We start from the raw sequence: 288,358 nt of genomic DNA, 5'->3' as shown, positions 1-288,358 counted from the left end.
GGAGGTCTCCGCTAAAAAATTTGGAGGCTTCGTATGTCGGTCCGATTTTATCTTTCAGGCATTTGGCTACAAGGAATGGGGAGAGCTTTATAACAGGCGTGTTGCTTTCACTGTGGACTACATAGTATTTGGGGAAAGATGGAGCGTTGCTTCGAAAGGAGAATTGAAATGGTACTTCGGTGCGGCATCTTTTCAGACGCCGATCATGGACAACAGAGATTTGAGCTGCCATAGGAAAGTGTGTGTGTTCGGCAACAGCGCCGACCGCCCACCGCGGAGCCCAACGAGGGGACGCGGCAGAGCTTGTGTTCAAGCCTGCACGACGCCAGCCGTACGCCGTCACTATAACCAAATATGGTGTACCCAAGGTAGGATAGCCACACAAGGTTAACCCTTGCCGCCGTGGAGGAAGGAAGTAAATGGAAGAGAGAAGACAGGAAAGATCAAAAAGTGAGAGATAAAGACGAAGGTTTGAGGAGAGAGAGACAGGAAGAGGCGACTACCGATTTCCCCCGCGTGGTTCAGTCCGGGGGTGCCGTCTACGTGAAGCAGAGGCCAAAGAGGTGTGTTGCCTCCGCCGGGGGGCCTTAAAGGTCCGAACATACGGCATCCGCTCAACCCCCAGGATCCCCCTTTCCCCGGACACGGCTAAGCCGCGCACGGCTACACGCGGGAGGGTCCAACCCTCGTGTGCTCGGGTACGTGGTGTCGCAACACACCAAACGCCTGCTGACGCAGACGCCCCTGCGGGGTATATATATATATATATATATATATATATATATATATATATATATATATATATATATATATATATATATGTATGTACTCATCCGAAATTATTATTGTTGTATTATTTTTCGCCTCGTTGGCTTCGCCAGAATTTGCGCAAAAGGCAGACGCGTACTTTCGTACGAAAAGTTCTTTGAAAAATTTCGGCAGCAGCCATCTCACGATGACTGTCGACGGTAATGTGCTAGCATTCAATCAATATAGCGGTAGAACCTCTTGTCACCCTCGAAACAAGTTATCGAATGAAGCGTGTACTGCAGCAGTATACCTCTTTCGTGCTTCCCTAGGAAGACTCGGCACCATCTAAAGGTACGTCCCCACTTGCGGAAGTAAGCGCGCGCAAGGCGGCGCGCTTAAAAACGAGCGCCGCAAACAGCGCTTTCGCGGCAAGAATTCTCTGCCGCGCGAGGATGGGCCCGAACCCATTTTTTCGCGGTGCCGCGTTTCCACAAACCAGAGCGAGCCAATCACAGGCGCCGAAGTCGTCACGTGAACGGTGAGGTCAATGCTCTCGCCGGCAACAACGACTGAAACGCGCGGGAATTTTCGCGGGCTCCCGAGACATCTCGAGAGAGGGCGAGAACTCTCGCCTGCCTGCCGCTCTCCGCGACCGCGAACGCGCGGTGGTGTCGCCTTCGGAACGCGGCGCGCGTTTTTAAGCGCGCTGACTTACGCGCGCTTATTTCCGCAAGTGAGGACGTACCTCTACGCCGCCGCCGCGAAGCCTGCACGTGCGTGGCCTCCGAAATGCATGGCGCGCCGGTGCGTGGGAAAGCTGAGAAACCCGTGATGCGGCAACCGGGCTCCTCTCTCGCGCTTCATTCTGGACACACTGCGCCATCTAGCGGCACTGCTGAGAAGTGCGTGCGTGGCCTCCGAGACGAGAAGCGCGGCGCGTCGGTGCCTACGAACGCTGAGAATCGTTCCATCGCTTGGCTGCGCACTCAGTGACACATAATCAGTGAGCCAAGTTAGTGAGAGGTTCATAAAAGAGGGGCACATACCCAGTGCATTCATGGTGCAGCTCGCTAAAGCGTTGGCGTGAAAGGCGTTCATTGAAAAGCGGCACATGCCCAGTGTATCTGTGGCACAGTATGCTGATGCGTCGGGTTGTTGTCCTTGAGGAGCGAACCCTTGTTAGGTAGGTTCGATCAAGCATGGGAGAAATTTCAGGGATCCTTTTCGTCATTGCAGAGCGGCACATTCTCAGTGGCACATACCTAGCTACTCAAGTTAGCGTCAAATAGCCGCGCGCGTGGCCGCTTGAGGCACTTTGCGTGCATTCGCGAGCTTCTGTCACGCTTGGAGAAACACCTTTATGTAGCACGTATTGAGGAACAGAAAGCTGTATCGAGAGTCTTTAGTGTCTCCCTACAATTTTCTCATTGACACTTTTCATCTAATTATACTATTCGAAAAGTTGAATAATTCATTAAGACTAATGATCTAATTAAGCTGAATAAAAAAATAAATCATCTGAGTATCTCCAAGCGACGTCGAACAACATTACCTTTGTTCTGTCCAGCTACGTGGCATTTGCATATTTTTAAACTCTGGCTAAAGTTAGCTGGGACACCCTGTATACTCTTTTAAATGTGAAGCTGCAGATATATGTACTATAATGCTAGAGGATCCACCTCGTATGCGGGATGTACTGGGGGTCCAAATCCTGGTGCCACCAGAAACCGGTTTCCCTAATGGGTAGATATGTTCCCCGGCACGGTGCTCGGCCACTTGTGAGGGTTCGCATCTTGAAACGAAGCCTTGTAGAAATGCTAGGCGTGGTCTCTAGATTTTCTTTGCCCAACCACAGACGGCCTTGAGGCAGAGCACGCGCCGCGGCTGTGGGAGGCAGACTAGAGCTGCCGCCGCCGGACAATAACCAGTAAAATTGGTACAAACTCTGTAGCGACCTGGTGCTCGGCCATTAAGGAACCTAATCACTTGGAAAGAGGTATTTCTTTCCAACACGAAAGCGTCTCCACCTAATAGGTGCTTTGGGATGCCACGTGAGAAATTGCGGCAATGGGAGCGGCCCAGACCCACGTTTTTCATGATTTTGTTGTGCCTGCGAGGTTCGACGAGATTGGTATTGCGCGGGCTCCTTTCCTAGGGAAATTAGCCCCTAAAGAAAGTCGAGTGTCGAGCCGGGAGATGCCTGCGCCCGCTTTGATAACCGATGGGTTACCTGCAGCAGCGTGGTTTTGAACGCACGTCCTCCCGCAGCCCAGCCGAGGCGGACGCTCAACCACGAGGCTACGTTTCTCATATAACAACGCATATATATATATATTTATTTATTTATTTAGAAACATGATAAAATTTCACATTTTCACGCTTATAAAGAATAGTGTTGTTCTTGCGAGAGGAATAAAACACATCGCGGTCTGTTGCGGGACACATGTTACGCTAATATATTTTCCAGAGCGGATAAAACAGTTGGAAACTTCAGAGGAATGTCGGAATGAGCAGTTTACGAAAATCGCACCTTGGCTCATAGTGAAATACAAGATGCTCTCTGAAACAGCCTTAGTGAGGGCTCAGAAGGCGGATATTTTAATTATATTTATTCGCTGGAGAGTTAGGATAGCTCAACAAGTTTCATTGAATCAGGTTTTCCTATTGGGTAAAAAAAAATATATTTAGGAAGTTGAGCGGTTAACAAGTCGACGCCCATTGTGCACTACGCATCTTCACATGCATTAGAGATAAGCACAACTGGCTAGCTCAATCACAAAGCTGTCGCTGTTTTGCCACGCAAAGCGCAATTGAATCGCATGTTCGTAAGAACCACGGAGCTGGTTCGCCTGGACTCCCAATCGGATTCGGAAATTTGAACGCGTCGCGTGACTCTCCTTGCATGGTAAACACCTTGTGGTTTTAGGTATAGCAACAGTTCCTCGTCAGTGTACCACTTCGGTACTCCTCTAATAATGCACGTGTTTTGCAGGTACGAATTGGGCACTCGTGCTGAGATAACGGTCCCTGAGATTGACTTGCAGCTGAGAAGGGAATTCACATGCTCTTCTGTCTGTACATCTAGAAGCAGGGCTCCTTGAGCAGTAAATCGGCTCCTAACTGGCGATGCGCCAAGAATTTTTTCAATTTCAGTAGACAGAACAATGGGATTTACTTTTTTCAGGTCGGCTCCTTCTGTGGCAGGCGTAACAATCACTGGGATTCCGACGGTCCTCTTCTTGCGGTGACGCACAAGCCTGAAGCCTTCATCGTCCAGATCTGTGATGTCAGCTATGTCACAATCGTCAATAAGCGTAGACTCGTCGTCTGTTTCTGTAGCCTTGTATCGCTTACAGTCACGGTTGCTCTCAGGGTCAGTCGGTGGCCTCTGGCCCGGTGTCAGGTCAGGCGTAGTCATGACTGAGCTCTCGCCGCTACCAGATCGGGCTCTTCTGCAGGCTCCTATCGAAGCGACGGGAGGCGAAGGCCCCCCCGGCCTCCGGTAGGGAAGGTACCTTGGCGAGTCGTCCGACGTCTTCGACAAATCTGTTTGACAAAACGTAGAAAAAATTCAAAAACACTAGGGAGCGATAGAGCAGTGCGACTGTGTCGAACCAAACTTGGGCTTCACAAGACACGAGACCATCGACTACGTTGAGACACCACCTCGGTGCTTCAATTGTCAGCGCTATGGACATGTGGCCAAGTACTGCCGTGGTGAGCAGCGGTGCAAGAGATGTATAGGACCGCACGATTTCAAAACATGCGTGTGCAGCGAGAACTTTTTATGTGCAAACTGTAGTGGTGGTCATCCAGATAGTTATAGCAAGTGTCCTACGCGGGCAGCGGCAATAAAGCGTAAGAAAACGTTTATCTTGGGGCCAACAAGAAACGAGGAGAGAAATACGACAAAGAAAAAGACAGAAAGTCACAGAGAGTCAGACGAAATCAAATGGAGCTCAAAGAGTGAAACTGATTTTCCAAGCCTGAAGCCTTCCCCAGAAATCCAGGACACAGTGGTGCCATCGTGCAGCGGACCGGCTAAAGCAGTCAAATCAATGAACAGAGGCCCCGTAGACGAGAAGACTGCTGAACAACCGGAACAGCGAAGCTATGTGTCTGTACTGCAGCGACCCCAATCGCGTTGCGATGAAAACACACCACAGGAGGACTGTCAGCAGGTGCTACGTGCTCTCTTCAAGGCCTTGCGATCACACATAGAGAAGATGCCGGCGAGCTCGATGAAGGAAATGCTAGAAGTAGTCCTGGCGCTCGAGTCAGGGATTCTAAGCTCTGCCTCTTTTTAAAGCCCCTAGCAATATGGATGCGGTCAGGACACAATGTTCACCATCTCGTCCACAGGTGCCACTTATTATGCAATGGAACTGTGCGGGTCTTGCGTGCCATTTACCTGAACTGTCGCTTTTCTTACGCAACATGCCTGTGCCAATATTGGCCCTGTCCGAGGCTGGTCTTCCAAGTTCCAGATCAATTGCTGGTTATGTCGCACATGGAAACAAAAGTATTCCGACATTTCCGAACGGAAGCGCCATGCTATATGTGAGACGTGAAATACCACATTACGTTCTACCAGTACAAGACCTTTGCAGCAGTGCTTTGGAAGTCACTGCTGTACAAGTGCGGCTGGGAAACCGAAGCCTCAGCGTGGCCTCCGTGTATGTGAGCTCTCGCCTGAAGGTCTCGATGGGAGAAATTATAAGAGACCTCTGCAGCCGCTGCCCAGCTCCGAGGATTATATGTGGGGACTTCAACGCGCACCATACACTCTGGGGCGACAAGGCGACTGATGCACGTGGAAAGCAAATTGTTAGTGCTTTAAACACCGAGGGTCTCTGTGTGGCAAATGACAAACAGCCAACGTTTTTTCGACCACCGGCCTCTTACAGTGTCATTGACTTGACGTTACACTCAACGGACATCCTCGCATCTTCAACGACTAGTAAAGATAGAATGGGCAGTGATCATTTTCCTGTCTTCGTTAACATTGGTGGATATAGAACCAATGGCCGAAGATCCTGTCCTGTGACGCATTGGGATACGTACAGGGACGGCCTAAGCGAATCATCTGGAGACCTGTTCGCGGACATGCTACGTAGCAAGAGATTGGCTACCGCTGAGCTGAAGCTACCCGATCACTTCCCCGCTCCGGATCTAAAGCTCAAAAATCTATGCGCTGCCCGTAGAAGAGCGGAACGGAGGCTGATGAGGACGAAGGGCGACCCACGAATGAAGACTATATATAACAGTATTAACGCAGTGATTAGACGTTATACAAGGAAACTAAGAAGAGATCAATGGGCATCATTTTGTGCAAGCCTATCGGTCTTCACGCCAGTTCCAAGGATATGGTGGGTCGTTAATAGCCTTGCTGGAAACTTTCGACCAAACAAGCCATTTGAAGCCCTAGCATTGAAGTTAGGCAAGACACTCGCTTGTCTTGCGAATGCCTTCGCTGAAATATACTCTTCCGGCAGGTCAGCCGGCACAACCAACCCGCCTCCGCCGCTATCGTCGTCTCTAATGGATGCTCCTTTCACACTCAGAGAGCTGGAACTAGCTATGAGCAGCCTCCGACGTCGCTGTGCGGTGGGACCTGACCTTATCAGTAATCAGATGCTGACTAACCTACCGGTTGAGAGACGGCGTGATTTGCTGGCATTTTTTAACCAAGTCTGGGCCAGTGGGGCTATCCCACATTTATGGAAGGTAGCATGGGTGGTACCGGTTCTGAAGCCTGGAAAGAATCCTGCAGCTCTGGACTCATACAGACCGGTATCACTGACCTCGTGTGCAGCGAAGCTAATGGAGAAGATGGCGTGCACAAGACTCACTTGGTATGTCGAGCAGGGTCGAAAACTACCATCGTGCATGACTGGGTTTCGGCAGCGTCTAAGCGCTCAAGACAATGTGCTGGACCTGCTAAGCCACATAGAACATTACAGTGCGGATGGCCTGTCGACACTTGCTGTTTTCATGGATGTTTCTAAGGCTTACGACTACGTGTCTCAAGGAGCCATCATCAGCCAGTTACAAGTTATAGGCGTCACGGGTCATCTCTTGCACTTCATGCATACGTTCCTCAATGATCGTCGCATCAGAGTTCGTCTTGGCGACACATTGAGCGATGAAATACGTATATTTCGCGGTGTGCCATAGGGGAGTGTTTTATCTCCCTTATTATTTAACATTGCCATGAGTAGCCTCCCAAGAGTACTAAACCATCGAACACCAGTGAAGATATCTATATATGCCGATGATATCTGCATATGGGTCTCCGGCTACCAGCATCGCCGCCTCGCACGAATAGCCCAAGGAGCAGTAAAAGTCATTCAGGGCCACTTGTCAACGATTGGATTATCACTATCAGCAGAGAAATCATCATTCGTACTATTTCCTGGAGTTAAAAGAAAATCTACACGCTTGACGCTGAATTTGGACGGATACCAGATTCGACAAGTCACCAACGTCCGATTTCTGGGCGTTACCTTAGACCACAGGCTACTCTGGCGCCGCGGTGTTGACCACGTTGTGGCGTCATCGTCACCCAGGCTACATGTGCTCAAGCGAGTCGCTGGCATACGCTGGGGCAACCACCCGACGTCGAAGCTACGGCTACATACAGCGTTGGTTACGAGTCGAATCCTGTATCAGCTACCTCTGATGTCACCCTCAGACAGCCAATACGAGCGCTTAGAAGCCATCCACAGAAAAGGTATCCGGCTTTGCCTTGGAGTCCCTCAGCCAGCGTCAAACAAGAAAGTGCTCTACGAAGCTGAGTCACGCCCTCTACGACTTCAGGCTTCCCAGGCTCTGATGATCCAGCTACTACGATTGAGTGAGTCTATGCCCGGTAGAGCCCTCTTACGACGTATAGGTAACAGGCCGCGCTCACATTTTTATGCAGCATTGAACACGCTTCGCGTATTAGGATTGCGCTGCTCGAGACAGAGAGAAAGGATAGAACCACCCTGGACATTCGAGGACATCACATGCAACTTAAGTGTACCGCGATTGCAATCAAAGAGCTGCATTCCATCTGCAGAAGCCAAGTCATTAGTCCTGGAACACCTGAGCACGACTTACCCGAATCACCTACAAGTATACACAGATGGCTCTGTTAAGGCAGACGAAGACCGCTGTGCAGCTGCATTCTACATTCCCTCTCTCAGATATACGTGGTCTGGCCGTCTGGACTGTATAGCCTCGTCGACAGTTGTGGAAGGCGTAGCAATAGCTTCTGCTCTGCGCAAATTAAAGACTTTGCCTCCGCAGAATGTGGTTGTCCTTACGGACTCAAAGGCCGCATTACAACAAGTATACCGTGGTTTGCCATCCCTCAAGTTCCCACGCAAATCACTAGCCATCGTGAAAGAACTCAACAACAAAGGCTTCACAGTAAAGTTTCAGTGGATTCCCTCCCACATTGGTATCTCAGGAAACGAAAAAGCTGATGCGCTTGCATACGCAGCGCTCTATCATCCTCCCAAAATCAAGGCTCCAAAGAGTAATCAAGTGCAAAAATCTGACATTCTAAATCACTTTGCGTCGCTTTGGGTTCCACCGCGTATGCCCTGCGTAACTAAGAGATTGCACCGAGAGGAAGCCACACTTCTATATCGAATAAGGACAGGATCTGCTAATACACCAGCCTGGTTATTTAAAACGGGGCGAATCAATTCTCCGACTTGTACTGCATGCAACGAGACAGGACACATTGAGCACTTTTTGTGGTCCTGCCAGCAATTCCAAGATGAAAGAGACACTCTCCTGAAGAATCTGCAAAACAAGGACCTTCCGCATGCGTGCCTGCAACACCTTATATTTCCCGAGGGATAAGTTATAGCTCGCAAAGAAACTTCACGTCTCCTCATCGAATTCTTAAGAGAGACTGGTTTGATGGACATATGGTGAAACCCTTCAGCGGTATTGTGCGAGACGCTCAGGCGGAGCAATTGCCGGCCTTGTTCGCCAGGCTAAACCCGCCTGTTGCTACAATTCACCACCACCACCACCACCACCATCGCATGTTCGTTCGTTTTCTGTGTTTTCCTATGGGATTCAGTTACTCTGCGATTCTTGGTGTTCGGCTGTGGCATTAAGACGTCGCGCTAGGGTGGCTAGCCGCGTGCTTGCAGGGTAGCACATGTTTTTGTGATGTGCTTCTGGCCCGAGTGTCTGTGAACAGGGAAGTCCCCAATTTTCAGAGTGGATAAGCGATGCGAAAGTATACTCATTCCAACCATAGCATTACGAACGGCAATGTGATCGCGCCGACGCCACAGACGTACTTGCTATGCGAGAGGATGGAGTGAATTCACGCCGCATCCTCCGGACACTTGACATATGCTGCGGGAAAAAAATGAAGCAATGTACAGTTATAAGTCTTGCGTTCAGTTTGCGGATCATGTTTTTTCTCTGTGGTTATATCGCGCGCACGCACAGACTGTCTTGAAAATGCTGAGTTCACACACTCAAAGCAAGTGTAATGTAATACACTTATCTAATACCCCGTTACGGGGTCTTTAAGGAATAAAAATGAAATGAAATGAAATCCAGCGTGAAAAGAGAGACCACGATGCAAGTTTGTTGTGTTCACGGAGTTTCCCTGTCAGTTTCGACGAACAGAACTAGTGCTGGAGCTTTACATTTGTGATGTGCAACAGGAACTGCCTTTCCTTGCGGATGCAAAGAATGTGGCGCGTTGTACTGCAATACAAAGTTGCTTTAGAAGCTTGACATGGAACTTCGAGTGCGAATGAGAAGTTTTTCGGGGAAATTTGCAAAGGTCCGAAGCGCACGTCCCTACTGAAGGGGGCTCAACGCAGATTTCGGTTTCTAAGCAGCATAAGGAAATATATGCGGCCTTGCGCAGTGACATCTAATGGCACGAAAAACAGTTAGCGTAGCTTCATTGACTCGTGTCACAGCACAGTGAAGCACGCTGTTCGTTAATCGCTGGGCGATGGAGGCGCATGTTGCATTTTAGAAGCTGGAATCGCCACACAGCAACGATCACCGAATTTCTCAGCATACAGATGCCTTGCAACTGCACCGTAGAGAAGATCGCGGACGCTGCCAGTGAGGCAGAGCAGTAAGCATATTGAATATCCCCTATTTACTTTTTTTTCTTTAACTGTTCTTGCTGTGTCATCTACTTTCTTGGGCTCGACAAAGATGCCTGGACAACTGAAAATATTACATTATGCGTCATATGTCCTTGTCTGCCGTTCCTTCTTCAGCTAGCTAGTGAAACACTGCAGCTATAGATACATTGTTTTGCTCTAGCCAAATATGCCAGCAAGCATCAAATGCTTTATTCATACTCTAATAATGTATAGAAGCACTGACCAGAATCGCGTAAAATGGCATCGCATAATACTATCATCACGACCGCCCCGGTTGTCCGACATTCTTTTAGATGCGAAACAAACATGGGCTGGGCTTTGCGCACTCTGACGCAGCACTCATAATTCACGGAGTGCAGAGGGTAACTGCGTGGCTCATAAGCTGCTGATAAGTTGGCAACAGCGAACAGCGCCACCAATGGTGAACATTTCGTCCGTGGATCGTGAAGCTGGCGACGTCCCAAAGAAGTGCTGGCCATGTAGCGCCACCATCGTATTCGGCCACAATTTTAGACCATGCATTAAATACCTTTTTTTTTATTGAACGCGCAACTGAGTGCGCGCTTAGAGAGAAAACCGCGCAAACGACGCGTTCGACAGAGTGCCAAAGGAAAATAGAGAGCGTCGTCGAGCCTGACATAAACAAAATCATGCGTATATAAAACAGACTTACAGCTCCCTTTCTCAGCACCTTCATGGCCACGTGACCGTCCCGCGTATTTCAGCAGATCGTAGGCTTATCGCGCTGCGGTCGCATTGCGATTGTTGTTTGGGCTCCGATTTCGGGCTCCGATTTCTTATCAGCGGGCTATCTCTACGTACGAGGACTCAACACGTTTCTTTTGTCTTGACATACACAAGCAGCTACGGAAACACGGGAAGACTCGCGATTTCCGCCATGGCATTGCAGACTCGAACACCAAATACAGTGAATAACCACTGATTGCAGGCGAAGGTATGTTCGAAGATTTTTGTAGTGTTGGCTTTGCCGTCTGTAGGAGTCAAAGCTTCCACGGTATATTTAAATCGCAAGCCTCTCCGTCTGCTCAACCCTAGGAAGCAGCAACGCAAATCCATTGACATCAGCCCGTTATATTTTCAGTTTTGTCGGGCGTATTATGTGGCCTTCTGTGTTCTAAGTACGTTATTACAAATAGCACTTTTTTTGTGGTCGTTTTGAGTGCTAATTCGAAGTAGTATTTCTTTTTCTTGCCCCAAAAGTCTCAGATTCAGCATAGGCTGCACAAGCACGTAGGCATGGCAAGAAATCGAAGACGCGATTAAGATTCGGCGATTTTCTTTCCGGCCTTCCGACAATAACGTCGCATGCGACATGTGTGAAAGTCGCTGTCACGGAAAACATAAACTGAGCAAAATACAGCGTGAACATGTCACATTCGGCCAGCGCATTTCATGACGCAGGGAGTTATGTTTTTTCTGCAATCTAAAGATTTCAATGATGCTACATTCAGTATCTCATTCGCGTGCCTTGATGTCGTAAACACTCAACCATTCGTGCGGGCGGAAGCTTTTTAATGTCCAAAGTTAAAGGATTCACTTAAGAGCTGTTAAGCGTTTTAAAACCATGGCTTGACATGGTGATCAGGCAACGCCCTGCGTCTTTCATCCGGTCTGTCGTCTACATCACACGCGACGGATGAAGCCTTAGCCACAAGTGGCACCGTTCGCAAAAGCGCCAGTGGCGCCATACAATGGGCGCGAGATGCCTATAAACCTTTGCAAGCTCCCATGTCCATCGAGGGCCAGAACGTCGCCGGGCTGCACCGGTAATGTTGCAAAGGCAAAATATGTAGTACAATAATAATATGACTGGGTGATGTAGTAGTGATGTAGCCTAGATGTTTTGGGATCAAATATCACTGTCATCTTTTTCTGTGCCCCGTGTTTAGCGCTTTTTCATCCCAAGATATCAAAGCACACGTGCAATATAGACATTGTGTGAACAATGATGTAAAGACTCATTCACACAACGAAAACGAGGACGGCCGCTAGCTCTAGCTAAGAATGCCAAGTAGAATAAAATGAACTGTAGCTACTACATTAGGGCAGTGAGAGTTCGTATGCGCCATGCCAGCGCTATTCAACTGCGTGTAGGTCCGCTACTTCTAATCTCCCAAAAGGACGCGTGAAAGCACAGTTGGAACACACACTGCGCCGCATCTCGTTTACTGCTCTCGCTTCCTATATATTGTCGGTAACAGGGCGCGCACCAAGTAGTCGGAACGAGCACACGCGAATAGCACCAAAAACTGTTTTCAGGAACTGGTATTCTAGGCCTTTTATATAGTTCATCATTATCAGTAGCGCAGCTGTTGTGCTCACCACTATAGCTTATTTTTCCTCGCTCTGCTGCACAGCGCATCGATTAACATTTTAGCGCAAAGACGCAGTTTGTCATCGCTCCAAAAATACCAAGGTCGACAGCTGCACGGCGAACGTCAGATGACGGCCCGACCGGCGACGCACGTTCAGAAAATTTTAATGACGTATGGCGAAATGGAAGCTTTACAGTCGTTATCCTATAGCGCCTCTTTCTGTTCACCGCTATAAACCTGTTCACCGTTATAAACACGCTTCCCAGAATTGAATGTGTCCTTCTCACTTGAGAAAATAGGCGCTGCTCTGGCTACGTGCAGGCGCTCATTGTCTCCAGAGCCGGACGGCATCACGTACGCGGCTTTACGCCACCTAGGTGAAGACAGCCGAGGTCGACTTCTGGAGTGTTACATCCGGTAATGGAATGATGGCGTCGTTCCAGAACGGTGGAAGTCCACCCGCCTGATACCACTCATGAAACCTGGAAAGTCGCCAATTCTCCATGGGAGATGAAACGACGAAAAAACGCCTAAATGTTTCTAATTATCAAAGCTTGTTGCTGTTGTAGAATTTTCTGTCGTCTTCCGTGCTGTTAGCCTCAGTCGTTTATTCTGCTCACAATTCAGCACCAAGTCGAAACGACGTTGTGTCGGTGCACACGGCTTTGCTCATTCTACGGCCTACGGTGTGAACCAGGGTATGCGTACGACAGAGAGAGAGAGATGAAAATGAGAGAAAGGCAGGGAGGTTAACCAGAGTTAACACCTCCGGTTTGCTACCCTGCACTAGGGGAAGGGAAAGGGGAAGTAAAGACAGATGGCAATCCTGTCTATGATATGAGGCGGGACGTCAATACGATGACAAGAAAAATGATGTGGCGAATAAAATCTTGTACCATCATTGATACGAAAATCATGTGGACTGCTTGAACAAGAGTGATGCTGTGACATAAAATACATCTCACAAACGAAGCGAAGAATTGTCGAATTGTCGCATGAGTACACACACACACACGCACACGTACACGTACACGCACACGCACGCACGCACGCACGCACGCACGCACGCACGCACGCACGCACGCACGCACACACACACACACACACACACACGCACGCACGCACGCACGCACGCACGCACGCACGCACGCACGCACGCACGCACGCACGCACGCACGCACGCACGCACGCACACACACACACACACACACACACACACACACACACACACACACACACACACACACACACACACACACACACACACACACACACACACACACACACACACACACACGCGCACGCGCACGCACGCACGCACCGGGAGCTCACCAATGTCTTTGAAAGTGTACAATAATTTAATTCTTCAAGTAGTATCATATGGGGCAGAAGCTTGGAGGTTAACAGTGAAGCTTGAGAATAAGTCAAGGACGGCTCAAACAAGCGATGGAACGAAAAACGTTAGGCCTAACGCTAAGAGAGAGGATAAAAGCGGTGGGGAACAGAGGGCAAACGGGGGTAGTGGTAGTTGAAATTAGGAAGAAAAATAGGAACTGGGCAGGCTGGGCGTAATTCACAGAGCAGATAATTCGTGGTCAAATAGAAATACTGAGTGGGTGCTAGGGAATTAAAGGAAGCGCTGTCGAGGACGGCGGAAAATTAGGTACGGTAATGAAATCAGAAAATTTGCAGGAATCACTAAGAATCAGCTAGCGCAGATCACGGGTAATCGGAGATCGTTGGGAGAGGCGTTCGTCCTACAGTGAACATAAAAGTACGTTGATGATATTTTACGACGTCCAAAATTCGTTTGGAATTTTAACCGACTGTTGCTCTTGAGCAGCAGTTCGCTTCGTACTGCGTGGCCGCATTCGCATGTTTACAGAACGGCGTCGGGCGCCGCTTGGATGCTACCACCACCACCACCTTGGCAGCGTACTATATGTGCGGTGACTGCTGTGAACAAAGTGCGTCATTGTCCTCAAGATCGACGACCTGAATCAATTTGATCAGAAGCCAGCTCGAATGTTGAACCGCTATGTGCTTCGTGTACGGTGCTTTGCAGTATTCTGACGCGCACCTGAGCGTGTGTTCTTACGATGCTGGTAAATTTACGACAACGTTGGCGCTGAGCGTCGTGGTGATGCTGACTGATTAGCCTCGACTTCTATGAGGTGCCACTTGGGCTGTGACAGACAACGTAGTTAGGGCCTGCAGGCCCTGACGTTATCAACCTATGATTTATTACCGATCTCCAAAATTGAAGTGTGCGCTCCATTGCGCATTTCGCCTCTGTCGGAATGCGGCCGCCTGAACCTGCAAAAGCTAACTCGACCTGGTTCGAGGCATCATCGTGTTTTATCAACTGAGGCGAAGCAGCGATGAACGCTGATACGATGTCAAAGTGCGATAGGCAGCGATGTATACTTGCAGCTGCGGATGTTCCGCAGTGAAGTTTACTGTCATCAACTGGGAGTGTTGGTAGCGCCGGCTTCTTTTTGTATTTCTATTTCAGGGCTGCTTTCATAGCTCTCCGTGCACTCGACAGTGATCCTATGTGAAGGGAGCGCGCATTTCGTCGTCGGTTAGCGGTCGACGACATCGTCGACCCGCACCCTATAGAAATACCGGCTGCCGAGGGAGCTGATACTGAGCCTATGCCCGGCATTAGAACCGCACCTGCGACCGTGTGCAGCGCTATCATATACCATACCGGTGAACGTACGGGTGCTGGGCATTTTGCCTTGAGGCCATACGAACTATATAGTTGGAGCGTTTTTTTTTATTTCCGTAATTAGTGTCGGAATAAAGACATTTAGTCGCTTTGTAATTCGCTGGGGGTGGTGGTGTATACAGACGGGGTTAGCCTGGCAGACCTGCCCGGCAATCGCTCCGACTGAGCTTTAATTTTTGCACCAAATATGTCACCATGTGTCCATCAGTCCTGTGTCTCCCAGAAGTGTGAGAAGAATGCGTAACACTTCCACTGCAGTTCTTTTGACGGCAGTGCGGTGAACGGGCGAGCGCGGTTGCGCTTGTCGGCGCTGTAGCAGGCGCCCGGAAAAGGAAGCCGTCGAATAGGGGTGTGCAATGTTTTGTAGTAAAAATGTAGCCTCAATTACATATACCTGATGTACAATCGTGCTATCAGTTGACCGCACTTCCTTCATTTCCTGTCGTTTATTCCGACCTTTGCTTCCTCCTTGCGCTGCCACTTCGGTTGCACCCTTATCTCAGCGTAAGAACATTCTGGCTAAGAAACTGCTACGAACAGCGCAGCTTAGTGAATTCCGTTCTTGGGTCTCGGCAATTAGACTACCCCATGTACGGCTCCAAAAAGCAGTGACCCTGACATCGTCGTACCTGCGTGCTCAAGGCCTCAGCATTTCGACCGAGAACTGCGCCTTAGTCACTTTAATTTATCCACAAGCCCACGACCTGGTACTCCGTTTCTATTGACAACCAAACAATTTCATACGCAAAATCTCACCGATTCCTAGGCGTTATTATTGACAGGGACCTTTCATGGAGCCCCCCCCCCCATCTCATACTTGAAGAAGAGGCTTACCTCTATCGCCCATATACTAAGGTTTCTTGCCGGTAAAACAAGAGGCACATCCGTGGCATCTAGGCTTCAACTATACAGGACACTCTTCCTAGGATACTTGCGCTATAGCACACCCGTGCTGTCCAATGCTAACAAAACTAACATCCGTGTCCTACAGAGCATTCAAGGTCAAGCCCTTCGTTCATGTCGGCGGCTGCAGGCCTCGATGTGCTTTAACCGTAGCAACAATTTCCATCGCGAGAGACCACCCATTAACGACTTACATAGCTGTCGACACGCTCCAGGTGCATGTTCGCCATATATAAGGAGTTCCTGATCACCATCTCGTTCGCTTGCCTGAGAAACGACTCAAGGCAGTGTTTTCCAGGTCAGGTGCGGCTAACCACCACTCTTTGTCCTTGAGATACTCGCCCGCAGCAATAATGCCAACCTCTCCACGGAGCCTGAATACGCCTTCTTTGTACCTTGCTGTTTCAGGAATTGCGAAGAAGGCTAGCCTTACCTGCGCGACGCTCAAGCAGGTCATATTGGAACTTTCGCATTGTTCGTGCGCTAACCGAAACCATGTTTACACGGACGGTTCGGTCTCAGAAAGTTCGACAGGTGCCGTTGTTACACCATCTCGATTGGTCGTCATCAAGTTTGAAACTTCAAACGTCACAACATTTACAGGTTCCGAACTGGACGCTTTTCGCGCTGCTGTGGAATATATTGAAAAAAATAATCACCTAGCAAATGGGCAATATTTTGTGACTCGAAAGCAGCCCTCCAAAGTGTGCGAGGTTTGCGACGTGGAAATTACGACCAACTGGTGTCCCATGTTAACGAAACTTGTCATTGCCTTTCTGAACGAGGACATGACATAGTATTTCCGTGGCTGCCGGGACGGTGTGGCATCGTTGGTAATCACCTCGCCGATGATGCTGTCCGATGTACCCAGGCTGGAGCACAGACATTTCTTATACCTTTATCGAGAATAGACGCTGCAAGAGCGCTTCGCAATCTCAAGCGTACCATCACGTTGAGTCATTCGCGTACTCCACAGAACTCTAACGGTCGATTATACAGCCTCGACCCATCGCTGAAACTGCAATTACCGACAAACCTTTCACGACGTGACGCAACACTGCTGTGTCGGCTCTGGGTAGGAGTAGCCTTCACTTACTCCTACAACTATCGTATTGGAATGGCGGACTCACCCATGTGCGCTAAGTGCAAGTGTGAAGGGACCATCGACCATCTTCTCTGTTACTGTTCTCGCTTCGATAAACAACGCCAGACTCTTCAATGCACGGTGAATAAACTGAATGATAGGCCATTTACAGAAGCAAAGGTCTTCGGAGCCTGGCCTTACAGCTCATCAGTGCAGAAAGCTATTCGAGCTCTTCTGCAGTACCTGAAGGCGGCAGACTTGAGTGTCCGACTTTAGACATGCTGCACTTGGCTTAGTGCGAGTAAAGTGCGATCAAGACTCGTGTCTTCTCTCTCTCTCTCTCTCTCTCTCTCCCGTCCCCCTTCTCACGTGTAGGGTAGCAAACTAGACAGTCTGGTTAACCTCCGTAGCTGCCTTTCCTTCCTCCCTTCTCTCTATCCTCCCTTTTAACAAACAATGCGCCGTAAATGTGCTGCAGCCGCAGTCTTTTTGGGGCCTCACGACTGCATAATGTTATGTTTTAAATGTCGTCGTTAGTGCAACTAAACATAACTAGCGTCACTTTACGAATAAACTGAAAAATGCTGCTTAGAGCATTGCCATGTCTCTTAAAAGGTTAAAACGTCTTCGCTATATTTGCGAAAATTCACCCGTGCTGGTATTCACAAAACTTCTCTCACGTAACTACCCTCTGCGATCGGCCATCGCTGCAACGATTGTCCCGTTATTGCAGGGATCGCTCTCATGAGTGACGGGTGCCCGAACGACGGGTCAGATGAAGTAGTCCTGCATAGAGAGTTGTGATCACGGGCCTCGATTATTTTGCTATGCTGGCACCGAGTAAGGTTAAATATTGTACGCTCCTTTATAATAGGGCCCCCCAAAGATAGGAGGTTGCCAACGATTAGCGTCTTGCCGTGAATACGCCAAATCCAAACGGTATCTTTGGGTTTGGGTTTCTGCAGGCCCCTAAACCTTCATTTCAAAAATAACATGGGCTCCCCAAAGGCCCTAACCCTGCTTTGCGTCGTCGCAACATCTCAGCGAGCATCTCAAAAACGCATCAACGCCTCTTTACTGAAAATAATAAACTCTCAGGCGTACTTTTAATCCTGTCAAATATTACGGATGGCATTATTTCATTCTTTTCTCTGGCATTATGTTTAAGTTTTCCTTCCGCTTGCTGGAAGGGTGCTGCAATCGCTTGACGCTAGCGCAAGCCGGGAAACCCTATTGTAAATCACCTTCTCTGCGCGAAAGGCCGCGAATGCAAAGCGGTCGCTTGTTGGGGCACCATAAGGTCTAGACACCTATTCTCTCTCCCTAGTGTAATAAAACTGCGCATTCACCCTGGGCGTATTATATATTCAAGAAAAGAAACAAAGAAATAAAAAGAAAGAAAACGCTGAAAGAAACGCTGAATATTGAAGAAACGCTGTGTACATTGTTTGCCCAAAGTGCTCGAAATACTAGGGACGATTTTGTACAGTGGCTCGCCTTTGTTGTTATGCGTCGTCTGTTTCTTTCTTTCACTTTTGTATGTGTGAGTGTTTGAGCGTGCTAAAGTGTTCTTTTTATTGTCACATTTATTTATTTCTTCTTAAAGCAAATTTATTGGTTTGCATAGAAGTGTAGTAGAAGAGCCGGAAACGTACTGCATCCAACCTATCCAGTTAATCCCCGTTAAACCCTACCTACCATTGCCAAAAGTTTCGAAGCCACTCCGCTCGTCACCATACTTGTCATCCTGCTAAGCACTGTGTTGGTTTCCACGCAGAACTTTCTTTAATCCAAAGCCGGAGAAATTGAGAGGGACAATGCTCTTCACTGAAGCTGGCTTCGGAGCACCTCGCGTGCTGCAGGAGCCCTGAATATGGCACCGGTGACAGATCTCATACGCGGAGTGACTTCGATGCTTCTGAAAAAAAAAAACTATGTATTCGTGAGCTCATTGTGTTCCCTTGACAGTTAAGGCGCGTGTTTCAGTATTAGAGATATGCCACAAGAGCAGTTCATTCTAGAGACTGCTACTTTTAGGTCTGTAGCCCAGGAAAGTGAAAGAAATGAGACTCAAGCTGGGGGGGCAAGCGCACTTCTCTGTTAGTGCAAGACATATTGCTCTTGCTTAATAGTAATCTTGTATGAAAACGCACATTCCTACTATAAATCTGCCTGCGCAAGAACTGTAACGTTGCGTTTCTTTTCTGACGGAGCCGCTAAAGACCCCCAAATGTAGATGACGTAGCTCTCTATCATTGTTTGCTTTGCTGCCTCGTCACGTTTTTTTTAAGATGCGCTTGTTTCTACACCACGTTCAATAACGGAGTCTCTGACCTACATGGCGTGAGCGCGCAACATCCTGTGTACGATGGACATTCACACTAACTTTATTTCATTCCATTTATGCGCACAGTTACAGCTGGTCTGATGACGAAGACGCTACGGTACCGAGATGCACAAACGGCAGGCTGTGGTTCAGCCTAAACTACAAGTCTGAAAGCGAGGAATTGGACGTCAACGTTATAAAGGCCAAATACCTACCAGGTAAACAGCGCTATTTTTTTCTCTTCATCGAAATGAAAATAAGAGAAAGATGTAGTCACCTTCATATGGTGATGCTACTTCTTTTCACACAATATCAAGAATAATTGTTGTTTCTAATGTGACCAGATATTTATCATTGACCAGAATGTTGCCACCGGGTTGTAATAAGTACAAGAGAAACTTTAACGCGCCTACCGGTCCGACATGGAATGCGTCTTCTTTATAAATCCGTGGGCACTATTTACTAGTACATTGCCAGAACAAACGATGAACAGGGGGAGTGGACGACTCGGACCGCTACGCTGTCTACGTCCGCCTCCCATAATTGTTCTGTTTCCCCACTGTACTGATCGATGGTGCCAAATGAACAAAGCCAAGTATTGACCCTGTGCGATAGTGCACATATGCATATCTGCAGTGGTGCTACGAAACCAATTGTGATGGAATAAGAGAGGTTTGGGCCCAGGACCACTCACTAAGGAACACAATCGACACTCAAGTGCACACACAACACTTAATCTTTATTTAGAGGACAAAATATGAACTGGGTTTGAGACATATACACTTTAAGGTATTATAACACACGCAGTCCCGCGGCTGCTAACAACAATAGCAGTCTGATAATATAAAGTCTCTCGCCGTGCGTTCCTACGTGTGGAGCCCGTTGACGCGTCGAGGCCAATGTTGGTCCCGAAGCGTTGGCTTGCGTTTGGTCGACGTCAGCATGGGCCTCCCCATGGCATCACGGAACTTGCAGTCGCAGCAGCGACTGTGATGACAGCCACGACAGCCGACGTAGCCGCGGTAGCCGTACAGTAGCTGCAGTTACTGCTCACGCCACCGACCGCAAGGCTGGTCTTCAGAGTCCCGTTAAACTTCTCAACGAGCCCATTCGCCATAGCATGATATGGGGTCGTTCGAAGAAACCTGATGGCAAGTAGATGGCCCACCTCTTCCATGAGTTCTGCTGTGAAACTTGTTCCTTGGTCGCTTACAATCGCTTTCCGTAGACCAATGCGATAAAAAATCTCCATCATTTCTTTTGCCACGGGCACAGCATCAATTGCAGGGAGAGCAATGACATCCGCATATCAGGTGGCAAAGTCTATGAGAGTGAGAATGGACCGGTTTCCTGGGTTTGATTTCAGCGAGAAAGGACCTATTAAATCGACCGCAACACGCTCAAGAGCCGTATGTATGAGAGGCATGCTGCCCAGACGTGCAACACCAATTTTTCCTTTTGGCGTTGTTCGCTGGCACCTAGCGCAGGACTTTACGAAACATTTCGCGTCGCCTTCAGTATCTGGCCAGTAAAAACCTGCCAAGACTCAGTCTGTCGTGCGCCGAATCCCTTGATGTCCTGCCATATGACTTCCGTATGTGACTTCATGGATATGTCTTCTAAACATCTTCGGCACGACAAGCTGGTTAAATGGCCTGCTTGTAGCAAGACAGTACTGCCTGCAGAGAAGTCCACCTTCTTCAAGGAACGAGTAGTAGTGGCCTTTTGCTGACTTGAAGTTTCTGTCAACTTTAGCAAGCAGGGATTTCAGTGTTCTGGTGTTCTGTTGTTCCTCTGCAAATTCGTCGTTGGTTACGTCGCACCACTTTATGTTTGGTGCACACATTTTAATTATACTCGTGTGGCTTGACCGTTGGAGAAAATAGGGAGGGTGTTCCTCATGTATTACTTGCACACTGTAATTTAGCGACGCAGTGTCCTTTTGGTCGACTGCAGCGTGCTTCCAGTTTATATCTGGCTCGTGAGGTCCTCTGGCACTCGGTATGTTTCCAAGCACAAGATCATAAAGTGACTTGTCCATACATAAGGCTGTTATTTCTCCGGTAAAGTATGGTGTATTTACTTGAAGTCTGGCCTCTGGGGCGCAAAACAGAGCCATCGATAGGCATGACTCTGCTAATCTGTCCGGTCAAATGCTGATCTGGAAACAAGGCTCTGCGGATAATTGCGGTCTTGCTGCGCGTATTCTGAAGAACTCTAATTCTTTGATCCAGCACTTGCCCTTCAACTACTGGCATTCCTTCCACCAGAAAAATAGGTTTTCTTTCATCAGGTTTTTTTATTGAAGTGTCATGACTTTTCCGTTTTTTGTGTTTTCCAACTTTGTGAGACAAAGTAAAATCATAAAGGTTCTCCTTGACCACGCTGTCTTAACTTGACTGTTTATGCGCCTGCGTACTCCAGCAGCCGTCGCTCTTGTGACCTATCTTCCCACAGACATTGCACTTCGTCACTTCTTTGGCTGGGTTGCGACATTCTTGGGTTTGAGGCCCCAGACGCTTGCATAGCATGCACCTTCGTGGTTATTTCCTTGGAGGGTCGACGGGATTCCTACTGAAGTTTTTTTGCATCCTCTGGAAGCTTCCCGAGATTCGATAGATTTTGAGCTTCAATGAACTGGTCAATAGCGCCAGCTAGCTCTTGGAGTGACTTGCATTCTCGTTCTTTCAGGAATATTGCAAGCTTTAGATGACAACGCCGGATAATCGGTTTGGTGTCCATGTGGTCTCGAAGGCTGTCGAACGTTCTGGACGCGTTAGCCATGTCAATCCAGTGGTCGAAGTAACCTGAGGACCCTAGCAGCTAACTATCTCCCGATTTCTCCATCTTCCGCCCGCGCCTTGCGAAATTTCTTCTGGTAACCTTGCGCAGTGAATCGAAATCTTTGCAGCAAAACTTTCTTTACTTTCACGTAGTCTAAAGAATCGGCGGCAGTCATTCGGCCAATTACTGTTAACGCTTCACTACTCAAACACATGCTCATAGCTAATGCCAACTTCTCTTGTGGCCATTCTTGTCCTGTTGCCACGCTCGAACCTTTGCAAGTATGCATGCAAATCATCGCATCGCTCATCAAACAATGGAAGCAATTTTTGCTAGTTGACAACTGAAGAAGCGCCACTCGGAAGAGGCATTGAATCACTGTTTCTTGTGGATTCACATTGAGCTACTTCTTGGAGCTTCAATTTGAGATCAAGAATTTGTCGAGTTCTTTCGTCTGCTTCCTTATTTGCCTTTCTCTCAAGCAGCACTTTCCGCTCTTTATTTACCTGTTCGTTCTCAATCGACGTACGCAATTCCACACCTGACAATCCAAGCTGTGATCCAATAGTGGCTAATCGTTCTGTGTCCATTATGTACTTTTTTTGTGAGCGTGCACTCGAGTGAAGACAACTTGCTTCGATGATTTTACGAGCGGTCTCCTGGCAGGTTCGCCAGACTGTGGTGGAATGAGAGAGCTTCAGGCTCAGGACCACTCACCGAGAAACGCAATCGACACCCGAGTGCACACACAACACATAATCTTTATTTACAGGACAAAATATGAACTTGACTTGAGCCATATACACTTGAAGGGGTATTATAACACAGGCAGTCCCGCGGCTGCTAATAACAATAGCTGTCTGATAATATAAATAGTCTCTCGCCGTGCGTTCCTGCGTGTGGAGCCCGTTGATACGTCGAAGCCAATGTTGGTCCCGAAGGGTTGGCTGACGTTTGGTTGACGTCACCATGGGCCTCCCCACGGCATCACGGAACTTGCAGTCGCAGCAGCGACTATGATGACAGCCACAGTAGCCGACATAGCCGCGGTAGCCGTGTAGTAGCTCCAGCTACTGCTCTTGCCAACATCAGCGTCGGTGATGACAGCCACGGCAGCCTACGTAGCCCCGGTAGCCGTACAGTAGCTACAACTACTGCTCTCGCCACCGACAGCAAGGCTGGTCATCGCAGTTGCCCGGAAAAGCGGCCACCTCGCCTGGCTCCCATGACCGGTTGCCCAGCAGAAACACAGGCCCTTGACGCTCCCTGGACCGGCTTCTCACCTCGCCTGGTTCCTGGACCGGTTGCATAGCATGAACACAGGTCCTTGGAGCCAGAGAACGGCGTAGTGGTGGATTCGGGGTTCTCTGGACCAGGCGTCTAGCGCGAACCGTCTGGCTTTGAACACGGAGCAGCACCGAACACCGGCACGCACTATGCGCCATGTAAATGTAGATGTATATCCTGGTGATCTACTGGCACTCTGGGGGATTGGCCAAGAATCGAGTAGGTTATAGTGAAGTGTAAAATAAGTCAAAATTTTATAATAGGTTAGCTATAATCGATAGATAGAGATTGTAGAGCCTGCGTAATCTTATGAAACTGAAAATTCTACCATGACCGTAAAGTGAAAATAATTCAAGTTAAATTTTAGTCAAAGGAGGCTAAGAATTTTCTATTCAGAATTTAAATGTAATTGATCCTAAAAGAAAATCCTAAAAAAAAGAATGACAGCGTTAACCTTCCCGTTGCTATGCCCAAGTATAGAGGCATCCAAAGAAAGCACATTTTAAACAGTTAAATCTAATTTAGGAAGGCGGGGTGGTGTTTCTAGGGTTCGTTTCCTTAAATTAATAAATCGCCCACAAGAAATTAAAAAATTGTTCCATGGTCTCATCTTTCCTACACACATGGCAAATCGGTGAGTTTGCCAGACCAGCCCTGCATAAATGAAAATTTAAAGAACGTATGCGACAGCGAAGCCTACTAATCGTTACTTCAATTTTTCTAGATTGGCAGAGTGCTTTGCCAGGGGTACAATAAGTGTTTAAAATCCGAGGAATTTGTTATGATTGCACAGAGAATTCTCGCATCATCATTTGCCTCCGAAATGTTGCAGCGATGATCAAGGCTGATGTAGGGAGAATTTGAATGGCTGGGCCAGCTAGCGACACTTTCGCCAATGAATCAGCCGTTTCAGTTAGAACTAGGCCCAGGTACCCAGACTAAATAGATATTAAGTGTTGAGGTACTAAAGATTTAAACACTCGCAGAACCCGAAATTTATTAGGTGCTGTGAGTGAAGTACACAAGAAATAAGAATCAGTAACAACGACTACATAATCCATTATATATATATATATATATATATAAATTCTGCAAGAAATAGTGGTACATAGTCCGGTAGCCGCAAGGAAAATGACCAATCGAGAATAGGGATGAATATACCACTACCACATTTTTCTTGGTTCTGCGTGGCATCAGTCACTATGACTCACGCGCCACTCAAGCTCAACACTTCATCATAGTCGTCGCACGGCGACCACGGCATTGTTTTTGTTTTGTTTTGTTTTCCGCGCGCTTCTGTACATGTCATGACACCAACACTCCGTCATGTTTTGTTGTTTTTAATTGGGTGGAGTGGGGTCTTGAACACCGTTTACGGCTTCGTTTTATCAGGAAAACTACGTAATTTTTTTTAAGGCAGCAGGGTTCGCTATTTGTCCCTGCGCACTTACTGAGAATAGCGCAATTAGAAACGTCCGACTCGCGACAACTGCTTCTTCCTCGTTTTTGTATGTGTGCATGTGCAAATGATACTAGAAACATTTAGGGCAGGAAGCGGGACATAGCCGATAGCATTTCCTTTCTTCTTTTTTTTTACATAGCGTCATGGATGGTGTGTTCTTCATGTGGCATAGCGGTCGGTCAAATGCAGCTCCCCACCCCACATTTCCCCCCATCTTTCTCACTCTTCGTTGCAGGGCGAGGCCTCACAAACACTCCTCGAGATCCATTTGTCCGCGCTTACCTGTTGCCAGATGAAGATACTTTCCAGCAGAGCACCGTCAAGACGCGGACGCTGGCACCAAAATTTAACGAAACCCTCACATTCAAGGTATGTCCGTGAGCACAAGAACGGGTGTCGCAGTTCTCGTCAGTCAAATCCTCGTTTCCACATTGCTGCTTGTAGGCGAAATTGCGAAAATCCTTTAGTGTCGAACCTAAAGAAAAAACGGGTTGTAAGTAGTAAGGCTGCTTCGGTGGTTTTCATTCATGAAAAATTCTACCAAAGCGCCAAATATGCACGCATCTTTTAAAGGCAGAGCATTTACCTTCCCGTTTCACCTCTCGACTCAAACGCCAAAAACTTGCCATGGTCACGGCGGCGTGCTCACTGTTTACTCTTTATTATTTCTTTTTCTAGAAACCGTTTCTTTCGGCTAAATTTTCTTCTTATCCTCACATATAGCGCGTATCTGTGCCAATTATAACAGAAAGCCTATAGAGGCAAGGAACCGTGACACCACACTAGCGAACCGAGAAAGAGATAAGCATTTGACGAAAAACCTGGATATGTTTGCCTGGGAACTCATCTGACACGCTGCTCCGGATGGGAGTGATGAAAAATGAAATGATACGCACCGTGCGCATCATAGACACGCAACATGTGCAAAATACACTGAAACACATAAGATAAGAACTAATGAAATTGTTTTGTTGAGAACATTGTGTCTCAAAAAAGTTAAAAGCGCTGTCTGACGTCTCAGGTGGAAAGTATATATGCAGCAATGAAATGACAAACACGATGAACGTTTCTGCTGTCAGCCAAACACCGTGACTTCATGCCTTCGAGCTTGCAGGTTTTGTGCTATCCAGGCGGCGTTGCCCTGTGCGTACCTCCTCTTTGCCTAGCTTGCGCTATAGGGTAACACGCAATGCTTCGGAATGCAGTGAACAAGCGCCGCGGCTGAAAGAATAGTAGACCCGTCTCTCTTGCTCAGTGGCTGTGGATGAACACGATGTCGCGGGTTCGACCTCCGGCTGCAGCGGCCGCATTACGATAGGATGTGTATAGATATGTGCTCGGTAAGGAACCCTGAGTGGCCAAAACTAATACGGATCCCTCTAGTGTGACCTCCTTCGTAGGCAGCTGCACGCAAAATATTGTCAACTATATCATTGATATATGGAGAAGACGCGAATGGGCTTTTCTAGCAGTGAGGTCGTTTGTGGCACCAAGTACTTAATTTAGTTGATTGCATCTACTTGCTACGTTCAAGAGCAACAAAGGTAGGACTCCTTTCTAGGATAATGTACTTGATCGAGTGCCAGTAGACAACGTGCAGTAACTTACTTATTCTGAAAAACAACCTGAAAAGAGAAAAGGAAGAGAGAATAAAACCACGAAATCATTTGACATCACAAAGCCTTTAGATGCAATAGAATTCAGGTAGCCCCCGCTCCTCATATCCTCAACCGTGTCTGCTAAAAATAATTCGAAATTTCCTGTTTCTTGTTTCACTAGAAATGTGTTGATGATAACACATTTCGCCGCACCACTACCCTCGGCTTCGCTGCCGTATAGCGGTGAAAATGCACCTAACTAATTATGCACCAAACTGATTATCCACTCAAAGTACAATGACGTGCTGCGTTTATGATGTTTGTTAATACAGAACAGATGTATAATCCTTACAGAAGTTTGCAATAGTTTTATGGTGCACTTGATTCTAGTGGTCGGCGCGGACGTTGTTAACTAAAGGGAGTGATTAGAACTTTTCTGCTTTCCTTATGCTCCTTTTATTAGAGCGTCGCTCTTAGGCGCCCGTTGCTGCGCTAAACGTCGGCCTCGGCGTAGCACCACTCTGTCTCCCAAAAAGCCCAACAGCGGAAGTTCCGGTTACGGTTCGAAAAGATAAGGTGCTAAAGAAAAGACGCGCGTTTTGGTCGTAGCGCTTTGAGTCTGATGTAAATATAAAAAAAAGTCAATTAGTACAGAGGTTCCAATGCATTCGAAAACATTTTTTTTAATGTGATGTTCATCGCATATGCTGCGAGTTGCAGTACGGTTGCCAAAACCGAAATCCCGTGACCTGCGCCCCGCGCGGTAATGGTTTAATTCTATTTCATCGCTATTGTTCGAGTTCTTTGATTTACCGGAGCGTAAACATATACATAGCATGTAACTTACATCGTTTGTTATAGGTGTCTCTGGCTGCGCGGCATGTGGTGTATTGTCGTGTGTGTAATTTTTGTGACAACTACGCTGCGGAGACAGTTTCCCCTTAAGTGCGAGTTCTTCCGGAGGGGACTATGTTTGTCCCATCCGAGGACGAGCGTAGCTTCGGCTGGCAGTGCTTTTGGTACGTTTCTGCATCTACCGGAGACATTGTCGTGTTACGAAGTGACATTGCTACCGAAGAAAACGCTCCCAAGTGGGTGCTGCCTTAGGTGCTGTACAGTTCAGTACAGAACAACTCTGCCATCTTTACTTTATAATCAAAATTGCTGATGGCATTACCCTGTTTATCTTTCACTGCATGCCTCCATCCAATGCAAAGTTGCCTGGCAAAGGTTGAGATGGGTTGCTTAATTCAGTTCCCGAAAATCGTCTTCGTATTCCAGTAATAATATGCGGTGAAGCATACGCAACGTATTGCGGTGAAGCATAATAAAAGTTAACAGGATCCACTTCGCAATTTATTACGAGCTAAAAAAGTTGTGCACAGACCATCGATGATGATTCTCAATGTAAGCGAATGGCCCGAACGAAGGACTGAGGGAACGCTTCCCTTGTTGAGTCCGACCGCATATCATTGCCTTTGATATACAAAGCAGCTTCTCAAGTGAAGCATTATCTCGTGGTTAATTAAGCAGTTCTACGCACCTTTTCCGGGACACAGAACCTTTGATTTCATTCAAGCAGAAGTCATGTACAATTACTACTCAAACCGCTGTCTTTCTTTTTAAGCACTGGTTTTTACTTCTCGGAAGAGTCCTAGGCCGTGTTACGGTCTCATACGGGGAGCGCAAGATCGACGAATCGAGGGCTCAAATCACCGCACTTTCTTCCGAAATAGCTCTGAAGGCCTAGTATACTCATTAGGCGTCTCGGTGCTCGTGCTGCGACAGTAGACGGCGGGTGTGTGCTTGTGCAATATACAACACATTCCATGTCCCGTGACAGTGGCCTTCACGCTAAACATTAACCACCGCAGTACATTGCGTATGCTTCACCGCGTAGCAAATATGTACTGCGAAAAAGCTGACGTTAAAAAACAGTATTATGCAGCTAGACCCATGCGAAGTTTCCTTCTGATTTCATGTTGCCCCCATTCTTTACCGCTTCCTCAAACGCATGCTATCCTACATGCATGTGCTCATATGACTGCACTGTGTGGTCGCGCCACGCACTATAAAAGAAAAACAGTCATCAATTCAAATGAATCCACATATTGCAACTTCTGTCAGCAGCTCGCCCTCGAGGAAAACAAAAGAACCCATTTTGATTTCTACCCGCAATAGAGGCTTTCAAGCTTCCAAATGAAATCGATGCACGGGGTCCCGGGGTGCGGGTGCACGAAGTGCGCGCCGGCAGAAGAGCGAAAAGCGTGAGACGCGTTTCATTTGCGACAACCACCACGAAATGGTAACCCAAACGCTACTGCCAATATACCGCCAAAACTTTAATAAAGAGCAGCCCGCGTAAGGCCTTCTTTATTGGCATTTTTTTTGCTTTTGTTAGCAGTCTTAGCAGTAATTACCGTGTTCGCAGCATATCAATTTTTATTGCAATAGCAATTATATGGGCACTCCAGGCGCATTTTGTCGTTCACTAAAGTCCAAGGGCGATAAAATCGTCCCCGCGCGCCGTATGCTGCTGTGTGTGTGAGTGAAAGCGTGCGAGGGTGGCGGCTTAATCTCGCGCGCGCAAGGGAGAAAGGCGGGGAAGAAGCACGCAGTCTTCCGTCGTACGCAAGGCACCGGAGGGAGGGGGCAAGGGAGGGGGCTTTCTACTTCGGCGGCTGCAGCCTACGGCGCGGCCGCGCAGGCTCTAACTTGAAAGCGACCTGCGATGGGGACAGAATTCGCCGCTTAGTTCGCATTGCAGCGAGAAGCAGCACGAAGGTCAGTTCACTCGCTGCTACTGCGCTTCCTTACTTCAGCGATTTCAAAGCAGGTTTCCGCGGTCGTCGAGTGAGATGTGTTCATATTTGCTAGTGCGCGCGTGACACCATTATTTTTAGTTTAGTTACTGAGCGAATGTTTACAAGCTTATACGGCAGATGAAACTACCAACTTTACCTGCTATAGTTGTCTACTAATTTGCTATCGCAGTCGATGCTTCGTCTTTCGGGCGAAACTGCGAAATTTTTTTATAACGAACCGTAACTTTCGCTATTGGGCATTTGACGCCTCGGTGTAACCGCCAGAACGAATGCGGAGCGCAGCGGAGGATGAAAGACTGCGATAGTGAACAGAGCGCGAGGGGAAAAAGCGGACAAGGAGGGTACCGAGGAAGCTTGAGGAGGAAACTGGAGGAGGAGAATATGGCGAAAGAATGAGGAGGAAAGCGGAGTGCCGCAGGAGACGTACTCTAATGCAGCGAGCCGCTACGAGATGGCGCCTTAGTAGCATGCGTCGTCACCCCGCCCCCGATGAAGTCAGGCATGTGGGGAGCGCCTCCACCGATACCATATATGGAAACAAGGCGCTGGCGTGGGCGCGGGCGAAGAGAGCACGAGGAGGAAAGCGGAGTAGAAAGGATCAGCGGAAGCATGAGGAGGAAAGCGGAGGAAGTCACCTTGGAGCACCATCAGGTGGCACTCACGTCCGCCCATCCGCGGCAGGGGCGGCACCGGCCGTGCGGATGTAAACAAAAAAAAACAGAACTAGAATGCTCGCTTTCGCGCATAACGTTCGCTGCAAGCGTTTCCCGGTAAAGATATGCAGCTTTTTTTTTTAAGAACGATCCGTTGTAAATATGCTCAGTATCTGTCTTCTTGCATGATTATGTGAGCGTGCACTATTTTTCATGTACTTTATTTTGCACTGTGTGAATGGGTCTTTTTGTTTCCTTTTTGATGTCGTGGCTGTACAGATAGACTATTAGCGGTAGCGCACGCAGTGACTGGACGTTCGCACGTCGCCGATGTAGTGCGCTCCGACTATGCATATTGCATGGCAGGCTATGCCTGTCTTAAGGGTGCCCTATTCCTTTTCCACTTCACTTTGTGCTTCCTTGCCTTGTTTTATTGGTTTAGTTTGTTTTGTTTTTACCTTAGTCGCTGGAATTTATTTTTGATGACTGGGATATCCGGCCCTTCGGTAGCCTATTTTCTCACGAAGTCATCATTTAATAAAGAAAAACAACAGCGAATAGTCTTATGTCATATCCAGCTGTAAGAGTGGCAATAAGCAACCAAATAGCCTGCATCGACCGTAGTATTAATCCACAAAAATTTTCAAATTTGCCACGATTGTAAGGACAGGAACCGTCTGCTTTCGTGACGCGGATCCTGCTGCTTCTCTGCTTATCCCGGCAATGGATGTCACTGTCTAGAATATGCAGCGTTTCCACACAACGATGATGCCATCAACGCCACGGAACATATTTTGGCTTTGATGTTGACATTATCACGCACGCAGCGCTGTGGACGAGCCGAATTTGCGGATGTAGTTGCGCCGGAGTAGTCGCATGCTAACTGCTGGAGAGAGCGGTTCAGCGCCTCGTGCATGGTGGGCTTCTGTTTTCTTGCGCAGATTTCGGAGGGCGAAGCGCGCACGCGATCGCTGCGGCTTTCCGTCTACGACATCGATCGCAAGAAAGTGCGCCACTGTTTGGGCCACGTCACGCTGCAACTGGAGAAGGAACCACTCACCCCGGATAAGGTCGTCTGGCTGGACCTGGACAATGTGCCCAAGGTAAGTTGCTGCCACTGTCGTCGTGGGGACCGCGACGCGTCCCAATGTATAGCAGACCCTCACTTTCTTTATCATATTCAGCCTTCGTCTTAAGTACCTACCCCATTTCTCTCTCTTGTATTAAATACCAAAGATGTTGTTGTCGTTTAACTTGTGGGTGTTATTCTGGCAGACAATAACATATCATAAAGCACAAAGAACAGTCACTGCCCGTCTGGTGATGCGCGACCACAGTTCGAAAGCTGCTGGTGGGCCGGCTGTTACTCATTTCCGTGAATATAAACACGGTACGTAGAAAGTCACTTTCAACATAATAAACTGGTGATATGTATGCCTACATTGCATGACCTCGTACACTTTGTAGACCTGTTTCCGGTAGGAAACGTGCATTTGAGCACAAGAGTTGTCGGGGTAAACCAAAAGGAAAGTGAAAGCTTCAACTTTTAACCTGTCGCGCAAAATAATTACGGTGAAGGCGCCAAATAAAACGACGGACGCCCACCAGCACGTGCTCAGTGCAAATTAAACTATTTCCTCCGATCAAGCGTCATCGTGCTTCTGACGCACCTACAAAAAATACGGGAATACATGTTTTAATCACTCGGTTAAACCACTTTTAGGTTTTGTTGTTGTTGTTGTTAACACTTTTGCAGCAAAATTCTCCTGTAAAGGGTGCCCCACCTTAGAATGATATGTATTGCAGAGAAAACATTACAAACCACTTGGGCAGGAAGTTATTACTCCGCCTGTTGATAAATTAAATATAAGATAAACTATTGGCTAAGATAAAAGGCCGCCCACCCCGCCAGATCGCACGTGATGTTCACGGGTTCCTATACCCGGTTCGCGGATTGGCGGTTCATCCACCGAGCCAGGCTCAACCTTCTGCACCTCAACGGAGCCTGTATGCGGACGACGGCCGACCGTGATCAGCGGTGCCGGGTGTGTGGTTATGCGAGGGAGACGCTACAGCACGTCCTGTGTCACTGCATGGCCAAGCGTGCGCTGTACACGGCCCGACACAACATCGTGTCGCGTCTCCGCACAGCGTGCCGTGATCGCTTCACCATCATCTGCGATAACCGGCCATTCGGTGATTCCAACCTTCGCCCGGACCTCGTCCTCGATCGTGGACGCCTGCTGTCCGTTTGACAACCGGCCGCAGGCGTTCACCGTTGCGCGTCTCGCTGCCAAGTATGAGCCCGCCCGTCTCCATCTGGCTTGGCGGTATCAACGCGTGACGGTGCACGTTGTTACCATCGGTGCTCGTGGGACCCTGCCAAAGACCTTATCATGCGAAGACTCTGCTCCCGTAGCTACTTACGGCTTTTCAAAAAGCTAGCCGTAAGCGACGTTATCGCCGCCTGACGGGAGATTTATCAGCGCCACGTCACCAGCTGCTAGTATCATCCCTTCTGGCACCCATTTTTTGGCCTTCCCTGTCCCTTTTTTAATTCCCCTTCTTTATTTTTTACCTTTGCCCTCTTTTTTCCCTCCTCTTCCTGTCTTGAACATTCTAATAAAATCTAGTCTTATCTGCTTAATAAGGTAAAATACAAGATATATAAACAAGAGTATAAATTCAACTTAGGTGAGTTCCAAGGAGGTTGCTCCGACGCCTAATCCATACCCTTCCGATCTCAGAACTCTAAAGAAACGTAAAAATCCACCGGACACGACACCAGGGGGGAAGAGGGGTTGTAGCACACAATTTTATTGTAAAAGTTTGCCCTGAGCCGGCGAACACAGCTTTTCGAAGATACATACGCTCTCCATTAACGATGACTTACTTTTACATGCAGCATACAAGCAAAAGAAAACTTGATACAATAGATATTAATAAGCACACATTGTTTAGACATCACAAGGACTTTTTCAGCGACTTTTCTGTTGCCGATTTCGCCTGCTTCATGGACTTGTCTGAATAAACTTGCTCGAACCAAGTACCTCGGGTGTATTCTCACCATCAGAAGACTTCCATAGGTGTTATTGTTGACCCACGAGCAAAACTCTGTTCGGGTCTTGTTTGCAGTACTGAATATACTTTGGCATCCAGCATTACTGTAGGGAATTGATAGGATCGCCAGCATTATTATTGTGATCTTCTGAAACCACAGCAATCCGTCCACAACTCGAATGTTTTTAAGTGTGCCCACTCTACCTCACATCTTGGTTGACCATGTGCAAGTTCAGGAACTAAAATTCAGCACAAGTTCTGTAAAACTTGACGGAACATTCGTAAATTCGGGAAAGTTGGCAGGTCTTCTAATGGAACTCTAGCGTAAGGCGCCAAGGCCACGAAATACGTGACTTTGTATATTGACGTACTTCGTGTGAAGACGTAGTTCATTAATGTCATAAGCGAGTAGCGACCACACCAATGCATTATCCGGTAATGTGACATATTCTGACGACGACTGTCTGGCATGAGAAAATTTCTTATTATGACAAATAAATTACATTACGCTCTAAAAATACATAGAAATCAACTTAGCAACTAGTTTGTAATTTTTCTTTTAAGAAACAAATGGAAAATTCACACATGTGCAAAAATTTCACAGCGCTACAAGTAATTGACAAGCAGCCGTAAAGAACTAGCATGAGCCCTCCTTTTAGACAGTCATAAATAACAGTTTTTATCGCTATTCTTCAAAATATATAACTCCATAACAGGAATTTATCAACGAAAATACATAAAAGTACCAAAGTAGTGTCCTCTTGCACCGGCCATTCGTTAAAAGTATGTGAATACGCTCCCAAGATACACGCTCATAAATAACCTCTTTTTTAACGCAAATGATACGTGAGTGCAATGACCTGCCACAATAAATTGTTTGCGTGCATTTTACATTATCTTCCGTTCTGGGGGTTCATCTTTTAAAGTAGCTTCATATTGTTACCCTGATTTATTTATATTCTTATTAGGTGGTATTTTCTTGTACCCTTCTTTATTTATCATAGTGTGCGTCATATGCAAAATATAGGATGAAATGTGGGTGATAGGATGATTGTTAACCACCTGCGACTTACGTGTACGTTCCTGAACATCCATCCAAAACAGGGGAATGCAGATGTTTATTTCATGTAAGCATTTTCTTTTAAATTGGCTACAAGGATCGCGCAAAACAGGGCACAGGCACTGTGTGACCCTATATACATGTATTTTTGCCTCTGCCTACAGGCATTTTTACTGTGTTTTTTTGTGATGCTGAAGTAAGCTTGTTTTATGAAGGCCAAAGAAGGCGAAATGGCTGTGGTAGGGTGCTGGCTGTCGTCTGTACCACGCGTTAGTGCGATGAATCTGAATTTTTTGCACTTCCAGGTCTCTCTTGGACAGTGAAATGAGTGACTGAAGAAAGAAAAATTGAATGAATAAGTCGTCTGCAATGACGACGTCAACAAATAACAATCAAAGCTTTTATTGTATACCTAGGGCTCGCGCGTTGTAAAGAATGCTTCTTAATCCAGCGCAGCAATTTCTGCAGAGTTGTGTGCGACCAACAGCTTATCACACTGCAAAATGTTGAATACTGGGAAGACGAATGAACCATTAAGACAGTGGGAGAGGGGTATGATAATGTGCATAGTAAATATGAATAAGCAAAAAGAAAGTACAAAGCCTCTGAAATGCCAAAAGGCGCATTCGTGTAGTCACTTGCCATGTGTCTTTGGTGTTTTGTCTTAGAACTGTAGTCTGGTAAAGGGAAATAAAAGGAAGTACCCCACAGCTCTTGGAAGGCTGTTGTTTGCACCTGCCAGGAGTCGCCCGTGATTAATATTAATCTCTTCCGATGACTTCTTAAAGAAGCACGGTTGCGCAGTGGACATTTCATTTATATTTTTATGACACTTATGTGTCAATTTATGCTAAAAGGATCAGACAACCGGATCAGAGCCTCTAGACAAAAGAAGTAATTTATGTTTTTGCATAAGTGTGAAAGTTCATTCTTAATCTTTCTTTTTTTTTTGATAACGTCTTTGCAGAAAAGTTCTCAAATTGGGGAGATCCAGATATGCATGACTTGCAACCCATTCACCAACCGCATCAGGGCGTCTATTCTCAAAGTGCGGAAGTTTTCAAAGCAGGATGATGCCAGCAAATGTAAGTATGCGCGGCTCAACCATTATGCATGACGCACACGAAGCGCTCACTGTTTTTCCTCACAGTAGATCTCCTTCATAATTCACAGACTGCTGTATTTGCCCACGTTGCAAAATTCACACGAACTAGCACGTTTTCGTTTGGTGGCCGAAAGAACCGCAGACGCCTCCTGAGCCTTACTGCATAAACCGCGTTGGCTGTAGCCACCATGAGGGCCTAAAAAGCAGGTGATCTAGCGGGGTACGTGTCCTACAATGCATGCACATGGAAGGGTAGGTTTAAATAGCAACTCAAACAATCTCATCAGTCGAAGTGAAGAGGCAAGTCACGCAGGTAAGTTTGGTTCGCGATTGTCGAGTTTAGCGCTGACATCGCCATCTTTTCATGGCAAGAACTGTGGCCCTCTGGCAGGATGGATTTTCTCGCCCTTTACGTGTGCGTCGCAAGTTTTATGTGCCGTTTGTGCTGCTACTCCTCTGCGTGAGTGGAGTCACGCGGAGAAAAAGAATACACGGACACGGCTACACACACGCGCGCGCTCCGCGTTCTTAGCAATGTAGTGAAAGGCGCATACGCCCGTCGAAGCTGCCGATCGGCAGGCTGTCGTGACCAGCAGCGTTTCTCTGTCTTGCGCAGGGGTGTACGTGAGGCTGTCGCTGAACCACGGTCGCAAGTGCGTCAAGGAGAAGCGGTCCGAGAACCGCGAGTGGGGCACCGGCGACGAAGCGAGCTTCGGGGATGCGTTCACGTTTGGCGTGGCCGGCCGCTACTTCGACTCGTGCAGCCTCAGCTTCACGGTCATGGTGTCACCGGACGGCGCCGACTTCCGGCGGCTGGGCAAGACGGTCCTCGGGCCCTTCATGTACGCTCGCGGCGAGGAGCTTCGGCACTGGCAGGACATGCTCACCAACCCGCGCAGCGCCGTCACCCGGTGGCATGCGCTCGAGTGCCCCACGGGCCGCGACGAGTGGAAGAGCGACTAAGAGGCCTCGAGGCCCCGCTTCTTTCGTCACGCCGGCTACACCAGCGAGAGGGAGGTTCTACGGCGCAAGCAACCAAGTTGGAAGGGGAGAGCTCCTGGCAGCGCGTGGAGAAATGCCAAGAAGCTCCGGTCTTTGACTCTGGTTTCGACGCCTGAGAGTTTGTCCGAGCCTCCGATTCGAGGCGAGCTCGTCGATTTCAAAAGGCCTCCGTTATCGTCTGGCATGAGCCACGACCTGAATGCCCAAGCAAAATCTGCTACACGCCAAGCATGGCGCGATGTTAGAAGAGTCCTTCTTTATTTTTATTTTCATTTTTGTCCTTCTTGTTTCCCATCTGAACCACTGGCAGGCACTGCAGTCTTCTGGGCAACTAAACGCAAAGATAGGCCAAGACTGGCACCAAGGGCGCCTGTTTTCGCAAACTTTTGCGGGCTTGTCCACCGTGCAAACGCAATAAATGGCAATGAAAGGGTGCTACTGTAGACAAAAGCCTTATAGTAATGGTGCAGTATTGGAGTTTTGTTTGACTGGTAATCTGTAAACTTTTGTTAATCGGGAAAATAAACTGCTTTTCGGGACTTCCGCAGGCTACGTACGCGCCAGTACACAAAACAGGGTTTGCATTTTTAAAGTGGCCGTCTCTAACGAAACGACAGAAGCATTTTCTTAAAAAGAAAAGAAATTAAGGCGTCGGGTCAGGATGCACTCTGCAAGGTTACTGTAGTTTGGGCACTAACACCGGCGAAATTTGCTGTGCGGCTTGCGTTGAGTTCTGTACAACCAGGGAAAACAGCAATACTCTCATTGCAAAAAAATTCACCGTGCGTTTTACCATAAGTATTGAGACACAAGAAATGCCGACTTGTATTTCAAAACATCCCTATTTTGGTGGGTTTATTTATCGCATGCACTGTATTTATTAGCAGAAAGTATTCATAGCGACTGCTGAAAGTTATTTTATTTCCTTCTGTACTTGGAAAGAGCGGGCAGGGAAAGGGGGTGAGGTGCTGAAAGTCTTAATTAAAAAAAACAGCAAATGCCCAATTGTACACTAGTTCGCAGGAATTCAATAATGATAAACTCGGAAATGCGGAAATCTAGGTATGATAGCCTGTGACATCATAAATATTTCTAAAGTGGCATTCCAACATTTGTCACACGCTGCAACATGACATAAAAAAGGTGAAGGAATAACAAGGCAGCGGACTCTCTTCGTACAAGTACTACAGCAGAAGTGTTTCGTCGAAATGCTGCCCATGACACAAAGTGCATTGTTGGTCCAATGCGGCACTTGTTATGCTAGGAGATGTTCATATAAGCAAGCCACGCATCGGTGAATGTTATAGTTTATCGCAGTTAGGAGCCCTTGTTTCGTGATCAGCCCATTCGATCATTTTTTTCCCGTTTTTTTTGTGGTGGGGGGGGGGAGGGAAGGGGGGCGCTGCAATGTACGTGCCCTTCCGCCCCGGTTGCTTTTTCATTTCAACTTTCTTCAACACTTATATCCGTCTATCTAATATCTTATTTTATTAGGTAAGTATCATCGGGGCATCAGCGGAGTTTTATGTTGCTAGCAAATAGCATGATACATTAATTATCGTACACTTTACGGCTTATATGATGGCATAACCTCCTTAATATTTCATTGCAACATACCTCCGATGCAGCGAAGGCATGTGTGTCTCTTTGATTCAGCTTTTTTATTATATGTGCACATGACGCAAGTTGTTCGAAAGTTCTCAACGCTTTCGGACTCAGTGCTATCCGAACAGCGAGAATGTAAAAGCAAGAGGAACTTATGCACCGCCTTTGCTTTCTGTCATTTACATGAGTTAGTGGTCACTAATATCACTGCCATTATTCTTTTCGTTTTGGAGACTAAAGATAAAACAGTTAAGCAGATGTGCTGGCGAACACTTTTGACTGTGCGCCCTAATCATGCAAGTGCGAGAAAAAATACATCACATCGCTTGTTTGTGTTTCTGTTGGCCGTAGAGTTTGTGAACGAGTAACTTGGCACATCGCCGGCGACAGTAGCCGGTGAAAAGTAATAGGCTGTCAAGTGCATGGGTGCCTTCTTTTCTCCCAGCAGATTCTGAGATCATCGACATAACATAATTCCGCTCTATCTCTTGAGTTGGATGAATGGGCGGGCTGAATTTTCCGAGCAAGCTAGAACTATTATATAGACAAGTCGAATAATTTCACCACTAGCACTTTAAACACAGAGTTTTGGTGATGTGTGACCATTGCGAATGCAGAGCCGTAGGAGCCTATCATGCTTCAAGTTCATTCTATATATTTTTCAAAGGCCTTGTGGTGTGATCGGACGTCGAGATAGCCGAAGCCAAATTCCGTGCCCCAAGGTCAGCTTCATTTCCCAAATAATTGGGCCGCATGCCTTCAAAGATTCATGAAGTAAGCACGCTATATTGTAGAGGTACGTTCACACTAGTGGGGAAAATGCGAGCGGCATGCCGCCGGTGGCACAACGCGCCAGCATTGGCGTGGCCACACTGGCGGGCGTCTTTGCCGCCGCGGCAAGCAAGTCATTCGCTATCAGCTGGATTCACTGCGGCTTTAATCAGCTGTGCTGAAAGAGGGGGTGATATTTCCTTGCAGCGCTTGCCCACGTGAATGAATCGGCCGCTCTTCAGTAGTCTCCCCGATTGGCGGCGAGCGGCCTGCCGCAAAAATGGCTCCAAGACCCATTCGCTCCGCGGTAGGAAAATGTTGCCGCTCGCCTGATTTCGCGGCACGCTTTCTGCCGCCGGCGGTGTGCCGCGCGCATTTTTTTCGCTAGTGGGAACCGAGGTACGCGACTTCGCCTTTCCGGCGCGAATGCTCAGAGTGGCGTATCGGGAAATAAGAGCAAGAATTTGCTACCTCATCAAGTCGAGGTGGGGCAAGGAGACCGTCTGATTTCTTTTGCATTCGTAAATAGTTGCCTAACCTGCGCCGTATTTTTTGACGATCCACTTCATTTTCCGTCCTTGCCAACCGTTGCACAAAGTGTCCGATTCTCGCGATAACAGTACCGCGGCGACGTCGAAGCCAAAAACTAAAAGTTAAAAGAATGAAAAATTAATTGTTCGAGTAGAAAACACGGCCTTTGGGTTCTCTGTTGACGCATTCCGTTATTTGTTCTCACCCGTCGCGCCAATGGGCCCATTGCTGCGATAGCGGAGGCCTCTCTGTATCCGAGCCAATGATGTAGAAAGAAAAAAAAAAGAAAAACTAAATGAATCGTTGCAAAATGTGGCCCCTAATAGTGTGTTTTTTAAAACATCGGAACGGTTGAAGCTCGTGCAACGCAAGGAATATTTTAGCCATTTATTTGGCCTTGGGAGATAGTTGAATGCACCTGTGGCACTTGAATTATGCACTAAACTATTAAAAAATTGTATGATTGCATGAATGATGGATGAATCGAAAACTGAACAATGAAAAATTTGAATGACGAGAACATTGAAAGCTTATTAGCAATACGTAACCGACTGCCGCGTTTAGAATCGTTGGTTGTATTTGCTCGCCTAAAGAAGTCGCGTTATGGAACTGCATCGTATGTCATTAGCGACTTCTTAAAGATAAGTCACAATTAATTAATTGATTATCAGCCTTTATAAGAAACGTGTGGCTCTAAGTTTCAGAAGTAAAACAATAGTTTTTCCCCAGTAATATACAAGTATTCTAGCTCTGCAAGCACTGTTGAGACGTAGTGGTATGTTCCTCTAGGATATAAAAAGAAATAATAAAATAGAGGCTCCAAAAGCTCAAGCTTAAGGAAATGTATAGACACACCAGTGCGCCTACATTTCCTGTTTCGCCCATGTTTCCAAGAGTGCAAAATAATAACGTGGGCTACTGCAGTCTTCGCGAGTCACGCATCATTCAGTGCAAACGACCCGGTTGTTCGCGTTTAAAATGTCCAACGCATATTTCCTTTTTTCGCTCTTAATCTTTCTGATTAACGCATCGGTTACTGAGTAACGCATTTCGGGGTAACGCATAGTTGAAACTATCAGGGCATTTTTTTTTTTACTTTTGGATGTTCATAGTTGCGAAAGCAACATTGACTACGTCGTGCTCAACGCGCAAAAGCCGGGATAAACGACTGAATCCAGAGTTGAGCGTTCCTTTTTCTTTCGTTTTGTTCAACGTCACATTCAACACACTATAATCTGTTTGTGCTCATGAGCCAATATGTTAACTGTGACAATTTCTGGTCGAAAGCGATGTTTTTCTGTGTTCGCTGAAATAAAGCTCAAAGACCAAGTGCTTCACTGTGACATATTTGGAGTACCGATTGTTCTCACGCATTCGAAGCACCCCTTTTCAATAGTTTCTCAGACGTCTAAGGCGCGCTTAGCGGGTATAGAGCAGTCGCACCATTGCTCTCGGGCCTGCGTTATGCTCCATTGGTGGTGCAGCGCTGGAAGGAAAGGGCGAGTTTCTGATCGCCTTCTGGCACTGCGCAGTGCAGGGAGTGAAACGCTAGCGACTCTGCGCATCCCTGATCCGCACTTGTCACACGTTCAGCGGACTGCGAAACTATTGACAAGGCTTATGCAACGGTTGGGCCTTGGCGCACAGCCATGGCACAGCGTTCACGCTTACACGATATTAGATTAGGTCGCATTAAAGTTTTCACCCGCCGCGGTGGCTTAGCGGCTATGGTGTTGCGCTGCTGAGCACGGGGTCGCGGGATCGAATCCTGACCGCGGGGGCCGCATTTCGATGGGGCCGAAACGCAAAAACGCCCGTGTGCCGTGCATTGGAAGCACGTTAAAGATCCCATGGTGGTCAGAATTACTGCGGAGGCCCCCACTACGACGTGCCTCATCATCGAATCGTTGTTTTAGCACGTAAAACCCCATAATTCATTCATGCATGCATTAAAGTTTTCGGTGCAAACAGGCACCCGACTCGTTTTAGCCGGGGCCTGCCAGGTCATCCCAGGCTTTGCTATGCCGAGGCACACCAGACAGTAAAGCAGTAGTTAAAGCTTGTGGAGAACCTGGCCGCAGCATCGTAATGTATATAGCGGTTAAACGGGCGGGGCGCAAGCGCGGGCGACAACCGACTTCACTTAAAAAAAAAAAAAAAAAAAAACGTATGAACATTCACACGCACAATACAGCTCATACACATTATGCAACGCGTCACTTTTGAAGAAAAGCACATAAACTACGATGAACTAAGCGCCAGTCCTGTAGTATGTGTTCCTTCGTCTTTAGCGTTTTTTTATGAAAAACGGACGACGACGACGAAGTGTCTTTTGATACAGCGCTGTTCTTTCTAGCTCCGCCTTATTTCTGTGAAAAGCTAAGTTCATCCGCTGGTCCTCGCTCCCTGCTCGGTCGTAATGGAAGTGGACGACCCCGCACGTCTGCCGGCGTCGGCGGCGTCAGCGGCGGCCGCCTCCAGGAAGCGGATCGGTCAGCAGAGCGACACCGACAGCGAGGACACCCATGTCTACTCTCTCAGCAGTGAGGACACTTCCGATGACGACTTCCAGCTTGTGCAGAGCCGCAGAGCGAAGAGAAGGAACACCAGGATGTCCTCATCGTCAAGCACGCAAACAGTGAGACAGCCGCAGAGGCCGGACGCCAATACCATCATATTTGTGCCCCTGCTTCCCAACGTCAACATGAGGCTACTTAACAGGCAATCTGTGTCGATGTCACTGGAAGCCCTGGTGCCAAACGAAATATCGGACATTCGAGTGAACACCCGAAAAAATCTTCTGGCGGTTGATGTCCAGCATGCGGCTGCTTTGACCACTCTACGCAGCGTAACGGACCTCGATGGCATTCAGGTGCGCTCTAACATCCCTCTGGGATCTGACGTAGTCACCGGTGTTATCTACGACGTAGACGTTGCCATACTTAATAACGACTTGCCGATTCTTATCAAGCCAGCCAATGATGAGGTCATCGTTGATGTTAAGCGGCTAGGCAGTTCACGCTGCGTGAAAATAGCATTCAAGGGTAAATATATACCCTCGCATGTTAAGGTGGGACACTTCAGACATGCAGTGCGGCCTTTCATTGCGAAACCTCTTCAGTGCCGCAAATGCATGAAACTGGGACACGTGAGCAGCGTCTGCGAAAATCAGGCAGCATGCCCCCGCTGCGGAGAGCCCCACGCTGCAGATAAATGTGGCGCGACTGTTGTGAAGTGTTCCAACTGCGGAGGATCACATGAAGCTTCATCGAAGAAATGCCCACATATTAAGAAGGAAATGGCCATCTTGAAAGAGATGGCGAGAGATCATTCATCTCATCGCGAAGCCGCCGAAAAAATTAGGAAGCGACGTTCACGTTCGCCGGCGCTCCTCAAGGAAGGCTCCTCAAGGAAGGCGCATGCCACTTCCTACAACACCACCTCCTCCTCCACCGCCCAGGCCAGACAATGTGGACAGGACCGCGAAGAGCAAGTCCACTGAGAAGACCACATCTGCCGAATCTTTGCCGGCTCTACCGAAACGACAACATTCACCAACAGACACACAGCAAGCTTTCGCTGGACAACCCCCGACGTCTACTGTCGGCGATTTGTGCGACCACGACAGGCAGGTGGCTGATATGCTGCAATCGCTAATTAATACAATGCGCATTATACTGAACAAGCTGCAAACACCAGCAGCTCGAAGCGCTCTGCAAATACTGGATGCACTAAATCCAGTGCTTGCTAGCATCGTTTAAGCATCATGGCTCGATCAATAGTCCCCTTCCGCACTGAACTTAAAAGTGCGTCGATCTTTCAATGGAATGCCAGGGGTCTAAGGACCCGTATATCAGACTTTCGCCAATTCATTTTCACACATCGCTTCCCCATACTGGTCATTTGCGAACCAAATACATCAACTCCACTCAGACTGTCCGGTTATGAATCTTTCGTCTCGTCCACATGCGGTGCGAGCACGAAAGTGATCATCTACATCCGCACGGATTTAACATATGTCGCTAATGCGATAGAGCCTCATGACGACAACCAATATGTCTGCGTAAATGTCCAAAAGAAGAATGTGTCATTTACACTAATTGGAGCCTACATATCCCCAGCGGGTCACTTTGACGGTGAACGACTAAAGAAAATATTACTAATGAACAATGGCCCCTGGGTTATCACAGGTGATTTCAACGCGCATCACCAGCTATGGGGAAGCACTAAAATTGACTCCAAAGGCAGGAGCCTTGCCTCCTTTGCTGCCGACCATGATTTGTGCTGCGTGAATGACGGCAGCCCTACATTTCTGCGAGGCACGATCTACAGTAGCTGCTTGGATTTAACTTTGGTGTCACGGCGCTTTGCCTCGAGCGTCCAATGGTTTACAGACATAGAAACACATGGAAGCGACCATATTCCAACATACATAAAGATTAGAGGAGTTGAGCAACGCTCCTCTACTGCCTTGCGAACAGTTGATTGGTCAAAATTTCAGAAGGATATGGATGACACATGTCGGGAAGGCCTCTCACACACTATCGAAGAAGCAATCGCAGAGGCATTGAAAACATCCATCTGCTCGCTTCCAAGGTCAACAAGGCGAACAGAGTTGGACATGGAACTGGAGAAGCTGCGTGCAGCACGCCGACAAGCGGAGAGGAGGTATCGGCGCACGAAGTCCGTCTTGGATCTTAGGGCTTCACGACGCATACAAAAGAAAGTCCAGCGTCGCATGGATAAATTGGAAGAAAAGAGATGGAAAGCATTCTGTCAGTCGCTTGATCCCCGCAAATCGCTCTCGCACATTTGGAGAACGGTTAGGGGTCTTCGCTCATCTCCGCATCAAAGGAAGCCCTTCGCTGCTCTGGCCCTCTACCAACTCCGCTCGGAACTTCAAGTGGCTGAAGAGTTCTGTGCACGGGTTGCTGGGTCCGAGGCCATCATTACTGACGCAGCATTGAATGACATCCCTGAGGCACGTGTACCAGAAATGAACGTGCTATTTTCACTCGAAGAGCTCGATGCTGCGTTGGCGACCTGCCGGCGTTCTTCGTCACCAGGACCTGATGGCATCACGTATGCTGCCCTATGCCACCTTGGACATGACGCACGTGATGAGCTGCTCAACTACTACAATGAATCTTGGCAGAACGGCGCCGTTTCTAAACAATGGAAATCGAGCCGCTTGATCCCCATTCTGAAACCTGGAAAGTCTCCGCTTGAGATCTCATCATATCGTCCGATTGCGCTTTCGAGCTGCGTCGGCAAAGTGATGGAAAGAATGATTCTTGCTCGATTGGAATGGTACCTAGAACGATTCAACATCTATCCGGACGCCATGACAGGTTTTCGTCGAGGTCGCACGTCCATCGACAACGTCATTGACATCGTAACATGGGTCCAAAATCAAAAAAGCCTCAAGCGCCTATCTGCGGCACTTTTTCTGGATATAAAAGGAGCATACGACAACGTCGCCCATGAGGCCATACTAAACTCACTTGAGGCTGTTGGAGTTTGTGGCCGGATGTATCAATGGATCCGGGACTATTTGACTGAGAGGCGTTTTTTCTTACAGACCGAAGACGACCCAACTTCAGACCATTCCATCTGCCGTGGTGTGCCGCAGGGTGGAGTGTTGAGCCCTATTTTGTTCAACCTCGTCCTGGTAGGACTAGCGGATTACCTACCGCAGCCAGTACAGGTCTCAATATACGCCGACGACATTTGCATCTGGGCCTCTGCGGTGACTCGCCCTCAGCTAAGAGCCAGGCTTCAGCGGGCGGCAACCATGACGGCTTCTTATCTCCGAGAGCAAGGCCTCAGTGTATCTACTGAAAAGTGCGCATTACTTGGTTTTACGCGGAAACAAATGTCATCGTATCCAGTTACCATCAATGGTCAAGCTGTACTCTATGTTAAGACGCATCGCTTTCTGGGCGTCATCATTGACCGCAACCTCTCGTGGAGCCCTCACTGCGTCTATCTGAAGAAGAAGCTAGTCGCCATTGCTCAGGTCTTCCAATTTCTATGCGGGAAAAACTGGGGTACACCAATCCATTCTATGTTGCAGCTGTACAGGGCTTTGTTTCTCGGACTCCTTCGTTACAGCCTACCAGTATTGTCAAATGCATGCAAGACGAACTTTCGCGCCTTGGAGAGCATACAAGGTCAAGCCCTACGCACGTGTTTAGGGCTGCCTAGGTGCACCTCAACAGCAGCGACAATCGCCATCGCAGGAGACCATACAATCCAGACACATGTAGCTGTCGACTCTCTCAGAGCGCACATTCGCCATCTGTCAAGGATCCCCGACCATCATTTGGCCTCCCTACCAGCCGAGAGACCTCAAGCGACCTTTTCACGAGTTATTAGGGCTCATCATGAGTACCTACCGGCATCATTTACACCGGCGGCGAAGCCTTCCTCTCCCCTGTGGTGCCTGCGACAGCGTCAAGTGAATTTTGCTATTCCTGGAATTACAAAAAAGTCCAATCATCCATCGCCGGCTCTGAAGCAACTTACGCTCATATTACTGCACCAGACGTATCATGACCGCATACATATATATACCGATGGTTCCACCTCACCTACCAGCTCAACTGCCGCATTCGTCGTTCCAGCCAAGAACGTTACAGTTAAATTCAAATAGTCGCACACGACTACATCTACATCGGCAGAACTTGCAGCTCTCCATGCCGCTATGATGTACATCACCGAAGAGCCTACAGAGAAATGGGTCGTATTTTGTGACTCTAAGGCAGCCCTTCACAGCATCAAGTCCGCATTACGTCACAGAACTTACGAGCAAATAACATCTGAAATCAGGGAACTGCACCACCATGCTCTGGAAAGTGGACACCACATTATATTTCAGTGGATTCCTGCTCACTGTGGCATCGTCGGGAACAACCTAGCTGACAAGGCTGCCCGGTGTGCCCACGAAGATACCAAGACGCGTCCAACACCTTTGGCGAGGTCGGACGCTGCCAGATAACTTCGCCGACTTGCGCGTAAGAAGTCCCAAGATCTCTGGATTTCAAGTGGCTTCAATTGCAGATTACGTAAACTGGACCCCACGCTACGGCTACAACTGCCATCTAGCCTTCCCCGCGGCGAAGCAACCTTGTTGTGTCGCTTGTGGCTGGGAGTGGCGTTCACGAACGCATACTCCTACCGTATGGGAATGGCCGAGAGCCCGATGTGCGACTCCTGTGGGTGCGAGGAGACCATCGAGCACCTATTGTGTACCTGCCCTCGCTACGATGTCCAACGCCTCTCTCTGCGGGCAACTTTACGCAGACTGCACTCGAGATCTTTCACCGAGTCAAAGATACTCGGACCGTGGCCACACCCGTCACTGGCTCGAAAAGCGATTCGTGCACTAGTGCGGTACTTGAAGTGCACGGGCTTAACAGACCGTTTATAGTGTCCTTGTGTATGGTGTCGCTCCCACACGTACTCAGTGCTTCCTCTCTCCCTTTCTTCCTCTTTCTATTCCCCTTTCCCCCACCCCCAGTGTAGGGTAGCAAACCGGATGCTGTTCTGGTTGACCTCCCTGCCTTTCCTACCCTTGTTTTCTCTCTCTCTCTCTCTCTTTATGAAAAACTGTCAAGATGAACCAACTCGCCCAAATCAAGGTATTGTTGCTACGATCCAGTTACATGAACAAAATTGTGCAAACAGCATACACAATGTTTGTGAAAGGGATTATTGTACATAGGCAAAAAAAAAGAAAGAAACAGGAAAAACGGAAAAACCAAAAAGCAATGTAAAATAACAGAAACTCTTCGTAAAAGTATGTTACGCAGCTTCTTAAAGGCAGTGTAGAAATGACGGGCCACTTTATCCGAACAATTATTTACCAATGTACTTAAACAAAACTTGGGCATTTCTTATCCATAATTTGTTCTGATAGCCTTCCAAAAGTTTAGATTTGCGTATATTTTGGATGTGCTGCTGTAAGACAATCTCGGCAGCATGTCATTATTCTTAATTGCAGATCCTTCAAGCAAGCAACACAGCTTTTAGTTGAGCAAGGCCATTTACAATACCAATGTTGTAACACTAACCCCCGTATTCATAAATGCGCCTTAACTTGAAGCCCATGCTTGACTTCACCTGAATGACGCCAGGCGTGAACGTGGCCAAGACGTTCATTGCGTTTCCTTCGGCGCCTTCACCCCAGACGTCATATAGAGCAAGTCAAGCACGGACAAGTTATGGCGCATTTATGAATACCGGAGTAAGAATGGAGGAGCTGTAAGGGAGCGGTGTGACGCTTTACAGACTAAAATAATTGATGTGTTATTTTTTTTTTTTTTACAGCGGAGCTGTTATACGCTAGGTTCTGGCGGTTTGTGTGCGTACGCAAAAAAGATAGCGGCCACCCCAGAGCTAAAAGAGCTAAAGCATAAAGCAAAAGTGCATTGTCGAGTATGTCGGGTATCGCGAGAAGTGTTAAAAATTATGGGGTTTTACGTGCCAAAACCACGATCTGATTATGAAGTAGGCCACAGTTGCGTACTCCGTAAATTTGGACCACCTGGGGTTCCTTAACGTGTACCTAAATCTAAGTACACGGGTGTTTTGGCATTTCGCGAGGAGTGTCAAAACGTGTCGTGATAAGAAAATATCGTAATAAAAAATGTCGTAATAAATAAAGTAAAACTGCAATATATACGGTTTAATATGGATCGCGGTTTGATCTCATGGGCTCTATAGGCAAGCCTCGTAACCTTATCTCAGTTCCCTTCCACCTGTGCAATGGGTAGGTCGCCTGCGGTGAGGACTGCGGAAGAACAGCACGCCTACGAAGAACACCGCCATGAACAGAGGCAGGAATGCGCGCGGTGACGGCGGGCGGCACGTAATACGGGCGAAGATCAAGCCGCAAACGCCACGCGTATGCACCTCTGGTTCGATCGCCCCTACTGACTCCACTCCCATCGTAATTGCGGGCGATGTCAACATAGACGTGTCCCGGCCAGGCGGAAAGTGGTTCGTGGCGTTTCTCTTGGAAAGGTTCGGCATTCAATGTGACACAAACATCAGTGTGCCCACGATGCGTCATCGGTTGTGTATAGACCTCACATTGGCCAAGAACCTTTCCAGTGTCGCCACAGAGCCACTGGCCGTATATCATAGCGATCATAAAGCGATAGTCACCTTGGTGACCAAATATTAAATCCAAAAAAGCAAGCAAAAGAAGGTTAAAAATAAAAAAGAGCCTCGAGTATGCAATTTAACCGAAAAAATCGTGAAGAAACGAAATTCTTTGGGGTATGTGTATTTTATTTTCAGTCAACATATTTATCCCCATGTATACAGCTCCGCTGGTCATCCTTCTTCACAGAGTGGAATAGCTCTATTTTTTTTTATTTTTTTTGCAATATCGTATATATGTGCATGTTTCCCATTAGCGTTGTCCCCCAAAAAGGAAATTCTGTACTGAACTAAATGACAGAACATTGAATTATATAAAAGCACATTAACGAATGTTAGAATTTCGTAATAAAACGACACATATGATACTAATTGCTCTAGACAGTTTACCGAGAAACCAAGATGACAGTCCCATCCAGCGTCATAGTTTCGGTGAAATATACTCCAAGTGAATTCAAAAATAAAGCTAGTGATACCTCAATATTGTCTGTATTGGTAGGACACAACTTAATTTGTTTGTTACGAGAGGGAAACATTATTTTCGTTGTCTTTTCAACAATAATCATGAAAGTACTAACCGCACACTCATGTATTTCTGCGAGTGTTGCGTTAGCTCGATTCGGTCTCACGTCTTGAGTCAGCGTCGAAAAACAGGATAGTGTTTGCTTATAGGCTAGTGTTGTCAAAAAACAAAACAGTGTCAGAAAATGGGCTAGTTTTAAAGGGCTTGGAGCGCAAAAAAAGAAAGTTTGTGCCACCCGCAGCTTGCTAAAAGTTAGTGTGTCCTGTCATGTCCTTCAATATATCAGAGCGTGCAGCAGACCACTACATCGTTTTTCATACAGACACGTTGACCAGCACTTGATGGTAAAGCTTTCCGAAGGCTAGCAAAAAGGTCGTCGTTCTTTTATCGTTATACGCTATTTTCACAAAAATATTCTTGCAACATGAAAGTCAAAAGAAAAAAAGAAAGATTTAGACGATGTCAATGAAATCTTCATTTGGATAACCAATGGCAGCAATGAAATAATTCGAGAGCAATGATGATAGTTCAATAAAATGATCTTGCAACAAAGTGCTTTAGTAATTAACCTTCTTGGCAATAATGAAGAAGTAGTAGTTGTGGTCAGACTTATTAACCGAAGGATGTACTTTGTAACGAGGACTGATAGTTCCATTCTTCATGTCAGTAACCAACATTCGTCACTTAGTAGGCTCAACAAACATTTACTATAGAACATAATTTCTTAAACGAATGTAACATACCCAGCCACACGTCTGTACGGAGAGGCACAAAGGAACAGATGATACGAGCACTACCTTCCAACAGATTGTGATGTGTAAAGCACTTGCATATAAAAAAAAATTAAAGACAAGTCGCATAACCCAGAAAAGTCGAACGCCACGTGTCAAGCACTCGAGTATGAAACCTCAAAAAATCTTTTCCTGTGAGCGACACCAAAATAACACAAGACAGCCTACGTCGTCACATTATATTTCGGTGGGCGATTTATATGCTCGTAGTCACGGCATGAAATAACATAGTTTCAAAATATCATCGGCAACCGCTCTCACTGCGGTGCAACGCGCTATACAGGGTGTTTTTTTTTGTTAATTGCACCAATTTTTTTAGAGATTGCATACGGCAGATAGCACAATTCTAACCCTGGATCTAATTTACTCGATGAGGCGCGGCCATTACTTTTACGAGAACTCAAAATTTCCAATTGAGTAATTAACGTTATTACGCTAATTAACATTCTAAATAATTACTTTACGCCACATATGTAAATCTACGAATCATAGCCACTGAGTTCGCACGGCGTATCCACATAGAACGAATTCTCTGGTAGCACCAGTTCCGAGATATTAATTTTCAAAGCGTCCGTCGAAATGTATTGGCGTTCCATTTACTTTTTTAAAGAAACCGCTGTTTCATGCATTGAAGCACAAAAGTAACTGGAACACCAATGCATTTCGACGGATACTTTGAAAATTAATAATTACAGGGTCTCTTAAGGTCTCTCTTAAGAGGTGAACGGCGAAAGCCTGCTCTTCCTCCTCTTATCATTCGCCTCTTTCTCTTTGCCTCTTTTCTTTCTCCTCTTTCTTTTTTTTTAGTTATTACTGCTCACTACTAAGCATTTTTAGTAATTTGTAATCAATTGTGGTCATTACAAGCCGTCGTTAGACATGTTGGTCATATCATTGTCATCAGTAGTCATTACAAGTCATTTCAGTCATGATTAGTAATTACTGGTCATTACTAAGTATTTTAGTCATTTCTAATCAATTCTAGTCGTTACAAGTTGTCGTTAGACATATTGGTCATTTCTGAGTCATTAGTAGTCATTACAACTCATTAGTAGCCAGTATTAGTCATTACTAGTCATTACTAACTTCTACCAATCTCTATTATAACGTTATCATTCACTCACTTTCACTATCAATCATTTTTATTCTTTAATCTGTCTTCATATGGCGTGATGACGCTTCGGCCGACACTCCGGCGGTCAGGTCTGCTGACACAAACTTCACCATGAGCCTAGAAAGGCTTTCGCCTTAATATCTTGGAACTGGTGTTGTCCAGAGAAATTGTTCCAGGTGGATACACCTTGCGAACTCACCGGCTATAATTCGTAGATTGAAATATGTGGTGTAAAGTAATTAATTAAAATGTTAATTATCGTAATAGCATTAATTATTCACTTGCACATTTTGATTTCTCGTAGGAGTAATGACCGCCTCATCGCGCCATTTAGATCAAGGGTTAGAATTGTGCTATCCGTCATAAGCGATCTTTAAAAAAAATTGGTGCAGCTAAAAAAACAGCCTGTATATAGGGTCCCTCAGCAGCTTCGCGCACTTTGTTCTCGTGCTCCCTGAGACAATTATTCACACAGCGCTCAATCTGTCCTATATACGTATTACACACCCACACCCTGTACAGTCCGCCTTGCGCACAGTCGACGTATCTGTTACGGTGTTTGATGCTGCATGCCCTTTTTGTTCCTTTGAAGGAGAGACGAACATAACGGTGACGCCAGCTTTGTTGCCAATCTTGAGGTTTTGCGCCACCTCGTGAATGCGGAAATCTCGGATTGCTTTATTACAGTGGAGCTGTCTTAGGCTAGTCTCCAGCGTTTCGGAATGTGTGTAGGCAAAAACGATGGCGGCGTTTAAAGAGTTAAAGTAGCTTAAGCATAAGGAAAAATCGTATGAGCGTATGTGTCCCAGGAGAGGATAGCATAGGTAAACGTTATTGAAAGAATAATCAGAATAATCGCTAATGGTGGTGGGGGCCCATAGTCCAGGGCTCCGCTGGCTCTTGTCATCTTCTAAGCTCTCTGGATCAGCTTGAGCTGGTCGTCGAGGTCCGAGCTGGACAGCAGTGCCTCCCATTGCTCCCTCGTGGTGTTCGCGTCGTGGTGTTCCATGTTGCGTAGCGTGCACCCCCACGTAATGTGGTATAGGGTTGGTATGGCCCCACACCACGGGCATTCATCCCTGTAGGCTGTGGGTGTATGCGATGTAATATTTGTAGGTTCGTGTAAGTGCCTGTCTGGAGCCTGCTCCACGCAGCGGCACCCTCTGTCTATGGATTTCGATGGGGGTGTGTATATCGCAAGCGACGCCCTCTGTGGTAGTTCACGATGGCTGAATACTCGAGGTCGACAGGGTCTTCTGCAGCCGGCGGGATGAGTGCTCGGGTTTTCACGAATCCTCGAACTTCTCTGTCGGCATGCAGGTTACCCGTGATGCTAGTTTGGCTTGGTACCTTGCTGATAGCTTGGGTGGTGATGTCCTCAGTGTCCTGCTTAAGTATATATATATATATATATATATATATATACTGTTACGAAAAGATAAAAGACGGGAAAGAAAGAATATCGCGAGACGCTGGCTGCTGCGTGTTGTTGCTGGTCAGCCATCTTAACTACATTGACTCGGCTTGTATCATATATATTGTGAATACCGTCTGTCTATTTATTTATTTATTTATTTATTTATTTATTTATTTATTTATTTATTTATTTATTTGTATTACCCTCAAGGCCAGGGGGCATTGCAGAGGGGAGTGGTATGAACAGTTTCAAAAGGTTACAAGAATGCAGTATGTTACAATAAAAAAGAAGAAATAATCATTGCTGATATTATACAACGTTAGCTAAGGTACAAGTCACAGGAATACAAAGTCAGGTTAGGAAAACTAGACAGTAATAATGTTTTGCGAGTACAAAACAGCTGCTACTTATACAATATTAGCTAGTGCTAGTTTAAAGGCATTGTTATCTGTAATAGTAACGATGTCTGGAGGAAGGTGGTTCCATTCCCGTGATGTTCGCGGAAGAAATTACTGAAAACAACTTTTGGTGTGACACGATACAAACCCTACTTTGACGGAATGGTCAATGCGATGAGAGACATAGATTGGTGGCGTAATTAAATCGTCTCGTAGCACAGGGTGACAGTATAATTTATGAAACAGAGCTAGTCGGGATATTTTTCGGCGAGAAGCCAATGGCGGTAAGTTGAGGTTAGTTTTCATAGTGCTTTTGCTTGCAGTTATATTATAGATAGAATGAAACGAATCGAATTATTTTGAACAGGTTCAAAATAATTAATAAGGTTAACTTGGCATGAATCCCAAACATCCTGTTGAGCCGGCAGCAGAAGATGACGACACCATCTCTCTGGGACTCGTGGACACTGCCGATCTTTCACGCCAGGAACGGGATGACATTGAATTGCTGCCGCTTATTGGTTACCTGGAAGAAGGAACCAACACCGTGACGAGGCTATTCGCAAGAGGGCTGGCGTTGTACTGCGTGCACCGCAACGTCCTCTACAAGAAGTTCTCAGCTAGCGGCAACAACTACTTACTAGTTCCCTCATCGCTCGACGTGAAATCTTGCATGCCTGCCACAACGAGCCGACCGCTGGGCACTTGGGCTACACTCGCATATTGACATGGATTCGGCAGAATTACTGCTGGCCGAGACTTACTGCGGTCGTTAAGCGTTACGTTCAGAGATGTCTGGATTGCCAGCGTCACAAACCACCATCAGTCAAGCCAGTCGGCCTACTGCATCCTGTTCAAGTACTAGCCACGCCATTGGCACAAGTAGGTATGGATTTTCTGGGCCCCTTCCCTACGTCTACTACCGGCAATAGGTGCATAATCGTCGCCACGGATTATCTCACTAGATATGCCAAGACAGGTGCTCTGTAACGGGCAACAGCAGATGAAGCGTTACGATTTTTTCTCGAATCCATCGTTTTAAGGCATGGCGCTCCCGCAGTAATCGTCGCGGACAGAAGTACTGCGTTCATGGCCAAGTTTTTGGATATTGTTCTACGTCTAAGTGATACCGCGCACCGGAAGATAACGACCCATCATCCCCAAACAAACGGACTGACGGAACGACTCAATACGACATTGGCTGATATGATAAGCATGTACGCAGATGTATAGCACAAGAACTGGGACAAGGTTTTACCTTACGTCAGCTTCACGTACAATAAGGCTCAGCAAGAGACCACTCGCAAGACACCCTTCAGTCTCGTATACGGCCGTAAGGTTACGACAACATTAGATGCAATGCTCCCTCATGAATTTCACGACAACGAGACAGGTGCTGAAGAGATCACACAACGAGGAGGAGCAGCTGGGCAGCTTGCGCGTCTGCGAATCCACGAACAGGTCTGTGGCACCAGACACTACATTCTTCGGCATAGACTCGTAACATACAACATCGGCGACAAAGTCTAACTCTGGACACTTAATCATCAGCGTGGGCTCTCTGAAAAGCTCCTGCGCAGATACTTTGGGCCCTACGTAGTTCTCCGACGCATCAGTGACGTCGACTACGAAGTCATTCCAGACGGCTCTCACTGTTCGAAGCGCCGACGAAATTTACCCGACGTCCTTCACGTGCTTCGTATGAAGCCGCACTATGAAGGCTGACAAGACTACGCTGTCTTTTATGGCTGTTTTTCAAGCTTCTATCATCGGGACGATGATTTTTACAGTGGAGCTATTAGAACCTCGCTGGGTTTCTCTTGACGTGCGCAGATTCACCGAGCTAGTCGAGGGAGAGCTGAAAGAGAATGAAAGCAAGATATAAAAATAGCTTCGCGCAGCCTAGCGACGCGGCGAGGGTGGGTGGAGCCTAGCGGGGGAGAAAGAGCGGCGCGCATGCGAGTGAGGAACGCGGCCCGGGTGCGTGCCCTCTCCTGTGGCGCGCGAGGCAGGGAGATCAAGCGAGGTAGGTGAGTCGTTCTTCTTCGGCAGCTGCTAGGGTGCCTCGATGTCCTTCTCGGCCGGCGCTCTGTACAAAATGGAGACAACCGCGGCATCTACTACGGCGTTCGCCACGCGAATCGCGGACGCCGTAGTAGACGCCTTTGGCGGACGCGGTAGGGTCGCGTAGCAGGCGCTCGTGTGTCTTGTGTGCGGTTTGGCACTACTTTACTGGCCTTCCCCCAGCTCCACTGGTCTCTGATGTTTGCGATAGCAGAGCCACGCATAAGTTTTTCTAAAGGGGGAGGAAATTGCACAACTATATTGCCGCGGGTATGTGCCAGTGGGGACGACGTTGAAGTAGAGCGGTTTTTAGGTTAAGCGTGGAGACGAAGAAGACGTTGCTTATCTTTGTCGACTGATAACGTGTATTTGTTGGTACTGCTCCGCGTCTTCGTCGATCCCACGTCGTTACAATATCATTCACGTGCATTTTACGCGCCATTGATAAAAGACTCTGCCGAAGGAGTCACTGATGTTTGTAGGCTTCTTTTGGCGCTCAAAAAGGCACGCAAAACAATTTGAAGGGAGGTGAAAATACAGCAATATATTCATTCTCTAGGCGTAGGCTATCGATACCTTTATAAATAATGTTTATTTGGCTACCTCCATCCCTTTCAAAAATATAATAATCTTTGTCCTGTGTGCAAATTTAAATATATTGTGCATGGGCATGGTGTTTACAGTGGAAATTTAAAACAATATTGAAGTGAAAAAATGCGGATGAGGCAACCGCCGCTAGTGCTTCTACAGCACTTGTCCTATTATCAAGATTTGCAGAAATAAAGCGAAAGTATGAATTAAAAGCCGTGCACATTCGCGCCAACAATGATGCAGTAAGTTATTAGCCACAATAAAATTTTAATTGAGAAGGTCGAGGCAAGTGAAAAGAAACTTCAAATGATGTTGGTGACAAAACTCTAGTAATTACATTATAGGTGTGTGTGTGGGAGGGGGGCTAGGGTGAGGCGGGTTGGTTTCGGCATTCGCCGGGGGGGGGAGGCTCTGCCCCCTGGGACCCCCCTTCCCCCCCGCTCCCCCGTTGTCGGCGCCTCTGATCGTCGCAGTCAAAATTGTTGTGGTATGACTTCAGGAGGCGGCGAAGGTCGGTAGCTTGAGCAGGCGAAAGGTCAGCTGGGATCATTCCGACAAAAGCATCGCGCGACGAACTGGTCGTGGTGGAAATGAAGGATGAACTGGAGGGACTGGTGCGATCCAACACGCAAATTTCATAGTCTTCGGCAGTAGTGATGGCGGCGAGTGACACGCCTGCCGGATTAGTTGAGGAGAGGCGCTGAAGTTTAAAATGGGAATAGAAATGCGATTGCCGGTTACACTTGTAGCGCACTACTACGTGCCGCAGTGGTCCGGACACAAAAGCGACGAGGACACGCCCAGCACGCTGACGGCGCGCGAGCAGTGGAATCTGCGGAATCAGGCTTCCGCCTGATTGAGTGGGCTTGGCTAAATATATAATTTGTGGACGCCAGGCACCAGCGTCTTTATGGTTTTTCTTCACCCACAAATTAGTCACTACGGACTTCGCATCATCGCTCACAGCTCCGTGTGAATCAGCCGCTTCACCTGGCCCACCGCCGCAAGGCACTCGAGCCCCGCTGTCTTTGCAGTCCACCTTCTATCCAGTCAGTCATGGCCTCGAATTCTCCCGATCAAGCACTACTGTCAACACCCATGCCCCGCGATCCCGAGGTCTCCGCTCTTAAGCTCCCGGAGTTTTGGTCGTCGCACTCGTAACTTAGCTTCCTTACCATCGAATCCTTGTTCTGTCGCCACCGCCTCCGTTCGCAGTTGACCATGTTCGACCATGTTGTTGGAGCGCTTCCACTTAGTGCTGCTGCGATTGTTCGCGATGTTCTACGCTCTCTCCCTAGTTGCGCAATTGGTTAGCGCACGGTACTTATATATGTTCTACGCTCCCCGCCCGTCGGCCAGCCCTATGACCACCTTAAGGCGACGCTAATCCAGCAGCACCTCCTACGCGCCCCGCTTAAATCAGACAGCTAGCCTATATTTCTGAATACACCAGCGACATTCGCCACATGAGCGGAAAATCCAAAGCCGTTGCCGACGCACTTTCTCGCGCCGTCATTCATGCAACGGACCACGGCCGACCGGCCATCGACTTCACGGTCATGGCTACCGTCCACAGTGTCGACGCCACGCTCCAGCTGCTTCGCAAAAGCGGTACCTCTCTGGTGCTTGAAGATATCTTGCTTCCTCACTGCGATGTTCCCCTCTTTTGTGATGCGTCGACCGGACATTCTCGTCCTTACGTGCATCGCCCATACCGTCGGGCCGTCTTTGATTCCCTCCGTTCTTTTGCTCATCCTGGCATTCGCGCTACACAGCCACTCGTCACTTCTTGTTATGTGTGGCCCAGTATCACCGTAGACGTTCGTCACTGATCGCGCGGGTGCCTCAACTGCCAACAGTCTAAAGTGCATCGCCACACTGCTACTCCTCTTGGCACATTCCCGTCCTCGAACGCCCACTTCAGCCATCTGCACGTCGATATTGTTGGCCCCCTTCCTCCCTGCGGGAACCATCGCTACCTATTAACCTTCATTGACATGTTCACCAGATGGCCGGAAGCGATGCCGCTCATGGACATAATGGCGGAGTCGATAGCTCGAGCACTCATCACACTCTGGATTAGCCGCTATGGTGTCCCTTCCAACATTACGACTCACTGTGGTCGCCAATTCGACTCAACATTGTTCGCTAACCAATCTCGGCTACTCGGCATCAATCACATGAAGACTACCACTTACCACCCGATATTCAATGGGATCATCGAACGCTTTGACCGCCAACTGAAGGCTTCGCTCATGGCTTCGACTTTTCTTTCATCATGGATCGAGCGCTTTCCTTTCGTTATGCTTGGCATCCCGCACCGCTATTCGCAGTGACTCTTCCACCAGCGCCGCCGAGCTTACGTTTGGCACCACTCTACGAGTCCCTGGCGAAGTTTTCGACGACTAGCCCACTGTACCTGCTGACGTTTCCGATTACGCCTACCGTCTACGCAGCGCTATTTGTACTGTCGTACCCCCCCCCCCCCCCCCCCCCCTACGACGTTCTTCCCGGCATGTATACGTCGACCCTGGCCTTTAGAACTGCACGCACGTCTTTGTGCGCCACGACGCTGTGCGTATTTCCTTACGGCCCCCGTATGATGGTCCGTTCAAAGTCCTCAAGCATGCACCTAAACACTTTCTATTGCTCGTCAATGGCCTGGAAGATACGGTTTCCATCGACTGTCTGAAGCCTGCTTATTTGGACTATGACGCTTTCGCCACTTCTGCTGTCACACTCCCTCCCGACCAGGCCAGTTATACTTGCCGCGTGCTTTTCGCACCACCGCTATCTGCGCTTCGCCATTCGTCCAACTCACGGCTTCCTCGCTAGAAAGGGGGCCCTGTAGCGCATTACTGCGTGCCACAATTGTCTGGTCACAAAAGACGACAAGGACACGCCTAGCACGCTGACGGTGCGCGAGTAGTGGAATTGGCGGAATCACGCTTCCGCCTCATTGAGTGGGCTCGGCTAAAAATATAATTTGTGGGCGCCAGGCACCGGCGTCTGTCTGGGTTTTTTTCACAGTCACGAGCGTGTTAGGCACGGCGACGTTTTTGGGGAGCAGAACGTCTGTTATACGTAATTGTCATCAGCCACAGGAGGGCTGGAGATCAGGGAGATATACATGGTGGCGGAGGGGGGGGAGGCGGGTGGGGGGGGGGGGGCATACGTACATAGTCGAGAGAGCATGGATAGGGTGAGGGCGTGATTGAAGCATCGGCTAGGTGACGTAATTCGAGCTGCAGGAGGGTCAGTCGCACAGTCAATTAGGGCAGAAGTTGTAAGAAAATCCTTACCTAGTATAATGTCAGAAGGACATTGCTCAATAACAGCAAAACAAAAAGATAAGTTGGGTGACCGGCGATGGTGATCTGGGCGCTGCATATTCCAAGGACAGCAGGCGTTCCTCCATTGGCCAATCTTACAGCGCTGAATAGAACAGGTGGGGCCACCACCTTTAGGCAACGGCGGAGACCAGAGTTCATGACAGAAAAAATCATGAGCCACTCCACTCTGTGAAGGTGGTTGACCAGCGAAACTGTTTAGCACACGACACGGAGGTGACATTATATTGAACAAAGGTACGAACTCATTATTGTCTTGATGGGTGGTCATTGTGTGTCGACAAGTGCAGATATGGTCACGCCATCAGCACCAACGTCCAGCGTACATCAGCGGCGAACTTTTTGATGATGATAGTGCCGATCCTGTGCGCTTTTTTTCTCGACGTTTACCTCGCGCCGAATGTGGTATAGTCTCACCAAAAAAAAAGCAAAGGAAATGTTACAAGCGACAACGTCTTCAGAAATGCTAGCGCAGGTTGTGTCGATAATGTTCGCGCGTCTTGCGTTCCTGCGTTTAGCGTTGGGGCCCCTCAGCGTCGGCCTTCGACGTAAACGAGCGAACGAGCACAGCCAAAGATGAAAGAGCGAACGCGGAGCGCAGCGAGAGATGAAAGACGGCGATAGCAAAGAGAGCGTGATGAGGAAAGCGGAAGAGGAGGGTGCAGTGGAATCATGCGGCGGAAATTGGAGGAGGAGGGTATGGCGAAAGCGTAAGAAGAAAAGCGTAGTGCCGCGCAAGATGGATTCTACGGCGACGACCGCTATGAGATGGTGCAAGAGTAGCGTGTTCACCAATGGTATGCGCCGAGCGCGTCTACCAATACCTTATATGGAAACAAAGCGCTGCAGCAGTGGAGGTCTGTCTGCGGCGGCTGATGGGAATCGCGCCCACGCGTCATGCATAGGGGGCTTCGCCCCCGCCATTCATATCATTGGGAAAAAATTTTTCTACCACCACTGCATGCCACGCGTCGCCCACGCGCTGCCTGTCACGATTTCCCGATTAGCGAGGCAGTCGCGCCACACTTCGCTCCATTTGCAGTGTGCCGCACGAGATAGATTATCCGCGCCAGCTAATATATCGTTAAATGAAAACACGTATAGAGCTGCCCTCAAATTTCGCACTAGGGAATATCGTAATCGTTAGTGATCTTTTTCTCCTCAAAACAAACATCCGTATCTTTTTGCACTTCCGTTTTTAATTTCAGCGTGCCGGCTGCGGGCACTAAGCGCGGTGAGCCATGGCGTCTAAGATTTACGGCGCCGCGCGACGCAAAACGCTAATCCAGGGCGCCGTCACACAGACCGATGCATTGCCCTCGGCGCGATCTGCAGTGCGTGCGCTGGCGCTCATAACCATGGCCCGTCCTACTCGTGATTTGTTTATAAGTGATTACTGACAAGATACTATCCATCAGGAATGTTCTGGGAATTTGTTAAAATTGTTTACTGCTGAAGCTTGAAAAGCCTCGAATTAACGAAACTCGCAATTTAACGAAGTTTTTCGCTGAAATTACAAATTCGTTATGTCAGGTTCGACTGTGTGCATATATATATATATATATATATATATATATATATATATCGTCTCAGTTGTTTGGCGTTGGCTTGAGACAAGTATGCGTACGATTGTGGCATAATGGTTAGAGCATCGGGCGGTTGTGTGCGATAGGAGACCGCGGTTCAATCCCGCCATCAGACGCTAATTATTTTTTTTTTTTTTTTTTGCTGTGTGAGAATTGAGTTATTCGGCGAGATAGAAGCGACAGCACCCACTGTCAGCAGAGGCCGGGATGATTCGCAAAGGAAGCTTCATTTTCAAACAAGCCACATGACTGTCGTTCCGTTTGTCGTATGAATTTCTTTTGAAACGGGAGTATTGTTGCTTTGCAGAATCGCAACCAAAATTTTAGTAAAGCACAGTTCGATACAAAGAAGCCGCAGGCACCGGCAAACTTTTCGCGGCCTTCGGCGTGCCGGCGAGCCTCGAAGCATTTTCGTGGCAACGAGGGGCTACTTGATGGTGGAACATCACGCATCTTCCTCACCATTGTAAGAGTTGGGGTCGGGCATGAAATAAATGGTAGCTGGCCCATGCCGTCGTCCAACTCATCCACGCTGAGGACGTTGTTGGAGGGAGGGACTTGTTCTCATCGAGAACGAGGAATATGGGATTTATTTACAATATGTACATGAAGGGTGGAGAACGTTACATTTCATCAGTCTAGCATGACTGAAAGAAAAGGCACACTGAAAAGCCGACAACGGCTGCTTAAAAACACTCTGTCCTCCCTAGATCCCTAGGTGAGGAAAAACTGCCGTTCAACCTTCGTCCAATGGGAGAGTCATCGTAGTCGACCCGCCTTTGAGTGGGAGGGTTCACACACTCGCTTCCGCACTTTGGTTTCACTGAACACACCGAGGTGAGAGGGTTCTTGTAGACAGGGGTATTGACCCGAGCAGGCGCCTCTTGATCCCAGAGCTGACCCCGCAATCAGTAGCCGCCGCATCTGTCCATTGACTGTGACGACCTCTGGGGCCCGTGGGAAAGCCCCTTCCAGGAGTTCCCCCGCTCCAAGCAAACCATGAAGGTGACAGCGAATCGACTAGCAAAAATTGGAGGACGCTTAAGCTTCGCCTTCAAGAGTGGAACGCGATAGCGTTATCGCACCCCGTTCGCACCACCCACTCATTCGCTCGGCATGCTCTTGAGTAACACAAAGACGAAACGTGCGACTGAGCAAGCGGAACGAACCAAAGAACTCGGTGTCTCGGAGGGAGAAACGATCTACGCGAGCCAAACATCGTGATCTGCACGGACAGCCGGGCCGCGACGCGCCATGAAGGCGGACGCGATCATGGGGCTGACGCCTCGATGGGATCGTCCTCTATCTCGCTTGGGAGCACCACGCAGACGCATGACTCCTCGCCAGCAGCACGGCGCACATCACAGGGGACGTTTTCCCACCAGACGCGCTACGGCGCAGCGATCACGTCAGAGGCGTCCCGCATCGGACGCTGCACCTAGGAATCGCGCTGTGAGCGGAAAGAGGAGCCGCGTCGCCTAAACACGAGGGTTCGAGTGACGCACGCTGGAAGTTGGAAGGGGAGAGAGCGAGAAAAATTATTAAACGCAAGGGTATTGGAGCATCCTCGCATCGGTCCCCGCATGGCCTCAATGCGCTCAAACGAGACGAAGGGGAGAAGCGGGCGCGTGGCGCGCCACCTGTCGGGGCAGCGCCGTACACTGCAAGGAAGGGATCTTCTGTGTTTGCCGCAAGATGGCTCTGCGTGTGCGCCAAGCGCAGAAGAAATGTAGCGGAAACGTATTTCGCTGCGCGTTTAACTGCGACTTCTGTGATTTACATGCTCATAATTACCGATATACACCGAAGTATAACTTTCTACGGCAAGTTTCTAAGGCAACACCGCATTCACTAGAGGTGCTTTTGTCCCGCTTTGATGCATCGAACTCATGGCTGAGTGGTAGCGTCTCCGTCTCACCCTCCGGAGACCCTGGTTCGATTCCCACCCAGCCCATCTTGCTAGTTGTTTTTATTTATGAATTGCCTTCAGCCATTTTTCGCTCATGGCCAACGTCGCCGACGCCGACACCGACGACACCGGCTTTTCTGCGACACGAGCTCCTTAACGCTGTCGCGTATATACTCGGTCCGCCGAACGTGGCTAGACGTGCCGGCGCCGTTGGGCTGTTGAAGAGGCGCATTGTTGTCTTTACAACGCGAGTCGTCGCAGCGGGCTGGGAAGGGTTCGGAGGTCGCTTTTCCGAAGATCGCCAGCCCCTGCAGGCCGATCGTAACACCATGCACCGCCTCCGTGGACTGCTGCACAGATTGTTGCGCCTGCGCTGACGGCGTTGAGTGCGCGAGTACTTTCAAATGACGCTATCAAATAAACGCAATATACTTTGAACCGTTGATTCTGCGCCTATGTAGAGGCTACCGTAAAGGTGTACAAAGTTTCAAGCAGGAATGATAGGTCGAAAAAAAATTGAGTGACTGCTGACAACAAAGACAATCACGTACGCTTCCAGAAACTTTACTCACTTTTAAGGTCAAAAACAACATACCACGACGTTCCATGGTAGCAGTCCTGGCGCACATACTGTTCCCACGAATACTGCTTGCGTTCGGCCAGGAGCCGCAGTTTTCTGGCTCTGCGCTGCCCAGCGCACGACGTAATCATATTATTATTATTATTCTTTTATGTCTACTGCAGGACAAAGGCATCTCCCTTCGATCTCCAAGTAACCCTGTCGCACGACAGATAGGCGTTAAATGCCTGGGCTCGTCTGCATCTTGGTTCCTAGTGCGAAGCACGTCGAAAGTGAAACGGCAACATTGTGGAACATTGCTCCGCGAAGCAATACTGTTAACAGAGACGTGAAGAACCATAGGACGCTGTATAGACACACATGACTGCACGTCCCCGTCCATAGTATATGCTTCGCAGCGCAGTGTGCCATCATGTCACAGAACCAACTGGCCCACTACAACACATTATTAGACGGGAACTATGGAACCGCTGCTCTTGGAGCAGTTATCGAGGTTTGCCACACTGTTGCAACGGTACGCTCTTTTTCTTCTCTTATCTCTCTTTGTACCGCTTGCAGCGCGCGCACTTTTGAACCATCGCTCGTAGAGGATGAAGGTCTTATTTGTGACTATGCCTCTCTACTTACAGGTGGCAGGTTCCTTTTCCACCATTAGCGCTCCCAGGAAGCAAGCTTGCATCGAGTGTCCTTGTATTCGTGTTCGTGTTGTCTGCACGGACAGCCGTTCTACAGTAATGTCAGTAATCATTTCCTTGACAAATCCTGTAACTAGCATATTGCTTCTAGAAACAGGCTCAAAAAGTAGTCTAAGGAGAACAGAATTAAGGCAGTGACCACTCTGCTGACGTGCGAGCAAGTAACCACCAACTTACTTTTTACACATGAAAGTGTATGCAATATGTGGGGGTGTGCGAATATTCGAAATTTTGGATACGAATCTAATAGTCCCTTTTATTCGATTCGGTTCGAGAATTTGCTCTTCGAAGTTGTCGAGTAATCGTTTCTTTCGAATGCATAAGGGATAAAGCGCACCTATTGAAGAAATCTGGAGGAAGACAAAACGACGGATGTTAGGACTGTTCCGCATGATTTTGCCTTAGGATAGCTGCGATTGTTGCACAGTAGCACCAGTTCCTGAGCAAAAGCACGAAACAGTTATCACCTGTTCAAAAATTCTCAATTATTCAATAAGAATGGCCCGCTTTGAGGCAGCCTGTATACCAATATACCAAGTTGTGCGGACGTGTGAGATAAGATGATCTCATCTTTCTATTCCCTCTCGTCTGTCCCCCTGAGTACGGTAGCCAACCAGGCGCATTTATGGTTAACATCCCAACCTTCTATCTTTATTTCCTCCTCCTGTCCGGACGTGTGATTGTGAACTACGTATTTGCATGGCATGTGCCACTATATATAACTCTGGTTTCTTCTTTTTAACACGTACTCCACACAAACTTCATACTTCGTGTTGATTTAGAAATGCGAAAATATTCGATATTCGCCTTGATATTCGGTGGCTGCATCTTCCTCGAATATTCGTATTTGATTCGATTCGGAAATTTTATCATTCTAACATCTTTAGTAATATTGCAAAATCTCATTAAACTGAGCTAGCTGGCATCTAGACATGTGTGTATGTATGTTCATGGTATCCTGTTCAAAAGGAGGCCGTGAAAACTAAAGCAGAGCACCATTACCTTCTACTCTTAATTTTTTTTTAATGCTAGAATCGTGTTAACAGCCCTCGTATTTTTTTAATAGCGCAATTGTTAAAGATGTTTGTCTCATTCTCCTAACTGAAATGTGTAACAATGAAACATTTGTAATTGCCCCGAGTACCATTTTCTCTGAGTCTACTCGTTGTACAACAAGCATTTTGTAAGTTAGCATTGCGATTTTCTTTGCTTGCACGACATCAGGGTTTTCATGGCCTGCGGAATTCCATCTCGCCTTCGAATTTAAAGCTGAACTTTGCGGGAACGTTGCTCAAGGGTCTTCGCGGAATTGTCGTGTTGAACCTAAAAAGAAAGAAAGTGCAGCTTGACTGCGAAAACTAGAAAACAAGTATAACTTGGCGCTCGCCAGGGAACACGCAGAACATTTGGTGCACTCGGGGAGGGAAAACTGGAAGTAGCAGGGGTAGCAGTGCGTCTTCTTTAACCTCGCATAACACTGCTGCATAGAAGGAACGTCGTCACTTCCTTACTGCATGCACGGTATACCTCTGGCTGTCAAACGACACGCGAGATCGGCTGGGTCACGGATGAATACATGCTTGTTGCTCACCCGACCCTTCTCTTGTTGCCCTGCGGACAGCGGGACGTGCATCCTGCACGACGCACGCTGCAGGGACGCATGCGCGGCTGCGCTTGAAACGTGTTGGTGTTCGGCTCGTGAGACAAAAAAGTGTGAACGCCACAGAAATGCACCGACCATTTGCGCGTACACATATATGGCAAGTTAGTGTGTCATAAGTGGTACTCTTTGTCCTGCGGAGCGACGGGAACTTCGAAATTCACAGCGGCCAGCGCGACCTCAATCCGACGGCTACGAATGCAAGACGGTGAGCCTGATATGTGCAGCGCTCTCGTGAATCATAGTTAGGAAGTGGCATGGTTCGATTTGAGGCATTTTCTTGAGAATCCGAGTGACATTTTGTTTTGCATATGAGGCAGTCTTCGCCTGGAGGCCCGCCCTTCGTCTGCAAGAGACGAGCTTCGCTTGGGCGTGCTGGCGAATTAAGGGCAAAACTTTCAGGGAGGTAATTCATGCGAATTACTTTCAGGTCTACCGGAACTGATCCCGCTGAATGTTTATTCGTTGATTTTTGAATATCGGTGGTACATTTCAATTAGGCAGTTTTCATGCATGTTCAAGACTACGTCATTTTTTAGAAAAAATTCGTCACTTAATCTTTGTGCATGCGTGCTACGTACGTATCAGTTTTGTTCTATTGTCCTTTAATTTTTATTTATCGGACATGAAATTTTTCAATGCCTGCACATGTGTAATCACTGAATTGCAATTTTTTATTGCGATGCAGGAAGGGGAAGCCGCACGGTAATTTACTTAAAATCATGAGTTTTTCAAGTTTGCAAAATAATTATCTGATGGCACGCGATTATATTTGACTTCTTGCCTTACAGCTTGTACGTATTCAATATAGATTAATGGAAAGGACAAACGTAAAGGATATGACGACACTGCAATAAATTTGTGTACTTGGTATTTTTTTAAAGCACATGCTATCTGCCATATTCCAATGTGTCCATCTCTGCCTCATCCTGACAAAAACTTGCGTGTCGAGACAAATTGTCAGCTAGCCTATATGCAACGGGTTGAATTGTTGGCACGCGACGGGGCGGCAATTAAACTCGGCGACCTAGAATGAAGTGTGTGTGTGTGTGTGTGTGCGTGTGTGTGTGTGCCAAAGGTAGGCGTTAATTGTTTTATTTAAATTTTGCAAGAAGATCCTTACATATGTATCACTCGTATCTGAAGCTGATACAGCCGTTTATTGAACATGTTATCTATGCCGACTGAAGTAGGGGCGGGGCATTTATGAGAGTCAAAAATCGTCTCGCTGAATGGCACTTCTTGTGAATTCTGTGTTGCACATGAACTACCCTGAAATGCTGCTTAGTTTTGCTTGCTTTCATTGCACCAATTGTTCGCTTTGTGTCGGCAAAGGCTATAGTTGTTGGGACAAACGCTTCGTAAATGAAAGCACGTGCATGCTTGTGCTAGAGAAGTATGCCTCACAAAAGCTTGCACATCATTTGCCACGTTGAACGCCAACCACTGTAGTAATTATTTGAATACATTTTCTGAAAAGTACTTTTCACGAAAAATTGGTTACGAAGTTTGTTACCTGACAAGTTAGATTTGCAAACGTTCGTTAAAACGACCTAAGCCGTTTGTTTACACGTCTTCACTAAGGCTTACAGGGTCCAACGTACACCGCTGGAAGATGTACTAGCTTATTTAGCTTCAGTTGGAGTCACGTGGATTCAGCCTCGCATGTAGCCTCGTCGGGCTGAAAAAAAGTCGCAGTTTCGCCCGAAAGGCGAAGCATCGATTGCGATAGCAAATTAGTACACAGCTATACCAAGTAAGAATAGTAGTTTTATAGGCCGTGTAAACATCTAAATTATCTCCCCGTTGCACGCCGCCGCGATTTTTTGACCAGCGGCCGCAAGATAAGCTAGGGGAAGCGGACCAATCGCAGACGCCAGCACCACTCCTCACCGGGTTATATACTTTCACTGCGCTAGTTCGGCCCCACCAAAACCCTCTCTACCTCTGCGCGCTCGCCTCTTGTCAGCCAATTAGATGAGAAACACATGTAAAGGTAGGCAATGCTAACCGATTACTTTGAAAGGAAACAAAAGTGAACTCTTAAAACGGGGGAGAGCGTTCCATTGGGCTAACAACACTACGGGTCACCACTCGATGCTTGCGTCGGCGGTTGCGTAAACATGACGTCCCAAGATCGGAATAAAATCAGAATGAAATAGTTTTACGTTATAGGGCCCTATGTGAAGTGAAGCTTGCGTGAAGCGGTTAATCAAACGCTATAAGTTTGCCCATTTTATTCCTGCATGTTTGGCGTAAAGGCAACTGGCAGGCGTATGTGCTCTCGCGCACCCGTTGCTACGAAATGTGACACACTCGGCGATCATCTCAATAAGCTAGTTGGCGCTGGCACGATTGAAGTATATACGTGCGATTGCAGGCCAATGGTTAGATTGTCGAGCTGCTCTGATGGGGCAACGTGGTTCCATGCTTAGTAGTTATTTTACCTCTTCTTTTAAAGAGATGAGCAGCCGACACCATAGGCGCCGACTACGTGGGGGCTCAGGGGCCCGGGCCCCCTCCGGAGTTTTGCGGAGGGGGGGGGGGCAGAGCCCCCCTCCCTCGCCGACGCCTACCCACACTCCCCACACACACACCTAAAAGGTCATTACCAGAGTTTTGCTACCCACATCATTTGAGGTTTCCTTTGACTTGCCTGGACCTATTCACATAACATTTTATTGTGGCTAATAATTTACATCATTGTTGGCGCGCACGTGCGCGGCTTTTAATTCATACTTTCGTTTTATTCCTGCAAATCCTGACAATAGGAGGACAAGCGCATAAAAAGAACTAGCGGCGGCTGCCTCATCCGTATTTTCTCAGTTCAACATTGTTTTCAATTTCCACCGTAAACAGCATGCACACATACAATATATTTTAATATACACACAGGACAAATTTTATTATATTGTTGAAAGGGAAGGAGGTAGCCGATGAAAAATTATTTCTAAAGGTATGGATAGCCTATGCCTAGAGAATGAGTATGTTGCTGTAAGTTCACCTCGCTTCAAATTGCCTTGCGTGCTTTCTTGACCTTGAAAAAAAAAACCTGCAATCTTCAATGACCCCTGTGGTAGAGTCATTTATCAATGGCGTGTGAAATGCACGTGAATGATCTGTGTCTCGGAATAGCATCTCTTTCCAGTAAGCAGTGCTAACGAGTAATGAAAAAAAAACTTTTCTAATAAGTTACGACATTTATTAGGGATGGAAACACCGGCCCTTGCACGCAGCGGTCGTAAATATATATATATAAGGTGTCCCAATTAACTATCATGCACCCAGAGTTTAACAAAGAGCAATTGCGTTACTCAAAGAAAACCTAGTGCATGTTGTTTCCGGTACAGTAGAGTAGCTGCCAGTAATTTTTTTCGTTACTGAGATTTAATTAGCTATAATTGTATTTCATTATATAACTCGAGACGTACTGCACTCATTATCAAAGTGTCAATGAGGCATTACTAGGCACAGCCAAGGGACATCTAATTGCAGTATTTTCAGCGATGTACCCACCCGCATCATAAAGCAGCGCCCTAAAACAAGCTCCCTCTGAGTTAGCGAGAACGAAATAAAGGAAATAAAGAAAAAACATCGTGATCGGGCTAGTTCCTTATCTGCCGCGCCCCGGCTTAAGTAACACGTCCCGTTTGGTGTTAGTTGGAAACAAGCTGTGATAGCTGTTGTCTTTGCGTAAAGTGCACGTATGGTATTTTTTTTTTCTCTTTTTGTCACAAAACCTATCACCACAAAAGCGAATTAAAATTAGATTGTCGGATTTTATATGCCAAAACCACTTTCTAATTAGGAGGCATGCCGTAGGGGAGGACTCTGGAAATTTTGACCACCTGGGGTTGTTTACATGCACCTAAATATGAGTACAAGGGTGTTTTCGCATTTCGCCTCCAACGAAATGCCGCCGCCGTGGCCGGGATTCGATCCCGCGACCTCGTGCTCAGCAGCCCAACACCATAGACACTGAGCAACCACGGCGGGTCAAAAGCGAATTGACAACGTCAATACAAATGCTTAAAGGTACGTTTTGTTTCGTCCCAGTCGTCATGTCTTTCTCTAATGAGCAGAAGGAAAACGTGATCCTTTCCTTGTGAGCTGCAAATAGCAACAAAAGGAACGCCGCAAATATATATCAGTCATGGAAGTGAGGCGGTAGACCGAACGCATCTATTATCATCAGAAATTACGCAAACATGAGACAAACCGGCAGCTTCCAGAAACAGCGGAGAGGACTCCATCTTTGAGTTCTAGCCTACGCACGGATGTTCTAGCATTTATGGCCTCAAACCCTCATGCTAGCGTGCGGGACGTCGCCGCCCATGTACCAATTTCCAAGTCATCAGATTGGAGGATTTTAAATCAGTCGACCTTTCACCCGTACCACCTTAATCTGCACCAACCAATGCTTGGAAGATAGGGACCTGCAGAATCGTCTAGATTTCTTGAATTGGCTCCTCACAAAGGCCGATGCGTCACCAGACTTCTTGGGCAACATCATGTACACAAATGAAGCCAATTTTTGCAGAAACGGCCAAGTAAATTTGCATAATGCACACTACTGGGGTGACAACAATCCACATTGGGTAAAGCACACTCGCACCAGTACCAGTGGTCGTTCAATGTCGGCTTCGGAATTTACGCCGGTGCTATAATCGGTCCCATCTTCTTCGATCACACACTGACGTGACAGCGTTATGTGGACGGAATCCTTGACGGAGTGGTGGATGTGTTTCTCAGCGAAGTCCCGCTGTCACGTCTTCCACTTGTGTGGTATCAGCAAGATATGGCACCCGCTCACAGCAGCAGGCGAGCATGGAACTGGCTGAATGCGACTTTTCATGCGCAATAGAATGGAAGGCACGGGTCTGCAAATTCGCCGGCTAGGTCACCTGACCTCTCTCCACTCGGTTTCTTTCTTTGGGACTATGCGAAAGATCATGCTTGCATGATCGAGATGGATGTCAGATTAGTTCAAGACAAGGATAACGGATGTCTGCCGTAGAATTCGAGCGTCAGTCATCAAGAAAGCCACTGAAGATGTGATAAAGCGGACCCAGTACTGCGTATCTGCAGAAGGAGACTTATTCGAAGACGCCCTCTAGGCAGCAGCTGGTGTTCAACGGCGTTACGAATTCCTATATAATAAGGGCACACTGAAATATGATGCAGTTCTTTTTTTGTGTGTGCAGGCGTCCCGACTGCCAATTCTGCTCATTTAGAAGTGGTTATTTACCTTCTTGAACGCATCGGCTTTGCCTTTTCTGAACGCGTCGGTCACTCCCGGTCAGTTTATTTCGCTTTTATTTTATGTCATGAACCTGTTTTTGCAGCACGTATACATTCTCATGAAAACTAAAACCGTCACTTTAATTTGGCTTTGGTCCGAAACAAGCTTCTGGCACGAAATATTGGTGGCGAGGAGTTGCGGAGTCGCCATCTGTCGGAAGCGCCTCCGTTGCGTAGTATGAGGGATCACGCGGCGCGCTCCTCATAGGTTTCGCTTATGGCGCTCAATAAAAACACCACGTGGCAGCCCTCCTGGACATTGATGTAGGTACTAGCGATGTGAGAGGACCATGAAAGATCTTGCGTTAAGATAAGCCCTAAGTATTTATAACAGGTCACAGATGATATTATGGAATTACCTAAGAAATATGAGGGTGCTACATAAGAATGCCGACGATTGAAAGAGATTAATGAGGTTTTAGTTACATTTAGTGACATTAACCATGTCTTACACCATTTTTCAACTGTTTGTAAGTCACGCTGCAGGACAGGGATATCTGAGCTAGTCGGTAAATAACACAGTCGTCCGCAAATAGGCGTATGTTAGAAGATATGTCATTAGGAAGGTCATTAATGTAGATTAAGAAGAGGAGGGAGCCAAGAACAGAACCTTGAGGAACCCCAGAAAGCACAGGAGACAGAGGGGATGAAAAGTTATTTGCAAAAACGAGCTGTTGCCGGCCGGTCAGAAAGCTGCGCAACCAATTATAAATTAGGGGATTGAGATTAAGGACTGAAAGTTTCAAGAAAAGACGGTTGTGGGGTACCTTATCAAAATCTTTCTCGAAGTCTAAAAACAATGAGTCTACGGGTACATTAAGGTCTAATTGGGAACTGATGTCATTTATAAAGAGTGCAAGTTGAGTATCGCAAGATAAATTCTTATAAAATCCGTGCTGACTATGATGAAAAAAGTTGTTAGAAATTAGAAATCTCATGATGTGGGAAAAGAGGACATGCTCCATCAGTTTGGAACAAACGCTGGTAATAAAAATTGGCCGGTAGTCAAGACATGACGTTGAAGAAGCTTCTTTGGGGACTGGAATGATCTTGCCTGTCTTCCAGTCCTGCGGCACCACTCCAGACGAGAGTGACTGTTGAAAAATGTGTGATAAGATGACACTAGTGACATCTTTTGTATTTTTAAGCACTTTCACGTTAATTTCGTCAATGCCAGCCGATGAAGTTAGCTTCAAAGATTCTATTAGTCTGCAAATGCCATCAGATTCAAACGTGATGGCTGGCATGAGTCCTTGAGAAAGTCCTTGACAAAGCGCCTATAGTAGGCACACATGCCAAGGAATCTGCGCACTGCCTTCTTGTCGGTTGGCTGCGGGAACTTTGCGATGGCAGCTGTCTTCTGTGGGTCGGGGCGTACTCCTGATTTGCTGATCACGTGGCCTAGGAACAAAAGCTCATCGTAAGCGAAGCGGCATTTTTCCGGCTTCAGAGCGAGCCCTGATGACTTGATGGCTTCTAACACTGTCGCAAGCCGCCTAAGGTGATCGTCGAAATTTCCGGCGAAGACAACGACGTCATCCAGGTAAACAAGGCACGTCTGCCACTTCAGTCCGGCTAACACCGTGTCCATGACGCGCTGAAACGTTGCAGGCGCCGAGCACAGTCCGAATGGCATGACCTTGAACTCGTAGAGGCCGTCTGGCGTGATGAAGGCAGTCTTTTCGCGATCTCTCTCGTCGACTTCTATTTGCCAGTAGCCAGACTTGAGGTCCATCGACGAGAAGTATTTAGCGTTGCAGAGCCGATCCAATGCGTCGTCTATCCGTGGAAGGGGGTACACATCCTTCTTCGTGATCTTGTTCAATCGACGATAATCGACGCAGAAGCGTAGGGTTCCGTCCTTTTTCTTCACCAGGACTACAGGAAAGGTATTACTGGCCGCGTCTGACCGCCGACGTCGCCCGTTACGTCAAGACATGCCGAGACTGCCAACGACGCAAGACACCACCGACAAGGCCAGCAGGATTACTACAGCCGATCGAACCTCCTCGCCGACCATTCCAGCAGATTGGGATGGATTTGTTGGGGCCGTTTCCGATATCAACATCCGGGAATAAGTGGATCGTCGTGGCGACGGACTATCTCACCCGCTTTGCTGAAACTAAAGCTCTACCAAAAGGCAGCGCAGCCGAAGTGGCGAAATTTTTCGTCGAGAACATCCTGCTGCGACATGGTGCCCCAGAAGTCCTCATCACCGACAGAGGAACGGCTTTTACAGCAGAGCTCACCCAAGCCATTCTGCAGTACAGCCAGACAAGCCACAGGAGGACAACTGCCTACCATCCGCAGACGAATGGTCTCACGGAGCGCCTGAACAAGACCCTCGCCGACATGCTAGCAATGTACGTCGACGTCGAGCACAAGACGTGGGACGCGGTCCTGCCTTACGTAACCTTTGCGTACAACACGGCGGTGCAAGAAACAACACAGATCACGCCGTTTAAGCTGGTTTACGGCAGGAACCCGACGACGACGCTCGACGCCATGCTGCCCCACGTCACTGACGAAGATAATGTTGACGTCGCTAGCTATCTCCAGCGCGCCGAAGAAGCCCGACAGCTCGCCCGCCTACGGATCAAGAGCCAACAGAGGACCAACAGCCGACACTACAACCTCCGACGACGCTTCGTCGAGTACCAGCCCGGCGACCGTGTTTGGGTCTGGACCCCGATACGCCGACGAGGACTCAGTGAGAAACTACTCCGACGCTATTTCGGACCTTACAAGGTCATCCGACGTATTGGCGCTCTGGACTATGAGGTCGTGCCAGACGGCATTTCGCATTCACAGCGGCGCCGCGCACGATCTGAAGTGGTCCACGTGGTGCGCCTTAAACCCTTTTACGGACGCTGACGAACTTCGTCATTTTTGTTCTTTTCTTTGCTACGAGTGCTTTTGTTTATTCACTTCGTTTGTTTGCAGCATCGGGTCGATGCTTTTTAAGAGGGGGGTATTGACACGTGTACTTATCTTTATCGGGCGACCACGTTTCGCCGCTTAACAACTGTAATCGCACAGCGACGGACGCGCCTGCATGTATCCGACGTTTCTGGAAAGTTATCGATGCTTCTACCCGGCTGTCTGTTGTCGCCGAACCTTGTGTTATCTGATTTCATCGCGTACCGCGAATGGTGTAGAACTTTGTGGAAGGCACGCGGGTCCAAACGATTAGTCTGGAACATTCGACGACTGCTCTATAAAAGCCGACGCACTTGACCCGCTGATCAGATTTTCGACGATCGCCGACCGTGTTCGCCGCTATCGTTGTGCTTAAGTGTAGCCTGTTTTGTGGGCACAGGTTCGCCCAATAAAAGTTAGGTTTGTTCTTCACAGTATTGCTACTGTGTTCTTGAACGTCACCACCACGTGACAATATTGAGGGTTAGGGAAATAAGGTAGACTGCCTTCGGATTCTTTTGTAAAAACTGAACAGAATGTTGAATTAAGTGTTGTTGCAAGTTCAGTATCAGGGATAGGGATGCCATTTTGGTAAAGTATTATTATCGATTTCTTTGGGCATGGATTGACAACCTTCCAGAATTGACGAGGGTTATTACGTAGCATATCGGGAAGTGAGGTTGAAAAGAATGATCGCTTAGTTTTGTTAGATTGTGACTGAAACATTTTGTCAATGCAGCGGTACTTTTCCCATGCGCGTGACATGTTAGATTGCTTGGCGATACGATAAAGCCTTTTCTTTTTATTGTTCAGGCGTTTTAATGCGTTCTTAAACCAAGGGGATGAGGGCCGTTCAGTTACAGTGATGGTAGGAATATGGGCTTTCGTTAGTTCTTGCATTTTGGATTTAAACATTAAGCAGTTATCTTCAACGGAACGACAAGTGAACGTTTCAAGAAAGGAGTAACTGAACTGAGTTAACTTTTCATTGAACGCGACATAATCCCCTCTGTCGTAGAGCGTTATGATCTTTCTTAATTTGGGGGGATATGCTATATGAAATTTATAAGTAGCGTGAATTACAGCATGAGCACTAAGCCCGGGCAAAAATTTTATCTCAGAAAAGTTGTCAGGATGCGTGGCAAACAAGAGGTCGAGCAAGCTGGACGACTGATTTATATGCCTTGTTGGATTGAAGATGAGCTGAGATAAGCCGAACGTAAGACACGTGTCAAGAAATTGACTTTCTGCATTGCGCTCCGATAATGTTTGTGCTATGTCAGACCATACTATTGTTGGAAAGTTGAAATCGCCGGACAGAATGATTGGCGCGTTAGGAAAAGAATGTGCCAGAGTGCAAAGTGCCTCATGGAAGCATGCAACAAAGTTTGAATCGGCATCAGGAGGACGGTAACAAGATCCGAATATTGAGGGTGGATGAGAATTTTTAGTGCACACAAACAGTATTTCCAATGGAGAGGAGATATCAATTTTGAAACAATGAAGGTTGCGGTTAGTGGCTATTAACACTCCTCCTCCTCGCCTCACATCACGATCGTAACGGAATATATCGAAGTCGGTTAAGGCAATCTGAATTTCGGTGTTGTCAGTGGTTGTGTTTAACCAAGTTTCCGTTATAATAAGAACGTTGCTATCTGTGGTGGAAATAATGTTAGAAACCGAGTCGAGCTTTGGCAGAATGCTTCTAATGTTGGTATATAAAATCTAAAGAAGGCATTTTCTTTGTTGTTCACCAGGATAATTTTTTAGCTATGATGGTCGTTGGATTACTTTGTCCGTGGAATGATAATATACATAGGTGGAGCTGTCCATTATTAACCTGTTGTGACGAAGCTTATGTTTGCCTTGAGGTTTTGCAAATGCAACAAGTTTTTTGCGTGCGAGCCGCGTGTTTGGTGAATAGTCTGGTGATACACTGAAATCAGTATCTTTCAGTTTACCCGAGTTTGACAGAATGCGCTCTTTAACTTTGAAGTGCGCGAACTTGGCAATTATAGGTCTTGTTTTGTTTACATCAAAAGAGCCAATCCTGTGAGCGCGTTCAATGTCAACTGGCTGCAAATCAACGTTGAGCTTCGTTTTGCAGAGTTCAATCACCAAACCCTCGGCTTTGTTCCAAGTTTCTTCCGGGTTGTCGGTTATGCCATAAAATAGAAGGTTTGATCTGCGGTCATTATCTTCGTAGGCATCCATTTTTGTTCTATATTTTGTTCTATGTTCTATAGTGGGCTGTCTGTATAACCAAATCGGGCATAACAGAATGGAGCCTCAATCCAGCGATCGCACGGGTTCGCAGCGACCGACTGCGCGTCTGCATGCATGTCCGCGCACAATGTTTCGCTTTCGCTGTGAGCGCGTTTTCGCACCTGCTAGGCCGCAGCACATGAGCATTTGACAGTACAATAACAACCATTGTTGCGTGGACGCTATCAGAACTGTTCAAAAATAATTCCGTTATAGAGACTTCGACGCCTAGCTACGGCGACTGTGATGTGCCGTCGCGACGATTCAATCTTTTTTTGTTGTTGTTTTTTGTCTTCTAAATTCTTTTACATTTCAATATTACTCCTCAAGTTGCGTCGCAATGTATGTTTATCGGTGTTCTCAGCGTGCGATTTCCCTCTGCTTGTTTTTCGTAATCCAGTGCATTAATTCATAACACAAAGATGACCATATGCCGTGCCTTTTTTTTAATGTGCGTCTTACCGCTCCCGTTCCGTTCCAGTGAACTTGCCAGTATCTAGCATCAACACGTTCGTAGACCAAACCGTCATGACATTAGCCGGGCAGCGGGCGCGGGCGAGCGCCTCAGTGCGCGTTTTCTGCTACTCACCGAACATCGCGCAGCCCCGGTGCAGTAGCAGAAATGCTCCTCGCGTCTGTGCTTGCTGCATATCCGAGTTGTAGCCGATGGCTGTCTGCCGGTTATAAGTTTCGCCAGCCAAGCTTCATGCAGCTCCTTGCCTCGCGGCTACGTGTGAATAAGGCTGACACCGGGCTCCGTTGCGTACGTCCGGCACTGCGGCACCGAGCAGTAGCCTACCATGCTGCACGCCTCCAAAGGCAGCCACTAGTACCTTCAAATGTTGTCAAGCAGACACCCAAGGCGGTAAAGCTTCACCACTTAATCAGAACCGCGGCGCAGGTGGGACTTTTAAGCTTTCGTTTCCAGCTCGCTTCGGCGCTTCCGAAGCAGCAGACGCGGCCTCTGTGTCCACGTGATCCCTCATGCCACGTGTCACGCCGACGGTGGCACCAGATTTTCCAGTGGTGGAGCTCGCCCCCAATATCTGCGCGCGCACTCTGTCGATGCGGTGCAAGAAAAGCCGGGATTTTGAAACATGCTATGCCGATTACATTGCTTTTCGCACTTCATCCGGCGCTTTAGCCGCATTATCAAGGGGCTTTTGTTATCAATGGGATCAGTCGGCCTTGAGAGAAGGACAGTAAGTGTGACGTACAAATGAGAGGAAGGAATAGCCATGAATAGCTGCGAAGCTGCGAAACCTGCGGTTGGTGCTCCTTCCGTACAGGTATCAAGGTGATGCGCTGTCTCTTCGTGTTTGCGACAGGCAATGCAGTTGCTTTCAACCAGTTTAATTGAGGTGGCTGCTTTTTGGATGCGAGTGGGAGCGCAGTCACGTGGTATGAGTGAGCGAGTGAGTGAATAAACTTTATTGCAGGTCCGACGAGGACGCGAACTCGTCGCGCACCCGGCTAGTCCCACGTCGGGACCGGCAGGTCTAGCCCACCGGCCCGGTCGCGGGCACGCTGGACGGCCAGGATTTGCTTTTCTAGAGCGGGGCTACGCAGAAGCGAGTCCCACTCCTCCTTGATGAACTTGGGGTATGTCGACCCGCACTCCCAGAGCATGTGAGGTATGGGGAACCAGCGCTGGATAGGCGGCGCGTTGAAAAGAGTGCGTTGCACGCCGCCCTGGCGACGAAACGCGGCATATTCCAGCCGTTCGACCAGACGACACACACGTGCGCGGCCGTATTATATTTCGTATGTTTCCGTTTTCGCGCCGCTTCAAGTGGACAGTTTTCGTAAAGAAGCTAGCGCGATCAAGTGAAGAAATGACGAAAGAAGCTTTTTAGGCTTTATGTATTTTTCAGTGTGTCGCGGCGAGCACGTGTGTTTCTTTAGTGGTTGTGCCGTGTGCCGTTGCCATGCTTGTGTGGCAGCCTGCCTTGCAAATCTAGCAGCTATGGCTCCGGTCGTGCTGCGCTATGGTTTCGGAAGTATTAGTTGGCCTGAAGACATAACATATTTCTCTGGCTAGACATAACAAATTCTGATATTACTTCGCCTCAGCAGTCAATGGAGAAGAAAGCTTTATCGCATCAGCTGACTCGCGCAAGCAAAGGTTTGAGTGCTCCGCTGCTGGATCCGTGACAACGCTGGCAACATTTAGCACTAATTACATAAATTTACCGGATGCATCTCAGCGCCGAGTCCTCATCCGCATGCGCATTTTTAAAAACACATAGGCGGCTTAGTCCGCGTGCGCCGGCAGTATGCGCACACAACTCGTATTACAAGGCAGCTTCCCTCCCACATAATTCTTGCCAATGAATGGATAATATTTACCTTTCGTATCGTTCGCTTGGTGCGGTGGCGTTGGAAGGGGCTTGGCGGTGGTATTGTGAAGGAAAAATGGTTGGTACATATGCCGGATGGTGCGTGCTATTGCTCATTTTGTTTCCGACGAAATGCCGACTGCAGATTCTGCTATTTGGTACTGTCTGCCATGGCTGACTGTCTTCATTATCGAATAAACCAAGCACACACGCGAAATTCGATTTAAAAACCAGCCCGACACCACTTGACAGGCCGACAAGACGGGAACTTACTCCGCCCGCCTGACTGCTTGGATCCAACGCCGCCTCCGTTCTTGTTCGAAGGGTTTAGATGGAAAGACGCAGAAGGATACATCCTCCCTCATCTCGACGTAGTTGTGGCACTTGTATACGCAACAGTATCGTCAGCGTCCTTTTGTTTTCCTTCGACTTTCAGGGCACGCAACGCCACTACCAGTAGCCCTTTTCGTCCGCGGGAGCGGCTGCATTGTGCACGTTCTGACCGCCAGGGCGGCGCTGCAGGCGTCGTGAAAACTCCAGCGCTGGTTCCCCATAGTGGAGGTCTGGCCGCAGGACGGGCAGGCGTCGTCGCTATACACGTCGGGGTAAGCCTCGTGGAGAGCGGACAGACACGGATATGTGCTGGTCTGTAGAAGCCTAAGCGAAACGGCTTGCGCCCTATTCAACTTGGGGTGAGGGGGTGGAAAGACCCTTCTGGACATGTAGAAATATATAATAATCTCGTTGTGAGTAGCGGGAGCGTCCCTGTGATCGTAGAGAGGAGGGGAGTCAGTGCTTCTTATAGAGGAAGCGCGGTCGGTGAGGTCACGCGCAGCCTCGTGAGCAGACTCATTGAGGTTCGGGGGAGCACTCTCGACCGACCCTACATGAGCCGGAAACCAGTGAATTGAATGGTTTGTGAGAGCATATGGACTCGAGCCGCTAAGAAGACGAACAGCTTCCTTGGCGATGCAACCCTTCTGAAAAGCTCTAACTGCCGTTTTGGAATCACTATAGATTTCGGACCCACGACCGTCTAGCAGGGCGAGGGCGATGGCGACTTGCTCGGCGACTCCGGGGTCTGAAGTGTGAATCGAGGCGCTATTGGAAATCTTGCCGCTCGAGTCGACCACAACGACGGCAAAGGTCTTCCCGTCACTGTACTCCGCGGCGTCGACGAAGCTTACTCTAATGTCGTGTTGCTTGATCTGTTTGAGGATAGCTGCTGCTCTGGTCTTGCGTCTGCCCTCGTTGTGGACGGGATGAACGTTTCGGGGCACATGGGCTACTACGAACTTGTCTCGAATGCACCTAGGGATCGGGGTACTGACCATCGGGAATTCCGCAGGGTGGTAACCCAGCTCCTCGAGGATGCGTTTAGCTGCCGCTGTGGTGGTCAGGCGACTGAGTTGCGCGCGTTCTTGGGCTTCGGCAATCTTCTCGGCGGTGTTATGTACCCCCAACTTCAAGAGATCCTCGGTATGGGTCCTGATGGGTAGCCCGAGAGCCCTCTTGACTACCTTGCGGATGAGAACGTTGAGCTTGTCTCGCTCCGCTCTGAGCCAGTTGTGCATAGAAATTGTGTACGTGAGGTAGCAGAGTACGAAGGCATTGATCAGCCTGAGAAGATTGTTTTCTTTCATGCCTCGATGCCGATTTGCGATTCTGCGTACGAGGCGGAAAGCGTTGTCCGTCTTTGCGATGATCTTGCGGAGAGCAGTTCCGTTCCCGCCGTTGAATTCGACAAACATGCCCAAGACCCGAATAACGTCGACCCTGGATATCACCCCCCCCCCGTCACAAGTGCGAAGTCTGATGCTGCTTTCCGAGACTGGCTTCCAATCTTTGGGTCTGCCTCCCTTCTCTTTTCTGTAAAGAAGGAGCTCTGACTTGGCGGGGGAGCATCGAAGTCCGGTGGGGCGGAGATACTCCTCGATCACGTCGATCGCCTCCTGCATGGCTTCTTCGACTCTGCCCTCGCAGCAGCCGGAGCACCACATGGTGATGTCATCGGCGTAGATGGTGTGCTTGACGTCCTCGACGCGCGCCAACCTCTCAGAAAGAGCAATCATACAGATGTTAAACAGTGTTGGGGAGATGACGGCGCCCTGAGGAGTGCCCCGCCCTCCGAGGGGCACATCTTCAGAGCGAAAGTCTCCAATGCGAAGCTTGGCCTTACTGTCAGTTAGAAAAGAGCTGACGTAGCTGTGGAATCTGGAACCGAGGCCCAGGTCTGAAATGGTCTTGACGATGAAGGTGTGGAGCACGTTGTCGAAAGCCTTCTCTCATATTTCGTGATGTTTGTTTGCCAGCCTAAAGAAAATCGCACGCAATTAGTACGTCGCTGAAAACAGAGCAATTAGATGTCATTTGAGGGTGTCTGGGGGTGCCTACAAATGCTTCATTGGCCATTTGATAATTAGGACAGTACTTCTCGATTTCTTGAATTAAATTTCAGGAACGAAAGAATTACTGGCGGCTACGCCACTGTACTGGAAACAATATGCACTAAATTTTCTTCGAGTAACGCAACTGCTCTTTTTTTAAGTCATGGTGCATGATAGTTGGGGCACCCCATATAATTCACTCAGTAACCGAAATGAGGCCAAGTCGGATTCACTCGAAATCAGAATCAACAGCAGTCATGCGGAGGAGCGCTTATACTCGGACTCACAGAGAAAGTAAAAAAAAAAAGAAAAGGAAGAGAAAGGCTCAGTTTCGCCGGAAAGGCGAAGCAATATTAGTGATAGCGAAGTATACAACAATTACACGAAGGAAGATTACACCACAGAGAGACGCCAGATTCTTGGTGGTGGGAGAGGACTCAGGCTGTGAAATTTAACTGTCTAGTGCTATGAGGTCTTGTAAAGGTTGTTATAAGGCCGTCACTTCAATAAACAGTTCTCGTATATACAGGGTGTTCCACATAACTTGAGCCAAGAATTTAAAAATGAAAGGCGCGTCGGAAGCGAATTGAATCGAACGCCTACTATTCGCAATAGCTTATTATAACTTAGACAATCTTTTTTATCTTCCCCAGAATTCACTAATTAAGTTTGATTACCCAACAACTTAATTATTGGGTGAGGACCCCCAGTATGATACGCAGATTTGTAAAGCACCTTCAGACACCACCGATCGAGTTGTTTCCTTTACGATACGTCTCACGTATTCCTTCTTTCCGGGTTGCAAAGAAAGCCCGCGAGATATGAAAAAATCCACGTGACGGAGCGCTTACGCAGTGGTATCGTGCCGCTCACAAGTGTGCGTTCGGTGAACAAAGTCTGCTCCCGTCGGATGCCGCCAAAAATCTAGGCTGCTGGCCGAGCGCTGCCGATGACTTATAGAACGCCCTGCCGCTTCCTCGTCGCCAGTCACGATGCAGTCGGCCTTGTTCACCGAACGCACGCTTGAGAGCAGCACGATACCACTGCGCAAACGCTCCATCACGTGGCTTTTTTCATATTTCGCGGGCTTTCTTTACAAACCGGAAAAAAGGACTACGTGAGACGTATTGTAATGGAAACAACTCGATCGGTGGTATCTGAAGGTGCTCTACAAATCTGCGTATCATACTTGGGGTCCCCAGCCAATATTTAATATGTTAGGTAATTAAACTCAATTAATTAGTGAATTACGGGGGAAAAATTGTCTGAGTTAATATAGGCTCTTGCGAATAGTATGCGTTCGGCTCAATTCGCTTCTAACGCGCCTTTCATTTTTAAATTCTTGACTCAAGTTATGTTGTAGGACACCCTGTATATATATGCATGGGGTTCGAAAAGCTGGTCGGGCGCCAGACCCCCCCCCCCCCCCCCCCCCCGGACAAATGAAAACTTTCCGCCTATGCAGGAGCGTATACCAACGTAAACCGCCACATTTTGTATGATATTCTGAAAGGGGAAGGCTTAGACGACGATTGTCTACAGCTTTTAAGAGAGATTTACCTAGAAAATACCGTTTGCGTTGAATTGGAAGGGATGAGGAGCGAGGAGAAAGTTGACATCAACAAGGGACCTAGATAGGGCTGCCCTTTATCCCCACTGCTGTTTATCATGTACGTGGTGAGGATGGAGAGCGCGCTAGAAGGAAGCAATATCGGGTTTAATCTCTCATACAAACAGGTGTGTACAGTAGTAGAGCAGCAGCTACCAGGTTTATTTTATGCGGAAGACATTGTGCTGCTAGCTAACAAGCAGAGTGATTTGCAACGTCTGGCTAATATCTGTGGACAGGAAGGTGACAACTTAGGTATTAAATTTATCGTTAGAAAATCAGGTGTTATGGTATTCGATGAAAACAGTGAACAGACAGTAGCAAATACAGGGCCAGGAAATACCTCGGGTAAAAGCATATAAATATCTTGGTATATGGATAAACGAAGGCAACAGATATATGGAAACACAAGAAAAAACAATATCAGTAAAGGGGAAGTGAAATGCAGCCATAATGAAGCACAGAGCACTATGGGGATACAATAGGTACGAGGTGCTCCGGGCTATGTGGAAAGGTGCAATGGTTCCTGGACTCGCATTTGGAAATGCTGTTGCTTGCCTGAAATTAGGGGTACAATCAGGACTCGATGGCGACCAAAGGTTAGTGGGAGGCCTCGAATTGGGCACTCACGGGAAGACTACAAATGATGCTGTACAGGGTGATATGGACTGGACAAGGTTCGAAGTGAGCTCACCGTAAAATTGATTATGAAGAACGACTGAGGAATATAGAAGAAAGTAAATGGGCTGGGAGAGTGTTGAGGTATTTGTACAAAAAAGAACATTGATTCACAGTAGAGGAAAAGAACTAGGAAGCTTACCAGCAAGTACGTGGCCTGTAGAATGAGCAACACAGCAACAAAGAACGTCAAGCGGAAAGTCAGAGAAGCTGAAATAATCTCATGGGTGGCGGCAATGGAAAAGAAACCTGTCATGAGTAACTACTTAACAGGAAAAAACGAATTCAGGAAAGAAACAATTTATGATAACTCAAAGGTAAGCTCATTACTTTTCGAAGCAAGTTCGGGATGCCTTAGAACACGCACTTATAAAGCGAGATATAAGAAGGAAGTAGAAGCATGTGCTTGCTGCGGTAAAGCTAGGGAAACGCTGTGCCACGGCCACACAGGACAAGTGCTACAGATCGCATCAGATTATCAAGGCCCATCTTCGCCGAAGACTGCCACGCATTCATCGGACGGTGCGCCTGCGCTGAAACCTTGGTCCCGTGACTACCTCAACAGCAACGCCCCGAAGACAACGCACGCTATAAAAGAGGCCACACAGGCTGCATTGCACAGTTCGGCAGCGGTGCACGCACAGCACGGATCTGATCGCCATTCATTCTTTGCCTTCGCAGGGGAGGAATTTTGTGCCACAGATGTTGTAAATCCTTGTAGTGCACTGCTGCCGAACAATCTACTGTTGTTGTCTGTGCTGTATTGTGCATGTGCTTTCGTGTCTAATGGCGGGAAAAGATACTGGAAAGAGCACTGTAAAAGGGGGCGGCGTGCCTTCGGAACCGGACGCGACAAAAGATTTGCGTGAGATGACAAGGGCTCTCGAGAATTTGAGGCGTGATTTCCGTGAAGAAATGTGGGAGCTTAAGAAAAGTGTGTCTTACTGCACTGATATTTGCAATGATGTCAAAGATACTACTAATGAGATCAAAAACTTGAGGCTTGAAATGCAGGAATTGCTCAAACCGAACACTGAACTCAAAGGCGAAAACGCCCGATTATCACAAAGATGTGAAGAGCTCGAACAATACCAGCGCCTCAACAGCCTCGAGATTAAGGGCGTCCCGGATGGAAAGGACCCGCTTGCAATAATAAGCAAAATAGGCGAAAGTGTAGCGGTAACCACTGACACCATGGTTGACATTGACACGTGTCACTATGTGCGTACATTCAATGCTGATGTCAAGAACATAGTTGTTCGCTTTGTCAGACGAAATCAGCGGAATGAGCTGTTATCAAAGTGCAGAAAAAAGAAGATAGACAGCTCTATGCTTGGTCTTGAAGGAACAACCCCGGTTTTTGTGAACGAACACTTGACTCCAAAAAACAAAGCACTGCTTTCAGATGCGATTAAGAAGAAAAAGGCTGCCAAATGGAAATTTGCCTGGACGACTGGAGGCAAGGTGCTTGTACGTAAAGATGAAGACTCCGACATAATTCGCATTGCTCATGAAGGAGACTTAGATAAAATCAATTGTTGAAGGCTAAATTGAATGTGATTTAATTGCCTTTCCTGTTCATGATGATGAACCCAGAGGAGAACAGCAGATACTACACAGTTGACGTTTTTAATCGTGAGTTTTCTTGTGGAAAGTTTTTTTCTGCATTACATGCAAACTGTAGAAGCATTCGACCAAAGGCAGACGACATTTCTGTTTTTTTGCATTCGTTATCAGTTGACTTCGATAGTCTAACCTTTACTGAAACATGGCTTTCAGATAATGACACAAAACCAAACTTTCCAGGTTATCGGTCTGATCATCTTTGTCGTAGGCAAAAAAAGGGTGGAGGGCTGGCTATCTACTTTAAGAATACCTTTTCTTATGAACTGTTACTGATTTCTCGGTAATGAATGCCAATTTTGAATGTTTGTGCTTGCGTATCGACAAAATAGTGGTAGTCGCTCTTTACCGCCCTCCGCTAGGGCACAAAGGTCGTTTCGCAGAGTTTGTGGACTTACTGTTGGCTTCCCCTGTCTTTTCAAACGCATCTTGCATTATTATGGGGGACATCAATATCGACTTAAGTTCCAATGATGCTCACGTAGAAAATTTTGAGACACTGTTATCTACGTATGCCTTCGCAAACCATATAAATAAACCTACAAGACTTAGAAAACAAACTGCCACTGTTTTGGATGTTTGCATAACAAACTTCAGTCCACGAGACATCTCCAGCGGAATATTTTCATATGCTCTTAGTGACCATCTGCCAGTTTTTTTGCTTTTTTCAATTACTAAACACTATGACAACCCCTATATTAACAGAGAAGGTAGACGAGCCATAAACCTTCCAAGCCAAAAAGAATTTTTCCACTTGGTCAGTCTGATTGACTGGAGTGAGGTTTACAATGACGAGAATGCAGACAGCGCTTACGAGAAATTCTTTTCTTTACTACACGCTTCATACAATGCCGCATTTCCTGTATTACAGCCGTCCGGTCGTAATAGAAGAAAACACAAGAAACCTTGGATTAATTCAGAGCTTTATCACCGTATCAAAATAAAAAATAAGTTATTCCATGATTTTATCCGTTCACGGGATCCAAATACATTCACAGAGTTCAAGAAGTATCGGAATGCTTTAACGACTGAGTTACGAAAAGCAAAACAGTACTACTATCAGAATCTTTTTGAGAGCATATATAATAATCATCGACGAATATGCGAGGTTGTAAACTCGCTTACTTCAAGAACAAAAGCTAGGGATAGGATTACGCAGCTCGTAGTTGATGGTAAAACACTCATCGGTGAACGACTAGCTAATACAATGAACACACATTTTGTGGATGCTGGCTTCTACAATACCATGAGCGAAACTTTCCGCGACGACAGTATGCCACTAGACACCATATTGAATCACTCTCTTTTCCTGAAACCTACTGATCCTAGTGAAATTTCAAGTATAATTGGCAAGCTAAAAAATAATACATCTCCAGGGGTGGATGAACGTCGTCCAAATGAAATAAAATTAATATCCCCTTTAATATGTGAAGTTATTAGCTACATAATTAACCTCACTCTAACAACAGGCGTATTTTCTAAGCTATTAAAAATCGCCAAAGTCACCGCAATTTTCAAAGGAGGTGATACAAACAATTTATCTAACTACCGACCTATTTCAGTACTTCCTACAATATCTAAAATATTTGAATGCGTCATTCATGAGAGGCTAGTTTCATTTTTAGAAAAGCATCAGGTGATAACTCAATGTCAATATGGCTTTCGCAAGCATCGGTCGACAGAACACGCTCTCGTACACATCAAAGACAGGATAATTGAAAACATGGAATGTAGAATATCTACACTAGGTTTGTTTTTAGACATTCAGAAAGCTTTTGATTCCATACAGTTCGATTTATTACTTAACAAGTTATCAAGATACGGTGTCCGAGGTATTGTACTAGATCTTCTAGATGGTTATCTGAATGATCGTTATCAGTTGGTGAAAATTAAGGATGCGGTATCAACACTCGCGAAGCTAAAACAAGGAGTACCACACGGATCAATATTGGGCCCATTACTATTTCTTGTCTATATCAATGACATTGTCAAAATTGATAGTTCTGCTGAAACCATAATGTATGCTGATGATACCAATGTCTTTTTCTCTTCGCATAACCTACTGACACTTGAATCCTCTGTAAATGACTACCTAGTGCATCTTTCAAACTGGTTAAGCAGAAACAAGTTAAGATTAAATGCCTCAAAAACAACATATGTCATATTTCGTCCTCCCAACAAACCTCTACACCAAAAACTTAACGTGAAATTTGAAAACACCCTTATAAAACAAGTTCAGACACAAAAATTTCTCGGGGTTTGGTTTCAGAAAGACTTGAGCTGGTCAGTGCACGTTAGAAACCTAAGTGTAGATCTTGCCCGCACAGTTGGATGTCTGTACAGGATATCTGCGCTCATACCGCTCTGGCTAAAAAAGAACATTTATTATTCACTTTTTTATCCCAAATTAACCAATGGCTTAATGGTTTGGGGCACTACTACGCAATACAATTATACTAAACTTATTACTTTGCAGAAGAAAATTCTACGCTGTTTTCAATCTTATTGTGGTAATGCAAGGACTTAAGAACCGCTCCTCTGTTTAAGAAACACGGCATCCTAAAGGCAGACCAGTTATATTATTTAAAAGCGCTGCAAGAAATCCATCAGAAGAAACTATACGGAATTATGGACTCTGAAAACGCTGAATACCTTTTGAGGCACCGAAAACACCGAACACCAAAAATCCGAACAAATTATGGAAGGCAAACAATGGCGTATCGAATACCTGCGATCTTAAACAAATTTGAAGCTAAGCTAAACTTTGAATGCAAATTAAAAGCATTTAAAAGCCACCTTAGGAGCTATTGTTATCTTGCCAATTTAACTATAGCCAAAATTGAAGTGTTTTTCATATTTTACTGTCTTCTCACAAAGGATACATAAAACTCTATATAACACAAAATGACTCTAGAAATTGCTCATATCTTACTTTTGTGTCGTTTCAAGCAACATCATTCAGTTTCACTGACAATTATATTTTATTTGTATGTTTTTGTACAACAGCTGTTTGTGCTGATTTATTCAAGTAAATTGCTTAGCGTCCCATTATGTATGATTTCTTATGTGTCATTTGTGTGCAACAGTATATGCAATACGTTTGTGTACAGGTGTCAAATGCTGCGTTTTTTTTTTACTTTATTTCCTTTGTTTCTAAGATTTGTGTTGTATCTGTAACCGCTGTAGACTGTTTAGGGTCAGAGGCCTCGTCAGGCTCCATCAGCCTTTAGCTTCTGTCCCTGAATCAGGCTCTGTTTTCGTCTGATGGATGGATGGATGAAAAACTTTATTAGGGTCCTTTAGGGCGCGCACTAGCGCGCAGCGGGCCGCTCCCACGTCGGGACAGAGAGGCCGAGTCTCTCCGCCGCGTCGCGGGCCCGTTGGACAGCCCATAACTGTTCTTCGAGGTTGGGGCTGTGTAGGACCGCATCCCAACGTGAAGAAGTGTTGTTTTCATCGCTGTGTAACGCGGGACATCGCCAGAGCATGTGAGGTAAATTCGCTAAATCATTGCATAGTGCACATGCATTTGTTGTCTGAATTTCGGGGTACACCTGGTGAAGAAGTAGGGGGTTTGGGTAAGCCCCCGTCTGTAGAAGCCTTAGTGTCAAAGCCTGAGGTCTATTGAGTTTGCAATGTGGGAGGGGGTAGATCCTCCGAGCCAAGTAAAAGTGCTTAGTAATTTCGGTGTACGTGGAAGGAGAGTCCCGATTGTCAGTACCCCCAGCGTCACGCTGCCCGGTAGCTACGCGGTTGATGATCCCTCGCGCAGCTCCGTGTGCCGACTCGTTGAGGTTGGGCGGGGCACTCTCGATCTGTCCCATGTGTGCTGGAAACCAGATCAATGTGTGTGGCTTGATCTCCTTGCTTCCTAGTATCCTTAGGGCCAGCTCGGATATGGTTCCTTTGGCAAATGCCCTAACAGCTGATATGGAGTCACTGTAGATTGATGTCCTCTTGTTGTCCAATAAGGCCATCGCTATTGCAGCCTGCTCTGCAATCTCAGAGGACGTCGTCCGAATCGAGATTGCGTTCGTTATCTGCCTTTCATGATCTACGCTAACTACAGCGAAGGCCTGTCCGTCGGCGTAGCGCGCTGCGTCTACGAAACTGTTCTCCGAAGCCCGTTCACGAGCCTTGTCCAGGAGAGCCTTCGCGCGCGCCCGACGTCTTCCCACGTTGTGCTCTGGATGGACGTTTCGTGGGATCGGGGCGACAATGATGCGGTCCCGCTGCTCTCGAGGGATGCTACAGAACTTTGTTTTGATTACTGTTGGGGGAACGCCCAGCTCCTGTAAAATGTGTCTTCCAGCTTGTGTGGTAGATAGCCTGACGAACTGGGCCCTCTCCTGTGCTTCCGCTATTTCCTCTAGCGTGTTATGCATGCCAAGTTGAAGTAAGCGTTCCGTGTGAGTGTATATGGGGAGGCCGAGAGCTCTCTTGATTGCCTTCCTGATTAATGCGTTGAGCTTATCCCGCTCCGATCTTTGCCAGTTGTGCATAGCCGCGACGTAAGTGAAATGACACATTACGAACGCATGTACCAATCTCACGAGGTTATCTTCTCCGAGGCCTTGCTGCCGGTTGGCCACTCTTCTGATTAGTCTGATGGCATTGTCCGTCTTCTTAGTGAGTCGCAGCACTGTCTGGTTGTTTGAACCATTCGACTCTACCATCATGCCGAGAATCCGGATAGCATCCACCCTCGGAATATATCCTCCGTCGTTTGTGCGCAGTTTTATGTCGCATTCGGCGAGTGGTTTCCACCCCTTTGGTTTCGGGCCTCTGCGCTTAGGTCGATAAAGTAGCAGTTCCGACTTGTGCGGTGAGCACCGAAGGCCCGTGGACGCAAGGTATCTCTCGGTAGCATCAATCGCCTCTTGCAGGGCCGTCTCTACCTGTCCGTCACTACCTCCCCTACACCAGATGGTAACGTCATCTGCGTATATGGTATGACTGATACCGTCGATAGCAGAGAGTTTCCTGGATAGTCCAATCATGACGAGGTTAAAGAGGGTTGGGGATATGACTGCCCCTTGTGGCGTGCCCTTAGACCCCAGCTTGATCATGTCTGAAGTCAGGTCCCCGATCTTAAGGGTGGCTTCTCTGTTTGACAGGAAAGATCTCGTGTAGGAATGAAAGTGCTTCCCCAGGTTGAGACTCGAGATGGTGTTCAAAACGAACGAGTGAAGAACGTTATCGAAGGCCTTTTCCAGATCTAGACCTAGTATGGCTCTCGTATCCCGCGTATTACAGTCAATGATGTGATGCTTGATGAGCTTCATCGCGTCCTGCGTCGAGAGTCCGACCCTGAAGCCGATCATATTGTGTGGGTAAATGTCGTGGTCCTCCAGGTAGCGTGAAAGCCTGTTTAGGATTGCGTGCTCAGCAACCTTCCCCACGCACGATGTGAGCGAAATTGGGCGGAGGTTATCGAGGCTGGGCGGCTTGCCTGGCTTGGGGATGAGAATGGTGTTGGCCGATTTCCACATTTCCGGGACTTTACCGCTGCTCCATGTTTGGTTAACGATGTCCGTTAGGTATTCGATGGACTTCTCGTCCAGGTTCCGTAGAGCTTTGTTTGTGATCTTGTCCGGACCCGGAGCCGATCTGCCGTTGAGGGCATGGAGCGCCTGCCTGATCTCCTCAATCCCGAATTCTGCGTCGAGCTCAGGGTTGTCGGAGCCTTCGTAGTCAGGGGAAGGTGGTGTAGGGCCCGATGCGACTGATAGGTACTTCTTCACTAGTATGGATAACATTTCATTGCTCGAATATTCTCGCTTTGCTGTGTGTAGAGTGCGCGCCAGTGTGTTGCGTTGGTTGGTCTTAGTGTTCGTCTCGTCGAGGAGATGCTTTAGGAGGTTCCAGGTGCCCCCGTTGCGCAGCTGCCCGTCGATCGAGTTACACACCTCATCCCACTGTTGTTTAGAGAGGGCTCTGCAGTGTTCCTCTATAGTTCTGTTGATTTCCGATATCTTTTTTCTTAGCCTGCGGTTGAGCCGTTGTCCTTTCCACCTGGCGAGGAGCGACTGCTTGGCCTCCAACAGGTGAGCCAGACGGCTGTCCATCTTTTCCACTGGAAGATCGGTACAAACCTCTTTGGTGGTAGCTTTGATATCTTGTCTAACCTGCACAACCCATTGTTCGAGGCTAGGCTTCTCCACACTCTCCATTCGCTCTTCCCTAATTTTGCGAAATTTGTCCCAGTCTGTGTACTGGAACATACGCTGTCTCTTCTGCTCGACTTGGAGGTGCGTGGCCAAGATATAATGGTCGCTACCAAAGTCTACCCCGAGGTTCGTCCACTTGACGGCTGCATTGCTCCTGACAAAGGTGAGATCCGGTGTCGTGTCACGGCTCGACGATGTTCCGCATCTGGTGGGGAACGCTGGGTCCGTGACTAGCATCAAGTTTAGGTTTATAGCCTCACGCCAGAGCTCCTCCCCCTTGTTAGTGTTATATGGGTAGCCCCAGGTGTGGTACGGCGCGTTGAAATCACCAGCTATGATCAAAGGGGAGTCGCGCGCTAGTTGCGTGGCCTTGGTGATTAGGGCTTTGAAGCGTTGTCTTGGAGCTTTGGGACTGCTGTAGACATTCAGGATGAATATACTTTCGCGGTTAGTTGGGCTAGGAATTATCTCTATCATCAAGTATTCGACTTTACTTGCGGTCATGTTAAGGTCGTGAGTGATGTGGGTCAGCTTGTTGCTAATCAGTACGGCGATCCCCCGTCCTTCTTCGTGTTTGGCTACGGGCTTGTAGCCAGACAGCGTGACGTTAGATGTTAATGTTTCTTGTAAAACGATAACATTTGGCTTCTCTGCGTGTGAGCGAATATATTGTTGCAGGGGAGCCCTCTTGGGAAGGAAACCCCTGCAATTCCATTGCCACATTCTGAATGAGCTAGTTTGAGTGGCCATCGTATTGCTCTTGAGGTGCTGTGCTAACCTTTGTAGGGCCGATCGCCCCCGAGCTTTTACTAGTCGATGCTGTTGCTGGGAGTGTAGGAGGTTTAGGTGCCAGCACAGGTGCTACGACGTTTTCTAAGAAGGATTCAATTTTGCTGATCCGCTGATTAGTGCGCTCCTCCATGGACGTCATGTTGCTGTGGAAGAGCGAGAACTTTTCATTTATCTGCTTTATGCTGTCACTTAGAGCGGAGAGCAACTCGCGAATCTCCGATTTGGCCCTGCCTGGTGCTCTTTCTTGCTCGTTAGCGATTGCCCTCTTCTTAGCGGGCCTCTCTGTATCGATCATCTCAACCATGGGGACTTCCATTGGCTGGGGAGATGCCGGTTGCTTATCCGTATCGCGCTTCTCAACCATGGGGACTTCCATTGGCTGGGGAGTGGCTGGCTGCTTGTCAGCCATCACGGGTTGACTGCCCTTCTTAATTTCGGCAATTTCTGTCATCAGTCGAGCTATCGTGTTCTTCATCATCTCGTTTTCGCGCTCAAGTTGTGCTAGTCTGTTGTTACCTCTATCATGCCCTGGCGGTGAGCCCCGCGTTACCTTTTCCGGCGTTCCTCGAACTCGGTCGGCCCAGGTTGGGGAGCACTCGGGTCGGCGATCCCTGGAGCAGGACCTCGAGCAGGACCTGAACCGGACTTGACTGCCTCCGCGTCGGGATCCGGAGCGACCCCTGGAGCGTGATCTGGCCCTGGTTCTGGAACAAGAGCGCCCTCTGGATTGAGAGCGACTCCGTGGGCTCCCTCTGGAGCCAGAGCGTCCCCTGGATCGGGAGCGCCCCCTAGGCTCTTGCGGTGGAAGTTGCTCGAAGTGATTCTTGATCTCGCTGCTATGTGGTGTTGACGAAGCCCCACTTGTTGAAGCTTCCACCGTCGCACTCTCCCATCGTCTCCTTCTGACGATGTACGGGACCTGGAATCTCTCCTTGCACGTTTTGTCCGCCGTAGGGTGTGGGCCCCCGCACAACCCACACTTTGGCGTGCACTGGTGTTGATCGTCCGGGTTGACTGCCCCACATCCTCTGCAGGTGGACTCTTCGGGAGTCGGGCAAACGTCGGCCCGATGGCCGAGTTTGCCGCACGCGTAGCAAATATCAACTTGTTTGCGATAAAGAAAGCATTTCACAAGGACTGGGCCATAGCGTACGAAGTTCGGAACCTTGAGTCCGTCGAAAGCAATGATGATTGTGCCTGTGTTCTTAATTCTCTTGACCGCCAAGGCCAGCGGGTTTCTCTCGTTGACGATGTTACATTCCAGGTCCGATGGACTGTCGTTGAGGTCGATGTGTCTGATTACCCCTTTACACGTGGTGTGGGGGGCGGCCTCGTATGCACTGACTTCAAACATTCTTCCAGCCACATGAATTGCCCTGATTCTTGTGTATTTTGAAGCGTTGTCTCGGTTGGGCGTGCTGGCCACCAGAATGTTTTGTAGTATGTTAGGACAAATGATGTCCGAGCTTATCTGCGTAGGGGTAAGACCCGCCGCTTCCACGATCGCCTTGCCGATCACGGTCGGTCCTGTCTTGGCAATATTCAGCCCTCCGCGGGGTCGTATGATAATTTTGGCATGTTCCTTGGGCATGGGAGGCATCCGTGACGCCCTGATGATTTTGCTCTTGAGCTTATCTCCATTTTCCTGAGTTCTGAATGAGGCGCCGGCGTTACGCCTATTCCACCATATGCCGCCGCTAGGCCGGTTGGCAGAGTCCGCCTTGGCGGACATACGCTTCGAAACTGCCGACTGCCATCCAAATTCTGCTGAAAATTCTTCAGGGGGAAGATCCACCCCTTCAACCGTCATCTGCATAGTTACTGAGATCTCAGAATTCTTGCTCCAGCTACACTTGGTGACGCCAATGGGCGCTACGCCAGGCTAGGCTTGTCGTTAGGGCCAGAAAGGCGGCGACGTAGTCCGAGCACAAAAACGTTCATAAAATGGAAGAGGCCACCCACCGGAGAAAGTCCGATATCGATGTGATCCTCTTCCCCTTGGACGTGCGTTGGTCACAACATGATGGAGATTAGAGGCGAAAATCTTGCCGAAATCATTCAAGAGAGCAGGAGCCGAGATGGAACCCTAGCGCTTGCGACCGTCGTCTTCTTCTTCCACGCCGTAGTCGTTTTCGTCTGATGCTGAAATAAAATAAATAGAAACAACAACAACAAAGAAACGATGGAGCATGTTTTATTAGATTGTGAAAATATCTGCCCAGCGGTCTATTTAGGCACCACTGGCCTCCTTGAAGCCCTTGGGCTCAGCGAGAGCAGGGGGAAAGTAAACATGTGAGCAATAGAGATGAGTAAGAGGCGATTAGAAGTTTGATAGAAGAAAAGTAGGGAAACGACAAAAAACGGAGATGTACAAAAGCACAGTTCACAATAGGGGATCCGAAAATTTGGTTGTGGAAGTTCATAGTGTATTTTTTTTTTTATTGTTTAACCTAGGTAGGACATTAAGCAGTGTAATAGCAAATGCTTGGTGGCGCAACCCACCGCCCCGTTCCAAAGGGGACGCTCATAACATCCCTCCATCCATCCATCCGCCGATGAACCGCCATATTTGAACGTATGGGCTTAAGCTTCACTACCAGGTATATTTACTTTGGAATAGCTGGGAAGCCGCGAAACCAGCTGTTCGTGCTCCTTCTGTGACATTATCAAGGTGATGCGCTGTCTCTTCGGGTTTGCGGCAGGCAATGCAGTTGCTTTTACGTAAAACGGCAGAAAATTAGAAAAGTCTGGATAACTAATATCTTACTTAAAAAAATAAAAAAGAAGAATAGCATGTACCATGCATTTGTAAAGACACGCGACATAAATTTATTTATTGAGTTTAAAAAGTACAGAAACCAGCTAAATGGTGAACTAAGGTGTGCTAAGTTCAGATATTATGAGAATTTATTTTGCAAAATAAGTAATGATCCCAGGAAAATTTGGAACGAAGTTGCAAATCTTTCCGGTCGAATAAAACAAAACCACGTCCCTAGCATTCTAGCTAACTCTAGCGGCCTTGGCTACAGAGAGGTTGCAACTGAAATGAACGATTACTTCATTACTAGTTGTGGTTACGATGAGATATGTGATGACGATGATCCAAGATTATCGATAAATGACCGTGGCTTACCTAACTCCATAGTTTTGCATTCTGTTTCATGTCGTGAGACTGAAGAATTAATAACTAAGATTAAAAACAACTGTGCGGCAGGACATGATGACATCAAACCTATGCCAATAAAATACGTTGCTGATGTGATATCGCCCGCGCTCTCATACATTATTAACCTAACTTTCTCTACTGGAGTTTTTTCTGATCAACTGAAAATAGCTCGTGTGTGTCCGGTTTTCAAAGGTGGTAATGACAAAGAAATTGCAAATAATCGGCCAATATCGGTACTTCCGATACTGTCGAAAGTGTTTGAAAGTGCTATAAATATCAGATTACAAAATTTTTTTAAGAAGTATAATATCCTAAGTGAGGCCCAGTTTGGCTTTCAAAAAGGCAAATCCACTAAGCTTGCATTACTCGATATTAAAAGTGAGATACTAAATAATTTCGAAACTTAATAAGAGGTACAAAATGAAGGTTGTACAGGTCTACGCTCCTACATCTAGTCATGATGACCAGGAAGTCGAAAGCTTTTATGAAGACGTAGAATGGGCGATGAGTAAAGTCAAAACAAAATACACTATACTGATGGGCGACTTCAATGCCAGGGTAGGCAAGAAGCAGGCTGGAGACAAGTCAGTGGGGGAATATGGCATAGGCTCTAGGAATAGCAGAGGAGAATTATTAGTAGAGTTTGCAGAACAGAATAATATGCGGATAATGAATACCTTTTTCCGCAAGCGGGTTAGCCGAAAGTGGACGTGGAGGAGCCCGAATGGTGAGACTAGAAATGAAATCGACTTCATACTCTGCGCGAACCCTGGCATCATTCAAGATGTAGACGTGCTCGGCAAGGTACGCTGCAGGGACCACAGGATGGTAAGAACTCGAATTAGCCTAGACTTGAGGAGGGAACGAAAGAAACTGGTACACAAGAAGCCAATCAATGAGTTAGCGGTAAGAGGGAAACTAGAGGAATTCCGGATCAAACTACAGAACAGGTATTCGGCTTTAACTCAGGAAGAGGACCTTAGTGTTGAAGCAATGAACGACAACCTCATGGGCATCATTAAGGAGTGCGCAATAGAAGTCGGTGGTAACGCCGTTAGACAGGAAACCAGTAAGCTATCGCAGGAGACGAAAGATCTGATCAAGAAACGCCAATGTATGAAAGCCTCTAATCCTACAGCTAGAATAGAACTGGCAGAACTTTCTAAGTTAATCAACAAGCGTAAGACAGCGGACATCAGGAACTATAATATGGATAGAATTGAACAGGCTCTCAGGAACGGAGGAAGCCTAAAAACAGTGAAGAAGAAACTAGGAATAGGCAAGAATCAGATGTGTGCGTTAAGAGACAAAGCCGGCAATATCGTTACTAATATGGATGAGATAGTTCAAGTGGCTGAGGAGTTCTATAGAGATTTATACAGTACCAGTGGCACCCACGACGATAGTGGAAGAGAGAATAGCCTAGAGGAATTCGAAATCCCACAGGTAACGCCAGAAGAAGTAAAGAAAGCCTTAGGAGCTATGCAAAGGGGGAAGGCAGCTGGGGAGGATCAGGTAACAGCAGATTTGTTGAAGGATGGTGGTCAGATTGTTCTAGAGAAACTGGCCACCCTGTATACGCAATTCCTCATAACCTCGAGCGTACCGGAATCTTGGAAGAACGCTAACATAATCCTAATCCATAAGAAAGGGGACGCCAAAGACTTGAAAAATTATAGACCGATCAGCTTACTGTCCGTTGCCTACAAAGTATTTACTAAGGTAATCGCAAATAGAATCAGGAACACCTTAGACTTCTGTCAACCAAAGGACCAGGCAGGATTCCGTAAAGGCTACTCAACAATAGACCATATTCACACTATCAATCAAGTGATAGAGAAATGTGCAGAATATAACCAACCCTTATATATAGCTTTCATTGATTACGAGAAAGCGTTTGATTCAGTCGAAACCTCAGCAGTCATGGAGGCATTACGGAATCAGGGTGTAGATGAGCCATATGTAAAAATACTGGAAGATATCTATAGCGGCTCCACAGCCACCGTAGTCCTCCACAAAGAAAGCAACAAAATCCCTATAAAGAAAGGCGTCAGACAGGGAGATACGATATCTCCAATGCTATTCACAGCATGTTTACAGGAGGTATTCAGAGGCCTGGAGTGGGAAGAATTGGGGATAAAAGTTGATGGAGAATACCTTAGCAACTTGCGATTCGCTGATGATATTGCCTTGCTTAGTAACTCAGGAGACCAATTGCAATGCATGCTCACTGACCTGGAGAGGCAAAGCAGAAGGGTGGGTCTGAAAATTAATCTGCAGAAAACTAAAGTACTGTTTAACAGTCTCGGAAGAGAACAGCAGTTTACGATAGGTAGCGAAACACTGGAAGTGGTAAGGGAATACATCTACTTAGGGCAGGTAGTGACCACGGATCCGGATCATGAGACTGAAATAACCAGAAGAATAAGAATGGGTTGGGGTGCGTTTGGCAGGCATTCTCAAATCATGAACAGTAGGTTGCCACTATCCCTCAAAAGGAAAGTGTACAACAGCTGTGTGTTACCAGTACTCACATATGGGGCAGAAACCTGGAGGCTTACGAAAAGGGTTCTGCTGAAATTGAGGACGACGCAACGAGCTATGGAAAGAAGAATGATGGGTGTAACGCTAAGGGATAAGAAAAGAGCAGATTGGGTGAGGCAACAAACGCGGGTAAACGACATCTTAGTTGAAATCAAGAAAAAGAAATGGGCATGGGCCGGACATGTAATGAGGAGGGAAGATAACCGATGGTCACTAAGAGCTACGGACTGGATTCCAAGGGAAGGGAAGCGTAGCAGGGGGCGGCAGAAAGTTAGGTGGGCAGATGACATTAAGACGTTTGCAGGGACAACATGGCCACAATTAGTACATGACCGGGGTAGTTGGAGAAGTATGGGAGAGGCCTTTGCCCTGCAGTGGGCGTAACTAGGCTGATGATGATGATGATGATGACTAAATAATTTCGAGTCAAAGCTTTACACGCTGGGACTGTTTGTAGATTTCCGTAAAGCATTTGATACCGTGTGTCATAGCGTTCTTCTAGAAAAACTTAATAATTACGGCGTCCGTGGTATTGCCAATATATTACTAAAAATTACTTGACAGACCGTTACCAACATGTACTTATTAATCAAGAAACATCCTCGCATGCTAAGGTCAACAAAGGTGTCCCACAAGGATCTATACTCGGTCCACTGTTATTTATAATTTACGTAAATGACCTGTGTCGCATTCCGGATTCTCCTAAAATAATTATGTAGGCCGATGACAATATTTTTTTTACTGATGCTTCAATTTCTAACCTTGAAGGAAGTGTAAATGCCTATCTAAGTAAGCTGTCTTGTTGGCTTAAAATCAAGAAGTTACGACTAAACGTGAGTAAAACTAAATACATATTCTTTGCACCTATCAATAAGCCACGGAATATAAGCTTAAATGTTTACTTTGAGGGCCAGACGCTTCAGCAAGTTAAGGTTCAAAAATTTCGGGGCGTATGGTTCCAGGAAGACTTGTCTTGGAATGAACACGTAAATAAATTAGCATTAGAATTAAGCAAAAGTGTTGGATGTATGTACAGGTTAAGCCGATTATTACCACTTTGGCTCAAGAAAGCGCTATATTATACGTTATTCTATTCCAGGCTTAGTTACTGCGTGTTGATTTGGGGCACAACGACAGCACAGAACTATACCACATTACTCACATTACAAAAAAAGGTACTACGAATATTTGAGGGATATTATGGTCAGCCTCAAGGTCTCAGCACGCGTCCGCTTTTTACTAAACATTTCATATTGCAAGCTAACCAAATCTATTATCTTAAGCTTTTTCTTCATATCCAAAACAATAAGCTATACCCCTCGTACAGTTCTTCTATATGTGTTCAATATTGCCTCCGGTCACAAAGTATAAGAACACCAAAAATTAGAACTACCTATGGTCGGCAGCATATTCTGCATCAAATACCCAGTCTGCTTAATAATCTTGGCAACATTTTAGACCTAAATAAACAAATTTCCAAAAATAGGTTTACACAAATTCTTCTTGAAAATTGCATTGAATATGTTTAATTACTGTTTAAGTGTTGATTACAACCTCCATGTGTATTGACTTTTTTATCTTACTCAATGTACACTGTGTTTTATTTCTTAGCACACATTGTTTCTTTTTTTTTTTTTTTTGCTGCTTGTTACACTATATGAATGTCGATCTGCTTGTTTTCTTTACTCTGTTATATTTTTTTTTTGTTTTTTTATAACTAGAGACAATTTAGATTGTTCTATGATTATCTTTTGTCTGCTTATGCCTGCTTGCTGAACTGTATCTCGGAGCAAAAGCCTCTGTCAGCCTTTTGCTTTTGCTTCGATTTCTGCTGATGTACAGAAAGAAATCAATAAATAAACCTCAAATAAACATATTTGAGGGCGCTGCTGTATGATGCGAGTGGGAGCGCAGTCACGTTGTATTTTTCATATTTAATAATATTTCTTTGCCAGTCGGAAAAAATTGTACGCAGTTAGTACGTCACTGAAAACACCTCAGTAAGATATCATTTGTGGGTACCTACAAATGCTTCATTGACACTTTGATAAATATTGCAGTACTTCTCGAGTTAGATAACTAATTGCAATTACAGAATTAAATATCATATAACGAAAGAATTACTGGTGGCTACTCCGCTGTACTGGAAACAATATGCACTAGCTTTTCTTCGAGTAGCGCAACTGCTCTTTTTAAAGTCTTGGTGCGTGACAGTACGGGTACCCTGTATAATTCACTCGTTAACTGAAATGAGGCAAAGCCAGGTTCACTCAGAATCAACAACAGTCATGCGCAGCAGCGCTTATACTCGGACTCGCAGAAAAAGAAAAAAAGAAGAGAGAGAGAGATGCTGCAGTTTCGCCGGAAAGGCGAAGCAATATTAGTGACAGCGAAGTATACGAGAATTACGCGAAGGAAGATTACACCACCGAGACACGCCAGATTCTTGGTGGTGCGAGAGGACTCAGGCTGCGAAACTGAACTGTCTCCTGCTATGAAGCCTTGTGAATTCTCATATAAGGCCGTCCCTTCGGTGAACAATTCTTGGAGGTCACACGAAGTTTCTTCAAGTGCAATAATTATATATATATATATATATATATATATATATATACAATATAAAATCAAAAATGAAAAATGAAAACTTTCCGCCTATGCCTCCAGCCGTAGAACACCAGAACTACTCGAGCTATCCCAACGAGGACCTCGACAGAGACTTCTCCCAGCAAGAAATCAAGGTGGTCTTGCAGACCATCGAGACCAAGTCGGCTCCATGCCCCGACAAAGTGACCAACAAGATGCTCTGGAACCTGGACGATCAGGCAACGAGCCGCTTGACAGACTATATCAACGAGTGCTGGCGGGACGGGAGGATACCCAACAAATGGAAGAGGCCCGACGTGATCCTCATCCCCAAGCCGGGAAAATCCCTAGAAATCCAGAACATGCGGCCGATCTCCCTCACTTACTGCGTAGGTAAAGTGATGGAGCAAGCCTGCCTGGGCAGAGTTAACGGCTACCTGGAGTCCAACGGCATATACCGCAGCAACACGATTGACTTCAGAAGAGGGATGTCTACTCAAGACGCCATGATACAACTCAAGGAGCAAATCATAGGCACCACTGGATCAGGGGCGTAGCCAGGAGGGGGGGGGGACTTATGGGGCTTCAGCCCCCCCCCCCCGAAATTTTTTCTTCCTGTCAGGCACCGCCGACCAAAACAATTCCTGGCGCCGGAAATCATTCTGGATTTTGTCTAGAATGTCCTTTACACGCTCGAAAAGACGTTTCGGTGCGAACATTGCGAACTCGGGCTGGATTTAGTGGCAACGCTCATTCATCTGGAGTCACATAACGCAGGAACCCCATTCTATCACAAAGTTTCAAGGGCGTTTTGGTGGCGAGCGGGCTCGTTGCGGCATCTCGCGGAGGCCGCGGAATCTACGGAGCGTATGGGTTTCAATTCCGAAACTTTATGGGTATAAAGTTCTCATAAGCTTTTGATGCGAAAGGTGCAGGGACATTTCCAAAGTCGTGGTTTAGGTTTTCAATTCCGGAACTTTGTGGGATTAATGTTGTTATAAACATTTGACGCCAAAGGTGCATTAATTTTCTAAAGTCAACCCGCCGTGATTGCTCAGTGGCTATGGTGTTGGGCTGCTGAGCACGAGGTCGCGGGATCGAATCCCGGCCACAGCGGCCGCATTTCGATGGGGGCGAAATGCGAGAACACCCGTGTACTTAGATTTACGTGCACGTTAAAGAACCCCAGGTGGTCCAAATTTCCGGAGTCCCACACTACGGCGTGCCTCATAATCAGAAAGTGGTTTTTGCGTGTAAAACCTCATAATTTAATAAATTTTCTAAAGTCGTACATCGGACCATACAACGAGACCAGCCAAATCAACACACTATCAGACAAGTTGACAAAGCAAGCAGCGAGGTCCTACGATGCGTTGTGGTGGTTCATTTGTGTCGTCAGGTCACAGAAGATATCAACGTTTTTTTTTCACCCTCGCGAAAGCATCCATGGCAAGAGACTAAAGCCAACAAAGATAACTACGTTCTTATTTATTTTTCTATTTTGACCTATATTCGCGAGGACACATTGAGCCTCTTCAATTTTCTTGGTCTCGCTACCTGTGAATCTGTGATTGGCGCAGCATGTTTATTTGTCTTGTTTGACGCATTATATACAGTGGCTTTTTCTTAAAGGAGGAATAGACTTTATTTGTGCACAGCACATTTGAGACCTTGGCCTCTCTACCTAGATGACGGCCTCGAGCCCTTGGGCCCTGGCGGCATCTTCGGCCGGCTGGATTGCCTTGAGTTGGTCTTCCGGTGCATAGCTGAGCAACGCGGTCTCCCACTGCTCTCTGGTCTTTATTGTTTATTCTGTGTGGGTGTCCGAGGACAAGCCCAAACCATGTGTGTTAGGTCCGCCCTTTCTTGACAGAATCTACATCTATCTGTGTAAAGGTCCGGGCACTAGCGGTGGTAGGCCACCGGGTTCGGATATGTATCTGTTTTTAAAAGGCGCCATGTTGTCGCTTGCCGTCTACTCAGCGAGGAGTGTGCCGGGGGGAAATGGGCCCTTCCCAATTTATAGTGTTTGGTGATCTCGTTAAAGCTGGTCATCCGGTCGCTCTCCGTTCCCAGTATTTGTTGCGTGTCACCTGCTCGGCCCGTCAGTTCTCGAGTCAGGTTGTGCGCTATTTCGTTCCCGGGAAGGGAGGAGTGTGCGGGTGCCCATATAATGTGGATGTCGCGATTTTCACGAAAGTTGTTTAAAATTCTCAGCGCTTCCGGCGAGATTCTTCCTTTTGAAAAGTTCTTGACGGCTGTCTTGGAGTCGCTTACCACGATGTTAGCCTCCGTGGAGGCTATTGCCAGTGCTAAGGCAGCCTCCTCCGCCACCTCCGCCTTCCCTGTTTTTACCGTGCCCCTAACTCTGCAGTCACCCTCTAGATTCATGCCAACTATCGACACACTCTGTCTATTTGCGTACTCGCCGCATACGTAGATTTATTTTAGACTTACACGTATACTTAAAAATCTTATGGTGAGGTTTTGTGTATACCTGCACTATACTTTGTTTCGAGTGGCATTTTTTTTCGCCCTTTATTAAGCTGTATCTTCGCATTTGTATATTCCATTGTATCTTCGCATTTCTAATGTACGAGGGCGAGTCAAATGAAAATGAGCCAACCAACCCCGCGCAATAATGGTTCTGTTCATTATCTGCGAGGCATGCGCGTAGCACACAGACATCTCTCATTTACCAAAGTGACACGCAGGTGTGAGGATAAATGTTCTATAATGCTCTCGTACACTGAGTTGAACATGGTTGCGTGTCATAATGGACGCTCCAAAAGTTGAACAGCGCGGTGTCGTGAGGTTTTTACAGCTGAAGGTGTTTCCCTAAAAGAAATTAGTCGCCGTATGGCTGCCGTGTACGTTGAACATTGCATTTTATTGGCCGCTGTGAAGCGTTGGAACAAACGGTTCAAAGAAGGACGTGAAAGTTGCAAAGACGATCCAAGAATGGGCCAAAGCCAACGTGCAATCACCGCCAACACAATTAAAAAGGTTGATGGGCTGATTAGACAACAACGGAGTACAATCAGCGATGAGCTGGCAGAGCATGTGAACATCAGTCACGGTTCGGTTCACACCATAATTCATGAACATCTCGGTTATCCGCTCTTGTGTGCGCAATGGATGCCCAAGATTTTGAACCACCGCAAGAAGGCGGAGAGGTTCGGCGCTGCTTTGACTCATCTGATCCGGTATCACAATGAGGGTGACGACTTCTTATCTACAATTGTGACCGAGGACAAATCATAGTGTCTCTACTACGAGCAGGCACGTACGCAGGATTTTTTTTTCGGGGAGGGCCCAAGCCAAGATAACTTTTCTATGCAAATGAGGGGGGAGGGAGGTTCCTTTACTAGTACAAATTTGAATAATGCCCACTGATCGCCATAAAGACGCGTAAACCCGCAAAAGAGAAATGAAAGAGGATTTATCTCATAGGTATGCCTGTGAGATACACCTCTCCTTTACTTGGCAAACAAGCAAGGAACCACATCAAATGGTCTCGCGCATGAAAGAAGCGCAGGAAGAACACCGCGAAGAACAAGTAAACAAGCGAAAGTGTAAAACAAAGATTTCCAGTAGCGTTTTTTTAAATTAGCTCTGGAAGCATTATAGAGAAATATATATTTGCGGAACAATCACAGTTTTTTTCGTATCCTTCGTTTACAGCTCTACTAAGTGCCAAAACCGACTCGTGTTGTTATTTAAAAAGTTGCGTAACGATTCGTGGCCACCAGTCCCGTACAACCGCGTAGAGCGCAGGACGCTGCGGTTCTAGACATCCTGCGCCCACCGCGGAAGGTTAGAAAAACACCTACACAATCACAGCAGAGAAGTGGTTACGTTAGGGGGTTCGAATGATAAATTTAGAAGCGTCATTCAGAACACACCGAATTGTACTCCACTTCCGGCGGCGTTTTCTCTACTCTTTAAATAAAAAGATGTTGATCCACAAATATTTTCATAAACAACGGTTAAATTTGTTAATTTTCGCTTTTCCTTCCTGCCTGGCTATTACCTTGGGTCACGCTCTGTGCCTTGGGTCTCTCCCTTAGTAGATCGCTTAATTTCTCAAATCCTTGCGACTCTTATTTTTTGTTTCCAGTGGGCAATTTTGCACAAAAGGAGCTGTACAATTAGGGAAAAACCAGACGAGTTAACGGGTGATAGTCATATTTCCTATGAGTTTACAGGTTATTGCAGGGTTTGATGATGGATGCCGTCTCGCATTATTTTATGTTCCACCTTATCTAACCCATATCACGGTTATATGGTTCCGAGGATCTGTCAGCGTCGCGGCGAGCCGTCACTCGAGGAAATAATGAAACAAAAAGAAAGGTTAAACGCAATTGGCATTGTCTCTGGCTGCAACTCGTTCCACGTGCATACAGACCAGCTGATCACGAACAGAATCCCTTCCCTGGTCCCTGGATCAGTCTAAACGAAGAAGGTTGAACTAAAGAAGCAACAGCGATGCGCGTGACAGTTGAACAGATGCTGACAACTGAGCGCATCTCGAGTTAATCGCGCGGGCATCGAATCGATGAGAAAATTCGCCTTCACACCCCAGGAGATGCCAATAACTACGGCCATTCAAAGGGAGTGAAAAAGGCAGCAAAATATTGACCGCCATCAAGGCTCAAGATTGATTTGGCCCCGCAGGGGCGTCTGCGTAAGCAGGCGCTTGGTGTGTTAATTGCGACACCACGTACCCGAGCGCACGAGGGTTGGACCCTCCCGCATATAGCCGTGCGCGGCTTAGCCATGTCTGGGGAAAGGGGGATCCTGAGGGTTGGGCCGATGCTGGGTATTTGGACCTTTAAGGCCCCCCGGCGGAGGCAACACACCCCTTCGGCCTCTGCTTCACATAGACGGCACCTCCAGACTGACCCACCTGGAGGAAACCGGCAGTCGCCTTTTCCTGTCTCTCTCTACCGTACTCATCTTCGTCTTTCTTTTCCACTTTTTATCTTTCCTGTCTTCTCATCTTTTACATTCATTTCGACTTTTCCTAGCGGCAAGGGTTGACCTGCTGTGGCTGTCCTACCTTGGGTATACCATATTGGGTTAAAGTAACGGCATACTGCTGGCGCTGTGCAGACTTGTTTACGTGTTCTGCCACGTCCCCTTGTTTGGCTCCGTGGTGGGTGGCAGACGCCGTTGCCGAACAAATCACTTTTAACGCGACAGCGTTAAGGAGCTCAGTCGCAGAAAAGCCGGTGTCGTCGGCGTCGGCGGCGTAGGCCGTGAGCGAAAAATCCCGGAAGGCAATTCATAAATAAAGAAACTTGCAAGATGGGCTGGCTGGGAATTGAACCAGGTTCTCCGGAGTGTGAGAGGGAGACGCTACCACTAAGCCACGAGTTCTTTTTTTTTTCTTTCTTTCATGGTGTTTATTACAGTCGCAACAAACCGACGTTCACCAGTTATACATAGTCAGAGAATGGAGAGCACAATGAAAGTCACTCAGAGAAAAGGCATCGTTCATACTGTGGGTAGAAATGTTCGTTTCACTTTAGAAGGGTGGTAAGGATAGGCACCTCACCAAAATGGGGTACCAGTGCGGCTGGGTATCAAGTCCATCATAAACCTGCTTTAGGTGTAGTGTCATTTGGATGAAATGTACCCTTGTAGGTACAACCATTTCGGCGTTTCGGTCCATCATTCGCGTTTTCCACAAACTGCATTCCGATGAGAAAAAACATATCGAAAGGTGCACTATTATCAGAGGTCGGCAGCAGGTATCGCACAGTATGAGCGTTAATCTCAGTCTTTGTTTAAAGCCCGTTGGAGGGCATCCCAAAATAGTATGGCGTCGGTGCATCTAATAAAACAATGTTCAATCGTGTCTGGCACGTCACAAAGGCGACAGTTAACAGAAGAAACAAAAATACCCTTTTTCTGTAGCCATGTTTTAACCGGTATGGTTTCACTATGAAGTTTATAAAAGAATGTTTTGCAGTAAGGGGATATATACATTTTACGAACTCGCTTTAGTACATCGTGACCTGGCCATCGAATGTATAGTGATCGGTAAAATGGAGGCGGAAATAGCATGGACAATATCTTTGTATAACGTTTTACGCAACACAGAGTACAAGTATTCAGTGGAAAACCGAACTGTCAGGAAACGAACCGCCAAGTAAACTTCTTGCATGAACCCCCACAAGCATAAACGCGAAGAAAAATTGGAAGAAACAATTAAATCAGGTAACGCATTAACAAGTGTGACTTGCATGAATGACCGAATTATAGGACGCGATGTATGGCGAGAAAAGAAGAAACGAGACACTATTTGCCGCATATAAAGGTGTACTAAACCCAGCCCACCTTCACTAAGGGGCCTGAAAATGTTGTCTCGCCTCATGGGCTCAAAAGTTGAAGACCATACGAAGGTTGCAAAGATTCGGTGAAAGCGTTGGATGTAGAGCCTGGCACAATGTATAACTTACAATACATAGAAAATTTTTGTTGCCAAGAACTTATTGCAGGCCTCGGCTTTCCCAAAAATAGAAAGTCGGTGTGGAACGAATGTCTGGGCGTAACTTTGCAGTGCCGAGACCCGTTCTTTCCAATAGTGCGCGCTTAATTTATATGCTTCTAGCGGCACGCCAAGATACTTTGGCGGGACACCGGTCCACTTAACGCCTGCAATGTGTTCTGGTGTGTAGCACCATGAGCCAAACCATAAGCCTAAGCTTTTTCTGGAGTTCATTCGTGCTCCTGATACGCTGCCAAATTCCTCTATTGTTGATACTACCTTTTCAACACTGGACTTATCTGTGCAGAAGAACGCTAAATCATCTGCATAAGCTAAGACTTTTACTTCATTATCCAGTATATTGAAGCCATGGATGTAACTCGACTGAATTACGCTTCAGCATAGCGGTTCCAGATAAAGAGAGAATAGTAATGGGGACATCGGGCATCCTTGTTTTACCGAAGAGCAAATGGAAACGGATTTAGAGAGTTGGCCATTAATAACTAAACGAGTAGTACAACACGTATAGCAAAGCTTAACGTCTTTAAGCACAACGGAGCCAACATTGGCATGCTCCAGAAGAGAAAATAAATAGGAGTGACTGACACGATCAAAAGCTTTAGCAACGTCTACCTGGAGCATTGCAAGCTGCTCAGTGTAACCGTAACAGTATTGAAGAAGCGTACGGGTGATATGTATGTTGGTTTGAATGGATCGGCCTCTAATTCCACACGCCTGGTGGGAACCAATGAGAATTGACATCGCAAATTGCAATCTATTCGATAAAACTTTTGCAAAAATTTCATAATCCACGCTTGACAATGTGATTGGTCGGTAGCTTTCAACAGAACGCAGTTTCTCCTTATCTGAACTTTTGGGAATTAAAACTGTGTGGGTTTTGCAAAAGGATTGCGGAAGGGCGTCTAGCTCTAAACTTGTAATAAAAATGTCCAATAATATGGGACTGATAATTGATTTGAAAGCTTTGTAAAATTCACAGGAAAGTCCATCAGGGCCGGGTGTTTTCGGCAGAGGCAGCTGATCAATAGCTAGCTTAATTTCTTGTACCGTAAGGGTATCACTAATGAATGCACAGTCATCATCCTGTAAAAGTTTTACGAGAGACACAAAACTCTCTAAGACTTTCGCATCGTGATCATCGGGCCGGGCACTAAACAACACACTGTAGCAAGTTTCGAACTTAAAAATTGTCATTCGTATTTGTTAGAAGACTACCTTCGGACTATATTTCCGGAATTACTTTGGAAACAGCGTGACGTCGCTCGTCAAGTAAAGCTTAACGTGTTGGTTGCTCAGACTGCAGAGCACGCCTATTTCGAGATCAAAAGCTTTAGCAACGTCTACCTGGACCATTGCAAGCTGCTCAGTGGAACCGTAACAGTATTGAATAAGTGTACGGGCGATATGTATGTTGGTTTGAATGGATCGGCCTCTAATTCCACACGTCTGGTGGGAACCAATGAGAATTGACATCGCAAATTGCAATCTATTCGATAAAACTTTTGCAAAAACTCGCGCACCTCTGTAATGCAGTGCGTCATACTTTTGCAACTCACATTTAAGATTTTCTATGTCAACAATGTAAGTGCCTGGCATTTCGCATTCCATCTGATAAATGTTGTGTAGGCTCTTAAGAAGTATTGTTTCTTCATTCTTTCTGTAGAATGCTTTCAGCGATCCAATTTCTGTAGCCACTGTACGAACCTCTTGTTTAAAGAGTCCCCAAGCTGCAAATAACGGCAAGTCAGTAGAAAGAGAATTTTTTAGGGTAATGCGCACGCGATTAATAAATTCCTGATCATTTAGGAGCTCAGAGTTAAGGTGCCAGAGTGCCCACTGTGGTCGGAAATTGTTACAGATTTCGCACCAATCTTTGTGGTAACCATGCAATGATCAGAGAACGAAACTGGGATAGTAATACAGGACAGTCCCCGGGAGAGGAGTGATGAAGAAACATAAATCCGATCAAGGCGGGCGTAAGAGCGACCTTGAATTCGTGTATAAGAGCGAGTCCCCTGTCTCGACAATCCTGTATCAATGAGCCCTGCATTTTCTATTAGGTTAGATAAAACTTCACCACTCCTGTCCCGCTGAGTGCTAATGCCGCTTCGATCGCACGGATCACATACACAATTGAAATCTCCCATTAACATAGTGCAACGATCACAGTCCATTAGACTACGCACAGTATCAAATAAGAGCATTCATTTTGCGGCGTCATTAAATGCATAGACGATGACTATTCGCCATGGCACACCCTGCAACACAAAATCACAACATATATATCGACCTTCAGTGTCTCTATGGTAACTAAATGCTGAACAAAGTAGGCTCTTTTTTCAGAAACAGTAAACAGCCCGCGGATAAACCAAGAGCGTGTGAAACGCAGACATTATATTCAGACAGAAAAGCTCGCAAAGCCCTTTCTGTTTCGTCATCACTCTCAATTTTCGTCTCCTGCACGGCGACGAAGTCGAGGCGCTTCCTAGACAAAATCCGGCGAAGCTGCGCCTGTTTCTGCAAAGACCTAAGGCCTCGCACGTTCAAAATTGTGAAGAGAAGTTGCTGGGACAGGGCCATGGTGACTACCCACTATTTAGACTTAATTCTCTATGTGGTCGGTCCTAGAGAGTAACGGTGAGGCTCCCTCCGAACCCTCACCAGGCCTCCTGGACCGTGATCGCCGTCACTTTCCTGAGTATGTCGATGTTTTGCGGCGACGTGCTTTTCTTGTGGTACTGGTCCTCTCGCTGTTCGCGCTTGATTCTGATCTGTTAGTCGCACGGCGCTTCGGAATTGACGTATCCGCGCTACTTCGTCTGTCTTCTGACAGCATAGCGCACGTGTTGAGATGCTTCGGTGTAGCAGGTGAGTAATCAGCGGCTGTCTCATTCGCTGGCTGGGCAGCAACTGGCTGCGTGGTAACGGGTGCTTCTTTCTCTTCGCTACTTTCCTTTTCCACGGGCAGTTCTGCGATGCCATTGTCTTTAACATGTAGAGGGGCCTTACTGGCACAGCTGGTATCCCCGGAAGAGGGAACGTCTCCAGTCTCGTCGAGAACCTCAGTAATATCCATTATGTGATCCTGCAAGCTTTCATCCGGAGGCCTTGTCCTGTGTCGTAACTTGTCGGCGTATGTCACAACACATTCTTCAGCTGTGTGGCCAAAGCGTCGGCAGGCTTCACAACGTGCGATTCTGCAGTTTCGACGAATGTACCCAGCCTTGTTACAGCAGAGACAAAGCGGGGACCGGCCTGGAATCAATACAAGGCTCTGCACTCCACAAACCTCTAGCAGATGTGGAACGTCGCCCACGCCGACTCCATCGGCAAGAGTCAACACCACGTCACGATTTAGGTTACGCATTTGTTCCATTTCCGATACTTTCCAGCTTTCTGCTGATATAGACCACTTTCCCGTAAGCCTGGAGCGCATTTCGAATGTAATCGTCTTCCAAACGCTCAGGAAGCCATAAAAGCTTCATTTTTACTTCCGTGGGCTCGGGGTCAATAACGACGCAGCGTCTACCTTTTACGGATAATTCTCCGCACGTGACTAGCTTTGATTTTGTCATTACTGATTTGCACGTCACCATCCACACGTGCGACATTTGAAATTGACCGATGGAACTTATTTCCTTCAGGTCAATAACGTTCCGAAGGGCGTCTCTGAAGTCTTGGGCTCTGTACGGTCGACCACTTTAGTCAGCATGCAGGAAAACGGAGTCCACAACCAGCTTACCGGTAGGAAGACGAGGTAGCACAACACGGTAGTCATTACTGCTGGCTGAAGGCTGAGCAGCACCTCGGCCAGGGGCCCATAAATCCTTTGGAGAGGAGAACATGATGATGATGATGAATCGTCAATAAATGGCACAAACCCACTATGGGGGATAGGTCACGAATCGGGTGGTAACATGATTGAATGAATAAAAGAATTTGGTTAATAAATAACTAACACAAAAAGTAAAATAAATATATAATCCAAGATGAAAAATAAACTGTGAATACATGAGTAAAACTAGTGATCAATACTATAGTAAACCTTGCGTTGATAGGAATACTAAATTATGAGAAAAAAAAACATGTACTTTAACTTGGGTAAGCTAAATTTTTGAATAACAATACTAGAAGGATTTAAACTGTGTATTTGTGCTTTTATATTTTTGAATTTCGTAGACTGAAGTAGAAGTGAATCAATTGTGGAAACTAAGAACTATTAACAAGGCATTCTTTTTGTGCCACATAGAAATTTATAAATGGCTAGGCATACGTTCCTGTGGGTGTATCCCAATACTGTTGCTCCAAGGGAGAGAATAGTAGTGCTGTTTAAAGGCAATCCTAAATTTTGAAGTAGGATTTCTAGACATAGTTTTCGGAGAACAGAAAATCGCCGACAAGATAATAAAAAATGATCTATAGATTCCGGTTCATTGCAGAGGTAGCATAGAGGGGATACCGCGAGACTACACCTGTGCAAGTAAAAATTAAGTGTTGGAATACGGCAACGCAGCCTAGTAAATGAAACTTCGAATTTCAGGTTAGGACACCATTTCCGGTTTCAAGAATAATTTAGGTGCGAAAAATCTGTACATTTTGCTAATGACAGGGCTTTTTTCTCTTCGCTCAAAGAAAATTGTCTAGGAAGGAAGGAAATCAACTTTATTCAGGTCCTGCAGGCCACGAGAGCTTTGGGCTCTTATGGAGTGGGCGTCTCCCACGACGGAACCGGGAGGTTGAGTTTCCTGGCGGCGTCGTGGACCTGCTGGACGGCCCAGAGTTGGGGAGCGAGTTCTTCGCTCCGGATTGCTTCTTCAAACTTGCGCTTGTCCTGTTCGTAGTTTACGTGAGCTTGCGAGCACGGCCAGAGTAAATGATAAACGTTAAGGGATGTATTGCAATTGGTGCAATAAGACTTGTCGTAGAGCTCAGGCATGTAATGGTGTAATCTGTTTTGAGTGGGGTATGTGTCTGTTTGTAGCATTCTGAGTGTAACCGCTTGAGCTCGAGTGAGCGTGCGGTGTGGCGTGCTATATTGTCTGCGTTGTAGGTAGTAGTGTTTAGTGATTTCATTGTATGTAGTGGGCGCGTCCTTATTCTCCGAGTGGTCGGGTGAAGCCGCGCGGTCTGTAAGCGCGCGCGCAGCCTCGTGTGCCGCCTCGTTAAGGTTGGGGCTATATCTGGCTGCAGTGACGTGCGCCGTTGCCGGCAGCACAGATAGCACAGGGCATGTTAAAGAAGCTCGGGCCAAGGAATCGGCTATTTCATTAATATGAATGTCTCGGTGGCCTGGGACCCATACCATATGAACTAAACTTAAATGAGGCGGAGCTAATGAATAAAACGTGTTCAATGTTGTCGATTTTGTAGACGCAGTAAGTGCGCTGCATACAGATAGAGAATCTGTGACAATAATAACTCTTGTAGTATCAACGGGTTAATTTCCTCAAGGCAAGAACTATTCCCAGAAGTACGGCATGAAAAATTGATGTGTAATCTGGTAGGTGAAGTGAAAAAGACCAATCAAGGGATGGTGAGTAGATACCCACGCCTGCCTTCTCTTCACACGAAGAAGCATCAGTCGCTATTACATTTATTTTGAAACGGGCCAAATATTCTTGTAAACGGTCATTCAAATATGTTGTGGGCAGAAATTTTGCATTGTTAGGAAAAATGTCTGCAAATTCAATTTTGAGCGATCCTGTAGAGCTATGAAGCGGAATTATTTCTCTAAGGCTAACATTTAAAGGTGTTAATTGTGCTTGCACAAATACAACTTGTGGGGTATGCAACCGTGACCACGTGTTCTCAAAAAATGAATTTGGTTCACTAATAAATGCATATTGTCCCCGTCGTAGCGAAGATTCATAAGCTCTTAAGTAGGTTTGAACCGTAAGCATGCGGAATCGCGTGTGAAGAGTAGGTAGGCGCGCTTCCTGGTATAATACATTATTAGCAACGAATTTAGGGAGACCTAAACATAGTCGAAGAGCTTCTCTTTCTAACAGAATTAATAAGGGGCCTTAATTTATATTTTGCACTTCCAGAGAATAAAACACAGCCAAATTCTAGAATCGGTCGTATATACATACGATAAATCATAATTAGTGTGTCACTTCGCTTACCAGAACGTCGGTTACTAATTCTACGTAGTAGACCTACGGCTCGTGTCCCCTTCGTTCCAATATTCTCTATGTGAGAACGCCAGTTAAGTTTTCCGTCATATGTGATACCCAAGTATTTAATTGACTCTACCTGAGGAATGGTTCTTTGTTCATATACTAATGATAACTGTAACGGCCCGGAAAACGGAAAAACAAGGACTGCACTTTTGTTTACGTTAAGTGATAGATGCAGATCGTGAAGCCACGTCTGTAGAGTACAGAGGTACGTTTGCAAAGACAGGTGAAGAGAATTGATGTCTCTAGCAGTCGCGAAAAATGCAATGTCATGGGCATAGATATACAGATTTACATCGTGGTGCAGCGGAACTGAACTCATCAATAGGTTAAATAGCACAGGAGACAGAACAGCCCCCTGGGGCACCCCTCTTGTCTGATCGAACTGCCTTGAAGAAAAACCGTTTTGAAAACAATGAAATTTTCTGTTTCTTAGAAATTCAAAAATCCATGCCGTTATATATCTAGGAAAATTGTAGGACTGTAATCTGTCTAGCAGTAGAGAGTACTCAACGCTGTCATAAGGTTTTGCGATGTCAAGAGTCACTAAAGCACTAACTTCCTTTCTATGTTGAGCAAGTTGGATGTGGCTTTCTAAATCTACATGCGCACACCAAATGGACAGACCGGGCCGGAAACCTATTTGGCATGTGCTCAGTAACGAATTTTGGTATATATGATCCATCATACGATCATATAAAACTCTTTCAATTAGTTTTACCATATTTGACGTAAGAGAGATAGGCCTAATGTTGTCAAGATTGTAGCCGGCTCCTTGTTTTTTAAGCAACGGAATAATTTTGGCTGTCCTCCATTCTTGTGGAATCCATGAATTTTGTAGAGAATAATTTACCCTATTCAGAATGTCGTCAGGAGAGATTTCAAATAATTTTAGCATGACATTGGAAATGCCGTCAGGACCTGGAGCTGAGGCAGGCAGAGACCCAAGGACATTAGACAGTTCTGACATTGTGACTTCCAGAAAGTCATCGGCGGTGGAGGGCCTTAGTGGCCCATTCGGCAAACGTGATGTTAAGAGTTGAGCTAAGCCCTTTTCTATGAATTCTAATGAAGCAGATATCTCGCGTGGTGAAAAAATTATCGATTCAGTATTCGGTCGTGTCGGTATGAATTTTCTGTATCGCAGGAATCTGAACAGAGCTTTTTTGTTGCTGGGCTTAGAGAGGAAGTCATGATGTTTTTCGTCATATTCGCATTTGGCATTCGATACTGTTCTCTTGAACGCAGCAGCTGCGAATTTATAATCACTCCAGTTACTCGGACACTGATTGTAAAGTAATTTCTTCCATGCGGCTTTTCGTCTTCTATAATTCCGCGTGCAATCCGAATTCCACCAAGGAGAGGTATTACCTTTGCTTATGAAAAAAGCGACCATTCGGAACGCCGTCTTCTTCTTTCTCCCTCAGCCATGAGTTCGATGGTTCAAAGCGAGACAAAAGCGCCTCTAGTGAATGCGATGTTGCCTTAGAAACGTGCCGTAGAAAGTTATACTGCGGTGTATATCGGTAATTATGAGCATGTAAATTACAGAAGTCGCAGTTAAACAAATAGCGAAGCACGTTTCCGCTACATTTCTTCTGCGCTTGGTGCACACGCTGAGCCATCTTGCGGCAAACACAGAAGACCCCCTCCTCGCAATGTACGCCGCTGCCCCGACAGGTGTTCTTTATGGGATCCTCGAACCCGTTTTCACCTGATCGTGCCTCGAAAAGGGTACGCACCGACGCAACCTCGTTATTCATTAAAAAAAACTAAGAAACTTTCCCGAAATTCCACGTCCTTCACTGTGAACAATTATCTACAAAAGCTAGAGCAATTTCACCATTTCTTGTGGCCAAGTGCCTAAAAGAGACCATTGGAGCTGGTTATAAAGTAACAAAGATAGCAAGTGGGGATTTGCTCCTAGAACTAAAATACAAGGAACAGTACAATAGACTCGCACATCTCGTAGCCTTTGGTAACATCCCTGTTTCTGTCAGCGCACATCGAACTATGGACACAGTCAAAGGCGTAGTATCATATGAAGACTTAATGGCATTGAATGAAGAAGAACTCCTGGAAGGATGGAAGGACCAAGGCGTAATCCATGTGCAGCGCATCAAAATCAGACGGAATGACAATGAAATCCCAACAAAGCATTTAATACTCACTTTCAGTTCAACTACTTTACCCGAGACTCTTGAAACCGGCTATGTGAAACTTCATGTTCGACCCTACATTCCGAACCCGCGACGTTGCTTCAAATGTCAGAGATTTGGTCACGCATCCCAGAGCTGCTGAGGGCAGCTTATGTGCGCAAAGTGCGGCACAACTGGTCACTCTGCTGACGACTGCAATAATGATGAGGTACATTCTGCGAACTGCCACGGCAGTCACCCTGCACACTCCAGAGCTTATCCAGCCTGAAAGAAAGAAAAGCAAATAATTACTGTAAAATATAAGGAGAACATAAGATTCCGTGAAGCACGACAAAGGGTCTCCTCGTTATTTTCACTGAAAACATCTTTCGCTGAAGTGGTGCAACGGGGGGCGGCACCACAATGGCTTCTGGCGGCAGCACGGACCACGCCTAGCGTGCCGTGGCTAACGCCACCCGCCCCTACGGTGGGAGCAGCCAACGCTGCCCTGCCATCTCTCAAAGTGTCCACACCAGTGGCCTCTTCAAGCTCCGGCAGCAGCCAGGGCACCGCAGAGGCCACAGGGGTCCTGTCAACCTCCGGCCCTGTGGGGACGAAGACTTCGTTGCTTGAGATGAAGTCTACGTGACGCACACATCGCTCTCTGGAACGGGTGTCCAGTGCCTCGCAAGAGGCTATGGACACCAGTCCAAGCCAAACGGCGCAGGTAGCGTCGAAGGAGCGGCGAGGTTCTCTTGACCGCTCCAAAAAAGACAAAAGACTAATTACAGGGCCTAACAATGTCTCTGTAAAGTAATGTCATTCTCCTCCCTCTTGAGACACACAGCACATTTTTTTTTATTTTCGACATGGACAATATCATACAGTGGAATGTTAGAGGACTATTAAGAAACCTAGATGACGTCCAAGAAATTCTCTGAAAGTTTAAACCCTAAAGTGCTGTGTGCGCAAGAAACCTATCTAACTTCCAAGCACACCAACTTACTCCGACAATACATGACTTTCCGGAAAGACCGCGAGGATGCTGTCGCATCATCTGGCAGTGTAGTCATCATTGCTGATAGAAGTGTAGCGTGTCAGCATTTGAAGCTCCAAACGGCCCTTGAGGCAGTGGCCGTTCGAGCCGTACTTTTAAATAAACTCATTACCATCTGCTCCTTGTATATACCACCACATTATCACCTTCACAGACGTGACGTAGAATCATTAATAGATGAGCTCCCGGAGCCCTATCTGAGTCTTGGTGATTTTAAAGCACACAGTAGTTTATGGGGCGATTCACGCTGTGATTCGCGAGGTCGCGTTATTGAACAGCTGTTTTTTTTCTTCTTGAGCATGTCTCTCGAATACGAAGGAGCCCACATATTTTAACCTGGCTAACAAGTCATATTCTGCCATAGATCTTAGCATTTTATCGCCGACGCTTTTACCCTATTTTAAATAGAGTGTGCTTAATAACCCGTATGGGAATGACCACTTCCCAATAATCCTAAGTACGACGAAACAAGATCAACTTCCCCCGCAGGTCCCTCGGTGGAAGGTTGACTCAGCCTATTGGGAACGGTATCGAACTCTTACTCACATGACGTGGACTGAGATGTCCGGTTTAACCATAGATGATGCTGTCACATATTTTACAGCTTTTATATATACTTGATGCTGCCTCTAAATGTATTACTCAAGCGAGTGACACTGGTTCCAAGCGGCGTGTTCCCTGGTGGAACGATGCATGTAGGCAAGCACGGAGGAACCAGAACAAAACGTGGGCGCTGCTTCGCGATTCGCCAACAGCAGAAAACCTGGAAAACTTTAAGCATCTCAAATCCCAGGCAAGGAGAACGCGCCAACAAGCAAGACTAGAGAGTTGGGCAAAGTTTATATCAAGCACCAACTCGTACACAGATGAGAGAAAAGTCTGGAACAGAGTGAAGAAAGTTAATGGGCAACAAACGTATTCCTTACTTTTAGTAAATAGCCACGGAGAAAGCCTGGAAGATCAAGCCAACTTTCTTGGTGCACATTTTGTATACATATCGAGCTCCTCGCACTACTCCGAAACCTTCCTAAAGTACAAAATGCGAATAGAACAGCAAAACTTAGAAAGAAAATGTGCTAAAAGTGTGGCATACAACGAACCATTCTGCATAGCAGAACGGCAGACAGCACTGAACTTTTGCAATACATCCGCCCCAGGTTCAGACCGCGTAATATGAGATGTTGAAACAACTACCCTCCGACACACAAAAAACCCTCCTTTACCTTTACAACGTTATATAGCCTTCCGGCGAGATCCCCTCTGTTTGGAAGGAGGCTATTATAATTCCAATTCTGAAGCACGAAAAGGATCCTTTCTCTGTATCAAGTTACAGACCTATAGCATTAACAAGTTGCCTCTGCAAAGTATTCGAAAAAATGATAAACTGTCGCCTACTACACTTCCTCGAATCAACCAAATTTCTCGACCCATACCAGTGCGGGTTTCGGGAGGGTCGATCCACCAGTGACCATCTCATACGTATCGAGGCACGTATCCGTGAAGCTTTTGTTCATAAGCAGTTTTTCTTATCAGTATTCCTAGATATGGAGAAAGCCTATGATACTACGTGGCGGTTTGGAATATTAAGAGACCTCTCACAGTTAGGTATACACGGTAATATGTTCAATGTTATCGAAAGTTATCTGTCTAATCGCACATTCCGTGTTCGAGTGGGCAATGTTCTGTCACGGAAATTTGTACAGGAAACTGGAGTGCCGCAGGGCGGGGTGCTCAGCTGCACGCTCTTTATAATAAAAATGAATTCTCTTCGTCTACACATACCACGTAACATCTTCTATTCAACATATGTTGACGATGTGCAGATTAAGTTCTGTCGCAATCTGTCAGCGACAGGTCCAGCTTGGACTTAACAAGGTCTCCAAATGGGCTGATGAGAATGGATTCAGACTGAACCCACAAAAAAGCACCTGTGTCGTTTTCTCTAGAAAAAGAGGCCTGCACCCTGATCCGGAAATTGTGTTGCATGGCGAGCGTCGGCCTGTAAACAGGGAACATAAATTTTTAGGCATGATTTTAAACGCAAAATTAACCTTTATACAGCACATAAAGTATCTTAAAAACAAATGTATGAAAACAATGAATATCTTAAAGGTGCTGTCACGCACAACCTGGGGCAGTGATAGAAAATGTCTCATGAACTTGTATAAAAGCCTCATACGCACACGACTAGACTATGGAGCCATAGTTTACCAGTCGGCTACTCCAACTGCTCTGAAGATGTTAGACCCTGTCCACCACTTAGGAATTCGCCTATCAACAGGAACCTTTAGAACAAGCCCAGTGGAAAGCCTTTACGTTGAATCGGATGAGTGATCACTTCATCTGCAGAGAACATATTCGTCTTTCATGTATTTTCTGAGAGTGAACGCAAACAGTGAGAGTGAACGCAAACAGTGAGAGTGAACGCAAACACCCCGCGTATTCCACTATAAACGATTTGTTCAGTTCTCAACATTTTCGCAACCGGCCCACAGTGGCGCAACCTTTTTCACTGCGTGTTAGAGGCATAGCTGAAGAAACAAGGGTTCCACTGCTTGAATACCACCTTATGCCCCCTGTTATACGGCCCCCGCCCTGGCAGTGGCAACCTATACACTGTGATACATCTTTCGTAGGTGTTACAAAGCGCGCGCCTGTCGCACATATCCGAATGTACTTCCTCGAATTACAGAACAAATACTCCTCTCCTGAATTTTTTTCCGGACGCATCGAAGTGTTATTCTGGCGTGTCTTACGCAGCGGTCGGTCCGTCTTTTTCGGAATCCGGTGTTCTGCACCCTAGCACAAGTATTTTCACAGCAGAGGCCTACGCGATATTGGCCGCCGTTCAGCACATTAAAGAATTTAATATCCCAAAGGCAGTTATATACACACTCTGAGCGTTTTAAACGCTTTGAAAACTGTCGAAAAAATATCAAAACCCTGTAATTGTATCTCTTTACTCAGTATTATGCACCACCTATGCGTCTAAGCAGCATATCGTGGCATGCTAAGTGCCGGGGCACCGAGAGATTGAAGGAAACGTGTTGGCTGACCAGCTATTCACATCCGTCCACGCGAACGCTTCCAACTCTTCCACGACTGTCCCTGTAATGGACCTCAAGCCCTCCCTAAGGAAAACGCTCAGGGCTTACTGGCAGCGGTTGTGGGATAAAGAAACAGAAAATAAACTACATGTCATCAAGCCATATTTTGGCAACTGGCCGCCGTTATCAAAGAACCGGCGCACGGAAGTAACAGTTTGCAGACTTAGGATAGGGCACACATACAGTACACACGCATACCTTTTGTCCGGTGGTGATCCACCCACGTGTGATAAATGTGGTGAGCCACTTACCGTGCTTCACATCCTGATGCAATGCACTGAATTAGACACAAATAGGAAAAAGCATTTTTCATTACCACACCGGCAGCGAATTCCACTCCATCCTTGAATGATAGGTATAGAACCTCTCTTTAAATATAAACCCCCGTTTCAATTTTTAAAATATATACATAGTTTTCATGTTACAGCCCCGGGAAATCCGTAGCAAAGCAAAGGTTTAGCAAAGAAACAGAGGTTTCTGCTGCGGTAGCTGCAATAAAAGAAAGCACCTGCCTGCCAGCCTTTGGGCTCAAAGGCCTTAAGGAGGCATATATGATATTTCCATATTCTTGCATTTCAGCCCCAGGATCACTTGTCATTCGTACTATACCCACAGACCACTCTAGGTATCACTGCCATAATTTTATACCGTATTTTCGCGATTCTAAGCACCCCCCCGATTCTAAGCACCCCCCGATTCTAAGCACCCCCCTCTATTTTCGCGAAAATATTGGGGAAAAACGTTTGCATGCGAATCTAAGCACCCCCCTATTTCTTACGAAGAGCGCGTAGCCAAGACCGCCAAGCACGCTTGCTCGCTCTGTCATCGAGCCGGAGCCGTCGGAGTCCCGAGGTGGAATGGCGTCCGCGGCGCGATCTTGCCGCACAGCCGGACTGCAGAGCCGCGCGGACTCGTGAGTGGCAGTGATAGTGACTAAGCATCCGACACAAGCGGTGGGCTCACGGTCAGCACCCATTTCTCTTTTGGATGCTTGCAAAATAAAATTTTATTTCTCGCACCCGTCTCGTCGTGATGTTACAGCGAAAAGGGGGAGGAAGGGTCATTCTAGATTTCTCGAATCTAAGCACCCCCCCTCACTTTGGCCATCGCGATCATGAAAAAAAGGGGGTGCTTAGAATCGAGTAAATACGGTACTATATATGTTTTACGCTTCAACAATAGCGATTTATTTTAGGGCACTTTACAGCCATGTTACACCCCATCATCGTAACTCGCCAATCAGCGCTTAGCACAGCATTATCAGTCATGGCGCTCTTTGACCATACCTGGCCCTTGCGCCATTAAACAACACATGCATCCATCCAAGATTGATTTGGCGGCGCTTTAGGAATGTGTGTGAGTAGGGATGGCGTGGGCGGGCGGGCGGGAGGGGTTATGCGGCCTAATTTCGGGTCCCTATTACAAAACCCAGTGCCACTGGGACCCAGTGCGCCGGATTATGGGCCCAGCGCCGCGCGCTGGATGCTGGAGCGCTGGGATGGCGCGGCGTACTGGGAGGCGCTGGCTACTCGTGCGAAAAACAGGTCTAGCGCGTTAAATATGCGGTGCCTGGACACCGTGTGTGTGTATATATATATATATATATATATATATGTATATATATATATATGTATATATATATATATATATATATATATATATATATATGTGTGTGTATATATATATATATGTATATATATATATATATATATATGTATATATATATATACAGAAAGCAACAAAGAGCGTTTTAGTGCAATAATAAGGGAAAAAAATACAAAACTGCTCCGACCAGGACTCGAACGTCCGACCTGCAGATCCCAAGCCCGGCACTCTACCGCTACGCCACGCCAGCTTTTCTTTTTTTCTTTATTACATGGAAAACCAAACTGAAGGTGTATTAGAAAGCGGACATGCACGTACGTACTATTACTACGCCACGCCAGCAGACGAACAATCGGGGATAATTTGCCATGTCAAAATCGAGAAGCAGTTTTTACTACGTCTCGCATAGACATGGCAGATGCGCTATGGCCCAGCAACTAAAACTCACGCCTGTACTACAAAGAAAAAAAATTTTTTTTTTTCGAGATGCGAAAACACCCGTGTACTTAGATTTAGGTGCACGTTAAAGAACCCCAGGTGGTCGAAATTTCCGGAGCCCTCCACTACGGCGTGCCTCATAATCAGAAAGTGGTTTTGGCACGTAAACCCCATAATTTTTTACAAAGAAAATTTGCTGTCCGTTTTCAGTAGCAGCTCGGAAGTGCCACAACATCGATTTTCACCTGCGATTGGTATTTTAACTTCGAAAAAAGTCCTAAATGAACCGCCGACCCGGGACGCTGTATGGGCTGTTACTGCCGATTTCGATAGCCGTTTCTTGTTCTTCACGCGATAGATATGCAACGTTTTCTTAGTTCAGCGATGCCTTTCAGTCAACACGTCTGTCTAGTCATATATTTTCGTCAGAGAAGCGCAGGCTAGTGCTTGGAGCCTTCGGCGATAGCACATATACCTGTGTTTATGACGCGTCACATCGGCGGTCATCGCTTCTTGTGCTGGTACTGTAGACATGAAAAAATTGTTTATTTAAGAACAACGATGCGAAATCTGAAACATAGAGTGATTTATCCTTGTTAGACTTCTTGATTCCTGAGCCTAGACGCGCCGATAGCGTGAAGACGGACTCGGCGGATACGCTAGGCTTGAAGTAGTAAAGGCAAGACGCAGAAGACCAGGACTCAAGAAGTCCTGGTATTCTGCGCCTTGCCTTTACTGCTTCAAGCATGAACCAACTAGCCCAAGCAAGAGTTTTACTTGACGCTAGGCCTAAGCTTCGGTGGGGACCTATCTCGGCGCGGGTAGCTGGCGAAAGCTAAAATGTGTGTATTTGAGCCTCATAACTTTTTTTAGTACAATAGGGAAAGTGGAAGCGCGCGAATCACCTCAGCTTTGTTATAGGTGCGATAATATCAGTCAGCGATAGGCTTCGAACTCGGGGTCCGTTCACGCGCGTTGTAAGATTTGTCGGACGATCCCACCACTGGCCTACAGTTGTAGGAGTTGTCGGACGCTCTCGCCGCTGCCACCATTTCTAAGGGTTGAAAGTCGTAGAGAAGAACTTGGGAGGAACTAGGTGAACAGGGTTTATTTACAGTATTTACATTTGAACATGGGATACATTTACACAGTCTAGCGTGACTCCCAAATGGAGCCCGCAAGACGAAGCATACAGCAAACGAGCACACAGCTCACGAGTACGATCACAGAGCACGACGACGAGCACGAGCACTAGCAGCCGACAACAACCGCTTATAACCACTTCGTGTTCCCTAGATCCCTAGGTGAGGCAAAAACGTTCGTCCAGGCATCGTAAACAAGCCGCCTCTCTGCGGTACGGTTTACACACACACCTACTTGCGCGAGGTTCACGGTCTGGAGCCGACGTCAGACGGACTTCGTAGAACTCGGGGCTTGTGTCAGGAAAGGTGCCTTTTATTCCCCGAGCTGACCCCCCCAGCGTGTCCGTCGTGGTGTCCATTGTCTTGCGTCCCCGTAGCGAGGTGGTCACGCCCGACCCCAGCCGACGCCTCTAAATTCCAGAGCTGCCGTAGTCCGCAGTTCTCTGAAGTAAGTTCGTGGTTGGTTAGCGCTGCATGTTCTCGCTGGTTCTCTGTAGGGAGCCCCCACCGCGGATGGATCGAAGCACCTGCAGCGGGCTGAAATAGCTTTGCAGAGCAGTACCCCTGCAGGCCGATCGTAACAGCTCCTCCATGACCCGGAAAATCTCGACTGGCCAGTGCTGATAACCGCTGGGCAGGAAGAGAATGGCTGGCGAGCAAGAATACGGCTTAGCTCTCCGCAACAAATGCGCCCTTGGAATGCCTTAAATCATCTCGCAACAACCGGCACAGAAGAGTCGATCCCCGCAACACAATACCACTCAGCGTGCAAACGCCCGGATTCACCTGTTAACCCACCAGGCTTCCTAACAAAATTTTCCATGCAAGCCGCCCAACTGGGAACCCCAAATTTTGCCCCCCAAATTTGGCCCCCAACTCGACTGACCTCGTCTCGTCTTGCCACCTTGCGCTCCTTCGCCCTGCATGCTGCACTCCGAGAAGAATGACGGAACGACGAGGAACGTAACTGCCCCGTACCCTTTGTCCGCGTCCGTGCAGAACATGCTTCTCGGTATCTTTTTGACCGGTGGCTCGATCGGGTTTGATGCGCCAACATCGTCAACGACGACCGCACCTTTCTTTTCTCCGCGCCCTGGCTTTTCGCGCCTGTCGCCGACTTTGGCTGCGCTACCTTATTTACCGCCTTTCGGTCTTTACCGCACTTCTTTCTACGGCGCTTTCTTCTCGAACTCTCTTTCATGCCGTCCTCTGGCGCCTCGTGCTGGCCGGTACACATCTCGTCGGCCCGGATCGGTCTCTTACCCGCACAGTCTGAGTGATTATTCTGATCTGACAGCTCATTGGATGATCTTCGATGGACGACGGTGACGTCAGCAACCACAAGCCTACTAAAGAACCGACACGACGATGGGCACAGCAGAGGGCACGGCACTTGTCAAGCTGGCAGGATGGCTAAACCACCGCTCCTACCTTTGCAGGCATGGCCGTGGATTATTGCCGTGATTTCTTCGAGCAACGTACACGAGCAGTTTACACCCTTGCTGAATCATCTGGGAAACAAGGCATCTGACAGCTCATTGGATGATCTTCGATGGACGACGGTGACGTCAGCAACCACAAGCCTACTAAAGAACCGACACGACGATGGGCACAGCAGAGGGCACGGCACTTGTCAAGCTGGCAGGATGGCTAAACCACCGCTCCTACCTTTGCAGGTTGGTGTACAAACGTATGCAGTTTGTTGCAAAAGCGACAACAGATTCTTGATTGTAGTGCCGTGCCCTCGTATGTGTTGGTCTATTGTGGTGGACTGTTGGTCGACATTATTGCTATTGTTAACTTCAGGGGATTTAGAGGAAAACCCGGGCCCGAAGACAGCTGAATTGTTACAACAAACTTTGGATAATCAGAAGGAATCTGATGACAAGATGAACACGATTAGAAAAGAAGTCGCTGAACTTAATATGAAGACTGAAAGAATGAACAGGCATCTCATGGCCATGCAGGAAATGCAAATGAAAATTGAGAGACTAGAAAACATAGTCCAACAACAAGCTGAACGACTAGTGGATTATGAAAATAGAAGCAGAAGAAATAATCTGCTAATTTTTGGTGTTCCCGAGGCCAGAACTGAGACGGAAACAGATCTGCGGAAAGTTGTCGTAGATAACATTGTCAGAAGCTTGTTGGGGGTAGAAACTAAATCGATAGAAAGAATTCATCGCATTGGTAAACAAAGCGAAGGTCGGGTAAGACCAGTCATTATGAAGTTCATGGATTATCGCGAAAAAGAGAAAGTAATGCGCAACTGTAAAAAACTAAAGGGCACTTCTTTCAGTATCAATAATGACTACTCAAAAGAGACCGTTGATCTCAGAAAGAAATTATGGGAAAGTAGTGCGCCGGACCGAGCTAAGGGGGCACGGGTATCACTCGTGTATGATAAACTAAAGATAAATGGACGCATGTTTGTTTGGGATCAAGAGAAAAATGAACGGCGTCTGTATAAAAGCCGGAGTGACAAGATCGATAAAGACGTAACAACTCCAACAGCAAGTGCGCATGACCGGCACGAATCCTTTGACTCGGATAGTTCTGCCAGCAGTTCAAGAAAACCGCCCCACTCATAGCTACGAATTCTTGTGCAAATTGCCCGTAGCATCGTTAATAAAGTCACAGAACTAGAATATATTCTACTGGCGCATAGTCCCCATGTAATACTACTTACAGAAACATGGCTGCGTGAGGGAATACGCAGTGATTGCATTGTTCCTTCCGGGTACAAATTCTTTAGGTGGGACAGAGATTCACGAGGCGGTGGTGCTGCCATCATAGTTAAAAATTCCGTCCATGCTTCCACGATTGAATCTAATGTTCCCGAAAGTGTATGGTGTAAGCTTACATTCGAAAACAGAACGTACTTCATTGGCGTAGTATACAGACCACCTGCGTCTTCGCCAGCGTTTCTGGAACTGCTAAGCGAATTCTTGGTTGACCATGTTAACAGGAACACGAGGCTGATAATGGCTGGGGACTTTAATTTGCCGCACATTAATTGGCAAAGTTTATTGCCCGGCGAGACAGAAACAGCTAGCTCGGAAAAGCTCTTGGAAATAAAATTTTGTCATGGCTTCGAACAAATTGTTCAAGAACCAACTAGAGTTACAGAAAAGTCAAAGTCATTATTGGATCTTGTTTTCCTATCGCACAACATAATAGATTATACATTAGATATATTGGAGGGCATATCAGACCATAAAATGTTGTCTTTAGACATACAGACCAATGTGGGCAGTATAGGGAGACCGTTTCTACCGGTAAAAGTAAAAGACTTTAAAAATGCAGATGACACCGCCATCATAGATTTTTTAGAATTACAGTTTAGTTACTTCGAGCAGGCATCGAAGAGCGAGTCTGTGGAACAACTGTGGCAAAGATTTAAATGTAGCATCATAGCTTGCGTCGAGCACTTCGTTCCAACTCGTATTAAGAAAACGCGCAAACGAAACCCCTGGATAACACGCAGCATTATCCATATGAAACGGAAAATTAAAAGACTACGAAAACAGAAAGTGAGAGCGATGGAAGTTGCAGCTATAAAAATTGAGATGAAAGAAGCTCTTGTGAAATCGAAAAAACAGTTCTTTGATCACACGCTTGCCAACTTTCTTAAAAGTTCACCACATAAATTTTGGCGTTACTTCAGTGAAAGAAAGGAAAAAGTTGAACAGATCGAACATGAAGGGAAAGTCCTGACACGAGTTGAAGACTTAGCTGATGCTTTCAATCGCTTCTTTCAATCTGTTTATACGACAGACAAAGGTGATAAGATAGGCGAATACATGAACGGCGACATGAGGACCGCAATGGAATCAGTTATTGTCAGCCGTGAAGGTGTTTTACAATTGCTTCTTGAAGTAGACGCGAAGAAGGCAAGCGGACCGGATGGTCTACCAACTGAGTTTTTGAAACGATACGCCGAATGGGTTTCCTTTTACTTAGAGATAATATATGCGAAGTCAATTGAAACTCGTTCACTTCCACAAGACTGGCGCAATGCAATAGTAATCCCTGTTTTTAAAGGTGGCAACCGTATGCAAGTAAACAATTACCGACCCATATCCCTGACGTCAGTTTGCTGCAAGGCTCTAGAACACGTTATTGCAAAGCATATTATTAGTTTTCTTGACACTAACGAGTTACTTTCCACAATTCAGCATGGATTTAGGAGCGGTCTTTCTACGGTGACACAGTTAACAGAAACACTCCATGATTTCTACCTGAACATGGATGCACACCTACAAACAGACGTAATAAGCGTTGATTTTAGGAAAGCTTTCGATAAGGTTTCTCACCGTAAATTACTTTTTAAGCTCGATAAAATAGGAATAGGTAAAGAGGTAATACAATGGATAGAGGCCTATTTATCTATGCGTCAACAGTCCGTAAGGATTGAGGATTGCATTTCAAATCCATTGCGTGTGTACTCTGGGGTTCCCCAAGGTTCCGTTTTGGGACCAATACTTTTTTTGTTGTTTGTTAATAATATCGGTGCACTAGTCGAACCGCCTGTTAAAATGAAACTTTTTGCTGATGATTGTTTGATTTATTCGCCAATAGGTTGCGAAGATGACCAAATTAATCTAAATAGATGCTTACAGGCATTAGACGAGTGGTGTTTAACATGGGACATGGAAATAAACTATAGCAAAACAACATTTACGCATATTCACTCAAGCAGGAGCAAATTTTCCTTCATATACCACATCGGAAACCATCCTCTGAATAATGCAGCTTCTTTCAAATACTTAGGAGTCAGTATTATGCACACATTGCAATGGCACTCACACGTTGATAATATATGTTCTAAGGCAAACCAAAAACTATACTTTTTAAAGAAAAAACTGGAATGCGCTACACGGGACGTGAAATTAACAGCCTACAAAACTTTTGTACGACCAGTCTTGGAGTACGCTTGCGTTGTGTGGTCCCCTCATCAGAAAGTCCTGAAAGCAAAAATAGAAAGAATACAAAGATTGGCAGTCCGTTTCATATGCGGTAAATACCGACGCATGGAGTCCGTTACAGCCTTGTTAAAATCGTGTGAACTAGAGCCTCTGGAGGAACGCAGAAGTAAGCATAGGCTAAAGTTTCTTTTTAAAATCATGAGTGGGCGAACGAAAATAAACAAGGATCTATATCTACAACCCCCAGGACGGAGATGCGATCGTCTAAACAATAGCAGAGCTATTCAACCTTATTTAACACGTACTGATGCTTTTCGTTTCTCCTTTTTTCCTGACACAATTGAAATGTGGAACAGATTGCCTGATGCAGTTGTGAGCAACGAGGGCTCTGCCGAATTTGAAAATGCGTTGGATACTTTCTTTTACGAGAATGTATACTAAATTGTTGCTGCGAGCACTTTCGCTGACTTTTCTTTGTATAACTACTGTTATTTGCTTTTGTTAACTTCCAAGAGCGCCAGTGCACTTGTATGTTACATAGAAAGAAAATTATGTATCATGTATTCTTGACACATCACCCTCCCTGTAATGACCCCAACAACGGGGTTGACAGTATCAAATAAATAAATAAAAATAAATTATCCTTTAAATCTACTCTCTCTCTGCCTCGACTGGCGGACAGCTCAAGCGACTCTGGAACAATGCAGCAGGCTTTACTCGAGCTATGCAACTCGCACTCTTGCGAATCGCCCTCTACTGCATCGCCCAGCTCACGCTGTGCCTCGGCACATAGCCCATCGGTCTCGATCGCTGTCTCATGCGCACAGTCTGAATGATTCCTAACTAAATCATCCCTCTCTTGGCTACTTAGACTGGCGGAGAGCTGCACCGATCCCTGAACAATGCAGTGGTCTTCCCTTGAGCTACGTAGCTCGCAATCCTGAGAACTACCCTCAACTGCATCGTCCAGCTCGCACTTCACTTCGGCACGCAGATCTGACTCGACATAGGTGCTCGTGTCTGTCGCGTCAGCAGTACTTTGTACCTCGCTAACGACCTCGCTAACATTACCCGCGACGCACACGCGCGGTGACTGTGCCAATTCATTCCCAGCTGGCCTAGCTGTCTCTACAGTGCTCTGTTGGCACAGCACCTCGTCGCTCTCATTACGGCCTTTAACGGCCTCTATTGCCACTAAGGCATCGTTAGCTGCTAGCACTTCAAGTTCACTTATGAACGTGCTGCTAATCTCGCAGGTGCTACTACTTCTGTCGGCTTTCGACGAAAATCTGCTATCTATTTCTTTCCACTTTCGCTGCGTCCAGCCTACAGATTTCTCAAGCCGCTGTTGACTTCCTGCGTTTAACTGCTGCAAATCTTGTATCTCTTTGTTCACTGGTGGTGGTGGTAACAACTTTATTAACAATCCGGCAAATTCGTGGCCTGGGCCTAGGCCGCCCCCGAGGAGGTCCGGAGATCCTGTCTCCTCGCCGCCTCACGGGCTTGCTGGATGGCCCATAGTTGATTTTCGAGGTTTGAGCTGCGCAACGCGGCCGTCAATCGCGCCGCAGCTTCATCTGGGGAAACTGCATTTTCTTTGCATATAATTTCACATTCCCAGAGAATGTGTCTAAGAGATGCGTGAGCCCTGCAGTGTTGCATTATTTGCAGTTATCATCTGAGTAGATGTCCGGATATATCCTTCTGAGATGGACGGGGTTGCCATTTATTTTTCAAGCTCTTTCCGTTTTCGCTCGCGCTCTTGGCATTCTTGCCTATATATAATTGATTCCTGTTCCTGTCTTTTTCTTAGAATTCGGTTACCTAGTTTTTCGATGAGCTTCAAATCATTGTTACTTTGCAGAATGGTCTTACGAATTTCTGCTTCCGTCAAGTCCTTCTCTACGTCTACCACGAGCTCTTCACACAACCACAAGAGGTCAGCTCTCGTCAAACACAATAGGAGCATGGTCGCTACTTTAAGCTTTGGCTCTGCTGTCACACAATACTTGCTGCGATACCCACGCAAATCAAAATACAAGTAAAAGATCCCCAGCGAATCAAATCCACAAACACAGACAAATTGAAGCTTGGTGAATCTTACAGCCAAAACCAAACGCTTACCTACTGAAGTAGCACTATATCATCAGTCCTTCTCCGCCGTATCCAGTCAGTTGCAAGAGGTGGTCAATCCCAAGTCGCCTCCAACTTGATCAGGATACCGGTCGGTCACCATGTGCCAAAGTCCGTGAGCTGCCGTTGCTGTCTAAGAGTCGTAGGCCGATCTACGAGCCGTAGGCCGATCTACGAGCCGTAGGCCGATCTCACCGCTGCCATTCAGTTGTAGGATTTGGAGTCGGGCTTGTAGGACGATCGGAGGAACTTGGGGCGACAGGACTAGGCGAGCAGGGTTTATTTTCAGTATTTACATTTGAACATGGGATACATTTACACAGTCTAGCGTGACTCCCAAATGGAGCCCGCAAGACGAAGCATACAGCAAACGAGCACACAGCTCACGAGTACGATAACAGAGCACGATGACGAGCACGAGCACTAGCAGCCGACAACAGCCGCTTATAGCCACTTCGTGTTCCCTAGATCCCTACGTGAGGCAAAAACGTTCGTCCAGGCATCGTAAACAAGTCGCCTCTCTGCGGGACGGTTTGCACACGCACCTACTTGCGCGAGGTTCACGGTACGGAGCCGACGTCAGACGGACTTCGTAGAACTCGGGGCTTGTGTCAGGAAAGGTGCCTTTTATTCCCCGAGCTGACCCCCGCAGCGTGGCCGTCGTGGTGTCCATTGTCTTGCGTCCCCGTAGCCAGGTGGTCACGCCCGACCCCAGCCAGCGCCTCTAAATTCCAGAGCTGCCGTAGTCCGCAGTTCTCTGAAGTAAGTTCATGGTTGGTTAGCGCTGCATGTTCTCGCTGGTTCTCTGTAGGGCGCCCGCGGATGGATCGAAGCACCTGCAGCGGGCTGAGATAGCTTTGCAGAGCAGTACCCCTGCAGGCCGATGCTAACAGCGTGTGAACAACTGCATTTCATGTCCACTCCACAACACTGCGACAACTTCCAGTCATATGTTACGTGCGAACTACGTGCGCCCTATGCGTTTGCGTGGTTTCGTTCAAGAATTTAGCTATCCGCCCAGTCAAAAGGGAAAATGAAAATAAATACGAAAGTGATCTTCAGTGTCAAATGTCCATGAATAAACAGGGCAGCTCACGCACCTTTATTCTAAGCTGCGACACGAAATAGAGTTTTATGACCCGAAGATATAGCGTTATTTAGGACAAGAGACTAGTATCAAGCGATGAAATTGTATAAAGCATTTATTATTCAGCAGCACTCGTCCTTGCGTACTGGAACCAGCGAACTGCAGCGAGAGCCAGCGCCTGTACAGTACAAACCAGTGCGCCCCAGCGTCATGGCAGTGGAACCAGCGCCTTTTCCAGTGTGACCCAGCTCTTATCCAGCGTTCTCACTGGTGTCCCAGTGAGTCCCAGCGAGCGCCAGCGTACCCAGTGCGACCCAGCGCCAAAAAACGCGCTGCAGTGGTTTCACACTGGAAGAGGCTGCTTTTTGCAATAGGGGGGGGGGCTGGGTATGTGCCTGACTACGAGCCTGAAACATGACGGTAAAGCTTAAAGTTTACAGTGGAAACATTCGTATTCACCACCCCCAAAGAAAGCAAAGGCCGTCATTTCCGCCGGAAAGGTGTTGACTTTTTTCTTCGATCGTCAGGGGCCATTAATCATCCAGTTGGCTAAACCTGGAGAGGCTATCAACCGTTTCCGATATTGTAAAACGCCGGATCGGCTGCGTGTCGCAATCAAGAACAAACGACGTGGAAAATTGACGAATTGGGTCATCTTGCTCCACGACAATGCCCGTACCCACGTCGTTGATGTGGTTAACACAAGACTGGCAAAGTTCAAGTGGGAAACGCTGCAGCATCCGCCATACAGCCCAGACCTGGCGCCTTGCGACTTCCACATTTTGGGCCAATTGGAAAAAAAAAAAAGACAGCTCAAGGGAACCAGATTCGCGTCGGACGATAACGTGAAAGAGGCAGTTACAGACTTCTTGAAGCACCAACCCGAGGAGTTTTATGAGACGGGAATTGCACGACTCGTTAGTCAGTGGGACAAATGTCGAAATGCTCCTGGAGACTACTATTAAATAATGTACCCCGTTTGTCATATATTCGCATTGGCTCACTTTCATTTGACTCACCCTCGTATACTTTGCAGAACTCCTGCTTTCTATATGGGGTCTCTGTTACTACTATAATTTCAGTGCAATTACTCACCATACACGAACGGTGACAGCTGCTCCTGCGTAATACATTGGAACAAAGGACAGCGTCATTGAGATTTTTCCCTGGCCGTTGCATATGTACAAAAATGTAAACAGGGTTCTTGGATGACAAAGTCTCATTAAAATATTTGTCCTCAACTTGTTCATTTCATGGCCTTTACATTTTTCATATCAGACATGCATTGCTTTGCTGGTTTCGAACTGATATAGTTCTAAAATTCGTGGGATATTTTCTTTACTTATTGAATAGACAAAAAATATGGAAGCATTGATATCAGTTATTTCGGGCACAATTTTTGGGACATATTCTTTTATGAAAATTACATATTTTACTTGTCTTCAAGCGTTCAAGAATTCGTTGGCAGCATCTTTGGCAGTTATTGGCAATGCAGATTGGCAATGCAAGGTTGGCAATGCAGTTATTATTCATGTATTTGATCCCCCGACAAACTCTATAAGGAGGAGGCCGAACTGCAACCTGAGCCCCACCCCCTCCCCACCCGAACGAAACTTCTGGCTACGCCACTGCACGGGGCGAGACTTGAAGGCAATACTCGGACTCAATCTAAAGAAAGCCTTCCACAGGGTCGAGCACACGGCCATCCTCGACAGAATCGCGCTACTCGGCCTTGGCGAACGACCGTATAAATATATCAGAAATTTTCTTACGGAAAGAACAGCCATAATCAGACTGGACGAAGAGGAGAGCAGCCAGGTTGACATGGGCAGCGCGGGCACACCGCAAGGGTCGTCGTGTCACCGATGCTCTTCAACAGGCACGTACTCAGAGGGGGGGGCGCCCCTCCCCACCCGAAATTAAGCGGCATATCCCCCCCCTGCCCCCTATCCGCTCACCACCCTCCCACACATTTCTAAAGCGCTGACAAATCAAGCTACTCGGCGGTCAACATTTTGCAGCCTTTTACATCGAAAGCAGTGTATGACTAACTTCCGTAGATTTTTTTCGGCGTCCATTAACAGAAAAAATCCTCATGTGGGCCGATCCTGGTTAGTGCAAAAAGGGTCCAAGATCAATGCCACATACCCCTGTGGACTCGGGAACCTATAACGCGCCCTTCGGAATCTTCGGGATGGGCGCACGTATGGGGAGCACTTAACGCCTGCTTCACCTCCGCCGCGGGTGGGCCCGGTAATGCAATATCTTCGGCATCGGCCTACGTATGGGGTGTTGTTAATGCCTGCTTCACCTCCACGGCGGGTCGGCCTCCATTGCACTACCTTCGGGATGGATCCACGTATGGCGAGCGCTTAACGCCTGCTTCACCTCCGGCGTGGGTGGGCCCGGTATTGCAATATCTTCGTGATCGGCCTACGTATGGGGAGTTTTTAATGCCTGCTTCACCTCCGCCGGGGGTCGGCCCGGTGTTGCACTCTCTTCGGGAGCGGTCCACGTATGGGGAGTGCTTAACGCTTGCTTCACCTTTGCCACGGGTCGGCCCGATATTGCACTATCTTCAGGCCGACCCGCAGCGGATGTGAAACACTTTGCTTTTCGTTTGAGAGCGTTGACTGTCAGCTTTCACTGCCATTCCATCTTCACAGAGTAGAATAGTTGTCAATATTTTCACTCCTTCTGGATGGCGGTAGTTATCGGCATCTTCTGGGGTGTGGAGGCCAGTTTTCTCATCGATTCGGTGCCCGCGCGATTAACTCAAGATCAATTCAGTTGTCACCATCTATTGCAGCAGGCAGGGCGTAGTTTATTGTTTAAATTATAGTATTTTATTTATAATGCCCAACACATTTTTTATTTCACCATCTATTCAACGATTACGCGCAACGCTGTTGCTTCGTTAGTTCAACCTTCTTTGTTTAGACTGGTCCAAGGGCCAGGAAAGGGATTCGGTTCATAGTCAGCTGGTCTGTATGCTTGTGGAACGAGTTGTGGCTGGAGAAAACGACAATTGCGTTTAACTTTTCCTTTTGCTTCATTATTTCCTCGAGTGACGGCTCGCCGCGACGCTGGCAGATCCTCGGAAGCATATACCCGCGATGGGTTAGATAAGGCGGAAAATAAAATATTGCGAAACAGCGTCTAACTTCAGACATTGCAATAACCGTTCAAACCATGAGCAATATGACTGCCACCTGTTACCTCGTCTGGTTTTTCCCTAATTGTACAGCACTTTTCGAGCAAAATTGGCAACTGGAAACAAGAGTCGCAAGGAGATGAGAAATTAGGCGATATACTAAGGGAGAGAGCCAAGGTGACAGGCAAACAGGGAGGAAAAGCGAAAACTGTCTGTAAAAATATTTATTAATCAACATGTTTTTATTTAAAAAGGAAGTAGAGAAAGCGCCGCCGGATGTGGAGAATATAATTCCGTGTGTTTTGAATGACACTTCTACAGTTATCAACCGAGCCGCCTGACGTAGCCTTCCCTGAAGCCTTCCCTGTTGAGCTAATGGGGGTGTTTTTCTAACCTTCCGTGGTGGGCGCAGTGCGTCTAGAACCGCAGCGTCCTGCTCTCTACGCGGTTTTACGGGACTCGTGACCACGTATCGTTACATAACTTCCCAAATAACAACACGAGTAGATTTTGGCACTTGGTAGAGCAGTAAACGAGAGATCCAAAAGAACTGTGATTGTTGCAAAAATATTCATTTCTCTGTAATTCTTTCGGAGCTAATTCAAAAAACGCTACTAGAAATCTTTATTTTGCACTTTCGCTCTTGTTAACTTGTTAACTTGTTATTGGCAAGGTTCTTCCTGTCCATCTTTCATGCGCGAGTCCATTGATGTGGTTCGCTGTTTGCCAAGTAAAGAAGAGGTGTATCTCACAGGCGTACCTGTGGATACACGTTATTTCAATTCTCTTTTGCGTCTTTACTGGTATTTATGGCGAATGGTGGGATTATTCACATTTGTACTAGTAAAGCTACCCTCCCCCTCATTTGCATAGAAAAGTTACCTAGAATCGGCCCCCCCCTCCTTCCCGAAAAAAAATCCTGCGTACGTGCCTGCTTTTCAACCTCGTCATGATCGGACTATCGGAAAAACTGGAGCGAATAGAAGGCATTAATCACACCGTTTATGCAGACTATTGTTCAGCGTTACAGACGTCCCGATAAAAGTCTGAATTTGTAATTCAGACAGCTAAGCGTTCCCCATCTCTAGTCCTTGTTGGAACAGCGAGTGCACACGAGTTTATAGAAGGAAAGCTGCTTGGAAAAAACTTCTACATAATCAGAGCCCACAAAATTGGAAAGATTATCAATTTAGTTCGGCAACCTTCAAACGTACTATTAAACATGCAAAAGATGAGTACGATAAAAACCATTTTGATTATCTATCCAAATCCAAAAACAAACGTGCTTTATTTAATTACCTTCGTTTTAGAAACAAACTCCCAATGAGCATTAATGAAGACTCAAGCGTCTATACCACACAGGAAATGTAGGAGTCCTTAGAACTACTGGCTAAAGGACTGGAGAGCCGGTTCGCAACGCGCCTTCAAACTTCTGTTTTTTCTCCTGCATTCTCGGGCTACAAGGTGATATCCCATTCGGAAGTAGCAAAGGTTATGTTACAGTTGCCAATTACAGCGCCTGGCCCGGACGGCATAACAAATGCAATGTTAAAGATTTTCTTTCAAGAAGCTCCACGTGAGCTTCTGAAGTTGCTAAACTACTCTGTTAGTAACGCATGGATTCCACAAGAATGGAAGATCGCCAAAATTATTCCGTTACTTAAAAAACAAGGGGTAGGGTATACTATCGACAACATCAGACCAATTGCGTTGACATCAAACATAGGGAAACTTATTGAAAGAGTGCTTCTCGGACATATAATAGAGTTTATTGACGACAATCGATTGTTGAGTCCGTGTCAAATTGGATTTCGATCTGGCTATTCAATATGGCACGCGCACGTAGACCTTGAAAGTCGCATTAACATCGCCAGACAGAAAAAACAATGCGCGGCTCTAGTTACCTTAGATATATGTAAAGCCTATGACAGCATTGAACATACAATTTTAACGAATCGGTTACAGAGCCATTGCTTTCCAGGCTATATTGCAGCATGGGTGCATGAATTTTTAAAAGACAGGGAGTTCTATTGCTTTCGAAGCGGCTATTCTTCCAGTAAATATAAGCAAACAAGAGGTGTGCCTCAGGGATCGGTACTTTCACCAGTATTATTTAATATTTTACTGAGCAGAATCCCCGTTCACCCAGGTGTCAGTACATACGTTTATGCTGATGACATTGCCTTTTTTTGGTATGGCTAGCGACATATACTCTCTTTACGAAATACTGCAGTCGTATCTAAGGGAACTGGAAGGCTGGCTGGATAGCTTACAATTAAACCTGAATGCTAATAAGTGTGCTATCCTTGTTTTTCCCGTTAAAGACCCAGTATACATATCGCTTAACTATCATCTCGAAGATATCCCACAAGTAGAGTCACTAAAATACCTTGGAGGTATTTACAACGGAAATCTCAACTGGCGGCCGCATATTGAATATATTGCGACAGAAGGAGCTCGTTCAATGGGCATATTGCGCAAGTTGAGCAACCGAAGAACAGGTATGCGAAGAAAATCCCTCTTGATGGTATATAAGATGTATGTTCGTCCGGTGTTAGAATTTGTATGCGTATTATTCTCAGGTGTTCCAGCATACAAGCTTCGGCCGCTAGTTTTGTTGGAACGAGAGGCGCTACGTCTGTGCTTAGGCCTCCCAAAATACGTTTCGAATGCCGTATTATATCTGGAGGCAAGAATCCCACCCATATTATGCCGATTTCACCTTCTGTTCAGACTTTCTTAAGGCTGTATGAATCCCCATTAAACCGCCTTCAAATTATTTTCCTCTCTGACCCAGAATTATTTTTTCCTATTCATTGGCCCAGATTTCATAGACCACAGATTATATTTGTGCAAACATTACTTGAACCACTAAATGTGCAAATTCGCGAAGTGCTTCATGATAATACGCATTCAAATTACCCAGAGATCAGGTTCGATGACATTTTCCCAAACCACGCTAAACTACTCCCTTACGGCATTTTAAACGCAGTGTTGCAAGACCACCTAAGCACCCTAGAAACAAACGTTATCATTGCAACAGATGCCTCACAGTGCGAGGAAAAAGCTGGCATTGAAATATTTTGTCCTGCACTCGACTGGTCTTTTTCTTTAAGGTTGCCTGATTTTGTGCCTATTTTTCTGGCCGAGTTGTTAGCAGTAATCCTAGCTTTACGTAAATTAGACCCAATGATTACAGCGGCTGCAATTCTGACTGACTCCCTTTCTGTATGCTCTTGCCTTACCGCTGCTAATGAGTCACCCATGCTAAAACTCTTCCACTTACTAGTCCCAGCCCATGTGCAATGTGTTCATTTGATTTGGGTGCCAGGGCATAAAGGTTTGTTTTTTAATGAAACTGCTGATTCACTGGCAAATGCATCACTATCCGGCCCTGTTCTTCCTATCCTACCAGTGACAGCACAGATCACGGCGGCAAGATTTCGGATGCGATCAATAAGATTAGCCTTATCAAACCCACATTTGACTGCTTCTACAGAGTATAAGCACCTGGCATTTCCCTGGCATAGCGAATCCTGTGACACAAAGATGCTTGAGGTCTGCCTCACCAAATTACGCTGCCGCATACCCTCGCTGAATTTCTATTTACACAGGTCGGGTTTGGTTCCCTCCCCCTCTGTTCTTTTTGTAATGAGGAAGAGATGATACACCACTTTCTTCTATCTTGTCGCCTCTTTACTGCGGTGAGAAAAAGATGGTTGGAAATACCTTTTCGAAGAATTGGCCTGGACTTGACAGAACCTGCAATTATTTCGTTCGGAGCGTCCACTTTGGGATTCAGCCACAGGGATGCATGCTTCGCTGTCCGAACATTCCTTACGGAATCTAAAGGAATGCCCTGCTATATTCCTTTCTTTTTGTTTTACTTTTAAATTAATTATTACTCATTCAATATGACCTTCCTGGTCTTATTTAACAGGTAATTCTGCGCTATTCAATGCTATTTCAATAGCTATTAGGAAATTTATGCTCCATAATAATTTCGAATAATCCACCAATTTCTTGGCCAATCCCCCATCGTGGGTAGGAGCCACACGCACCACAGGCTACAACAACAACAACAGACTGGTCACGTACCACGACATACTGACACACTACACGAAACAAAGAGAAGCATACCCACAACTATAGTGTACTAGACCCACAACCCCACAAACAATTCGACAGGTCTCAATAAACAGATTGGAGAAGGTTGCAAACCAGAACGTTCCGAAGCCCAGTACACTTAAACAGAATAAATTCAACACAATACCCAGACGCGAGCTGCAAGCTGTGCAAGCACGAACAAGCAGACATGGCACACATCTTACGGAAGTGCACACAGATCAGATCACTATATGTAGAGGACAAGATAGAACCGAACCTTCTCGAGGAGCGATGGCTAAGCGCTCTGACTAGCTCGGAACTACACGACCAATTATGGGCTATCCAGCGGGCCCGGGCAGCGGTGGAAAGGCTATGCGTCACCGCACATAATGCCCGGGTGCGTATACGTGCCTGCTCTTCAACCTCGTCATGATCGGACCATCGGAAAAACTGGAGCGAATAGAAGGCATTAATCACACCGTTTATGCCGACGACATTACGATTTGCACCACGAAGGACGCAAGCGAGGGCGATATGGAGACTTCAAGGGGCGGTGGAGGCAATCGAAAATCATCTGGAGGTTGCAACCTCGCAATCCTACCGTGCCATCGTAAACTGTGCTTGTCTTCTTGAGATGTATCCAACAGAATGAGACGGCAATTGGCCGGTCGTGTAGTGCCGGGCTGGCAACCTCGCAGGTAATTTTCCCATTAAAGTTTTTGCCGTCCGTCCGTACACTTACCAGCCGGACACCGTTTGAAATTCCCTCCAAAACTAATGCACCAATCGCATTTTGCCTCAGTTTTCTTGTCTCTACAGCGGTTTTTCGTTAAGATCTTGGCAACACTGTTGATACCGCAGTGACGCTTGTGACGAATGTGTCTGCGGTTGCTCGTTCACTTACTCGTTCACTTTTGCTTTGCGTGGCTATCTTGTTTGGCTGCAAATGCAGAGTTGTGAGTGAAAGCAGCTGCTGAAATGTGAAATCGCCGTTACCGCTATCATGTGAGCCTCTTTCACATTTGTTACTCCCGTTCGGATGCAGGCATTTAAGCCTAAGTTATATTTTTCGGGAGCGCATCCACGTATCTCATTCATAACACCCGTTTTTTCTTTTCGCAAGTAATGCGTAATAATGGTCGGTCACAAATTTAGCTGCTGGACACGACCAGTTCAAAACAAACCGTTAGTATTTCTTTTACACCAAGGTTTCCCGACCGATATCGTTCGTGCTCCTGGCTTGCAGATATTGCAGAATGGTGACGGCAGATATGTCGGTAGATTGTATGTGACGGTAGATTGGTTCGTGAAGATGGGTACGTGTCCAAGGGCGTGTGCCATCTGTGGCACTTCACTCCGCTGCTGGTGGTTTTGGTCTGCATCCAAAGGAATAATCAAGAGCGTCTCGGCGTTATTACGGTGCTTTCTCCGCGCGCGCTGGATGTTTCTTGCAGATACTTGCGGATGTCCGAGAACCTCGCACTACTAGCATTGGCTGTTGCTTTGAATAAAGTGCGACAGCGTCGGTGCGCGTCACGTTCGCTTGAGCGCAACCAGATTGTAGGTACTGGTCTCGCATAGTCGTAGACCTTCCGAAAAACTCTGTAGTTGTGTGTGCCCCGTGCCTGCAATCCTACCCTGCCATCGTAAACTGTGCTTGCCTTCTTGAGATGTACCCAACAGAATGAGACGGCAATTGGCCGGTCGTGTCATTCTGTTCTTTATTCTTTTCTAGGCGACTTGCGTGGTTGCCTGCGTCTAACAGTAGGCGGCTTATCACTGCGTTATTTGCTTTCGCACCGCTTCGTTTGTCTGTAGAGGTTCAGGGCGTGCATTTGGAGCAAATTCCTGTCGCATGGTTGTAGTTGGGTGTATCTGCCTTTTGTAGTTAATGTATGGTAGTTTTAATAGTAAAGCAAAATGGCTTGTTGTGGGCCTGCATAAGTACAAAACCGCACCCCGAAAGCTATGTGTACAACTAACACACTTGATCGTGTTCACTTATTCTTGTTGGAAATAGACGTGGTCCATTCCTCACAAATATTATTTATGTGTGTTAGATCTATACACGTCTTGTTATTTGATGTCTTTGATCCAAGATAAAACTGTGAGGTGTATAAAATGTTGACCTGTGTTGTGTAGACTACCAAGGGGCACAGGTATTTCTCGCGAGTTTCAGCATGCAGAAGCAGATTTATCCATTGTGTAGATGTGACTGCTTCTTTCTTCTATATGCTGAGCTGTGTTATAGGGTTTGTACTCGCCAAGTAAGCCAGTTAAGGCATAATCGGGTACAGCACGTTTATAACTGCTAGAGTGCTTCAGTCTGGTCGCTAAATACAAGCTTTCAAATATTAATCATGAAACCAAGCAGCACAACTCATCGCCATGGTAAGGTGCCGTTGAAGTTAAACATTGTTTTAGACGAGTTGAACTTCTACTACCTATACTAATAGAAGCTTATATGTTGGTCTATTTTCACTATTGCCAACAATAAAAAGGCTGTTTAGCATTGGGATGACTACATGTTTGCTGCTTAATTCAATATGTTTGCTTCATGTGTGTGTTTATTGCTCCATAAATGTGCTGCCTCATGCGTGTTTATGTGTCAGCTGACATGTATAATCAGACCTGGTTTGATTACTCATAAATTCTTTTATTCAGAGTTCCAAAGAGGTTCATTAGTGTAAGCTTTATTCATCTGTCCCTAAAAAGATACATAGCTACACATTTTGGCCTATTCACAGCCCCCCTCATGGTGTGCAATTTCCTTCATGGTTACAAGTAAGGATGTGGCTTGTAGTAGCCAATAAGCATGGTAAATATAGGTACAAGCCAGGTCACAGATGTTTTTTGCATTTGGTTCTTCTGCTGTGACACTGGTACAGTGTTATATGGGACACATTCTACTATGGTTACTCTTCTCACAGGTAGAGCAGTTATGGTGGTTTCCTTACCTGAATTTTTTTGGCTTGCCATGGTCATGTTGCAGTAAACACACCCACCAAGGTTCCAATATAGATTCAATGTTTGGTAATTGTGCTTGCTGTGAGATGACATGAGCGGCTATCTAATCAATGGCATTTTAGATCATAAGCATTTTTGGCTTGTTATCTTTGCCTAATACTGGCATATTTTACTGCACTATTTACCAGTGATAAGTGTGATGTGTAGCATTGTGTGGAGTTGTAGATGTAAAATACAGTTGTGTATGTTTTCCTCCATACAAATTGTGTTATTCATGGAGTGTTAGATAAATGGATTTGTTATTTCTAAATAGAGCCTTGTAAAGCTTGAAAGCATAGCCTTCAAGGTTTGCAAGGCACAACACCAAGCAGTAAGTAAAATGCTGCAGACACATGGAGTGAGCAAGGATGTCTTTGTCTACTGCTTTTTGTTTTTTTTTTTTTGCACTGTCAAATAAAATACAGCAAAGCAAAAAAAAAAAAAAGGTGGGGGGGGATGGGGAAGGGGCGAGCACATCAAGCTGAAATGTAGGTACTTCTCCTCCTGTTTTGAGACTGCTGCTGTTGCTTTCAGTGTCAATGACCGAGAATGCCGCTCCTTCCTTTTTTGATTGTCATACTTCAAGATAAGATGGGCAGCAACAGCCATTTGGCGGATGAGTGTTTTCGTGCGACACATGCGATGAGGAAATAGCTCTGACTGTAGCGTTCTGAGAATTGCTTGTTCTGACTCCTCGTGTGTATTCATGTTTCTGACTTGTAAGGATAGTTTATCCAATGTATTAGGTGTGTTCTGTGCAGTTAACATAGTCACCATTGTGATAAATATGCCATATTTACACGAGTATAATGTGACTACAAAAATAGTGCGAGGGGAGAGTTGGCACCTTTAAGAAAAAGAAGAAAAAAATTAGTATTATGGATATAATGCGAGCTCAGGACTTCTAAGGGCAGCCATAGTCGAGAGGGCAAAAAAAAAGGACATTCTCAAAATTATTTATGAAAAAAAAAACTCATTATAATAGTGTGAATACGGTAGTTTCTAGTGCACACACTTGCCTTTTGATTGCATTGCCTTTAATTGTGTGGTATTCAAAATAATTGCATTGGGAACCTTGAGGCAGTATTAGTAATTGCACAGACTACCATTCTTTTCTTGCTCAACTTCCATGGTAGCATTGTAACCATTAAATGAAAATTGGTAAATTTCCCTCTTCCTCTGTGTGGCAGAAATCATTGGGTCAGGCTCATTTTTCCTTTCTAACCATGATGCTACCTGCTGTTTTTATTATTAGTGTGAAGGGCAGCCTTATTAGCCACACTAAGTTGCAAGCAAAATATTTGCAGGTCTGTTTAAGCTATGTATAAGATTTATTATACACATGTAAACAGCATGGACCTGCATTTAGAAAAGTCCTTAAGGCAATTTCTGTCGAGCAGGTAAGAATTTCAGGGGCCTTGGCTGGCAGGTGCATAGAAGTTGAGATTGGTGAGAATGTGTGCATAGAAAAAGTATTTGTCAGCATGGAACTCCTTGGAAGACGTGCTACGGAATAAAATACATGAACAGTTGATATCATAAAAGGGTTTAGAAAGTTCTTGGTGGTTGACCAGCATGCTTAGACCAAAGTTGAATGCTCAAGCTCTCCAGATCGAATGATCTAAACATATGCTGCGACATTGCTAATGACATAAAAAAACTAGTGCGCTACAGTAGGTAGTGGCACTGTCTGTGCAGTTCTCAGAATTTTAATTTGAGGGCAGCATGCTTACACAAGCTAGAGACAAATTCCAAGACTAAGGCAGTAGACAATGTATATGGGAGTGACTATGTTTAGGTGTGAGATGGGCCGTTGTGGTCACACCACACTTTGTGTGCTGTGCTTGCGATAAAGGCTGTGTGAGTCATCTTTAGTTGAAGCAGTGCACACAAGACATGACAGAAAAAAGGAAGACAACACTGTGTGTCTTCTTTTGTCTTATCATAGTGTGACTCGTCTGAGAGACACTGCGCAATTGAGTGGTAGGGGATTCCATTGAAGAGGCTAGTGACAAGGGGCTTTGGTGCACAGTGCTACATTTTATCCTGCAGTTGACACAGTAGGTGTCTGGCTTGTCAGAGTGTCTGGATGAGCTCTCAGTTGTAACACTGTGAGTGGGTGCTTAAGAGAAAGCAGTGTGGGGATGCGGCAGCCATTTATTTGAAGACACAGAAGTGGGTGTTGTGGGTGTGGAAGTGCTGGCTGACGGCGCGCTAGGCAATGTACAAGTGATCAAAGAGATTGGCTGCACTGGTTTGGCATGGCTGGTTCACTCATTGAATGCACAGGCACGACAGCTGACCTGTGGAAAGCGTACGCAAGCGTAGGCACTTAAGCAGCTTTTTCATGCTCATGGTTATCATTTGAGAAGTGCTGCTGGGTTGACATAGCAGTCTCTGCAGTCTGAGACCTTCTGGCAGACTGCCAATATCATGGCCTAGGCCACGATATTGGCACGGCCTGATATTGGCACAGCCTGGACAATCGCATGAGGCGAAACTGAATGTCGGATTTTCGAAAATGTATAAGATAGTGGCCCAGGTGCAGCAGCTGGCCCTGATGTGTTAGTGGTTGGATCAAATAGAATGAATATCTGAACCATAGGTGTGTTGCAGAGGCTTAGTGCACCTATAGAAGAAGCAGCCTGAGTGGAGAATGCAAGCATGTGGAAGGTGACTCTGCAGAGAGCAAGCACAGCAGCTTTGAGGTGATCATATAGGTGAGGGCTAAGCAGGAAAAAGCTTAAGTGCCTTACTGGATAAGGTGGTAATACATAAATGAAGGCCTTATACCTAAACTCCTTGATTGTGCTATTGAGCTTGAGGGGTGCCTCAAGCTCTGTTAACTAACCTAGATTCCTTGTTGCTGAAATTACGGGAGTGGCAGCTCAAAGTGGGGCTCCAACAAATTGATCGTGGCAATGGTTAGCTGAGGAGAATGCTGGCACCCATCTGATAGGCTGCAGCCTTCTTCTTGGGGGCCCTTCCCTGGCGCACTTCAGATTGCTGAAGTGGCTGACCGCTACAGCCTTTACTGAAGGCAATCGACGTGATGATGAGCTAATGGCAAGAATGGCTGTAAGCAGCCCTGGCAAAGCTTGAATGTTGACTAGCACCCACGTCACACATGCTGCTAACCTGTGCATATAATAAGAGGTCCATTGTTTTTGATGTACAGTTGCAGTGGAATATAAATTTTACAAAGCTCAAAGTTATTGCCGTGAGAGAAGCTAAAATGTAGAAAGCACATAATGTGTTAATACTACATGTAAAGAAGTACGAATCCACAAGAAATGAAGTGGGATACTTCTGAAAATTTAGTTTTCTCATTTCTGTTTCTCCACCGTAATGTGAGCTTAGGAAAGCTAGTTTCCATGCCATGCAGTAACCTTTCTTATGCACTAATTCAGGCAAGCTAATGTTGGGAGCATAAAAGAATTAATTGAATAGATGAAATGTTTTTTGCAAATCAGCTGCCTTGCTCGCTGAAGCAATGCTCCCACAATATTAATTTTGGCTCAATCCTATTTTAATTTGTGGTTTCTTTCATACTGAAAAGCTGTTAAATTTGAAACATGATGAGGAAGGATAGGATAGGATAGGAGGAAGGAGAAGGATAGTTATATATATATATATATAGAAATAACTATATATATAGAATAAATATATATATAGAAAGTAACTTCCACAAGAGCATGTACTAGGTGCTCCTGAAGCAGTTGAGGGCATAAATGTGGCTAGCTTGTCTTCTTCGATTTTGAAGCAATGATTTACCTATGCAAGCTGAGTCACTTATGCATTCTGTAAGCCTTAACTTCAAAAAAAAAAAAAAATGCACACCAATGAATGTTCATGTAAGGGCTTATAAATTTTTTTTCAACCCTTGAAAGCATGTCAAAAGTTGACCTTGTTTTCTTGCGTACCCAATTAGAAAGACTAGTCAGTGAAAGTACTTGTGAAAATAGAAATATGTCGATAGCCATTCTTTACCAGAAAAAGAAAAGCTCTACAAGCAGCATGAGGAGGTGGGTTGTACAAGCTCAAATTGACATGCAAGATGTGGAACAGGCAACCACCCTGCAGCATTTACTTCTTGATGCGATAGCAGTAAAAGAATGAGTTGTGTTGACAATTTTTAAATCCCACTAATCATCATTATTAACCTTTAAATAGATAACCTTGTGGGAAAGAACCATGCAACAAGGGAATATGAACTGGTGTTAGTAACCAGGAGTCAGTGTCTCTGCTGCTGCTATTTAAATCAGTGGGAGCAGCTTAGGTTATATACAGGAGGAAATATGTGCCTTCTTGTTACCAACAGTGTATGTGCTAAAGTGCCCTTTAGAACATATTTTCTTTTTGCTGTTCTTTTATGAACCTGTCCACTTCTTCATTGTGATCCTGTAGTTTTGTTTACTTTTTGTGATTACTGTTATTTGCCTTAAAGGTGCTACACATCATAACCATGGAGCAAATTAAATTATACAGCATTTGTGCAGTGCATAACCACTATACATTGGCAGACATTTGAACACCACAGATCCTTTATCCACAGTACATATTGTGGAAAAGACAATCCCAGGGGATCTTCACGAAGAATGCATGAAGAAAAATCAATGTGGTAGTGCACAGATACTATCACATCAAATGGCTTTGTAGGGCTAAGTAAGGAGCTGGGTAATCTTAATGATTACTAAAATTTACTGCGGTGGTAAAAAAGTAACCTATGTGAAACTAATTGTATGCATACTATTTCTTAAAATTGCTTGTGTGCAATGATAAATTAAAGTTTCGGTGATTGTCAAGTTTGGTTAGTGTCAAATACATAAAATGTACAGCCAGTCACTTAAACCTGTGTTGCAGTTTTCTGACTGAGCAGTTGATAATCAAAGCTGTGAAATTCTTTCTGTGAAAAGCTCATCATTACAATGTGCATTCCGCTTTTTCTGATCATTATTGCCACAATATTGTAAGTGTGTCAACCACAGTCGCCAAGACCTGTGCGAGAGCTTAATTATGTGTTGAGTGTTCAGATATAAGACATTTACACATGTGCGTATGGTTTGTGAAAGGTAATGTTTCCTCTATGAATTATGTTTCTTGTTTGTAGTGTGGAGCAACACATTTTGACAGAGGTTTACTCACTGTCAACTTCTGCTACCCTTCCTTGCCTCAGATGATTATCTTTCTAAAAAGGTGAGAAGCGATCCAAAAATCAACAAAACATGAAAGCTTAATTGATGTTGCTTGTTTCTTATGCTCACCTTGTTTATATTATTGTGGAACTTCGTTTCTGTTTTCCTGAAGTTAAACTTAAGTGGAAGGTCTGGACAAAGTTCATTGAACTGCTGTTTCACTGCAGGTGTGTGTGCTTGCATACGCACGTGTGTGTGTGTGTGTGTGGAGGGGGGGGAGCATGAAGAGGGGTTCAATGGGTCAGCTTGTAGTTGAAACAAAACGAAGGCACAGTAAAATATTTTTGAATAGTTACAGTTTACATAAGGTTATAACTGTAACTCTTAGGCAATGCTTCATTGTACCGTTGTTTTATTACAAATATGTGCGTGTGAAAAGAAGTGGGGTATGCTAGACATGAGAATGCTTGCTAGAACTGCCTTTTAACTGCAGCAAAAAGTGCAAAACATCTTATGTTGGTTGTAGAGGTGCCAAGAGCAGTGAAGTTGAAGTTTGGAGTAGCCAGCTGGCTGGTGTACTCCCTTCTGTAGTTTATGGCATAAATACTGCCAGATCTGTGCCTTGAAAACGTCTAGTGTAATGCCTGCATTTTCACAGAATGTTTGAAGCTCACCGCTAAATTCAGAAGGGGTGCTAACAGTTGCAAGGCTAGGCAATGTGTACAGTATAGTTGACAGAATGAACGCATAAATAGTATACAAACAAAATTACTTCCACCATTTCTTATACTTTGCCTGGCAAGAGCGCCTAATGTTATGCTCTAAGCAGACATTTATTGAAGAAAGATTAGCCTTTAGTCTTTCACGCCAAATCGGATCTGTAAACTAGTGCTGGAACACAGTAAACTCTTTAAAGACTAATAGCTGAAATCTGTGATAAACTTGACAGCTTGAGGACCTATATTACTGAGCTGTGTTAGTATGTCACATTTCAGCAATATCAAAAAGGAACTCTCTTACCATGACAGCAGGCTTGATAAGCCAGAAAACATGTAAAAACGAAAGACAGGTGGCAAACTGCATTGAGGTTTCTGTAGCAGCTCGCTATGGTGTCCGGTATTTTGACGGCATCTCATTGGGCCTAGTTAATCGGTTATTGGTAAAGATGGACAACATTGTATTTTAAGGAACCTAAGGACTGCACTTATTTTTACTAACTTTTACTGTGCCACAGTAGCCCAAACACGAGAAAATGCTTTGTAATCCATGATGTCACACTGACATACTGGCATTAGGGTACTTGCATGAAATTGAAAGAATGCGAATTTATCCTTCACTTTCTCTTCTAGGAATGAACCTGTTGTTACGAAACTAAAAAAAAAAAAAAAGAACAGCCGTGAAAGACTTCTTTATCAAGTCTAAATTGATCTAGTGCTTTTATTTAGTTTCCCTTGGAAGGAACCATGTGCAGTACCATAAACATTCCAATATTTAAAGGTTTTTGTGTTCCAAACACAGTGAATGGGAATGACAGGAAGTTGCACATATTAATTAGCTGACACAATATGATGTCATATGTGGCATGTTGCTTTTTATGCACTTGTCAAAGGCTGCTGAAAAAAACAAATGCCATATTGTTAGGGCAATTGGCTAAAAGGAGGCAAAGCATATGAGAGGAAAGCTCTGAGCCAGGCGTGAAACATTGAGGAATTCAGAGACACTCATGACATTATGTGTACTGCTTTCGTGCAAATTAGTAAAAATACAAAGCATTTCTATTATTTAGCATCTGCTGCTAGTTATTTGTGCTATGGCCAGTCTAGGTTTGCCAAAAGTTGCTATCTATATGGTCACATTAAAAAAAAAGCATTTTTAATTCCCAGAGATTGTCTTAATGATAGAAGCAAGTATAAATTTATTCCTTAAATGAGGAATTATATTTTTGATTTGATGCAGAAACTTGCAAGAGGATTACATGAGTTAACACAGAGTGGTTAAACATCATAAGTAGGCTTCCATGTCATGGGGCATAACACAAATTTGTGTACCTTAGCTGCTGCCAAGTATACTCTGTCCTTCAGAATTCATTTCTTTGCTACTAGCAGTGGGGCATTTGCACCTGACTTCTTTAGTGGCACAAGCATCGAGTGACACACTTGTTTCTTGCGCAGAACTTCCGGTTCACCTCCTGAGACGACCGAAGAGAAAATTCAAAATAAATCGAAAAAGATATATATAAAATAATATGGTACAAGATTCATAGGTTTCATTATAGATATGATATCAAAGCATAAGTTTAGTTACAAGTTGAGTTATTGAAGTGTCTGGAATAATTAGAATTAATTAGAAATCACTGATTACCGCACACCAAAGCACAGAATTGTAGACTTTAGAGACCTTCCACATGAGCACAACTTTGGTGAAATTCCTGCAAACCCAGAAGTAGAAAGCAGAAGTAATGATGTCATTAATGACATCGCACACAAGAAGGTGGCATGATATTTAACTGGCTAATTAATGCAAAACAGTTGCCTCCGAAGTCAGTTTGTGCATTGCATTCGACTAAAGTTAATGTAAAGAACACCAATGCCAAGGTGCGAGTGCCACTAAGAGACACCTAAGTCAAAGATTAGGGTCGCCTACCATTTTTGTTGGCCATGTAACTACAGGGAGCTTTTGCTGGAAAGTGGCACCGTCTCTACACCAAGTATTGTCACACAGCCTACTACTCACAGCCTTGTGCCCATTATTATCTAGTTTACACATTACCTACGAACTTCACCTTTCCTGGAGAAGTTTCCTGGAGAACTCACCAAAATGAAGTTGTTGCTTCTCCTTTCCCCTCTCGGGCTAGCTTGAGAGGAGCAGCTTGTTTCCATTCCCATGTTGGTTTTCACAGAACTCCTGTCCTCAGCAATACCATTGACTGATTAACCAGACTACCTTATCCTCTGCTCACTTTGGCCTTATTTTGCTCACTTGGCACCTATCCTGTTATTGTAATAGTGCACTGATTATCTGTTCTGTGCATTGCGCAACCTACCCAACTCCACTTCCTCTTGAATACTACCTACTTATGTTTGCTTTCTAATCTATGATGCTGCCTTCCTGTCTTTTTATCTTAGCATGTCATTTTCAGTTTCATCACCCGTTGTGTGCTCCTAAGGTTTATTTTTTTTTTTTCTTTCAAGTTGATTTGTTTTCCACAATGTTTCAACACCATAGGTTAGTGTTTACACATTGCACTGATTGTCTGACTTTCTTTTGGATACTGGTGAGCTGCTCATTATAACTTGAGAATGCCTGTCATGTGGGCTCTACCCATTTTCATGCATCTGAAGACTTCCTTCATAGATTCAAAAGGCCGATTGGCAGTCATGAACTCTAGTTTCCTTGCCAGGCTCTTGAACATTGTGATGGAATGTTGGGCCCAGGATCGCTTTAATGAATGACACAGCAGTCAAGGGCTTGTACACACAACAGTCTCTATATTCTGTTACACGTTAAGATGGCACACTACAAAGAATTGCGCCAACACATAAGGAACTATGGTTCCGAGTTCAAAACATCCAGGTGCACTTAAGCACCTGTAACTGTCCTACTCGCCCGAAGGATTGTCACTATGATCATTGTGGACAAGCAGCTATTTGTCCAGAGGTCTGCAGACCCCTTCTTGAAGTGGCTTGAACATTGATGTCCGCTCTTTTGACCATGTGCATGCACTGGTAGAGCACCTTGGTACTACTCAACCAAGGCAAGGCAGTAGGGCAGGCGGACAGCAGGCTGGCAAAATGCTAGGTCGCAGCTGTCAACTGGCAAGCGATTAGCCAGTTGCCTTGGCTTCATGAGTAGCAGTCCAGTAGCACATCGGACCATCCATTTCAAACAGCGGTCTGGACACCAGGTTGCTATGACAGCAAAGCACCTGGTCTGCAGGGCAGGCAGCAGTACACCAGGCTGCAATAACAGCTGGCCACCAGGTCCACAGGCCATGAGCTGTATTAGTCCGCTGGTACATTGGCCATCAGGTCCACACAGCAAGCAGGACACCCGGTACCCTATGGCTGTGAGCTCTGTAACCGCCAGTCAGTTAGCTGCTGTTACAGTTCTTGAGGGTCACTTCCTTGCACGGCACACAGCTTTCTTGTGGCCATGCGATCCTTCTTTCTGCGGCGACACAATCAACATCATCACAAACATTGTTTTAGTTTTCTGCATATTAATCATCAATCCTCAGACTTTGCTGGTTGTAGTTCTCAATCATTTGATGCAAGTCATAATCATTGTTTACACTCCATCTTGTTCACCCAGCAACTTCCATTTAGATGTGCCACCATTATACATAAATCACTGCTCATACAGCTTTTTTAGCTCATCTGCATTCCCTTGTAGGCTGTACGTTTGCTTGTAGTTTATTCTAAAGGGGAGCTTTGCTACAAAATTGGCCTTTATTTAAGACCAGATAGCATGACAACAAGCACTATTGGATGCTCCTGGCGTGCAGGTATAAAGTGGCCTGTTTTAACATTGAAGTAAAAAATAGGCTCTGTCTTGAAGCAGCTCTCGATGCCAAGCGATCTTGTGTAAAACTGTTATAGTAGTGCAAGAGCTACGGTGATGCATCACCTTTATCCCTGTTTCTGTCCAGCCTGGATGAATGTTGTCTTTTTCAAGTGTCTACTTTAAATGGGAATGGTGGGGTTGTTTGGACTTGTTTGCATTGGCCTGTGCATGATAGGCCCTTGTTGTGGACATCCGTGAGAGTCATAATGGGGTGTGCATCTTTTGGAACAGGATGTGAAAGGCACAGCTGGCGGGTGCCACCTGGAGCATGGCTCCTGGCGGCTGAGCCATGCTTCTGGAAAGCCTGAGTGCCGTGTCTCCCTGGTGCCATGCCAGCCAACTCAGCATCCGGCGCTGCATGCTCGGGGCACTGGCCCTGGGCCTCTGCTCTCTACTCTTGTCTGTCTATGTCATCAACCACAACTCGTTCCGGGGTTTCCTGCGGTCACCCGTGCCACCACGCCCCACCTTCCAATGCCGCTCTCAGCTTGATGACAGTGGACCTCGCGAGCAAAGTGCTGCCAATGTACATGCCTCCAGTGCGCAGCTCCGCCTTGACCCTCGCGTACTGGTGTTTGTGGAAACACAATTCTCCAAGCTGGGCAAGCAGATCTGTGAGATCCTTGAGGGAAGCCGCTTCCGCTTCAAAGTGGAGACAACGGGCAAGACGCTGCCGGTGCTCACAAACCTGGACAAGGGCAAGTTTGCCGTGATTGTCTTTGAGAACTTTGAAAAATACCTCGCCATGCACAAGTGGAATAGGGAGCTCATTGACAAGTACTGCCGAGAGTACAGCGTCGGCATTATTGGCTTCATTCGACCACGCGAGGACACCTATACAGGTGCACAGCTCTCTGGTAAGTGAAAAAAACAGTAGAGTTTGAATACAGCTGCAATTTTAGTTCCTCTTAATGAAATGGATGTGTCCACGCATAATTTGGCATAGTCATGGATTGGCGTATCCACCTTAAAATTTTGCTATTGCTTTTGTGTTTTGCCTCCCTCGAGTTAACACATTTAAAATGTTTCTCCTGTATTGAATTTAATTTGGCATAGTAGTACTGTTTTCTGGAATGGTTCGCTGTACTGTTAATTGTATGCTTTGCAAGCTTATATCACTTCGACAGCCACTGAGAAAATGGGTTTTAAACTGTCTTCATCATTGTTGATACGACTAATTTCCTAGTTATCCATATCTTTTTGAAAATTTTCAGGGCCATGTCATGGTGAAGGCAGTCATATATACTTACGGTAATGTGCACATGCATGTGCATGTTTTTATTCTGCTAGCTCATGCTTATTGCCTTTATTTTTTCTTAAAGGGGTCCTGAACCACCCCTCGGGCTTGGTAAAAAAACACAGCCTGCGGGTAGCATACGGTGCTATGAACATCTCAGCCAAATTTAACAATTCAGAAAACATGAATCGCAGGAACATCGACATGATCAATAGCATCATACTTTTTAACAGCTATGACCACACTTGTCATCTGCCTCCCACCAATGCCAGCATATAATCACTCTTGCGCTCACCTACACCGTTCTCAGCATGCTTCCAGTGAATGACTACATCCTCACTGCAGATTGAAGAATTCTGATAAAAAATGTTCCACCGCGACTTCCGCATTAGCAGTTCATGATTAGACACTTTGACCGGTAAGCTTTTCATAGCACTAAAAAAAATGGGTACCATGAAAATTGGTTGTCAGTTCATTTAATCAAGAAGGGTGTTTGGATCAGTGCACTTCTTCGTATTGTTACTGTGTATATTTATTGATGCAATTTAATAAACAGGCTGAATTAAGCAGTAATCTGATTTCGATAATATAATTACGTACTTCCGGAAGAAGCGAACTACCGTCTGCTCACGCTAGGCCGTGGCTGCATGCGTAGAAATTAAATTTTGGCCACCCTGCTTATCGGTGTTGTAGCCATCAGGTCTCGCAAATTTCTACTTGTTTTGAAGCACTCAACTAGCCTCGAACATTGCAAAACTTAAGGTCATACCAGACGCATGCTTGCAAACACATGCTCACTCGTGGCCGCTCTTGGTTAGATGCCTTGACAGATTTCACTTCGTATTGAGCTATTGATAGTGCTTCAAAATGCATAAGTTGTATGTGGCTACTATTCGACGATCAAGCTGGTGCAGAACAAAGGCGGTCTGCACTGCATAGAACGGCCAGATTGGAGCGCGTGAGCATGCGCTCAAGCCTACTCAAGGCAAGCGCTTTTGTGCACAAAGCAAACATTGCGCATACGCACTACAATGACATGTAGCTGCGGTCTGCTACGTAGTGTAGATGTCACAGCCGCTGTGGGGGGCCACGACGAGTCCGCTGGCTGCACGCACTGTGGTTCACTGAGGATAACTGTGTTTGGCACGTTGTAGGCACGAAAGTCCAAAGTAGTGGCGTCTATGTGTACATCTAAAATCAAATTTGAACAGTGCCACGGTGACATTCAATAGGCGGAGTATTGTGGGCACGCCCCGCTATGCCGTAGCCTTCACAGTACAAATCCTTGAAGAAGGAGTGGAAGCACCACGAAGTGGCTGTTTATTTCCAATAACTCCGCTTTTGCTGAACACATTGAAGTACTTTTCACGGCAAAGTATTTCCGAAATAGCCGATTTTAACTTTCAACGCATGTCTCGACTTCAATAAAGATTGGTTCAGGGCCCCTTTAAGAGGCTTATTTAAAGGGCCCCTCACCAGGTCTGGCCATTTTGAGCTGACAAGCGCCGTGCATACAATGTGCATTAACGATCATGTCTGCTAAGTATTGCATCGCTACGTGCCGCAGAAAGAGCTGAAATTTCAGACCGAATGCTGTTTGCCCTTTTCCTCGGGGGCGCCGCACTCCGAGCTGGTGAGTCGATATATATCGCACAAGTGCGCCCTACGTACATCGCACTGCTGTGACGTCGCGTGTAGTGACACGTGTCTTCGAGAATTATTCAAGGCAACATCTGTTATTTGTGTAATTTGTTGCTTCAATAGACAAATTAAAGCTTAGAGAAATAATAAAGACACAAACCTAATGTCTGCATGTTCTTGTTTTGCTTCGCACCACAGCAAGAGAGATGTACTTTTGTATTGTCTGCTTGTTCTAACGCCGTGCAGTCATGCATGCAGACGACGAAAGTATGTCATTTTCTACTGTGTTCCAGCGCACGATCATGCTCTATGAACCGCTTGTGTCTGCCTCAGTATTTGCGTAACACTGACTTATACCACTAGTCAGATCTTCTCGTGCGCAGTGTGCAAAATTGTGTGCTATGCTAAACGAGACAAATGCAACAGCTCACGTGCGACGGCGTCAGCAGAAGTGCGCTGTGCATCAAAGAAGCGAGGAAAAGAAAATGAAGGCGGGTCCCATGACGTACACGTCACACGATCCTCGAGCTCTGGTATGGGAGAACGTAGGGAAGGAATTTCGCTTGCGGACGCTGACGGGGCAAGTGGAGAGAGTGTCACTCTTGTCATTGGCCCTTGCCTCCTGAAATCATGGGTTCGCGGCACTGATCTCCCTAAAGGGCATGTAACAACTTCCAGAGTATAACCGAAATTTGCTATGCGGCTTGGTGAGGGGCCCTTCAAGCATCTTAGACCTCCGTATAAAGGTAATAAAGTGATGTAATGTGACTATTACAGCATCAAAACACAGCACTAATACTCCGAGTCAGTCTGTACTGTTGCTTGGAAAAAGGTTTTCAAATATGCTTTGATTCTTTGAACATGGTTTGGAATCACAGTATTGTCCTCCTTTTGTTAAAGCCACTTCTGTGTTTTTAGCAAAATTATGTAAAGTTTTTATGAGTTGTTGAAGGAGTAGGGAGAGCATGTATACAAGATGTCCCAGCTAACTTTCGCCAGAGTTTAAAAATATGTGAATGCCACGTAGCTGGATAGAACCAAGGTAATGTTGCTTGCCATCGTTTGGAGATACTCAAATTATGTTTTTCATTACACTTAATTAGATAATTAGCCTTAATTAATCAACTTATCAAATATTATAATTAGATGAAAAGTGTCAATGAGAAAATTGTAGAGCAACATGAAGAACTCCCAATATAGCTTTCTGTTGCTCAATATGTGCTACATAAGAGTGTTTCTCTGAGTGTGAAAGAAGCCCACGAATACATGCAAAGGGCCTTGAGCAGCCAGTCGCGCAGCAATTTTGCCTGCATTTACGGGCTTCTTTCACACTCTGTTCATGTTGGAACTGGCTAGACCTCTTGGAAAGAACTATGCGTAATACTAACATTTATACTTCCTTCACCATGCTATCCTGTTAGATTGTGCATGATATTGATAATATTGTACATTTTTGTCAACATACTTTCATAAATTTGCAGATGCCAAAGCATGCTTTATGTGAATTATTATTTGTTTCTTTATTTAAAAAGTATGTGTTTGTTGCGGGGCTGTAATGTAAGTGGCAGGCTCGTCACTTGTCTCACTTAGGCAGACAAGGAAATTATAGGTCTGTGCATTAGTAACTAGCAGTTAATGTTCGAATCTGTTTGATTGGAGATATTTGATGGGATGAATAATGTACAGAAGATACCAAAAGGCTACTAGGCGGACCTGCCGTGGTGGCGTAGTGGCTATGACGTTGCGTGGCTAAGCCTGAGGGTGTGGGATCAAATTCCAGCTGTGGAGGCCGCTTTTCGATGGGGGCAAAATGCAAAAACACCCGTGTACAGTGAATTGGGTGCACATTAAAATTAATCCTGAGTCCCCCACTATGGAATGCCTCATAATCATATCTTGGGTTTGTCATGTGAAACCTCAGAATTTAATTTTTAGGCTACTAGGTGCATGCTTCTTTGATATAGCTTTTCATAAAACAGTGTTTTGCTTCTTAGCTTAGGGACCTTGCCTAGCATAATGTGTCTACTTTCCTTTGTTCCTCAGCTCTTGGATGTGTAGCATATTTGTCATACGTATGCCCTGGTATTCTGCAGTGATGTGTGAATGTTGACATGCTTGGGTTGACATGCATTGACTGCGCCCTTGTAGTATACATTTTGAGCTTCCTTTCCAAGCATCTTTACCTTGGTATTCTCTGTTTCTCATTCTCTTTGTAACGCGTGAAGTTCTGAGTGCCATGAGTGCTGGCTTTCAGTGACAGCTGCACAGGGATACCCTTCATGCTCCACATTCTAGTTTGCATAGCTCTATCCTAGCTGCAAGATGGCACTTATTCAAGTCAGCAGTTGGGATGCTGGCAAGGTAGCCTTCGTAATACATACCACATTTATCCTTTTTAATTATCTCTTGAGCTTTACTTGCAGATTTGGTAGTGAAGAGAATACTTAATATGCTTTGTATCACATAGTTGTTGCATGTAATTGGTGTCATCCTCCTCCTGTCTTTTGAACAGGTCTTCCTTTGTACATGCACACAAACATGGCCCTGAAAGACTACCGGCTGAACCCTTTGTCATCAATTTTGAGGATTGCTCGGGCTGGAGAAACATTTTCTGGCAACTTACCTGGTGAAGATTGGACAGTGTTTCAGCCCAACCATTCTACTTTTGTTCCCTTGGCACAGGCCAGGTCACAGCATGATGATATTGCTGATGGCAATGGGCCGCACACTACTGTTGTACAGGTAATTGTTTTTCTGGTATTTTTGTCCTATGAACAATGCCTTGATGACATGGTAATTACTAGCTGCAAAAGAAAAAGTAAATTTGCTCATACTTGTTTATAACTTATGAGAGAGATCTTTTGTTTGTTTTTTGTAGTTAGTCAGTACCTCTGAAGAAATGCCTTTACTAAGGGACGAAAATAATATCCTAGTACATTATGTGCAATTATCTTCGTTATTATGCAGTACAATCTCAATTATCCTACCTCTTATGGTTGCAGAAAATATGTACAGTCACATTCAATATGAGCGTCCACATGGTGCCCGTGGTAAAAGGGGCTCCAAGACAAAGGCAGCTCGGACATACGAAAAATTGGTTTAATAGATACTAGTAATTGGAACAGTATTTATTTCTTCAATTTTCATATCCCAGCACCGCCATGCAGTTTTAGAGCCGTTTTGACCACGGGAAGCATGTTGCAATTCATATTATATGCAACTGTATATCCACACACTCTTGCTACTAATGAAATTTACTGTGCAAACCAAAGGCCTGTTTTTGTTTCTTTTCTACTTGCAATTGAGACACTTTGCTCAGCCGTTTTTGGTCTTTTGTTCAGTGAAGTCAGAATTTTACAGGGCCATCAGTAATGACTCATGTTTCTGGGTAATTTTCATCTACATTTAAAATACAATTCACATTTAGAACTGAGGTTTGAACAGTCGAAAAAGACATCAATAAACAAATACCACAGATAAGTGCCGACTGCCAACTGGAAGGTTATTTTAAATTCTCCAGCCATTTTATACCTTTTCCAGCATACGCATGCATACACCAGTCTCGTATACATCTGCAAAATCAGCAATATCATTATTTTGCATGCAAGAAAGCTATTTATTTTGCTGACAAAGCAAGAAAGGGAGCTCTTACACATTTGTCTCTTTCCTTTCTAATGTGATATGCCTCTATTATTTCCCTTTCTTACGTTTTCCTTTGCCTATGAATTTTGTTTTTTCAAATATGGGAGTGCAGGAACACTTGTTACAATGTCCTGCTAAATCACTCCCATAGCCATTCTTTATGTTACTGCTGTGCTGATGAGCTCTGTCATTGAAACGCTGTCCCATTTGTCCTGTAAGTTTTTCCACAGCTCAGCGGTATCTGATAGATAATGTTGTGCCTGCAGTCAGTGAAATGAGATTTATGATTGGGTGGGTAGGGGCTTTTCGAGTGTTTTCATACAATTGCATGTCGAGGAAAGCTTGCATGGGGCACCAAAAAGTAAATCAACATTATGTCTATTGGAAACTTTCTGGAAAGCACATGTGCTGGTCTTCTTTTTACTCGTTTCTTTGTGTGCTGGTTCCAATCCTTTTTCTTTCTGCAAGATGGCTTCGCATACTGAAGTGATGACAGAACGAGAAAAACCTTGCACTCTGTAATCGTGCTAGTATCTGATTTAAAAAAACTTCGCTTCATTCACACTTTGCTCAAGCCATCGTGCAGAAAGAATGAATAATAAGATTGGAACCAGCACGCAAAGGAAAAGAATAAAGACAAGATACCAGCGCACGTACGTGGTGCCGTACTTGCACAAGTTGTCACGCAATCTAAAAAAACTTTCCAATGGACATAATGTTAATTTACTTTTCGATGCCCCGTGCAAGCTTTCCTTGATGCGATCGTATGAAAACGCTCAAAAGACCCCTGTGCACCACCAATCATAAATCTCGTTTCACTGACTGCAGGCACAACATTATCTATCGCATACCACTGAGCTGTGGAAAAACTTATATAAGGACAAACGGGACAGTGTTTCAATGACAGAGCTCATCAGCATAGCAGTAACATAAAGAATGGCTGTGGGAGTCATTTAGCAGGACATTGTAACAAGTGTCCTTGCACTCCCATATTTGAAAAAAAAAAAAAAAAAAATCATAGTGAAAGGAAAAGGTAATAGGGAAAGGAAAATAATAGAGGCATATCACATATCAAAGGAAGGAGATAAATGTGTAAGCGCTCCCTCTCTTGCTTTGTCGGAAAAAGAAATAGCTTTCTTGCGTGAAAGATTATGATGTTGCTAATTTTTTAGATGTAGATGCGACTAGTTTACGCATACCTATGCTGGAAAAGGTATAAAATGGCTGGAGAATTTCAGATAAATTTCAAGTTGGCAGTCAGCGCTTGTCTGTGGTACTTGTTTCTTTGTGTCCTTGTTTTATTCACGCTGTTCAACCTCAGTTCTAAATATGAACCAACTAGCCCTTATCAAGTGCTTACTAATGGTTCGCACCTTCTTTTCTGTCTAGTCTGTCACAGGAGCTGCTTTGCTCATGGGTACACCTAATTCACTTGTTTCCGAATTCCATTCTTGAATGTCATGCATTCACCATACCCTTGTCATTCCAAACAAGGATTTGAATGTGAAAACTGGCTGGCACTGATCTGTATCAAGAAACAGTTGTTTTTATGTGTAACATGATACGAGCCCAGTAAAAAGTGAAGAGGGCTTAAAGCTGAAAGGTTGTCTATGGAAATGCATCTTAACCACTATTGGCTGTGAGATTGAGCAGAGTTGCTGCCTGGCGGGCACTGGCTGAACCATGGATAGTATGGGTTGCACCGCACGTCATCTACTGGGCACTCCGTGTTTACATGTGCATGTGCGGCGTGAATATCTTTAGAGACAGCTTCTTCTGTGGTTGTAGCATAGTTGCAACTGCTTCTCTGCACTTTTTGACGATGTACAAAATAATTTAGCCTTGCACTGCCGTCTTTCTTTGCGCTGTAGTAAGATCTGTGATTGACTGTCTGTGTCGAGCACATGATGTGTGATTGTCGCAGTCTCTGCTTGCCACAATCATATCTCAATTTTATTATCGCTTTGTGTTTCGAGTACACGAAAAAATGAAAAGCATTTTATTCCTTTTTAATTAAATGAAGTGGTAGCAGCGAGACGAGAATGTCGCACTTTAGTGACTTGTCATAATGTGTTGATCCTTCCACAATCTCTGACACCACGAAACATGAACGGGGTGGCATGACATCACTCAGCAGTAGAAAAAAAAGAATCGTAAGCATGCACTCATATCGTATTGCGTCATACACTTTATTATACGATAACTGTATTATAACATTTAGTAAAGCAATAAACGGGGCTGGTTGGTGTACGTTCATGATTATATTGCGCTTAGTGTTATACTGACGAACGTAAAGGACAGGACGTGGACGTACATAGTGCATATAAACATATAATCATGAATCATGTATTATAACAGTTTCAATAATTTCATGACCCTTGCTCAGTGTTACACAACCAGAGGTGTTCAGTTAACCCTCTGAGGGTCGTTTCTTTTTTTAGACAAATGCGACCCCAGGGTTGCGACCCCCCCCCAAGGTTGAATATTTTTGTTGCAGATTTAAATTTTCATACGGTGGACCTACTTAGAAAAAAATTCACTGCAATTTTTTTAGTCACCATAAAGTTACAGGAAAGTTTTTTCATACGTAAACGTGCGTTGTTTATTCATGAATACAGATGAGTTTCCATAAATACTTCTTATAATAAAAATTAAGTAGATATACTTTGAAATAGATATAGCAAGGAGATATTCTGATTTGGCACTTGGGTAGTAGACTAGTAGTTCACATCGGAGGAATCGCCACTTGACTCACTTGCAGCAGAGCAACCAACCAGCATGCGCACCCATAGCATAATCGAACCGTCTATGTGAGCGCTTACAAGAAAACTCAATAGTTGTGCACCCGTCAGAAAAACCAAACGAGTCAGAGACTTTCAGTAATCTTTCGTTCTGTCGCCAATGATTGGCAACCAGTTTTCACGACCCGAGTCTCGAGAAAAGAAACGCAGGCATGGCAGCATCGTTCATGTATGGCAGCATCATTTGTATATACCATATTTACTTGCATAATGATTGCACTTGCGTAATGATCACACCCTTGATTTTTGTCGTCAAAATTCGATTTTTTTTTCTTTCCCCTGTAATGATCGCACCCCGAACTTGTCGCAGCGATATGTCGTGTGCCAAGTCTAGCTAATGATGATCGCGCTTACAATCTGTCGAATGCTACACGAACGACTCTTGAAGACATACCAAGCAGTCTGCATGCACCCAACATTCTTAAGCAGATGTCCCATTTCATTCCTTTCATCACTTTCCGTACTTTCATGAAAAAAAAAAAACTACAACCAAACTTGCCTCGGCTTTATTATTTTTAGACTTCATAATGCTGTTGGTCAACAACAAGAACATAAAAGGCGCCTTTCGATTCTTCTTGTCTGCACTCATGGACACGCAACAAATCGCAAGCGGCAATGATAGTGGCCACATTTACACCGATACGTTAGAAGTGTACCCTATTCATACGCCGACGCTTGTAATGCAGCTAAGATATTTGCCCACCCTTAGCGGAAGCGTGCCGTATTAGGATAGCAGTAAAGACAAATGCTGCAGTTTCCGCAGCATGCCTGCCATGGGTTTCTGTCACTGGCAGCTAAGTGCGCCCATCTCTGTTTCTGTCCCCTCAAAGTGGACATGGCTACGTTATTGTCGCAAACTTGCCGATATTAATGGTATTATTCATTACTGATACAGAAGAAACTGTTTCAATGCGCGTAATGTACTCACAAGACTAAAAATAATCGCGTTCGGCGTGTTCGGCTTGCTCTGCCGGCCGCCATTTTTGTTTTGGTGTCCCGCACTGACAGCGGCAGCCGCCTGCTTGTTGACCCATTGCCATCCCACAGCAAATTCGAGAGGAAAAAGAATGTTTCTTTCTGCGGGAAATTTAACCCGCATAATGATCGCACCCCTGAATTTGCGTCAAGTAAAAAAAAAAAAATTGTGATCATTATGCGAGTAAATACGGTACCAGCACCTACCTGCGAACAGATGTAAACGCAGCCCAGTGAGCAACAGACAAACAACCATCTAGTGGTGACCCTTTGAGAGATTCGAAACCAGATAGACGTCATATTTTACAAACGCAACGAACGGAAACAGCTCACGGGACAAGGCCAAAACTAACTGCCACGTGCCCTCGCACGCGTGGATGCACTAGCAATTGCTGAAATGTCAACATGAAGAAGCCATGGAATGAAAACCAATAGACTGTGCAGCAAAAAAAAAAAAAAAAATTCCTTGTATCCACACAAGGTGGCAGCGCTTGCTGTGCAATAAAGAGTTGAAAAATTGGTGCAGTTTTCAAACATGCATAATATAACAGGCATAACAGGCGCCACAAATATACAGCACTGGCGATTTGGAATTTGTTTGCGGCAGCATATATTTACGGCATTGACCCTTAAAAGGTTAATATGTGGTTTTGATACCGCTATGGTGAATTCATTCTGCCTCACAACTAAAACATAGGCTTTTGTACTGTGGTTTGCTGCTACAAAATGAAAGCTAATATAGGGCATTATATGAGGGTCATGTTTGAAACGGTAGTCTGTAAACACAGGATGTCATAACACTGAGTTGAAAGGCGGCTATTACAATTTGCTTTTGCTCTTCACTGTGGCGTTGTTATCACAGTGGCCACCTTTACCTGCAAATAAAAACAAACTAATCATATTAGCTCCTCAATTAATTACATCTTTGTCGTATCACTGTCGTGCACGTAAGCGTGCAACGACTCTAAAAACAATCACGTCTGAAGCAACGTGATCATCCTACTAATTTACTGTCACTCATGGTGGCCTAGCTTACTTAATTGGAATCATTAACTGTTTGCATTTCAGAGAGAATAAAAAAAAGAAAAGAAAAACGGAAATGTGTGGTTACAATTGATGATGTAGAGTACCCATTAACTTGCTACTTTACCTTCACTGTATAGGAATGCAGACTTCTTGAAAGCAGTGCAAGATTTGCAGAGAATTAAGTAATATTTAACTTGCACAACACTATTAACAGAATAGGCAGAACACACGAAAATCCATAAGAAAGTGCCAAAATAGAATGTGTGGCTGAGTGCCAGTCCACTGCTCAATGACAGTTTGCGCTTCTTTAAAGTAAATCTGCAATTTGAGGGCAATATAATATCAGTTCATGGCAGTTGGCATGTCCCATTACAAGATTACCAGGCCAAATAGTTCACAGCCTGCATGTACATTTCAATGCGTATCGTTGACTGTCTATCCACACTAGTGTGGTGACGGTGCTGCCACCTGTAGTTCGATCTTGTGGCGAATATTGTTGGCGATGGCAAAAAAGGATACTGCTTCAATAGTTGCATTTGTATTCTGCCTAATGTGTTCATATCATTGCTTTCTTTTTTTATTCCAAAAAGGAATGTACCCAATCAGATTGCTGTGCCACGACTGCTGGGACATTTTCCTGACATATGTGACATGTACAATGTGAGGCATTTATTTTAACATGAGGACTGTATACCAGAATCCATATTAACCATGACCTCTGTGGTGTCATTATCCCCTTAATGTGCAATAAATGAAGGGAGTAAACTGGTTGCGGTATCCTCCTTGCTTTTCGGCATTCAGATCATGCATTGTGCAAAATAATGTTGTCTTCTAAGAAGTGTATTTAATGCCCTCGCAAATTTTCACATTTAGTATTGGAGGTTATGTTATGTTATGGTTATCAATGTTTTTAACTTTGATTGGAACAAGTTTGGAGCAAATGCCTTGAAATATGGTTCATCAAGTGGGTTACATTCTTTTTCTTCTCTTTGCTTTTCAGGACATAGGGAGATTCGATGGCATCCAGAGGGTTATTTTTGGAAATGGCTTTGGATTCTGGTTGCACAAATTGCTATTCTTGGATTCAATTTCCTTTCTCTCACATGGCAAGCTGAGTCTGCCCCTGCAGCGCTACCTTCTCATAGACATCGATGACATCTTTGTGGCTGAGCGGGGCAGTCGCATGATGACCCATGATGTGCAGGTTAATTCCTCTTTTCTGTTTTTAGCATTACCTCGTGGACAATTATATTTTACCATCAAAGGGCTCCAGGCTGGCATTATTGCTTGATGATGTGGTATTTCTTCAATTTGGAAGTATTTTTTATTTTTTTTTAGGCTATCAGAAGCACTGGCAAATGCACTAAAGATTAGGCATGCAAGTTGCTACCATTGGCTGGTCATATGTTGACAGGGTACAGCACTGCATTTCGTGTCTTACGGCTACTTAGACTTTTGGTGCCAGCAAAACATAGTAATGGAGCATTAGCTGCATGTTCCTTGTTTTGCTTTCATCAGGGACTCCCTGTACTTGCTGGCTGAAACACAAATATCAGCCCAATTACACTGCAAGACAGCAGCATCTCCCAGAGATCTTCCAAGACATCAGTGCTCCTGTTTAGAAAAAATGCTGTATTATCCTGGCATACGTACCTGCCAAGTATTATGATATTATTATTAAATTCCAGATGTTTAGCACTTATTCATAATTGCTATATATGATTCCAGTCAATTTGTCATTTTTCACTTGCATCCAATAATTAACCTCATGGTTACCAATTTCAGCACATTTGTTTCTGTGTTGCTTAACATAGAATTTAGCTTTGTATCCCTGATCATGGTTAGAGTGGCTACCATTGTTCTTGCTAAGTGCACCTGGCACCTTGTGTGTTGCTGCTGAGTTTCAGTGACAGGATGTTGGAAAAGTAATTTCAAGTGTTTATTTCTTCTTACTCTGTGTTTATTCTTTGTTAATCTGTACATCTCTTATGCAGCATGAAGTCCTGCAAGGACATAAGTATACATGTTTTGTCATGTGGACCACTGGGATTTTAAGGTTTTCTACCCTAGTAGAAATCTTGTTGCATTTCAGTACAAAGAAATGCAAGAATTGGTCCAATGGCATTGTCAACAGCGAAAAAGAACTATGAAATATTTATCTTTTGCTTAATTTAATAGACCATTCCGCAGTTAAAATCACCGGTTCGTGGCATATTTTAAAATACAAAATTGGTGCATTTTCTTGCTCAAAAAGAAGAATGAAGGGCAACATTGCCTATGTTAAAGCATATTTTGGTATATTTCACATGTTTACTATTTCAGCATCCAAATTTCAGTAGTTTTCTAGCCTTGATCTTAGTACTTTTACCAATTCAAGGTTGGCATGTCTGTGTACTTGCTTCTGCAATTCTTTGCAACTTGCTTGCCTATGCACAGTATTTAACATGTCTAAAAATTTTTTAGGCACTACTGGATGCACAGCAACAGTTCCGGAAATTAATTCATGGCTTCCGCTTCAATCTTGGCTTTTCTGGCAAATTTTACCATCGTGGATCACACGAGGAAAATAAAGGCGATGACATGCTGCTCTGTGAGTTGCAGGTTCACTTCACTGATATTGAGCCCCTTTATTTCAAGCAAGACTTGTTTGTAATGTTGACTGTTTTGCTTTTACCCTAGCTCATGCCCACGAATTCTGGTGGTTTTGTCACATGTGGAGCCATAGCCAGCCTCATCTTTATGACAATGTGACACTACTAGAGACTGAAATGAGGCTCAATCGTGAGTTTGCCAAGGTAAAAGGATGGCGATTTTCCATTGATAAGGTTCTATATGGAAAACGTAATTGCTTTTGCATAGATCCCAATTCTTGCATAAAGGCATGCATTTAAGATTGTAATTTATAACTGTGCAGCATGCTGCTGTTTGAAGTAATGTCGACTAAAGGACAGCTTCCCTATGTTGTTGACAGAAGCACCGTATCCAGACAGACTCTGGCTATTCAGTAGCACCTCATCATTCCGGTGTGTACCCTGTTCATGAGCCCTTATACGATGCCTGGAAGAAGGTCTGGAACATACGTGTAACCAGCACTGAAGAGTACCCACACCTTAGGCCAGCTAGGCTGCGCCGGGGATTTGTCCACCGTAACATAATGGTGAGTTGGCTGACACTGGCCGCTGTCTAGCTTGGTTACGAAGTAGCATGCATCATATTCATTGCAGTTTGTCGCCATTTCAAATGAGAACAGAGACTGCTTATGCATCTTGAAAATGAGGACAGAGACTGCTTATGCTTCTTGTTGTTGCATTATTTTGCAGCTTATGTTTTCCAGTCTTTTAGATACATTGTATTTAGAATCGTACTGAGCATGAATTTTTTATATTGAAACAGTACAGTAAATCCTCGTCATGAAGAAATTGTTTTATGCACTAAGCTTTTCATGGCTCTGACTGGTGTATGCATTTTAGACCGGATTATATTGAGTGGTGTGTGCCAGACTCGGCTAAGTACAGTAAGGAAAGCAGGAAGTTCGCAAGGTGCATTTCTGCACACCACTGCCTCGCCTGCAATGAAGGAAGGAAAAAAATAATTTTTTTTCCTTCTGCCATGGTGTCCTGTATGCTTTAGTGCTGCAGCAGACACCAAGACAAGCCATGCTGTGCAAAGTGTAGAGTTTCTTGCTAAAGTTACTGTGGAACTGCGATCATTCAGCTACTATGGGAATGATGGTTTCTTCCTGCTTATGGCTTGAGACATTCTTGTGGCTTTATTTACTATGCTTCATCTGCCTCTAATTGTCTAAATTTCGAAGAAATCCTACTTTTTTAAGCATAAAAGGTGATAAGATGGCATATATGCATAATCACCACCATTTGTTGTTTGTAATGCAATATTTTCTTAAAACAATTTCATTTGCAAAGTTGCAAAGCCGTATGAAGCCAGCAGGACTATGTTTAGGCAGGTCCATGTAGTAGCCATCATTCCCATGCTGGCTGAACTGCCAGGCTTGCAGCTTCCATAAATACTAGTGCCAGAGTTCTCTCTAGTAAGTATTGTAGGAAACTCAATAATGGCAAGAGCATCTCAAAAAAATTTGGGTACATAAACATCAGCTCGCACAACCTGTTTAGGTCTATGTGCACCGGTTAATGAGCATATAATTTCACAGTGTCAGCTTGTTCACCTAATAGCTGATCAGCATTTTTCCCACTGAAGCAAGTTCCTATATTTAAAAAAGAAGACACGTTTTAGTTGTCAGAATTTATAAGACTTTCATATTGCATTACATGCTATATCGAACTCACAGGCTCTTTTTTGTGATATCCATATGAATGTACAGTAATCCCTCGTTATACCGAAGTCAGCGGGATGGCGAAAAAATTCGTCATAAGTGGTAATTTGCTAGAAGCGACCACTCGAGAAAAGCTAAAGCAGTTGATCTTTAATTGTCCCTCAACTGTGAGGAAGTCAAAATACAATGTATTCAGTGAAGCAAAAGTTTATTCAGGTGAAAAGAATGCAGTGAGCTTTGGCTGTTTCAAGTTCTTACCGTGCGCGAGCAACCCTGCTCTGATTTGACCAAGCATTACACAATGCCGTGGTTGCTGCCCGTGCATTCAACCTTATTTCGCAGCGGGCGTAGGTACTCCCGCGTCTGCACCATAGTCGGCACTTCACGTGGCTCTTTGTCTGCCAGTTCTTCATTCTCGTCGGGGCCACCAACAATGTCAATTAGTATTGTTGCGACTCGGGGTTCGAAGACATGGGATCCTCTTTCCTCATGGCGGGGTAAGTGAACGTGAGGTTGGGTCCTATATTCATGACGTTAGACAAACGTGTATATATTTACACAAGTAGAAGAAAATGCAAAGTAATACAGAAATGTTGATGAGGAAATGGTAGTTGCCAATCACTCCCACCGTCCGTAGCTCCTTTTATGCCTTGTGTGATCATTGTTTAGTCACTTCCCCCAATCCGGTGTCAGGAGACCGATGACATCAGGTCCCACCAATCCAGAGGTAGGTTGCCCCTCCCTAAAACGGGACCTTGGTCAGAAACTCATGCACATCCTCGGCACAAACAGGGAAGGGAGGGGAACGTATGCTGACTTCGATCGTATTCTGACAGGTGATGGCCGGATCTTCACTCTGACCGCGTCTCTGGCTTGGACTCGCCGGTTTGTGCTGCTGACAGGTGACAGCCATATCATTTCACTGACCGCGTCTCCTGCTTGGACACGTCAATTAGTGCAGCTGACAGGTGACAGCCATATAATTGCTAATTGCTCAAACCTCTCCTGAACGAGGTATTCCTGCGCTGGTCATAATTAATCCGTGTCGAGAACCATTTTGACGAGGCCGTCGGCCTGTTCCCCATAATCGTGCGAGCCGTGACCGAAGGGTTTCGCAGGGCGAACGGCCGATCACAACAGTATCTCCGCATCTGTCGCTGGGGTGAACAGAGGAGCAGCAGCGTCAGCCAATTCGAATGTTTTGAAGTCCCCTTCTACGTCTTGGCCAGCAATTTGTTGCTACCAATTTAACCAGACGTGCAGCAGATTGCTGTAAGTCTGGTCATCATCAGGGCCGTTGACGATGGTGGGGGAAAAGCCAGCATTCCAAAGCAGTTGGCAACCTTCGAAGGTGTGAGTTCTTTCCATGAAAAGTTCAGCAAATGGATTGCACCAAGCAAATCATAGTTGTACCTCTTGCTGGCGTCATACACTGTGAGCATACGCTGCAAAAGAGCCTTGTGGTGCAGATTCCGGGTGGTCTCAGTGATGCCCTGATCCATCGGTTGAAATACTGCGGTTGTGTTCGCAGCCAAAAATTCCAAAGCGATCGCCTTGAGGTTGTTGATCTTCCCGTGGCTTTGACAATTGTCAATTATGAAAAGCACCACGAAGTCTTCAAAAAGAGCAGCAGTCATCCATGCTCACTTGTTACTTCTTTAGATGCATTTCTTGGGAATAGTTGCATATCGGAAGCACCGTGGCTTCTCCGCCTTCCGCTGTATCAACAAGGGAAGCTTGTCCTTCCCTGTTGCATTAGCACCAAACAGCACCATGACACGTTCCTTGCTCTGTTTTCCTCCAGATGAGGATCTGCCAGTGGTAATTAACGTGCCATTCGGGAGCATCTTTTAGAAAAATGCAGCCTCATCTAGGTTGTAGATGTCTTTGTCTTCATACTTTTCAAATAGAGCTTGGAGCCGATGTTGTTGCCGTACGTCTGCAGTGTCACGGTTCATGGCTGCGCTTTCGCCAACGATCAACTTCGACATCACGCCCTGTCATTTTTTGAACTGCTCAAGCTAGCCATTGCTGCACTTGAGTTCTTTATGCTTCGGCTTTGAGCTTCGGCTTTTGCAGTAAGTGCAGGTCCATGTCTATGGAGATTTGCACTCCTGGTGTTCTTCAGCCATTGTAGAAGTACACCTTCTACTTCGGAGTATTTCGAATCGTGATTCCTCTTCCTTTTCGCCAAGAAGTTCTTCTCAAAGTCATCCAGCACAGCTTCCTTATTTTCCAATACAGTTGATAAAGCAGACAGGGGTATGCCAAATTCCTTCATGATGTAAGTTTTCTGCATGCCACCTTTTTCCACTTCTTTTATCGGCAGAACTTTCAGCTCCAAAGTCTGACACTTTCACCCAGAGACTGACAGAGCCATTTATCACTGTGGACCAGAAAAGCACACGCGAGGCAAGCCTATCGAAGCACCCCAAATAACACACATCACAAGGCCTGCAGCACGGATCCAAATGCATGTGCTGCCTGTGCCAAAGTGACTGAACACGGCGGGCGATGCAGAAGGCAGAAGCTTCAAAATGTCAGCGCATCTCGCTTTCCTCGTCAGTGCGCACTGGTGATGGCGATGGTTGCAATGGTGGGCTTGGCATCGGCTTCACATGTAGCGGAAGAAAGGCAATTGCAGTTGTGGAGACTAAGAAGCAGGAACTATGGAAAGGCACCCATTGGTGGAAGATTGTGCTCGGGAGGGCAGGCTGGAAGAGGGCAGCTTTGAAGGAGCAGCAACGTCGAAACTGGCAGCGAGGAGGCAAGGAAAGGAGCTGACATGAAGGCGAGGGAGACGGGTGACTGGCATCCAAATGGCTTGCAGACTGGAGAGTGAATGAGGAGGGGAAGGCGCGTTTATAGGGGGGTACAGAGGTCACGGAAGACTACAGTAGTATCACGCTGGAAAGTGCTGCAAATGCCGTGGCTCGAGTCTGAGGTTGTGTTTGTTGTGCTCAAAAAACGATTAGCCGCTCATTGTGCGTACATAGGCCGATTGTGAAAACTGAACAGTTTTGCAGTAGCTGCACTTTGCATGATCACTGGGCAATTTTTTGTGAGGTGTGCAGCCGCGAAGCTTGCAAAACGAGTTTTTTGATGCACCGTTGTCAACAAAACTGTGCTAATTTTACAGTGCGAGTGCCGGTGTTCACACACCGCTGCGTCGCCATTTATAAATGTCTAGGAACAAAATTCTATGACCCTACCATACATTTAGACCGTTTGTCTACAGTCGGATGGCACAAATGGAGAATGACCCGCTCGAGAAAATCACCGGGAAAACACGATCTTGCGTTGACCTGTCATGTTGACAGCCTGACTCGTAACTGACGACGCTTATATTTTTTTTTGTTTTTGGCAAGTTATCGGTCAATTGGCGCTGTCAAAAGTGCAACGAAACTAGGGGCGGGTTTATTACGATGCAGGTCGATTATGGCGAGCAAATTTCTAGGCCGGCTTCCCCAAAGTTGTCTTCCCAATTTGTTAATGTTGCTCCTCACATCAAACATGGCACTTATAATTGGAGGGACACTTCTTTTGTGCTTTTCGGCATGTTTCAGCACTAGAAGTTCTCTTTAAAGTGCTAAAACTCGTTGAGTGCACCCCATGGAATGCTATGGCGCAAGTCTGCCTGCAGTCTTTTGGCCACTTTTCGGCATACAAGAGACCGCGGTTTTCTGTCATGGCAAATCATCAGGAAAACTTCATTATTGTATGGATTCTATCATGGGGGACACCAGCGATGCGATTGCGACCGATATTAATGGCTCGGGCGCGGTGCACCATGGAATTTGACAGCTTTCATTCGCTCGGCAGTAAACAGCTGGAAGCGCACCACACTCACTTGGTACCCATTACTAGGCAGTCATTGGTCGTAGGTTTGGTACTTTTGTGGCCTGTCCTGTGCTTGCGTGAAACTAATTCGTCGGCGGTATTAATTTGACACTGCATGTGCAAAAGGGCCGCTGCCACTCGGCAGCGGCAATGCTTCCGTTCGCCACTTCGCTCTAAATGGGTCAAACTCTTCGTGCACTTCGAGTAATGCGGCTTAAAATGCATGCGTTTGGGACGGGACCGGAAGAAATCTTGAATAAAGTGATATTTTGAGTGAAGTGATTGCATCATAACGAGGGATTGCTGTATTTATTTGACTGTGCATACTTCCATTTTCAAATCATCTTCTCACATTGGAAAGTCCAGAATAAGTAAAGTACTCTATTTACTCGATTCTAACGCGCCCTCGATTCTAATGCGCACCCGTTTTCCATGACCAAAAAAAAGAAAAGTCCTTTACAGTACCGTGCACCTCATTCTTTCATACAGAAATACAACTTTCTCTCACTTGGAAAAAATTAACATTTACTCCCAATGCACTAAAGTTGCAATAAATTAATAAAGTCATAGTTTCGCCCGAAAGGTGAAGCATCGAAGTATGAAGCATACTAGCTAAATTAACAAGCATGGTATCATGCACGCGCAAGCAAACATGAACATGTCTCGCTCAATGACTGCAGAAACTCTGTAAAATGCTGTAGCGAGGAAGTGCGGTAGCAGGAGTGAGGGAATTGACCTTTGTGTGGCCTCTCTTGATTCAATGTGAACTAAGCAACGAGAACACAGCACGATACGCCTAGATGCATAGACCTTGTCTCTATCGCTGATCGCTTTCAAGATAGGGGCCGCGCCGTACGTAGCAGTCGCCAGTGTAGAACGCCTCTCCTGTTTGCGCCAGTCCCCCATGCAAGTTTCGGAAACTCCGAACGCCTGTGATGCGGCCAGATTTTCGTCTGTCTCGGCACATATGATCGCTTTCCTTTTAATTTTGGTATCGTGATGAACTCGGCATGTCCTTGCACTCGGCACTTCCATGCTGATAGAGCAAACGCAGTAAGCAGGAAGACGGACGGTGCACTAACCTAAGCTTAAGGAAGCATTGCCTAAGCACACATACTGCAGGACATGGAGGAAGCTACGGCAGCTAGGCTCGAAGCGCATACGAGGCGGCCATTTTGAAATGCTGATGATGATATGGTAACACAGATTTAAGGTCGTACTCGATTGTAATGTGCACTCAATTTTCGGACCCGTTTTATTAGAAAAAAGTGCTCGTTAGATTCGAGTAAGTACTGCAATTGATTTATCAAAATTAATGGTGTTCGGAATATGGAGCATGTATTCGTGCCATCATGTGGATGGCTTGTTAACTGCACATCTTGCTTGACCTGCTTGCCAATGGATGATTTTGTGGACAGTGCATCTACAGCTGCATGCCAGCTGCAGGCCATGTGTAATGAGAATCTGCAGGGACACCTGCTTTCGAAGTGTGTACAAGCAGAATGTGCTTTAGATTAATGTAGTGCATATTGTCTGCATGCAATTAGAGAAGCTATTTGGGAAAAAATACTGAGTGTCGCTATTGTTCAGAAATTTCCTGGAGTTCTACATGTGGTACTGAAGTTGTCTTAGTTTTTCAGGAGTACCTGTTAATCATTTCACGAGGGAGTATTTAACCTTCTATGTGCCGGCGTTATTGTTTTGTAACGTACCACTTTCTACCCAGCCTCTGAGACCCACAAGCTAGTTCATGCACAAGCTAGTATCATTTTACTAATGTGCTGAACGGCTGTTTTGTAATGTACCCATCTTTCAAGGTTCCTAGTTCAGGCTTTCTCCTCCAGAAAGCAACACCTGCGAATTTTGCATCAAGGCAGAAGCACGCGAGCTCATTGACAAATTTTCTTCAAGTTTGCTTTTGTTAACTGTCTTTATGCTTGTCCTAGCTGCATGAACAATAAAATTGTTCTTAAGGAGCAATGAAAGACCGACATGTGATCCTTATTTTAAATTCTTGGCATTTCTTACAAACGTGAAGCATTACAATTCATGTTCATGGCCGTATGGTAACGTGGCGCGAAAGTGGGTAACATTTGGTCTTCTTTTGTCAGAGGTTTATGTTTCCAGCTTTTTGTGTAGCCTGGCAGTGCGAGCTGGGCAATATTATTGTATTTCTTTCTTTTACATGCCCACACTAATTTATGTCTCTTAGCCGCAGGCATTCTGTAAAATTATATGTGATGGCAATATATGCGAAATACAGGCATGAACATTTTTAATAGCGTAGCTTCTCGCACAATAACGAGGCGCTCACATTGGCTTTGTGTTTGCTTGATAACATTCCGCGTTAGTGGTTGTAGCATTCGGACTTTTTCCTGAAATGTTCTAATTTGGCCCACTATTCTCTGCATAAACTGAGTCCAATTTTTTTAATATGTTTAGCATTCTCTGGGAACTTGCCCTGATCTTGCGTGATTGTCTAATTTATTTAGTGGCCAACCCCGAAGAATAACACAGACCCAAAAGCAGAAGACAACTGGTGCTACTTTGAGTGCCATTTCCTCAAGGACAGGTTCAGAACCCCGTGCAGTGTCTGCATGCACAATGAATAAATAATCCACCTATCATACTCCACCCATAAAACACATAACATCACCTATAAGACGTAGTGCAACATAGTGCCATAAATAAGCACCTCTGAAAGCATGCTAAACACATTCTTTGATAGCAACCGGGACTGGTTCTTCATAAGTATTTATATAGTTGAATGCATGAGTTTGGTACAAATGGCCAACAGTACCTGTTCAGTGCATAGCATATTGACATGATTCTAACACGCCCCAAAATCTGACGCACACCCAATTTTGGGAGCTTAGACTAAGAAAATAAAAGTGCACCTCAGTGTAACATACACCTGAATGCAACATGCACCTGAATGTGACATGCACTGAATTTAATATGTCCCCAATTTCTAAAAGAGAAATACAGGGAACTCTCACTTGAGTGAACTTCAAGGGACCCAAGGGAATAGTTCACTTAACTGAAAGTTCACTAAACTGAATGTTCACTAGAATATGGAACAGCATAGGGCACAGCAGACATCGAGTCAAAAGTGTGAAATGCAATTTATGGAGTTATGCACATCAATATATACCAAGTGCATAACAGTTGCATTGCTGCCTATCTCATTTAAAAAAATATATATAATTTTCACTTGCACTGGTGCTCTTAAAGCACAAGAAGTAACAAAGCTGTCCAGAGAGTCTACGTCTTCGTACACTTCCTCTGGCACAGCTTCTTGCTGAAACACAGTCTCGCAACTTTCCAACGCATCCTACAGCCTCGGCTAGGATTACACTATTTGAATCTGTCTCTGCCATTGCATCTTCCTCGTTGCACTCTTCTTCAGGACGAACATTGGAAATAATTTCCAGACCTGATATTTCAGCACAGGTAACCAGCTCACTGTCACACTGCACATAGCCGCCACTGGAGGGGTGATTAAGCGGTGGCGGGCATCGGCTACGCCAGTGCTGCAGATTGCAAAACTTCGTTCAACTGATTTAAAAGAGCCCGGTTCCATTGATGAAGTTTGCTCAACTGAAATATTCACTATTCAGAAATTTGTTTAACTGAAAGAGTTTTGGATTGAATTCATAGAAAAACTGCCGGGGATTTTCTAAAAGTTCTTTATTCTGAAATATTTGTTCAGCTGATGTTCTTACACCTGAGAGTTTACTGTATAGCATGTCCTCACATTTGCAATCAGAAAAAAATGAGATGAGCAGAATTTACCTTCACAGTAGGGAAACTGCTTCCTTTAAATATGCTTTCATAATGAAAGCAGTGCGTCATCGTCGAAGTTTGCATTTCATTGGTCATAGATACCAAGTACACAAGGCGGTATTTTTGAGTGATCACTTTTACAGATGCTGCTATCACTTTTAGAGGACATTTCCTTCAAGGAAATGTGCTCCGCTGTAATTTTGTGATGGCGATGATGCTGAGTCTGACGGCTCTAACAGTAGGTGTTTCCAATGCCGTAAGCTCGGTAGGTTTCGTATTTGATTGTAACACACAAACAGTTTTTCAGACCCATATTTTTTTTATAGAGGTTGCGTGTTAGTTCATGTAAATATGGCACCTAGCAATGGTGACAAGCATAGATTTGCATTACATTATGGCGCAATGCTACCAAACAACAACATACCAATTTATAATTTATTTCTCTAAGAAACAAATTCGTTCTTGCATTATGATTTAGTAGGAACAGTAGGCCAGCAATAAATTTCTCCTATTTTTCCTATATATGGCACCATAGAGGATTAAACACATTGAGGAGTCGAGGGCTCATGACTGCTGTTTGCGGTAATTGAGTTGAAGAGAATCAGTCACTAGATTCAAGGTCTTTTGTTTTTCCATTAGTGGCTAATGCTAAGAGCCACTGTAGCCGCCTGCATGGAACCAGGGCTAGAGCAGATTTCAGGACTAAAATACTTACCGTATTTACTCAATTTTAATGCGCCCTCGATTGTAACGTGCACCCGTTTTCCGTGACCAAAAAATTAAAAAAATGAGAACCTCGATTGTAACATGCACCCGTTTTCCATGACCCAAAAAAAAAAAAAGAGTGCGATACAGTGCACCTCGTGCTTTCATATAGAAATACTATTTTCTATAATTTGGAAAAAACAGATTTATTCCCAATACACTAAAGTTGCTATGAATAAAAACGCAAATGGAAGCGGCGTACCTTGCCGCCAAGATTTTCACTGCGCTGGTACGAGTCGCGGGGGGCAATAGATATCACTCGATGTCGCTATCAGACAACTCCTTATCACTATCAACAGACCAAAGCATTTCATCCTCGGTGCCGTCCATGGCATTCGAAATCCTGCACTCTTTAAAGGCCTTATTGACCATGGCAAACGGGATCGTGCTCCATGCATCTTTCACCCATCCAACAAAGTCCTGCAGCGAGGCACTCTTCATTTTATTGGTGGGCGTGAATTCGTGACAGCCACTGACAACCTATTCGGTGTAGAGTCCCTAAATTCTTTTTCATTGGCTTGTTAAAACAAACATTGAGCAGCTGGAGCTGCGATGTCATGCCGCCGAGTATCGCGATAAGATCGCCGGTGCATGCAGCCAGCTTGTCCTTGATGCGCTGGTCAAGGTGGCACCTGAACGTGTCGAGCACAAGCATCCCACGACCCAAACTGCCACCGGGTCTCTTCCGCCAAACGTTATCAATCCAGTCAGTGACCAAGTCTGTGGTCATCCAACCTTTTTCATTTGCGCGCACAATCACACCACTCAGAAACACGATTCCTTTCGGGTGCGTCTTCCGTCTGAAGATAAGATACGGGGACAGCTTGTGCCCATCTGCAGTGCAACAAAGCATTGCGGTGACTCTAGTTTTTTCGTGGTCGGAAGACAAAACACGCACTTGCTTCGCCCCCTTCTTTTCAACGGTTGTGGTGGCAGGCATGTTAAGGTAGAGCGGCGTCTGATCGGCATTTCCAATCTGTCCGAAGTGGTAGCCATTTCTATGGTGCAACTTCAAAATGTACCACTGAATACTGTGTAATTTCTCTTCATATTCTTTGAGTAATTTTTGGAATATCCCTGTTCGCCTTCGAAGAGAAAAGCCTTTTCTTTGCATAAAATTTCATAGCTTTGAAGGCCTTAGCCCTTTCTGTAGGGCTAACTGCATCGCCCGTACTCTGAGCAGATCAGTCATCACAGGCCGCTGTGCCGCTCGCTGCACTTGCACGTATTCCGCGAGCAGCTCTTCTATTTCGGCGAAGCGGCCCTGCTTTGGTCCACTGAAACCCTTCCTTGTTGCTTTGCTGGCGAAAATATTCTCCTTCTGTTTGCGCCAGTCCCGCAAGCAAGTTTCGTTAACTCCGAACGCCCTTGATGCGGCCCGATTTCCATCCGTCTCCGCGCACATGATAACTTTCCTTTTAAATGCAGCATCATGGTGGACTCAGCGTGTCCTCGCAGTTGGCGCTTCCATGCTGATTGAATAAATGCAGAAAACGGGAAGACAGGTGGTAGACTAGGTTACACCAGCGCCTGGTTACACGTACAACATGGAGGTATGCACATGGAGGAAGCTACTGCAGCTAGGCTAGAAGCGCGTACGAGGCGCCATTTTTTGAATGCCGGTGGCGATATGGTAATGCGGATTTAGGGTCATACTCGATTCTAATGTGCATGCAATTTTTGGACCTGTTATATAGGGAAAAATGTACGTGTTAGATTCAAGTATATACGGTACATTTATTGAGAGCGAATAGAGGTTCTGTGCTGTTGTCTTGCACATAGACAGTATATTGCAAATTCTCTCCCTGATTTTGTGTTGTATGGCTCCCCCCCCCCCCCCCCCCCCCACCTTTTCTTTCTTGGCACCGTGGCAAATTTGTTTGTGTGCTTGAACTTGCAGGTACTGCCAAGACAGACGTGTGGCCTTTATACTCATACCATCTTCCTTGAGCGATATCCAGGTGGCAGAGAAAAATTGGACAGAAGCATTCATGGTGGTGATCTGTTCTACTTGTTTGTTTACAATCCGGTAAGAAACAAGACTATAGATATATGTTACTGTTGGAAATTACACTACCTGGGGAATGCAGCAGCATTTATTACTATACAGCTGCTCTCTGGGAATGTACCTTGCTTGAAAATGGCTTGTGCAGTCCCTCTTTCTTGTTTTTTCTTTTTCTGTTTTGATACTACAGCATAGGCTGCTTATAACATAAGTCACCAGAGTCGCGGATATCAACACTATAAGTGGTACCACACTATAACCAAAACATTTTTCGAAGGCTGCACATTTGCAAAACGTGCCCAAGTAGCTGCGCATATCTGAAAATTGGAGCATGCGATTGGGATGTTGCATTCGTCTAAGTTTACGATCATGGAAAAGTTCATGACCAAGGACCTGCCGTCTTTGCATAAAGTAGACAAAGTAACAGAAAAGAGAGAGAGAGAGAGAGCAACATTGGGGAGAAAGTTGCCCACTGGTTTTCCAGACCTGCTGGATTATTAGAAATTCCATGCACTGCCACCAACTCCACAGAACTAATGTAGAATCGTGACCAAAATTTCGGACGGCATACAGTGTTTCGTTTGATTTCTCAGACTGATCCATGTGTGAACGATGTTGAAAACATGAAGATCGTGGACCTAGTTGCTGCCAATTGAGTGTTGCCCATGCCACCTGTGTGCCCTTACTTTCATTATCGAGTTGGTTCCTCTGCTTTCCATGTGCCATACAGCCACTGCCACTAGTTTCGTTGACTCGGCATGAAACCGCAACTTTGGTCACGGATTCCTGGCGAGATGTGCTGATTAGGCCCAGCTGGCTGGGGTGTCAGGTGGCATGCCATTGCAGGAAGCTTGCCCTTGATATGTTCGTACCCATAGATGATTACATAGAGATTGGGCGAGCGATCACGTGTGCGGGCTGAACTGATGGCATCATGTGTGAAGCGGAGTTTGGTTTCTGAAGCAGTCGGCTGCGGCAACTACTGTGAACACCAACTAAGTTTGTATGTGCATGTACTGGTAGGAATGGCAGAAGCTTGCATGCGGACATCAAGCCTAAAAGCTCTAACTAAATTCGCAGAACACCGCTTAAACTGACAGTCAAGGTCCTACGCGTGATATCTGCAGTTCACGATCATGTGTATCGCAATGGGTGCACACAAGCTGAAGCCGTCGTGCATGCCACTAATAAGTGGCCAAGCAAAGGCTGCTCCATCACTTAGGCAACCACCACGCGCCCCCAGCGCACTGCAGCTGCTTTTCTTCGTTCCTTTCTTTTTCTTTCTTTCTTTCTTTCTTTCTTTCATCCTCTTTTTTTTTTTTCTTTTTTGAAGCGCCTCCTGCTCTACCCTGCCATTGGCGGGCACACCTCGTTGAGAAGTGAACTTGTTACTGCGCTTGTCTGTGGAATTTTCCAGCGAAAACCGCGTTATAACTACTACTTCGTCTTGTGCAGCTGCACTATAAGCAGTATAGGTATACAGGAAGTTCTATGGGAGGCTAAATGGGAATGGGAAGGGGCCCCGTTATAGCCTGTTCTTCCCTATAAATGGTATCGGCGTCAACTCAAATGTGAACAGTGGAGCATCTGGCTGAAGGTGCAGTATGTGCTGTTTGCCAGTTATCGTCAGTCGGAGCAACACATATCCGGTTTGGCTGCTGGAAGCGAGGATGCATGCTCAAGAGAAATATTGTGGCTTTTGTTTTTTTATTCCAAGCCTGCTTGCCTCACCCACACTAGCAAGCAGCGACATCAGTAATGATCGATGGAAGCATTGCGTTGTGCAGGAATTTCAGAGGTTGAGTGAGACAATGAGCATGAAAGAAAACAGAAGTCCAATTGTCCCTGTTGGGTGTGCATCTTCGTTTCCAGCAGCCAAACCAGATATGCATTGCTTTGTCTGAAGATCACTGGCAGATGGCGCAAACTGTACGTTCGGCCACATGTTTCACTGTCCGTATTTATACCATGTCGGTAACATGTGGAGATTGCACAGCTCTGTCTGACGAGGCACACTCGTGGGAAAAAGGGGTGTGGCCTTTTTTCTGGAATATTTAGGGCCTAATTTAGGGATGCAGTGCTAACATGGTAATATATGGTGAATGCCTGCCTTAGCTTTTTGACTTCAGTGACTATTTGCGGCGAAGTATCTGTTGCATGACAACTGCACTACTTTTGCCACTCATCAGCGAGAATACTGTAACTACTCAGGTAAGACCCGCTCTCGTGTAAGTCCTGCATTGCCACTTTAGAGCGCAAAAATGTGAAAAAAAGAAAAAAAAAAGTATTCACAGCATGGCCTCCTAGATTGCACTGGTGCACTGTTGCAATCTCGGAGGTTGTGTTGCATGCTGGTCAATTTTAATAAGCTGCTACTAAATGGTACAGTCAACCACAAAAGTTTACGGACCGTAGGATCTTCGGAAAACGTTCAGTTTCCGAGCAGCTTGTAGCAGTAGTCAGTAAAACTGAAATCACTATGTTGTTCACATGTACTGATAAATGCTGTAAATACGAATACTAGGCTGCATTGTGAGGCTGCACAGATATTAAGCTTTCCCCCAGATTTCGTGTTCTGTAAAATTTTATGTTTGACCGTACTAGTTACTGTCCTGCCAATGATGCCATCATCATTGTTGCCGTATCCTGCTGGATCGCAATCATGTAGCGAACGTGGCATAGATCCAGCATCCTGTGTACTTTATCTGCTGTGTTCAGGTGCATTGTTTAGCAGGTTTAGCAGCTTCATGTTTTCGAGGACAGTAAGAGTGCATCTCTTCAAAGAATTGTGCTCATGGATTTTGAATATGTGGCATGTGGTTTCGTTTAAGACTATCATCAAGAACTTCAAGGTGATGGTAATCTCGAATAGTAATGGACAGCACAGAGGACGACCAGCTTTGGGAGAATGCTGATGAGGCGAGCCTGTCAAAGACGAAGACAACTTAACAAAAGTCTTCATAGTCGACTGCTAGTGGTTGCGTTATTCTGCATGGCAGTCTGAGCATAGTTTGAGGCTTCAGTAAATAGCCATAAGCCTGCCTCGTGTTAGGCCCACACCTTGTAAAACATTCAGCAGCTTCATGTTTTCGAGTACAGTATAGCCTGTTTCACATGCAAGCGATTGAGCGAATGGAGCGAACAGCGGCGCGGCGCTGCGGAGCTTTTCGCAAGGTTTCGTTTCACATGCATTGCCACCGCGCGTTTTCCGCCGCTGTGAATAGCAATGTTGCTGGCAAAAAACACGGGACTTTCAGCCAGTTTCGGTAGTTTGCGACTACCAACACAAGCATTGCTTTGTCCCTGCCTCTCAAATTTTTATGTTATAAATACATATCCTGCGCTTAGCAATTAGCAATTCGTTGAAAACCTCTCTTGGCATGTTGCCCGTACGACGTGCAGCAAGTAAATAAACATCATCCTATGCGCAGGCTTTCCCCCACTAGTCCTCCACTGGTCACGTGTCAAGGCGGGCCGTTCGGAAGCGGTGCGGCCGCTCTGCCACTGCGATGAAATTCCAACTTGCCCGAACCTCGCCGCTAGTGCCGCCGCCGCCGCTCGAAACAGATTTCTGCGGCGCGGCGGCAGGATTCATGAGCATTTTCGCTTGCATGTGAAACAGGCTTAAGAGCGCATCTCTGCATAGAATTGTGCACATGGATTTTTAATATGTGGTGTGTGGTTTCGTTTGAGACTGTCATCAAGAACTTCAAGGTGATGGTAATCTCGAATAGTAATGGACAGCACAGAGGACGACCAGTTTCGTGAGAATGCTGATGAGATGAGCTTGTCAAAGACGAAGACGACTTAACAAAAGTCTTCATAGTCGACTGCTAGTGGTTGCATTATTCTGCATAGCAGTCTGATCGCAGTTTGAGGCTTCAGTAAATAGCCATAAGCCTGCCTCGTGTTAGGCCCACACCCTGTAAAACATCCAGAAAAGAAGTGCAAGCCTTACATGAGTAAATATCGTAGCCCTTGATGTGAAGCTCTTCCTTCATTTCCACTGTGGTGAGGGTACTGCCACCCCTCAGCTCAAGGGGTCACTGAACATTTTAGTGTAATCAGGTGCTTTAAAGGGGCTGACAGCCATTTTTTATGGTACCCATTTTTTTAGTGCAATGGAAAGCTTACAGGACCGAGTGTCCAATCATACAGTGGTAACTTGACCTTTCAGTCTCTAGCACGTACAACAGCCCTCATGTGCGCTGCAATGCATTGAACAGCTCTGCCCGCTCTGATGCTCCACTCATTACCACAAAAGCAGCGTCACTCATTAGCGTGCACTTCTTTTACTTTGTAATAACCATAGAATAAAGTGCAAAAGCCTAATAATATGTGAACTGCAATTTCAACCAATAAGTATGATGGGCTTAATAACAGCCAGCTTAGGTGCAGTAATTTCATACACTACATCCAAAGTACCAAGACTTCACCGCCAGCCACACCACTTACTGGTTTTTGAGACATTCTTTGCCAATTTAAGATTATAATTCCTACTTAAATCACAGAACAGCGTGCTGGATTCTCTCACTATAAATCATGGTCATTTCATTTCCATGAACGCCTCTGAACACATTCTGGCCAATTGTCGGTCCCTTTAAGCATGTACAGTCATATCTCGTTACTACAAACCCACATTAACTAATTTCTCAAATTTACGAATATTTTTAGGGATCCCCGCCAGATTGCCTATTTCTTCTATGTAAATGTATTTCAGTACAACGAATTTCAACACAGCGCATATTTCAGAATAACGCACATAGTTTATTTTCCCGTTTGTAACCGAGGAACATCAGTATTACGAATTCGGCTAAAAGTAACAGCGCCACAACTCTCGCGTGAAACAGAAACAGGAAGTGCAGTAGCTATCACCATCACCATGCCACAGTAGCTATCATCATCACCACGTCGAGTGCCAACTGCTTCACCACAAACTTCACCAAAAACTTCATGACAAAGCTTTGGCGATGTTCGCGCGAGATTCAATGATGAATGCAGCTAGCGACTGCATCAAGAAGAAGCGAAAGCAGTTTTCGCTGCAGGACAAATTGGACTTATTGCCGGAAATCGGCACAAGGAAAAAGCAAATTGACGTGTGCAGACAGCATGGCATTGCCCCATTGACCGTCGCGGCTATTTTGAAAGACCGAGACAAGATTGTCAAGCTTCACCTAGAATTGCAACTCGCTCCTACGAGGAAACGGCTGTGACTGGGAAACTTTCAAAAATGTGGACCAAGCTGTTCTCGCGTGGTTTAAAGATGCCAGACTGCAAAACGTTCCCGTGTCTGGCCCAATGCTCCAAGAAAAAGCCTGTGAATTTGCTGATGCACTTGAAATAACTGCGTTCGACGCCAGTGTGGGTTGGCCTTTTCGTTTCCGCCAAAGGAACGGAATAACTTAGCAGGTAGTCTCGGGCGAGAAAAAGGCTGCTGACAGAGAAGGCGCGGATTCCTGGTGCAATTATTGTTTTCTAGAGGTGGCTGAATTGTACTCTGAAGACTATATTTTCAACGCGGATGAGGCCGCATGTTTTTATCAGCTCCTGCCAGACCAGACGATGCACTTCAAAGGGCCAAAGGAGGGAGGAAGTTGCATCTTTGCGTGACAGTCCTGCTCTGCTTCAATGCAACAGGCACGAAGAAAATTAAACCGCTCGTCATCGGCAAGTACGCGAAGCCTCGCTGCATGAAAAATGTCATGTCATTACCGTATGACTACCGTGCCAACAAACGAGCCTGGATGACCAGAGAACTCTTTTCCGAGTGGCTCATCAAACTTGACGACCAAATGAGGAGGGATGGCCGAAGAATTCTACTGTTTGTCAACAACTGCTGACATTGTGAATGTTGCTTGATGCATGTTTGCTTGGAATATCTGCTGCCAAATGCACGTCCTTGTTGCAACCCCTAGACCAGGGCATTATAAAGAGTGTGAAAGCAGAATTTCGTAGGCGCCTTGCGCAGCAGTTTATTATCAATTTGTGCCTAAAGCAGCCAACTGCAATCAATATTCGTCAGGCAGCCGAAGTGCTCACAGGAGCTTAGTGGAACTTGAAGGCGTCCACCATTCGCAACTGCTGGCGAAAAGCAGAGCTTGTCAAAGCGCCTGTGCAGCTTGAAGATGACCTGGAGGTGACCGACAACAACCCAGGAGACCTGTGGACCGAGGTTGCGGAACTGCTGCCCGCTGTTTTCCTTCTACAACTATGTGGAGAGCGACAGCACAGCACTAACGCTGGCGGACCTGACAACCGAAGAGATTGTTAACTGCGTTTGCGACGTCTCCATTGATGATGACGACCCGAAGGTAGACAACTGCATGTGGTCATCGAACACTGAAGATGAGATCGTGTCAAACATTGACGTTTTAGTGCACACGAAAAGTCCGCACTTTCATCGCTCGGTGCAATGACGTACCCGATGAGGTACGAGGTAGCGCAAAGTGGAAGATGTAGATGCATTCCTAATCGGTCGTGCGTGCTGTGTGCGCCAGGAGAAAATAATGATTTCTTCAAATAAAGCAACCTTGAAGTCAGTGAAACATTTTTATTTGAGAGTATGCTTGTCTGCATGCGTGTCTACTGCCAAGGTACGTCATTTTCATTCCTAGATCTGTCCACTGGCTTGTAACCGCAAGTTTTTCATTCCAACAAAATTTCAATATAGTGAACGATTTTCGGCAGTCCCACATGATTCGTTATATCGAGATTTGACTGTACCTGAGATAATGGAAAGGTGTTTGTCAAGCAACTTCTAACCACAGGGATCACTGTGGAGGATGGTTAAAACTTCAGTAGCTTGAGCTGAGGCGCATTTGTGAATACATATATACAAACCACCCATGCTCTCGGCATGTCGAGCTGGCAGAGGGAATACTGTCTCTAGCTTCTGCTGCTGGTACGTGGGTGATGAACGAACGTTTGGCAGCATGTTAAGAAGGCGTAAACATCCAGTGATGAGACTTTTAGGGAACATTAACAAGCTTTTTTGTCTCTGCTGTGGAATTTGATTGTCTGTGTGAGCTTGATATGCTTGATGTTTCTACACGCATGCACAAAAGGTTGCTGATGGGATGTCAAAGGCAAACCTCGATTTGTAGCATGGTTTCTTTTTCAAAGTTTATGTACATGAATTGCCAGTTAAAATTTTTTAGCTCGCATGCGAAAATTCACAAATTTAAATAATTTATCAATTAAAGAAATTAAATTATAGGATTTTATTGTCTTAAAACTGCCCAGTGGGTCATGAGGGACACCATAGTGGAGGGCTCTGGATTTGGATTTATCACCTGAGGTTCTTTAAAGTGCACCCAAAGCGAGCATTTTTGCATTCTGTTCTCATTGGAATGTGACCATGGTGGCCAGGAATCAAATGTGCAATTGTGCTCAGTAGCACAACACCATAGTCACTGTGGCGGGTTTTATCTGTTAAATGTTCCAATTAATGTTATAAAAAATGGTTAATTAATACCCAGCCTCAGAGTGAAATATATGTTGCTGAACATTCTTTGCTCTAATAGCAGTACACAATTCATTGTCTAGCAGACATCACTGCTACTGAGAATTTTTCAGTTCTTATACCTCGCCATGTGTCAATACTTTGCGTAAACTGGGCCAGATTTGTTGCCTCATTTGGTAGGAAGTGACTCCTACCACCAAGAATTACTTTTAGGGAAGCCCAATATGCCTCTATAGATGGTTTAGAGGTAGAGCCGCATGTGATGTACAGCTGCTGCTGACAAGGTGCACTAGAAAGGGAGACAAGGCCGAGACATGAATAACTTCACCTTTTTTTCTTTAAACATTAGGCCTAAGGGTGAGAATGTCCTTGCACAAGAATATATGGCAATTATTTACACACCAATAACCTGAAGGGCTCCTTCTTTTATTTCTAGATCAACATCTTTATGACCCACCTGTCAAACTATGGAAATGATCGTCTCTCTTTGTATACCTTTGAAACTGTCTTGAAGTTCATAAAATGCTGGACTAACTTGAAGTTGAGCACCATTCCACCACTTCAGTTGGCGGAGAAGTATTTCCAGATGTACCCTGATGAGACAGACCCTATCTGGATGGTGAGTGGCTGAAGGACTAACGTATATGCTGCAGTTTATTATTATGTATTATGCATGGACAGATTGGATAAGAAATCTTGCTTTTTAATATTTCTGATTCACAGTATTGCAAAGGCTCTGCGAAGCTCCCATGCTAATTAAAGGTTTTGATGTAATTATTAATGAAAATGGATTTTAAGTTTGACGACAGTGAGTGTATTTATGCTGTATCATGTGAAGAGTGCTGCCACATTTGTAAAGCAGCATTTCAGTGGGTACACTACTGCCATTGCACTAGCTTTAAAAAGGAACCTAAAGTAACTTGTATGTCACATGATGGCAATATTAAAAAGGGAGTTACTTTAACCTTGTCCTTGTTTGAGCATTGCTTTTACCCTTCTACTATTTCGGTTTTATACTGGCTTCTGAGAGTAGTAGTATGCTTGCAAGCTACAGTGCATTTTGTCACTACAAGCAGCAACACAAATGAGAAAGTTATGTGCAAACAAGCCACTGTGTTGCCTGTATCTTTGTGACCTGTGTTTCTGCTACAGTACTTATATGAACCACCAACAAGTCCATCTTGATGTTTTTGAAGATTATATCTAAGTATGGTGTCTCATTTTGTTAACATATTTGATAAAAGAAGAGCTTGCACTAAATTTAGCAATTTTTTTTAGAATCCTTGTGAAGACAAACGCCATCTGTCAATCTGGTCATCAAGCAAGTCATGTGAACAACTGCCAAAATTTCTAGTCATTGGTCCCCAGAAAACTGGTAAGTAATAGTAAATTTTACAGCAGAGACAAAAAGAGGGAAGATTGTCAGAACATCATTTGTGCAACCTTTTGACATGAAGGAATTTTCATTCTGAAGTTGCTGTTTGGCTTATGGTATGGTATGGTATGAGGAACTTTATTTAATGTGCTGAAGATCAACCCTTAGGTTGACGCAGGCGGCTCCCACGTCGGGACAGTAAGGTTTAACCTTACCGCCGTATCATGGGCCTTCTGGACGGCCTGTACTTGATCGGAAAGGACTCCACTGTGTAAGACTCGCCGCCACCAGTCTCTCTCCTTGACACAGTCTGTGAAAGTCACAGGACACTGCCAAAGCATGTGATCCAGAGTAATGATGCCATTACACTTCTCGCAATTGATTGGTATCTCTCTTTCAGGATATATCTTGTTAATAAAGTTTGGACTTGGATAAGTTCTTGTTTGCAACAATCTCAGAGTCACCGCTTGAGCTCTATTGAGCTTAGCGTGTGGCACTGGGAATTCCCTTCTGTTCATGTAGTAATGCCTCGTGATTTCATTATATGTAAGTAATTGGTCCCTGTTCTCCTCCTGTATATTATTAAGGTCCTGGTCGCGTAGTGCACGGATAGTAAGTCCTCGTGCAGCTGCGTTAGCCATCTCGTTTAAATTCTTCCGAGATGGATCGACAGACCCCATGTGCGCAGGAAACCAGCGGATTTCGATCTCTTGGCTGTCCAACTCACCGATCAGCTGGGCAGCCCTTTTGGTTACAAAGCCATTGGTAAAGTGTCTAATAGCCATCTTAGAGTCACTGTAAATCTTCGTCCACTTATTATTCCTTAAAGCCAATGCTATCGCTACTTGTTCCGCGACTGTCGTGTCTTTAGTCATGATTGTAATAGCATCCCGAGTGAGACCATCTGCATCTACTACTACTGCCGTAAAGGCTTTCTTTCCTCTGACCCACGCAGCATCTACAAATGCCGCATGTTCTCTGTCGTGTTCTATCTCTTGCAGGAGAGCTTTGGCCCTTGCCTTTCGTCTTTCCAGGTTGTGCACCGGGTGCATATTTCTGGGGAAAGGAGTCGTCTTGATTATCTCTCTTATGCTATCTTTTAGTTCTACTGTGCCTTCACCTGACATTTTGGATTCGGTTGGACACCATCCTACCTCTTCTAGTATTGCTCTACCTGGCCTTGTTCCAGAGAGCCTCTCTCTGTGGGCAATTTGCTGAGCTTCTATTATCTCGTCTATTGTGTTGTGGAGCCCCAGTTTCATTAATTTGTTATCCGGGGTGTTAATCGGTAACCCCACTGTTGTTTTGACTAGCCTTTTAATTAATCTGTTCAACTTGTTTAGCTCTGTCTGTGTCCAACTGAGCATCCCAGCTACATATGAGAAGTGGCACAAGGCGAAAGCGTGGACCAATCTCATGGCGCTTTCCTCTCCCAGCCCTCTGTGTCTGTTACTGATTCTCCTTAGAAGTCTTATTACCTCCACAGTCTTGCTAGTGATGTGTCGTATTGTTCTTCCATTTGCCCCGTTTGCCTCCAGGAATAACCCTAAGACTCTTATGGATTCTACTTGCTTAATAGATTTGCCTGCCTTCGTGGTTAGTACTAACCTGGGTTCTTCCTCGGGAACGTATCCCCTCGGTCTTCTACCCCTTCTTCTGTTCTTGAGTACAAGGAGTTCAGACTTATTAGCAGAGCATTTGAGTCCCATGTCTTCTAAAATAGACTCTACCTCATAAATGCTCTTCTGAAGTCTGCTTTCCGCATGTCCCATACTTCCTTCAGCGGTCCATATAGTCACATCGTCTGCATAAATGGTAAAGTGAATGCCCTCTATCCCTTTTAGTCCCTTTGCCACTTTTGACATGGCCAGGTTGAAAAGCATAGGTGACAAGACCGACCCTTGTGGTGTCCCTCTGTCACCGAGATCAATCTTCTTTGATTTAATATCCCCGAATCTAAGGTGAGCTGAACGATTGCCAAGAAAGGCTTTGACCACTTCATAGAGTTTTCTCCCCAATCCCAGTTCGGAAATCACTTCAAGTATTGCTCTATGCTTAATTCTGTCAAAAGCTTTTTCGACATCCAACCCCAAGAGAGCTCGAGTGTTTTTTGGTTTAGCCAATAGCAGTTGATGTTTGATTAACAACATGGCATCTTGTGTGGACAAGCCTGATCTGAAACCAATCAGATTGTACGGTAGGATGTCATTGTCCTCCACATATTTCGTTAACCTGTTCAATATGACATGCTCCATTGTCTTCCCTAGACATGATGTTAACGAAATTGGCCTCAGGTTATCCAAGTTGAGTTGCTTGCCCGGCTTTGGTATTAAGATAGTACTGGCCGTCCTCCATTCTTCTGGATATACCCCATCTTTCCATAGCTCATTAATGTATGTGGTCACATATTTTATTGATTCGTCGTCCAAATTCTTAAGCAATCTGTTAGAGATGCCATCCGGGCCAGCTGCTGACCTACTATTTAGATCATACAGTGCCGTGCGTACCTCACTTTCGGTGAATTCCTGATCCATATATTTGCACTCTAACCCTAAGTAATGGGGATAACTCACATTCTGATCTTCTTTCCTGAGAGGCAAGTATTTAGCAGCCAGTCGCTCCATTATGCTCTCTGCGCTTGCAGTCTGACTTTCCTGGTGTACCAGTTTCGCCACTGCCGTACGTCTATTCGATTTAGTGCCTTTTTCGTTGAGCAGATGCCTGAGCAGACTCCAATTGCCTCCACGTTTTATCCTTCCGTCTACACATTTACACACCTCATCCCATTTTTGTTTCTGCAAATATCGTGCGTGTTCCTCTATATTCTTATTGAGCTGAGCAATTCGCTTCCTAAGTCTCCTGTTTAAGCGTTGTGATTTCCATCTTTGTAAAATCGATTGCTTGGCTTCGATCAAATGCGCCAATCTACTATCAATTTGTTCGACCTCTTCCTCTGTCTCTATAGCCTTAGTTGCTGCATTCAAGTCGTCCCTAAGCTGAGCCACCCACTCTTGTAGTCTGATGCGCCCCTTTCTATCTGTGTCTGCTCTGTCTTTTCTGATTTTTCTAAAGTGATCCCAGTCTATGTAAGTGAAATGCTTTACATCCCCCCCCGTCGTTTCTACCATTATGTGTAGTATATAATGGTCGCTTCCTAGGTCCGTGCCAGAGTTGATCCAGTCTGCCCTGGGTAAGTTATAAGTGAAGGATAAGTCCGGGGTAGTGTCCCTACACGTGGAACTGCCACACCTGGTAGGAAAGGCTGGGTCCGTGATAAGAGAAAGGCCTAAATCTGTGGCGAGATGCCAGATTCCATCCCCTTTCTTACTACTCCAGCGGTAACCCCAAGATTGGTGTGGGGCGTTGAAATCCCCTCCTATTATGAGTGGCGCAGTTTTGGCTACCCTCATGGCCTTATTAAAAATGGCTCTGAAGCTCTGTCTCATCTCTCTGGGACTGCTATATATGTTGAGGCAGAACAAGCTTTGCGCTTTACCTCTGTGCCGTTTTAGGACCATTTCTATAAATATGTATTCAATTTTACTCGCCCCTAATTTTAGATCGTGCTCTATGTAAGGAATTTTCTTGTCAATTAGGGTGGCAATTCCTCTGCCTGGTTCTTTGCCTTTGCAGACCGAGTTGAAGCCGGACAGCCCGATCTCCTCCGCTAGAGTTTCCTGCAACATTATTAATTTCGGCCTATTTTCAACCGTTTTGATTATCTGTGCTAGTGACGCTCTTTTTTGCTGAAATCCTCTGCAGTTCCACTGCCACACACTAAGTATATTTCTGTTATCCATTATTATTGTCGTTGCCCCCTGACTTGCTACCCCCTGTCACTGTTCGCTTGACTGTACCACCTGCCGCTCCTGGGGGTGTTCTAGCGCTTTCGGCTTCCAAGGGCATATATTCTTCATCTTCTCCTTGGGCCTCTAGCTTTTTCAACCTTTTCTCGGCTATTAACTTCCACTTCCATGTTTTATCCACCTTAAGGTTAACGCTGTCTACCGTGTCCTTTAGATCCCTAATCGCATTCCTAATCTCCTCCAGAACCGAGCACATCGATTCTGCCTCCGGAACTACAGCTCTCTTTTTGGGCGCCGGTGTGTCTTCTTCCTGGCTGTTACTTATACACACCGGCTTAGCTATTGCCACACTGCCGCTTTCTGTCCTCAACCCTTTTTTCATTTCCTGAATCTGCTGCTTAAGTTCTTCATTTGCTTTCTTTAGTGATATAACCTCTCTGATCAGCTGTTCTACTCTGGCATCATTACTTTGTTCCTGCGAGGCTAGCGCACCTGTGACTTTCACAGTACCTTTGACTTTCTCGGCCCAGGTCGCTCCTGGTTCCTTTTTCTTGTTTGTCTTCAGCTCCTGCTCCTCGAAGCGCACCTGCGCCTCCCGAGACCTGGAACGGTTTCTTCCCCTCGATGTTGAGCGCTGTCTTGATCTTGATGTGCTTCTCGAGCGTGAGCGCCTTCCGGCGCCTGGAGGGGTTTCCTTTGTCGGTTGGGCCGATTCCATCTCGGTCTCCACTTTGGAGCGTTGTCTTCTTCTTACTCTTACTACATATGGTATTTGGTACCGCTGCTTGCACGCCCTGTCACCTGTGGGGTGATCTTCACCGCAGAACTTGCATTTGGGAGAGCAGATATGAGCCTCCCCTGGGTCTTGCATACCGCATCCTCTGCACTGCACAACATCAGGTGTTGGACAAACGTCTGATCTGTGTCCGATTCTTCCACATGCGTAACACACGTCAAATTGCTTCCTGTACAGATAGCACCTCACGAGGGTTGACCCATATTTGATGAAGTTGGGCACCCTGAATCCGTCGAAAAGGACAATAACCGATCCCGTAGCTTTGATACGTTGTGCAGCCAACGCCGTTGGGTTGTATTCATGCACAATCTTTTTCGTGATCACACTCTGACTGTCATTGAGGTTCACTCTTCTAATAACCCCCTTGCACGTAGAGTGGGGGGCTGTTTCATAAGCGCTCACTTCATATTCTGCCTCCATGATCGTAATGGACTTGATTCTCACATACCTTTCAGCATGAGAGGAGTCCGGTGTACTAACCACCACAATATTCTGTGTGAAGTTGGGGCAGACGATGTCTTCCCTCGCTTGGTCTGCTGTAAGTCCGGCTGCCTCGACGATCGCTTCTCCAATAGCTGTGCTGACCTTGTTCAGGTTGAGGCCTCCGCGAGGCCTAACGATGATTTTCCTGTGCTCCTCCGGCAGTTGCGGCATTCTTGACGCCTTCACAATCCGGCGCTTGAGCTTGTCGGCCCCGGCAGCACCTTTGTTGGCGATCTGCTTTCCTTGTGATTCTTGGATCGAATTGGCGGCTCCACCAGCTCCCCAGGTCTTTTTCGCAGATCGTGATCTTCGGTTGGTGACCACCTGCCAACCCATTCTTTCCTCGCCGTCTTCCGTCTCCGAGGAGAGTTCGTCGTCCATGCGCATATCGGCCATGCCGGCTTGGCGGGCTCGCTAGACCTACGTGGCGTTAGGCCCAGCGTGGCGCCCACGCGCGATGCACAGAAAAGAGGCTGTAGAAGTCCAAAAAATGCTGGCCCACCTTGTCCAAAGGTATCCAGCGATTCGGGTTAACCTCACGAATCCGATGGTGAGCTTCAATGCGTGGTCCTGCCAAAGGTGCCTGCAGAATCATTCAAAAAGACGGAGCCGATGCGGGGCACATCCGCTTTCTTCTGCTTCTTCTTCGTGCCCAAATTCAAGCAAGGTCAAAAGCTTTGAGTTGTAAATGGTGGCTCAAAGAAGAATAGCAAGAGAGGAGAATGCATTAAAAGTCATTATCATACATTTGCCAACCTACTGTTGTTGCACTGTTGAACATTTAACTTTCTCCTTGCAGGGGCAAGACGTTTCCAGCTATTTTATGTACAGTTTACTTTTGTTAATTTGACTTTGACTAGATCAATGAAATTGATAAGATTATCTGGTGGGTTGAATTAAGGAAAAAAGGTGTCCAAACACACCACTGTTTTATTTAGCAGTATTTCTGATACGGTTCTAATGTGTATCCGATTTTTCTTTCTCTCTCCTTTTTTAATTCTGGCAATCCGAAATAAGTTGAAACCTGCACACTTGGCTTTCGTAGAATGGGAATTTGTTTACACTGAATGACTATTGTTGTGACCATAACATGTTGTCTTCCTTGCAGTCCATTGTGTTTGATATTCTGCATTTCTCGAACCACTCTGCTACGATTGCAAATTGGATATTCGCCCATGCCTAGACTAGACCACTTTACCAGTTTATATTGCAATGCATGCAAGTCTCCGGAGCGCAGAAAACACATGACGCGACTCCATTGCTTTTGTTAGGATGTAAAATAACTTATCTTTTGAAGGAGCTTTCATAAATAAAACCTGAAAGCAGCATGTCATCTTGCACTGGCTCTGATGGTGGACTGTTGCTAATGCCGTGAATTCAGTTTGGATAAAACATAGATATATTTCTGATAAATTTTTTTAGGAAAAAAGGCGGGCGTGAAAGTCGGGTAAATTAGCTGTTGCTGTTTTTGCTTAGAAGTTGGCCAGAGGCAGTCCGAATTTCTACATTTTTGGCAGGAGATAAAGTGTCTTCAGTGCATTCAATGTCCTAGAAGTACCACCTAGATGAATGGTGTAGCCATTGAGGTCACCGTTGGAGTCAGGCGCATGCGAGCATTGCTGAGCAGTCAAGTTCAAATTATCCAATGAGGGAAAATTTCAGAATCAAAATAACAATAGCTTTGACTCGTAGAATTGTATGGGTGCAAATAGGGACCTTTGGTCAGGATCGAATTAACCATAAAGTCTAATTAATTGGAGCCATATCAACAGAGGTCTACTGTATTAATGTTTATATAGAAACATACTAATCACAGCATATGCTATTGTATAACAAATTGTAGCCTATTTGTTGGCCCTTTTAGTGAACTCCATGCAGAATTAACCTGTTGGTAGGTTTTCGAACATTAAAAAAAATGTCTAAACATTTTTTTTAACAGTTGCAACGAAATGTAGGAAGCATGAATGAGGCAAATATTATTTTCAAGTGTTTATTTTTAGGCCATAGGGGTGCATAGAAAGCATGGGAAGTTCGTATTTGAGTTGTTGAAACATGAAAACATACTTTGTGTTTGCATTGTATCACTGCATTATATCTTATCTGACTATAGTTATTATCTATAATTATAATAGAGATACTGTATTTATTCGATTATGAGGCGAGGGTGCCAGTTGGAGGACCCAGTAAAAAAATATCCTTATGGTGTGATTTCACGGCATCGCGGTGCGCGCTGCCATAAAGCCACACTACAAGGCGAAAGCCACGCTGCCGTGAAGCCACACTTTAAGGCAAAATTCGCGTATATGGCAGGGGGGTTACTTCAAGGCTAAAGCTTCTGGGGGAAAAACCTCTGCTTATATTTGAACAAATACGTCAATGTTGTATATAATGTGTGTATGTCATCTTGATAAAAAAAATTTTTGCAGGTACAACTGCACTGTATACTTTCTTGACCTTACATCCAACAATAGCAAGCAATCACCCCAGCCCAGACACATTTGAGGAAGTGCAGTTCTTCAATGGGAAAAATTATTACAGGGGTCTTGACTGGTAAGTGGTTGTAAGCATTGGTAATGTTTGACTGTCTTATGTGACTCTACAATCAATCCCGAATATCTCAAACCTGGATATATCGAATTGTTGTGTATATAGAACAGCCGTAACATCCCCTTGAATATCCTATGCAAAAGTATAGCGCTGTACCATACATTGTGGGGCGCACAGCCAACAGGGTATATTGAACTTTCGTTAATTGCAATTTTCTATATACAGTTATTGGATGCTATGTGTGTTGCATTGCATCGCACCACACTGCTCCCCTGCAAGTGCACTTCTAACAAGGCCACAAACACTTCTTGTGTGCAACGTTTATATGTATACTCGTGCCATCAAAAACATTCAATACCAATGAAATGGCAGTTCTTTGCAGATGCTGTCAAACAAGACATTGAATCTGAAGGGCAGTACATGCTACAGATAAAAAATATGCAGGATGCGTGTCACTGCAAGCGGCTGTTTGTTATCAGCAAGAGCAGATCGCCATGCTGCTTCAAGAAAGTAAAAGGCCTTCCATTGTGATACGCATTCCATAAGAAAGCATACATTACACTTGATGTTTTGACTAAATAGCTCTGGGCATGGGGATGACGAACCGGATATGTTTCCAACATCGGTCTATTTAGATCTGGGAGGCTTATACAGTGGCTGAAGAATGCCAGGAGTGCAAATCTCCCCGTACATTGACCTGCACTTACTGCAAAAGCTGAAGCTCTCACCGTCCGAATGGGCTTAAAGATTTCAAGTGCAGCAATGGCTGAATTGAGCGGTTCAAGAAACGACACAGCGTGACCTCGAAGTCGATCGTTGGCCATGACGTGAATCATGACACTGTAGACATATGGCGCCAACATCGGTTCCAAGCTCTACTTGAAAAGTATCAAGACAAAGACATCTACAACCTAGATGAGGCTGCATTTTTCTACAAGATGCTACCGAATTGCATGATCACTGCCGCTGTTGGATTTTCATCTGGAGGAAACTGAGCAAGGAGCGTGTCATGGTGCCGTTTGGTGCCAATGCAAGAGGTGAGGACAAGCTTCCCTTGTTGATACAGAGGAAGGCAGAGAAGCCGCGATGCTTCCAAAATGCAACTATTCCCAAGGAATGCATCTGCAGAAGTAACAAGCGAGCATGGATGACTGCTGCTATTTTTTAAGACTATGTGTGCCTTCTGGATAGACAGTTTGACACAAAGAAGAGGCAATCGCTTTCCATAATTGACAATTGTCCAAGCAACAGGAAGACTGACAACCTCAAGGCAATCACTGTGGAATCTTTTTCAGGAAACACAACCGCGGTATTGCAACCGATGGATCAGGGCATCATTGAGACCACCCGGAAGCTGTTCTGCAAGGCTCTTTTGCAGCGCATGCTCACAGAGTATGATGCCAGCAAGAGGTACAACATTGATTTGCTTGGTGTGATCTATTTGCTGAACTTTTCATGGAAAGAACTCACACCTTCAAAGGTCGCCAACTGCGTTGTGCATGCCGGCTTTTCCCGAGCCGTCATCAGCGACCCTGACGATGATGAGCCAGACGATGACCGGACTTGCAGCGATCTGTACGAGGCTGTTCATAAAATTGCTGGCAAAGAGGTAGAAGGCAAATTCGAGACATTGGCTGATGCTGCTGCTCCCGTGGTCGCCCCAGCGATGGATGCGGAGGTACTAATTGACACTGTTGGTGGCCCCGATAAGGACGAAGAGCTGGTGGATGAAGAACCAAGTGAAGTGCCAACTACCTACGCCTGCTGTGAAATAAGATTAAATGCGTGGGCGGCGACCACGGCCTCGTGCAAAGCTTGGCCAAATTAGAGCAGGGGTTGCTTGCGTTCAGTAAGAACTGCCAGAGCTCACTGCCTTTTTTGCGCCTGAGTGAAGTTTTGTTTCACTGAATATATTGTATTTTGATTTTCTCGCAATTGTGGCGCAATTGAAGCTCTACTGCTTTGGGTTTTATCGAGTGTTCGCTTATATCAAATTACCGCTTATAACAAGTTTTTTTGCCGCCCCACTGACTTCATTATAACGAGGGATTACTGCATTAAAAACACGTTTCTACCTTTGTTTGCCATTAGTACTTGGTCAAAGACATGATGTGTACTGATTAACATGAATGGCGCAAGTATCTCAACATAACTTTTTTTTACCAGTACTAATATAAGGCTAGTGCAGATGATGCTGTAGTTCTGCAGTATGTCTACTCAATTGCTGCCAGATTCTTGCACCCAGCTTCATGTTCCTCTAGTTAGTCAATGTTTTTCATTTTCTAGTGCCATTGCATTTTTAGTTTCTTAGTGGTGCTTTTGCTATCTAGAGTTTAGAGTACTTCTCTAGGCAATGTTGAATATGGCAACTAAAGCTTGTGCTCTTTCTTGTGGCATTTATTATACGATTTTGGTTGCCTATTGATTGCTGCAAACCATGCAATTTTTACCAAGTTTGTCGAGTAAATGAAATATGGCTTTTCATCAAGCCTGTCTTCAACCTTTATAAATTTTCATGACTCTCCCAAACAATATGTAAGGTGAAGACTTTACCTCAGTTAAGTGTAGAACCAACTATGTGCTCTGTTTTGAGTTTTCCTCTGCGCTTAAATGCACACACAAAAACAAAACGTCTCGAACAATGCACATTGTAAGAGTTTCTAGTGGAAAGTGTATAAGTTTACGATAAAGAGGGAATTCTGTTTTCGAGGCAACCCAGGCACTTGGCTTGCCCACGGATACACTTTGTTTCTTTTGTGGAACTAGCCTTTCTTTATAGATTGGTGGATGAGACACCTAGCCGCAAAAGGGGTTAATGTGTGCCCCATCTTCCTTTGCTTCCTTAGGTACCAAAGCTTTTTCCCAGCACCTAAGAATGGAAGTGCACCCTTTCTCTTTGAGAAGAGTGCGAATTACTTCGATGGGGAGCTGGTGCCTCAGCGTGCCCATGCCCTCCTGCCTCGTGCCAAGCTGGTGACCATCCTCATCAGCCCCACAAAACGGGCGTATTCCTGGTATCAGGTGTGAAGATGCCTCTTATATTACATAAAATGTGTATTCTGTCTTTACATTACATTACAGTTTTTCAGCTGTTGCCTAGGGGTGAAGTTGCTGGATTGCTTATGAATATTTGGGTAAAAATGACCCTCGAATATCAATTTGATTCCAAATATTTTGTTATTTATATAAACAAATTGAAAGATCGTGTAGTATCAATGCCGTAAAAAAAGGCTTATTTACATTACTTGTTATTCTATAAAAATAGGGTCATTCCATGCCAAGTGTCCCAGATGTCTCCCTCAACTATCTTAGATTTTTTTTTAAAATGCAATTGTGTTTTGCTCGCTGCACGCAGCCTTTCAGAAATTATTATTGCTGAAAAAAAATTTCTTATCAAGTGATGGTTTGCTAATGTATGTGAAACACAGTGTTGCAAGATTACCTAAAAGCTAATTTGTTCTGTGGCACTTCACAACCTTGCTTGTAGAACCTATAAAGATTGAACTTTAATTATAGTAATGTGTACTAGGGGCAACCTTGGTACGGAAAGGGTCCAAATTTCTTTAGTTTTGTATCAAATCTGCTACAATGACCACTTACACTGGACTGTCCCAGAGCTGCATTTTTACTGGAAAAATTTCCTTGCACCAGTATATTTTACATATTTTGTGAAAAAAAAAAATGACGAACATACCAAAATGTCAGTAGTTATCCATTCTCAGCCATAATTTGCACATTGAGGTGGTATGACACAAACTGCATTAGGTAGGCCTGTTGGTTGGCATTCCATTTCCATTATTATCAAATTTCGATTTTTGGTTTAAGCAAATATGAATTTTTGAAGTCTGGCAAGTTGGCCTCTCTACCACAGTCACCCGCTGTGATAGCTCAATGGCTATGACGTGCTGCTGAGCGCAAGGTCGCTGGTTCAATCCAGGCTACAGTGGCCTCATTCTAAGAAGTGAAGAATGCAAAAAGCGCTTGTGTAATGGGCATTGGGGGCACATTAAAGAACCCCAGGTGATCAAAATTAATCTGGAATCTCCCAGGACGGCATGCTTCATAATCATATTTGTGATTTTGGCATGGAAAATCCCAGAATGAAATATTTTGGCGTGTTTTACACAGTTGACAAACAGTAAAACCTTGATAATTCGAAGGCCGCCAGACCATGAAAATTCTTCGACTTAAGCAGATTTTTGAATTAACCAAAAAGAAGAAGAAAAAAAGAAAAGGAAGAACTTGCCGCAAAAAGAAATCACCTTTATTTTCCATGTCCAAGAATGATTGAAGTAATCACTGATGCAAGATTGTTTGGCACGGTATTTTGCCTTAGTTCCTTGTTTCCCAGCTGGCTCACAACACATAGCATATAAAATATCACCACCCTGTGCCGACGTGTGAGTGGCCCGCTACTTGCTAATGCGCATACTGAAGGACCAGAATAAAGTTTTACCATACCACATCGCTGCACTCAACAAAGCTGCAGGCAACATTCACAGAATCGATAACCGCCGCTGAAGTGGGCGCTTGACTCCAAAAATTCAGACTTGATGGATATTCTAGACTTCATAATTGCACCGTCAGGGTTCCCATTTAGCTAATGCATTTTCGGGGCTAATTTTTCGGACGAATTGAAGGCCCAAAGTTCAATATACCGGACTAAATTGCACATTCTGAGCCATGCTATGCATTCTTGGAGGCCGCTATGTTGGATTTTTCACTTGCTTGGCTTCCAGTGGCCCGCTCTATAGCCTCCCAGATTGGGATGTGCACACTACTCAATAAAGAGCGCATGCCATCCAATCTCGGAGGCCGTGCCCGCTCTTCTTTGGCTCACAAAACGCTCCAGAAGACAGCACTTTTTCTTTTTTCTTTCATTTTTCGGTCAGCACTATCGTCATAATCGCTTAATGTGTGATCTGTTTTTTTTTTTTTTTTTAATATATATGTATATATGTACACACACACACACACTAAACTTTTGGTTGCGATTTCGCACATGTCGTGTCCACTGAGTAGGTGTGTCTTGGAGACGTCGCATCTTTGTGGGGGTGTGTGCGGCTTCGCATTTGTGTGATCGGTGCCACCTCCTGTGCTTTCGTGAGAGCCAAGTAGTGCGAAGCTCGTTTCTTCTATCTCCATGGTGAACTCCGTTAGCGGAGATTGCCAACGCGGTGACGCTCTTGGTGAGTGTATACGGAGGACGTCACTCTTCCAAGCAAGTCTGATCCCTCCAAGCATAGTAGGAGGCAGAACATGGTGCGAAGCTCGTTTCTTCGATCTCCGTGGTTAACTCCGTTAGCAGAGATTGCCAGCGTGTTGACGCTTTTGTTGAGTGTATACGGAGACAATGTCACTTTTGTGCAAATCCAAGCAAATCTGATCACCTCCAAGCATAGTATGAGGCAGGGCATCATTAGAGATTTTTTAAGCCACTCTAAGCCTAATCAAATTTGTATAATCGGTCGGCAACTATATGTCACACCCTAACCTAAGAGTCGCACGTTGCTGTCGGCTGGAAACTACAAATTATCCTGATAGGGCCGCGCAAGCTCTTCAAATTATCCAGTATAATTTTGCGTTGAAAATGATGGGACCGCTCAAATTTTTCTAATGAACTGAAATTTTGAATTAAGTGAGTTTGAATTATCGAAGTTTTACTGTACTTGTAGTTTCGCACCACGACTTCACTACACAGCACAATGGCTATCCTGCTTCAGGCAGTCAGAGCACATAATGTCTTGTTGAGAAATTATATTTAATTAATTTAGGAGTAGCACACTGGGATTTTGCTGCATGCCTAATGTGCATGTAGCACCTTTTACTTAGAGAAATTTATGGGGAAGAGAGAACAAACATTTATTTAATCACAGCCGCGGTTAGCCACAAACAAAGGGGCAGCATGCTCTGTGCACAGAGTGCAGGAGAGTGTGGAAGTTGACAGCGTTGGCAGTTGACAGCCAGATTTTGGCCTAATTGCCACAAAATTATCAGTAAATTTTCATTCCTAACTGTAAAAAAAAAAAGTTTGTTAGTATATCCATAAGAAAAGCTTCATTGAAGTGAGATTTCAAATGCATGAATTTCTATAGGAATTTCAAGGGGAATTACGATTACTTTATGTTCATTAGTCTGTTATAACTCATTTCATTATAACAAGGTTTTAGTGACATAGTTTTGTTAATCTCGTAAGACAGTAAACGTGCAAATTGGGGCCTCCACCAGAAATAATGCGCAAGCTTTTTTGAACTGATGAGCTACCTGCAGTTCTGTGAGCAGTATTATTTTACCACAGTGGCTTGATTAGAGGCTGTGTACACCCGACTTCTTAACTGAAAATGTCCATACCTCTGTTCAAATCATGTAGACCCATGTACAGTAGAACCTTGTCGATCCAATGTTGTCTTGTACAATTTCCTGGTTCCAACATTTGCGATCGAGAACACATAAAAAATGGCCCAGTACAGTCACGCTTCTTTTTTACCTATTGACACATTACTAGGAAACACAATCTTTTGGCACCACCGTTCAGTACATTGCCAAACTGCGATCGTATGATACGTTTTCCAGCTGCTAGACCCCATGAGAACAAGAAAAGGCACAAGGCACACACAATCGAGAGCAGTAGCCACCTGCCGTGGCAGCTTCCCTGCAATATTCGCCTGCCCATGCCCCATGAAAATGCCGGCACACATTCAATTTCTTATTCCGGTAGCAGACTCGCCAGACTGTCGTATCTGTAAAGTACCCAAGACAGTTGAGCACACAGACCACATAGACTCGTGTAAGGGCCACACATTTGTAAGGGCCGCACCCCAAGCTTGGCAGCCCAAAATTTTGGGAGAAAAAATTTCCAGTGGAGAAGGAATCATGTTCGGTGCCCCGATACTGCGAGCTTGCATCGACAAATTTTCGTGTGCTGTGTACTTCTGCGTGCCGCTACTAGATGGTGAGAGCTACACGTTGACCTCTGATGCAATGGTACATCCAGGAATCTGGGGTGTGCACAAGTCGCTGGTCATAGCAGCACCATTTTGAGCAAAAGGTTCGGTCCCTTGTGTAAGGGTCACATCGCGTCAGAATTGTGGAAATAAAAAAAGCACGTCCCTTACACGAATCTATTTGGTACTTGTTGCTTGTCCCCAGTGTGACTGTGACCGGCAACCAGCCGTGGTTGCTCAGTGGCTATGCTGTTGGGCTGCTGAGCACGAGGTCGCGGGATCGAATCCCGGCCACGGCGGCCACATTTCGATGGGGGCGAAATGCGAAAACACCCGTGTACTTAGATTTAGGTGCACGTTAAAGAACCCCAGGGGATCGAAATTTCCGGAGTCGTCCACTACGGCGTGCCTCATAATCAGAAAGGGGTTTTGGCACGTAAAACCCCGTAATTTAACTGTGACCGGCAGGCATCGATCAATTTCTTAGTGCCACTTAACAAGAGGCCATTCAGTCAAAAAGCGTTACTGGGCCACTGATCGGACATATCCATCAAGGTTCTCTTAGAATATTAAGCTGTAAAGGGGCCCTTCAAACGCAGATGTGAAAATAATTGCATCATACTGCCTGTCTTCATCATTACTCCTCAGTCCCCTATTTTTCTCCTCTACCGTTTCCCCTTGAGCTGAGTAGCAGACTAGAGGACCTCTGTGCATTTCCTTGATATATTCTCCTCTCTCTCACTCTCAGTAAAGCTTTGCTTTACATAGATTCCAGCATTGGTGTTGGATCTGCATAACTTTTTTGTAACTATGTGTGACGTAATGAACAAGCGTAATTTTTCAGTGAAACTTAACAGCAGCTTCGAGCTTTTATATGTAATAAATTTGTGCTGTTTTTCTGTAATTATTCTTTGGTTATGCAAATGAACTTGAATAGTTCAAACCGGTTTGAACCATTATTTTTCCCCTCTGGAGTTAACCTGAACATAACCGTTTTCGGTGAACTGTAACGAAAAAAATTAGTTAGAAACTGAGTGGTACCATCTCTTATTATTATTATTATTATTATTATTATTATTATTATTATTATTATTATTATTATTATTATTATTATTATAGAGTTCAGGAAACGTTACAAATAGTCCATTTCACCGCATTCACAAGTTAGTGACGGCTCTAGCCTAGCTGCGGCAGTGCTTATATTTTTCCACAGAAATCTTGTCAGCATAATATAAAGGCAATCATAAGCGTACTTATTGTTAGATATTTACATGTTATTAGGCAATTATCAAACTGAAATAATACCGGAAACAGCTACTCTGTAGTTCGTACATTGCATATATGCTCGCAGATATGCAGCGAATGCCTGTGGTGGCATATGTTGCTTTTTGCTTCATGCACTGCAAGCCAGGAAACATTGCACATGGTGCTGCGACGTCTTCATCCGCCGCACGAAATTATCTTGAAATTTTGCTCATGTAGCCCAGGCTTAATGAGAAAAACTGTGACATGGGAGCACACTCAGTTCAAATCGACCAGAAGTAGACAAAACTTCCGTCACTGCATGAAGGAGGCGGGACATATAGATGGATGGACAGTGTAAAAGTTGAGGGGAGACTCCATGGCTTGAGGGGAGGGTAATGCTTAAGTACTCATACTTGTGTTGTTATAGCGTGCTGACAAGAAATTCTTGAGAGAAAGCATTTCTTGAGAGATGCCCTTTGCATTTAGTCATACAACAAAAACCATTTCGAGGGCCTTTTAACTTAAATTTGTAGCTGTAGCTTGAAATTGCTGCTTTCATAAGATTGATGGCGCTTTTGACCTCCAAAACTTAGTGTTCCCGTATATACTGGGTGTTTCACGTCACTTGAACCAAGCTTTCATGTGTTTCGAGCAGTCGTCCATGATGCCTGGAAATCACAAGCAGAGCACGTAGTCACCTTTTTCTCAAACACTCTCTTTTCAACAGAAGCCTTCTCCTCACTCTTTTCGAATGCTATATTTTGTCATATAGCATGTTCCCATATGTGGCTGCTATATTGGCCAATAGCTGACATCAACCAAGAAGGGTGTTTGGATCAGTGCACTTCTTCCTACTGTTACTGTGTATAGTACTTATTGATGCAGTTTAGTAAATAGTTTGAAGTGAGTAAAAATTTTCTTCCGAATTTCTATAAGAATTCTGCGTACGTCTGCAAGAAGCCGACTATCGTCTGCTCATGCTCGGCCGTGGCTGCCCGCATAAGAACTAACCTTTGGTCAGACTGCTCATTTGTGTCGTAGCTGTCAGGTCTCGCTAATTTCGATTAGGTTTGAACACTCAACTAGACTTGAACCACGTGAAACTTAAGGTCAGACCACACGCACTCTTGCTAGCACGCGCTCACTCCTGGCTGCTCCTGGCTAGACATCTGGGCATACTTTGCTTCGTATTGAGCCATTGACAGCGCTTCAAAATGCACAATTTGAATGTGGCTACTACCCATTTATCAAACCGGTGCAGGACAAAGCCTGTCCACATCACATTGCACGGCTAGACTGGAGCACATGAGTGCACACTCCAGCCCTGTCATGCACAAAACAAATGCTGGGAATACGCACAACCATTACATGTAGCTACAGTCTGCTATGTAGTGTCGATACTCGTGGCCATCACGGGGTGCTGTGAGGAGTTTCCTCACTGAGAACAACCGGGTCTTGCTCGCCGTAGGCACCAAAATCGTAAATAGTGGTGTCTACATGAACATCCAAAATCAAATTTTGACTGCGCACCATGGGGATGTTCAGTAGGCGGAGCATTGTGGATGCGCCTCAGTCCACCATAGCCTTCACAGTGCAAGGCATCGAAGAAGGAGCAGGAACACCTCGAAGGGGATCATAGGTGACCTTTGATTGCCAATAACTCCTCTTCTGCTGAACGTATTCAAGTAATTTTTGCAGAAAAGTATTTTGGAAATAGTCTATTTTGATTTCAAATTAATTTCTTTACTTTGATAAAAAGTGGCTCACCTAAGGCGAGTGAGACCAACAGCTTATTGTTTGTAGTAAACTTGATTTACTCAAACTATTTTTTGAAGTGCAATTAGCAAATAAGTAATTTCAATGAAGCAAATTTTCAATATTTTTTAGGCATAAATTTGATTGTAAAATTGTAGGGAGTGCTCAGAAACACACAGTGAAGTTGCTTTTAAAAGATTGCTCTTTACGTGGTTATTTTTTCTAATACCTGGAAAAAGCCAGTGAAACCTCAAAAATAGCACTGTCACGGCACAATTGCACATCTGGTTTGCAGCGTTCTCAACCTCGTTTACAAAGAACGAAGCCTGCATGTAAGTTGTTAAAGAGGCGAACAAGTGTTTTGATCCACCTTCAGCAGTGGTCTATCACTTATATTTTTGGACTGTGGCAGATTTCCATCTTCACGACAATGGTGCTGACTTAGATGCCTGGTGCCAAGGCCAATCACTTCTATTTACAATGGACATGTGGCCATGCTTTGGAAATCATGGTTGACAGTGCTGCAAGCCAGATTTGCAAGTAGCAGCATCATATATTTAGTATTTCGTGGGCTTTCTTCAGAGACTGAAAAAAAGAATCTCATGAAAGATGTCACGAGGACAACTTTATTCGGTGTTTCTGAGCTTGCCCTACAACTTGTACAATCAAATGTATGCCCTACATATTTAAGAATTTGCATGAGCGAGCTTGGTAAATTAGCTAACTAATCAAATTTCCAAAAAAATAGTCTGAGTAACTCAAGTAGACTGCAAAGAGCGTGCATTGAGTCTCATTCACCTGAGATATGTCACATTTTATTAAAGCTTCATTCAAGTTCGAAAACACTCAGTATGCTCCTACAGGGAGCAGAGTTGTGTGGAGGTCTGCCATCTTGCAACCTTCTTTATGTGGGAAATCTACTCCTCGAGCTTGCAGGAGACAGGCTAATGTGTCAATAGAATCTTCAGCACTTTATTCTGCATCACTACTGTTATAGTGAGGCTCATATAACATTTATTGACTGGTCGCATGAAATTTGCCTCCTTAAAAACGGTGTTTTGACGAAAAAACACTGCAAAGCACATGCTACAGAGGCAAATACCTTGGCCACAATGGTGTCTTTACTTGGCAACAGATGGCATGACTAACCTTTGCGCAGAAGTTTTCATTGGTTATGACTCCCCATTATCAGTATACATGTTTCTTTTGAACAGAACATGCAAATACAGTAATTAAATGTAAAATAATTTTAGAGAAAGCTTGCTTGCAGTATTCATCTCTGTGCTAAATTACGCTGGAAACAAGGCAATAGTACATAAGAGAAAACAAATGTGTATAGTACTGCTGCAAACCCCAAAGCAAGAACACCTTGGCATAAGTGAATGTGGCAAACAGTAATTCAAGTGTTGATGCTCTCAGCAGCACTGAAACCAGCGCACCATACATATTGCAGCTTTTGAGTTGGCTTCTGTGGTGAAGTTTGGCATTCGATGTGGCAGCACTTGGGGAATGGTAGCAACTGTTACATGAGTGCTGCTATTATTACTCGTGTCTGCATGGCACACTGTAGTTCTAGCTTAGATGCAGCCACAGTTAATCCTAGCATGGCAACTATGTACAATAAGTTACGTTTCTAACCACATACTGCCTTTTGAGTTCATTGTTTTTCTGTTATCTCCAGGTATACACTCAAAAATGTTTTCTCAACATTTCTGGGACATCACATGCCAAACAGTCATAAACATGCAAACAAACTATAATAAAGTAGCCTTGATAGCCTGTTAGTCTTACTGATGCCATCTGTGTTTCAGACACATTTTCCTAAGAGAACCCTTGAAGACCCTCTTATTCTTTTTTCTGGTTCACTTCCACCGAATGTAAATGTTTTGTGTTTCATACTGAAAAGATATTGCGCCAAAAAATAACACACACAAGAAAGACGACGACGATTTTACATTTTGTTAAAAAGTGTAGCTAATTGCTACGTGAGAAAAACATTTCAATGCTGCTTCGAAAGGTATTCGTTTTATTTTTATTTTATTCTTTATTTTAGGGTGTATGCTGCAACAGTATTTTGTGAAAAGATATTGATGCTTAGTACATGTTGCACATTTCCGAGAGTCACAATGAAGTGCAATTGTAATTGTAATTTGTAATTTTGTAATTATAATTGTAATTTCTTTGGAACAGCACCAGCGGTCCCACGGTGACACAGTTGCCCTCAACTTTACTTTCTATGATGTGATCACAGCCAATGACCACTCCCCCAAGCCTCTACGGGAGTTACGTAATAGGTGTCTCAACCCTGGTCTTTACGCACAGCACCTAGAACGTTGGCTCAGTTTCTACCCACCACAACAGGTACACAGAGTGTTAATACTATGTTTTATGCATGGTTGCTTTTTCTTTTTGGCTTTGTGTCTGATGTGTGAATGTAAGCACAAAAGCAAACTGATTTTTCGGACTCCAATTTTTAAGATACTATCAAGTATTAGGACTTTGTTGTAGCTCTACCTTGTGGCCATTGCCTCTTCAGAGCACAGGGCCAATGTCTAACACACTGGCTAAAAATTTGGATGCAGCATGATTAGTTCAGTTAAGATCCCAAATATCACCATTGGAAATGATGGAACTGGCTGCATTTTTTTGTGGCAGGATGTTTTCTTGGCTTTCCAAGTGCCATTTGGTCATTCGGCCTAATAGCTAGGTGATTTTGATCGAAATAACAACACACCTTGAGTGCTCGTGGCATCAAGGTTTCGAAGATTTTTAAGTGGCTACATAATTTCAAGCTACAGAAGCCAAAAGTTTTATAGCGGCAAGCACAATGATTGTTGTCGCCTAGCACTGCTGGTTCTGTCAGCATGCTGAGTTAGCACTTGGCTGGCAGTGGTGGTATATCAGAAATGGCTTTCCAGTTTGTGGCCCACAACTAGCAGCAAATTCGCTTGTGCGCTGAATAGGCGTAATGAAAAAAACACACATTGTCACAAGCTGCCAGGGGAATTTGTGCAACACTGTGGCAGTGGGCAGTCAGTTTGCTTACAACTTAACCTTGCTACATCACGGTGACGAGCAACAGGTTACATTATGAGGAATGTGGACCACTTGGGCACCAAAACATTAAGCAAATATTGTTACAGTGGCACGGCTGCACTGAGAAAAATGAAAAACCCATTGGCTACTAAATATTATATGCGCAGCACAGCCTGCGATTGCAATTATTTTTGCCCCGTGCACAGGCTATGCAAACTTCTGCTCTATCATTCTTAATACAATGCTCTGCAGTAATAAATGCTGATAAAATGGGAATGAGTTTTATTTATAATATGAAGCAGCACATCTCATTTCAGAACTTATCTGCCAGTCACAGATTCATCTTTGTATAGAGAGCACCACCGCACATTTTTCCTCTCGCGTGCTGTCACAATTTTTTTTTTCATTTTTTTTTACTGCACACTTTGCACTGCCGTGGTACATTTTGTTTGCGAGGGTTTGGCGGAATCTGACGTAGGAAATGAGCCCACTGCGCTGGAGTGGACACCTAGTATCATCTATGCACAGCATTTCTGAACATGTCCAGCCTATATTGGCTGTTGTGGCATCTACAAATAACTTTTTAAGCCAAAAATACCTCTCTCTCGACAAATCGTCACCTTTGGCAATATGGTTTCTGTTCTTATGTCCAGCAGTTCACCGGCTTTGACAGCCAATAAGTTAACATGCTAGTTGGTAAAGTAAAATTGTATTAAAATAGTATTGTTTCCTCTGTATTTGTTTTTGTGGATGTTTACACAGGTTTGGTGCAAAAAACCACTTGGTTATTGTCAGTTAATAATCTGTAAGTGAAAGAACTTCGTGCTTTTTTTTCCAGCTTATGATTATTGATGGAGAAGAACTGAAGTCTGATCCAGTACGTGTTATGAACAAGCTCCAAACATTCCTTGCCATCACCCCATTCTTCGATTACAGTGGATCACTGAGGTGAGTCTCCATCTTTTGAACCCTAAGCATTCAGTGGCTAAAATTTAATCTCTGTATGCTTCCACTGTTATCCACATTATCAGTGCCCTAGGCACACTTTGCCACTACACAACCTGCTGTTTAAGCCATTGTGAAGTTATGCCTCATTTTTATTATTATTTCCATCTACAGTGAAACCTCGTTAAACTGTAGTTGGTTGTAGCTCGGAAAAAGTACGTACTAAACGGTAGTACTGTTTAACTGAAATAGCATGAGATCGCTCACTTACCTGTAGAAAACGGAACACTGAAATCAGAGAGAGGGCGATGAAAGGGGATAAAAACATGTAGTATTTATTCACTTCGCGCTACAAAATGTTATTTTCGTTTGATGCCGCGGCGGCCTAGCACGACCACAGCGGCCTCAAACTTAATGAACCTGCGTGCCAGCTTTTCAGCCAGCCCCCTCTTCTCAGCAAACACTCGCATGGCAGATTCCTCGTTGGTGTTACGTATTCTCTGTGCACGCACGCGGTAGAGCTGCAGAAGTCCCGGGGTGCCTTTTTCATTGCTGGGTGCTGTCCTCGTCGCGACAATTGATTTCATGAGGCTGACGTAACGCTTCTGCCACTGTCGGGCCTGAATCGCCAGTGCTGTCGCTTTCCGTGTCGTCCTCATCACTGTCGCTAGTCGACACTTTGGCAACAACAGAGGTAACGATGGCGAAAAGTCGAACCTCGTAGTCGACATCTCTTCGCGGTTGCAGCAGCGCTGCCGAGCAACTTCTTTGCATTCCAGATGCCACACACCGCAGTCAACAACAGATCCCTGTCGCATGCCAGCGCAGACTTCTTTGTGTCACGTTTGATAGCACGGATGATGTCTAATTTTTCTTCTATGCTGAGCGCCCGGCGTCCTTTTTATCCAAGCTTCAACATGACGCGAGTCCTGGCTTGCCCGACGCCAGAACATGCCAGAACGTTCTCTGGCACAGCGCCAAAATGATGTTGATGTTGATGTGGCTTCACGCGCAAACGTACAGGGCGCCTGGAGGCCGTTGTTCCGATCTCTGAGGCTTGTTGTTCTGCCGGGCTGCCCGATGGAGACGACGCGCCGCCATGTTTGCACGACGAAAAGTGGAAACGCTACGTTTTAACTGATGCGTACGCAATAAGGTGGTACGGTTTATGCAGATACAAAACACGTTATCTTCAATGGCCGCTGAGTCGGGGATTTGACTTTACTACTTTTAAAATGAAACTACTCTTTAAGCGGGTACGGTTTAATGAGGTTTTACTTATATGAGATATTATATTACATCATCTAACAATATTATATGCTACTCATTTCTTGAAGCTCAAACCAGGGGATATCATTTGCTTGCCTGGGCATTTCATTACCGGGCTTTCACTGGAAACATATTGTCATATGTATGAGTGCAGATGTCCCCTGATGTTATAGAGCGTCATGTGTACACCATAGTTTGGGTCCTTAACCATAGCTATTCATGAAACTCTCAGCATAATGGCTCTCCAAACTAGTAAATGTTGCCTAGAATTTTAAAAATAATGGAAGGCTTTACACAAACAGTGCTCACTGTATTTTGATGAGTGTTCATGCTATTCATGAATACCTTTTTCATTCTGAACAAATAAATATTGAAGTTTATTGATGTTTATAAAAGTTGTGGAGTATGCCAAAATATGAATAATAGCCCTTAACCTGCTGATAATGAGCCAGCTCATCGTTACGAGCGTCCTCGTAATTTTTGCATGTGTGTATAGTATGTGCAGTTCCTTGTAATCAGTGTGTTCAGTTAAAGGGACACTAAAGGCAAATACTAAGTCAAGCTAAAGTGATAGATTAGTGCTCAAGAATCTCTAAGGCGTCAATATTATCGCGAACAGAGCCTTAATAATCAAGAAATCGAGGTAAATGCAGGACATGATTAGAGACTCCCCCAGGACATTCAAGCACTTGCCCGATGACGAAAGCACTCCTCAGGTAAATTCTGTCACCAGTACTCAACTACATGTTGCAAAAAACATCCTCGTATTGTATAATAAGATGAAATAAAATGCTACTTGTCCAGCTCCATTTCGTGTTTAGAAAAAAGAACTAATTGAATTTACCGCTGACGACGCGAGCAGTTGAAAGGTTTTGTTTTCGTTCAACTCTGCGCCACCCACACTTTCGCGTTTCAGTACTTTCCTGATTGCGTAGTGCTGCACTGGTTTTGCTGGTGCACGAAACTCGCACAAACTGCAAGTAGCAGAGAATTCAACTTCCATATGATGTCGTGGGATTCCCAAACGGTCTACGCCACTTGACCAAAAAACAGCTGCAGTGGCGAATCCGCCTCTCTGTCTTGGCTCGGTGCTGCCATCTGTCGGGCGCCGCTTTACTCACCAACGGCAGCAAAGGGTGGTGATGGCATATGCAACATCACCACTCTCCGATAGGGTGGCGGGACATTTGAATTTTAAGAAAGCTATTTGGACCCTTCAGATGCAATTTTCACGTAAACTGTTTTTTCTTGGTACAAAATAAGCATTGCGAGGTTTCTGGAAAGGTGTTTAAAGGGACACTAAAGTGAAAAATGATTTCTTCTGCATATGCAAATTACCGTTGTACAACACCAAAAACACCACTCTTAGGACGATAAGACGTTTGGTAAGCCACAAAAAGTGCAAGAAATACGGGTGGCGATGCCTACTTAAGTTCCCGCACCTGGGGGCTGTGACGTCTTGGATTTTGATGGCATCTTCTAGGGCCTACTAATTATATATAAGGGTACAGATTGACTACATTGTGTTCTAAAGGAACCGAATATTAAACATGGCAAGTTTCGGGAACCTTTATGCAGCCAATGTGGCCCAAATGCGAAAACATACTTTAGAATTCCTGACGTCACGCTGAAGTACTGGCGCTGGGGTTTCGGCGCGAAATTCAAACACTGATACTTAGACCTTCAATTTCTCATCTAATAATCAAACTATATTTTTGAAATGACTGCCTGCAGGGTTCTCAAACAATGCTTCATTTGTCTAAACTGATTTATTGTTTCGCTTTAGTGTCCCTTTAAACAGTCAGTCCACGTCAACTTAGTATTTGCCTTTAGTGTCCCTTTAAAGGGCCCCTCACCAGGTCTGGCCATTTCGAGCTGACAAGCGCAGAGCATACAATGTGCGCTAACGATCGTGTTTGCAAAGAATTATATTGCTACGCTCTGCGGAAAGGTCTAAAATTTCAATCCAAACGCTGTTTTCTCTTTCTCTCGTTGCGAACACGCTCCATGCCGGACGGTGACGTAGTCACGTCCATGCGCCTATGTAGTCGGGCCTGCAGTGCGACATCGCTCGTGGTGGCACGTGACTTCGAGAATTATTCAAGGCAAAATCTGTTATTTGTGTGATCTGTGGCTTGAATGGACAAATTGAAGTTTAGAGAAATAATAAAACACACAAACGGACTGTCTGCATGTTTTTTGTTTTATTTCGCACCAAAGCAAGAAAGATGTACTTCTGCTTCGTCTGCTTGTTCCCACGGTTGTTCAGTCACGTGCGCAGGTACTGAAACTATGCCATTTTCTACCGTCTTCCAGCGCGTTATCATGCTCTGCGATCTGCTTGTTCTGCCTCAGTATTTGTGTAGCACTGAATTATACCGCTAGTCATGTGTCCTTGTGCACAGTGCGCAAAATCCTACGCTGCACTAAACTAAAGTTCACTACAGGTCGCGCGCAGCGCCGGGAAAAAGAAAAAGACGAGGAGGAAAAAAAAAATGAAGGCCATATGATCGCGTGACGTAGGCGTGACGCTATCCTCAAGTTCTAGTATGGGAGAACGCAGAGAAGGAATTTCATTGCATAGGCTAGATGGGTCAAGTGGAGAGAGTGTCTCGCTATACGGTGGAGCTCGCCTTGTAAAAGCATTGGTTCCCGGCCCTGAAGTATTTATATTTCAGCTATTAATGAGCCAATTCGAAAAATTTTGCAACAAAACACTTCCTAGAGGACACACAATAACCTTCAGCGTATAACCAAAATTTGCTATGGGGCCTAGTGAGGGGCCCTTTAAGACATGTGCCGAGTGAACGTCTGAGCAACACTTTGCAATCTGGTGGGTGCAGTTTAAATCATGGATCAGGGAGTCTAAATAAGTACGACATAATGTTAACGCATTTCTCTCGCATTTGCCCCCAAATCACCACTGAATTTTTTTTAATTCATAAACTTTCACAAATCACTTAGGGATTCTCATGACAGGCAGCGGTGTACATCAAAATGACTAGGAGAGTGAATACATAACCATTGTTAAAGGCAGACTAAGAGGGGTCCCGACTATTTTTAGTTTTCAGCGACATTTTTGTATGAAGTGGGAAAGTGTCTCTTTAGAAAGGAATTAACCTTCGTTTTGCGAAACTTGACGCGGATTTTCTGAAAAAGATTTTGCATTAAAGATGGAAAAGAAGATTTTAATGACTTGCAGATTTTACAAATTCAAAGTCCTATCACTCTAAAACTAAATCATTGTACCCTGCCAAAATTTTTCAGTAAATTTACAACGCTAGTACTATTGGCCCCCATCAAGTCAAATTTATGTGACCCAGAGTATGTTTTTGAAAAATTTCCAAATTTGGCTTTTGAGCAACTGTCTCTGACTGACCTCGAAAATCGGGGGTTTCTTGGGGCTATTTTAGCTAAGGCAAAAGCTGAAAAACGTTTCTGACGTCTTCAAAAGCTTTCTCGCAAACTAAAGTATGCAACTACACCCCATATTTATTTCGTTATAAAATGCCAAAATTGAAAATATAGCAACAATTGCAACATTTTAGAGATATCGTAAAAGAAATAATCATTGCAAATTTTTATAAAAATTCTATAGAATACCCACCCAAGGCTGGTAAATCTAGTACTGCAAAAACATGTTGCATTATTTTATTTGCATTATATTATTTTAAGTGAGAAAATTGAGCCTATTTTAAGACCATGCATGGTCATTCTTACGACATGTCTCATTCTAATAATAAAATAAAAATCAAGCTCATGCTGAATTCTGAACTCATTCATGTTGTTGTTGTAAAGGAGTGCGACTCGGATTGTTTCTTCTTGGCCTCTTTTTAGCCATGAAATGAGTTGAGCTTGAGTTTTCAGGGCTCCTGCATTCGTATTCCTACTATGGTACTTTGAGGCAGCAAGCACACGAGAGTGTGTACGTACAGCAAGTTCTTTTAAGACTAGTCGGGGAAACCTGTTTCTGGCATTGATCTCTAATTAAGTCTGCTATCTGAAATGCTCTCTGTGTACATTAACGATGCACTAGCCCAGTAGGAAAGCACAATGGTGCCACTGCAGTGGATGAGCCAGCTGTGTATGTTCAAATGAGGACAGTCACAAAACAGGCCCCAAATATTTTTCATTTTCACTTAGATTTTTATATTACGCATAAAAATCCTTCTGCACAGCAGAATAGTAACTACTTTTCCAACATAAGTATTTTTTTTTTCCACACACAAAAAATCTTAACTGAGACAAGGTGCAAAAATCTTGTGATCAAGTTGCAACACGTTGCAAACTTTGAGTGTGTGTAGTACAGAGAACACAGTTTTCTACACTTTAACCCTTTTACTGGATCCACTGGAAAGCAGCCCTGTATCAGTTGCAGTGGTTGGGGTGGCTGAAGTGGGAGACATTGTGCAATGCTGGTGACATCTTGCAGGTTCGACCCCCACAAAGGCTTCTTCTGCAAAGTGCTCTCCCAGAACAACCGCACCAAGTGCTTGGGACAGGGCAAAGGGCGCCTTTATCCAGCCATGGACATTCGGGCTGAGAAGTTCCTCAAGGCCTACTACCTGTCACACAATGTGGCTCTCTCCAAGCTGTTCAACAACCTCAGGCAACCTCAGCCCCATTGGCTCAAAGAAGACCTTTCACGGGGATGAGTCTGTTTGCTTCTTCTGTTTGCCATTTTTGCCCTTATTAAAGGGCATGACAAAGTCAGGCTCTTCCCCTGGCCTAGCAATGCATCATGGAACACTGTGCCATAGTACCACTTGTGCCAGCAAGCTTGACTGCCTTGTGGAAATTAATAGAAAAGAGGCACAGAGGTCTTTTGCGCTCCATGTCATCCTGACATTTACCAGGAGTTTTCATGACGCTGTATAAACTAAGATGCTATACGGAAATTTCTTCATGAAATAGACCAGGGTCTTATTCTTGGGCCATTTGCCACTTGGTCTTTGTTTTTGAAGTGGAAAGAAAGAGCACATACTTTTTCAGTATTTTTGGAAAGGGTGAAAAAAAAGGAAGGAATGGCTTCCTCCCTGATTCAGCATTGCTGAAGGAGAGGTGCAGTTGCTATAATCAGCTGACATTTATGTCTGCATCTGCTCTTTGCACTTTTTTATTCTTTAAGTTCTCACCTTGGTATAATTGGTGTTCAGACTTCATTAATGCACCATTCAGCAGTCGCCCTGGTATTCTTAAGTTGAGATTTTCATAAGTAGCTTATCATTATGCCGAGCTCTATTCACACATAAGTTGAGAAAGTTTGGTGCTTTGAGTAGCGTAAATCCTCTTTTCGTAACAACTACCTATTGTCTGTGAAAAGTTTGGGTCCTGATGTCCCTGCATTTTATAAGGACTAAATTGTTCGTATAGGTTCTCGTATACAAGAAATGTCTGTGGGCTTGCCATTAGGAGCAGGAGTGTCCACTTTAGCCTAACTAAATGTGTGGTGCACTGGCACCTCTCTCACAAAAGAAATTGCTGATGCTCCTTGCCAAAGGCCTTGAGACCAGCAGCGCCTGGTGGAACATTGATGTTGTTTGTACCTCTGTGCCGTGTGCTCCATTTGTGAATGCTGTGCCAGCTAGGGCAACTGATTGCTGCTGATATTTTTTGGACGCATGCCATGTGTCCTGAAGTGTGTGATTCTCCTTGCAGACATTTTATATACACAGTGGGAAAACACCTTTGCTCACTGGGTGTTCCTCTTCTGCCAGTTAGTTGGCTTCGCTTTGCAGATGGCTTTTCATAGGTGGCTCAAACATGGTTTGCTCCTAAGTATTGAAAACCTGGAGCAATATGTTACCTTTTCTTTCTTTTACTGTTACATGTACATTTATGCTCAGTTTATATAAATTACGTCAGTCTTTTAGCATCAGACTGGATTAAGTAATGAGAAATTGTGGAGCTGAGACAGAAAGCAACTTCAGTGTCATATGTATATGTGGATGCTGTAATAGCCTGAAAGCCGTACTGAGCCAATTTATTTTCATAATATTTTATGGGTATATTCCGATTGACATTTCTTTTGTCTGTGCGGTGGTTGAAAAAAAAATGTACATACAAAAGATGTCGAACTTGTAGTCCATATATGTAAATATTTTGCTATGTCGCTTTAGTTTTGCAGAAACATTCACAAGCATTTTGCAGATCAAACTCTCTTTTCTATAGTTATTGTGTTTTGCCTTCTACTCAAATTACACACTCCAACGACGTATGCATTGCACTACTCACTGCAGCAATTTTGCAGTTAACTTTGCAGTTAATGCTTTATGTTTCATGTGACTCAATTTGAAATCAAAGAGCTATTCGAAGCTATATGTGCTTTATTGAGCACAATACAGTCAAAACATGCCTACATTGGAATAAAAATAAAAATATACAATGTATCTAGTAGAACCTCGCTGCTATGTTTCTGAGGGGAGGATGTTTAAGAAAAATTATTCAGATAAGCATGTGATTTGAAGCCACTAAGAGGAATAATAGAGCTAAGACCTAGTACAAGGGTGTTTACCCCTGTACAGCCAAACCCACTTATCATCAACCTATCTTTAGGTCTACTGCAGGACGAAGGCCTCTCTCAGTGATCTCCAATTATGCCTGTCTTGCACTAGCTGATTTCAACTTGCACCTGCAAATTTGCCTAACTTTGTCACCCCACCTAATTTTCTGTCATCCTCAACTGCACTTCCCATCCCTTGGCACCCATTCTATAACTCTAATGGTCCACTGGTTATTTGCCTTGCACGTTACACAGACTGCCAAACTCTATTTTCTTCTCCTAATGTCAACTAGAATATCGGCTAATTGACACAGGTAGTTTAACCCATTTATATCATACTTATATGCCAAGAAAATCACATTGTTATAACTGGTAATTGTTATAATCGGGATGTACAAAAGAAACAGGTGGCAAGCATTCAAGCATTTTAACTAGACAGAAAGAAGTACTATATTTACTGGCATAACTTCAGCACCCTTTTTTCTTACTTTAGCACTTCGAAAAGGGGGTGCACAAATCACGCGAAAATATTGTAAACACGTCCTAAATGTCTACAGTGTACCCTCGGTTATACGTCCTCGGATTTTCAACGTCCCTGGTTTTACGAGAGATTAACGCAGTCCCGGTGAACTCCCCACCCATGCGAAACTGCAAAACTGAATGAATGAGAAGCTCCGCCAGTTCCCAGCAGCTCCCTCACAGCACCGTCCCCTCCATTAGGAAGGGGAGAGTGCCCCTTCACATGCGGAAAGCTCCGACTGATTTATGGGTTCCTTCCTTGTCTCCTTTTTTCCTTCCCTCGTATTCGCTGCCATCGCACTGTTCATTTCCCTTCCCTCTCTTTACGTCACTCAACTGCCTCCCCCTTCTTTGCCACCTGGTTGCACATTCTCTGTTTCGGCATTTTCTCTCAGCAGTGCCTGCTCGTGTCACCGGATGCATTCGTGTATACAACCGACAGTATTTTGAGCACTGTGCCAAGCTCGCTAACTTCGTACAGCGCCAAGAACACTGTCAGCCGCACACTTCAACATGTCTTGGGTGTCCAGTGCCGAGTCTCGCGCGAGTGAAACTATATCCAAAAGCAAAAGCCCGAGAATACCCCCCTAGCACGTATAGAAGGCACGAGAGCATGTGCAAGAATCGAACCCATTACCCACCGGAAGGCCTGCAGATTGTGTCGGATACGCGTGTTAACACATGCAGTTCAGAGCTTTGTATGCACGCGAGCACACAGGACTTCTCACGCATATGTCGTTAGGTTTCTGGTTTCACGTGGGTAGTCGTATCATGCCGATACTGCTGGCTGCTTACGAGCTTGTGCTGATGGGCTGCTGCGGGGCAGGACAGGGAGCACAAAATACACTAGTAAGTTTTTTTCGTTTTTTTTTCAAAAACCAGGGTGATAATTTATGGGCGTGCAAATAACCTAACCAGTTTTAACATTACTCAGGTGTAACAATGAGCAGCAGCTGTACCTTCAACTTTTGTGTGTCCTATGGTTAAATAAACCGCTTGTTCTCATGCCGCATTATTGGCTATAACAATTTAATCTGGCTACTTGGAGTCTGCACGTTTGTGCCACGCACCCTGCACGGCATGTTATTGTCAGTGCTCTCTTGTCTCCCTTCCACCCCTCTGAAGTCAGCTATAGGGTGAAAATTAGACTGGAGAGGTGCATGCGATGTCGGCAATATGACGCATGCCATACGGGATGCGCAGCTCAAAGGTGAGTGTGAAAAAGCGACTCGCACTTTTTGTGCTTTTCCTTTTGCAAGAATTTTGCATTCCATTTCCTTTCGGCGCACACACCCAGTAGCCAGATTTAATGGTTATAACCGACAAAGTGGCATGAGAGCATTGTAATAAGCGGTTTATTTTACCATAGAACACATACAAAACTTGACGGTGCATTGACTGCTCATTGTTATATGCAATATACCCTATTGTTAAAACCGGTATCGTTATAAGTGGGTTCGACTGCATTCAGAAATACATATTTAAGCCGATGCTTGATTTGAACTAAATAATGCACGTCGTGATTGTGCCTAATACAGCACCGCCAGTGTCTTGAGCACGTTCTTGCCAGGCGTCATTTAAATGAATGCAAGCATGTGCTACAGTTCAGGATGCACTTCAGAATAGTACTAGGGTTAATGATGTCTTCACTCATTCAAAATATATTGGTTACCTTCTACAGGCACATGTTCCAACTTGTTGAGAGGAGAGTTTGTTTTAAGAGGCCATGAATATGGTCTGCCATCCTTAGCGTGCAAGAAACTACACAGCTGTCAAAACCTGCAACTGCCTGAGTGAGAGCAGCTGCTGCAGTAACTTCTTTCCTGCCACTGTCATTGCAATAGAAGACTTCACCTTCTTGCATCTCTGACATGATTTCTGCCAAACTTTAGGGTTGTGCTCTGGGATGTTGATAACTTTCTTACAATTAAGCCAACTTACGCTGCTTTGGGTCACAAGAAATGTTTGCTATAAGAGAGGTTCATTGCACTTGCCCTTGACCCAACAAAACACGAACACCACTCCACATCAAAGAAAATTAAATCAACTTGTCCACATTTATTTCTGGCCATGGAAAATATATTGGTTAATTATTAATTACAGTTAATTAATGAGTCATTGATTTGCATAACAATCTACAACTGAAAACTCCCTTCAGCATATCAGAAATGCCAGTATGGGCTCTACGTCAAGATTCCAGCACTTAAATCAGAGCCTTTAGGCATCAAATTCAGCATATCAAAAATGATTATGTACGGCTTCGTGGTGTTAAAACAACCCTTGAGGGAGTTGTTAGATTGTATGATTGTTTCACATGTGAAAATAATGCACAGAGTGATCTTTTGCCAAAAACGTTATTTTTTTGCTTATGGTATTACATTGCTTATGTTAATTCTTTTGCTTTAAAACATGCTTAATTCTTGTTAGCATAGAAAAATGACCATTTTTCAGGAACCAAGAAAAAAAGCTTCTCTTCTTTTTTTTTTTGTCTCCATAGACAAGGTTACAGCATATAATGTTGTATGATAAATTGTATAAATCTAGTTGTTTTCCATAACCTGCAAGAAAGAAACCTGTAGTAAGTAATGAAAAAACATTTATGAAGCCAGCATATTCATAGCCACTTAAAAATCTCTCTCTCTCTCTCTCTCTCTCTCTATATATATATATATATATATATATATCAACAAAATATGTCAAAAGATATTCAGAATATAAGTTTCAACAACAAATGTTCCAAGAACAGTAACATACTGAAATCTGTGATTGAATTCTTCAATCACCAGCGATCAGTTAGAATAGGCGTGCATGGCAGCAAAAGAGTTCACTACAGATTAGAAATGTTGTGGGTTCATTCCCACCGCAACCAGACAGCCACTGGTTTAAATGGGCACAAGCATACCCCAGCCTCACGTTCGGCATTCTTCAGGGGTGATACGCTTGGGAACGGAGCCTGCCCCCTAAATTCCTGTCGAAACCTTCGCGAGCACACAAAAAAAGGAGGTTTGGGCCACTCCTATGGCAGCCATTTCCCATGTGGCATCTCAAGGCACCTCTTAGGTGGGGATGCCCTTGTGTTGGGACAAACTCCCCTTTTCAAGCATTGAGGTCCCCTAATTTCCAAGCACCTAGCCAGGAGCGCACTTGTGCCTATTTTACCAGTATGTACCCAGCGGCAGCACTATTCTGCCTCCCACAGCTCCAGTGGATGCCCTTCAACAAGGCTGTCTGGGATTAGACAAAGGGCACTCGCAGACCATCCACATGATCCCTATACGCCCCTTTTCGAGATGCGAACCCCCACAGGTAGCCGCGCACCAGACTGGGGGACATCTCTACCCATTAGAAAAACCACTGGGTTTCCACTGGCACCAGGGTTTGAACCCATTCAAGGCAGATGCACTACCACTAGGCTATCACTGCTGTGAACTAGTTGGTACATATCTACTCGAATGCTTGGGGACAGTGTGAAACTGTGGGACAAGATTAGACTGCACGAGCACAGTCTTGTCTGTGCTCGTGTTGTCCCTCTAAACATTCAGCGTGCAAGGAAGGCAACCATGAAAGTTCAAACAATCTCTAGTGTGTTTAGGACACCCCCTACCTCCAGACCCCCCCGCCCAGTGCACTTAACATGCTTTTCCTCTCATTTTCAAGTGCACAAGCTAGGAGGGCTTCCTTCACACCCCTTGATTTGCACGTTGGGTAGTTGTGATGAAATTGTGCCGCAGTTTTGTCTGCCTGTTTTATCCGAACTGGCACAGCAGTCGTGTCATTGTATGGAGGCGGGGGGGGGGGGGGCAGTCTGTAGTAGGCTCCTTACAGAGATTTTTGGTTAAAGAAGACTTCTTTTTATTAAGTGAAAATTCACTTAAAGGGGGCTGTTATAAGTGGCACAGTAAAACATGCCATCTGTCACTCCTGGAACATACCATCTAATCAACATTTGGGGAAATTTGGAAATTGTGTCATCAGGATCATAGGGACAGGCAAAGAAATAGGGGTATTTTGGCATGCCCTATTATGTGCCTGTGAACCCCAAAAATTCTGTACATGTCAGCGAGGTTCTACTTTTGGTAAACAAAAGTGGGGAAAGTTATTGACAAAGAAGTACATTGGAGTTAGTGACCTGCTTTCATGAACTACTTAAATGGAGTTGTGGAGAAAAATAGTCATGTACATGTATTCATTTTTGTTAATGTTTGTGTCATTGATATTATGTTTTTCTGTCGCGTGTGTGGTCTCGTAAAGTTGATCTTGTCATACACTTGCATGGGTCCCATATTATCGTGGAGCACTGGGGTAATATTGGGGTTAGTTATGATCTGTTGCTTTGCTCATGTTGTTGGCATCTAATACACAGGCAGAGGCTGCCAGTAACTTTCCTACTGGTTGTACCATGGCACCACTGAATCTGTTGGAGCAAGCCAGGGTAGCTGTGCAACCTAAATGTGTGGTGGCAACAGAAGAGCAAAACACGTTGCTTTCTAGTGAATCATGGAGAAAGAACAGATTGCATTTGTGAAAGCAATAAAAAGAAAGAATTACTGACAGGCTACATGACCTGGATGGTGATATAATTACTTCCACAGTATGGAATACACATTCTCAACATTATAATGGTTTCTTAAGAGTGATATGTCAGAACTAGCTGCTATTTTTGTTTGATGCATAGTTTCTTACGCTTTTGCTGGTTCATGCAGCTATGGGTACTTCAACAACTGTGTTATTTAATTGGGATGATTAAGGATATGGTTGGTATTCAAGCTTGAGGGCAACTTTCTGAGGACTTGGTTGTGGGAAAAGTGTGAGGGCTGTCCTCACATAACAAATCTCAACATCTAAAATTTTTCCTCTGTTTCTGTAGTGATATTTCTTTATCTTTTAATTCAAATTAGTAATTTAAGGAAGGAAAACTGTCTCCAATTTTGTTGTTGGTGCTCCTAATATATGGCATAAACAATTCTGCTGCAATAAAGTAGTTTTTTTTTTTAACTGTGTTTATAATCGGTACTTGCATTTCCTTTTGTGCACCTTAATGGCCAATGCAACTGCACCTCATGAAATAGAAAAGATAAAATGTATTGCTCTCAGTGGGCACATTTCATAATGTTGTAAAGCTACATTTTCCAAAAATGAACCCTTAAATACTGTTTTCTTGCACGATGATGCACATGGGGCCTCTCCAGTTTACTTGGATCAGACAACAGCCCGAGAACTTTTATTGGAGAGAAAACTGTCTCATTATCACATGAGCTAAATGCTGGTGACTACCCAAGAAGCCTCCGGAATTTGGACTTTCCTTTGCGCTTTGTGAGAGATGACCATAGTAAACAATTCTTGCACAGTAAATGAAGACTTTTTTAGTTCCTTCCCTTGCCAGTAGTGACATTCGGTAGCAGTGTTTTAAGGTCACTAGTGTCCCTTAACATGGCCATTTATGTTTATGGGGATGAGATAGTCAGCAGTTGCTGAAATTTACGAATATATCATTTACTATTCAAAAATGGGCTGGCTGCCTTTTTCTACTAGCCTCTCCCCTAGCAAACAGCCGTGTACTTAGTTTGGTGGCACTGCCATCAGCATTCAGCGTACAGCTGCTATTCACATAGCTGCACATAAAATCACTTTGTCAAATAATTAATCATCTCAGGTTCACTGCATTATGTTCCCTGCCTCATGTAAAGAAAAACAAACCAAACGCATGCTACTGGCCAGAGATCCTCGCTATAGTCGCAAACAACTCAAGATTTTGGAGTGGAAAAGCTGCTTCTGCAAAGCATATTAGGCCACCCACGTGCTTAGTATGTAGTTGTTTTCAGAAAGAAGCTTTCTGTGCTCTTGCACAAAAAGAACTACAATAATAAAGGATTTTGAATAGTGATAGTACGTGAGTAGACTACAAGGAAAGACAGACCTGTCCTTGTATTCTACTCATGTGCGTGCGCTATTCAAAATCCCTTGTCATTGTATACCAACAGGCCCAAATTACTGCGGTTTTGTACAATAGTAAACTGAAATATTCCAATCAATAAAATTGAAGTTCTATGCGTGAATGCATTATGAGCCACCTGGCTGGTGGACATGTGGCTCTGCCATCATAGGATAAGTAGGCCAAACTCCTACCAGAGGAAATGGCATGTTTTGAACATTTATAGTGCCAGATGTCATACCACTCATTTGCCCTACAAAATTTTGCTGCAACTTCAGCATTGACCGTGACAATAGCTTGTGTATGGTGAAGTAGGAATACTGTGTTAGAAATTATCACAAGTGCCGTCAGTCTGCTACATATTAAAGTTAGACTGCTTTAAACAGGAAAGTGCATGTACGCATGCATTACTAGTACACAATTCAGTGTTCATGTACCCTTCTGCAACTGCAGCAGCTCTCCAAAGCATTCTAAAGCTTGACGTTGCAATGTGAAACAAGGTTTTATTATGGCGCAGGTCCTTTGTGCTGGCATAAAAAGGCAAAGAGAAGCTTTTTTGAACTGTTCACTATTGGCAGCCAGCTGCAGTCAGACATGCTCATGCCATGCTTATGCCATCTTGATCACATGTGGTCACTTAAACTCATGGTCACTTAAGTCAGTGTAGCATGACTGACTGATGATTGAATGTATTTGAGGTGTATTTGCCGCTGCATTCTTATCCTGCGACTGATGATAGGCTTCCTATCTTATGCCATTCTCCTTTTAGAGGGCAGCACAGGCCACCAGTGTGCTTTGAATAATGCCATTCAAGAACTGTGAGCCCTAATCAACAATGTTTAAAAGGAAGCAATTTCATTCTTTCTACCATGCAGCAGATACTTTATGAACATAATCAGAAGCCACCTTAATTTGAGGCAGCTTTCTTTTTTCTTGCCATTGTAACCTGTGTCTGATGTTTAGCAGTTCATATTTGACAAAGTATTAACCATCCAGTTTATTCGCACGTTGCAAATACATCTTAGGTCCATGACAACATGACCTGATTATCTTTGCTCCAAGCTTCTTACCAGTTTTCTTTTTTGTTAACTTTACAAGAACATTCTTGCTTTGCAGCCCTATTCAGCTGATAAAGAAATTATTCCAAGAATGCTTTTTATTTTGTTTAGTTGAACCAGGAAACCAGAGGCCACAGCTCTACAAATAAACTCTTAAGTGTGCGTCTTTTGCTTATATACCTGATATGATGCATGGGTAGAAGGCTGGGATATTGTACACAAAAGCTGTACATTTACACTTTCTGAACTGTGCCATGCTGAATGAAATGTGTCATAGATAGTATGCTGTTTTTTTGTTCCTGAAGGCTGTGTGTAGTGCAGCAAGGGAGTTTGTGTTCTTGACCTGTATAATCGTAAAGTGAGTGGCAGCAAATCAAGTGGTGTGCTGGGATTCATCCATTTTCCAGCAGCTAGTGCCTGAAAGCAAGAATCCAGTCTTCTGCCTCTTTGGAGTGAGCGTGTTGGCAGCATGGCATGCACAGTGCTATCAGTGATGGTGCATATGATTTGCTAACGAGCAGATGCAAGGAATCGCAGCTCATTACCTGTAATGGTAAAGCACAAGCGGTGTGCTGCATCTCCCTGCTGGGTGCATTCATGAACCCCGCATTCACTAACAAACCACTAGTCTTTCAGGGTGACATTTGCGACAGAAGTGCCATACTTTGAACTGCCAGTGAAGCTGTTTTATGTGCCTCATCTTCCAGAATTTTTCCCTCCCTCTACGACGCCTTCCTCCTCTGTATCAAGTCATGTCTGTTCTTGACTCGTGACAATCTGTCATTCAATTAGATTGTCTACAGGTCTGTTAGTTTCTTTTGTCTGGCTTGACGTGGTTTTAGTATTTTATTGCATGGTGCTAGAAGCTCTTTCAATTCAGAATAGAAGGCAATAGATATTTCTTGTCTATTGTGTTCATATTAATGTGCATTATTTTCTGCGTAATACAGAAGTGTTTGCAATGGAAGTGATTTTGTGTCTTTGCCTTTTTTTTAGTACAGTTATAAACATATGGTAATGTCATACTTGGTGGTTTGGGTTTGTCTATCTCAGGGTAGATTGAAAGGCTGGTGGAATTTCTGTTTGCCTAATTTAATGATTGATGTGTGTAATGTCTTACTGTTTGTTCTTGTTGACTTTTGTCTAATTATGTACTGTAGAGAGTTAGAGAAATGCGTTCATTAAAAGGCTGCAGATTGTTTTAAAACATGAGGCCACAGCAAGAACAAAAAACTAAAAAAGCGAAGTGACAGTGGTTCAAGACCATCTGCTTGGCTTTTCTTTTGCTTTATGAGGCAGGCTGACGTCTGTTCATCAAAATGAAAAAGCTTGTCAATTGTTTTTTTCACTGGCTCAGAAGTGCTAGCCACAGCAGTTGTATGAAATCCTGCCTGCACAAATGCCACCCATCTGAGTTTCTACTTGCAGTATTTTTTGGCAATGCTGTTGTTCTTATATTTATACACTTGTCGTGATTACTACTTACTAAATGTCTGCAGATGTAATATGTGTCCTTAGGCAACTTTTGGTACGAGAAAGGCACTCCTGGCACCAGCTGGCCAAGGCCCTGTGCCAGTCACGTCTTTTATCTCGTGTGGCCGTCCCAGTGAAGAAGCAAGGCAAAGAACTTTGAATATTTATTCAAAAGCTTGTGCACATGCATAAAAATATACTTTTAATTTTAATTAAGCTGGCATCAACCACTAATGAATTTCGGCTCCGTATATTGCTTCTTTTTTTGTACTATTTGTGTAGCAGCTGCTCTTTGTCTGTGGAAATGTGAAATAGCATTAGTTACTGAGCTTATGGGGCAAAAGAGTCTTAAAAAATAGATTGGATGGCACAATAGGTTTGCATGAAACCATTAAAGTCTGGAGGTTTCCAGCTTTTGGGGTCTGTTCAGCGGCTAGTGTTTGGACTGCAGTTCTCATACAGCAGCATGTTTCAAGGGTGTACAGAAAATTTACTGTTATAGCATCGTAAATATACAATGTTTCCCATTGTTATTTGACTTTGTTTATGCCATCTTTTTATTTGCTTTCTGTGAAAGCTTCATATGCTAGCAAGTTGAAAGAAATGAAATGTGTGCATATTGTACATTACAGTTTGCAGATGTGTGTTATAATTTGCATCATTTAGCCTTGCTTTGTTTGCAATGTATATGTGCTAAATTGCCACAAAATTTATTGATGTTTTAAAGCCATGAACACCTACGTTCCCTGTGTTCACTAGTTATATTGCCCACAATAAAAATGAAAGCAGTTGATGTTGTGACTCAAGTTTGTGAAGGTTGAACAGTTCTAGCTAATGTTGGAACTTACCACCAAGAGTTGGCTTAGAACCGCTGAGAACCATCGCATAGCCATTCAAAAGTAATCCAAGCACTTTTTACCCCAATTACCTTAAAACTACCCTCAAGTGTTGAAGCTTTTGGGGTAAAGGGCTCATGTGAAAAATGGTGTGTTAACATGTAAATGGCTTTGTACTGTGTATAGCACAGTTTTCTGGGCTTGGTGTTGTGAAGGGCAGCTTCAGGACATGTCTTCAGTACTGTAATGTGCCAGCATTAATTAGTTAATAACCATGAAGTGAGCTCCATGGGAGCCATCTATTGAAAGTTGGAGAACTGTGGCCTTGTGTGCATAAAGATCCACAACCACATTGCATCAAACTACAAGTTGTCTTTTGCAGCAAAAGCCATGAACAAGTAGCTTGTGATGCTCCATCTCAGATGATCAGCTTTTTTGGCTGTTCCCATGTGAACTCAGACCGACCAAAATGTCCATATGCGCTGGTTCTCCGGTAGATGGGCTCCTTTAGCTTCAGGTCTCTGTAACATAACAATTCGTGTGAGTTCCTCCAAGTTCTTCCTTTTTTTTTTTTTTTAGACGAAGCTTCTGCAGACACTTAGCTGCTGATCATTTTACAGAATCGTACATAGCAACATCCTGTAAAGGTAGGCTCAACATTCCTGTATTGTAGGTTATAATTGTTTGTTGCTAATGATGCTTGTAGCAGAGTATATTTTTTTTTGTGTGTGTGCTGTAGACATTGCTTGCAAAGGCCTATTTCTTGTGCAATTTGCAAATTACCTGCAGTTGGAAAAAAATGGGTCCCACAAATAATGTGAATGTTGAATAATGAAATTAGATATCTACCCACGTCATAAAATATATTGTCTTGCCAATAATTTCGGAATATCAAAATTGAATGGAACAAGGAAAAATTTTGCTCGTGGAAAAGTTGACAGTAGTATGTGGTGTCCCAGAAAGAAAGTTGCATACATCGACACTGCTTGGCATCTAAAATCTGTAACGACGAAAGCTTAGCCCGACAAATGACCGCGATTCCTAAAAGTAATACCATATTCTCACGAATATAACGCGAGATATATATACATATATATATATATATTTACCGATTTCGCTTTTGCAAGTGGGGTGAGCTCGCCTACCAAGCGTAAGCTTTGCGTGAAAGCCATCTTTCGTTAAAAAAAGGCACGGGTTTGCGAATTACGAGACCAGTTCGGTGCAACGGCTTCGAGGCGGTGGTGCAGAGGGGTTCAAATTCAGCAAGAACGCTTATGCATGCATAATGAGCATGGTGTAATGTTCGGGCAGAAAACAAGGCGCGCTCTTAGCGGGCATGGAGAAGCTTGTACCCCAAGATGAGCCCAACATTCGGCACAGCGCGGCACGGTACTGGCCAAATGCTGACGCAACAGCGGGCAACGGTGTGCAGTCTCAGTGGCATCGTCTGGCATGCAGGAGGGATCATGACGTCAGGCAGTCAACCTTCGCAAGGCAGCTTCTGACGCCGTTCTGTCCCACTTATTCACTCGGGTAAATCATGGAAACCATGCTCGCATCCCGCATTCAATCCTGGGAGCAGCACTTCGTACGTGGCTTAGTTCGTGGCAGGTTTGGGCGCCGCAGGCGGCTGGAGTTTCCGCCGCCTTCTCCAGGCCGTGCCGCTTGCTTTCTGCTTGCCGCATTTGATGCATTCTTGGCATCGATAACTGGAAACATTGTTGCCTTTGCAGCAGCGCAGCAAAGAAGTGGGCAGACTTACGTTCAAACCGCACTCCACACTACATGCCTGTGGTCGTGCGTAAAACTGCACGTGTGGCACACAGGTGCACGAATTTCAGTTTACACTGCTTGTGTGGAACCAGTGTAAACCTAAATTTGGCACTTGTGTGCAGTTTTCCGCACGACTGCAGGCATGCGGTTCGAGCGCCGAGTGGAGTGGCTTGAAAACACTGCTTGCCATCACGCACTTCTCAGTTTCTCTCCTTCGTGTTTGTAGGCCTAGGTTTCGGGGCCGCGCCTTCTCCACAATGCTTACTTAATGTTGCGGAAACGATTAAGCTCTATGACGTTGGTAAACCCGCTAGGTTTCTTTTTCGAGTTGGCCAAGCTCTCGCGCTGTGTCCTTCCACTTGGTCAAGTTCTTCACGTTTCGTGATCGCGTTATCTTGTATCTGCTAATATAGTGGTGTCGGTAGCGGTATAATCTTCACAATTTATGCCTTTTTCTGTGTCTTTATTTCTTTTTGCCAAATGAGCGTTACGCAACACGACGTTTATAGCGCACTGTTGGCCACCACCATGAGATGAATTGCCACCGGTACTGCTTTTCCTTTCTACCTGGGGTGCCTCGATGTGCGGGCATCGAGGCACCCTATGTCTAACTTTCTTCGGGAACCTTTTGAACAACATCAAATATGAATTTTCGCAAAATAAAATAATAATATAGAATATTTGATAATTATTGATGGATGAAATGTATAAGGGGAGGACAAGATGCAAGTTACGTCGCGATATACCGGGTGTTTCATGTAATTAGAGGTATTCGCCCAGACGTCGGTGCGCTGCCGCCGATGTTTCTTGTCGGCGACATCAGTGCGCCATTTAAATAGTAATGAAGATTTCTAAGTCAATCCAGCTTCGTTTGAGATCTTGTGTTGTCCTGTTTAATTCTTCTGCCTGTCTCAAGCATAGAATCATGTCAAGCAGGGGAGCAATGAAGCAACACAATAAAAACAAGTGACCCTGCTCTCCACGCGTCTGTGCATGCGTGTCGTCACAATTCAGTGCAACGTGAGATTCTGAAACTCCTTCAAAAGCGCAATATAGCGTAACGCGTATAAACAGCGACCTCGGAACGTTGGAATCTCAACTTGAGGGTCGTGGAAACTGTAGTTGCGGGTAGAATCGGCGATGTCTGAAAGCGGCATCAACGCGAGAGATGCAACTTGTAGGAAGATAGAAATTTCTGGTCGCGATGGGCTTAAGGTGCCGGTTGGAAGTTTTCGCATTATTCTGGCCGTTGCATTCGAAGGAGTTTCTACATGTAAAAAATATTTAACATGTCTACTGCATGGTGCTGTTCCTTTGTAGCATTCACATAAATAATTGCATGCAACTGATACCGATAGCTACACTGAACTATAAAACAGTTTCAACGTGCAGACGAAAAAAAAAAACTTTCTTTTTATTTTCGGGAATAATTGTGCATTCGAGAAATGCCTGCATTTCTACTAATCCACACTTCATTCATTCAACGTGGTGACGAGTTAACAAATTGAGCACATTTGTTTTCTACCGCATCCTACCTCAGCTGAAAAAAATGTTGACCTGTTGCAGAAAAAAAAGTTCTTTTTCTTCAGGGAAAAAGGACTATAAGAAAAGTTACATAAGCAAATGGTTATTAATATTCAGAACAAGTGATTTCACTGACTGTCCAGTCGGGAATGTGCGTTATAACTACTGCTGATTGGTTAACAGCTTACGGGCTGAACCCAACAAAAGTTGGTCACAGCAGAGGTCTGTTTTTTTTTTTTTTGTTTTTTTTTTTTTTTTGCGTAGGGCAACTTGTATAAACTTAATCTCATTCCGGACAAGTGGGAGCAAGGTTATCGTATCTAGATAGTGTCACGTGCGTCGGTGAGACGAATTCACTGACTTTGCTCGATCACTGGAGCAAAACCAGCAAGGCTCTGCATATTAGGGCAGGATGGAATGTACAAACACTCAACGTAGACTCTTTTAGAAAGGTGCCCTTTTTTTTTTTTCGGGGGGGGGGGGGGGGGGGGCAGGCTGAAAAGCAAACGACTCTCAACCCTTAGTGTGAAAAGGCCAGAATTTCAACCAGTTTAGCAAAGGAGGGTGTAGCGAAGCAGCTTTTTTTTAATTTGTGGTTTCGGTTTCCACGCCGCCAACGAAAAATTGCCGTGCGCCGCCGCCGATGAATACCCAGCGCCGCGCCGGCGACGAAATTAGGGTGCCTAGTGGTGTCTAGGGTCATAGTTTCCTACAAAAATTACTAGAGGGAACTCTGGCGCTGCAGTCGTTGTCCTACCATGGGAATTGATGGGAATAATGGGAAATACATGGATTTGTCTGATCTTCGTGCTTGTGGATTCAGACGTTCTTGTGGCTTTGTATATTGCGCTATATAAATCTTATTGTCGTGTATTTTAGAGCAATCTATATTCTTCGAAGTGCAGAAGACGCCGGGAACGCGTACAATTGCTATTAATTGCAACGATTGAGCTTGTCCAGGTGGCCAAATCGAAACGCGCCAAGCGTCTCGAGGCACTGGCATGCCCGTGATAAATTCATAAGGGCGTTTCATTCACGTGTCAATACATGCGTCCGTGGCTTAATGGTTTCAATATCAGGCTTCTGTGCTAGAGTCCCTGTGTTCGGATCCTGCCGTCGGGCAATTTTAATGATGTTTAATTATTTATTGCGCAATATACTGTTGAAAATGAGTTTACAAAGTCACAAAGCCGTTTGAAGCCAAAAGAACGAAGTTTAGGCAAATCCATGTACTTCCCATAATTCCCATGCTGGGAAACCGCTCCCATTGCAGCCCCCGTAGACACTAGCGCCAGAGTTCCCTCTAGTAATTTTTGTTGGAAACTCTATGCCTAGGGCACGGGCCTAGGGTGCCTCGATGCGCGCGCCCCCCTCTGCCGGGAGCGGCAGAGGGGGGCGCGCGCATCGAGGCACCCTAGACCACCCTAGACGAAATCGACCACCACGCCGCCGCCGGTCGAAACCGACACGGCGCATACCTCTACACGTAACTAGAATGAAATTTAAAAATAGTGGTGTACATCATACGAATGAGACCAACAGCGTATTGTTTGCTGTCTTCTTGAGTTACTATTTTTTTAAAGAGCAACTAGTTATTTAATTACGTTTAATCATGCAAAATTTGAAATATTCGCTTTAGGGCATAAGTCGTATTTTAAAAGTTCTAGAGCGTGCTGAGAACACCTAATAAAGTTTTCTCCGCGACGTTATCTCAAATTTCCGTGGTTCTTCTTTTCCGAGCTCTCATGGAAGCGCGCGAAATATATATTTAAAAAATGACGTCACTGCGCTTTTGCGCATCTGTATGGCAGCGCTCTCAGTCGTGTTTGGAAAGAACGGAGCCCGCTTGTCAATTGCAAAGAGAGAAAGCTATTGTCAACGTCGTCCAAGGTTACGTCCCCACCGCCGTCGTGGAGATCGAAATCCGCCACGGTCCCAAATGATAAACGTTATAGGCAGCTGCTGAACACGGATGCAAACACACTTGGGCTTTCGACGGGCATTGCGGGCTTCGTTCTTTTGAAACATGATTGAGCGTGCTGCTATCCAGAGGTGCATGCGCCTCTGGATAGCAAGCGCGCCTCCTGCAAGCGCGCACAGACGTCTTTCTTTTCATATGTAGCGGGATTCTTCAGAGCACGGAAAAATCAACCACCTAAACGACAGCGTCTAGAAACAACTTGTCCACTTATCCCCTAATGGTTCAAACAAATATTTAAAATTTAGCATAAATAAACCTAACTAATTAGTTAACTAATCGAACTTCTAGAAATATTTTGAGTAATTCAAGACGACTACCAACAATATGCCGTTGGTCTAAATTCGTCTAATCGTGGTATTTTTAAAGTTTGCTTCTAGTTACGTGAAACACAACTGAAAGTACAAGTGTGCGCCGCGGGCAGTCATCCTTGTCCACAATCACATGCGCGCGCACGTGGTTTTCGCGCAGAGTGCGGTGCTGCTCGCCCTGATAGCGCTTCATTCTTCGTCCGATCCGCTGCAGCGCCGTTATGCCGTTATGGTGGCTATATAGCGCCGTCGTCGCTGGTGCAGCGCGATAAATGGCCGATGTGTGCTCGGTTTCCTAACCTGTATAGCTTTGTTTTTTGCTACGAAGAGCTTACAGCGTGTAAACGTAAGCGTGTACAGCGCCAGGAATATATCTCACTGCACGAGCGACGCTACAGCTAGCCACCATAACGTGGTGGGAATGGCGCTGCGGCGGGTCGGACGAGGCCGAACAATATCGAGTATCGCTCGCAGTAAGGCCAGCGGCCCCGCACTCTACGTGAAAATCGTATCCGCGCGCGTGTGGACAAGCATGACTGGTCATTGGCGCGCACCCTCAGTTGCTTCGATCGGGCACGCGCGGCGCTGTTCGCGTTTCATTTGTGCCCGATATTACAGTAAGGTGGGAAGCTGGGCGAGTTGTAAATGATGCATTTTTTGAATCGGCGCGGAGAAGGACGGCATCACAAAAAGGAAGGACACAGGACGAGCCCTCGATGGTATGCGTGATAGCGAAACATCCAGAGACGCCATCAGAAGCCCGTACGCTCAGAACATGGCGGTTCATCATTGGTTCATATGGTTACATAAATATTTCGCTAGATCGAGTTAACATATCCGCAGGCGAGTTAAGAAAGAGGCGGACTTTATCCGACGAGTGGGTTATCGTGCAAAAAATTTACTTCTCTACATCACCCTCGTGTAACAACGAGCTGCAAAAGTGCATCCTGCGCCAGCAGAGTCATTTGAAACAAGATATGACTCAATAGTAGTGGCTTAATGTTTCTGCCGTCCTTCGCCATAGCACAGATATTGTTTCAGTGCGTACTATATAAATCGTCTCTGTCATGGAAATTGTCTACAAGTAGGGGTTAGTCTCGTTTACTCTTGCCGCGTAACGCGGCCTTTTTATTGATTAACTAATTTATTATTACTTTTTTTTGCTTGTAGACGTATCAGTTTGCTCAACCTCCCCACTACTTACTTGATGATTTTGCCAGGTCTGAGGTCAAAATTCTCCTTCACGATGTGGTGCAGCTCCCGAGGTGTCTTGGTCGCAGTACCGTAGGTGAAGATGGATATGGAAACTGGCTGGGCGATGCCTATGGCATAAGACAGCTGCGAGCGAATGCGGCAGGTTATTACGAATGCCAACCATGCTTGTATTTGGGGATGTGTGATAGTATACCTTCATTTTGCTTAAAAGGGCTGTGCAACACTTTATGAAACTGGCAAGTAAGCCGCCTAGTCGCTGTCATGTCATCAACATGCAAGCCAGATATCTCGCTTCACCCGCAGCAGGGAATAATACGATTTCACGCGAGACGCAAGTTGTTCTTTGTCGGTATTATTTTTTTTTTAAATTTTATTCCGAACAGCATTTATGGTATAGAAAATGGTTTGAACGCGTCCGCCTGCGTTCAATTGGCCGCGTCGTCACCTGCGCCACCGCGCCGACGCCCTGCACCGCGTTTCGCTGCAGCATGACGCTTCGTGCGGGAAATACAGAAAGGAAATGAGCGCAGACGGTTTAATTTTGCTGCGAATTGCAGTTACGAACTATGAAATAGGGGGTTGCTGAACGTGCCTGTTCGGCCCATTAGCAACAATCGCACCTGTAATGCCGCGTGGAGGCTCGTAATGTCGGAAACGCTCTGCGCGGGGGACGGGGAGGGGGTGATTTTCTGGACAGAAACGCCAGGCTGTCGAAACTCGAAAAGAAACGGCTGTTATGAGCAAGAAGAAGCGGGCTGATCATATCTGTGTGGAGGAGGCATGCAGGCAGGTTAAATATTTCAAGCGTTCGTTACGTTGGGTAGTCAAAAGAATCGGAGTCCCTGAAGTTATTATTATTATTATTATTATTATTATTATTATTATTATTATTATTATTATTATTGAAAGCAGATACGCGATTGAAAAAGGGCTTGGCCTGCCCGTCGGTTCCGTTACACAGTGGCGTGCGTCGTCGCGCCGTGATCAATGCAGCGTTAATTAGTATAACGTATGTACCGATACCACATTCGACATTTCACTGCGACAACATATCTAGAATCAAGGTTTGCTCCGTCCGTCCATTCCATAGCGCAGCGGCATGTCATGCCGCCGCCGTCATCGTGTCGTCAACGTCGTGCTGTCGCTGCACACCGTTAGGAGAAGTTGCAGGACTGCATGAATTTCGCTCACATGTAGGGAAAATGGGGACAGTTACTGCTTTCGCGAAAAATGAGTTCAGTGCAGAAGGAATCGCTTAAGTCTGCTAATGTTCTTGAAATCCAGGCTATGCACTTCGTATTGCGGGTTGACGTGAACCAGTAAGAAAAGGCTGTTAGCCAAAAACTGCCGCCTCGGCGCGGAAGATGCGCTACAACCGGTTTAGACACGCCGTACGTGTTCTAAAAGGAAGTCAAAGCGCACAGACTGGCTACATTTCATCGGACGGTGCGTCGCACACGCCAGCGGAAAGTCGCAGCATCCAGCGCTACGTTAGAATACGTCCTTGGGCAAATTCCCTATCTGAAGGTGAACGCAGTGTTTGCTAAAAGCGATACATGGCCTGTGGTTTGCGGCTCACTATGTTTCATACATAGCAGCAAATTTTAGAGCACTGACATTACGCGAAGCCTGCCTCTATAGAGGCGAGCTTTGCGTAATGTCAGTGCTGAAGGAATGCACTATAGCCGTATTGAACCACAGAATCTTACGTGGAGGAATAACTTCGTACGACTGTACCACTGGTGATACTATTATTTGTGGAAAGATCTGTGGAAACAACGATGACACGTTCAGCTTTAATTGGGCACTTAGCAAAATGATAGCGGCTACGTTTTGTCTTTCTTATCGTTTGTTCAAGAAATGAGAAGTCATCACCTCAGAACGACGGCCGCATTCCCATATAGGTGAAATGCTAAAATAAATAAAATGTAGTGAAGCAGACCAGTAGCGCTTGCAGAAGCAGAGTGAATTCGCTGCTCCCGCCGGAAGACGGGGAGAGCATTTGTCCCCTCGAGGCTCGTTCTTCCTCTGCAATAGCTAGCTAACGTGTGGCGACTGTACCGGCGATAAATTACAGCACTCAACCCAAACCCAGTTTACAAAACAAAACATGAACCAGCAGCTTTAGCGATTCCTTCTGCTCTAAACTCATTTACAGAAGTTGCTCTACGGGCTCCCCGCATCACTTGCGTGTGCACAACTCGCAATCCCGTACAAACTCAACCTGTGCAAAAGGACTATAGCTCTAAAAGTTAATTCGGAGCCCCCAACTACGGCATATCTCGTAGCCAGATTCGGGCTTTGGTACGTAAACACAGTTTTTTAAAGCATGAAATGATTTTAGCTCCTGTTGTCGGCGATCTTCAAGTAACCTTGAGCCAAAAGCCAGAGCCGTTATCCGGGCACTCAAATGAGAACATCCAGGCAAGTTGCAAGAACAAAGCGAGATCATCCGTGCAACTAGTCAAAACTTAAGAAAATGCGGTCTCTGGCCCCCAACCCTTTGTACATGACAGCATTACATACGCTAGTTACTGCCCAAACAAGTTACAAAAACTATTGCTTCCGAACTCTTCCTGATGTCTATTCACAATATCACTCAAGCTGTAACTTCTAGTACGCTTGAGTTTTACTTGTCATTTCCAATAGCGACGTTCGAAAGGCCAGATACAGGGCACCATAAACTTCACTGTCATCTTTTGGCGCTGAGCGCTATTTTGAACGCCAGCGGTCCGTGAGTTGCGCGGCGCGGGTTTTGCGTCGGCTCGAGAGATGACGCCACGTTACGTGGCGCCTCCTCCAGACGCTATTGCCTGCCGCGGAGGCTTAGCTGCTATGGTGTTCCGCTGCTCAGCACGTGGTCGCGGGATCAAATCCCGCCGCTGCGGCCTTATTTCGATGGAGGCGAAATGCAAAAGCGCCCGTGTTCCGTGCATTGAAGGCACGTTAAAGATCTCTTGGTGGTCAAAATTAGTCCGTAGTCCCCCACTACGGCGTGCCTCATAATCAAGTCGTGGTTTTGGCAAGTAAAACCCCGGAATTCATTCTTCTAGCTGGCGCTTTGTCTCCCTGGCGTCTTTCGCTGCCTGTCGAGCCGCCTTCAGCCGGTTTTCTTCTAGCTGGGCAGCGTCCATATTGGACTAGTGCACAGTATGGCGTGGGGCGGTGTGGTGTGGTGAGGTGGGCCGTTGCGAACGTGCAGTATTGTGGCTAGTATCATCTCCCACCAATCTGCTTTGCTGGTCGTCATTTCATGCTTACATCTACTCTCGAACCCGCCGTGGTTGCTCAGTGGCTATGGCATTGGGCTGCTGAACAAGAGGTCGCGGGATCGAATCCCGGTCACGACGACGGCATTTCGATGGGGGCGCAATGCGAAAACACCCGTGTACTTAGATTTAGGTGCACGTTAAAGAACCCCAGGTAGTCGAAATTTCCGGAGTCCTCCACTACGGCGTGCCTCATAATCAGAAAGTGGTTTTGGCACGTAAAACCCCATAATTTATTAATCTACTCTCGACTACGGGGGAGCCAGCAATTATTTGTAGCATTTTCTAAGCTATGCGATAAAAATAGATAACTTTCCGACTAGCGACGATGCGATAGATCTCCCGTACCAACATGCGCAGATACAGTCGCTGTGAATCCTTACACATACAAGGATTTTTTTCGGCACTTTTTGGGAGGTACATGAATCATCGGTTATTTGACTACGCGTATTTGTACCGTGAAGGAGGGTCGGATCGCGGTCAAGCACATTTTTCACTGTGGCTTTCCAGGCAGGACCGTATGAGCAGATGTAGCGCCCTGCATGTTTATATAGAACGGCGCTGTTATCACTTCAAGCTTGCACGTGTTGCTGCATAGTCTTTCTTATGAAAACGCGGCGTGTAAACTAAGCTCCACTTTACTACGTTTTCGTTTTGTAGCCTACCCGTCTGAACTCTTCGATAATTGCAACCCCAAGTGGGCTTCGTTGCAACACATGGGGCATGCGCTCAATGCACCCGCCGTGGAGCACTCAACAAATGTTTGGGAGCGGTTAACCTGAATTGAAAAAGAATTCGCGTACTCGGAAGTATCTATAGATATAGTAGCATTCGTGTACGCCAGCGCTGGCGGCAAAAGTGTTGCGGCGGGGCCCAGTCGGGGTCGCCGCCATCGAAGAGTTCTCACGGCTGGCCCACAACACGAGAACGTAGTGAAGTGGAGCCTCGCTTACGTGCCGCGTTTCTAAATTAAAGACTGTGCAGTGACACGTGCAAGCTAGAAGTGATGCTAGCTCCGATTTTATGCAAACAAGGGGCGACATCTGCGCATACGGCCCCACCTGGAAAACTACAGTGAAAAGTGTGCATGACTGCGATCCGACATTCCTGCACGTGACAAATGCGCTTAGTCAAACAACCGATGATTCACGCACCTCCTTACGAGTGCCAAGAGAAAATCCTGTATGTGTAAGGATTCACAGCGAGTTGATACGTGCTTGTTCATTCGGGAGACCCATCGTATCGTCCCTGTTAGCAGTTTCCTGGTGTTATCGCACACGTGTGGGCGCACCTTGAAAAATGTTTTAAAAATGGTAGGCGACCTTAACCTTTGACATGAAAGCCATGTAGAGAGGCTGATTGTACTCGGCAGATTTCTCGATTACCTGATTAATGACATGGATGTGATCCATTGTAGAGTATCCCTTCTTGAAGCCAGCCCTTGGTTGACTGAAGTGAAGTGTTGCCCTTATTTTTTTGTAAATTATCTTGGTGAATATTTTATATAATACTGGGAGTAAGCTAATGGGCCTATAATTTTTCGATTCTTTAACATCTCCTTTTTTTGTGGATTGGTATAATATTTGCATTCTTCCAGTTTTCTGGGACCCTTGAAGTCGATAGACACTTCGTATAAAGAGCCGCCAGTTTTTCAAGCATTATGTCTCCTCCATCTTTGATTAAATCGACTGTTATTCCATCTTCTCCTGCCGCTTTTCCCTGTTTCATGTCTTGCAAGGCCCTTTTAACCTCATCGCTAGTTTTAAAAGGAGTCTCTGCAACCTGTTCATTACTGCTTCGAATCGAGGTATCGTGGCTCCTCTGGGTAATGTACAGGTCAGTATGGAATTTTTCCGCTGCTTTTATTATATCTTCGACATTGCTGATGATATTAGCCTGCTTATCTTTCAGTGCATAGATCTTGGTTTGTCCTACGCCAAGTTTCCTTTTCAATGATTTCATGCTGCGTCCATTTTTTTACTGCTTCCTCAGTCTTTCTCACGTTGTAATTTCGAATATCCCGTATTTTCTCCTTGTTGATCAGTTTTGACAGTTCCGCGAATTCTATATGATCTCTGGAGTTGGACACTTTCATTCTTTGTCATTTTTTTATTAGGTCCTTTGTTATTTGGGATAGCTTAGCTACTGGTTTCCTTGGTGCGTTACCTCTCACTTCAATTGCTGCTTGTGAAGCCAGCCTACTTACGGGTTCATTCATTACCTCTGTGTCATTTTCATCTCTCTGTTCTAAGGCTGCATATTTGTTTACAAGTAGCAGCCTGAACTGGTCTGCTTTTACCTTTACTGCATCTAGGTTGGCCTGTTTTTCTTGACCAATTTCACTCTTTCTCTTCTCAAATTGAGGTGAATCCTAGCCCTCACTAACCTATGATCACTGCACTTGACCCTAACACTTCTACATCCTGCACTATGCTGGGATCGGCAGAAAGCATGAAATCAATTTTTTTTCTTATTCCACCATTAGGCCTTTTCCAGGTCCACTTTCTGTTGCTACGCTTCCTGAAGAAGGTGTTCATTATTCGCAGCTTATTCCTTTCCGCGAATTCCACCAACATCTCTCCTCGAGTGTTCCTAGAATCCACGCTGTAGTTGCCAATTGCTTGCTCACCAGCTTGCCTTTTCCCCATCTCTGCATTGAAGTCACTCATTACTACAGTATACTGAGTTTGCACTTTTCTCATCGCTAACTCAACATCTTCATAAAATTGATCTACTTTATCATCATCATGACTGGATGTTGGAGCGTAGGCTTGTACTACCTTTAATCTATACTTCTTATTAAGTTTGATTACGACTGTGGCTACCCTCTCATTAATGCTGTAGAATTCGTCTATGTTGCCCACTATGCCCTTATGGATTAGGAATCCTACCCCGTATTGCTTCTTATCTGGGAGACCTCTATTGCAGAGGACATGACCGTTAGTCAGCACTGTATAAGCCTCACCAGTTCTAAGGCCGATGATATCCCAAACAATGTCTGATAGTTCCTCAAAGAGTCCTGCTCGCTAAGCACGGGATCGTGGGCTCGAAGCCCAAGATCTTTTGCATAGATTCCATTCCATACATTCCATTCCAATCCTCCTTCATGTTTTTTTTTGTATGATTATTAAGGCATTTACCACCTAGTTTATTAGCGCGTTTACCTGCTGTGGTTTCCGCGTATCAGCCAGCAAAAGTTGCAATTTCTTGCATTTTCATTTTCTTCTTTTTAATGATTACCGCCAAATTAACTATCACATGCAATGAATTCCACAGTTCAATAATCATAACTCAATTTCCCCTATGCTTTCCTTGGCTGCAATGCATATTGGCTTCATATGGTTGTTAGTAAATATCGAGCCTCGGTTCCCCTCGCTCACAAACACCGCGCACACTTCAAGAATGAAGCGCATAGTGCAGAAGAGAATGGCTCACCTGTACGAGGCAGCGCTTGCACAGGCCGGCCACGACGAGCGATTTCGCCACCCAGCGGGCGGCGTACGCGGCCGAGCGGTCCACTTTGGTCGGGTCCTTTCCGGAGAAGGCGCCGCCCCCGTGCGCCCCCCATCCTCCGTACGTGTCCACGATGATCTTGCGGCCTGTCAGGCCTGCGTCACCCTGTGCCAAAGGTGTCGTGTAACTTCCACATTTCAGCACTTTTTTTTTCGCACAGGAGTGGCCGACATGACGCGGATAGGTCTACTATACAAGAATGGATATTTTAAGTACCTCTCGCTATATTTCTGGATTTAAATTTTTAGCCTCTTATTAAACCAAACACAACGCGCAACGCAAGTGCTGCAACGCAGTAGAATCAGCGCCCTGGCAACTATTAGGCATCATGTGCACAGCGCGACAGCATACAAAGGACGGAAAGGCACAACGGACACAAGCGCTGGCATCCAACTACTTTATTTTCGTGCAACACACGATAGATAGATAGATAGATAGATAGATAGATAGATAGATAGATAGATAGATAGATAGATAGATAGATAGATAGATAGATAGATAGATAGATAGATAGATAGATAGATAGATAGATAGATAGATAGATAGATAGATAGATAGATAGATAGATAGATAGATAGATAGATAGATAGATAGATAGATAGATAGATAGATAGATAGATAGATAGATAGATAGATAGATAGATAGATAGATAGATAGATAGATAGATAGATAGATAGATAGATAGATAGATAGATAGATAGATAGATAGATAGATAGATAGATAGATAGATAGATAGATAGATAGATAGATAGATAGATAGATAGATAGATAGATAGATAGATAGATAGATAGATAGATAGATAGATAGATAGATAGATAGATAGATAGATAGATAGATAGATAGATAGATAGATAGATAGATAGATAGATAGATAGATAGATAGATAGATAGATAGATAGATAGATAGATAGATAGATAGATAGATAGATAGATAGATAGATAGATAGATAGATAGATAGATAGATAGATAGATAGATAGATAGATAGATAGATAGATAGATAGATAGATAGATAGATAGATAGATAGATAGATAGATAGATAGATAGATAGATAGATAGATAGATAGATAGATAGATAGATAGATAGATAGATAGATAGATAGATAGATAGATAGATAGATAGATAGATAGATAGATAGATAGATAGATAGATAGATAGATAGATAGATAGATAGATAGATAGATAGATAGATAGATAGATAGATAGATAGATAGATAGATAGATAGATAGATAGATAGATAGATAGATAGATAGATAGATAGATAGCACTGCACGGTAGAGCGTCGCACGTGTAATGCGAAGACGTGGGATTGTTCCCCACCTGCGGCAAGTTGTTTTTGATCTAGTTTCATTTCCATTAACTTATCATTTCTTTAATTCAGTTAGTAAGTACAAATAATTAATATATATATATATATATATATATATATATATATATATATATATATATATATATATATATATATAGTGAATGAGAAGAAAGGGGTTAACCGAGGGGCCCGATTTTTATTAATCATGTCATAAGAAGCCAACATAGACACTAAGAAAAACACGGGGGAAATCATTTCTTTAATTCAGTTAGGTAGTACAAGTAATTTCCCCTGTGTTGTCCTCGGTGTCTTTGTTTGTTGGCTTCTTATGATATGTTTAATAACAATCGTGCCCCTCGGTTAACTCCCTTTCTTCTCGTTCGTTACATAACGAGGTTCTCGAATCCCGCAACATTGATGCCGTAAGGTAGCATGCGTGAGTTTATTGACCAGTTGCCTTCATTCAAAAGTTCACGTACTCGTGACTCCTGCGTCCCACATCTGCCGCCAAGGTTTGTCAGTAGTGCCGCTGGCTAACACTCCCAGGGTTAGTTCTAGTAGTAACACATAAATACCCCATAAAGTGGATGGGAAAACGGGACCGCGGTAGCTCAATTGGTAGAGCAACGCGCGCGTAATGCGAAGACGTGGGATCATTCCCCACCTGCGGCAAGTTGTTTTTTCATCCGCTTTCATTTCTATTAATTTATCATTTCTTTCATTCACTTGTAAGCACAAGTAATTTCCGCTGTGTTGTCATCGCCCTCCTATAATTGGATATGATATATATATATATATATATATATATATATATATATATATATATATATATATAGTATATGCTCACGCGATCACAACCGAAAGTGCCGAACCATGCTTGGCTCTGATCTTTACGTAGATTAACGTGGCGTACGACCTCCTGCGCATTCCAGGTAAACGAATTCTTTTTCAGATAAGGGGATCACGTGGGCGTATATATATATGTGTGTTTCGTGAAAATGAAGTTTAGTTAGAAGTCGGCGCTCGGGGCATGTCCGTCGTGCCTTTCCGTCCCTTCTCTGCTGTGGCCGCTGTGCACATCATGGATTACCAAGCAACCCGACCTCACACCTTACTTAAACTATTTGGCGTCTCACAACGCTGGCTTGATTAGGAGCGCCGCTAACCGCGTTGCAGGCGTCGCATCTGGATACGATCGAGGTGGGACAGAAGGAGAACCGTCCGGGTATGGTAGCTTGAAGCGTCTACTGTCCGCTCTGCTCGGACAAATAAATGTACGCACCACGTTCTGGTGTTGGCACATTTGCACAGCAGCGAAAGGCAGAGTGGCCCCGCTTCAGAGCAGATTGAGCGGAGCGTACGACCACTTGGCTTCGTCGTTTTTGCAGGCAAACGCTCTCCGCGTCTACCGCTTCTCTGGAGACCTCCTAACCCTCAACGTGTGAGCCGCGCTTGGACCATCGATACCGGGGCAGCACGGCGGCGGCGCGAACGCGCCTTCAGTGTCCATACGAATTGCGATCCCAACAAAACCAATTGCTTTAGGCATTAAATGAGTATGCGGAAACCCCTTGCGGGGGCCATGTTTGTTCGTATCTTCTTGGGTGGTTCCCGTGGAGGCAGTGAGCTAGCTGGTCCGTCTTATTGTAGACAAATTCGGAGAGATCCGACCACATCAGGAGAACTTCCTTTTTGCTGTGGCGAGGTGGAACCCATTCGACCAATGCGACTGGCTTGATTTATTGCGGTATTCATCCATTATGCGTTTGCAGATTGTCTCGTGTTTTGGACAGTTCTACATTACCTGTTTTGAAGTGGCGTGTGGCTGGCATGCTGTGCACATTCCTCCATTTTGCTCGTCACCAAAGAAGAAATGTGTCTTGTGTGGTTACATCACTGTATTTGTGGCCAGCGTTCAAATTCAAGTTCAGGACGACGACAAACAATGACAACGTAATTTGTGAAACTTCCCTCCAGCGTTAGGGTACTTTACTAAAATCGAATTGACGCCTTAGTACGAGAATATATTTTTACTGTGCCAACATAAAGTGTCTAAAAGGGGCCGTAGCACTTGATAACAAAGTTGAGGAACGCGTTGAGGGACATTACTTCGGGAATCTCTTCCGGCAAGCGTTTTTTTTACAGGTACAGGTGTTACGAAAGGTAAAAATTGGGCAGAAACCATCGGGGATCATCGCCAAAGTCGAGCGATAGCTTGCGCTCCGTCGTACGTTTTAGACCCCCTTGGCTAGCATTTGCCTGCTGTTTAGCGATTGCTTTTACCACCTGTTATCTCACTGATCAGTCGTGGTCACAATAGGAACCGGGCCAATAATATGATTCAATAATTTGTGAATGACCTTCATATATATACTGCACCTATGTGATAGTTAACGAGAATTTCATAAAACCATTGGAGAAGCTCGAATGACCTTCAGTTCGATAGTGTAGGCTTCCTGCTGCATGCAGGGTGGGTAATAAATAGTTCGCGCAAGCGTTCACGGAAACATTGTCTGGCGACTAGGATGGTTTATTTACGATGTTCGAAAAGTTTCGCAGGGCCCCTAGAGCCAGTTAAATCACAGAAAATATTCGTCAGACGTGGTTATTCAGACGCGGATATTGTGTATTCGTCAACCACTAGTTAGAGTGCGTTATCTAAATTAGTATAAGCAGAAGATCTTGCGGGCCTAGTTGGTTCATTATTCAGGACTGATACTAATTACGCGAGACGGGTAACGGACAACACATAGAGAAGGAACACGAAGAAAGCTTGAGCGCAAGAATTAGTAATACGCTTGAGATTCACACAGAGTAACACTGGTCCGTCGTTTTCAACATGGCACCGCCCATGGACGGAAAAATGGGAAGAGCGTCGGACACCCACCATGGGTCCGCCTTCGGTGAAGCTGCCGCAAGGGTTGATGTGGAACACGGTCTCGTCGTCCAGGTACTTCTCGGGCACAACGGCCCGAATCACTTGCTCCATGACCTGCTCCCGGATCTCGCCGAGCGAAACCTCGCCCGAGTGTTGCGTGGAGACCACGACCGTGTGCACGCGCCTCGGAACGGTGGCGCCGTGTCGAAACACGTACTCGCATGTCACCTGCGAGCGAGAGGGCCGCGGGGCACGTCGGGGACCATCTGGTGAGTTGACTGTCGATAGTATCGCGACAGTTATTGAAGTAGTGGAAAAAGACGATATAGTTAGGATAAAATATTACGATATAAGACGCCAACGTTCGCTACTGGTGGTGCTATCGATTGCTTTACAGTTGTTGGCTAGCCGATTATGCGAAAGATTTTGCAATAACTATCAATAACACACTGTTCATGCATTTTAGCAACGTCTTTTGGCGAAAGAATTCATTTATCTGCGTTGTTAAAATCGCAGCTGTTGCTCATTATAACAGGGTGATCTTTTGTAAGTTTTATGGAATTTTTAGAAAGCGCTTGTTCCAGATAGCATAATTCTAGTCCTTGAGTTGGATTATTCAGAGAGGCGGACATTACTTGCACGAGAAATCTATACACATATTCAAGTAATTAGCTGAGCACAAAAGCTGAGCACAAAAACCGTGGCAATACTCACGGTCATGGCGGTTGAATGTCGTTCGGAGTCATTTGATGGGTGACAAGTGCACCTATATATTGCGGCTTTGCCATGGTTTAATTGATCGTTTGTCCAATCGCTTAAATTTGATAGAAAGTCAGCTTATGAATATGTTAGTTGCAAGTTAACCTCTGCACTGTCCTTTCTTAGCCAAATTTCATTTTAAACTTTTGAGCTGCATAACCCCTCATATGCACTGTATATCAACTAGCCCATTAGTCTGTTCTTGCTATTCACTCTCGCATAGAACCTGTTTGGACCCTGGACATGGTTTTCTCTGTTCGCACTTGGCGTTTGCTTTTATTGTATCACATATATTGTTAGAAAGTCTCATAGCGCCTATGACACGGACCCACCTGAGACTTGGAATCGGGCCTGGCCCACCAGAAGGTGCCGTTCCTTCGAAGCTCGGCGAGCCGTTCGTTCAGCTTGTGAGCCAACACAGCGGTGAGCGGCATGCATTCGGGGGTCTCGTCGGTAGCGTAGCCGAACATGATGCCCTGCACGAAACGAACGGCCTCGTTCGTACGTGGGATCCTCCGTACTAGAGAGCGTTTTGCATTGCGCACGCCAGGAGCTTGTTTTAGGGTGAGTTCTGTCTAAAATTCTCTTATAAATCAGCTCGCTGCCCGCCTTAATGTGCCGACAAGGGTTTCCGGAATACTCAAACCGTGGGAAAACTAAAAAAAAAAAAACATTTCGCCGTCTAAGCGTGTTGTCTGGTGTTGGTTGCCTCGCGGGCGGTATGCCTCGAATGTGAGGCATTTATGCTTTCCGCAGTTGGCGCATTCCGACTTCTCTTGTGGGCAAGCGTACAAACGCTGTCGAAAGACCACACTGTCTGTAATCAGAGCGACATCTTTGCAATGAGCGTGAGGCATTGATGAATCACAGACAGTACCTGTCCTCGCTTATTGTCGCTGTCGTCGTTCTGTTTCGTAGGTTGAGAATCGGGGAAAGTCAAGGCGAAAGAAAATTCACCGACGATTACGATTTATTTATTTATTTGAAAATACTGCCAGCTGCTTTCTGGCAGCCAAAGCAGGAGTGGTACATAGAAAATAAAAGGGGATACTGTACAAGCAAAGAAAATGTCAAAATAAAATTCAAACACAGCAAGCTCACACACAGTGCAACACAGATCATACTTGTACGCTACTGAGCAGAACAATATCTCTAAAACTAATGACACGAGTTGAATAAAAATTCGGTACGATAGGAATTGCGTGCTTCGCTCACAACTGAGAAATAGCCGATAAGAAAGAGTCGACAGTACGCTTGTTCGTTACCTCTTGGGGAAGCCTGTTCCATTCTCTTATCGTTCTAGGAAAAAATGAAAATTGATAAGCGATAGTTCTAGCCTGGGGTACAATAAGGGTAAGTTCGTGCTTTCCGCGGGTACTTCTACACGTGTTAAACTGCAAGTATTTGTCAAAATTCATTTTAGTTTGGCCGTTGACTATCGTGTAAAGCATCTTCAGACGGTGTAGCTTACGGCGTTCCTTCAGTGTTGGAAGACCAGACCTTGAACGGAGGTCAGATAGTGACACTTGTCTTCCGTAGGCATTAAAAATAAACCTGAGTGCTCTTTTTTGTACTTTTTCCAGCCTATCTGTAGCAGTCTTAGTGTGCGGGTCCCAAACGACATCCCCATATTCAAGTAGAGGACGCACCAGTGAAGTATAACCAACTAGTTTTGTCTTGCTTGTACAGTGCTTCAGACGTTGCCGAAGTAATCATAGTATTTTTGAGGCTGACGAAACTATGTTTTTAATGTGCGCACTCCATCTTAAATCGCGAGATATTTCGATCCCCAGATATTTAAACGTATCGACAAGAGTAACGCCAACGTCGTTAATTTTGTATGCATGCGATAGTGGACCCTTCTTTTTTGTTACGGTCATTTGGGAGCACTTAGGGATATTTAGGCTCATTTTCCAGGTCTGGAACCAGTTAGAAATTGATGTTAGAGAATTGCTTAAGAGTAATTGATCATCTTTAGTTTGAATGGCATGATAAACAACGCAGTCATCCGCGAAAAATCGGCATTGTACAGCAGTGTCAAGTGAGAGATCATTCAGATAAACAAGAAAAAGTAATCGTCCAAGGACGGACCCTTGAGGAACGCCTGAAAGGACTGGAAGCATTGATGATTTAGAGTCACCTATTTGAACATATTGTTGGCGTTGCGTTAGGTAAGAGTCAAGCCACCTCAGAATACGCTCATTTCTAAAGAGATGCTTTAGTTTTAATATCATTTTGGAATGCGACACGCGGTCAAAGGCTTTTTCAAAGTCTAGAAAGATTATGTCGACCTGGCCACTATTATCAAGAACTGCAAACAAATCATTAGTAATGTGGAGTAACTGTGTCACTGCTGAATGGCCACGCCTGAATCCGTGCTGGCTGTTCATGAAAAAATTGTTGCCTTCTAGGAAGCTGCTTAAATGTTTGAAAAGAAAATGTTCTAATACCTTACTAGCTGTGCACAACAACGACACCGGGCGATAGTTATAGATACTCCCTAATGCGAAATTTTAGAGCAGCTGTATACGTGTTTTCATTTCGCGGTATATTGGCTGGCATGGACAGTATGTCTCGTGCGGCACGTTGCAAACGGGGCGATGTGGGGTGCGACTGCCTCACTAATCGGGAGATCGCGAGAGGCGGCGCGTGGGTGACACTGGGGCGCGATTCACCGCAGCCGCCACAGACAGACCTCCGTTCATACAGCGCTTTGTTTCCATACAGACGACGCGCACCGCTCTGGCGCCATCTCGTAGCCATTGTTCCCCAAAGCGCTTCTTGCGCGGCACTACGCTGCTCACGCTTTCGCCATACCCTCCTCCTCGGCTTTCTGCCTCATGATTCCGATGCACTCTCCTCCTCCACTTTCCTCCTCGCGCTCTCTTCGCTATCACAGTCTTTCATCTCCCTCAAGGGGAGTACGGTAGCGCGATTGAAAGACGGGACAAAAGAAGACACATATGGACAGCCCTATGTGTGTCCCTATGTGTCTTCTTTTGTCCCGTCTTTTAATCGCGCTACCGTACTCCCTTTGAAGATGCATTACCAACAAGCCCACATTGCAACCCTCGCGAACTTTATTTCATCTCCTGCTGCGCTCCGCATTCGCTTTCATCCTTCGCTGTGTTCGTTCGCTCAGTTATGAGGGACAACGTTCCAAAATGGCGCTTTTCGAAAGGCCCTTCGGGAACGTTAAATAATTGTGCAGTCTGTGCATTGACTTGTATGACTGCAACAGTTGTGAGCACCTTAGGTTTCCTCAATGCACGTGAGCGGCTACGACTTGCTCAGTTCGTTCACCTCTTTTTCACGTGCAACAAGTGGAGAAGCGTGAACAATGGTAGTTGGGTGGGGTCGGTACATTCCGCCCATCCGATGCCTCTAACCATGCGCATACAGCCTTTGTCAAACTGAGTTTTTATCTATCTTCCGATTAAAAGAAAAGGGCAAGAAATAATTTTTAGAATAATTGCTCTTTGGCAGACACTCTCGTACTATATAATTAGCGTTATCGATTAACATTGAATAAATGGAAGAACTACAGAAGAGCTTGTTGTTTGACCAGTTGGCATACTTATAGTCGTTACGAAAGACTATAAACAGCGCACATGAGAGGGACAAAGAAAAATGTGACTGCGTTACTTGCCCAGCTCATGCGCTCCGTTTTTCGTTTTGCACACTGACAAAGAACACCTAATTAATTCTCGAACATTTATTTTAGCCCCAAAAAGGTCTACATTTGAGGGTGACGTACGAAGAGCGTTACTTGAAAAAAAGGAGAGCACAGACAAAGATTATGTATATATGAAGTTGAATAACAGGAGGCATTCGTTTTCTTTTAATTACAACTTTCACCAGGTGAAAAGGTGTAGCCGTTGCCAGCATACACGACAAAGACAGCTATATTTATTTTCAGCTCAATAATAATAAGAATAAATAAAGACGTTGGATAGCACGGAAGCGCAGTAGATTTGAATGACATTAAGGACTAAAACATAAGAGATGCATTTGAATAGGGCAAAATGGGTGTTGCTTTTATACGAACGCCTATTAATTTCAATGGGAATGACGGGTAGCACCAATCGTGGCATTTGTGACATATGAGAAATTGTAAAGCACCTGTTGCGTGAGTATCAGAGGCATGCCCTTCAATATGCTTTCGGGAAACTACGAGGGACGTTCCGAAAGCAAGTTTCGTCATTTATTTTCGCACGGAAACTTTATAGCAAAAAAAAAAAGGGAATACACAATGGCATCATGAACTATACACCTTGCACCATTTTCCAACATAGTCGCCACCGACATTGAGACATTTGTCGTAGCGTGCAATCAGTTTGAAGAAACCACTCTGGTAAAACTCGGTGCCCTCCGATGCAAGGAATTGTAGGACAGCCTGATCCACCTCAGCATTGTTTTGGAAGTGACGTCCCGAGAGTGCGGCTTTCAATGCAGGGAACAGGTGTCCATTCATACCGGATAACAGCGCGCACTTCCATTGGCGACCTCATTGTGAGCACACGTCTGTCTGCCATCGTGATTTGTACTCGAATAACCTCGCGCACGCGGGTCTGCTGCTACTCTCTCTTCTTCGGCGCTCTGCGCATGCGTCATTCCTCTTCCGCTGACGCTCCCCCCGTCGTTGAACGAGCAACGGGCAAGGATCCCCCCCCCCCCCCCCCCTTATGGCGATTGTTTGTTTCACCTGGTGTACCATCTTCTCTTTAAAAAAAATGACGAAACTTACTTTCGGAACGTCCCTCGTAGATGACAGGCATTTTAAAAAACAGAATATTCTGGGACCGTAGCCTCGTGCGTATACGATCTGCAAGACTATGAAAGCAGTGCAGCGTTTACCAAGATCCCTCAGGCTATTTGAAAACGTGTGATAGATTGAACAGCGAACGCTTGTGCCTGTGTGCTGTGAAATTTTCTTCTCTTTCTCACCTTTCACTCCACTTTCCCCAGTGCAGGGTAACCAACCGGGCTTAGCCTGGTTAACCTCCCTGCATTTCTCTCATCTTTCTCTTGAAATTGTTGCAGTCATTATGTGGTTACGACCAGGGTGAAATTGCTTTATGACGTACAACACACTCTTCTTAAGGATGGGCGTATACTTTAGCGTGTGTAATGCAACTACCGAATTTGCATACTTGCAGCTAACTCCTTAGCACGGCTCAGCTACATAATTGCTGGATGGGCTATATTTTTGTATATGTACCATGCATGATGACGGAAGTTCCCCAACCACTTTTCTGAAAGGCAGGCGTACAAACAGGGACACAGGGAGGAACAAAAAGGTCAAAACAAACACCTTTTCATTCCTTCTTTGTGTTTGAGTTTGTACGGCTCCCTTTAAGCAACATGATTTCCCAACTATACGCGTTCTCTGCACTGACAAAAAATACAGTAATGCTCAGTTAATACGGGCAATAAACCCGGCGATCAGAGCACGTTGTGCTGACTGTATGTTACTGGGAAAACAAGTAAACTATTAACCCTTTCAGCGTTACTGACGTACTGGTGCGTTTCAGCGTTCATATCACGCCATGCCAGTGACGTACTCGTACGTTGTCAACTCGGATGTTTGCAGTAACACGAAGTTGGCGAGCTCCGAGGTGGTTCCGCCATCTGTTGTATATTTCTAGAAGCATATTTTCTCCTCATTCTGGGTTTGCTCAGTCGGGGCTTTTCTTGGCGGCTCAGAACAAACCCATACGTGGATGTAGTTGCACCGCTCAGAGCGCGTGCGGCAGCAAATAGGAGGGGTAACTCCCGAACTTAGTACATCGCTACGGCGGCGATTCTCTCTACAAATATTCGCGCTGTAGCGCAAGGCCACGATTCCTGGGTGTTTCTGCAATGTGTCGTATGTTTATACGACATTTCTTCTTATTTTTATAGTGAAAGCTGTATATGACTGACCTTCCGTAGGTTTTCGGCGTCCGGCAAAAGAAACGGACTTAGCGATTTCTAACAAACCCATACGGGTGCAGTGCGGTGGCACCGATGTCAAAATGCGGAACAGATTAGAACGCTCGCCGTGGACAATAGCGTGACGTCAAGGTTATCACAGTATATAAGCAGGAGAGGTATCGGCGCTAAAGACATCTGCGTTATAGAGGGGGCGGGCACTTATAGTTAGTACACCTGGAGAACAACATGCGTACGAGGAGCGCCGGAGGGAACAGCAACGAGAATGTAAACAGCGCCAACGCGAAACGACCACCGATGAAGAACGTTCCCGCGATGCTGAACGAAAACGACAATCGCGAGCCCCGGAACCTCCGAATGAGCAACTACTCCAGACTCGCAACGCAAAAAATGACAACCATTCCACTCTGTGAAGATGGAATGGCAGCGAAAGCAGTTTGCTTTTCGTTTGAGAGCTCTGACTGTCGTCAGCTTTCGCTGCCATTCCATCTTCACAGAGTGGAATGGTTGTCATTTTTTTTTCCCGTCTCGCGCTATCTCCACTGCAGCTCGCCTTATTTCCTGAGACAAGGACGCTCCTTTCGTTGGCGCGCTTTCCCCAGGACGGATCTGCCCTCTGTTGTATCTTTTCGATCTGTTTCTCTACCTGCTTTGTCTGGTCGAGTTCGAATAAACGAAAGCGCCGCTTCCTTGAGTGTGGCCACGGCATCGCTTTCAGATGGCTGCTCGCGCGGCACGTTCAACTGTTGATTGGAGCGGCGGCTCTTCACAGACTCCACATACGAGCCAAGCTCAGACTCAAAATTACGATGACAGCTTGTCATGCGCGTGGGGAAGACGCAACTTGAACCGCGTTGAATTCTCGACCCTGACACCGTGAAAAAGTGCTGATAACGATGGTGTTGCTGAGCCTGCTGTGGGTTTTACTCCTTTTGTCACAGAGGAATACGAGGGCCATGCCAAGAGATCCGTTACCATCTACCGTGTCATTTTTCGCCTCGTCCATAACCAAAAATATCTGAGAAAAAAATCCAATGCTACGGGTGCGTCACCTTTGAAAAAACCATACACTGAAAGGGTTAAGTCGCCAGAAAGCGCCGCTTAACATTCATATAAATGCAATAGTCGCCGGGAAAAACGCGTAAGTCCTCAAATCGAAAGAACAGAAGTACGGTAAACAAAATGATTTGAAGCCAAAAATTCTTAGCCCTACTCATGGTCTATATATATAGTCATATCACAAGAAGCCCACGAACAATGACACCAAGGACAGCATAGGGGAAATTGCTTGTAGTTCTTAATTGAATTAAAAAATGATAACTACATGGAAATGAAAGCGGACGAAAAAACATTCCCCCCCCCCCCCCCCCCCCCATAGAAAAAAAGAAAAACCATCACGCAAAAAGTTCACGTAGACGTGACGCCTGCGGCGGAAAGGATGCCCCACATCCGACGCCAAGGCCCTGAGTGCTGGCCTACGCTGGCTAACACTCCTAGGGTTTGTTCTAGTAGGCAAACATAAATACCCCAGAAAGTGGATGGGAAAAGGGCACCGCGGTAACTCAACTGGTATAGAGGATCGCACACATAATGCAAAGACGTGGGTTCGTATCCCACCTGCGGCCAGTTGCTTTCTTTTCATCCACTTTAATTTCCACTTATTTATCATTCCTTTGATTCATTCAATAACTACAAGTTATTTCACCTATGCTGTTCTTGGTTTCATTGTTTGTTGGCTTCTCATGATATGACTGATAAAGGTCGGTTTCTTTTCTTCTCGTTCGCATATGTGTATAATTTGCATTCATTGTGTGCTCGTGCGGCAACACGCGTGGTCCCATCTCGTAAACACGTGTCTGACGTTTACGGAGAGCTCGTTTAGCCTGAGCTGTCCACGGCGCGCTCACCTGGTCGCCTGCGCCGAGGTCATCTTCTTCGCGGTTGTGATGAACGCCCTTGGCGATCTCTTGCGTCTGCTGTTCGATCGTGACGACTACGTTGCACGTCTTGTAATCAAAACCTGCACGAGAATACCACTACTTCGTACAGCTCCTCTTTTATTTTATCCTGTATCGCTGCTGTACGCATTTCTAGCAAGCCTCATATTGTTCGTTGAAACCGCATTAATAATTGTTCTGTATTGAAGGATTGACATTGTAGTTCGTAAAGAACAGGTACGGTTTACGACACATTGCCGCTTTGAAGACAAGGCGCAGTGACTGCTTCTATAGATCTCCATAATCACTGGCACATATTATATAGCCATATCGGCTACCACCCTCGAAAATTTTATTTACCTCCGTGATTATGAGCCACGGTGAAAGCAATGTCCGTCGAACCCTTTGCATTGCGGAAGTAATGGAAATCAGGGAAGCTGGCATCAGCGTTGAATAGCTGATGACGTTTAGGTGAGCATTGTCCGTTCAATCGCTTCAAGCCACAAGCTTCATCGGTCATTTTCAAAAAGCAGCAATAAATAGCGAGACTAATGAGCACAATTACGTCAATTCACAAACGAAGCGCACCTGAGCGCTCATGCATATCTGCCTGCCTTTTTGTAGAGGAGGCTCAACGTGCAGCCATCCGACGCAGACACACACATATACACGATGCTCAGAATAACACAGCCATTATTGTGCCTTGTATTCTCGTAGCCATTTTGGAAGACCGTCATGGGTGAACAACCTTGCGCAGTAATTCGGTAGTAATTCTTCTTCTTCAACCAGATATCTTTGCACATAAACAAAATAGAAATTCCTGAAGTACTATCCTATAATAATACCCGTCGTGGTTGCTAAGTGGCTATGGTGTGGGGCTGCTGAGCACGAGGTGGCGGGATCGAATCCCGGCCATGGCGGCCGCATTTCGATGGGGGCGAAATGCGAAAACACCCGTATACTTAGATTTAGGTGCACGTTAAAGAACCCCAGGTAGTCGAAATTTTCGGAGTCCTCCACTACGGCGTGCCTCATAATCAGAAAGTGGTTTTGGCACGTAAAAGCCCATAATTTTTTTTTATCCTATAATAGAGTGAGAAACAAGTATTTGTACACCTCATGTACTGTTTCACGGAGATCCCATGTTCATATGAAGTATAGGTGCCTTTTGACCAAGCTGCCCTTGGGCCATCGAATCAGAACAAACCAATCATTTCACATGAAGAACTGATGTTAGGTACCACCCGATATTCTTCTATAACTTTACTGCTTTGTGGTGGGTGCAATCGGGGTATATGAAGCATATGAAACGTACCTTTAGAGGAATCGTCGTATCCGATGTACTTGATGGTATCTCGAACAACCCTCTGGTAGTCGATCGTGTGAATAGAGCTAATCTCGCCGGCAAGAAGAATCATGCCTGTTTTTGCTACCGATTCTGCAAAGGAGGAAAGATTTAAAAAAAGGAAACATTACATTATTTCGCTCTATGCTGTTGACTTTTTATTATTGTGATTTCTTTGTTTTGCTGCCAACTTAACAGGTTACTTGTTATACAAAATGCGCACGTACCGCATGCTACCTTTGCGTCTGGGTCCTTGGTGAGGTATGCATCCAGTACTGCGTCACTGATGAGGTCGCACATCTTGTCTGCGTATAAAGGAAAGAAAAGGAGAGAAAAAGCTCGTGGTTACGACGAAAGCTGAATCATTTAAGACTACAGCCGAAACCAGAAATTTAATCAAACCGAAAAATTTTAATTTGAGTGTTGCAGCTGACGTGGATTATCCTTTACGCGGGAACGTCAGACATTTTTTTTTAAACAGCAGACTCAACGGTTGGTTACTTTGGATGCCTTGCAATAAAAAACAAAAGTGTCTGGTTTGTGTCGTACATTTAGGCTGCAATAACCCGCATCACTTTATGAGATAATGCGTGAAAATAATTATGATGAACACAGCAGATCCAACGCGCTTGTTGGAATCAGCATTAAGCGGAGCTTTCTTGAAACACTTCAACAATAGGGGGCAAATATGAGAAAATGTATAGAAAACGCTTGGAGGCCGTGATACTCATTGGCAAGAGCGGTTGCCTCCTCACCCTTCATAACCTCGGCGATTGGAGCGCCAGCCTGCGTATTTTTGACAAAGGATGTATTTTTTCATAAACGCTTTTCACCACATGTGTTATGGCTTCGAGGTGCATTTTTGGGAAAAGAGCTCTGACTCCTTCATACAGGTAGTGCTCAGTGGTATTTTTGGTAACAAACAAACCCGCAGAGAGACATTATGACCTCATAAATGGCTGTCGCTATTAAACAGAAATAAGCAAGTCGCATCTAAAGCGCACGTCGCGACGCAACAGTTGCGAATACTGAAACACACAGTGAGGCGCATTTTACTGCGAACAGCATATCTAAGCAAGGAAACGGCTCGGACCGCGGCACGACGTCACGTGAAGAAATCTTTCTGACCTGGGATCGAGTGTACGATAGAGTGAGTTCAAGCCGAGTATTCTAACTGCTGCTCCATGGCCGCTTTTTTTTTTCTTTTTTAATGCGTTAGCATTATAAACGGATTTCACCCACTTTTTTAGAATCCACGTACAGAAAACATTGGGCGATCTCGGAGATAGCGCAATAGTAAACTGTGCCACGGGCTCAGTAATTGCCACGGTGCAAAATGTGGTGCAGAAGTTGGACAGTTTCATAACATTGAAATAACCGCATCAAGAAAGCTTCGCTTCGCATGTATTTCAGCGTGTGCGTTGGATCTGACGTCATTGTAATTACATAAATGTATACCTCTTCAACTTGCAAGGATGATATCGCATACTTTGACAATTAGCGGTACCTAATCGCTGCCTGAATTTTTCCCTTCGTATTTAACGCCTGCAGCTCCATGCAAGCGGCATGCTGCTTGATATTAATATTACGGGGAGCCTCTTAGCATTGTCCATCATTTCCCAGGTGGCGCTGCAGTTCTCTGTTTTCCAGGAGTAGCTTCTCAGTTTCCAAAGATTCTTTTGAAGATCACGTGGAAGTTTAAACATATCGAAGAATTGGCGGCTCAGAACTGTTCTCAGTCAATATATAGAGTCCTGGAAAATTTTTGATTTTTTTGGTTTATTGAAGAGTCGTAAAGTTGAATTTTTTCTTTCGTTTTTCATGCACATTGCAGAGATAACGTGGAAGGCAGGCAAGTCTCAATGATACACATCTGTTGCCTTTTGGTTTTTGTCAAGTTTAGAAGCCCAGTTATTCCTGTGAGTTGGCCGATCACTCTTTGTTCGGCTTGCAGCAGAAACGCGCTCTCGAAAGCATTGGTTTTGGCGAGAGCATGAGACAGCTTCCAGCGCTTTCATCGTATCAGCACTACGGCGCGGGACCTTGAGCGTAATCGAGCGGAATTCCGCTTGAGTTGAATCGCTTTATTGCAGTCATCCCACCAATTGCAAACCGGATGCTACCACGGAAAATCGATTAGATAAATCCCAGCAGAACTTTCAAAGTTTTTTTTTTTGTGTGTGTGTACCCTTGTTCTTTTTAACAGCGCGACAAGTTCAATTTTTGGAAGGGCCTGCAACAACAGGTTCGAAGCGGGTCGAGTCAGAAGTCTGATTGATGCAACCCTACTCTACAGCACATACATGAAATAATTGCTGTCTGACGGGCCAAGATTCGACCACAAGCTTTCGCGCCTTCCCCCTCTTGAGCTGCGCGCCTCTGACGTCACGAGCCTCGGCGCTGCAGTACACATTGATCCCATTTATTACCCCCTATCAGCTATTCGCTGCAAAAGGGAGGCTGAAGCAAGAATAATCCGTTTGATGACATGTGGGCTTTATTGGCGCAAGGGGAGGAAATTGTGCACACAAATGATGTGTGGTACGTAACGCTATCAAGGCCTATCTTGCAGGTTCGGAGACCATGGGAAATTCAGGAGCCCCCTATCAGTTGCGTGAACGTCTGTTGGGGACACTGCTCTATAGGATTTTTCTTGTTCTGAAGTAGTCGATTGTCTAGTCTGTCAATAACAGTGAACGACAACACTTGTCTTTCCGCACTATCACATGGACAGACTGAAAGAAGGGGTGAGACTGTCTCGTCACAATGGCAAGTATCACATGCAAAGCTCTAGGTAATTTCAGTACAAAACGAATATTACTTTGTTGAAGACAGTACAGCGTCCATCCACGACACCGTTACATTGAAGGCGAAAGACGACGTGACAAGATAAGGGTTCAGAGTGTGTATAGGATAAAGTTCGTGAGAACGTTTGAGTTACACAGGGTCAATGCGGTACTGTCGTGCCGTCAAGCGCACTCTATAGTCGTTACGACCGTTTTGTTTCTGTGAAACGGGTGCTTTTGGACTTGCGGTTCTTCTTTTCGTTTATTAACAAAGATCTGGTGATCGTATGTCGCGGACTTAGTCTGTCGAATGAGTCTACCTCTGTAACAAAACCGCTTCGAGTTCGCCTGTGACATTTAACTCGACATCAGCACGACCCTCAGATCAATATATTTTGTGCACTACCCGATTCCACCTACTAGAAGGCTGTCAAAGCAACGTTTAACATCTTCATACTATAGGAGACACATACTTTGTAGGATAAGCTCCTCTGTGTATTATACCGAGAGTGTTTTCGGACCTTTCGACGAAGCAACGCTCTTGGCATGACACCATCGTATAGATGACATAAAAGACAACTACACAGTCTTCGCATAATGCATTTCTCCGACGCGCGGCAATACAAAACATGTCGTCAGAAATAATTAGCCTCTCCTGCATCTGGCAGCACTGACCGCACCGGGGACGGGCATTAATCGGCGCTTCAGGATAGCGCACATAAAGTCCGCTGAACAATATTTTGCTATACTCAAGGTCCTCATTGCAGCTAATGAATAGGTAATTACATGCACCCAGAAATGTACGATCGAGCTGGTTTGCATAGGCGGAAAGCTTTAATTTGTCCAGTGGGGGGAGGCTGGGGCCCGACCAACTTCCCTATATATATATGAGAGGAAGGAGGGTTAATCTAGCCCATCTGTTATCATTTCTTTAATTCAATTAGTAGGTACACGTAATTTCCCCTGAGTTGTCCTTGGTGTCATTGTTTGTTGGCTTCTCATGATATATATATATATATATATATATATATATATATATATATATATATATAAATAAATTACTTGTACTTACTAACTGAATTAAAGAAATGATAAGTTAATGGAAATGAAACTGGATCGAAAACAACTTGCCGCAGGTGGGGAACGATCCCACGTCTTCGCATTACACGTGCGATGCTATCTATCTATCTATCTATCTATCTGTCTGTCTGTCTGTCTGTCTGTCTGTCTGTCTGTCTGTCTGTCTGTCTGTCTGTCTGTCCGTCCGTCTGTCCGTCCGTCTGTCCGTCCGTCTGTCCGTCCGTCTGTCCGTCCGTCTGTCCGTCCGTCCGTCTGTCTGTCTGTCTGTCTGTCTGTCTGTCTGTCTGTCTGTCCGTCCGTCCGTCCGTCCGTCCGTCCGTCCGTCCGTCCGTCCGTCCGTCCGTCCGTCCGTCCGTCTGTCTGTCTGTCTGTCTGTCTGTCTGTCTGTCTGTCTGTCTGTCTGTCTGTCCGTCTGTCCGTCTGTCTGTCTGGCTGTAACCGTTGCACTTGAAGAAACTTCGTGTGACCTCGAAGAATGGTTAATTTAATGTGACGGCCCTATATGAGTATATACAAGAATATCGTAGTAGGAGAAAGTTCAGTTTCATAGCCTGAGTCCTGTCGCACCACAACGAATCTGGTGTCTCTCGGCCGTGTAATCTTCCTTCGTGAAATTGTTTTTTACTTCGCTATCGCAAATAGTGCTTCGCCTTTCCGGAGAAACTGCAGCACCTCTCTCTCTCTCTCTCTCTCTGTGAGTCCGAGTATAAGCGCTGCTGCGCATGACGGCTGTTGATACTGATTTCGAGTGAATCTCGCTTCACCTCATTTCGGTTATTGAGTGAATTATACGGGGTGTAAAACACGTTGTGGGGCTAGTTGGTGCATAGCTTTCAAAAGATGAAGCGCCAACAGTGACAACACACTGAGAAGGAACAAAGACAGGACAACGCGCTGCTGTCTTTGTTCGCCTTGTCCGGTCTTTGCTCCTTCTTGGTGTGCTGTCACTGTTGGCGCTTCAGTTTTTGAAAGATATACGGGGTGTCCCAACTATCATGCACTAGGTCTTTAAGAAAGTGCAATTGCGTTACTCGAAGAAAACCTAGTGCATATTGTTTCCAGTAGCCGCCAGCAATCTTTTCGTTACTGAGAGTTAATTAGGTAAATATAATTAATTATCTAAATCGAGAAGTACTGTCGTAATTATGAATGTCTCAATAGGGCATTTGTAGGCATCCCCCAATGACATCTAACTAGGGTGTTTTTAGCGATATATTAATTGCGTACTAATTTTTTCCGACTGGTAAAGAAACCCCACGAAAATTGACAAATACCACGTACGTGACTGCGCTCGCAGCCGCATCATAAAGCGGCGCCCTCAAATAAAATGATTGAAAGCAATAGGAGGTCCCGATACAGTCTTTGTCTATGGAACCGCCTTCTGTATACTAAATATTTGTCATGTGACCCCACTTATAATAAATTATGATTCTGAACTGCTTCACCTGCCGCAAACCCGAGGAGACAGCGCATCACCTTGATAAAGGTTTTTCGGCTTCGCAGCCATTCCTTCCTCTCATTTCTACGTCACACTTATTATCCGTCTCTGAAGGCCGACTAATCACATTGATAACAAAAGCCCCTTGATAACGCAGCCGAAGCGCCGCTCTGACCACGTACGAAAAGTAAAAAGCAATGGAAGAGGCATAGAATGTTTAAAAATCCCGGCTCTGCTTGTAGCGCATCGAAAGAGTGCGCGCGCAGCTATATTTCGCGGCAGAAACTTGCTAAGGACCAAAGCCAAATTAAAGTGATGATATTGTTTTTCATTAGAGTGTACACGTGCTGCAAAAACATGTTCGCGCCAACAAAATAAATGCTAAATAAGCTGACCGGGAAGCGACTCACGTGTAGAAAAAAGACAAAACTGAGGCGTTCAAGAAAGCAAATGTACCGCTTCTATAAATGAGCCGAATTAGCAATCGGGATGTCTGCAAAAAAAAAAAAAAAAAGAAGGCTACGAAGAATCTTCTCTGGCATTTATCTGAATGATGCGTGAGCATTTCGGAGTACTGGCGCGGTGTTTCGTGGTAGTGTGCTGGTGTGTTCCGTATAATTGCGAGAACGACCGCGAAAGAACCGTGAAACGGAGAAACGCGGTTGCAACACCGAACTGTTGAGACTTGTACGAGACGACGTAGAAGGGGCGAGAAGAAGCAATGTTCACTGGTGGTATAGATGGCCCGCAGTGGATGTGAACGTTCGATGAAATGACCAAGAAGATGTAGCAAATGAAGGAAATACATGCAACGTTTATTAGGTACACTAAACCATTAAGAACTGTGATCAACCGTGCTCCGTAGGCGGCTAAGACTGGCGCGGCGGCGCAGCCCATACAGTGAAAGCGATCTCCGAAGCAAGCAGAGTGCGGCATGTGCTGAGAGATCCGTGAGCGCTGTGTTCTCGCCGCTTCGTTGGCGTTGAAGCGAGAGGCTGGACGCAGGTGAATTCGCTCGCTGCTGCGGGCGCTGCTGCGGGCGCTGCTGCGGGCGCTAAGGACGGAGGGAAGGTTTTTCAGTTGGGTTAAGATAGAAATGCTTACGCATTCAAAACCATCATATTTCAGCGTGCCCTTATGATCTATGAATTCGTAAGCGCTGTTGAACACCAGCTGCTGCCTAGCGGACGTGTTCGAATAGGTCTCCTTCTGCAGCTACGCAGTACTGAGTCCGCTTTGTCACATCTTTTGTGGCTTTCCTGACGACCGACGCTGGAATTCTACGGCAGGCATCCGTTATCCTTGCCTTGAGCTCATCTGCTGTCCGTCTCGATCAAGTAAACACGATCTTTCACATAACCCCAAAGAAAGAAACCGAGTGGAGAGAGGTCAGGTGACCTAACCGTTCAATTTACAGGCCCGTGCCTTGCAATCTATTGTGCATGAAAAGTCGCATTCAGCCAGTTTCGTGCTCGGCTGCTGCTCTGTGATGGCGCTTTACCTTGCTGATACCACACAAGTGGTAGACGTGACAGCGGGACTTCGCTGAGAAACTCATCCATCACTACTTCAAGGATTTCGTCTACGTAACACTGTCAGGTCAGTGTGTGATCGAAGAATATGGGACTGATTATAACAACGGCGTAAATTCCGCATGCCACATTGAACGACCACTGGTACTGGTGCCGGTGTCGATTGCACTTTACCCAGTGTGCATTGTATAGTCACTCCGATAGTTTGCATCATGCAAATTTACCTGGGCGTTTCTGCAAAAATTGGCTTCATCTGTGAACATGATCTTGCTCAAAAAGTCCGGTGACTCATCGGCTTTTGTGAGGACCCAATTCGAGAAATCTAGACGATTCTACAGGCCCCTATCTTCTAAGCATTGGTGCTGGTTAAGGTGGTACGGGTGAAAGGCCGTCGTTTCGAATCCTCCAAACTGATGACTTGGAAATTGGTACCTGGGCGGCTTCGTCCCGCACGCTAGCATGAGGGTTTGAGGCCATAAATGCTAGAACATCCGTGCGTAGGCTAGGACTCAAAGATGCAGTCCTCCACCGCTGTTTCTGAAAGCTGCCGGTTTGTATCAGTTCTAGTGATAGTCGAAGCGTTTGGTCTACCGCCGCACTTCCATGACTGATAAATATTTGCGGCCTTCCTCTTGTTGCCATTTGCAGAAACCAAGGCAAGAATAATTTTTACCTTCTGCTCATTAGAGAAAGACACGGCGACTGGGACGAAACAAAACGCCCCTATAAACATTTGCACTGATGTTGTCAATTCGCTTTTGTGGTGATAGGTTTTGCGGCAAAAAAAGAAAAAGAAAAATACCTTCCGTGCACTTAATCGACGCTAAGACAACAGCTATCACAGCTTATTTCCAACTAACACCAAACGAGACGTGTTACAGGGCGCGGGAGATAAGGAACTAGCTCGATCCCGATGTTTCTCGTTATTTCGTTTATTTCGTTCTGGCTAACTCAGAGGGAGCGTGTTCGAGGGCGCTGCTTTATGAACCGGGTGGGAACGCAGTCACGTGCTATTTTATTCATATTTCGCGGGGTTTACTTATCAGTCAGAAAAATTAGTACGCAATAAGTACGTCGCTGAAAATGCCGCAATTAGATGTCCCTTGGCTCTGCCTACAGATGCCTTATTGACACTTTGATAATTAGGATAGTACGTGTCGAGCTAGATATTTATGTTAAATTACCTACATAAATCTCAGTATTGAAAAGATTACTGAGAGCTACTCCATTGTACCGGAAACAATGTGCACTAGGTTGTCTTCGAGTAACGCAATTGCTATTTAAAAAAAAAAATCTGGGTGCATTTAATTGGGATACCTTGTACACATTTATAACCTTCGCGTGCAAGTGACGATGTTTCTATCCCTAATAATTGTAATCATGAGTTATTAGCATTGCTTACTGGAAAGAGAATCAATATTGAGACACACATCATTCACCTGCATTTCACACGGCGTTGATAAAAGACTCTGTCGAAGGAGTCCCTGAAGTCGGCAGATTTTTTCCAGTGTCAAAAAACACTCAAAGCTTTTTGAAGCGAGATGAACATACAGCAACATATTAATTCTCTAGGCATAGGCTACACATACTTTTAGAAATACTTGCAGATGGGCTACTTCCTCCTCTTTAAAATATAAAGTAAACCTTGTCCTGTGTGTATATTTCAATATATTGTGTCTGTGCATGGTGTTCACAGTGCAAATAAAAAAAATGTTGAAGTGAAAGAAGTGAAAAAATACGGATGAGGCAGCCGCCGCCAGTGCTACTAATTCACCTCTCCTATTGTCAGAATTTGCATAAATAAAACGAAAGTATGAATTAAAAGCCGTGCTCGTCCGCGCCAACAATGATGCAGTAAGCTATTAGTCACAATAAAATTTTACCTAAAAAGGTCGAGGCAAGTCAAAAGAAACCTCAAATGATGGGGGTGACAAAACTCTGGTAATGACATTTCAGCTGTGTGTGTGGGGGGGGGGGGGGTCACTTTGAATTCCAAGTCACCGTGATGAACAGTGCTTGCATTCAGCTGGCAGACACAGCTGCGATAATAGCATGCAATAATTGTGAATTAAGAAGAAGTGTACTTGGCCACGTTGACTCAGCACTGTCACGATAGAGAAAAGCAGGAAGGGAATTTTGTATAGAAAGGCAGGCTGTATAGAAAGACAGGAAGGTCAACCAGCGGTAGTTCTGTTTGGATACCCTTTACGGGTGAATGTGAGAGTAAGAAGACGCACTTTCCGGCACCTATAAGTGGCGCGGCGGGAGTTCAACGTGGCGGGGACAGAGGTGATAGCGGGCTCAAGAAGACACGCGCGTCTCGGGAAGCAGCCGGCGTACGAGTCTCTCAGAACATTCCTCCGCCTTTCTGATGAAACGCAAAGCTATATCGTCGAAAGTGAGGCTGCATTTAACGACAGACACGTCATTATGTCGCGGAATTAAGTAGACCACTAGTACCGTAGTCCACGTCTACTCTCTTTGCTTGCAGATAACAAGTGATGTATAAAGCTCGTCACATACGATAAAGGTCCGAGTTTTCGATGTAACCGGTGCCGAAAAAATTATCACATGTTTGGTCGTGCTTTCTGATATCTATCTCCGTATTGTCCTATAGTAGGCACCCAGTAGTTGGTCGGACGCTGAGCACCGTACCGCTCAGGGATGAACGGAAGCTAGTGCTGCCATTCATGCTGCTACCTAAAATAAACGTCGGGTTTATTCGTGACGACAGGCATGTCGCAAAGCGTCACTTTAGTCGTGCAATCCTTTTCAAGAATCGTAAGATTACGCGGAAAAAGCGATCGAATTAGCGAAATTTTTCGTTCGTGTTAAGTTCTGTTTATTATTGGACGACAGTCTTCGCTAATGATACGTTCCACATCATGACTGGCTGGAATGTACTCGTACAAACAGTTCTATAGCATAAGTACGTTTTTGTGAGTATGGGCCCAGTTTAGTATTGCCAAGTAATAAGATGCGCGTGTGACTATTGGCTGTGCCAGCGCGCGTTGTCTCTGCCATCAATATGTGCGGTATAGCGTTTTCGCGTGCTTTAGGGCGACATTGCAAAAGTGGGACGCTATAGGGTCACATTTCTCTTGTGCAAAAGTCCTTCCGGATAAATTGTATATTTTCGTAGGAACGGCATTCCTCCCCAGTTGCATTCACCGTGATTATCTCTTTATCAACAGTCTATCAGAATTAGCTAAAAAAAAGGCGAAGTAGAAACACTGAATACTGGCGCAACATTCAAAGCACTAACCAAAATTGCGCCAGAAGGAATCTTTCTTTAAATACTCGCTGACATGACCATTCGTCGCTCACATTCTTACCAATCCGCAGCTTTATCGCCCACAATATTACCTTCGAAAAACTTTGGAGGCTTATCTTCACAGATATTCCATGACATTAAGAGTGTGGCGCAATGAATATGCGGTTATTTTTCGCTCGTCGATCGTTTGTTGCCATTCCAGAAAAGCGTTGAAACGCTGCGGAAACTGTATAAGCCAGGAACCCATCGCCGCTATACGGCTTGGGAGAAAATCGGTGCGACACCGCCAGTGTATCTGGAAAGTCCGAATAAAGAGAGAGGAATAGAAAAGAAGCAAACTCAGTATGTTAAGTAGGCCCGTAGACCTTAGCAACTTTAGCAGCGCAGATATAGCCTTCTGCGCGTAGTTTGGGAGCATTGGCCTATGACTTTCTTTTCTGATAGTGAACTATTGCTCAGCCAGCGCCTCCTCTAATTTTTTTTTTTTCAAAAGAGGCGCTGGCTCAGTCATTCCAGCACGGCGCACATCACTTGCCCTTTCGGCCTTTCGGCACTATAGCGCAAGCTGACGCAAAGAAAGTGCGTGATTATTTATTCACAGCTACGCATGTGTCGCATGTGGGGCTATCGGCCATTCCAATGCGGAAAGCATATCGCATTGCAGTGTCAATGGGAATTATCGCGTGGACGAAACCACCCAATCTGCGCATGAGAACGGTCTTTGCGTTTTGATTCCGCTTTCGTGGACTCACGATGCGGCTGGGCTACGCTCGATGTTTCGTGAACCTCCATTTCCTGTGTGGGACCGCGAACGTTTTCCCCATACCCGCCGTGGTTGCTCAGTGGCTATGGTGTTGGGCTGCTGGGCAAGAGGTCGCGGGGTCGAATCCCGGCCACGGCGGCCGCATTTCGATGGGGGCGAAAACGCGCATGTGCTTCGATTTAGGTGCACGTTAAAGAGCAGGTGGTCGAAATTCCCGGAGTCGTCCACTACGGCGTGCCTCATTATCAGAAAGTGGTTTTGGCACGTAAAACCCCATAATTTAATTTTTTTTTAACGTTTTCCCCATGTTTCACCTACGTTCGTTGTCCCCTGATGTACAGCAACCTGAGCTACCACGATGCGAACATATTATATGTTTAACGTTTGCTGCTCTTCCTCGCATTTACTAGAATTCCCTCAACGTTTCTACAGAACTCCAGCTGGAGTGTCAATAAGGTGGGCAGGTTCACGATTCTCGGCTTGCATCTGGAACCGCAGAGGTTCGCGACTGAATAAAACTTCACTATTCGAAACTCTGGGGGCCATCCCACGGATTGAAACTGCACTTATTTACGCTTGTTGCTCCTCATTGCTTGTATTTTTTTACTTATTGTTTTCTTATGCGTTTCATTGCCCATCCCTCATGTAGAAGCCTGTGGATTGGGGCATTTGTTGCACTGGAAAGAATAGAATGAAGAAATGATGTATACATCCGTAAACTTAGGCATGAAGGTCTTTCCTGTAAACTTAGGCATAAAGGCGTAGCCCTGACTGCTACTTCTGTGACGCTCCGAAGACCGTATCTTAATTTCAGTGCTTGTTTTCTCAATATGCTTTTGAACGGAAGGCACTCAGGATGGTCGTCCGAATGGAGTGGATTGTGGGCACATGGGCAGACGTCGACAACAACAGGCGCGCAACAAAGGCGATGTTATAGATTACCAGCTGAAAGAGACTTGAATGACCCGCTGTAAAGTATGTCTGGCACTTGCGTACATATGTAAGCTACATCAAAATCAGGCACAATATGCGTCCATATATAACGTCTTCGAGTGTCCTCGTTTCTTGCGAACTTATCTTTCCTGGAAACAGTGCGCATATTGTGCATGGGAGGCGCTAGTCGTTATAACTTACTGCATCGCCACATTCCATCTTCTTCTTTCCTAGTTAATGTCTCTCACCACATCTTTATCACATGATGCAATAGGTCAGAGAGTACAGAACGTGTTATTCCAGCCATCCTATTCACTCTATCACATCAACTATTGCTCTCGCTTTCGCAGTCCCCTAATACAGGAAACTACAATAGAAAGGATAGCCAGCGAAGGACAGAGTTTACGGGGAAACTATAGATTACGTGAACTTGTGAAAACCTCTTATGGGGATTTCCACGTTCATTACAATAATGATAACTCTGGAAGCCCCTTCAGTTGTGTTGACGTAAAATGACAATGTCAATCCATAGCGGCTTCACTCTTAGAGTTTTGATATGCCCGCAACGCTTCGTTAACAATTTGTTTACATAGTTTTAGTTGTAACGAACATTCGCTGCTGATAGATGGCATGAAGCGCTTCCTTCGAGAAGCGCCACCGCAATTTGAAGTTAGGACAACCGTAGGCCAGGCTTTCAGGTAGGTCGAATCCATTTGAAACTAACACACAGCTGTCATGTGACTTAAATATGTACGATAAAGGTAATTTTCTTTCCTCACGGGGGGGGGGGGGGGGGGCGGCCTTATCATTATACTTCGTATTTAGAGACGGAAGCCGATCGGAAGCTTGATTTAGAAAACACGCGTCCGACTGAACGTGAAGACGTAAATGAAAGGCGATTATGATGATTTTGTGCACGTGAAAGCAATGAAGGCTTCAATATTGTTTTGCACAAGTTTTCTCATGAAGTGTAACGGAATAATGGAACGAAATAACGAAAGCAGCAAGAACTAGTGCTTTATAGCGTTGAGTGATTGACCAGAACATCAGACACGATAGCTTTTCTCCAAATCAACAACAAAACATAGTTCTGCTGCGCTTTGTCAGGAATTGTGTATACCTCGCTGGAAATAGTTATCGTCGCTTGATCAACGTGATATTTTCTGCCAGTACTGTCATTATTATTATTATTTCAATTGGCGGTCGCATGACTGCTAGTGTGGCTTTACAGAGAGCATGGTCAAGGCACTGCCGATACGCGTTACAGTGCATGCATGCATGACCCAGATGATAGCAGCCGCCCTAGCAAAAAAAAAAAAAAATGAAGGCAACGTACTACAGAGCAAGGCTGAGCGTTTGCCTGTCAGTATAGTGAAGATGGCCCAGCGTATGTGGGAACTTCTCTGTTATTTAAGTAACGAGTCGCAAGCAGCGAACGTGTGGTATCACTACTTCATAGTGTTATTAAGTCTCCTATAGCAAACAATCCTGTCGATTCCAGTTTTTCCAAAATGATGCCATACTTCAAGTGAATACGATATGTTCGACAAACTTTTCCATAGCGATTGCGTCAACTAGTGGAGGTTCTTCAATAGCCACAAGTTAGGCGTTTCTTCTTTTCTGTTCTTGTTTTAAATCAAGAAATGAAAACGGTGGCGGGCCACAGCACAATATGCCGCTTGCCGCTGACACCTAGAACAATTAACGCTTCCGGAAAACTGCGCTCTTCGTCACTGCCATTTCCTGTGCATGTATTGTATCGTGAAGTAGGGCATAACATTCAGTAGTGCGTTAACGAGCTCAGTTTTTCATACACTGTCTAGCCCAAAGTATTCTGCGTTCTTCGATACACTTAACACTGTTGCGCAGAGCGACGAAGGGACAGGACTTGAGCGAAAAAACAACACACGACACCTCAGCGCAAACTATCAATTCTTCGACGTTTCTGACAGTCTGTGTGGCTGCTTCTCTAAATCCCTCAGTTCGCTTGGATTTTTTTTACTGGTATAAGGATGTGTTTTCATAATTGTTGCTTTTCAGGGTATAGTGTGCTAAAAAAAAAAAAAAAAAGAACCCGTGTTGAATGTTGTACCTGTAAACAGCATAGTGTAAATTTTGTACACCTATTGACGTATTAGGAGTCACTGCACGATGATTTAGATCTGTTCATTTTTGCAAGCGAAAGTGCAGGTATTTGCCCAAGGCAGCGGTTATTTTTCTTTTTCATAATGCAAATATTTCGTGCCCACCGCGAATTAAGTGCGTTTCTTTACGAATCACGCCGTAGTCCCGACGATCTTTGCGGCCAGGAAAGAAAGCGCTCCGCTAACCAAAGAGATTCTGCTCGATTTTCCTGGCACGTGTATTTATTGTGAATTTTCTGCCGTCGAAAGACTGTTGAGCTAGTGTCCGAAATTGTTAAATAATAACGAGGAGCAAAGCGTCCCATATTTGGTGTTTAAATCTCTATTCAGCGAATTGAGTACTGTGGTCGCGGCCCTAGATATGACCAGTAAAGAAAAAGAAACAATACCGTGATCGCTGCGGCTTTGCAGCATGGTTTCTCGTTATCGAAACGAAGGCTGAGGAACCGCTGACGGTGATAGTGCACCGTGACCAGTGCGCAGTCCCACGGAAGACATCGCACGCAACGCTTCAGTCACTGCAGCTCCCACGGCACGTATCCTGGGCCAGGTCAGGGCCCCATGGAGGCGTGCGGTGACAGTGCAGTACTAATGCCCTATCTTTTCGCTGTCTGTGCTGTTTTTTCATCTTATAGGCCATACTCACCGGGGTGTCCCTCGCCGACCGACTCGGAGGTGAATAAGAAGGTCTCCTCTTCGCCGGGCATCTCCTGTTGTCCGTCCGCGTGGCGGACGCCGTTGACGCCGACTCCGTTGGATCCTTGCAGGGTGCCCATGCTGCGTGTCTTGCGTCGAGGGGGGTTGGCCGCACAAGCTTGCTCCGAGCGCTATGTCGCACACTATCGGCGACGACACTGATTTGGAGCCCGGCGTCCCGCCTTGCTTGCTTTATACTAATCGCAGCGCGAGCGTGATCACGTGATCGCAGGTCCTCCGCTTGCGATGCCTTCCACTAACCGCGAGGCTTATCGTCTGTTTTCCCTTCTCTGTACTCGCGAGTGGTACCCTTCGCGAAACTGTGGACGCGCGGGCCCTTCGGCCGCCGGAGCGATTCCGTTGGCCTCCGATGCCGACCCTCCCACTCGCCGATTTCGGTTCCTGCAGCGCACCGCGGACGAACCGGCGGGGAGCTCCCGCAGGAGACGCTCTTCCGACTGGCGCCTGTCCGCTGGTTGTAAGCGCTGCTCCGCCCGGCGCAGTGCACGCTCGTGATTGAAAAAAAACCGTTTGTTTCACTGTACGAAGCGGCCACCACAACATCTCGGAAACACGTACACGTCACTGCGTCGCTCAAAATCTAGCATGAAAACTCTACTATATACATATTCCTTTTACAGTGGGCGAGCACGTCTTAATGGTACCGACAGTAGGCGCTGTACATGATATCAGTCGGTTAAGAGTAACATGTTTCTTGCACTGTATTAATGTTATGTGTTGTTAGTGTTATATCTTACCCACCATGAAAGTGTTGAATGTGCAGGTGTTCAACTGTGACGTCCATGCGTTGACAGTGTCGGAAATGAACGCATTTTTACATGGCATCCTGAGGCCATTAGGGGGCTGCTGTATTCCCCCTCAGACAGTATACGCCGTGCCGTACCACGTGTACCCGGTTAAAACGGAAGCAACGCTCAGCGCGAAGTATAGACGCAAACAGCGAAGCAAACACGTACACATCAGGGGCGTAGCCAGGGGGGGGGGGTGTTCTCGTGGGGCTTCAGTTCCCCCCCCCCCCCCACAAAATTTTTTCGTGCTGTCCATGCACCGCCGACCAAAAGAACCCCCGGCGCCAGAAATCATTGTGGATTTTGTCTAGAATGTCTTTTTCACGCTTGAAAAGACATTTCAGCGCGCACATTGCGAACTCAGGTTCGATTTCGAGGCAACACCCGTGCACTGGGAGTCACATAATGCAAGAAGCCCCATCCGAGCACAAAGTTTCAAGGGCGTTTTCATCGCGAGCGGGCTCGACGCGGCATCTCGCGGAGGCCGCGGAATCTACGGAGCGCATGGATTTCAGTACCGAAACTTTATGGCTACAAAGTTCTCCACGTTTTGATGCGAAAGGGGCATTGACATTTCTGAAGTCGTTCTCTAAATTTTCAATTGCGGAACTTTGTGGGTTTAATGTTGTTATAAACATTTCACACCAAAGGTGCATTGAGTTTTCTAAAGTTGTACATCAGAATGTACAACGAGGCAAGCCAAATCACCGCACTATCACACAAGTTGACAAAGCACGCAGCGAGGTCCGATAAAACGAAGCGTTGTGGCGGTTCATTTGCCGTCATGTCACAGAAAAAAATATCAACATTTTTTTCACCTGCGCCAAAGCGTCCATGTCAAGACACTCAAGTCAGCAAAGGTAAGTACGTTCTTATTTATTTATCTACTTTGACTTTTATTCACGTGGACACATTGAGCATCTTCAATTTTCCTGTTCTCGATCAACTCACCACGGAGTAAGAGTGGGAGGAGGCGCTCAAGAGCTCCAGCCTCGCCGCTCAGCTACCGCCCGTCTAGAGGGCCCGCGGCGCGTCGGTCAGGCACGGCCTGCCCGTCCCGACGTGGGAGCGGCCCGCGGCGGCTCCTCTCTCGTAAGGAGGTTTCGGAGTCGCTCCTTGGGACCTGAATAAATTTCATTGTCTGCCTGCCTTGCTACCCGCGGGCTGCGAGAGCCAGCCAGAGCGCATTCGTTTTTCTCTGGCCGAGTGGATTTTCGCCTGGCAGAGTTTTGGTCACTTTCTGGCTAGCAGACGAGAAAAAGAAACAATGGTCGCTTTCCGCCATCACTGTGGTGACTCGACAGATTGCAATGCGTTCGCTTGAACGCAACATCTTCGGAAAGTCTTGTCTCGCCGGTGTAGGATGCCAAGCAGTAGGCGTATGGTTCTCTGTGGACCAAGCGTCTCAGGTTTTCTTCAATATTCCTTCGGTAGGCACATTAAGTCGCCAAAGTAGGGCATTCGATTGTGGCCAACATGCTTCCTTGGGAGTTTTTTTTTTTCATTTCGGTGCCCCCGCCTCACAAAAGAAAAAAAAATAAGACATTGTTGCGTCGTAGCGAATTGTCGCATGGTGAAAGTTCGATTTCGTTTCTTCTTTTGAGGAAAGCAATGGGCCACGGCACTCTTCAGTTGCTGTATACAAGTCTTATCATATTATTCGGATAGCAATTATATCGACACTGCAGGCGCATTCCTGCCGTCGCCCTCATGTTCCGCATAAAGTCCAAGGGCGATAACATCGTGACCGCGCGCCGCGCGCTGTATGTGCGAGTGAAAGCGTAAGGGGGGGGGGGGGGCGGCAACACCACTTAGACAAAAGTTCTCTAGAGGGTGTTGGGCGGGCATGGGTGAGCCGACGATGGTGGCTCAGGCTTGTGTGCGGAAGGGAGAAAAGCGGGATAAAAGCAGGGAGGAAGCGCGCTGCCTTCCGTCGCGCGCGATACATCGGGGGGAGTAGAGGGTGGGGTGGGGGCTTAGGATTCTGTAATTTGTGAATCTGTGATTGTGCAACATGTTTATTTGCCTTGTTTCATGCATTATATACAGTGGCTTTTTTTAGATACATAGATTTATTTGATACTCACACTTATATTTAGAAATCTTGTTGTGAGGTTTTGTGTATACGTGCAGTGTACTTTGTTTCCAGTGACAATTGTTTGCCCTTTATCAAGCTGTATCTTCGCATTTGTATGTTCCATTGTATCTTCGCATTTCTCATGTACAAGGGCGAGTCAAATGAAAATGAGCCAACCAACCCCGCGTAATAATGGTTCTGTTCATTATCTGCGAGGCATGCGCGTAGCACACAGGCCGCTCTCTTTACAAAAGTGACACGCAAGTGTGAGGATAAATGTTCTTTAATGCTCTCGTACGCTGGGTTGAACATGGTTGCATGACATAATCGACGCTCCTAAAGTTGAACAGCATGGTGTCGTAAAGTTTTTGACAGCTGAAGATGTTTCCCAAACAGAAATTAGTCGCCGTATAGATGCCGTATACGTTGAACATTGCATTTCATTGGCCACTGGGAAGCGTTGGAGGAAACGGTTCAAAGAAGGATGTGAAAGTTGCAAAGACGATCCAAGACTGGGCCAAAGTCATCGTGCAATCACCCCCAACGGATTTGCAAAGGTTGATGAGCTGATTAGACAAGGATGGAGGATAAGCATCGATAAACTGGCAGAACCTGTCAACGTCAGTCACAGTTCGGTTCACACCATAATTTATGAACATCTCGGTTATCGGCCCTTGTGTGCGAAATCGGTGCCCAAGATTTTGAACCACCGCCAGAAGACGGAGAGGTTCGGCGCTGCCTTGACTCATCTGATCCGACATCACAATGAGGGTGACGACTTTTCTGCACTTGTGACCGGGGATGAATCATGGTGCCACTACTACGAGCCTGAAACACGATGGCAAAGGTTACAATGGACACATTCTAATTCCTCACCCCCAAATAAAGCAAAGGCCGTCATTTCCGCCGGAAAGGTGTTGTTGACTTTTTTTTTTCGATCGTCAGGGGCCATTACTGATAGAATTTACTAAACCTGGAGATACTATCAATCGTTTCCGATATTGTGAAATGCCGGATCGGCTGCGTGTCGCAATCAAGAACAAATGACGTGAAAAATTGACGAATGTGGTCATCTTGCTCCACGACAGTGCCCGTGCCCACGTCGCTGATGTGGTTAATAGAAAACTGGCAAAGTCCAAGTGACAAACGCTGCAACATCCGCCATACAGCCCAGATCTGCCTTGCGACTTCCTCATTTTTAGGCAACTAAAAAAACAGCTCAAGGGAACCAGATTCGTGTCGGACGATGACGTGAAAGAGTCAGTTACGGACTTTTTGAAGCAGCAAGCCAAGGAGTTTTATGAGACGGGAATCACGCGACTCGTTAGTCAGTGGCACAAACGTGTAAATGCTCATAGAAACTGCTTTTAAATAAAGTAACCCGTTTATCATATATTCGCATTGGTTCACTTTCATTTGACTCGCCCTCATATATTTTGCAGAACTCCTGCTTTTGTATGTGCTCTCTGTTGCGACTATAATTTCGGTGCAATTACTCACAATACACTGTGACATTTTCTTTACTTATTAAGTAGAGAAAAAGCATGGAAGCATTGATGTCAGTTATTTCGGGCACTATTTTTGGGACGCACGAGTATATTCCTTTATGAAAAAAAAATCTAATTTTACTTGTCTTGACAGTGGGTAGAGTTCAAGAATTCGTTTGCAGCAACTTTGCCAATGGCAATGCAGCTATTATTCATGTATTTGATACCTCGACAAATTCTATAACGAGGAGGCCGAATTGCAACGTGAGCACTCACACGTATTACGGAAATCTTGTCTTCAAAAATAGCCATCGCATTCTTATTATGTGATCTCTCTCATATATTATGGCTTTACAGGGCGAAAATGCAATGCCCACGCACATAGCTTATATATGTATTATGCTGGTTCACCGAACGCAGTATATCGCTGTGTTGAGCAACGCCATCGGGCTCATCCAGGAAAGCTAGCGTAGACATCTAGTAATTTCAAGCCCACTAGACTTGAAATGCGCGAGAACGATGCCGGTGTATCACAAATATTTGATAACGCCTGCCGCTTAGATGTTTCGTGGTTGCCTTAGGTTGGCCGTGCACGAGCATGCGCTCTTATGTTTCATGTTGTACTCCCTACGCCAAGCGATCAAACAGTGAGCTGATTTACCATTTAATGCTAGTAATACAGAGACACCGTTTTTTTTTTTTGTTGAATTAAAACCGATATAAGCAAAATAGTTCACAACACGTACACACACCGCGACTGATAATGCGCGTACATCGCGGCTGATATAGCGCGTCACATTTTTGCGCCCCCAAGACATATTTTTGCCTACTGTAGTTACCGATGCACCCAAAGGCTTCTCTGACGACCTTATATGAACGGACATGGCGTAAATTTCACAAAGTACGATCTAAAACATTCCGAAATCGTTCCGCAGCACGCGACAGCAATACTTTCAAGCAGCGCCGCGCCGGATCGCCCAAGCCAGATGGGAGGAAAGGCTCACCGCGCGCCCTATCCTCCTCGCCCGTAGAATAGAAGCACGTAGGGAATTACCAGGCCGCCATTCCTTTGGTTTCTGCCGTTGCGACCACGCCTGAGAGCTCAGCGGTCGCTCAGCTCGAGGCACGCGACCTCACCACGGCCATCGCTTCGCTCCACACGTATAGACAGCGCCGCTTCACTTCCAGTTCGCACGCCTCCTCCTCTTCTCGCTACACTCGCGCAAGGACCCTTGAGTGCCAACGCACCTGCTAATACCATCTGCACTATGTCCACCTCGCTCGGAAGTGTGCGCCACCCTTCACCTGGTCGGAAAAGGCTAGGCGAGATCACTGACGGCCGCATGTGACCTCACTCCTCGACCTGGCCCCCTACTTACCATTGTGGACAGGATTTTAGGCATACGTTTTCTTATTGACACAGTGCTCAGGTCAACGTAGTGCCGCCGCCTGACACTGACTGCGGTTCAAAGCCTCGCAGATAGTCCCTGCGTGAACTCCTCGCTCATAGCTACATGCGCGCTTCGTTCACTCTCCATCAATCTCGGATTGCGTCGCATGTACTGCTGTATTTTCTTCATCGCTGACGTAGTCCTTCCCGTCATCGTGTCCGATTTCCTGTCCTTCTACGACCTCGCCGTAAGCATACTGCGCCAACGGCTCATCGATGGCACCACTCGTCTGTCAATCACTGGACTTCTATCCAGTTCCGATGGACTCCCCCACCAACACCCGCACACTTGTCTCATCGAGTCCCTACACTGTAAAAATGTTTACACCCCTAAGTGTGTTTTCTTGTAGCACGGGTTACACCCTTACCGTTAGTGCCTTACAAAAATTTATGCAGAATGACAAGGGTGCTCTAACTAGACGTGCGATGACAAAAGACGTAGTTGAAGACTATGCAATCATTCTGACAGACTTGAACAACAGAAATATGCTACAAGAGAATTTCACAGGTAGAGATATGAAACTATCCGGTCGGATATTTCTGGGGGCCCAAGGCTTTCAAAATGATTACATTGTTTTCAACTACGTCATTTGTCATTGCACGTCTATATAGTTAGAGCTCCGCTGTCGCTCTCTATTAACTTTTGTAAGGCTCTAACGCTAAGGGTGTTATCAGTGCGACAAGAAAACACCCTTAAGGGTGTAAACATTCTTACAGTGTACGAGAAGATTATTGCCGAGTTCCCTGAGATACCATAGTCATCTAACTTCAACCAACCTGCCAAGCACTTGGTTACCCACCACATCATCACACTTGGTCCTCCGCCTATTTGATGGCGGAGGACCAACCTCACCACCTATTTGATGAACGTCTAGTCGTCGCTAAGCACGAATTCGAGTACATGCCGCAGCTCAGCTTCATTTGCCCTTTGTTCACCACGTGGAAATCGTCGCTGCACTTTGTGCCAAAGAAGGGTCCGGGTGACTGGCGTTCGTGTGGGGATTATGCGCTCTCAACGCGCAAACCATTCATGAGCTGCTGCCCACTTTCGTACATTCAAGACTTCACATCTAATCTGGATGAGTGCAAGATATTTAACAAAAGACATGGTCAAGGCTTACCACCAGATTCCGGTTGAATCGACTGGCATTCCGAAGACTTTCATATCGACGCCCTTCGTCTTTACTCGGTTTGAGCGCATGATCTTTAGGTTACACAGTTCCGGAGAGATGTTCCAACGTTTCATCACTGAGGTGACTCGTGATATGCCGGATATTTTCGCGTACATTGATGACGTCCTGATCGCTAGCATATCCACGAGTGTCAACTACGGGAGATTTTCTAGTGACTCAAATTTCACAGCCTCGGAACCCACAGAAAGGCGTTTTCGGAGCCTCCGAGCTGTACTTCTTGGGCCATTGCATTTCTGCGCTCGGTATCCCCCCGTTACCGTCCCAGGCAGTCAAGAACTTCACGAAACCCAACATCCTCCGCCAGCTTCGTGACTTCTTGGGCCTTGCAAATTTCTTATGCCATTTTATTCCCCACTGCGTGGCCTTGATACAGCCGATCAACTACCTATTGAAAGCCCTACGGAGCCTGTTTTCGGCAATGCCTTGGTCGCCTGAGGCTCACACTGCCAAACAAGCAGTCGTTGATGTGCCTCTTCTGGTGCATTCTCATTTTGACGCGCCAATTAGCGGACGCCACCACTGTTGCCATTGGTGCTGTGTTGCAACAATATATTGGTTGTGAATGGCACCATTTGGGCTACTTTTCCCGGAGGCTACAATCCGCCTAGACACGTACGTCTTCGGTCGCGAGCTGCTGGCCATCTACGCCGCCATACAGCACTTTAGCCACTTACTGGAAGGGCGGGAGTTCCACATGTTGACTGACGAAAGCCTCTGACCTATCGCATGTGGTCAGCACAAATTCCTCAAGTATGTCGCTTGAGAGATTCGGCATCTTGCGTACACTTAAGTGTACATCTCGGAGTACACCTGTATGTCAAAGGAGCTGATAACGGAGCAGCTGATACCCTCTTCCGTGTTACGGCGATTGGTTCCATCGGCATCAGTTCCATACAATAGCAAGCTGCTATCGATTGGGACGCCCTAGCAGAGGCACAGCGCAACAACCACGAATTGCAAGCGCTCCGGAAACGCCCATCATGCTCTCTGTGTCTTAAGCTAGTCCCTCACTCGACTGCGCCCTGCTCACCGAGTCCTTGTCACTTCTGCGCCCTTTCATCCCCGCAACATTCGGATTGGCAAACTTCCACTTTCTGCACGGCATTGCTCATCCTGTTATATACGGGCCAGTGGGCACTTAACACCTTGTCACTCTGCGCTACATTAGGCCTCGTGTCAATGCTGTATAATATGTACCTTATTGGTATAAATTCACCGGGTTTCAGCAATGGAACTTTAGGTCGCCGTCACCAACTCTCGCGTGACTGACAAGGCCGATAGACGTCAATGCGCAAGATACTAACCCCCCAAAAGAAAAGCAAGAGAAGAAAAAAGAAAAAGACATCAAAAGGATTAGTTAAATTATTCGCGGAATCTTTCTGGGTTAGTAATACCGGCGATTGAGGCGGGCAGGTGATTCCAGTCACAGTAAGTTTTGGGTAGCAGGGATTGGAAATATGCTGCTGTGTTTCTTCCAGGAATATGAACTTTCCCATGGTGATCAAGGCGCGAAGATATGAAGGAGCAGGCTGTATCCAGCGCGATTTAAGCACTTGATGATGACAATAGATTTTTCGGAAAAGGCAGAGGCGAGATAATTTTCTGCGCATGACAAGGGTAGGGAGGTTAAGGCTATTTTTCATGGTAGTTACACTGGATGTTCGATGATAGTTCGAAAGTATGAAACGTGCTGAGCGATTTTGAACTGCTTCGAGCTTGTTGATAAGTGTTACCTGGCCGAGGCCCCACACGGACGAAGCGTATTCCAGCACAGGACGGACGTAAGTGATATATAGCTGTTTCATTAATGATGATGGTGCAAGGAAGAAATTACGTTGTAGGTAAACGAACATACGATTGGATTTGGATGTTACGTAATCAATGTGATCAGCACATGACAAAGAGTTAGTAATGTTCGAACTTATGTTCGAACAAATTCAAGCGGGATTACGTTCAAAGAATACGAGTAGATAAGAAAAGGTGCTTTGTTACGGGAAACTCTCATTGTTTTACATTTAGAAATGTTAAGTTCCATTTTCCAGAGCTCACACCAATGCGTAATATTATTAAGGTCTGTTTGAAGGGATTCGATGTCGGCATCATTAGTAACATTCAGGTATATAACACAATCGTCAGCAAAAAGACAAATGGATGAATTTAAATTATTAGGTAGATCGTTTATGCAAATTAAAGTAGCGGGCCTAGAACAGAACCCTGGGGAATTCCTGAACGCGCGGTTACCTCACGGGAGAATCGATATCCTTAGTGGAAAGAAACTGTGTGCGGTTAGAAAGAAATTCCTCTATCCATTCGGACAAAAGCAGGTCAATCCGTAAGCGGAATAGAACAGAGCGCTGATACAGCGGCGTAAATCACACACCAAGGTACATCTCAAGTGACCAGGTCCTTTCCATCTGATAGCGTCTACCATATAACCTCTACAGGCACGGCATTCCTCTCGGAAGTTCCAGGCTTTGCCACAGTGTGGCACAGAGCCAGTAGTGATAAATAAGGCAAATGCATTTCCACCCAACTAACGGTTCCATCCTCAGTGGGCAAGCATAGATTACAGTCATTCTGAATTACGCCAAGCACGTACGTGTGAAATGTAGGCCCTAATACCACCGCGTATGTCCACCATGAGGCCTTCACAGGTTCACCGCGGAAATAACTGACCAAATGACCAAATACATCCTCCGTAGGCAGTCAGTTGCGCTTGTATGTTCCTGATTGGAATGGCTGATAGCGCCGAGTGCATTGCCTGCGGTGTCGAGGAAACCATAGAACACCTACTGTGCTACTGCCCATCTTATGAAAATGAAAGGCAAGACCTGTGCACAGCTCTCAATCAGCTAGATGGAAAGCCGTTCACCTTGAACAAGATCTTGGGATCATGGCCTCGCATATCACAGCTACAAAAGGCCACAAAAGCGCTGCTGCGATATTTGAAAGCGACCGGATTGAGTCAGCGTCTGTGATCCGGACTGAGTGACCGACTGATATCTCCAGTGGACTTTCTCTCTCTTCCTTTTTTTAATCTTTCCGTCCCCCTTTCCCTTTCCCCAGTGTAGGGTAGCCAACCGGGCTCAGTCCTGGTTAACCTCCCTACCTTTCATTTATCATTTTTCTCTCTCTCTCTCTCTCTTGTATGTTCGTCGACTTCATACTCTGGGACACGGCTTCGTTGTACACTGGGTTCGTGGATACAGTAGCTCTCCATACAACGAGAAGGCTCATCGCGTCGCTCGGGCATATATATATCCACTGAGGAACTTAGAGCCTGCTTCAGTCTACTGCAAGACTGCATTGAAATGTATATGTAGGTTCTTGCTGAAAATCCCGTAGTCGGCCTACCTCTCCAATGAAGCATACCCTCGATCTCTTCACGAGCCTTCCCCCAATGTGAGAGCGTAACTCATAGGGCAAATTGCCAACGGACATTGCCAACGCCCTACTTGTTGCAGCGCTTTTACTGCAGCAGCTCGCACAGAAGCAGAACGAGTCATGGCAGTCAGCTATCAGCTCCAAACTTTCGGCACATTTGAGCTGGGCCCCGTGAAGGCTGACCCCTGTAGGCACTGGTAACGCCCGGTAAACTCCAGAAATGGTAGCCGTGCCCTCGCAAGGCCAGAACGAGGCATCAGGGCTACCTCACTACACGAGTGGACCTGTCCGAAGCACTCCCCTTGCACAGCGGCTGCCATGGAGTTCTGGCAATCGCTTACTAACTTTCTTGAGAACCCGGTAGCTTCCTCGGTCGGTGCCTGGCTTTATAACTACGAATTCACGTTCAAGCTGAGAGGCAATAACTATGCCTCCAGTAGCGTCATCACGTAGTATCGCCAATAGCGGAGGAAAGATTAATCTCCTAACCTCCGTTCCCGAGCCTTTACAGCCACCGCAGTAACACAGATGCCCAAAAGGCCAATAAAAAACATTTTCAATAAATGTGCATCACAGTGCTTCAATACCTGCAATAAACTACGAAGAACTTCTTCAATAACTGCCTCAAGACTAGGACGACATAAAGATTGCAAACGATCGCAAATGCTCGTAAGCTTGCATGGAACAGCTCATTCCGCAAGTGCTTCTCACGGCTTCTGCAAACACACTCATGCGTAACGCGGTTTCCCTGAATTGTTGCTCTGCAGGAGGTTTATCTCAATTAACGATGGCCCAGGATTCGCGCACTGGAGGGTATCTTCACTCGCGCGAGCGTAGCAGTGACATCGCTGTGCTCTCAACACGCAGGTGTCATCGCCAACGTTGCTGGACTGAAATGTCTCACTTTATCCAAGTGTATTCTGCAGACAATCCTAGTGTATATCAGATGGGCATGCTTTTTATTCTTGCATTGTTCTGCTGCGATGCCTAAAACAGACGCTCTGGTAAACAGTGCTGCGAAACTTGCAGCTCTTCGCACTGTGCTTCGTCTCGTCAGCCAAGAACGATCTCAGAAAATTGTCCGTATCCTGCGAAATAAAGGTAGGGCTGCCGTCTTCACCGAGCCACACCGGTTGCAACGCTTTCACCGCAGCAGTGGTGGCGCGCCCTGCAGTGCGGACCACTCGAACAACTGGTATTCAAGACTAGATAGCTTATTGAAGCTTTGGCCGAGAAGGGACACCATGTAACTTTTCAGTAGCTTTCAAATCACTGCGGCGTCATAGGTAACGAGCACGCTGTTCGGCCAGCTTTGAAGACAGCGAACAAGAATCTATACCGTTGTCACGGTCAGATGCAGCTGGAAACCATCGTGTGCTGGTACGTGTTTCGTGTGGAACGTGACACGTTTTCAATTACATCGCTTAGACTATGCGCATTCGTATCGTTTTCTGGTTTCTGCCTAGGCGAAGTAACATTGCTTTGTCGGCCATGGCTAGGAGCAGCCTTTATGAAGTTTTTGTAATCGGTATTGAAATACCAATGTTAAAATAATATTAAAATATTAAAATGGGATCACTTTGGGTCTCGAGAAAACCCTTGAACACGTTTTTCAGAAAGCAGACCACATCAGCCGTCGCAGCAATGCGCGACGAGGCCAAAAGGCTTTAGCACCGGCCGGCATTGAGTGTATAGTCGTGCTATGATCGTGTGCCGTGGCTGTGTGCTGTGAACGGCTGTGTTGGTGTGCATGTTCTCGGTGCCTTTCTCTGCGCTTCCTTCTTATTCGCTTTAAAAAGATTGATACATTTAAGACGCAATGTGCCGAATCGCGATTGGCCGGGATAATGTGGTTAGGGGACGTAAATGTATGCAGGAGCGAAAAAAAAGATAATAAAGAGACCAGAGTGAGGCGTAAGAAGGTTCTGGTTTCTGGTGTTCCTTAATGTACAAATGAGACTAGCGAGGAAATTGAGGGTAAATTTGTAAAGTACATTGCTTCTTCTTTTTGTCTCTGTGTGTGTTGGGATAAGTTGAGATCCAGGCCCGCAATAACAATAATAAAAAAATTGCAGCTTTGCCCATAATGAAAAGCAGTGGAGCTATAGGTGTGGCATCGGATGAAATAAACATTCGCAGAGGCACGTGAGCAATCTGTTTTGAGAAGAAAAAGAAGAAAACTTCCTTCAATGTCAACTCTAGTCCATGTCGTACTTGTGGAGGTGGTGGAGAGACATGGCTTATTCTTCCCTTTCTTTCCTTTCCCGTGTTTCACATTTTACCGCTGGCTTCCTTTAAATTATTCCATTGAGGTGCTGTTTTATAGGTAAGCTACATAGCGTGGCGTCAGCCAATCATAGCACCTAGCCACGCGACCACTCTCTCCAACATTGGTGGATTGGCCGAGAATTAGAATCTCCGCCTGTCACTGTGTTTGACCGGTCTTCAATACTTGACATTATTTTTTTTAAACTTCCCGCAAAGCACTTCAGGGTTCTTGCGAAGGCTACCTAAGTCAGCGAAGGGGAGTGAGCCCATAACAGCTATCGCTGTAACGAATTACACGTCCAAAAATTAGCAGGGAAATTTACGAACTCCGCCTATACCGACAAACCCAATCCACATCATTCATGCGGGCAACGGGCGGTACACAGCCGCTAGCCATTCGAAGAAAAATAGCCCGCTTAGTTTCGTTTTCAGTTGTCCAACGTCATTAACTCTGTATATTGCGTAATATTTGGGTCCACCTGGAAGAGCCAATCCATGCATCAGCCATCCTGATGTACTTATGCCTTACAATTCATGAGGTCAAAAGTTCAAATAGGCTTTCTTTGTACCCTTCCCCCTGCGCAGGGTAGCCAACCGGAACTACCTCTGGTTAACCTCCCTGCCTTTCTCTGCATTATTTTCTCTCTCTCTCTTTGTGCGAACAATAAATGATTTGAATGGCCTCGCTGCGGAAGTCCTCACAGGAAAAAATGAAAAGCTGATAGCATCAGCTCAAAGCTTTTAATCCTTTGCCGTTATCTTGAATTAAATTTTGCGTAAGTAGCCGTCCTGTTTGTATGGTTCCCACCTGGTAACAGCCGTAAAGGCTAACATTATTGTGAATGAATGAAGCAATATGCACGGTTAGACAGATGAAGATTTTCAATGCTGCTGATTCTTATGAAAACCGTGTCCAGGCGCATGAAGCAGCTCCAGATCCAGAAGTTACGGCCTCGAATGCCTTGCACAGTATCCATATATATAAATATTTCAGTTAGAGTACGTAATGCAATCAGACGAGGCTAAAATACGCCACATGATGCACGGTCTGCGTTTCCAGCAATTATCCGTGCAATATAATTCTTCGCCTTCTTCGATAAAGATTCGTACATACCGTATCCCGAGATCAAGTGATTTTGGTCTATTACTGTCAAAGTGCCGCTGATAGTCTTTGGTTGTCTGCTTGTGCTCGTTTTGTGAATGTTCCAGTGGTCATCAAAAATGTGCCGCTCTCGTTTGAGGAAAGAGTTTCTGCTGTCACCTCCCTTCTCTTCCCCAGCTTTCATTTCCTTCACAGTTGTTAAGTCTCGCCACGCAAACAGAGAAAGTCTGTTCGCAGTAATCCTCGGAGGAGTTTATGCACTTTTCTATGTTTATTTAGAGCTTAAAGCCGAAGTCGAATTTGAACAAATCTGTGTAACCGCTAGAGGAGAAACAAAAATACCTTTAGGTTAGTCATTTCCAAGTACATGGGGCAAATCTTTGGTGGCGTGGAGCAGGGGTAGAACACTGGGCTTGAAAGTCGTAAGCTCGAATACTCGTCCAGTTCCCTACATTTTCAGGCAAGGAGTGGTGCCTGACACCATCAAGAAAAAAATTGCCAAAAGCCAATAAGGCTATACTAGTCTAGGTGCAGCTAAATAAAGAAGGCCCACTAAGCTTCAACAAAGCCACTCGCTCACCAGGACAGGAATTGGCCTCCCTGGTGCAGTATTCGGCCACTACCTCCCTCATGACTCCTGCAATTAACCCATGACCTTAAGTACCCAGCGGCTGCGGAGCACCTGACCAAGGCGACCGTCAGACCTGCGACGCGGCAGTGGCACTAAGAATCTCTGGATACGGACGGGCCGTCGCTGAACCTGGCAACGTTCAACACGCGAACCCTATAGAGAGGGGCTAGCTTAGCAGGGCTTTTTGAGTAATTACCAGGCATTACCTGGGATATTAGTGGTCTTAGTGAGGTAAGAAGAACTGGTTGGGCTTATGCAGTGCTGAGTAACGGCCACATCCTCTGCCACAGAGGTCTTCCAGATAAGAGATAATACGGGGTAGGATTTCTAATACATAAGGACATATCGGTCAACATTGATGAATTCTACAGCGTTAATGAGAGGGTAGCAGTCGTCGCAATAAAACTGAATATGAGATATAGAATAAAGGTAGCACGAGCCTACGCTCCAACCTTCCAGTCACAATGGTGAAGAAATAGAACAGTTTTATGATGATGTCGAATTAGCGATGAGAAAGGTGCAAACTCAGTATACTGCAGCCATGGAACAACAAAGCATGAAAGTGTCCAACTCAAGAGAGTCAGACAGAATTCGCTGAAATGTCAAAACTGATCAACAAGAAGAAATTAAGGGATATTCGAAATTAAAACGTGAGAAAGATTGAGCAAGTGGTAAAAAAATGGCCGCAGCATGAAATCAGTGGAAAGAAAACTTGGCATAGGACAAGGCAAGATGTATGCACTGAAGAATAAGCAGGGTAATGTCATCACCAATTTCGATGATACAGTAAAAGCAGCAGAATAATTCTATACTGACCTGTACAGTATCCAGAGCCAGCCACAGTACCTTCATTCAAAGTAGTGATGAACACGATACAGAGGCTCCTTCTACAACTAGCGATACAGTTAGAAGGGCCTTGCAAGACATGATTGGCACGGAGAAAAGCGGCAGGAGAAGATGTAATAACAGTCGATTTAATCAAAGATCGAGAAGATATAATTCCTTAAAAGCTTGAGGCCCTTTATACGCGTTACTTCACGACTTCAAGTATACCAAAGAGCTAGAAGAATGCCAACATTGTACTAATCCGTAAGAAGGGATACGTTAAAGAATTAAAGAATAATAGGCTTATTACCTTGCTTTCAGTATTGTACTGGCGGCAAGGAGAAGTCGCGTCGTGGACTTGATAAGTGAGCTGAGCGAGGTAGTCGAGGGTTAAGCCTCGTGCAGCGACCAAGACAAGACGGCTGGTCTGCGGCAAGCGCTGCAGGAAGAGATCCCTCAACAGCGCACCGTTCACGTCGACGTTGATTGAGCCCAAGAACCGTCGCATCCTGTTGAGCAGCTGGGAAGGACGGAGCTCCTCCAAGCTCCTCAGAGGCGAGCAGGCATGAGGCGCGCGCTCTCACACGCCGTGGTGCGCTCCAATATGCTCTGCTTCAGTTGCTGGTACGGGGCATCCCCGAAAGGTGCAAGGGTGCAGCGATAACGTCTGCCACCTCGTGAGCAACCTCAAGAGACACGTTTTCAAGTAAGTGGCGATACCGAGAAGTCTCCGAGGTGATGTGGTGTATATCGAAGGAGGCTTCGACATGGGTCCTTACGCCAAACCTTGGTCCTTGCGCCAGAACGGGGACAGGTGAAGCGCTAGAGCTGCGATGTCCTGAAGGTGCCATGTAGCGTCAGGTGGAAGCTTGCCTGAGAGCAGTAGGTTGCTAGGGTTGGTCATCTCGTAGTCCGGAGTCAGCAGTGTCGGGAACCGAGGGGTTGTTGCGACGCTGGTCCTCTGGCGCCGGCGCTCCGCTGCAACCACTCAACTCCGGACAGTATGAAATACTTACCAATTTCCAATAGGATCAGGGCAACACTTGACTTCAATCAACCAAGAGAACAGGCTGGCTTCAGAAGGGGATATTCTACAATGGATCACATCCATGTCATCAGTCAAGTAATGGATAAATCTGCCAGAGTGCAATCAACCTCTCTATATGGCTTTCATATGTTATAAAAATGTATTTGATTCGGTTGAGATACCTGCATTCACAGAAGCATTGCGCAATCAAGGAGTACAAGAGGCATACGTGAATATTTTGGGAAATATCTACAAAGATTCCACAGCTACCTTGCTCCTCCACAAGAAAAATAGATAGTTACCTATCAAGTGGTCAGGCAAGGAGACACAATCTCTCCAATGCTGTTCACTGCCTACCTAGAAGAAGTATTCAAGCTGTTAGACTAGCAAAGCTTAGGAGTGAAGATCAACGGTGAATATCTCTGCAACCTTCGGTTTGCAGATGAAATTGAGCTGTTCAGCAACACTGGATACGAATTACAACAAGTGACTGACAACATTAACAGAGAAAGGGTAAGAGTGGGGTTGAAGATTAATATGCAGAAGACTCCATAGTGAATAATGTTCAATAGGCTAGAAATGAAGCTAGAATTCAATATCGCCAGTCAGCCTCTAGAGTCTGTACAGGAGTACGTTTATCTAGGCCACTTGCTCACTGGTGACCCTGATCATGATCTTGACCCTGCCTGATCTGCCCATGATGGCGTCAACTGCGTTGTCATTCCTCTTTCGAGAGCCGATGCAGCGAAAAAACTTTCCGCTCTCGCGCGTGGCCTCACATTAGCTCAGTGGAATTCATCCGAGTTCACAAGTGCCCGCCTTCATACCATGGACCCTAATTTACAGGTCCGTATACCGCCCGACCTTCCACGACGTAACTGCACCCTTCTAGTCCGTCTATGGCTTGGAGTAGCATTTTCAAATGCGTACTGCTTTCTTATCGGAATGGCCAACATCCCACTTTGTGACTTCTGCGGGTGCAATGAAACAATCGCGCACCTTCTGTGTCAGTGCTCTCGTTTCGACCCGCAAAGAGCAGTCCTCTCAGGCACCCTAGACAAACTGGACAAGCGCCCAATGACAGAAAACAAGATCCTTGGAAACTGGCCTACTCGAACATCAGCGCGATCCGCTATGAAGGCGCTGCTGCGGTACTTAAAAGACTCAGGACTTTCGGACAAATTGTGACTGTACGCTATGTGACGTAGGATTGTACGGTGACACTGCGTAACACTAGGAACGCCTTCGCAGACTGCGTGACAGTGCCCACAGAAACAGTTAGTGTGTATCGTGTGTACGTGTGTCTGTGTGTGTGTGTCTGTGTTTATTCTTTTTTTTCACATTTTTTATCCTTTGCTCTCTCTCACCTATCGCATTCCTTTGCCCCTCCCCCAGTACAGGGTAGCCAAACGGAGATAATCTCTGGTTAAGCTCCCTGTCTCTCCTTTGCCTTTCTCTTTCTCTCTCTCTCTCTGATCACGAGAAGGAAATGTACAGAAGAATAAAAATGGATTTGATTGCATATGGCAGGCATTATGAAATCCTGGCTGGGAGCTTACCACTGTTGTTGAAAAGAAAAGTGTACAATCACTGCATTGTATTGATGCTAACATATGGGGCACAAGCTTAGAGGTTAACAAAGAAGCTAGAGAACAAGTTAAGGACCGCGCAAAGAGCGATGGAACGAAGAATGTTAGGCGTAACGCTAAAAGACAGGAAGAAACCGCCGTGTGGATCAGAGAGCAAACGGGGATAGCGGATATTCTGGTTGACATTAAGAGAAAAAAGAAATTCACCGACTCTTACGATACTCCCTAATACGAAATTTGAGCGCAGCTTTATGCGTGTTTTTATTTCGCGTGTGAACGTTTTGTATTATGATTACGTAGGTGCACTGTTTATATTAGGAAGAGAATGCTGTGAGTAGCGTAGCTGGCTCGGACTATCTGTCTCGTGCGGCACATCGCCAACGGAGCGAAGTGTGGCGCCACTGCCTCGATAATCGGGAGGTCGCTAGAGGCAGCGCGTGGGTGACGCGAGGGCGTGATTCACAGCAGCCGCCGCAGACAGACCTCCGCTAGTGCAGCTCTTTGTTTCCACACAGACGACGCGCGCTACTCTGGCGCCATATCGTAGCCATCGTCGCCGCACAGTCCGTCTTGCGATGCACTACACTTTTCTTCGCACGTTTTCGTTCCGCCAACGACCACAACGGTTATTCGTCGCGCGGGGAAATCGTGCCACCAATGACAGCGGCGACAACACCCAAGGGACGTCACATCGAGCCTCACTCGGAGCCGCTTGACATCACCCCTTGCAGGAGCAGTGATCCCCGTCACACACGCTGGTACTGTGTACTGGCCTCAGCAGCAGAGCCCTCCCCACCACCCGCTACCCTGTCCTCCTTTCGGAAGCGCAGATGAGGTCGCCAATGCAGCAGCAGGTGCCGTGGCAGCCGGCAACTCAGCGCATGCAGAGGCCGTCTCCCCTCCGCTCCTCCTCCGCTTTCCGCCTGAAGGTTTCACTGTAGCCTCTTCCTCCACTTTCCACATCGCACTCTCTGCTTTCATATCCCGCTGCGCTCTGCGTTCGCATTCATCTTTCGCTGTACGTGTTCACCAGGTTACGAGGTACAACAACGCCAAGGCACGCCGACGCTCAACGCAGGAACGGGCGCCTAAAAGCTGAACTCTAAAAAATGGAGGCCATGTAAGGCGTAGGACAGATAAACGGTGGATACGGCAGAAAACTAGGTGGTGTGATGAAGTTAGGAAATTTCTCAGGCACACGTTGGAATCAGATAGAGCAGCAGCAGCAGCAGCGGCGGCGGCGGCGGCGGCGGCGGCGGCGGCAGCAGGAGCAGCGAGCGAGCGAGCGAGCGTCACAAATGAACATTGATGGTATCTTCGACTGGTCGCCTGTATGCCCCGAAGCAGAGTCGGGTAGATCGGTCATTTCCCGAGCTCAAAGGTAGGGGACAAGCGCGCAAGCCCAACGTGCGACTCGCTCTCGGAGGAGGAAATTGCTGATGCGAAACCACGTGACTACTGCCAACGTCCAATGTTTCGCCTATCCAAAGCTCCCGGCGCTGCCCAAAAAGCCGGCGGACGTGCCGGCGGGACGAACGTTCGTCGAGACGCCAGCATGCAGTGGCCTAAGTTGCCAAGGTTACGGTGGGCCGTCGCCAACAGCAGCGACGCGGCGCTGCGATGACGTTTCAATCTCGATGACTGCTCCGACGACAGGGCTCGGAGCGCCTCAGAGCGCTCCAAGATAGAGGAGAGCAATCGAGAAGAACCAGCCGAACGCAGGGCGCGCACCCTGTTGGGGTCTCGGTGCTGACGCCCGTTATTGCCAATGGGTCGCAAGCCCCAAGGGTAGCGTTGGCCTGGCGGCCTGGGGCACTGGAAGCATCCGAAGGTCCCGGCAAAGCAAGAGAAGACTGGTAACAGAACAACTTGTTTATTCTAACATAGCAAAAGAGCGGCCGGTCAGGTCGACCGAAGTGGAGAGACGGGAGAGCACGTAACTCAACAGTACAAATCGGAGCCTCTCTCCTGGCGTCCGGGGGCAGCTGCTCTTATACTCTCGGCGTCGCGGGCCAGAAGGAAGGTCACGGGATGAGCCCACGCGACGGCGGAGCATGAGCCCACGACGGCGCGCACGGTCGAGCCGAGAGACATGGTGAGCCGAGTGTAGTGACGCATCGCCAACCCGCCGACGGACAGACCTCCTGGCACCTCACTTGGGGAGCTCCGCTCCCCGGCTGCCGCGCTTTGACAAGCGTGGGCACACACACACACACGCACATACGAAGACACGTGGCACTGAAACACGCCTGGACACGCTTGGCGGGGAGGCGTTGCGGCGGCGTCGAACGGGCCAAAATGTCCGCCGCTTTGAACGAAGCCCCGGCGTCCGTTGCATCCGCGCCGGCATTACCGCGCGTTGTAGGCGAAACGTAACAGACCGCCCCGCCGGGGGAAGGAGATCCCGATGGTCAGGGGACTGCATCCGCTGTCCGGAGGGATGTCGCTCGATGATGCTCATAACCGAAGTCGGGCGTCCTTTGGCGTTTCTTGAGCGCAGCGCACAGAGAAGGCCTCGTTCTCACGTTCAGGTGCACACAGGACACTGCAAAGTGACTTCGGGAGAGTTGACATTTTTGTTCTCGTTTCCGGCAAGCGTTAGAACTACGCCGAAAGTCAACCGCTCAGTCAGCAAGCACGGCACAACCCTCACTAAGCCCTGCCAGGCTCTTTCCCCTTTTATACTGCTGCCTAGTTCCTTACAGTAGTTTAGCAGCACTCAGAACGCGTCCACAAATCGGAAAATTGCACTAGAAAGCACATCATCACTTTGAAACACTACACGAAAGCAATAGGTTAAAAATCCTGCCTCAGGAAGAAAAACATCAGTAACAAGCAATTTTGAGGCTGATTCCCACGTTAGGGGCTTCGACTTAAGCCATCGGCGTTACCGTTGAGACTCCCCTTTTTGTAACGCACCTCAAAGGAATATTGTTGCAAAGCGAGGCTCCAGCGCAGGAGGCGGCCATTTTTGGGAGAGATGGTCTGCAGCCATTGGAGAGGGCAGTGATCCGTTTCAATGATAAACCTCGAGCCGGCTAGGTAACATGACAATTTCTGAACGGCCCACACGATACACGCACACTCTTTCTCGGTGGCGCTATACGCCTGCTCACGACTCGTCAGCTTACGACTAGCATACAGGACGGGGTGTTCTACTTCTCCATTTTCCCGTTGGCACAGTACAACGCCCATGCCTCGCTCACTAGCATCACACTGAACAACGAACCCTTTTGTGTAGTCGGGCGATCGTAGCACAGGCTGGCTTGTTAGGGCGCTCTTTAGGGCGCTAAAAGCTCTTTCCTTTGTCTCGTCCCAGACGACTGTTTGCGGCTCTGTCTTTCTTAGAGCATCCGTTAGGGGAGCCGCGATATCAGAGTACCTGGGGATGTACCTCTGATAGTAGCCGGCGACACCTAAGAACGACCGAATATCGGTCTTCGTGCGCGGTTGCGGGAAGTCTCGCACAGCGGCCACCTTTATTTCAGAGGGGCGGCGACGACCCCGACCAATCACGTGTCCGAGGTAGACAACCTCGGCCTGTGCTAACTGGCACTTGGGAGCCTTGACTGTCAAGCCCGCATCGCGCAGGCGGGTTAGCACTGCCCGCAAGTGCGCCATATGCTCAGGCCAGGATGCGGAGAATATCGCTACGTCGTCTAGATACGGTAAAGCGAATTCTTGCTGTCCCCGCAACACTTTATCCATGAGGCTTGAAAAGCAGTATGGCGCGTTCTTCAAACCAAAACTCAAAACTTTAGGACGGAATGTCTCCATTGGTGAAATGAATGCCGCATACCTACTAGCCTCTTCTGTAAGTGGAACCTGCCAATAACCCCTGACAAGATCTAGGGTGGAAATAAACTGAGCGCTACTCACTCTCTCAAGGCGCTCCTCGATGTTAGGGATCGGATAAATTTGATCCTTAGTGATGGAATTAAGCCTGCGGTAGTCGACGCAAGGACGAGGTTCCTTGCCCGGTACCTCAACTAAAATCAAAGGGGAGGTATAATCACTCTCACCCGCTTCAATAACACCGAGCTGTAGCATTTTCTTTACCTCAGCCTCCATAATATCGCTCTGGCGGGGTGACACCCGGTACGCCTTGGATCGTACTGGCTCTGGGGAGGTAAGTTCTATGTCATGAGTAAGGACAGAAGTCCTACCAGGCCTCTCAGAGAACAGACCTTGAAACTCTTGTAAGAGCTGGTGTAGTTCGGTTTTCTGCTCAGGCGACAGCGATGCTTTACTTATTAAGTCACTAATGACTTGATCGGTGTCTTTCCTGTTCGTCACTGAGCCTAGTCCCGGAAGCTCGACCGGAAGCTCTTCGGGCACGTTTACCATCATGCACACCACTGCTTCCCGTTGCTTATAGGGTTTGAGCAGATTACAGTGGTAAACTTGCTGTGCTTTCCGCTTTCCTGGCAGACTCACCACGTAGTTAACGTCCGACAGTTTTTGAACAATCCGTGCTGGGCCCTCCCACTGCACGTCGAGTTTGTTCTTTAGCGATGTGCGCAATATCATGACCTCATCGCCCACCTCAAAACGACGGGCCCTGGCTGTCCGATCATAATAAACC

At 45.5% G+C, this 288,358-nt stretch overlaps 4 protein-coding genes across 9 annotated transcripts in view; 3 read left to right on the top strand and 1 right to left on the bottom strand.

The window, feature by feature from the left end:
* LOC126548096 (synaptotagmin-15-like) overlaps positions 1–40,367 on the top strand; it is a 176,723-nt gene extending 136,356 nt beyond the window's left edge. For all 3 annotated transcript variants that reach the window (XM_055063567.2, XM_050196204.3, XM_055063568.1), the window contains 5 exons: positions 19,367–19,497; positions 25,048–25,181; positions 30,830–30,991; positions 34,976–35,093; positions 35,730–40,367. In XM_055063567.2, the coding sequence (XP_054919542.1) occupies positions 19,367–19,497; positions 25,048–25,181; positions 30,830–30,991; positions 34,976–35,093; positions 35,730–36,076 (892 nt within the window). In that variant the 3' untranslated portion in view covers positions 36,077–40,367. The remainder of the gene's footprint in view (positions 1–19,366; positions 19,498–25,047; positions 25,182–30,829; positions 30,992–34,975; positions 35,094–35,729) is intronic.
* A 42,785-nt stretch (positions 40,368–83,152) lies between these two features.
* LOC140218607 (uncharacterized) lies at positions 83,153–83,908 on the top strand. The gene has a single exon (XM_072288420.1). The coding sequence runs from the start codon at positions 83,153–83,155 to the stop codon at positions 83,906–83,908; it is 756 nt and encodes a 251-aa protein (XP_072144521.1).
* Positions 83,909–137,701: 53,793 nt separating this feature from the next.
* sfl (N-deacetylase and N-sulfotransferase sfl) lies at positions 137,702–223,492 on the top strand. 3 transcript variants are annotated; one of them, XM_050196192.3, is made up of 16 exons: positions 137,702–137,841; positions 144,953–145,038; positions 149,772–150,397; positions 154,931–155,160; positions 161,863–162,066; positions 163,326–163,452; positions 163,542–163,657; positions 163,834–164,019; positions 175,448–175,576; positions 183,451–183,633; positions 184,293–184,389; positions 191,901–192,024; positions 194,868–195,042; positions 204,156–204,326; positions 205,840–205,949; positions 211,648–223,492. In XM_050196192.3, the coding sequence occupies exons 3-16, from the start codon at positions 149,830–149,832 to the stop codon at positions 211,868–211,870; spliced, it is 2,643 nt and encodes an 880-aa protein (XP_050052149.1). In that variant the 5' UTR covers positions 137,702–137,841; positions 144,953–145,038; positions 149,772–149,829; the 3' UTR covers positions 211,871–223,492. The 3 variants fall into 3 exon arrangements, with proteins under 3 accessions (XP_050052149.1, XP_054919540.1, XP_054919539.1); XM_055063565.2 differs by lacking the exon at positions 211,648–223,492 and adding an exon at positions 209,242–209,977; XM_055063564.2 differs by lacking the exon at positions 144,953–145,038.
* Positions 222,851–266,115, bottom strand: LOC126548100 (S-adenosylmethionine synthase-like). 2 transcript variants are annotated; one of them, XM_050196211.3, is made up of 9 exons: positions 265,882–266,115; positions 251,513–251,590; positions 251,256–251,378; positions 249,911–250,023; positions 242,402–242,545; positions 241,320–241,538; positions 237,041–237,223; positions 230,326–230,459; positions 222,851–224,056 (listed from the first exon to the last, which is right to left on the bottom strand). In XM_050196211.3, exons 1-9 carry the CDS (start codon positions 266,009–266,011, stop codon positions 223,954–223,956), a joined length of 1,227 nt encoding a protein of 408 aa, XP_050052168.1. In that variant the 5' UTR covers positions 266,012–266,115; the 3' UTR covers positions 222,851–223,953. The 2 variants fall into 2 exon arrangements, with proteins under 2 accessions (XP_050052168.1, XP_054919541.1); XM_055063566.1 differs by lacking the exon at positions 265,882–266,115 and adding an exon at positions 256,130–256,134 and having other exon boundaries at positions 251,513–251,591.
* Between the last annotated feature and the right edge of the window lie 22,243 nt (positions 266,116–288,358).

The sequence above is a fragment of the Dermacentor andersoni genome, chromosome 1 (assembly GCF_023375885.2).
Source record: "Dermacentor andersoni chromosome 1, qqDerAnde1_hic_scaffold, whole genome shotgun sequence".
Lineage (NCBI taxonomy): Eukaryota > Metazoa > Arthropoda > Arachnida > Ixodida > Ixodidae > Dermacentor > Dermacentor andersoni.
Note: the sequence above shows the minus strand (reverse complement) of the source record. Positions and strands in the feature narration are given on the sequence as shown.

Coding starts and splice junctions, on each gene's coding strand:
- LOC140218607 (XM_072288420.1), top strand. CDS start 83,153: ATGGCGGGAAAAGATACTGGAAAGAGCACTGTAAAAGGGGGCGGCGTG.
- sfl (XM_055063564.2), top strand. CDS start 149,830: ATGCTTCTGGAAAGCCTGAGTGCCGTGTCTCCCTGGTGCCATGCCAGC. Junction 163,658..163,833: donor TCAATCGTGAGTTTGCCAAG/GTAAAAGGATGG, acceptor TGTTGTTGACAG/AAGCACCGTATCCAGACAGA. Junction 184,390..191,900: donor CATTGGTCCCCAGAAAACTG/GTAAGTAATAGT, acceptor AAATTTTTGCAG/GTACAACTGCACTGTATACT.
- LOC126548100 (XM_050196211.3), bottom strand. CDS start 266,011: ATGGGCACCCTGCAAGGATCCAACGGAGTCGGCGTCAACGGCGTCCGC. Junction 251,379..251,512: donor AGACGCAAAGGTAGCATGCG/GTACGTGCGCAT, acceptor CCTCCTTTGCAG/AATCGGTAGCAAAAACAGGC. Junction 224,057..230,325: donor AGACCTGGCAAAATCATCAA/GTAAGTAGTGGG, acceptor GTTATGTTACAG/AGACCTGAAGCTAAAGGAGC.